The sequence below is a fragment of the Haemaphysalis longicornis genome, unplaced genomic scaffold, assembly GCF_048455015.1.
Source record: "Haemaphysalis longicornis isolate Haplotype H1 unplaced genomic scaffold, Haemaphysalis longicornis Haplotype H1 scaffold_7, whole genome shotgun sequence".
NCBI lineage: Eukaryota > Metazoa > Arthropoda > Arachnida > Ixodida > Ixodidae > Haemaphysalis > Haemaphysalis longicornis.
The window spans coordinates 24,760,359-25,048,716 of NW_027526422.1; the positions used below are offsets into that span (position 1 = coordinate 24,760,359).

General features: G+C 46.8%; 1 protein-coding gene across 3 annotated transcripts; it reads left to right on the top strand.

Annotated features, from left to right (window-relative positions):
- Nucleotides 1-36,335: 36,335 nt before the first annotated feature.
- On the top strand, nucleotides 36,336-231,491 carry LOC144144838 (uncharacterized). Of its 3 annotated transcripts, XR_013317349.1 has the most exons (4): nucleotides 36,336-37,137; nucleotides 225,473-225,595; nucleotides 226,669-226,783; nucleotides 229,259-231,491. XR_013317349.1 is itself a non-coding variant. In XM_077676342.1 (2 exons), exons 1-2 carry the CDS (start codon nucleotides 37,028-37,030, stop codon nucleotides 229,506-229,508), a joined length of 360 nt encoding a protein of 119 aa, XP_077532468.1. In that variant the 5' UTR covers nucleotides 36,336-37,027; the 3' UTR covers nucleotides 229,509-231,491. The 3 variants fall into 3 exon arrangements, 1 of the variants encoding a protein (XP_077532468.1); XR_013317348.1 differs by lacking the exons at nucleotides 225,473-225,595; nucleotides 226,669-226,783; nucleotides 229,259-231,491 and adding an exon at nucleotides 44,682-46,001; XM_077676342.1 differs by lacking the exons at nucleotides 225,473-225,595; nucleotides 226,669-226,783.
- The last annotated feature ends 56,867 nt before the right edge of the window (nucleotides 231,492-288,358 follow it).

Here is a 288,358-nt window from a genome sequence, read left to right on the forward strand (position 1 = left end):
CAAGTGACAGTGACGTCGCATGGGGAATTGCTGTGGGTGTCGTTTACAGCTTTGCTTTCCAACCACCTTCACAGCGTGGATTGAAGCCAATTTTTTTATGTTGTTCTCGTATATATATATATATATATATATATATATATATATATATATATATATATATATATATATATATATGTATATATATATATATATATATAACCTTATGTTTGTGTTTTCCTATTCCTATTCCTATTCTGTGTTTCCCTCATTTCCTATTCTGATTCGCTACATGCATAGCGAGGGCCTCTGTTCTGGCAGTCTTGGTGCCATAGGGAGCTTAAGGGGGTTCAACGCTGGTTGACCACTCTCGACATGTCGTAGACACTCGAGTTACGGCGCGGGGATTAAAAAGAAGGTCCCCTTCACCCCGAGAAGTCAGAGTGGCGCTGGATACCACCCCCAAACACAGGAAAAAATTACATAGATATAAATACCCCAGAAAGCGGGGGGGACAATCGCCCCGCCGGTAGCGTAGTGGTTATCGCACCAGACCGGTATTCTGGAGGTCGTGGGTTCGGATCCCACCTGGCGGGCATTTTTTCTCCGCTTTATTTCTTTCTTTCCAAATTCTTGATCTGTTTCAATGACCGACCACAACCTCCCCTTCGCTTTCCGAGGTTTTCTTGACTGTCAAACCTTATTTCTGTGTTATTTCTACGAGCCCCTCATTTCCTATTCTGATTCGCTATATATATATATATATATATATATATATATATATATATATATATATATATATGATGGTATTGGGGGCTAAGACCTCGGGATTCGCGTCGCACAAACGAGACAGGCGCTTGAGATCTTTATGAGGACGGGCACGAACATTTATCCGGACGAGTTAAGAAGTACGACATTGCAGGGACGAGCAGAACGAGATACAAGACTCTCTCCTAAAGATACAAAGTTCGGGCGACGACGACAAAAGATTAACAGTTCACAGTCTAGAAACCTGGCCGTTACAGATTAAGCGTCGCACTTCGTGTATATATATATATATATAGGTGCTTTCTTCTTTCTGCGAGCGTTAACGAAGCTGTGTTTGTGGAGCACGTGTGCATGTGAGTTTTTCGTTCGTGTTCGTGCGAGTGTCAGTGTCAGCTACACAGCGCATTGGTGTTACATCAACGGGAGCCCAACGGAGATTTCGACTCAAAATGAGAACGAACTCGATTTCAGTACTTCGGAGCAGTGGTTGGCGTACGAATACAAAACAGCGAGTGATCGAAATCCCTCCCGCTGCGCGTGGACAATTTCGTCGGCGCGAAACAGATAAACAATTCAGCTTACATTCAACTCAATTTTTCCGCTCCCCAGCATTTTCCGTCGTTCGTTCTGCGCCTATAACGGGGCGAGAGCTGCTACATGGTAAGCAGATGAGGAAGGGGACAGCGGAAACGACCATGCGATTGAGTTGAAGCATGCAGCTCTTGCATAGTGCGCTTTCAATTCTTTGGTCGGTTGCGTGCTTGACACAAAAGGCCGACTACGGCACACAAGCGAACGCACTGAACTCTAACACGAGTTTCGGTATAGGCCAGTGCGGAATTATTTTCACTGGTAATGAGTTTCAATCAACATGCATTGCGTAATTTGCGTGAGGGGCACTAATCGTTCACCAAGTTGCGGATTGCTTCAGAAGACTTTATGTATGCGCTCGCGTTGGCGTAACTCAATACTATTATACAATTGCGAGAGTCGGAGTCACGGTTCCAGTTTAGCTTCACTGGTTTGACACCTATGTCCCTGCAAAGTTTAAATTGCTTACACTATTCTTTGCAAGAAACACAATGTGTGGAGTGAGCCACAGAGTAAATCACGGATTTATGCGAGCACGTGTAAACCGGGAGAATCCCTTAGGGGAGAAGGATGTGCGGTCATGTGGTTAAAGTGGTGCCGCTCACTGATGAGGCGATAATACAATGTACAGATGAAATCTCAGCGCCGAAGCCAAGCTGGGCAAATAAGAATTACGTCACAAGCATGCATTGTGTGGCAACGCTCAAAGTCAATCTCTTCCCGCTTCTACGGGAACAATATGCCAAAGCGCTGCTGCCTCTAACCGTCTAAAGACTGGTCACGCACTAGGGTACCAAAACTCTCAAGAAATATTTGCAGGGTATTTGCTGTCACACACAAAAAAAAAAAAAACAAGGAAAATTTCATCGGAGGAGAGGGGAGCAACTTATGCCACCTAGAAATAGGTGGAAAAGCCTGTCTCCTTGAACGAAGCACTAGCCTTTTCAAGCGACAGATCATTGAAATGGAAAGAGAGCGAGAGAGAGCGAGGCAGAGGGAGAGGGAGAGAGAGGAGAGAAGCCTCTTGAATGAAAAGAAAGGAGCGGCCCCCCGACAACCGAGAGGCGTAGTCACGGGAAAAGTAGAAAACGTGAACCTCGGACGCCTACGCAGTCCTTCATTCCGTACGACCGATTTTATGACTACTGCCGAAAGGACGCGGCAAGCATAAAACGCAGGTACGTACTCTCCGCAAGTGTCTTAGACAGCACATAAAAGCAAAGCAAATAAAGAAAACATAAAACTGACCAACCAGTAAACACTCCCAAGGTGTCATCGATTTAGGGCCAACCTGGGCGTTGCCTCAGGCGTCTCCGTCTCGTTCTTCCCCTCAAGACTCCCCCTTTCGCCCATTTCTTGATTTTCTTTAGTTTTCACTGTCCAATAATTCGCGGGGCGTCCCTGAGAGGGACGTTTGCCATTCTGCCGTACCGTCGTCGTAAGATCACCGAGAAGTGCCAATTGAGGGAGCAGTGCACCGACAATGACGGCACCGGAAGTTGCTTCCCCGTACTCGCCAGCTCCAAGCGGTGTTTCGAATTTCTTCTTACCTTTCAGTAGACGCGTCACTCAGCACTTTTCATTGCTGCTTTGCAGACCGTATTGCTCCACAGGGGCCTATATTTGTAAGAGAGAAGTTTTAATGGCTGCCCACACCGGGGTTTCTGTGTCGGCGTGGGTGGGTGCTTGATATTTCAAGTAGAGGTAAATTAGGAAAAGTCATAATGAAAACTAAAGACGGAAGGAACGAATGAGTTGTTGCACCCTGTTGCGTACACACCTCGCATCACTTATTTTATTATCTTTAGTTACCCGTTGCATATCTAGTCTGATTACCTTCACTTATCGTATTGTCTTTGGTTGAAATTTAGAGTGAAGCTAGAAATAAGCGGAAATCTCTTAGACCACAGTCGTCTGTTCATGTGTCCGGATTTACACTGCATCTTGATTGACAGCTATAGAAAACTACCGAGCGAAATGTGGTTTAAAACAAATTTACTCAGAGTGCGGCGACCACTTGGCACGACGACTAATGATAAAAATTTCAGCTGTTGAAATGCAAAAAGCGTAATCCACTATTTTAGATTTTTCCGAAGCGTTGCAGCATTTTTAAGAGAAAAAAAGTGACAAGTGCTGCAAGAGGTGTTATGTTGAGTATTGAATAGCGTGTGTTTTGTAATAACAGATAGCCTGGCGTCTCCGTGCGGATGTCCGGTGAAATTGTGGACAATTGTGAGCATGGTGTAGTGAGGAGGTTATATATGAAGAGGGTGTTGAAGATGACGAATATCTTTGAAGGTGAAGACACAGTTCACGCACGCGTGTTTGGTTTTTTTATTGCGAAAATTGGTTATATGGCTTTAAGAAGTATATATACAAATAAGCTATTGTCGAAGGAATTGAAGCGGGGACCTTGGTGGGGACCCCGAATTCATAATAGAAAATCTGGAATCGGATACCGATTGTGATGATGCTCTGGTTGCGCCAGAAACCGCGCTTCCTGCGTTTCTGCTAACTGCGATTAAGTTAGTACAACAGAAACACCAACGAGGACCCATTGCACGCCATTCTCATGCGATTAGATCAAGCGCAGCCTTGCAGTGATCTATCGTCAAGTGATTGCTAACGACCTATAACGAGGAGCTGAGTGGCCCTCACGCACTCTTGATGCCTCTGCTTCGTGAGTGAGCAGTATAATCGAGTAGCTGTGAAGCCGACGGAGGAGTACCATCTCATTTTGAATGCGTTGGCTTAACGATGAAATTGGAGCCAGGCTGTCTGACAAAAAGTTAAAGCCGTTCCACTCAATGTGAAAGCTGTGGGAAGTGCAGAGGTGTGATTCGCCATAACGTGCTTTACTTCCGCTATCCACTCACTGCTACCGCCCAATGCAATTCGAATTTCCAGCATTCGCAGTGCTCGCGCGCCCCTGCCTGAAACTGCGCCAGTTGGAGTTCTGTTCTTTTTGTGCTTGCTTTAAATTCGTATGCTGGAGCTGTTTTGCGTCATTCCGAACGCGCCATTTTTTTCTTGCGCGGCTGGAGCTTTTCTGCGGCATTTCGAACGCACCATTTTCTTCTTCCGCGTGGGCCTTTCTGCGTCATTTCGAAGGCGCCATTACTTCCTTGTGCGGCTGCTTTTTTCGTTTACTATCGTAAAAACCAATCCAACAAGCGTTCCTAACCAAACGAACGTGGGCGTTGCCGGTTAATGACGTATATTTTGCCTCCAATGTACCTAAAGTTTTCTTTACGCTAAACAACGGGGAGATGTCGGACAAGCGGCAGCGGTTCACGAGACTCGAACGCTTATGACTATATAAACCGCTTGGATTTCGTAGCCTCGGGGGTACGCCGCGAACGACAGCATTACCACGGGACGCCCTGTTGCTTTACTTGGGTCTACGACGACAAGGCACTTAAAAAAACAAAAAACAAAACAGAAATGTGACCGACGACAGTTCACCGATGACGGCTTCATGATCGTGCTGACGTCAGTACGAATGAGGTAGATAAATAGCGATAATGGTTTACCTCTTTCATCCTTCGAAAATTCCTTGTTCCGTCCTCTCACTAAGAAACTGTATGGAACAATATCCGCGCTCACTAAGTATAAAGCAATTTAAATTAAAAAAAAACCTGTTTGAAAGGCAAAATACATTTTGTACAGTTTGAAGAGAAGTTTGTAGAAATTAAGAAGAAGAAATGGACGTGGGCAGGGCATGTAATGCGAAGGCAAGATAACCGCTGGTCATTAAGGGTAACAGAGTGGATCCCTAGAGAAGGCGAGCGCTGCAGGGGGCGGCAGAAAGTTAGATGGGCAGATGAGATCAAGAAGTTTGCGGGGATAAATTGGTCACAGTTGGCACAGGACCGAGGTAATTGGAGAATAATGGGAGAGGCCTTTGCCCTGCAGTGGGCGTAGACAGGCTGGTGATGATAATGATGATGATGATGATGATGATGAAGAGAAGCCAATGTTTAGTGTAAGAGATATTTCTACTTTCCACACCCTTCGGGCAGCCAGCAGGCACGGTTGGCAGGGCAGCAGACCCTGCTGGATATTCTTGGTGGCCTCCCTCAATACTGTATCAACGCTGGCTCATTCATTCCAGCCGTCACCAATATTGAAAGCGAGTGGCGAGACAATAGGGAGTTCTGCTTCACGGGACAGTGTGTCGACATGAGTATGTCGGGATGACTGTGCAGGCTCAGCGTGGTTCCGACAGTGATATCCCGGGCGTACAGCCGGTATTCAATGGCGTGGAATGCATGCAGGCAACCATGCGAGTGCGCCGCCATATCTGTGGCCAAGCGTCTGTTGCCAAGGCGACGTTGTGCGCACGGCCCCCAAATCAGACACCCGTTTTCTCCTCCAGACCTTCATGGCGGCCAAGCATGCCGCGGGCCGCGATGTGACCTTGTGTATCCGTGCAAGGCGTGTGCGAGTGATTCGATAGTCATTTGTACTGCGATAGCGTTGGTTTCGCGAAAAAGTCATGATTCCGCTTATGAGTGTGACAACCTTATCTGCAATTCAACCCCAGCCTCCGCGCACACCTACGAGCGAGTACGAGTCGGTCGTGGCACAAAGGTTTGAACGTGAGAGCAGTGGTCCGTTTGACAGCAGGAACTGCATCATTTCCAAACTGTTGCCCACTGAACGCAAAGTAATACCTCGACGCCAAGTGCTGTTGAGTGCAGCATAGTACGATCTACCTATCGCCAGACGCGTATGAAGTAGCCGCCGCAGATCAGCTGATTGGCAGCCGCCTTGCTCTAACGTCAGACGTGAGATGTTTTGCTGAGTGTGAAACATTTAGCGCATGAGAAAGCCAGCGCTAAATCAGTGTACGCGTTAACCATTTCTCCAAAGAAATTATTCAGTTTTTGCACTCAATCACGCATTAGAGGGCACTTAGCAGACATAAAGTCGTGGATGAGGTGCGGTTGCACTTGCGTCGACATCCGCGGCGGCAGCCAACTGCAGCGTCGGACTTATGCGATCGCAGCCGCGGTTTCATCCTCCGTGGATTGGAAGTGCTCGAGGGTAGGTAGAGCGCCACCACTTAATGTGAGTGCGATTAATGTTATATCTGTTGGCACCACTACCGATAATCGGGCTGAAACGCAGCAGACGATGTACGCTGGTGCTTTTTTTTTCTTCTTCGAGATGCGGGCGCAAAGCGCATGCGCTGGCACAGTGGCCACCGACATGGCGGCTTTAAGTGTTGCCAGGCGGAGAAATCGCCCGCTAAACATTTCATTGAATACCACCTATACAGTCAGGCCGGCGCAGATTGACTTGCGGCATTACCTTCCCATCAAGCTTAAACGCCTGACATTCTTAAAACCAAGCCGTTGAGCGAGTAAATATCTACCACGATTTACGGTGCACTCTCTACAAATGCGTAAAGAGCAGATAGAGAACAACCAGAAAGGGGTTTTTAAGACAAGGCAACGAGTATGAAGAAGATGTGTGGCTTGGATTGAGTTTCACAATATATTAGTATGAATCTCTTTGGTGACTAATCCCGGAAGGCACGTTTTCGTTTTGTTAAACATGCATAGCAAGTATTCAAAAACATTACATTGGGTTACCCTGTGAGCTAATGCGATGTAACAGAGCCCACTTTCACAATTAATTTGCACAAGTGCATACGGTAAGCGCTCGCTTTGCGAAGAATCGTATTGGAATAAAACAGAACAATGAGTTAATCGGCGCCTATTGTATGCTTATAACAACTAATTGACTGCATGTAATAAATTCTTTCTTTTCTGCAATATCGTAATGATTCAAATAATCTCTTAGGCAGCAGTGATTGAGGTGATTCGCTTATTTTTCTGTAATCAATTGATAATAAATGACTTCTGCATTTTACATATTTTTTCTAAGCTATGCAATAAGGATAAAGGATTGGAAGCATCCTTTTGCGTCGAAGCTATTTTGACGTAAAGTGAAACTGCTATAAAATATAAATCAAGATTTTATGTTTTCTCAGATAAAACGATACCAACAGATTTCGAAGGACGAATCGATTGAACAGTGGCGGTGGTTTTGTTGACGTGATTTGTAACCTGCAGCCCATGGTCATGTGCAGCGGCTTTCAGTAAGCCAGTTCCAACGGTTGGTAGGAAGCCGCAGTGCAAAAATCCCAACGTCTGAAAAGCAAACTTGCAGAAGAAACGAGTGCTACTGCAACAAATATAAATCGAGGATGCCTTTTACAAGCCCACGCGTATGCATTTGTTAAAAAAAATTTCCCGCATGGTCAATCGGTGTAGATAAAAGGTGGAGGAGATTGCTCGGGGCCCTGACCTAGACATTTTTTAACGTACAAAAACTGATGAAGGGAGACAGAACCTTTCGCTTACACTTTACTTATCCATTCAGTGCTGTTAATACGAGGGTAGATAGTTGATAAAACTTATTTAAAATTTCGGACCGTTTTTATGCTGCCTGTCAAAAAACCCTTTAATCAAAGGTATACGTGAAAGCTTCTTTTCGCTATTGAAGTGTTTGGCTACGAGTCGTGAGATAAAACTTCCGGAGCTTTTAGACACCATTTTCAATAAGTAAAAGTCTAAAGGGAAGGGTCTTTTTTTGATACTCTTTCACTTCAGAAGTACAAAAATAAAGAAGAGCAAAAGTAATAACGGCGTTTACACATCCGTTTCGTGTTTTAAGCATGCGTCGCAGGGCTTTGTATCTTTTTAAAATAAACCTTCGAGCAGCAAAACTGAAATCTGCGACTCCTTTTTTCCCCCACGCTTTCGAAAACAGATGCTCGGTGTAGCTGATTCTCTTCTAGCTTTATAACAAAGTCTTTATGCACCATTATTTATAAAAGTATGTCGTGATACATAGCCTCCAAAACAGCTGACATATTGAGAAAGAGAGAGAAACCCCTTTTCGTCAAACAGTAGTTTCCTTTTAAAACGTCGGCATATACAAAACTGAACAAGCCCGCGAAAAAAAAAAAAAAACAGAGCGAAACGCAGTTGCAACAATCAAACCAGTGACGCATGACAGAAACGGGGTGCATTAAAAAGCGAGAAACACCACTCATGGGAATTGAATTCCGGTTACAAAGTGTCTAGAATTTCGTCTTCTTTAAAACAAATAGGGACGTTTGAAAGCAACATAGAACTAAACGGTGAAGTTTTTAAAAGATATGCAAACAACAAACCAGAACCAGGGAAGGAGAAACAGAATCGTAGCAACAACTTGGCCGTGAACTGCCTCTGTATGGCGCCCTTAAGCGTTGTTGTCCACCATTTCCCATCGTCGTCAGTTCTCCAAGGTTTCCGTCCTTGCCGTCTTTCGCGTTTCTCTCTTTTCGAGGCGACTGTTTACGCCACTTTCTTCTTCGACAGTGAGCCTGGAGGGACAACAGTGCCTTCGAAAATTCCCTGGGGTGGGAACTTGAGGAATTTGCATGGTTTGACCGAAGATACGCGGGCTTGTTTCTTCGGAATGGGGTCAAACTAACAACACATCAAAGACAGTTTTACGTAAGGTCCTACAAACAGCGAAGAGACAACATCTAAATTGCTTCTTTCCTGTCAGTTTTGTAAAAGCATGCAAGGGCGAGGACGTTTGAATAAATCCGCTTGCTTTATGTCGTTCGGAGATTTCTCCCGCCTATTTCAAAGTACAACATCAATGCCGACAGAGCAAAACAAAACCTCTGCCGTATCGAACCTACATGTTACCTTAATTCAAGCACGGAAACAGTGTTTGCATCGCCCAAGGCATATCTTATTTGAACCTTCTCGATATGCTAGGGAGAACGTTTGTGAGCGCAGAGAACCGTTACAGGTCTCCCGGATGGCTGGCAGGCCGGCCCACCTGCAGGTGGAAATGTCGTTTAGTAAGCCTGTCAGCGACAGGCATGCAGGGTCTCCAGTGAAAACAATTGCCCTCGGATATACGAGTGTTGCCGCAAGAAGAAAAAAAAAACTAAAGCAAGAAGCAGGGAAGTGGAGAGATTGTAGAAGGGAATGAAGGAAGGGAGGGGGTTTAGGCAGAAAGGCGGGTAAAACCTGCGCCCAGGCCGCTTGCTTGGCACGAAAGCGGGCGATCTACCCACCACTAACGTACTGTACCACCAACTACCTTGAACGTCCTTGGTGTCTACACATATCGCATAGAAAGGAAAACTGCGTGTTTTGCAGTGCGCCCTGATTTATTACCGCTCAAAGCTTCAGAGAGCGTTCTTCTGAAATTAAAAAAAAAAAAAACAAAGCCAGCTTGCACAACGATGAAGGCCTGATGTCACAGCAGAGGTGTGCTCCTCTCACTAAGCTATAGGTCACCGAGAACCACTTATCCTGTGTATATATATGGCTCTAGTCAGCAGAAGACCAAATCAAACGCAAAGTAAGTATATAAGTGCTTTATTTGTAGAGTGCCCTCTTTAGTCTTGGTATAGTGCAAAATGCCACTGCAATGTTTTCGTCATGCGCTCCCTCCTTCTGAAGACCAGCACTAGTTCTTTTTGTTCTTGGGGGGGGGGGGGGGATGAACTGGGGGCTGTACCTGTAGATACATCCAATCATCGATGACCATCAGTTCCTCCGGCTTTCACTAAGCTTGGGCCCGGTTCCCGTGGGACCAATACAGGTCACAGACGCGTCAGATGTGCCCGAACTCTATTTCCAAGAATTTCGCATCTCCCAGGGATCGACGGAGCTGACGTTGAAATTTTGGATGACTCAGTGGCGGGGGTCGTTTTGTCGGCGGCGCTGTTTGCTGAAACGCTCGCTCGAACGCAACCGTTCCGGGTCCTCCCCGTCGTCACCGATTCCGTTCTCGCGTGGCAGGGAGAAGCGCTTCCTGTCTCTTCTTCGGCCGTCCGCATCTTCTTTGGTCGCCCAATCGCCCATATGCGTGGCAGAGAGTTGTAGAGAGTTGTGCCGTCGCCGCTGCCGCACTTAGGGCGCGAACGCAAGTGAACTGGCGAAGGCAAGAGCACGGGGCAGATCACGCCACGAGCACTGGGCAGAGTGTTCTCGTAAGTCCAATTGGACGAGTTATGGGCTATTCTGTTCGTTGTCTTCTCCTACGTGAGGTTAACATAGCGCAGTGCACTAGTGCCGACTTCTTCCCTCTTGTACAATTTCGCGCTTGGTATTTTCTTGGTCTTCTTTTCGGGTGCTCCTGACAAGACGCACGCTCACGTGCGCTCAGCATTTTCTTTGTATTTTTTTTTCTGCGTATGGGCGGCGCAACCAAGAGGTTAAACGCCTCTGCTGTTCAACCAGACATACCAACAGTTGCTTTCGATGACTGGCTCTCTCGCTTCGCATGAACAACTATCCAAACAGCAAGAGCACATCCGGCTTCAAAGACACGGAGAGTCTCTGGACGCCTCCATTGAGTTAAATGCGTAGTGACACGAAGTTTCAAAGCTGAGCTAACTGACTAAAATGCTTTTTTTTATCAGAAGATATCTCCCAGCAAGTGTCAACAGTAACCGTTCAGTATAACATACTTTAAATCCGTTTTAATCTGTGCCCGCACGAGAAATCCCAGAGCGGGCCAGTATGACATCATCTGCTACTTGCCCCAAACTGCCGACGTCGGAGCTCCCGTGACGTAGCCGACGCGCTGGCTGCGGTTGGCGCGCACTGCTGGGCCGTGTGTAACACGTCATGGTTTTTCGACTGACCTCATGTTCCACAGGCGCGTGGCGATGGTGAAGAACTCGGCCGGTCCGGGAGCGCGCGTGCGCTCGCTCGCACGCGGGTCCAGTGGGGCAGCGTTGCGGCAAGAACGGTCACGTCACGTGATTACTCCTGTCATTGCGGCAGCTCGGCGTTCGTTTTGTCGAAACCGAAACTGACACGGATAGACGACGCCGTAAATGAATGTTTACGCTGCGCTCGACCGTCTAATGTGTCATTCTAAGATTAGTGGACTGGTAGGCATGCATAGCAGCGAAAAAAACGTAACACGAGAATTTCGTGTCAGTACCCCTTTAAGGAGAAATATGGGGATGGCTAACTGAACATCTAAATAACGTGACTTGAAAAGTTGGGTAAATAAAGAGGGAAATTCAGGGAACCTTGCACTCACGCGCAAGACTTGAATGACGAAGCTGTGGTTGGTGAGCACTACCGGACACATAGTTAAGTTTGAGTATCAGTGCATACTTGCGGTGATAGTACTCGTGGTCATATGCATCGAGAAGGTCGTCGCGTTCTTCCCGGTGAGTGGTGGATACAAAGTCATCCTCAGCATTGTAGGCTGTTGTTGTTGTTGTTGATCCTGATAATTAATGGCGCATACCCAATCAGGGGATCGGCCAAACAACAGAGGATTGTAAAAATGAATGGTACTCTTATCAATTCACGACACGCCTAGGAAGGATAATTTAGATCAGTTGGTTTTGAGAAAAAAAAAAAAAACTGGAAAATTAAAGCGAGGATGACCAATCTCAATCATAAAGAGAATCGTTTAGAATTTTCAATGTAGCGCAGGAGAGCAGAGCATACATCCCGGCGGCAAAACCCCCGTTTCGGATGCCCCGAACGATAGTATAGCCGGCCCTGTTAGTGATATCCCCAAACTGCAAAGCGGCACCTCCAGGGACTGACGTCTCAGTCGGGAAAAACGTCGGCATGTCAACAGGTAGTGTTCGACAGACTCGTCTTCGTTGCAATAGCTGCACAGAGCTGTTGGCGCCAGACGAGACCTGTGCAAGTACCTATTTAACTGGGGTACTCGACAACGTAAGGCTGTGATAACCACCTCTAAGTTGCGTGAAGGGCACCATTCAGGTTTCCATGAGAATTTAAGATGATTAAATTCACTTAGTGACAGTAAAACCGATTCTTGCTGTTCTCGGAGTTTCAGCATCCTACGGTACCTAGCTGCTGTTATTAATGGTGTCGGCTCTACGACGTCTACTACAGGACCTGAAAGTGCTATCCTTGCTAGAGAGTCGGCTGTCTCGTTGAATGTGATCCCCGCATGACCAGGAACCCAAAGAAGGTTAATTTCAGTGAAGTGAGGTGGCAGGAGTGACCGAAACGTCCGCAGAAGAGGAGTGTCTTTAGGGGAAGAAAGGGCTAAGCATACAGAAAAAGAATCAGAAATTATGATTGGAGATGTGATTGATACATCCAGCTTTCGTAGCGCCAGGACAATTGCCAGGAATTCCGCGAAGAATATCGGGATAAAATCAACCAGACGAACCGAAAAGGACCAGTTAAGGGAAAGGGAAAATATTCCTATACCGGATTTTTCTTCTCGTTGAGAGGCATCTGTATATATTATAGCACCTGGCTGCATGGAGGCTTCCACCAGCTATTCGTCATCGACTCGAGGCAGCGGTGGCGGGATCTGCAAGTCGTCATGGGGAGGGATTGGCACACTCGTACCCATATATCCAATTATTTATAATGGCTTCTAGAGACCGAGGCGGCCGTGGTGACCTCTCCCAAGCAGGGTGGCTGTTCATCTTTAGAATTAGCACTGGAGTTTTTTTTTTACATGCGCCATTGCGCTTGACGACAGCAGTGGAATTTTCTATCTAAGGCCACTGCGTGAGCCGGGGACTCGGCGGTCGCCGCGAGTCACGCGCTCACGAGTGCTTGACATTTTATTGGTATTTTTTTCCTGCAGCGGCGAACTTATGGCCAGTAACAACAGTTCCGCTGTTGAAAATGTCGATGGGTTTGTGTTATTGTATTCCTCTATGAACGACTGCTCTCTCACATAGATGCGCGTGGTCCAAACGCCGTGGTTGAGATCTACCGCCCACAAACGCTCACGTCGATCCGAATGACGGCACTGAATTAGTTCGTACGGCAGTGATTGTCCGTCACCTGTCGTTTCAGGATTAGAAATCACCAGATACTTAAGCGGCATGCGGTGGGGATATATGATGTAAGTCTTGTAGCCGTGATACACACCCTGCCAAGCCTGGGAGCTTTTGCCTATACCCATCATCCAGGAACGCGTGTATATGCCCGAAATTCGGTGGAGACCTTGGCCTGACATTCGGGCACGTTGAAGTGACGGCGCTGTGCCTTTCTTCCCTGAAGCAAGCTGCGCGCCTAAGGTTAGAAAGGGCAGGGTTTTTCTATTCACAGGTAACCGTTCTCAGCGCAGCCATCGCATGACCAGACGTTTAGGTCACGCCATCCCACTACCGCGCCGTAATTCAAGCCGCCGCCTGTGGACAGCGCTTTGCCAGAAGACGGTAACCCGGCTTCATCGTGCAGCTTTTCTTTCTATAGTCATGACCTTGGTACATTTTTTGCGTACGCGTGTTTAACGGGCTTAACATCTGCACTCTTTCTCTCTTCCACTGCCAAAAAAGGTTACGACTGTGCCGTTGCACCACAGAAATATGCACCGCGCGTACTCCATCACACCGCACTTTTACCTTGTTCCGGTTTCACGTTATTTCTGTTAGGGCGCTGGCGTGCAACGCTTTATGAGACTTTTTTTGGTAGTTTGACCGCAGTCGCTACATAAGCCAGCGCCACCACATTTCTTCTGACGTCACTCGGTCAAATGGTTCTACAGGGTCAGGAAGGCCACCACACCCTTTCGGGAACGTTTTCCATGCATCGTCCTTGACTATTAAAGGGGCCATGCAGACAAAATGCAAGTTTGGTTCATTCGACAGATGGCTTCGGTAAACGTTTGAAACCAAATTTAACATAAAATTTCACAAATTTCTGTTATTAATGTAAATAATGATTTTTGTCTTCTAAACTAGTTTAAACCATCTAGCTTATTTTGAGCCGGTTTTATTTGTTATACACTTGTTTTTTGACCATCGTTTGACAACTTGATTTACCGTGACGACAGGAGACGGCGACGACGACAGGAGACGCCCATGGCCCGAGCCCCTAAGGTGCTGCGCCCCTAAAAAGGGAATAGCCATGTGACTCACTAGGTCATTTCCCGCATTTGAACCTGTGACATATGTACACCTGTGCGATTGGCCGAGGCTGTTAAAAGCAAACGCAAGTTAGGCAGGGCTTATAAGTTTGCGGAACGAACTTTTTTCGCTTAAGTACGATGCATGTCCACTTTTTTGGAGTAAGAATAGTGGGTAAGCCATGGAAGTTTCGAGAGTTCACGTAAACATAAAAGCCCGAGTGCGTACGGCTGTTGGTACTGCGCGCACTAGGATTGTTATAGCTGCACAGCGGTCCGGCGCTTTGAAGTGGTCTCAGGCGACACTGGCCGATTGGCGTTAGCGACATTGTCTTACGTGACCCTGTTTGTCGAGCATACCCAATGTTTGGCCAACAACAAAACCAACCGACAACAAACTGCAACAAAAAGTTAAGGGAAACTTGCACTCACGCGCAAAACTTGAATGGCGAAGCTGTAGTACGTTGGAATTTGCGGACGCATGGTTAACTTTCAGTATCATTGTTTATTTGCATGCTCGCAGCCCTAGTAATCGTCGTCGTATGCATCGAAGACGTCGCCGTCTTCTTCACGGCGAGTGGTGGATGCAACGTCATCCTCAGCATTGTAGATTTCCACCAGCTCAACGGGCGAAGCTGGAACTAAGTCGCGCAAGGCTTGAACCACGGCGAAGGCGCAGAATCTCTTTATACGTGAGAACTCAAGGACACATCAGCACGCACATGTACAAGATTGAAATTGTTTATTTACATGTCCCGTGTTTGCTTTGCACTGTGCTAGTAGCAGTCATCGTCATATGCATCGATATTGTCGTGTTCGTTATGCCAAGAATTACATGCGTTGTAGCGCTTGATAACAGCGCTGGAATTTCTCTTTTTTCCCGAAAGCCACTGGGAGATCCGGGGACTCGGCAGTCGGCGCGGGACACGCGCTCACGAGTGCTCGGCATTTTCGCGCTCCTCGTGTCTTTTGCCAGCTTTTTTGTTGCTAAAATCACTGCGCATGCCGGAAACGCTCTGCGGTCGCCGCGAGGCACTCGCCCAGGAGCGCTCCGCACTTTCTTGGCATTAGTATTTCCTGCAACACCGAACTTACGGCTTGCACAAGAGCCCTGCGGTTAAAACAATACAGGTGCACATACGGTCAGAAACAATGCGAGGGGGCGCAACGTTCCTGCACAGTATGGTAGTGCCATCTAGGAGGACTGAGAGTAGACAAGGCGTTCCGGAGTCCGCTCCAGAGTAAACGCCGTACTAACGTTCGTTGGAAGACCTGTCCTTGTTGCGTCATCGCCGACGTCACGAAACGCGTTATTTGGCGGGAGAATCGAAATTTTAATTTAAATTTATTAATTTCCCAGTGAATAAAACATCGTTTGCAGACGGAGAAGCGCTTGGGACACTATAAAACACCAAACCTTCGTAATTAAAGAAACTTGTATTTTGTCTGCAGTGCACGGCCCCTTTAATCACATTGTTACAGTGACGAAGTGCGTGAGAAGATAGGAGCTTCCAGAAACGAGGGCGCGTTGACTCGTGAGACACAGAGTGACGAACTAAACATATTAGTTTAGTTGAAGCCGGAAAAATAGAAAAAGAGAAAGGAAACACTTTTTTTAACGAGCAGAAATCCAGAAATAAGTAGTTACAGAAGTAAAGCTGATAAACGTGCCACAATTTTTTGTACATATCTGATAGCTAGTGTAGAGCCAGTGCAACCCAAAAATACTATACTCAACAGTGTAGATGAAAGTGTTTTGGGAGATACTTTGGTTGCTGCAACGAAACTAATGCAAGGGGCCTAATTCTGTTCAAGGGTGTAAATTTACGGTGCATGAATTTACCCGGAGAGAGAGAGAGAGAGAGAGAGAGAGAGAGAGAGAGAGAGAGAGAGAGAGAGAGAGAGAGAGAGAGAGAGAGAGAGAGAGAGAGAGAGAGAGAGTAATACCAAGGAGTCAGCAAGAAACGCGAAATTTTTGTAGGCCTGTACTCAGTTAGTGTGCAACAAAGGCAATAGTGTTTTATACCACTCTTTATCACCTGTGAGGGTGCAAATAAAACGATAAATATTTTAATCTCTATTGTCTTGGCATAAAACACAACTATACAGCATCAGTGGCTTTAGAGACAGCGTAAACATCTATTTAATTTCCCAACTCCTTTTCTGAGATCTTGAAACAACTGAATGTGATCTATAACCTGTGACGCTTCCTTTCCCTGCTTTCAGTTTGTCTTCTAGCTTGACTGTAAATTTAGTTCTACTAATTTAAAGGAAGTCTTTCGTAAAAGCAAGGACTACCTCCCAAGACCTAGATAGCCAAGTTCTCACTTAAGGATTCCGCAAATCCGAACTTCAGTTGCCAAATGCCTCGCGCTAACTTGGCTGAGTCAACGCACCGTTTTCTCTCGGGTATTGCTTCACTCGGTCGAGATTCACGCTGATCAAGTCAATGTCATCAGCATAAAATCAAAGCGCCCCTGCCAGAACAACAGAGTGAAAAGTTAACGCGACCGGGGAATAGTGTGAAAGCCCCCTAACACCCAATTGCGGAGCGTTAGAAGGCGCTTTCCTCTCAATAAGTCATGAGGTTCGCCAAACCAAGTCAGGTGCTGACCGGAGGATTCTCAGGTCAGCGCTACGAAGTTTGGCGCTCCGTTCGGTTGAAGTGCCTGAGTTCGCCGCTTTTGCCTAATCTCCATCGAACTAGATCACTGATTCGTTCAATCGTTACGCAAGCCGCCTTTGATAGTGGCTTCGCTACTTTTCTCGTTTGCTCTATTAGTGATTAGGTTTGGAAACACAGACTGCAGGCTGCCGAAGTTCTCAATATAGTCCTCAGGAGTCGTTTTGCGAGCCATTAGGATTGTAACGTCGACTTTTCCGTCTGGTGCGTAGTGCACACAATTGAGTTCGTGGTTAACATTTTAAAAATGTCTTTTGCACCCTATCTTGAGCGATAATTTTCATGCTGACACAATTGTTTAATCTAAATATTAGAGACATATTGCAGTTTTTAACAGCGATGGCGTTGTAATGTTCTTTTCTTTTTTTCCCCTTCGTTGTTATGTAAGTCATTAAATGCGTCTTGCGGCGGAGCCAAGTTTATTCCAAATACTGTGTAACCCACGATCTAACGAAAGCATCACGGAAAATTAAACAAAAAAATAGTTCGTTGGACCGCTGAGATGACTCAATCACAACCATGTTTTTCTCCACTTTCTTCCTTTCCGTGAAACCTTTGAAAATAAAAACGATTCCAGCACAAAAAAGGATGAATTACTTCAATTATGCCTTCTTTGACGTCCCTGATTGGTGGCTCACCGAAAAACTGGTGGGTCAGGTTCGGCGCAAAGAAAAAGTGCACCTTCTTCTTTCGAGCGCATTTTTTATAGAGGGATAGCAAATGATTACTGGTACACAGCGACAAATGCAGCGCAGTGTTTGTATTTTTTCTTGCTATTCCGTTTGTTTAACATTTTTTTTGTTTAATTATGGATAAACTGGCGCAAGCTTCGCTTGCTCTTAATGTCTGCTAGGATAAAACGATGACCCTACAGAATTTTACAGACTTAATTTCCTCAGGAGTACGCTTAACTGCAAAGTAAAAGGGATCGTGTATTCAATTTCTCGCTCTAGTGTCGAGAAGGCTTTAGTAAAATTCGTCCATAAAAAATGCGGTAGTAGAAATACGTTCCAAAAATACGTTCGCAGTTCGTTTCTAAAAAATATAATCTTATACTTTATTCCTACATGTTGTATTATATCCTATAGTGTATAAAAAAGGTAAAAGGAAATGTTGGCTCGTTGGCTTCGCTCCTCACTTTTAGCGTCAACACTTGATCACATTTTTTTTGTTTCATTAGAACTTGGTTTATTAAAACAGGACATTTTCTCCCTCCCAATTTTCACTCCGCTGAAGGTTTTTAATGTGGATTTACCGAGCTATGAGGCATAAATGATTAAAATTTTGTTCATTGAACTGCTTGTCTATCAACATATAAATAGGAACAAAAGGATAAGGGAACTTGCGCACTCAGCAATACCTTTGACTGGGTGTAATACGTTGCTTCCTACGTACACGTGTGGATCTTGATCCAGGATTTACATCTGCCCTGGGTCACGGCCGGGCTAGAGCGGCGGCGCGCGCTGTGCGCGCACGCCATCGCTCAAGCCCGGCCGTGCCTGGGTATACTGCCGGCGTTTATCCCTGCTCTTCCTCCTGGACTCCGCACTACCAGTGGTCAGTTACCGGCGTTGCAGCGATGCGCAGGAGACGACTGAACTTACGAATCTAAGCGACCATGGTGTTGCCTCCAAGCCGCTGACACAGTAAACGGAGGCATAACTATTCCTTCCCACTTCCCCATTCATGCAAACCTCCCTACCTACCGAACGCCCGAAGTGTAGCAAAATGGAATACTGAACATGCTTTCACTCCGTCCAGGCTTGTCGTACACCTTGGTGCGCGCTGGGATTTTTTGAGGTTGTTACCGCCTCTCCTTTTGTTGACCATTCATTTTGCATTTATTATTTACGGAATGAGTTTCCTTTTAAGATATTACGAATAAAAACATAACGGAACACAGCCATGCTTCGGAAAGAGATAATGCGATAATGAGATGTCTCACAGTTTCATGGGAGTGTGTCTTAAAAAGCCAGCTGTGACGGCAAAAAAGGCCTTGAAGAGTGTAGTGATGTTAATGAGGCGGTTTCCAGGCCGCAACCGCAAACTTATGGCGTGTTGGTAAAGGTAAATACTATTTCACTTGAAACATTAAAATAACCCAGTGAGGCAGAACTGCAGAGCAAAGCTTCAATAAATAAGGAAAAAACAAAAGTTCTATTTGCTTGGAATTTACGTGTGCTAAAGCAATACAAATGACGTGAAGAGTTAGACGGAGGACATAGATGTTACGTCGCGGTAATAATTCAACTACTAAACGGAACAAGCTGTTTGCAATCTGATTTCTAATTTTCAGTTTTCACAGGCCTTCTCTGCACAGTCTGCGCCCATTCTCTGTTTCTCCGCATTTCGCCTGTCTTACATTCAGATTCTTTCAAGACTGTAACAATGTCAAAACCACACACCGAAAAAAATAAAAATTGGCCGTATCTCCTCAGAACTCGCCCGCAATGTCGAACAACTAGGCTTCTTTCGAAAGAACCATATTCTTGCCAATGGTGGGCCATTACACTTGTACCCTTTTTTACCTTCAATTAGCAAGTATTCTTTCCGCCTTATCAGCGAGCGGGCGTAGCTTCTAATAGTAATGGTCAGTTAGAGCAGCATGACCGTCATTACGTGTATAGTAACTATTACTTCTCTTTGAGTTTCCTTATTTCTTTCTTTGTTTCTGTAAGTGCAAACGTTTCATCGCCTCAAGACAAGAAAAAAGTCAAGCCCGACAGACACACACGCGGAAATGTGCGCGTCATCTGCCGTCATCCCGTGGCCGCGAAATATTCCCCACGTTCTCTCTCACGGAACGTATCCTGCTTAACGACGGCATTCTCCGCTACGCACGCAAAGAACAAGAACAATGCAGAAGCGTAGACTGGAGCCCTCGTGTACTTATCTCGTCCGTTGGGTAACAAGAGCAAAAACAAAGTAAAACAAAAAAAAGGTAAAGGCTATAGGCGCGAAACAGTTGGATATCGACCACACTGCAGCGCCCATGGGTTACCAGTACAACGAGTATGGAGGATCGTGAAAACGAGGGGAAGGACTGGGGAAGAGGAGGACCCGTTCGGGCCAATTCCATTTACCCTAAATGCCGTTGTTTGGTACAAGTGAAGGCGGTAAACACGCAGCCAGGCTCGCCGGAAGCTCTCGTGGCGATCGGCCCACGGGCGATTTCCTCGACGAGACGGCTTCTCACCTTTATCGAAAGCCGAGGCGCCGCTCTCACATATCACACGAGCATTCCCTTTGGCGTTCAGAATCCCAGCAAGCAGTCGTGGCACTGATATCAGCCGAAAGGTCCCATGGGGCCATGCAAATGCAGGAAGGAGAGGGGAGCAGTGCTGAACCACTGGTTCCTGCACGATCGGGGAAGTATGATTGGACGGGTGTGATGTCGGCGGTAAACGAGATGTCTTTAGCGGTTTGTTCGGTGCTTCTCTTTTGCTTTTGGCGTCTTTATGCCGGCCGGGTGACTCTGGTTATGCGTTCTTCTTCTATTAGTGAACCATGCGGGAAAAAATTTCTGAGGGTTGGGACGTTTTTTCTACTGTTTGTTTCTTCTATGGTTCGACTACGACAATGAACGGGAAACCCGGTAACAAGTATGTAAGGAAATTTGCTGTTATTGCGGAAAAGTCGCTCAGGCAGAATTCCGAAGAAAAAACCGTGAAAGAACCCAAACCCTTGTCAGCACTTGGACTTCCTTTTGGACAGCACTTTCCGAAGCCCGGTCCGCTCGCTAGCCATCGCCAGGAGCCACATTTTTGACCGCGTGGGCGCATTAGCCCATTAAGACCACTCCAGTTGCACGTGAGCCCACACTCGAGCTTCATTCGGTGCTGTTCCCCTTTTTTGACTTGCGGTACGTTTGCCCATTCATAGAACGTTCTTCTGAACCTCCTTCAGCGTTGCGGGTTCCCTTTCTCGGAGCGTGATCCAAAGCTCGCGCTCCTCGGCTCACCCCCTTTCCCTGCACATGATTCTCGGCTCACGCTGTCCGGCTCACGGAACTTTTTTGAACGATTCTAATACCGAACAATTTTTCTTTTTTCCCGCGTTCCACGAAGCATACAGAGATATGACGTCTTCACTTTAAAAAAGTAGCTGCCACTGAAGGTATTTTCGGACCCGAACGCCGTCTATATGGCATATCAATTGTGCTTGGAAGTGCGGCATTGAAAATATAATTTAAACAAGTAATCCGAAGCGATAAAAAAATTAGAACCATGGTTTTTTTACGGTCGATTAATCCGGGCATTTCTGCTAATAATATTCAAAATTGGTTCATTGGTTTCGTGGCCTTGCACTTGTGACACAAGCGCACAAAGTTCACCTGCTGAAGCACTACTGCGAGCTACAAACATCGAAGTGACAACAAGGGATTTTGAGACTAGATCTTGGGACGTCGTGGAAAATGGTTTGTCCCTATGTTGGCTCATTAGGGTCACTTCGTCAAACTGTGAGAGCATCATCTGATTTCGGTCTGAGAAAAGGGCGCAAAGTTTGAACGTGGAGCTGGTCACTGCTTTAGTGAAGGTTTCGTTGGTGACATCGCGGAAGTGGATAACATTTTTTTTTTGGGCGTAAAAAGCATCGCAATATTTATTTCTCTCAAAGATGTTTTTTTTAATTCTTAAGCATTGTATGGCGAGTATCCCGGCAAAATCTGTTTTTAACAGAAGAAGTGTATTGTCTGGTATCTCCACAGAAACGCGCAAACGGAAAATTAACAAAAAATATTGGTGTAAATTTAAAAACTGAAAACTGTAAAAAATGTAAAAACTATAGTTTTTACATTTACACTATAGTGTAAATTTAGATTATGGGTATCCTTACAGCCGATAATTAACAGTTGAAGTGAGAAAATTCATCGTAAACAGAATCGTTGTTGTTAGCCAGGCTTGAAAGCTTCCTTTTCTGCATCAAGGTTGTGTGTACAGAGAAGCCTGCAGTTTAGCTGCTGAGGTTTTAGAATAGGAGTTATTGATTGGTTCATGAGATAACAGTATAATTATAGTTAACACACGATTTGTGCGGGCAAAAAAATTGTTGACATCACCGTCACAGCGTAAAGGTGCTAACAAAATATGCCTAAACGAAGGGAAGAAAAATGGAAATAAAAAGTAGCTGGGTCGCGGAAAGGAGCCGCTCCGCTAAAAATCAGCAGCAGGGATTGGACGGCGTTCTGACTCGGTTGATGTGCGATCACTTTGAAGGCGTTGCATGAGGCGATGCGTTACCTTTGAATGCCACAAAGGAAACTTAACGTAAGTAAAATGGAAAAACACCTTAAACATGCTTGCGCATTAGTAGACAATTCTCAGTGTCTATGTTCACCTTTTTTTATATGCGAATCAACTCTTCGTTGACGCCCACATGTTTTTTGGATATTGTTTAAGTTTTTACCGTAGCTTTTCTGGCGACCCTTTCCTAAGCCGTGCTGGTCCGATGCGTTTCAATATGAACCTTACGGATGCGCAAAATGGCTGTATTTCTCATTCTAGCGAAACAAAAAAAAAGTGATATCAAGTAAGGCCTTTGTGATAAATCCGTAGCCGCCACACACATTACTCGGCCGGCAACTGAAAGGCGTTAGCTCAAAGACAGCGTTCTTTCTTGTTATTTACAGCAAATAGTTTGCGTTCACGAATGGTTTTGGTAATTAAAGTCTCAAGTCTTCGTACAGTGTGCCTATTTTGAGCGGACTACATCGTGCTGAGCCGACAAAAATACTTTTTATGGCCAAGTAAAACGAACTGAAGCTGCGTACGTTGAAACCACCTTTCACTCGCACATTGAAAATGACGTTTGCGCTATGTTAGAATTGTTTTTGTTCCAAAAACATTGCGGGGGTGTGAATCCCAACGTTCTTCTCTGTGCAGGCTCAAACACAGGCGTGGTGCATTTAAGGTACGCTCGACAGCTCAGACGACTTGATAATCACGGACAGTAAGATTTCAGCCTGTATCATAAATAATTATCCATTGCAGTTTTAATACAGATGACATGAAGGCACCTCTCCCAAGCCATTCTTGCTGCTATGGAAAGAAACTGTGAAAAAAGACAATGACGTTTTTCTCCTGGAATAAAACGGTAGCTCTTCGATTAACCTAATTACTCCGAAGTACCCTAAATGTCAAAATATATATAATTGACTTTCATCACTTACACTCATTTGGTTTCGCACTTGCTTGTACAGCACTCCGGTCAGTACGCCCATAAATAAAATACTGCCAAATTGCAGGTACAAGTGCATTTGTCGTTCCGTTGGTATTTTACAGCGCTGTGTAATAAATTAAGCTTAAAGCAAAATCAATTGAATTCTTCTCTTTATGTAGATATTCCAGCTACCTGTGGATGCGCAGCGACAGGAATTGGTGTTTGTTGGAACTTTCGACGACGATAAGGACGACGCAAGCAGCGCGCGCAACAGACCCAGAGATGAAGACGACCAAGCGAGGCGACGAGATGGACGCTTTTTAGACGGTTTCCTGTACATAATGTAAATACATGTGCTTTTCCTAGACGACGGCCTCCTCCCTTACCTCCCTGGACGTTTTCTACAGTGTTGTTGAGAGTTATAGCAGACCAGCGAATCGGTCCTGGTATGACACAGGTCAGCCGGCCGGGGCGACTGCGCTTGAGCAGTGGAACCGAAGCTAGTTGTGCGAAGATGCAGGTTCACCCACCGCGTACAACTCGCCGCAGTGGAGCCGGTATTTTGCATGCTAAAACTCTATATAACGGCACGGAAAGTGGATTTAAACAAAAGCGAAATATCAGTATAAATATTTTCAGCGGTGACCACTTGCTCGCGGCGCCATCTTATGGTATTCGCAGGACCTACCAATGTGACAGAGTATTGCCTTTGGCCGTCGATTGCTGTTTGAAAAGTATAAAATCAAGTCGCTAACTGGTGAGCCATTTTCAGCGCATAATTCTTCCAGTTTTGGGTTGCAGGAACCTAGCAGAAGTGTTGAGATAACACAAAATTGGCCAACAGAAGTTCACGTATCTTTTCGTTTTCTGGTTTAGTTAGATTAGTGGGCGAAGCGTGCCTTTGAAGTAAACGAAACGGGACATTAAGTTTAAACTTTAGGCGCAGCACTTCCGATTAGTCTAGCCGTACCGGAGGCCGCTGGTTAAATTCAGAAGTGTTTTTTTTTTCTTTTTCTTCATAGGGCGCGAGCGTAGCGTGCAAAGGCACTTTACGCTCGCCTACGCCAGGAGGGACGCACCGGCGCATGAAAATCGAAGGCACCACTTATGCACAGTGGATGGCGGCGGTAGCGATTAAACACCGTCGTATTTTCGAAGTTAACTTCTTGAACTAAAGTATGCTAAAGTTTATGATAAATAGACGTTCCCTCCGTACCTACGAAACAACTGAGCGTAATAATCGGGCACCTTTGCCTGCAAAGAACTCACGGTGTAGCCAACAGGCGTCTTTCCTTATTTAACACGTACGAATTTATCGACGCAAGCGTAAAATTTCGCATTCTCCATCGAAGCGACTTTGTCGATGTCGATTAATAATGAGAAGGTTCATGCTTACAAAGTTTCACTAAATGAATCAATCGGATTAAAAAGTGCAGTGACGTCTTTCTTCGAGGTACGAAAGTGTTAATTGAAGCCCTTAACTATTTACGCTAAGCCAGCAATTAGTTTTTCTCTTGCATGAAGGCAACTTCCGCATTTGCATAGTACGAGCCACGCGTGTCTGCAGCCGATCGGCGAAAGACAACTTGGAGCCCTTAACGAAGTTCGAAGGGACTGCCGTAATTACTAGCCGTCGTCGAACGTTCCCAATAACCCTGCCGCGAGTGGTCTCGCCTTTAACTAGGAGTATCGCTTTCCCTACATCACACGCCTCTTCTATCTTTCGGGCAAATTGGCGCTGCGCAGGCAGTTCTCACTAGACCGCAGTTCTTGAGGCCCGCAATATCTCTACAGCATGCGAGTGAATCTGCCGAGCATGGTTGATGCATTTAATTTAATATAGGCTCTACTCGGTCACTTCCAACATTCGCATTTGCTCGCTTCATGCTTAACTCCCAGCTAAAAACCTTAGAGGCACTAAACGAAACACGACTGCAAAAAGACAATAAGATTTCGGTTTCTTTTGTTATGGTAATCATGACATTAGATTTCCTGCTGTAGAGCATACGGCGTCCTCCTACGTACATAAGACGCTTTTTCAGCTATGTAGTCACGAAGAAAGGACCAAGCAGGAAAAAGCGGAAGCCGTTAAAGAAACGAAACTTCGGGATGTGCTGAGCTAAGCAGCTTTTGAGAAATGAGCGTGGTTCATTTTATTAACTCTGCTTCACTGGACAAGTAGAGGCCAGAAAACTCTCAATTTAGTGCATACGCCGCGAAACTCAAAACACGTGCTGTGACTAGGCAATTTCTGCCGGCGGAAAATATCCAGAAGTTGGCCTCTCGTCTTCCCTCAGTGAGGCGTAAAGCTGTTGGCTCGTTTTCTTCGATCTTAAATATTCACACTTTTTCGCCTTTTCCGGGAAGTTGTGTTGCCCCGCTGTTGCCAGTTTCTTTCCCTTTGATGAAAATTCCTTATGAGTCTCGTTATTTTTGATTCCCAGCGTTTTTTTTTTTGTTCTTTCGCTGTAGCTTTACCCCATCTAGCTTTCCTGCTTTAGTTTATTTTGTTCTCTTTATTTCCATTTTCCTTCTGTTCTTTCCTCATTTCGCGTTTTTCTCTCTCCTTCGTTTTCCATAGCTTTCTTAGCGCTCTGCTCTATCTCCCCTCTCTTTCCCCTCCCAATTTATCTCTACCATCTCAATGCGCACACTTCGAGGTTGCGTCTTATCTTCTACCCAGAAAAATACAGATTACCTTCCAGTTGCTGGAACTGCTACTTGACGAGCAATTCCCATATACTATTAAGATAAAAACAGAATCTTTGCCGCAATTGTTGTAGTAATAAATGTAGCATACCAAGGAAAACATTTGCGAGCTGTCTTTGCACTCGCTGTCGATACAGATCAGGACTGCGCGAACGCAGGCAATGCACGCCGGAGGGACGAAATAAAGTGTTTTCTTTTAGGTCGCAGCCCTTTGGCGGCCGTCTCTGGGCTGAGCCGCGTTGTCGGCGTAACCGAGTGAACGATGGCAAGCGAAAGAAAAAGTGAACGATGAAAGGGAGCAAAGGCGGAGAGTGTCACGAAATTGGGAAGGGAGGATGGTTCGCCCTGGCGGCACGAGCCAGATCTCTCCGAAAGTGCGCGGTGGGGGAGGGGAAGGGGCAGTATGCTGTGCCCGCATGAGGCGCTCGACGGCGCGGCACTTGGCGAAAACGTGAGGGGGGCGTGCGCGTGACTATGATGTGCGTTCGCTTAAGACGCAGTTCGCGGTACAGTCGCGGTCACTATGACCTACACCGCTCATTAGTATTCACAGCTTTATATGACCTTTGTCTGGCACCCGTGGTTAAAGACAAAATGCGCATTAGGAGAACAACGTCCTAATGAATCAAGCCTTATCCTAACGTATATGCCCATAGTCATTGTTTTGACGATATAATCGTCTGAATACTATGAGCGGTGTAGGTCATAGTGAGCGCGACTGTACCTTCCTGAGACGAACTTCGCGCCGCCGACGCAGAGCCTCGTCATCGCTGCCGTCGAGAGAACCCACAAGTGAGTGCTGCCTCAGCGGACTGCTGCTGTGCCCAAATATCGCATTAGGGAGTATCGTAGTCGTCAGCCACCTTTTTCTTGAGGCATCATTCCATAAAATCGCACACGAAGCCGCATCGTACCCCAAAATATCGCACGTTTTACTATTTAAGAATGTGTCATTTACCCGAATTTTTGGGTTCGCCATCACACAGCGATAGGCACTTTGGTTGGACAGCAAAACTCTGTTGTGCTGCTTTTAACAACCGCAGGGGGATGTTTTCCTGAAGCCTCAGCCTTTACTGCCTCTCGTTTTTTGTTTCTTTCTCTTTTAACACGACTATTTCTTCACTGAAACTGCATTATCGCGAAGCTCCTTCTTTAAAAAAAGGGCATACGTAATATTTTCCAGAAACAGGTCACCTTCATATTTGCCAGAACTTCTGCGCAATTAATGTTTGCAACTAACCAAAATGTTTGTTCTCGTACCGTGGATACACACAAACGTTCATTCCGCGAGGCGTCTTGTACTCTGCAGCAGGCTTCAACATTGTTCCTAGGCGTGAAGTGTCGTGCACTGTTTTCTCAGAGCTGAACCTGTAGGCGGACCACGTTGCTTAGAATTCTCGAGTTTTTGCTGACGACGGAAGCTCGTGGAGCACGCTGCAGGATCAAATCGTATTTTGTGTCAGCGAATGGTTGACCCAGCGAGTATCTCTTTAGTTCTCTTGTTTTTTTAGAGAAGGTTACTTACTGATCTTGACGGTGCAGAAGATAATTTGAGCGGCATGCCCTGAAGCTACCGCAGGCTTCACTGCATCGCTTTCATAATGACGTTTATTATTCTAGCAACGCGCAATTTAGTTAGTGCTCACCATTGCAGCGGCAGCACAAAATTCGACTCGACGTAAGGAGGGTTCTGTTTTTGAAGCAACCCTTGGGGATGACAACATGTTTCGCTGTGTTTTGATGTGAAAATGTGGCACATTGTCGCGATTTTTAGCAGCGGGATGGAACAAAATATTTAATCCATTGAATTAAGCCAGACCACATCATCGGTGTGCTCAGAAAACTGTCCCATTAGATGCTCGTTTTTAAGCCAATAGCGCTTCCACCACTGCAGAAGGCAATTAGGACGTTTTAACTTGTCAGCTTTCTGTGAAGCAAAACGGCGCAGTAAATTTCATGTGTTCGTATTTCAGTTTTAGCACCAGCTTAGTGTGCCTTCTTCATGTACCGCAGTTGTTGAATGAATAGGTTTCGATTCACTCACTCATTCACCCACCCTGCCCTTTTGTTATCTTGGCGAATAAAACATTGTATTGTTCATCCAGCAGTTGTATAGCGATATACCCATCTTTCACATTCCTTTCAGCTATGTACCCAACCTCCTTTCACTCGCGGTAAAAAAAATTGGCGCAGCTTGTACTGGTGGCGCAAGGTTGGAGAAAAAGTAGGGGGTTGACCTTGCTTCTCTCCACACTGACAGGGGGTCCAAGGAGAGAAGGAGCAGCCGAATCCTAGCTGTGCAAAACCTTTTTGGACGGCACTGTAAAGCAAAGACAAATAAAGTATGTGCAGTACTTTATCCAGCAGCAATCGCCGTCATCCCTTTCGTTATCATCTTTCGACGGCACAGTCACGTAGGGCAAATCCTCTTCTAGCGCGTCCTCACCTTGGTAGAGCTCCACTTTTTCGTCTGCTGGTCAGGAGGCCGTCTTCAGATGTGGATTGGGAAGGGATAGCTTGACAGATTCGTCGTCGTCGTCTCCGGCGCGGCGGACACGTGGCGAGCCGATCGCTACGCAATGACGATGACGAAGGCGCGAGCTCCTCATGTGGCGTAAGCCCACACTCAGGCCTGGACGGCGCCAGGCGGTCACCACGAGGCAAGCGGTCACGCGCACTCGTTGTTTTTTTTAAAGACGATAGTCTTTCTTGGGCTACTTAACCCAGAAATTTTGGTCTGTCTGTCGGTCTGTCTGTATGTCTGTTACTCGATTCAGCCACCCGGCCAAAGAAAAATGGTTACTGCGCAATAGTCTTATATACTCACACCCAAATGTAAACGTCTAAGTCCGGTTTATATGTTCATACTTGTCAACTTTGTTGAACAAGGACAAGACATTACGCAAATATAAGACAGGAAATTAGTAACCAAGGGATATTTACAGTGTTCCTTTATTAAAAAAATTATGGCTGCTTGGTTTTTCGATAGCAAATGATATCCTATATCTATTGCAGAAAACCGCCGCCTACTGTTGCCCGCGCCACCTCCTGGCGGCATATGAGAAATCATGCGGTAACAGCAACGAAAGGTTCCACTAGCTAGGCTCCACGTTCTGCTTGGAGTACGGCAACGCGGTTCTATAAACTTTGAAGTCGGCCGCCTCGAATCATGCGTGTCTCCGCCGTACTGCAGCGCTGGCATCGAGGAACCCGGCCTGTAGCAGTGGAGCGCGGTAAATTAAAATCGCTTTGAGAAAATCTTTAGTGTGTTAACATTGGGATGAGCGCAATGGAACAGGAACAGCATGAGAGGTGAGCGGGAAAGCAAAGGGGGGCATCTCCTTGCCAAATGCCTACAAATGCTATCGTCTTTTGACGACATTTCCAACGAAAGGAGCAGATACGCGGCCAATTTTTGCTAAAGCCACTGCGCGAAGGTCGTGCAAGCGCCTCGCTCTCGGTATGCCGGGCCGTCACCGCGGGATCGCGCTCACGTGCGCTCAGGGTTGTTTTCTCAAATTCAACCGCAGCTTTCAATTTTTAGCCAATTCTTCCTTCAAATCTCGCGCTGTTACCACGGATGCCAACGGATAGGTATCTACTTTTAAGTTGTGAGCGGGCAAATTAGCCCCCTCCTTGCTAAAACAACAACAACAATTTTCTGTCTGCGCCGGACGGATTTGTGTCGACCTGAACAGCTTTTCTGTTAAAATTTGAAAATAGGGGATATGGCTGGGAGTTTCTTCTCTAGGAAACACACAAGTACGTTCTAAGAAATGTCAATGTCGATAATACAGCCGAGAAATTTTTGTTCTGGCGCAAGGAATTCGTGGCAAGGCTTGTGGCAAGGCTTGTGGGGAAACGCAACTACCGCTAACCTTCACCATAAATGCTCAGCCCTTACTTACATAGGCACCATACCGTCATATTGGGTAGTTTTAGAAATTGTTCTCGTCCTTGTGGTCGATTGACAACCAAAAAAATCGAGAAGCAAATGCCATTAGTATAAATGGAGAAACTGGCATATTTTCGCCTGGTCTGTACTGTCTGATAAGGGCTAGGTAGAAAAGCGTCGAGCTTAGCCCTACACCTTGAGAAACGCCACGTTGGATGAAGTGCTGCAATAATTTTATTACTCGTGAAACAATGCCGCTTATAGGTGCAGAAACTGTATAAAAAGTGTACGTACACGCAACCTGGTTATAAGGACAGAGCAAGCGATGCAGCCAGCGGGATTACCACTGTGAATTTTAATTTCTGGCCATGGTAGAGTTTCCCCTCAAGTGCAAGAGCGTCGGTCTTGACTATGCCGAAAATGGGCGGTACGCAGTGTGGTGAGCACATATACACCAAGTCCATCTCCTGTGACTGCAAGGGAATTCAAGCCCAAAAGTGTAGATTAGCGGCTAAGGCGCTTCGCGGCTGAGAAGGACGTCGAAATTTTTTCTGGTGGCTGCGGATCCTGTTTTTTCGATGAAACTGAAAAATAAAAAAAATCGATGGCTTCGAAGTTCGAACGCGGCACTTTTATCGTGCTCGGCGACGAGGAAGACTCTGTAATGCGACCGGTACAGATATACCGCAGCGCATTCACCTCAGGTGTATCAAGAGCGAGTACGCGCTATGGCGTATTACAGCGTGGCGTGGACGTCATCACACCCACTGGGGGCACCCGCGAGCGCTGAAAACTTTGCGCTCCTACTCTGAAGCTATCTGTTGGGGCAGTGCCTTACAATCCAGGGGGTTTGAATAGGTTCCACAAGGTTGGGCTACTGGATATTTCACTCGCGGTCAACGCCGAATTCGTCTCCGTCTTGTTTGCACCACAGGACCCGTTAAGGATCCCTGGTATACAAGGTTTAGCCGCACGCCAAAGATTCCCAGGTGGTCTAGATAATTTCATGGACCTCCACTGCCCACCGTAGGCGATGTGTAGTTATGGCGCGTAACACCTTAATTTAATTTCAGAGTGCAACCTCAAAAACCTACACTATCGCACCTCTACTTGCATGACACAAACGCTTAATTCAAAACTTGACGCATCTCGAAAGGCTTGCATCCTCCTCCTCCTCCTCCTCCTCCTCCTCCTCCTCCTCCTCCTCCTCCTCCTCCTCCTCATCATCATCATCATCATCATCATCGTCGTCGTCGTCGTCGTCGTCGTCATCGTCATCATCATCAGCAGCAGCATCATCACCACCACCACCACCACATCTACGTGCACTGCAGGGCAAATGCTTCCCCATTAATCTCCAATTATCCAGGTCTTGTGCTGACTGCGACCAATTTATCCCCTCAAACTTCTTGATCTCATCTGCCCGTCTAACTTTCTACCGCCCCCTGCAACGCTTGCCTTAAAGGAGTACTGACACCAAATTTTGATACCTAAAAAATGATATAATTGGCTTCAGTAGTTTGTACAGATGCCTCACAGAAATTTTTGCAGCGATCCGAGGCCGGAATCACATCTAAAATCGATTTTGATTGTCCAGGCCGCGAGCTTCCACAAATCGGCAGCACTAGCGCAATCGCTTTCGGCGTGACGAAACATTGGCCTGCGTGTCTGGCCGGTTCAGGGTGACGTCATATAGTCGTTTTCAGAACCGGAAACGATATCCTGCGCTGCTGTTGTCGGTGGTATTCGTTTGGGCAGGAGACGTGGGCGTAGCTGTGTGAGCAATGCTTGTAAACGTTGCGTGTTCGACGTCTTTGCTCTTCAGTTCGTTGCCGGCGCATGGTGTTCGGCACTGGTGCCGAAAACTGCGCGATGTCGACGGGCACCGCGGCGGTGCGCGTCGCCGAGCTCGCCCAAGTTGTGCTATGCCAAGCTCGCGGTATGCGAAGTACTGCTCGTGGAAGCCTGTCCGAGCAAATCGACGACGGCGCCAAGATGCATTATTTTCCACGCGACGACATGCAGCGCTAAACGTGGACTGAGTTCGTGCGCGCCGGCGGCCGCAAGAACTGTTGCCCAAGCCCCAAGCCTCATTCTGCAATTCCATCAATACGCGGATTTTTTTTTAAAATTCGGTGGGAATTTTCCGGCACCGGGATTCAAACCACGGTCCTTCTGCCCGCAAAGCGGATACTCTACCTGTATACGCCAGCGCTGCATCGCTCAGCTCTACATATCATAAGCTCTTCCTGCCGGCCGTCGAGAGGCCGCTACGCTTTTTTGTACTGACTGATTGATTAGGCGACAAAGGTCTGATTTATTGATCAGGGGCGTTACGAAATAATGGTAATGACATGTGGGAAATGCCTGTACATTAGGGATCTCATTTTGGCCATGACGATGATAAAGGAATAATCGATGCTCATTCTGCCCTGTTCTAGATATTGCTAATTCAACCGACGAGCGGAATATCATGGTTTGTTTTAGCCAAGCGTTGTGTAATTGTTATTTTTTCTCACCGAACACCTAACACTCATGCTTAAAACCGCTTTAAAAGTAGATTCGTTTGCTAAAATTAATATGCGAAAATTTACTTTTAATATTTATATGTGGCGCAATGGCAACCACAAAATGTTTTTCTCACTGCAAGAAATTATCTGTGACTAACTTATATTACCATTATCTTTATTCCGTATCAGAGTCCTCATCATTGGGGGAAATGGTATCAGTGCTAAAGTAGTCATTTCTTTGTAGGTTGAATAAGTACTACCAGCAGAAGAAAATGGAGCGTCGTGTCCGTCGGACGTCTTTTGCCTGCCTGCATCCTATGACTCCTCGAGCGGCACTCCTGAACGCAACAAATGCCAAAAAGGATCGACTATTCGATTGCACATATAATAGTGTTCTGCCCTCGTCTTGTTGCACACGCCGCCTATAACGTGCAGTAGCAAGAAAGGACTGCAACTGCTGACATCTGCGCTTGCACTCGATAGATAATCAATGTCCTCATCATAAGCTCTTCCGGCCGGCCGTCGAGAGGCCGCTACGCTTTTTTATACTCACTGATTGATTAGCTGACAAAGGTCTGAGCTATTGATCAGGGGCGCTACGAAATAATGGTAACGACATGTGGGAAATGCGTGTACATTACGGATCCTATTTTGGCCACGACGATTGTAAAGGAATAATCGATGCTGATTCGGCCCTGTTCTAGATATTGCTAATTCAACCGACGAGCGGAGTATGATGGTTTGTTTTAGCCAGCGTTATTTTTGTGATGTACAACAGCAACCCACATCAGGCGTGTTTTTTCCATTTGTGGGCGAAACGCCCGCATGTGCGCATAACTGGGGCGTAGCCAGTAGTACCGCTTGGGGTGGGGGCATTCTGACCATTGAATAACTGTGTATGTATACGTTTGTAAGGTTACAGACGTCGAGAACACAGGCGATGTGAGATGATCTCCTGGAGGAAACGATCGAGAACGAAGTCGAGCGGCTGTGGACACGACATCGGTTTACCATAAAGCCTTCGTGGAGATCTTGCCTTACAAGTACTATGTACCTGTCGTCGGGGGCCGCTGTTAAGAGACGGCTTTGGGGAATCGCGAGACTCGATAAAGGTGCACGTGTCAGACCGTGCGGTCATGCCAGTCTTGCGGCCAGGACGACTGCCTGCGGCTATTTGTGCGTCTTCTACCCCGAAACAAGGTGACAGCGGATTTCTCTGTCTAATGCAGCGGCGAGTTTCCTTTTCTTTTCTCTTTAGCCGTCCGGATCACCACAGTAGTCGAAATAGAGAGGTATATGTAAACCTGAATTCGCTTTTTCGTGACCATCCACGGCTTAGATTTCAGAATGGGGAGGGTGAAACTGATGCACCCCCACAGCCGTCACCCCCTTCAGGATACGCCCCTGGCACGCAAGGGCAAAGTGAAAGTCCCGAAAGACCGCATATGGTGTCTAACTGAAAAAGGAACTGTTATGATTTAGCTCAATCGAAGTATATGTTCCCCCAGTATAGCGTAAGCGATGTTGGAATTTATTTATTTATTTATTTATTTATTTATTTATTTATTTATTTATTTATTTATTTATTTATTTATTTATTTATTTATTTATTGCGCATTTGTTTTGTTTTTTGCGAGTTTTTTTAGATGCCTTCGGTAGCAGTGCTGCCAGCCTACCCTCACCAGTGTGCAACGTAGACGCTACCAGTAAGGCTGCCCAGGTGTATATCTTAAATCTCTACACACCGTTCATAGCGGTCTGCGCTGTAACAACAAAGAAGCGTAAAAAAATGGCGCCAATCCACCCTGTGAATGTAGTTGGAAAGCAAAGCTGTAAACGGCACCCATAACGATTACCCGTGCGGAGTCACTTAAACTCACTCACATCGCTCTACAAATAGTAAAACGAGAGAGAAGTTAAATGCACTTAACCACACCATTTATTACTTCAGAGAGATATTCTTGGTAAGGGTAAATCAATGCATGATGCATGAATGGTGTTTGGTTGAGTTGTATTGGTGTAGCACATGTGTGGAAACTTTTTTTATAAAATAAAGTAAGCTCCAACCCGGTGTTAGACGATCTGACTTCTACGTCTCTGTGCCGCGGACGGAGGCGACGAGATTTGCGCAGAGAAGGAGACGGTGGAGGAAGAAATTCAGATTTCTGATTTCTGATGTTCAGATTTCTGATGTTCAGATTTGGTGTTCAGATTTCTGAACGGCCCAGAGTGCTGCCCTGGGGAGTAATTCCTTCTTCTGTGGGGCCCATATGCAGTCCCCGCGGCCTGTGTTCTGTCCACCCGCTGAATCTGGGTAGGTAGAGAGGGCCTGGACAGTAGTATCTCCCATTGCTCTTGTTGGGTAGTTGATGGAAAGAGAGGAGTGTGCTCAGGGCTAAAGTCGCACACCCCGATTACGGGGCGGAGTGTTCCTGCTTCTGAGCAAAATTTACATTTAGTATCGTAGCGATTCGGATGCATTAAGTGAAGACGCGTAGGCTGTGGGAAGGAGCCCGGTTGTATGAGTCGTTGTTGTTCTCTGGAGAGATCAGGGTAAGGCGAAGGTACGGTCTGTCTCAGAAGGCGATAATGCTGGGTTATCTCCCTGAACGTGACAAGCGGGTGACTGTCCTCGTGCAGCTCCATAGCACGGGAGGTAAAAGCGCAGGCTTGTTGGCTGGGAGTATTTGTTGCCCTCCGTTGAAGCGTGAGGGGGTGTCCAGATGAGCTGAATGGAACCGTTTGGGGAGTGATTTTTTAGCACGCGCAGTGCAGGTCAGGGCACCCAACACGACTGGTAATTCTATTAGGCTTGCTGGGAATCAGTGACTACCCTCCGAACCCCTGGTTGAGTGAGAGCCAAGGTGATGGCAGCCTCTTCTGCTGCCGTCGTTTCTTGGGTCCTAAGCGAGTTACACGCAAAGAGGTTGGTTCTGGAGGTAGCCACGATGATGGCGTATTGCTGCCCTCGATGTTTGAAGGCGTTTGTGTAGATAACTGCATGATCCCCACCGAGGGTGGTGTTTAGCGCTTGAGCGCGTGCTTTTCGGTGACCCTCGTCATGTGAGGGTTTCGTATTTGTAAGCAAAGGGAGCATCTTTAATTTTAGTCGCAAAGAGTCTGGGAGTACGTAAAGCGGAGTGAAATTCTGGGCTGCCCAGCCAATCTGGTGAAGCATGCGGTTACCCACCGCAGTTCTGAGTCAGAACTTCTGGTTAGAAAGATGGCCTTCTATCAGCTCTTCCACCGTGTTGTGGAGCCCCGTGCTAAGCAGCCTCTGTGTGGACGCACTCATCAGAAGACCAGTGGCCTGCTCGACCGCCTTTCTAATCATTATATAAAGCATCTCTATGTCTTCCTTGTGGAGAAGAAGACAGGGGGTTGACGTAAGTGACTCTCGAGAGGGCAAAATCTTCAATTAATCTGAAGGTACCGGATTCCTTTATGCCTCGCTTCTTGGTGTCAACTAGCCTGATCATGTGTATGATTTGATTAATGCTGTTTTTGAGGCTCTGCAAGGAGACGTCACTCTCGGTGTTAGCCTCTAGATGTAGGCTGAGGATCTTGATGCTGGGGTATGAAGTGATGGCCTGGCCATCAAGGAGTATTTGAATGTATTCCTTGATTTGGCGTGAGGGCGGACGACACGGAGCTGTGATTTTTTACGTAAACACTGGAGGCCACAGGCTTTAGCAAAATGGCGTACTAGAAGTGAGATGTCATGCATTGGTGTTAGCTTCCTTTAATTTTTGTAACTCTTAGCACATAAGCAATGTGAGCATAGGGCCGCTAGATGGGCGTGAGTGTTCGGGTGACGCTTTCACGTGGCATTCAGCGAGAACGCATGGGGTAAACCCGCAGCTGTGCTTGGTAAGTACACCACCTGTCTTCCCCGTCTTCGCGTGGGCTCGTAGCTAGATCGGTAAGATAACGGGCTCTCGCTTTGTTAGGTTATTAGTTCCAGGTTCGATACCCGGCGGTGCCGGTAAATTCTTTTATTTGTTCGCTGGAGTTTTCTGGTGACACCAACGGTCGCGAAAGAACCCTGGGGGGGTAGAGGTAGAAAGCTTTGCTTTAAAAATACGTCTTAGGGCTCAACGTGCCCACGCTGGAGCTGGGATATGCGAATCATAAGATTGCGGGATCATTCCTTCCATAATGTCTGGTGGAAGGGCGCTCTACGGGGCATCAGTCAGAACGAAGCCACGCCCCTATTTGATATGGGCACCTGCTTCGTTCACATCTGCTATCATATATACACCGGCCCACACCCTCCAATGCTTTCATCGTCCGAGTGAAGCACTTTCATATTGTACCAAAATATTCTCGGAGGCTGTTCATCGGAGGCTACTGATCAACATGGCGCCGCGCAAGACAGACGTATGTGCGCGATGCTCCAAACCGATTCGTGGAAGGCAGCAGTTGCTACCTTGTTGGTGCTGCAAACAGCGGTTCCACTGCAAGTGTTTGAAAACCGATGAAGCTGAATAATACAGCTTCCTAATGCAGACCGGGACAAACAGCTACAGATGCATGAAATGTGCGAGGCGACCGGATCCGTCTGGTGTGATGCTCGCTTCTTCAAATGTACCGAGGACACGCCCACCGAGCCCACCTGGCTATCGGATCTTTCTTCCGTGCTGGTGAGCCAGGCCTGCGGAAGTGCGTGTGCGAGCGTCATCGCGTTGCTGTAGGTGATGGAATATCAGATAGATGCGCTCGCATCCGAAGTAAGACAACTGAGAGTGAAAAACGTGTCTTCGCGCGTAGAAATACGCGACTTGCGAGAGTGTGTGGTGCGCTGGACGTATTATCCTCCCTTGCGCTTAGTCGGCCATGCACCATTACGGAACTTCGCTGACGTCCTCGCTACAGGCCAAAACCTTCCGAGTGTCAGCACCCACAACAAACGACCAAGGAGGACGCTGCGACCCTCCAGTAAACCGGTGAGCCAGCCCCCAAGACCGTCGGCCACAATTGGTACGGCGAAGAATTGCCAACTCAAGGTCGTGCCTAAAGAGCCGGCCACAACAGGCATTTTCGTTTCTCGCCTAGCTCCTAATACTAGTGCGTCTGACGTGCCAGAGCTTCTGACGGAGTTCATAGGTTAGAAGACAGAAACACGCAATAGACTGAAAACAAGATACGACACGCACAGCTCCTGCCACGTTGGCCTGGATAGGGAACTTGTTGGGATCGTTAAAAAGCCTAAAGTGCGGCCAATTGGCTTCGTGTTCCGCCCCTTTTACGGAAGTTTGTCGCCTTCACGTCATTACGATGAGCCTGATATCCCCCCCCCCCCCCAAGCCTCAGATGAGATCACGGAAAGTTAGGCTATATTACCAAAATGTCAGAGGACTTCGAACGAAAAGAGATGAGTTTCTTAAGAATAATTACCACTCTGAAATAAGACATCATATGTTTGACAGAACCTTGGCTTAATTCCAATATGAGCCCAGCTTACTTACCAAGCGAATATTCGTCTTTAGGGCGGACGGCAGTTACAGAGAAAAGACTAAAAATGGGTGCGGTGTCATGATAGCCTGCAAGTCTACTTTTGAAGCATTCCGAGGGGAGGACATTGAGAGTTACCGGGAAAGTATATGAACTGAGCTACCAGTTGATAAGTTTCATCGTCCGTTTCGCCTAGATTTTTATCTGTCCTTCACTCTGCAACATATTCGGCCGACGCCAAGGTTTAGATATGCTGACGGTGATTTCGCAGGATTGTACAACCATCTGCGTGGGTATGATTGGCCTACATATTTTCGCGTTGAAGACGTTGACCGATCTGTCTCCTTGTTGACATCTCTTCTTCAGAACGCTATGAAGGAATTCATACCAAGTAATACTCCCACAAAATCTGCATTCCCTGATTGGTTCTCGGCTGGCTTGAAGAACTACATACGCAGAAAATGGCTCCTCTATAAATTATATTAAAAAAAAACAGTTTGTAAGTACTGGTACTTTAGATACTCTGTGCGCAGAACAATCTTCAAGAAGCTTCTTGCACGCGACGAAAGGCTTTATCACGACCGCCTTTTAAGAAGACTTCAAAAGGGGGCGCGTCATTTCTGGGGCTACGTACGGGTTCAAAAAAAAGATAACGACAGCACTAGTGGGCTCAAGAACGATAGTGATGTCTGGTGCTCCCCCGAAGAAATATATGAAGCCTTTGAGCAGCCTTTCAACTCCACTTTTTTTACAATCCGATGGCACATGCACGGGCGTCGATTTTGAAGATAGCTTTGGTTGCTTAGCCTGCGAACGCGTAACGGGAGAGGAGGTAGCCGATGCGTTCGCAAAATAAAGAAAAAAATTACAACTGGTTGTGATGGGATTCTTAATTTTATTTTAAAAGGATGCACAGATATTTTCGTCCTGCTTCAACTCACATATCCAATTTATCTTCCCAGACAGGGTTATTCTTTTCTCTGTGAAAAGAATCACTGGTTGTCCCAATCTTTAAATCTGGAAGCTCATGTAATGTAAACTATTTTCGGATGGTGTCCCTTTTATGTGGCTTCTCTAAAGTCTTCGAGATGGTTGCTTACAACCGGTTGTGTTATCTGAAAAGAAAAATTTCATTCTTGCAACATGGCTTTGTAAAGGGCGGGTCCATTGAAGCAAACTCGTGTGCTTTCCTCGGGTATATCGCTCCCGTTGTGTTTAACCAGGGTCAAGTCGACATAATTTATTTCGGCTTGACAAAAGCATTTGACAAAGTTTCACATGAACTGCTTTTCTTGAAGCTCAAGCAAATGGGGCTATGTCCAACATGCTGCTCCTGGTTTGGGCAATATTTGTAAAACATTTACTTTGTTTGTCCAAGCCATACTTGTCTAAATATGGCATGCCACAGGGCTCTAAACTTGGACCATTGTTGTTTCTATTCATAAATGATCTGCCGTCATATGCACGCCACTCGAGGACTTCGTTGTTTGCAGATGACCTAAAACCCCCGTAAGGTAGAAAGTGCCCGATATTGTGTATTGCTGCAGAATGACATCTATTGTACCGAACACTGGTGGACTGAAAATCGACTACGGTTTAATTAAAAGAAAACTGTTGTTACGTCAGTGAGCAGAAAACGCGATAGCATTGCATTTAATTAAAACTTCTCAAATGAACAGATTCAGCGCGACAGACTTTTACGGGACCTTAGTATCCAAGTGGACTCAAAACTGAAATTTCGGTCACACTTGTCTTACGTTGTTAAACATGCGCTTCAATGTTGTGGTATGGCTTCGTGTCCGACACAAAAATTTCGTAACCGGCAGTGTCTTCGTACTATTTATTGTGCAACAATTGGACCCCGTCTTGAGTTTGACTCTGTCATATGGAACAATTTGCCTGTTTCTTCCAGTAACGTAATCGAAAATGTTCAGCGCAGGTTCATTCGTATTGTATATGATCGGTACAATGGTCATCACCGTTTTTGTAGGTACCACTCCATATCAGCTGACCTAGGCCTCGCGTGTTTGCAAGATAATAGGCAAATGCGAATTATGCATTTTCTACAAAACGTTGTGCGTGGCAATATTGACTGTGATGAACTCTTCACGTCGTTATAATTCCGAGGTGTATTTATACATTCTATCCAAACATTTGTTTGCCCTGTCCAATGACGCGTCTACAACAAACCTACAATGAAATGTTGGTTTCAACCGACATATTTTGCTGACATGCTGCGACTTTGTAATTTGCCCAATATGTTATCTAGTTTTTCCTTCTTTTATAAGCTCCGCCTGTTGGTTACTGTGTATCTTTATTATATTTTTCCCGTCTTCTTTATTGTCTTTTACCGTATTTTTCAAGACAAGGTGTACTGTCCCGAGGGTCACTCGGCTGTTTACAAACACCAAATAAAGCACTATCTCCAAAGAAAATCTCAAGGGCAAAGTTTTTAAATAGCGTTAAACTAAGAAAGGTTGCCGAATCAAGTTTAAAGAGAACAAGTGAAAAACGGGGATATGTAAAAACAAACCCAGAGAGTTTATTGTTCCTTTTTGGAAGTATTTGGTAAGTATACTTGGAAACATGAATTAACCCTGAATATTTTTAACATCTCTGGTCAGTCTTATTATTATGAGAACTGTGACGCAAGCATTTTCACACGGGAGGGTGTGCCCGCAGGGGTATGCGTTAATCCTCGGTAAAGTTGGCAGGGCCACCAAGCTGCCCGGACGACCATTTGTGACAGAAGGAGGTGGAGTACGGGGAAGAAACTTTACTGAGCAAAAATAAATTGTGGAGTGGCTTCCTAGTCCGGAAGTCCATGGGCAATCCGGGCGCTGTCCCCTCGGTCAGCCACGATAATCGGTCATCGAGGCTCAAGCTGGGCAACATGCTCTCCCACTGCTCACGGGAAGGGTTGGAAAGGGGGAGGGGGGAGTTTGAAATCTCAATCGCACTCCCAGACAATGTGATAGGGTGTACCTAAATTGCCGCAAGACGCATACTCCGGGGAGTATTGTGTAGGGAATAGATGATTTAGTCGTACTGGGTTTGGGAGTCTGTTTGTTTGAATTCATCTCAATGTGTTTTCCTGCATTTTAGAGAAGCTGGGTCGGGCGGGGGAAAAGTACATCTACCTAGTCTGTAATACTGGGTTATTTCCCGGATGGTCTCAATGGGCGTTGGGCTGTGCTCCTCCTCTGGGGCCCGGTAGGTGAGAGCGCGGGCCAATTCATGGGCTGTGTCGTTGCTCGGGAGGTCGGAGTGGGTAGGTGTGCAAACGATTCTGACCGTACAAGAGGGAGGGGTTTTGCTCAGGAGGCGCAGTGCTATTGAAGAAACTGCACCAGCCGCGTAGCTTCCACTTGCCACTCGACAATCGGTGATTATCCTAATCGTGGTGGTTTGCGCTATGGCCAAGGCAATCGCCACTTCCGCTTCCTAGATGGAACCGGTCTTGATTGTGATAGTGGTGAAAGGTTGATCCCTTGAGGTGACCACTGCAACCGCTGCTCCTCGGTAACGCTGGTATGGGGCGGCATCAGGGTACTATGCTGTTGAGTCTTGGCAATACCGTTTGTCGAGTGCCGCTGATTTGAATTTTCTCCTTCCCTCATGATGGTCTGGGTGCATATTTGTTTGGAGGTTTGTGACGTAGACATTCTTTCTGATTTCTAGTGGAAGCGGCTGTGGTTGCTGTCGCCCTGAGCCTGCCATTTAAATGTTGCCAACATTAGTCGCCCCGCAGGGACAAGTCTAATCGCAGTTTGTGGCTTGCAAGGTAGGCCTCAATAAAGGAGAGCTTACTTCCTTTTTGTCTCGCTACTCGGTTCACCGCTCGCTGATAAACAGAGCTCCTGTTTCTGTAAGGCCATCTCTCTCTCTCTCTCTCTCTCTCTCTCTCTCTCTCTCTCTCTCTCTCTCTCTCTCTCTCTCTCTCTCTCTCTCTCTCTCTCTCTCTCTTGTGACAATATCAAACAAATGAAATGCCAAAGAATGCCCCGACAGAGCCACCGTCGGGAGGTGTAAACCCTCCTCTCTTCCCGTCTTTGCTTAGGTCTAATACCTTTTTTTCTTCGCTCAACGAACTCAAAAAAGAGCAGCATTGTAATGCCTGCTAAGCCCGCTCCCATCTTTTATTTTGCATCGCAGCCTTTTATCGCTGGTTTTTCGGTCCTCTATTTTATTCTCTCGAATTTCGCCAGTTTGACGGCAAAGCTATGAGAGGTATTAACGTCCATCTCTCACTAAGCGGCAGTCACACAGACATGCGTGGACGTGCTTTTGCCCTGAGGCGCTTTTTCTTACTCCGCTGTCAAGCGCTTTCGTTCATAAGTTCCTGCTCACCGGGCGGGTATGCTTGACACCCATCATATTTCTCGCAGAGGTATGAGCAGTATTACTTTGTGTTATTAATAACTTGCCGGAGCTGAAAGATACAACTTTGCGAAGCAGCTTTCGGGCAGGCTATAAATCCTATGCATGAACAATTGCAGCCCAATTTCTAAATTCCTAGATGCTCTTATTCTATTTACCGCAATTTAAACTTTCTGAGTAACTCCAAATTGCACATTCGAAGCATCCAAGATAGATCGCGGGAGCACACAAGTCAATAGTGCTCATTGCATAAATAATATATACATATTTTTATTCACAATCAGTATCTTGGGCATATAAACACGCGCCATAGTGTGCAATGTCGTACGCACATGAAAAGGCACTTAGCCGCTCCCAAAAATAAACCACCGAATGCACGGAATGAGGAAATGACACGTCGGAAATTCCACGCCTGCCGGCAACGAAGCAAGCAGGCGAGCTAATAGGCAGCGTTGGTCCTTATGTGGTGAGGGCAGCTTTTATTGATGACCGATCCCCTCCTGGAATGGTCACTGGTTTCGGTAATCCGAAGAGAAATGAGATTTCGATGAATCGGGTTGGCCACTAACTTCGTGCAGCGCTGTAAAAGCGTGCAGCGAAGTAAAAACACTGCATAAAAATATTTTTGATTAATTGATTGATTGATTATAGGGTTGAACGCGCCGATTTAATGGAGATGATGGGGCGTGCTGTAGTGGAGGGCTCGAGATTAATTTTGACCACCTGGATATCTTTAACGCGCGCCGAAATCTCGTACGCACAGACGTTTTTGCTTTTCGTCTCCATCAGAAAAGCGGCCGTCGCGGCCGGGAATCGAACCCGCGACCTCGTGCTCAACAAGATATTCTTGAAGAGCTTCCCCAACAGACAGCATGGGCGTACTTTTAAAGCGAACCTTTCTTGGTCTCACTGATGACGGTGTCGTTACCTAAAACGCACTACAGGAAAGCCAACTTTGGACAATGGGAGGGCAAATTATGCTGAAGATAACGCAAGAAAAATCTCTTCCTGTAATCCAACCTAGGACTCTCGAGTTATGAAGCTGGCGTATATTAGATCGCCCCATTTCGACATTGTCGAACAAGTTTGTATTTTAAAGCGAATTTGAACGCTTCGCTTTGATCAACGATGGTCGGGGCGCTTAAATTTGTCGTGAGGGATTCGTTTGCTGTCGTCTGAGTTTTGACTTTGACTCGCAGGCTGGTCGCATTTTGATCGCCGACATTTTGACTTTGATTGCAGCGGCTGTTACTTTGGTACTTTTTTTGCCATTTGATTTACACACGCACGAAAGATTCGCGTTTGAACCATCGTCATCGTCACATGGAGGGGATCTAAATTATTCGGGGGAGGTGAGGGGAGGAGATCTTGTCAGTGCATATGCGCATCTCATTGGCTAGTGCCACTGCGCCTGATAGGCGTGCAGCTTTTCTAATTCTGCAGGAAGTTTATGAAACTGAGTATGGTATCGCACAGGGCACGAAAGAAGCTTCCGCTGGAGCGCAGTGCGTACATAAAGCGCCTGATAGGGCAGTTTGTAGCCTCATAGAGCACATTAGGCCTTCGCTCTAAATAAAAAAAAAACTTTGTCAGTGTAATTGAATCCTACACGTAGTAGCATGTTGTTCTGCTGGATGGCATAAAAATGCATTCAAAACTTGCAGTGCTGGCGTACCTCATTCAGATTTCGAATAATAATGTTTTGCGCTTCTGTTTAGTCATTTTTACATACAAGATATTTAATTGAAGTAGAACTTTTTAACACCTCGTTTTGCCTTAGGAAAGTGGGGTTGTTGCAATTGAAGGCATTTAAATACCCGGTCACATCCTATCACCTCGCGTATTTCCAGACAAACGATGTGATGTACTGTGGATCCCTGGCAAATCTTCACCACGCGCACTGACTGACCCCAGTATGCCAAGAAGATATTAGAGTAGTTATTTTAATGCAAAACAGTAAATGGCATAACGAGCTACGTTGCTCGGCGTCCTTAGCAGGCTAATAAAATTTTTATTGTCTAGGCAGGCCCCGGAGAAGCCCGATGGGGGACCGTAAAGGGACGGCCCAGCCGTCCCCTCGAGGATGATCGAGGCCCGATCGACGAGCGCTAGCGTCTCGACGTCAGAGTTAGTTCTGCAGGCTTAATAAAAGTTTATTCAAACAATCAATTGGCTGCGACGCATTCGATAGCGCACGCCTGAAGAAATAAGACACAAATAAAAAGGTAAACGTGCACGTGCATAGAGCGACGTGGGCAAAGCGGTGAGTGAGTCTGCTAAAAATCGGTTTGATTTCAGCACGCGGACCGCGTACCTTCCCAAACCAAACGCTCCGTCCTTCCCCCGATGGCAGAGCAGTCATCAGCGAACCAAGGCGCGACGTTCAATTGCACATTAATACTTCCGCAGTCATAGCTCATAAGACGTGCTTAGGTGGCCTCGAAAATTTTTTGGTGGTAATGTATACAGCGTGTTTGCACCAAGAACTGAAGACAGAGCTTCAGTTTTTGTTTGTTTTTTTGTTCATTCATTCATTCATTCATTCATTCATTCATTCATTCATTCATTCATTCATTCATTCATTCATTCATTCATTCATTCGTTTGTTCACTCGTCCATTCGTTCATTTGTTTGTTTGTTTGCTTAAATTTGACAGGGACGGCAAGTCACAAGGGTCCGCTATCTCTGGCCTCAGTCGAGCTTCGATTAGCTGCCACGAAGTCTACAAGCAGCGACGAAGATAGAAAGCGGTGCAGCCGGAGCGTAGAATACAGGCACCCTCCCCGGTGGCAAAGGCGCCCGGCAACAAAAACACGGAAGGGTGATCGATGGAGAAGGCGATAGATGGCGTCTGCGGTGGAGCGGTAAAGGACAGACGCCTCTATAGAGCACGCGCCCATCAATTCATGGCTTCCCTAGGCGATGCGAAAAGCTTACGGCATACCCCGCAAGCTCAATTTTTGCCTAACGCCCGGTACGAGATGGTGAAAGGCCTCTAGGGTAGGCTCTGAGGCGGTCAACCGCAATCTGTGTGCACTATATCACCTGTCCCTCCCGTGGTTTTAACAATATTTGTAGTAAGTTATGTAACTAATGTAGATCTGCTCAACTGATCTAAATGACGCCAGCGTCCGCTACAGACCTTAGTTGCCCAGGCAGGCGGGAACAAATTACTGTTTGTAGACACAAGAAGGCTGACATTCTGTCCAACGAAGTTCTTTTTTTCCCTGTCTGGCACCAAGTACTTCTTCCTTGAACACCGCGAAACGACTGCTAAAACTTATTCAGACGCAGTGAAGCGGAAAAGTGGTATGGCTAAATGGCTCCCAGCATTTTGTCCCTCCTTTAAGCACGGCCGCTTTCTCTCACTTCTGTACCAACCTGGTTCCTCTCGAATCGTTTATCTAAACCTTGGCAGGATCGACGCCGGCACTACTTTGTCATTAGGCCGGTTATGGATTTTTGTAGATTTATGATGCATTGTTTTAGGTGGGAGCGAAACGAGAAATGAATCTCTGCTCAAAAGTCTCGACCCGATTTATTTCCTCGATGTCCCGCGGCTACACCGGTGAAGGATTGCTCGAGAGGGGAATCAATACCCAGTGTGGCCTGGGAAGGCCGCCCAACAGTACTTGCTTTCAGCGGCAAAGACCAGACGGATGGCATGGACGTTCTCGCGGGGAGGAAATGCGCCACGGCGAGGGAGCCTCAGTGGTGCACACATTTCGTGCTGCGTGCGTGTACGGGAACCGGGGCCACCCAATCAGATAGTAAGCATCTTGCCGGGCCTATCGCGGGTGCAGTCGTACAAATGGTCTCCACGCGCTGTGCGACTCGGCGGAGACGTCTGTCGCAGATAACAAGCCCGGACTGGAGCGGGAGACGCGGCCTGAAATTTGTGGGTGACCTTGTATCGACCCGAACGAGACGGAAGCGTTGTGTTCAAGGTTATATTTGGGATTTTTGTGGATCTTTTCTGTCGGAATAAACACGCTTCATCGGTTGCATCGACCACGCGTAGTCGCTATTTCGTTTTTCTATGTACGTTGCTTGCATTTTTGGGGGCATTCGCGATATATATATATATATATATATATATATTGTCACGAGGAGACGAAGAAGAGCGGAGTAGGGTATGCGCCGCTGTGGGCCCGATGAAGGACGACGAAGAGCGGTGTGTGGGGCGTGCAGCCTGGGCGAACGCTTATATATATATATATATATATATATATATATATATATATATATATATATATATATATATATATATATATATATATATATATATATATATATATATATATATACAAAGTATGCATGCATGTGTCCACATATCCACGAAGATGGAAGCCTTCATCGTCATCCCATTATTATTAGCAGCAGAAACCGCCGCCTGTTTTTATCCACTGCAGGACGCGGGGACGTATACGAGACGTGTCCGGAACGATGTGCTGTCGCTGTTTTTTCTGTTACCCGGCACGCGCTCCCATCTACTGTGCGATTATGTCTACCTCACCACGAACGCGCTTGAAGCATAGAGAACTAAGCTTCTCGGCTTAACAATTGAAGCGGAGTCCTCATTACCCGTCACTCCTTCCCATACTACAGTCAAACCCGGTTATAGCGAACTGCAATATGCACTGCGATTAGTTCGATATATCCAATAGTTCGATATAGCCGAACCCGCTTATAACGAACCTATTTCACGAGTTCGCAATCCGCGGGAGCCACCCCCCCCCCCCTCCCAACTCCGCCATCCCCGCATGCAGAAACAGCCATTACCATACACAAAATAATCCCTTTATTGCAAATAATAAAGCTACGTTCCGCCTTAGCTGCCTACTTTGCAAAAAAGCGGCGATTTTTGTTTTCACTTTCACTTTGGCGGCTTCAACTAGCATATCATTCTCTACACGAAACATTGTTTGTACCAGTTCGAGTCCGCGTCCTCCAAAATCTAAAAAAGCATTGGTGGAGCACATCGACTGCTGAAAGCGTTTCATTGTAAACGTCAGACGGCTTTCACTCGCGACATCATCGGGAACGCTGGCGAGCTCTTCCCACAGTTCACCGATGCTGCTGTCTTGGTCCGGACTCGTGGAATTTGCGTGTTCCATCGTGAGTCCCGCGCGTCAGAAACAGTTACGGAAAGTGTCAGGCATCACGTCACTCCGTGCGAAGCGCAATGTCTCAGTAGCGGCTCTTGCTCCGTGGTCGTGGCCAATCCCCATCTCAATCGCCGCTTCGAGACCATGCATTTCGGCAGCCATTCTAGGCGCGCAGAGTTCGATATATCGGTTGTGAACTTCGTTATAAGGAATATTTTCCCCATGTATTTCTGTAACTGAAATATTTTTGTTCGATATATAGCATAATTCGCTCTATCCGGGTTCGTTATAGCCGGGTTTGACTGTAGGTAAGTGCGTATGACACAGCATTGCATCTTTTTTCCGAGAGTAGCTTATGATTCCCTATCACAAAAGGTCCGGAGGAGTGACATCAGTGATGAGCGGAATGGCCATCACTATGATTTATCTCTTGATAGTAGCGATTACCCGATCACATCAGGGTCAGTTTTTTTGCAGGACCATCATTTGCTGGAAGGTAAAATTCAAATCGACGTTGCATGTGACCAAGCTACACCTCGGCTGGGGCGCCGTAGTGGAGGGCTACGGATTCATTTCGGTCATTTGAGTATCTTTAACAACTGGCAAAATATCGGCACGTGGGCGATATCGTTTTTGCCCCAATCAAAAAAGAGGCCGCCGTGCCCTGTATCTGTTTTATCAGGAATGGATGCGCACCGCTTTTTTGCCTGAACAATCATTCCCCATAAGCCGTAAGATAAGGGCGGCCGTTTTGTCTTAGTGGAGTTACATTTACGGCAGTACCCAACTTTACCCTGAGCCCCCTATCAACAAATATGGCCCATTAGACTGGTTGTATTACCCGGAATTCTCCTCGCATTTTATACCTGCACATCCTAACTTAACTTCTTATCGAATCAGATGAATTTACTTTCTCGCTCGGGCACGATAGCATCAAGGCGGAATAGTCGCTTTCTGTTAACGCCATCAGATGGCACTAGATGTCGCCACACAGCAATTTGTCCAGGTTCCTGTCAAGGAACCCGTCTTTTGATGGTCCTGAAATGGGCTGTCATGTCAGCGCAAGTTTTTCTTCATCAATTTCAAAGCGCATTGTGAAAACTCCGAGTGCTTTGCAGACTTCGGAAAATAAAAATGCTGACGCATGCGTATCTCTACACGCCTCCGAAATAGGCTACACTATTCAAAAAAGGCTCTTCGGAAACGTGGCTGATCTTACTTTTGTATTTGAAACAGGTGGTATTTTATTACGCCGCGTTTTACCTGAGTTATATCTTATTGAGGCCTCATAGGGAAAAAAGAAAGGGTAGCGTAAAATTCCAATCTGCCGTAACTTAGATTTTGATATTTGTATGCGGGGTACATGGTTGATTATTAAGAAAAAATGGTTGTATTGAGATGAACGCGTGTCCACATTACAAAGAAAAAAACTTATTCGGCGAGGGTTTCATAACTTTATTTATTTTTTAATTAACTATTATAACCTAACATTGCCTCAAAAAGAACAGATGTAGTTAAAGGATAACGTTGAGCTGCCTTGAGCAAGAAGGATAATTGGCTTTTGTTTTTTTTTGCCCATTTGTTAAGGGTGAACAAACGGGATAGTTTTCAGAGTAACACATTTTTTTGCATTGTCTCGCTCGACTCCAACCTTGGTCGTTTTTTTTCCTATTCTGATTATCCTACCAATGAACTTATAAATAACAGACGAAGAAGACAAATATAAGAGAAACACCGAGAGGCTAAGGGAGGAATTTGTATTGCTATCTCATAATCGATGACGTGGTTGAGCGGGTTAATTATAGAATAGGTGCCTAAATGCAAACATATGCATGGGATAGGAGGCACGTGCGTACGGATGCACAAACTAGGCTCCTGATAGGCATACACATAAAATTAACACGACAATGTTGATTTGTAGATCTGGTACTGACCATGTTGGAGAATTGGAAATTAACTTAAATTATTATCAAGGCACCTCTTGTGCAGCGTGAGTCGCGCACTTGTTTCCAAGTGTCTTAAAAGGGACGCTATGAAGATAAATACACGATTGGCGCTGTTTATTATGGCGAAAGCCTGAATGGCTCAGTAAGAAAAAAAAGCTGGCTCAGGCGTCCGTAACAGAAGAACGGCTCATTCGAGGCCTTCCATAACACGAGGCGTTTCACAGGGCGAGTTGAAACACTGCTGTTTCAAAAGGTGGCCGTCCACATCAGTAGGCCGCAAATGCAGTGAGAAAGCGAAAGAACGCAGCCAAGCGAGTGAACAGACAGGCAGTGAAATCCACTATCACCACCAGCTCTCAGAATATATGTGGCGGTTGGAACGAGTCGCATTGCAACGCGTAGGAGGCCGATCGAAGCCATTCGAAAGCGTTGAGGCGGATCGCAAAGCAAAGCACGCCAAGCAGCCTTATTATGAAGCCCTTCGACAACGCCAAATCGGAAGTAATGCGACTCAGGGGTTCAACTGGGAATTCAGGTTGTCGCATACTAAACCGTTAAGAAGGGCCTAGGTATGCGCGAATATTTTGCTGTGTGTGAAGTTGAGGAGCCTAAAAGCAGACACTTGAATGTTGTGGTTTTCAACGTGTCAGATCAAGAGATCAAGATATGAGAGGTCAAGGCCAAAGCAGAGCAAAATGGAGGCCTATTTTTCACACCCTTTCTTACTACGTTAGGTGGTTATGGCATTAATGGCATGAGCTGTGAAACGTGAACTACTTCAACCAGAAATAACTAGAAAAAAGGCAAAAACTGCATTTCGGACTGACATGAAAGCGTACATTAATAGCGTGGCTGTAATTCAAGAATTATGGTATGAAAATTATCTCTAATACAGCGCAACCTACGATGCTGCCCACGCAGTGAACTCAGTGATATGTAAACAAATATGCCATCCTTCATTATTACGTGACTTCGGCAGCCGTAACATACTTCTAGAAAATGTATGGCCGTATTTAGCTGGACATTTTTGGAATTGCAAGAGCAGTCTGAAAATATTCACTTGTAGAAATAAAACTAAATTTGGGTTTTACACGCAGAAACTATACACGGACTATGAGGCGCGCCGCCGTGGAGGACTATGAGATAATTTGGAAACCACATTAAGATATTTATTTTGACCAAAATTTCCTCGCACGAGCTGTGTTTTTGCATCTATAAACGGGGCGGCCGCCGTGGTCGGGATCAAGCACGCGCTCTGGTGTTCAGTAGCACAGCGTTCCTGTTACTGGCGGCGGGTAAAATTCCGGTTTTAAAAGCTATCACGCTTCAATTTACCTTATGGGGAGGCATATTTGTGTTGCTCATGTGCAAGGCTCCTCAAGACGTGTCACCAAGCAAGTGATACTTCCTAAATGCAGGAACTCACACACTTCCGGAAGGCGGAAGAGCGTAAATTTCAGAAATGGGTGACAGGAGGAGATAAATCTTGGGCATTCCGGAGGTTCTTCACTTTAGATGTCCACCGAGAGTCGTCGCGCCGAGCGTGCTGTTTAAAGTTGGAAGGGGCGAAGCTTTTCCTACGATGAGTTCACTGTCCATGTCCCAGCTGAAACGGAGCCATTTATTATGCCGCCCACGTTCTCTCTGTCGGACAACCCATGGAAACTCATTAGACTGGTATTTAAAAAGACGCACGCGTCATGCGTTCGCCGGCCTTTGTTGGTTTCTTGACGAATAATGCCTGCGTTACCCCGTTGAGACTTCCTCAGTTGGTTTCAGAAATGAAGGAATGGTCTCTGATGCGGCAAGAGAACGCCATGTTTTCGTTGCCTTCCTGTAAGAACTCTCTACGCGAAGAGATTGCGACGCTTTTGTTCTACAGAGTCAACAACCACACACGACTCTCCACCGAGCCAGTGCAATAAAGCAACGATGGCGCGAGCAAAGCATGCCAGCGGAGAGTTGTAAGGACCACTAATACTTTCTGTACGTGCTCTACAGCCCGGGAATTCTTACGGCACCAATAAATCATTTATATCATGCACCATATCCGGCATGCGTTCGTTATTCATTCGCATTCGCAGTTGGTTTTCTTTCTTTCTGATAAGATTAACAAAATGTTTTCCTGCACAGCCTCCTCATTCACATCGCAGAGAACCAACGACCTAGTCCGGCGGCGCCATGTGGCTCTCATTCATTGCAGAGCACGCTAAAGCATACATAGTTCAACTAAACTCATCGCGCACATGGACTGAACTAGACAGACTGCTAAGAAGCGTGCAACTATTTTTTTCTATTTTGGCTCAATCGCACCTGCTCCTATTATTTATGGCTACACAATCACGAACATTTTGTCCTGCCACACAAGCACCGCGGTGCTCGGTGATCATGCTCCCGCAGCGGCTGCAAAGATCACACGCCCAGTGCACCGTCCTTACAGGAAAATGGCTGCAGCTTATCACAGCTAACCTCGGATATGCAAAGCAAAAGCTTGGCTTAGTCTGGTTGAGCCTTGGTTTTGCTTTGTTAACCTTTGATGTAGCTGTATTGCCGACCACGGCTGGAAGCCGTTCGGTCTCGTACAACGCTCACAAAAGGAGGCCCGGCGAACGCGGCATGCATTCACAGCGAACGCGCCGTTCCGCTTCGCCTAGTCACGAGACGAGTCACGTAGCCTGAGACAACCCAGCAGCGTATGCATGGGAGGCTGCGGGGATGGTCGGTTGCCGATAAGCTGATCGGCCTGACTGAAAACGGGGCCTTGTGCGCAGCGCCAAAAGCGGGCACGCGAATCACGCGATGCTCTTCGAGGTGTGAGTCGCCGCGAGTGTGCCGCCGGGAGTGTTTCTCCGGTCAACAAAACGGGAACTTGCCGATCCGCGGTGAAACCCCTAGACGAAAGTAGTAAACCGTTGCTTTAAAAATTGCGGCAATAAGTCATTGATAGCTGTCGTCGTAACAAAAAGCTCCGATCACTGTCGTCCGCCCGTAGCTACATGTCAGCACGATTTTTGTGGTTGGGATGGAAAATAACCAGTAAAGCACCTGTAAAGCGTGCGTTGTCTGTTAGACAACCATGTAGTAACAAGAAGCGAACTAACGTCGAGCAAAACGAGGCAAATGACCTGGGCTTTTAGTATAGAGGGTGTCAAAGCTACCATGCTTCAAGATTAAAAAAATGAGCAATGGCGTTACTCAAAGAAAATCTAGTGCATAAGGCTTCCAGAACAGTGGGGTAGCGGCCATAGTATTTTCGTTAGTGATATTTATTAATTATTTGTACTTAATTTTCTAACACAAGTACTGTACCAACAACCAAAAGGTCAATTGTGCACTTGTAGGGGCTTACGAGAGGCATCTATATACGGTATTTCCAGCGACGAACTAATTGCGTACTCATGTATTCTGTCTGATAAAGAAACACCGCGAAATATGAATAAATACTATGTGACCGTGCTCCCAACCGCATCATAAACCAGAGCCCTTTCTCTCCGCCATTTATGCGCCGTATTTCTTTCTCGTGGTTGGGGTCAGCACTAACCATCTGTCCGAGTTAGTTATCTTCTTTTACTTCTAGCATTTCGTCTCCTAAGCTAAAGAGGACGTTTTTCGCGTGCTTATTCCTTATTACTTTAAATTTATTCGTTATTTATTTTTAGCACCACGGAAGTGCTTTCTATTTGTAGTTCCTCGAGCATTGTTTGCATGTGTTGTGTAGTCTCACTCAGTAAGGCTATCTCGCCCACAAACCTCAAATGGCTCAAGTATCCCCCGTTCATCCTTAATGCTATGTTTTCCCACTCAAACTTTCTAAATACCCACTCCAGACATGCTGTGATTAGTTTTGGCGAGATGGTATCTGCCTGGCTTACTCCCTTTCTGGTCGGAAATTAATCGCTTTACTTGTGAAGGGTTATCCCCCATGTACATTTCTTACACATCGTGTTTCAGGGAAGAGTTTTAGTAATTTTAAAAATTGGCTTTAGAAGATAAAATTGTTTTTCTCGCGCGAAAGGCTCAGGGTCTATGGCGGACGCAATAAAACGAGTTGCAATTGCTATTTGCGGTAACAATTATTTAATACTTTTAGTCATTTTTAATAATTGCATTTAGGCGTGTGATTGTAATGTGAAAATTGCAGAGGATCATCCGTCAAACCGATATCCTGCGTTATATTTGCAAACATGTAATTGCCCGCAATACTAGGGGTTGTGTATTTTAGTTTCTGAACACGCGCTTACGAATATATATATATATATATATATATATATATATATATATATATATATATATATATATATATATATATATATATATATATATATATATATATATATATATATATATATATATATATATACAGAAACATAGGTCGGCAGTCTACAACGCCAAAGGAGGCATAGGGGTGTTGTTAGGCTCTATTTTTTACTACGGTTAATGAAGTTAAGATTTTTTTTTAGTATAAGGAAGAAAGAAAGAAAGAAAAACACGCGCCCAGAGTGGGGACCGAACCCACGCCTTTCGATTAGATCTCGAATGCCTTCTCGAATGCCGTCAGATACACTTCTAGTAAATATAAATAGCCCAGAAAGTGAAGGAGAACACAGTCGCCCAGATAGCCGAATTGGTAAGGCATTCGAGATCTAATCGAAAGGCGTGGGTTCGGTCCCCACTCTGGGCGCGTGTTTTTCTTTCTTTCTTTCTTCCTTATACTAAAAAAAAATCTTAACTTGATTAACCGTAGTAAAAAATAGAGCCTAACCACACCCCTATGCATCCTTTGGCGTTGACCTATGTTTCTGTATTTCCTCAACGAGCCCCTCATTTCCTTACTATATATATATATATATATATATATATATATATATATATATATATATATATATATATATATATATATATATATATATATATATAGCGAATCAGCAATGGGAAATGAGGTGCTCAGTGAATTCAGACAGAATAAGGGTGGGCAGTCAAGAAAACCTCGGAAAGCAAAGGGGGGAATGCGTTGGGGTATAGAAAGATATGAAGAATTTTGTGAGTCAGAAAGAAATGGAACAAGGAGCGTTCAGGGAGAAAACCGAAATAAACAAGGTACCGAGCAATATATATATATATATATATATATATATATATATATATATATATATATATATATATATATATATTGCTCGGTACCTTGTTTATTTTTTTCTTGTGTTCCCTACAATCTTCAAAGTGGTACAGGAAAACCGCGGAGAGAGGTTTTCCGCAAGGGGGCTGTTTTCTCCCTGAACGCTCCTTGTTCCATTTAAACTCGCAAGCTATGGCAGCTTCGGTGCCCGTAGCCCGAAATAAGGGTTTGGCGCACTCTCCCATTACGCTGAAGCAGCGGCGCTAGCGTTCACGGCTGAGCCCTGCCAGTCGACGTGGATGGCCGAAAAAGCGCGGGGCGTCGTTGAAGACATGGGTCCCAGAGGGGTGCTCAGTCGTCATTGGCTGCGCCCACAATAGCATCGTGCTCCAGCTGCGAACCACAGGCGCTACTGTTACCCCCATAACCATACCTTGTGCGTAGTCATTGCGCGGAAGCCAACGTTTTCCCTGGACACCATACACTCCCCCATCTTTATTTGTGTGTGAGCAGGGTTCCCGTTATTCTGCACCATCAATGAGACGTAGGTATTGATGCAGGGAAACGGAGGTCCCCAGAGTGTGGGGAGTAAAAAAAAAAATGAAAATGATACTTCACCATATTTCTTTCGGATTTTCTCGCTGTTGTGACCAGCGTCTAAGTAAAGATTCAGGTCGTTGAAAGGGCGCAAGCACGGGAAAAGAATGCGTATTCATACACCCTCGAAGACATATCCTGTGTGTTGTCTTTAACCTCCATAAAGATCCGCTCCCACCCCGCCACCCCTCTTTCCAAATGGGCCTAGAGCCTCCGCTTCCAATAAAAGTACTCCTCCTGCTACTCCTCTGAACATGGCAATAGAAGATGTGCCAAAGCGATGTGCGCATCAGGATATGGATGAAATATGTTCATGTTGCTATCCAACTAGTATCAAAAGCGCGTCAAAAAAATAAAAAAATAAAATGGCAACGTGATCTCTGATTTTTTCAAAAGCAACAAAATGCTTTATAACGTTTCCTTTAAATGCTTGGCCAAAAACGTTTTCTCTCATCACTCCCATTCCTCTTGCATTATAGCAGATTCACTAACTTAAAAAAATTTCCTTTAAGTTGCTCCTTCGCAACCGATTGTATTTTGTGGTCTCCTGAACAGAAAAATTTGGATTAGCAGCTACACTTACATCATACCATACTCAGAAGTATTTGTTTAAGTGACACATATAGAGGCAACACCGACTACCAATAAATTATTTGCTATTTGTCGCCTCTCTCCCCCAAGAACGGGCATGCACCACACAGACTTGTTGACGTACATTTGTATTATCCCCTTCACAAACCACGTCCGGTGAGCGCGTGGCCTCTATTATAACGATACAGTCGCGAGCTGTCCTTTCGGGAAGCTTCGAGAAAGCTTCGCTCCGCTTTCACCCACTTCAAGCTAGGCCTCCCCGAAGCCGCAGCTGGTGGCCTGCTTTTAACGCCACCTGGAACCACGATAAATACAACCTTATAATCCCGGCGCAACGCGAAGCGAGAATGATGTGAAAGATAAACTATTTACGATCGCCTCGAAGTCGCATCCCAGGCAGCATAGCCACAAGAGGGGCATGCTCGTGCAAGCAAATGTTTTTTTTTTCCTCTCGAATATTGCCACAGAAAAGTAGGGTGTGTAGAGGCGGCAAAGCGCCCACTTCATTTGCATAATGGGAACTTTCGAAAGCCCTCGTGCGAGAGTTCGTCGTGGGTGAATTTTCGAAGTTCTAGGGCGGCGTGTTCTACTCACTTGAGTAGATTTTCCCGGAAGGGAAAAACCACTACTTTTCCCGGTAGAGCCCAGCGTGCGCAGTTGCATCAGATACACAGCAATAAATAATAAAAAAATAAAACATGAAGCTGTGTCGGCAACCATTTTGAAGGCATGTTTTATTGTTGTATTTTTTCTTTGCGGCGGGAACAACGCAGGCGCGTTACAAACACCACGACAGCACAAAACGTGTATTGGTTGATGCCAAGCCCGCAAGTAACGCACTTTTCGTACAGCGAAACTGAAAACATGCGTAAAAAAAGGAGACTCACATTTAGCAAATACTTCGTAATACATAAAATATATTTTTCCTTCTGTGTTTTTTCGTCATAAATTTCCTTTCGCTAGCCCATCCCACTCCCTCGCTGCATACATAAATTTAAAGCAGGAAATTACGCAAAGTGACCGTATTTCCGGCGTTGTACCACTTTCAGGCGAATATTTGACTTTTCTGCACCTATTGCAGGCGTACTTGACAGAGACGCCCTAGCTGAAAACGTCGGTTGTTTATTTCTAAGATAATAGGAAACCTAGGTGCTTCGTAGAGAAGTGAATCTGTCGATTACAGTGATAATAGCGTGCATGATTACGACATAATTCTTCGCCAGCAAAGACCAAGGGCGCGTTTTACATCCCGTAGCCTCTTCAGCAGCATTGTAAACATTCCAGATAAGGATGTATTTGTATCTGATGACGACAAAAAATTTGGACGAAACGACAGCTGACTTTTATTACGCTTGGACGTTGTTTGCGCAACGGCCCAAAAATATCCTGCTCTACGCTATAGGATTATATATAGGGTTCCTAGGCTGTGTTTCGCCAAAGAAGCCGAGATAATGTAGGCTAGACTCATTTTAAGTGCGAATGCACTTCTTAAGCGAGCCTGAATCGTCCGCCGCCGTAGTCCGCATAGCAACAGCTGCGGGCGCGCGCGCTCCTCGTCTTCCTTAACAACGGGGGGAGATGGGCGCGCGCTGCCTGGCCGCTGACATGGCACATACCCACGTGGGGGATTGGCCAGGAATCTCCTCGTCTTCCTTGGCAACGGGGGGAGATGGGCGCGCGCTGCCTGGCCGCTGACATGGCACATACCCACGTGGGGGATTGGCCAGGAATCGGGCGTGAGAAGGGCTAATGCACCCGCTTAAAGGAGTACTGACACGAAATTTCAAAGCTGAGATCCGCTCTAGCAATCAAGTACAACGACAACACAAATAGGTGTCTGTGAATAAATGCATCTTTCTTTCTTTGTAGTTGTGTGTGTGTGTGTGGTCTCTCTTTCGCCAACATTACCGAACCGCGCAAATTCAACTCGTGCATTCGCACTTTCACATTCTTCCCCTCGGGGAAATGCGGGGAATTTTTTAACATGTCTGCTTAAGGAGAGGTAAATCAGTTTTGATGCCCCATTCTGATATGTTTGTCCAGTTGTGCGGTCTCATCATCGATCAAACTGATAATTCTCGCGCGCTTTTAGATTTCCAACCTCCCAACCTACTTCCTTATACAAAGAAAGGATTTTTACATTTGTAACTCGAATTCAATAAGAACGCGTGGTAATATGAGAAGAAAAAAAAAACGTTAATACAAACTCGAAGGGACCGTGAAATTTTGTTCGTGTAATCAGAAGTTTGCTTACCAGATGTTACCCTGGTAAGGAATCGGCAACACGTCCAGGTGCGTCCAAAAATACTTACGTATAATGGTTGATCTAGTAGATGTGCATTGGAACACGTGGCAAAGAAACAACATTTACTAGGCTCAACTTGAGAGGAAACTGTCTTCAAGCACGCTAGCTTGGTTTCAAGGAGCCACCGATTAGCGTTTGTTCTTGCTATTGTGCAAAGCGATGTGGGGTCAAAAGAGAGCATCTCGCATAATGAGCTAGGAAATATTCGATTGATGCTTTGTTCACGGGTGATACAAGATAACATCTATTTGCATCGTAAATGTACAGCTACATAGGCACACCCAAGTCAAAGCCTTCAGAGGGCTTCTGCGAGGACCCTCAACAGCAGCGATAGTTTCAGTATATCTCGCAGCCTTACCGATGATTCCGTAAAATCTGATAGATATACTGCTTCTCTTCTGTCCTTTTTTGTTTCTGCCACATCAGCTGCCAGATTCGCGAATGAGCTTCTAGTAGTACCGGCATAATTTATTCACATGGCGCGAGGCCTGGTTGTGAAAAGGAAGGGTGGGAGGGGTTTAGTGTGGCTCACTACGGAAGCCTCACGGGTGAAGCTACATCGTTGAGGTAAGGCTTTCTTTGGCAACGGCTTGCCGCCGCATCCCGTTTCTGTGGGACACAAAATCATTTCGGGATAATACTTTTCACGAATCGCCCTTAGATGATCGCACTCGCAACCGAAGGGATGCATGTTAGGTATCATTTCTACGACACATGCGTATAACTTCATTGGCGGTGGTGAATGGTGAGTGCGAGCTGTCATGGTCGCTTCATTACCGGCGCTCCTTCCGCAGCGCCATGTAGTAATCGGTGGTGGCGTAGACAGATATCTTACAGGATTGCTGAAAACTTGCGCTTCCAGTCATTGCGCTGCAGAAAACGTTTCTTCTTCTTTTCGCCTGGATGCCCCGCCAAGAGGAACTGTATTCGCTGCGCAGGAGCGCCAGAGGTGGCGGTAACTGTTAAAGCTCACCCGAACAAAAGAGTACGCGTGAGTGACGGCCTAACAATCACCGTATGCTCAAATAAACGCCTATTTTCTCTCTCTCTCTCTCTCTCTCTCTCTCTCTCTCTCTCTCTCTCTCTCTCTCTCTCTCTCTCTCTCTCTCTCTCTCTCTCTCTCTCCTGAGTCGTTGCAAGTTATACACTTCAGTTATTTAACTGGGTGGTTTTACGTGTACAGCATACGTATATAAGCGAATTAGCTAAGACCTATTTAACCATACATTGATTAGAAAGACAAGCAGTTACAGCGGCATACTGTACTAAATTATTCGCCTGTAATTTATCTGAGGAAAAGCAAATAAACATTGATTCCGCGTTAAAGATTGACCAGGAAAAAATTAGATCATAAATATTTATGAAAACTAAGCTTACAAAAAGTATGTCGGCTCCAGAAAATTTATTTCGAGAATGCCGAAGTCTCGGTGCAAGATTAATTGCTTTGCTAAAAAAAGTTATACACGCAATAGACCACCAACAGTGTGTGGAGATCGCAGGAAAAACAATAAAATGACTGCTAGAAATGTCTCAGAAAGGACATTAAAAAAAACTCTAAAGGAATCAAAAGGCTACAAAAGAATTGCTCGTCGCTCAAGGATATACTTCTTTTATAATATGGGACGTAACAATCTCAGAAATATCGCCCCGGGGCAAGAGATATAACTATATTTTGTATCCAGGGACTTTTGCTTCCTTTAACTCTATTAGAGGTAATTGATGGATGAGGGAGCGCATTTCACAAGCAAAACATCTCAACACGTGCCTTGACATCGAGAAGGAGTGAGGTGATCAACTTCCGTCTTCATTTCGTACGAGCTCGCCGCCTAGCGTTTCGACGCCCAAAGGTGCGACGTAATTCACTATACTGGCAAAATTGGAGCACACGGGGCAGTGCTATTTTAGTAGCACTGTCGCCGAGTTGCCAAGGTTGCAGTTAGCGGAAGCAGAACATCACGTCTCTCATAAATCTCGCACCAGAGGAAAATGAGGGCCAGTTGGTTGGGACTCTTATTTAAACAGAGCGAAAGGACTACACAAAAAAGATAGCTGCACAAGAGAACTGTAAAAAGAGAGGTACACAGAGAGTTCTTTTCTTCGTCTTGTCCTTTAGAGCTGTTTCTAAACCGAAATTTTTTAAAAGCGATTTCCACCTACGGGGGGGTCTCTACTGTTCTTTGGAACGGTGACGCAGTGCAACCGATTGTTAGTTTATCTTAATATTTTAAGATGTCGATGTGATCGTGCTCTTTCAGAATCTCCTCGCCAACTTATGTATATTTTTTCCACATTTTCAACGAACGGATAGACAGACGGACAAAACGTGACGAAGTTGTGTGATTTGGCATTCTTATTTCTTGCACGGAATTCTGCTGCCATGCATCCGGATTTATTAAAAAAGAGGGAGGAAAGAAGAGAGTAACGAATGAACTTTTTCAGGCTCACTTTCCGGGTGCTTCAAGAACTAAGCCGGCGGGAAACTCGCGTACAGCTCGTGTTTAACGTTGGCGCGAAGATTAACTTCCGAAAACATATTCTCTCCAACTGAATCTTAGAACCTCCACCCCAGTTTAAAGATTGCGACACCGTTTAAAACCTGACTTGCATGCAGAAATAACAGAAAACATGTCCCTTGCAACGCGAGTTCTTGCAATGAGGTACTTTCTTGTTATTTTTGTTCCGTAGGTTATGCAGTCACGTAAGGCGTTCTTCTTCCCGGTATTGGTTTTGATTATGCCATTAGGGTGTCAGTTACAGTTTAGTTTGGATTTGTTACGCGTCGTCACTACTTATCGTGTTTTACGTAAACACGCTCTTTCATCCCGTTCTTGTATCTCTATCCTGTAAAGTCTCTCCGATGAAGAAAATTCTAGAAGCTGTTTGATTTTTACATGCCAGCCTATCTTCTGAGACTTGGGCAGGTTTTTTGGCTTCGCTTCCGGTTCTAATTATTCCTGTTGGCTGGTATTTATTGAATTTTCTCCACTGGTATGCGTTGGGGCGTTTAGTGAGTGGAGGTGGTTGACATACGTTTTTGGCTGTCCGCATTTGCCCGGTGTACTGCTTCTCGAGCAGCCTCACCAGCTTCAACACCATGCTGTGAATAGGACATGGACGGCCGGCTACAGCTTCGAAGTCCTAAATTTAGGACACCACTGGCTGGTCCAGAGTGGCAACAATCACAACGTACGGGGAAAATAAAGTTTGTTCTCTCTCTCTTTCTCTACAGTGGTATGGTTAAGGAAAGCGACTAGAGCTCTGGTAGCAATGAAAGTGAAACGAGTTTGGCAGTTGTAAAAAAATCTAAAATATGGCAGCGTAAAGTACACATGCCTACGCTTAAACAGCCAATAATTGTAGTTTTCAAACTGCAAAGTTCAGAAAGAAAGATAGGTCGCCAGTTAGGTGTTGTAAATTATGTCATCACAGCCCCTACAAGACATAGCCGGTCACGAGCATTCAAGATCAAGACATATCGCCTGCAATGCAACAGATGGCAATGAAGTCGATTTGGTGAGAAAGGCTAGACCAGCGGAAATCAGTGTCTTTATCAGATTGCCAGACAAGCTGAAAACAGTTGCTTTTTCTTGCGTAGCTTTATACTCCGGCTCGCGGTATTGCGGCTTCGAATTCATACCTGTGTTCGCGTGCATCAGATGATGCGAACGCTTGAGGTAGCGCTATGCAGTTTCCACTCTGCTCTATATATCACTGCGGTAATTATACCATAATGCGTTGTAGGTTGAAAGCAATGCTCGATTATAGTTTACCGCCGCTTCCCAAAATGTGCCATGAGTAGTTGTAGTAATATTCTTAAACTAGTGTTGGTGCCCACATTAGCACGAATCACATCACTCTTGTTCACTAAAAGCAATCCTTCAGCACGGGAACCTTCATTAATGTGGGTATGTTCTAAATGCGTTTAGTAACATCCGTCTGAAAACAAAATCGTCTCGTATCAGACAATTGCGGAGTTGTTATTGTGTTTGTACTGCAAGCTGCATCCTGCTAAAAGCAGCGACGTGCGGCAGGCTCAAGTTAATTACTAACTAACTTACATCTGCTCTTACCATATAAACACGCTTTGCACCAAATGGGATGACTCATGGGGAACCCTCAACGTGATTGGGAAAACATATGCCCAGCATTTGGCAACCTGATGAGGTATCTCCTCCGTTTTCATTTCTTCTCTCACCTAATTTGATTCCGACATTCGGTCGGCAATTGAACAACCGAATCATCTTAGGCACACTTTTCGTTGCACTGCTGCAGTTTTTTCTTGTTGAGCTCTCTCTTCGTGGAAACATTCGATCGGTTTTTACGATAGCAACGAGCGAAATGCCGCATTTGTCGGATAGCGTGGCAAGGCGCGTTCGGAAGAAAAATTTTGAGCAGAGGGCCACAGTTCGAACCATTTCACTGCAGGGGATCAATTATTCAGGCATATCACTCGAAACGCAACCTAGGTTAGTCGCGCTCAGTGAGTGAAGGCGCCCCGGAGAAACTGCCCACCACCGCAGAGAAGCCCCTGCCCGGGTGGATGTAGCAATCCGCTGCGCCACGCTGTCGCGGCTCGAGATGGAAACCTGAATACGTTTTCAGGCTGAATTCAAGCGAGCGCGGAGCGTTCGCCATGCTTGAATTTTCATGCTCGGAGATTCGCCAGATGTGACTCGGTGAAAGTAATTTTTTCCCCTGGCCCTTCCAGGCGGTTGTCGATCCAACATCCAGCTTTAGACTTTGTAAGAGGCGCGCATGTATACACGTGCATGAGTTGAATAGGAACGCGTGGCGTTGGCTCATTTGTGATTGCGTGGGAACGCTTTCAGTGGAATTGAAATTATGAGCGCGGCTTGGTAATTAGCGAAGCATCGCCGCGAAATGTATAACTACTTCTTTGGTATAGTCAGTATTCAGGAGTAGTTCTTTTAGAAGCTACGACCGGCAGCTTTCGGAGAGGGAACGGGAGGTATACACAGTCCCGAATTTGCCGGGGCTGCAGGTGGAAAAAAAGCGTCAGAATTTATTAGAGCCAACAGAAGGCACAATGTCAGGGTTTAGACTTGACCGATGACCGCGTCCGTTTTCTGCGCTGCCTGCCTACGCCAAGATGTTGACGGTCACTTCAAAGAAACAGTTGTCGCGCGAAACCTACTTGCAACTCTGAGTAGACGCCGGGCAGCGCTGAAAAATACAAATTCAGCCAAATATACTGCCGCGTTTCTTTCTAGTTTGTTTCCATCGAATCTGACGGGTCGCAAAATGTGTTGCTACCCTCAAGGCGACACTACATCTACGATGAGCCCACTCATTCAATCTTACGTGCGAATTTATCGCTCTAGGTAGTGTTTAATCCACAGCTGTAGCTCTCATGGACTGTTCCAGACAATAAGGAGCGCGCATTTCGCGACAGTAATGAGCGAGCGTTTCCGTGCTGTGCTATTTATGGCCGCATGCTTACTGGCAACATGTGCATTTAACGCACACATTAAATGCAGAAGAGTGGAACTACCTTAAGCAAGTAATCAGAAAAATCGACATAGGGTAGCATGCACAAGAAAAGCATTCCCAACTGGTGAAGTTTAGGTTTCGTCAATCACTGAAAACAAAAAAAGGATCACAATAATGACAAGTGTCAGCTGAAACGTGCGTAGCAGTTGCTAAGTGCCTCACAAATTAAAGCTCCGTGACAGGGAACGTCGACCAGTCCTAAGACGAAGCAGGGGAGCAGCGAAAAACATACCACAAGAGAAGCGACGAGGATTCAGCGAACACACAGTCATCTAAGGATGAGCCCCCCAACCGTTATCTGTTGGTTTGTGGACGCTTTTTTAGGATCAGATACTAGCTTGTCGAGGGGCGCTTCAAAGCCTGGGGATTGCCTTATCTGCGCCGTATCTCCCTTCACTCGGGGCGTCCGAAACGGGGATCTGCTGTCGGGATGTGTGCGCTGCCCTTCTGAGGTTCACAGAAATTTGCAATCATTTTCCGCTATGATTGGCTTCATTTACGCTGGCAACATATGTAATACGTTTTTTTTTTATTTCTCCCCAATTATCTCTTTTTCTCTACACTGAATTTCAGATTTGAAAAAAAAATTATTCAACAGCTTTAAATTTTCTTTATGCAGAACCCAGTTGTTAAATGAGATCTTCTTCCCTACTGTAATTCCACTAATGTTTGGCCGATGCCATTTCAGTATGCGCACTTCACCAAGAAGTCACCACCACCACCTCCTCCTCCTCCTCCTCCTCCTCCTCCTCCTCCTCCTCCTGCTCCCCCCACCACCACCATCATCATTATCATCACCATCACCACCACCACCACCAGTAATATTTTGCACTTATCCCTTTCTTCGTACCATGACACTTGCCTAAGCGTCAACCCTCGCAGCCTTAAGAGCCGTGGAAGGCGTGATATATCGGTGAAGCACAGAAATTAAGCCAGCCTAATAATTTCGCATATAAACACACGGGAACGAATATTCAACTTCGAAATAAACACGGAAAACTGGGGTTTGAAAGAGCATGTAATGCGAAGTGCGTACAATACGCGGATAATACAAGTTACTACTGGCTACCGGGAGACGAGAGGAAGACAGATCGCTACGTATGGGGACCAGATGAGAGAATCCCAGTAGAAAGAATGGTTTGGGCTGAAGCAATGTAGGAGCGAGTGGAAATCATTACTCGAGGTCTCCGATCTCGGCGCAAGTATGCAACCAGCGATGACAGGAAAGTTTTTGTACGACTTGTATTGGTCTTGTCTCGCAGTAACCGACGAGGTACAGAAGTGCTCACAGAACCTTCTCAGGCTGCACGGATATTTGAAATGCAAAACCACGTAAAATAATAAAAATGTGATCGATGTCACCCTCTTTTGCGCAAAAAGGAAGGCCCAGAGACTGAGAGGCATGAAGAAAAGAGGCGCAATTTCTTAAGGTTCTGAGGGAGCCGCCAGTCCATGGCAAGCATCTCTAGGCAAACTTTTTTTTCTTATCTCTTTTTCGTTATCTTTATCCTTTGAAATGTATATTTCTACTTTTTCTTATAATTAGTATATTTGTATTATTTTTATGATCAAAGGTTTTTAGCGTGTGTGTTTTCTATGAAATGTTACAATAGTTGTAATTCTACATCTTTTCTCAGTTCCTACCGCTGTTAATTGCGACTACGTATTCAGTCCTTAGTTTATTCACAAATCGTACCACCGCCACGTCACACTTCTGGACTTCATTGTCTAATTATAATATTCAATCTCTGTACATTTATAAGGTGTGATAACAAACCTAAGTTGAAGCGAATCTCCAGCACACAAGCGTTTTCGCTGTTCACCACCATCAAGGCTCTGAAGTGCCTTGCTGGTGGCGTTGAAGCACTGCAAAACTCTGTCCCAGACCTCGGCCATCAGCGTGGTTTGCAACATTGTCATTGCCTTCAGCAAAGAATTTGCCTTCTGTTTCGTTTGTGCTCGTTCATCATGACCTTCTGATAGTTTCATCAAGGGGTCTTTGATTTCTTTAGAACCTGCCACAAGAGCCCTCGCTGCATCCTCTCGCGCTGACCACCGCGCGTCCGAAACTTGGGATTACCTCGGTCGCGTTTGTTTCAAGTGGGCCTAGAGTTACAGCCCAGCGGTGAGTAGACGCAGCAGAGAAAATTTATATACGCTGTACAACCCCCAAAAAACTCAGAGATTACCCCGCATTGCCTGAAGCTGCTACAGCAGGGGGTCACAGCATGGACATAAACAAATCTTCATTTTTAGAGCGCATTTGCGCTTCAGACAACCTGTTCCCCTTCTTTAATGGTTCTAACAAAAAATGGTTTAGCGAGTAGGTCCGTCGGGTACGCGATTCCCTCATTTTGAACACATCGTCTGTTCTGTGTGAATCGTAATGAGGCTCCTTAAAGTATTTTTCTGTGTTAATTCCTGTCTTATCTTGAAATGTTTTAAAACAGAACATTACCCGCAATTTTCGTCGGTACGAGGAAAGTAGCTCCCACCCAAGGTCGCTTTTCATTTGAGTGCAACTATCTCCCCCTTGTACCGTTCCAAGACGAACCTAGCTGCCCGGTTTTGAGTTTACTCTAGTTCATCAGTTAGTGTGACTTGCGTGGGATCCCATACGCCACAGACGTAGTCTGGTATACGTCTAACACATGTCAGGTACGCCGTGTTCTGTAAGCTCTGCTATGATGTATTTAAATGGCGTTGCATGAAATTCAGCGTCTTTCTAGCTTTCCTCACCACGTCGTACATGTGCATTCCATGAGCAATCAGATGAAAACACTACACCTAGATATTTATATCTAGAAAATTTTTTGCAGGCTCATTATTTAGGAGGTACGCTGTCTTCATTAACTTCCGTTTTCTTGTAAAAGAAACGTAAGCACACTTTCTATCATTAAAATTCATTTTACACGAAGAGCACCAATCCTGAACACGTTCCAAGTCAATTTTGCAGTTGGGTAACGTCAATCCCTAGAGAAGGCAAGCGTGTCAGGGGGCGACAGAAAGTAGATCGGCAGATGAGATTAAGAAGTTTACGGGGATAAATTGGTCGCAGTTAGAACAGAACCGGGATAATTGATGGAGAGGTCTTTGCCCTGCAGTGGGCGTAGATAGGCTGATGATGATGATGATGATGATAATGAACGTCAATCTCACTTCTTATTTGTCTGTACACTTCGCAATCGTCTGCAGACACTGTGACACGTGATTAAATACCTACTGAAATTTCATTATATAAGCTAAAAACAAAAGTGGCCCCAATACAGAGCCCTGTGGGACTCCGGACGTACATCAACGTATTCAGAGCTTTTGCCGTTTAAAATGACACATTGTCGACGCTGACACAAATAATTTTCTGTCCACCTAAACACAACGGGATAAATATTGAATAATTTCAGCTTAATACAAAGAAACCAATGCGTTACCGTATCGAATGCTTTACGAAAATCTAAGAAAATAGAGCCTGGTTGTCCCCCTGAATCAATGTCACATGCAAGATTATGGTAAAATTCGACAAGTTGCGTGGTGCATGAGAACCCCTTGCGGAACCCGTATTGGTCATTCTTTAAGATGTTGTTCTCGATTAAGTGTTTCATTATTACGGAATTGAGAATGTGTTTCATTACCCTTCACACTATTGAAGTTAAAGAATTTGGCCTGTTATTTTCAACATCCTTTTTCGATCACCCCTTATAGATTGGTACGACATAATCAGTTCTCCAGTCAACAGGTAAAACACCTGTCAATAAAGATTGTTGATAAATTATGTTCATATACATCGAGATCGATTCAGCACAGCGTCTCAAAATACGCGGTGAAATTCTATCGGGGCCAATTGCTTTGGTTTCATCTATTTGCTTTCATACCTTTTCAACGAGCGGCCTTAACAGCTGCTTTAATTACTTCATTAGCTGCCATAATTGATTTAAAATCTTTTCACATTATGCACCGAACAGCCTTCTCGAATCATTCCGAATTAAAATGGATAATCTCTGTTTCAATGAAAGAAAATCAGCAGGAGGCTTATAGATTCCGAACGAAACCACGAAGTCTGCCATTTTTGTTCCAGCCCTTCGGGGGCCCCTAAGCACGGATGGCCCGGTTATTTCAAGCATGATTAATCCGCCCCTGGTTGCAGTGAAGCGGAGTACTCGTCCGGGTGCTGTGCACACCAGCCGACCGGCGAGCGTCACTGCGCATGCGCACAGGAAAGAAACGTGGTTTGCGCACGCGCAGATGCGCCAACCGTTTACCGGACGTCGTACCGAATCCGGTTCTCCATTCTAAATGGCTATTACACTCTGCCTTGCGTAAAACACGGCTCTGTGATTCCCGTGCAGCACTGCAACAAAGCTGTAGGGTATTTACAGTGGCGATAATTCTTTTTTTGGCCTCACGCTGCCCAAGCGTTCACGAATACGACGGTGAATATTTTGACGGTGATCAGTTGCATTCCTGGCCAATCTTCTCCATCGGAGCAGACGACGGTAATAACAATGACAAGAACCGTTTAGCCCGTACCGGCCGACAGAGGGTGCATTCCAGATCTTCCACCAACACGACGTATTCAGAATAGGTTGGGGAGGGAGCTGCCAAGAGAATTTCAATTTCACGAGAAAACGAACGCGCCAAGTCAGGAAATTACTTTTTTCCCCTTAAGGCCTTAGGGACAATTGCGACTGCCGGCTAATTGGATTCATCTCCCCGTCAGTTCATCCTTATCTTATGTTCTTTTGTAAAAGGATGAACACATTGCATAATCCCCTCTTCTCGAACGCATGAAAGTCTTCTCTGCGAACTTGAGTGTTCTTACCCAGCGCTTCCGGACTTCATTTTATTTTATTGCCGCGTTGTTCGCTGTCTGCAGTGCCAGGGTTAGATTAGTTTGATCCCCAAACCTTTGCATTGCTTGGGAAACACAAGGCCTCCCCCGACCGAAAGTTCTCGCGAATGACTGAACCAATTTGAATGCGATTCCTGCAGTGTGAAATGTTCAAATTTAGTGAATGGTTCAAGTTTAAAGTCTAATCATACCCCTGGCACTTGAACATCCACTACGAATGAAAAAAGTGAGCAGGAGACACGATATTTTCGGTGCGTTACCTTGCAAGCGTTACAAAATGTGAACCTGTTGTATGTTCGAGCTATCAGCTCTATCGGGGCACGAAGGAATGTAAGTCATATCTCATCATGCTGACATAGTGGGTGTTCCAAAAAATACTGCGTGAGTCCATCCACACGCGGACGTAAAAAAAAAAAAAAACGTAGGGCGTATAATTTACTCTCAGCGTGTTCTAATAAGTGGAATTTATAGTAAATTGTCAACTTCTGCACTTCTTGAACTACGGTGTTGTAAAGTGGCTGATACATGTCTTGAAAGCGAAATCCGTAAATCTCTCTGTTTCAAGCACGCGCGTCGTGATCTTCAGAGAATAGGTAGTCCAACAAATTTGCTGTTGCGCGACGCGAGCCGGGGATCGCGCGAAAGGAAAGCAGAACAGCAGTGTGGGATAAATGTCGGAGAATGGTTTTGAGAAGGGGCCACGCAAGGGCGCGCCAGGAAAGAAGAAGTAAAGTCATTTACTGGGAAGGGAACGGCGGTTGGCCAGAGGGGGAGAATGGGAATAGCAGGGAGGGAAGAATAGCACTTCTTGAATCTTCAAGGGTCATGTGGGCAGCTTCCAATTTAGAATCTAATTGCCCAGTTTGAGGTGCCGAGTGGGTTGTAGGCACCGGATTACACTACTCGAGACGGACCGCTCTCAAGGGAAAAAGTGCCTTTAGCGAGGTGAGGAATTGAGGGTCATGGTATGGGGAATTATCTGGTGAAGAACCATTGGGGAGTGCACTTTCAAGAATACAGTAGACTTTTGAGAATATATCAATGGTCTGAGAATGCAGCGCAGTGCCGGATTACATTGTGTAGGTCAGCGATAGAGGTTGCTGAACAGTGTGGACACCGTGAGGGGGGGGGGGTGCTGACGTCCCAGGGTGAATACATTTCGATATGATGTGCGAAGTGAGATCAGTGTTGGCAAGAGGCTTATTAATGAAAATTTCGGTGGGTGTAGTTGAGAAGGGAGGCCGTTGAGGTAGCCAAGCGGGGCGCTTGATGCTAGGCGGCACCGGCGCGTGTGGAGAGCGTGGTCCAGTTGCAGGTGAAAGGGAGTGGGCGAGTGGACAGCAGCAGGGGATTGGTAGTCCAGCGGAGGGGTTACGAGGAGGCTCTCTCTAGCCGCAGAGTGCGCGGTCTTGTTGCCATTCCCTGCATCGTGTGTCCCGGTATCCATGCCAGGTGAGTTTTAGTGCCGTTCTGAGCGAGTATCTTGACCACAGCCTGAATACGGTGGACAGTAGGATTGTCAGAGAAAGCCTTGATGAAATTGTCAATACCAGTTTTGAAGTCTGTGAGGATCTGAGCCACAGGAGAGTAGGCGAATCCCGCACGTGCAATACGAGCCGCCTCAAAAGGTGATGGTATACCTACCAGCCGAACAGGATGCTCCTGGCCATGGCTAGCGAGCCCAAAGAGCTTCGGATGGGGCTGTCCAGTGGGATGTCAAGGGGTGACGGGCAGAGCCGCAAAGGTTAATATAAAGTTCAACAGCAGATCAACAAAAAGCCCAACTGAGCTTTCGCCTTTACATTTTCAGAAAGTTCTAAGCATCCTTTGTAATTTTTCGTAATGCGGTGTTTTCACAAAATAGGAAAAACTGATGCAGGGCATAACCCTAACCTGTTAAGCGATATATTTTCAGCCTTTATTTTTTCTTTACATTATGATCACTAGTTCGAAGCTTCCAGGTGGCCTAAGCACTAGACCCTTGCTTTTGCGCGTGAATATATTGAATATAGAGTACAAACGGTGGAATTACCCTATCTATAAGCGCTTATTTCGCCCTTTCGGCAAGCCATGGTCTATTCTGTCCATAAGATAAAAATGTAAGTTTCATCAGCGCTCCCGAAGTGAGCGCCAATTTAACCAGATGCACAGAGGGAAGGGGAAACAATCTTCCTCGAGATGGCAGCGCAATTCGGTACGGTAATACCGAGTAATCAGACCGTCAACCCCGATAGGCAAACTAATAACAGCGAATGTCTTACGCAAGGCGCTTCAGATAGACCAACTTGCTGTTTCTGTCCACGTTACTTATGTCCACGTTACGGAAGCTCAAAGCAGCACCGGAGTTCTTACATGGCATGTGGAAGGAGTGGCGGCCTGCGGGGCCAGGGATTTACTAAGATTTGACGCCTACATCCTAGTTTATTGGAAACGTAATTGCGAACGGCATTATTTTCCTAATGAGAATTAATCATGTGTGATGAAAAATGAAGGAAGCTCACACTAACGCGTAAGACTTGAATGAAGGTAGCGAAGCTGTACGCAACCTTCACGACCATCACGACGGTTTAAGTCCACGACTGCAGCCGGTCTGGTTCTCCGCTGCCCCAACTACCTTTACTTCATTCTTGTTGCTATAAGTGTGAGCTTCCTTCATTTTTGTGGAAGTGAGAATCATTGGACATCACCTTGTAGGGGCGTACGCTATGACGTTTCTTTCTCGTTACCAGCAAGGGTTGCCATGATTACGGGAAACAGTGGAGTTTCTTTTTGGCCTGGCCCGCCCGCCAGGCCAGGACTGGCGGGCGGGCCAGGCATAAAGACTATCGTCTCCAAAAAACTATTGACAGCTGGCGATGTGAAACGAAATTGTGAGGGTTAACGACCCAAACCGTAAACCTGTATGTAGAGAATTGCGCCGGCCAGTGACTTTAGGGTCTTTCTTGAAATGCCATTCATGTCTACGATAAAGGGGTGATACCTGCATTTATCTAACAATCAACAAATCTTCCCCACAAAAAGCTCCATAAATAATAAGGCGTCACCTGCGGCAGCAAAGATCAGCTTTTCTGGAGAGCCCATTTTCGAATAGCAGCGAGCCAGGAACGACTCGTACTGCATTGCGGCGTAAAAGCGGGCAGTCTATCTGCATGACTTTTTTTTTACGAAAAAAAAAATACTCAGTGTCTCCAAAGTCAGGCGGTATATATTTACGTTCATTCAAACCGAGAGAAACTGCGGTTCATGCGCTCACAGTTGGTTGTACTCAGTCTATTGGCATTATTCGGCTTTGTTAAAAAAGTCGGCTCTAAACGTGCTGAAAAACCAACTATTAAACCACGAACCACACACACACAAACACACACACACACACGCACGTCCTCAGCAATCATAAAAAATTACCATCCCTTCCGAGAGAAAGTTGAGAAGTATGCGAAAGCTAAAAGAGCGTCCAGTCGATGGTCAATCCTTCAAAGACCCAAATCGCAAACAAAGAAGGAACCCATGCGACCATTTTTCGCGCACGAAGTAAACGCATCAACGAATGATCTAACTGTACAGCGATACGTGGTTTATAAGCTAAGGTATAATATTGTACTCATTCTTCATGGTCGATGGGTGTGTTGACTTATCTAGAACCGTTCCGTTTTCGCGATTTTCAAGTAAGCGGTTTGAAACAATTTAAGCCAGGTTTCACGCACGCGCCGTGTGTCCAGAGATCTTATCATAGCTTTTCGGTCTACCAACCGGTCTATGCGAAAATGCATAAGTTTTTTGGCAGCACGAAATCGGTCCCGCAAAGAAAGCCTTCGCTTTGATATTTATGGGTATACGCCAAAGCTCGGACAAAGGAAGCTTGAATGTAGCGAACTCGTCGCGGTTTCTCCAGGTTTAAAATCAGCGAAGGATAGAGAGAAACAAACGTTTATTGTCTGAAAATACTAGCTAGGACTTGGTCCTTGCCGGTCCGAGGTGGTAGGTCTCCTCAGTCTAGGAAACCTCTGGCGGTGGCTGTCGTCTTTGCCCGGTTCACCAGATTCTTCTGGTTCTCCGGATCCTCGTAGACGAGCAGTGCCTCCCACGTTTCAGCGATGTCGTGGCCCAAGGTGGTATGGGCGCTTGCACTGCCTTCTGGTGCGGAAGTAAGTGTTGCTGAGGATGCTTGGCTATCCACAGCTGGGTCTGGACGGCGGTCTACGCAAGGACACTCCAGGATCATGTGTGTCAAGGTGAAAAGAAATCATACGCGTTCCGTCTCTGAACGAATTTTGGAGACACGCCCTCAAGGTTATTCTTCTTTTTCATGGAAGCACGTTTCTGCTGCTTTTAAATTTTTATGTTAAAATAAATTTTCAAATACAACAAGTAGACACCTTTAGGGTGCAGAACCTCGCCGATGATGTGCGCAGCCAATTTGTGGTCTGCTTGCTACTAGACAACTCAGAGCGCGAGCTATGCCGGGTTATAAAAGCCGATGAACTGTCATTAGCGGGCTCCGACGCTTTCGATATTTTCTTTGCTCAGCGCTGCACACTGACCAGCGACATCCATTTCTGCGTGTCGTGACCTTGAATAAAGCGTGATTTCCACTTGAAAAAAAGTAGGTGATCTCTCTTTCATAGGAATTGGTAAAACACGAAAGTGAGACGTGCCTTCCCAGGATGAGTTGAATGTTTATTCTGTATCGATGTGAACGTGCACATCGCTATTTATATTTACCGTCTATTTACCGCTATTATATTTACCGCTATTTACCGTCAGACTTGTCAACATTAGACACTGGATTGGACGCGCCGGAGCACTTCGTATACCCGAATGAAATCCCACGCGCTCGCAAACCATGCGAATGAAACCGAACGGGTTGCCAGCGAATCATTTGGTGAACTCACGGTCCACTGCAGCGAAAGAGCATGATTTGCGGGGCTGTCTTGTGGGTGTGCTTGGCCAGCGACAACCTGCTTTCGCGTCGCTTTCGCACATGTGCGACCACTGCGTTCCTGCTCCGTGGAGTGTATACGGCAGACGGTTGTGTTGCGACGAGCTCAACTGGCGCCAACTGTCGGCGCTAATTAGCATCGTGATGCACTACTTCGCTTCACCTCTCGTAGACGGCAGCACCATCGAAATAGAGGAGGTTACAGACAATTTATATTACGCGTTCATAGCGCTGTCTGCGCTTCAGCTCGTAGCGGAATCGGTAAAGCACCTGGCACCTCCCGCTGCGGCGATGGATCAACCGGCTCTAATCCTGGCGCAGCCGCATTTTTCTGGCGATGTCTTTTCCGTGGCGGATATGACGTCAGTCAAATCGTAGTGGATTCCTTCATAAAACACTTTCGTGTTAAAAAGTGAGCAGTGTCGAGCAGCGCCACGCTCACACATCACCAAGGAAGAAGCAGGTGTGTGCGGAATGCAGCCAGAGTGGACTCCGTTATGGCCGCTTGTAAATAGATCTCATCGTCTTGGTAATACATCGCTTCATCATCAGCCATTGTTCGTGTCATTCGTTCTGCCGCCACTCAACAATATTTTAATTATTGATAAAAGGAGAAAAATGAGGGATCACGTGTTTGGCGGGACGCGAAAGGGGAGGAAACCAATGATATTTTTTAACAGCACGCGACCGAACTGTTTTCCTGTGAACTGGTCCAGACAATGGCTCGGCATTGGTTCGTAATCGGCTTCAGTTGCGGAACGTGTAACGGTTTGGTTAACGTATTCCTTATTTCCTTCAGTTTCGTTTTCTACTCAACACACAACAATGTTATAGGAGAACAGAAATCCCAGACCATATCCCCTAACATTAAACCTGACGAGGGGCGAAGCATGTCGTGTATAAGTGTATTCCTGGCGACTTGGCGGTTTAGCCAACGGAGGTGAAACCGTTAGGGGTAGAGGTATACAGCTTTGATGGAAAAGTCTCGTGTCTTTGAACGATAAATCGTTCTAGTGCGAGGCGTAAACGAGTGTCCTGATGTTTTTGTAGTACGCGTTACGAAGCGTTTCAGCGACAGGCGTAAACAAGTGTTCTGACGGTTTTTTAGTACGGGTTACCTTATAGCGCGAGGCCTTAACGAATGTTCCGGTGTTTTTGTACCGTGACTACATGAAACGACAGACACGACGGCGACATTACACGCGAACAGCACGAGCCCCGAAGGGGCTCAACAGTTTATTAAGTTTTAACGTAACAAATAGAATTTAAGACTACATAACGAACAAAAATGACATCCATGGACGTCCTAACTTGAAAGCGATGTAAGGCACATCTAGATGGCCTAGATTAGCCTGCGAAAGTGAACTTGAGAGTGCATGCACAGATTGAAAATACGCCAGGGCAACCAGACAGGTAATGACGGCCAAAAGCTGTAGGTCTAAACTTCTTCAAATATAAAATATTTAGGGTGCATAATTTCGCGCATTCTCAGCCCATAAAATTAACGAAAAAGGCATACACATACGCGCACCCGCCCACATACACGTCACCTATTGTGTGAAACGAGCAATTCACGATGATTAAATAGCACATGCAGTGCTGATCCCGGTATAAAAAAACAATCTGGGAATATCATAGCTAAATTTTTGGAGCCCATTTTCCTTCCTTGGTGATCCGCAGTTAATTAGGGAGAGTTTCGTCGCCATCCCGAATAAGTCATATTCGAAGGTCTTGAATTTATTCATTTATGATGTTCTTATCTGGGGTCCTGTTAACCTGCTCAATGAGATGTACTTACGTTCTTTTTAATCCCTAAAAGGAGCATTGCGTGGGAAATCTCAAGTAAGAGGGGTTTTACCCCGGTTATGCCCGGTAAATAAAGTAAGCGTGATGGGCTCGTATACGATCGCACAGACGTCAACCTTTTGTCCAAGCGTCTGAAAACGTGTTTTTAGAATTTAGTCCCGCTTCTTCAGAAACGAAAAGAAAAAAGAACAGATGAAAAAATTGAGGAAACCTTCGGCCAGACTGAACAAATTCTGCACAGCCCGCAACCTCTACATCTTCCAGGAGACGCGATGCGACCACTCTGCCGTTATTATTTTGTGGTGAAGGATTAGGTGGGAAAATGATATCACAGTTCTGCAGACCTCCTGAAAGAACCTGGAGCCTCGTCGTAGGGGGAAAAACCAATATGCGCGTTTTATTCCCGAGATCGCCAGGAGCAACTCCGATGCCCCTCAAGTGTAAACGAAAGCGAGTATGATGGTCATACGAATCCCCTGAAAACGTTTCCCATCTCGCTCTCTAGAAGTCATACATGCCAACTTTTTCGTTGGATTACCCGTGAAATGCGCCGGCGAACCACTTATTCATCTCAATGAAATGGTTTGCTAGCTGGAGCGACTGTACAGTCCAACAGCCGGACGTGTAGTGCACTTCTTTCTGTTACACAACGTTTGCGAATCCCTAAAAAGTACTGCGAAGGCAAACACACACGTTGGCGCGTGATATGGATGTTCGCAAGCGAGGGCTAAACCTAAACTGCAAACAGCGGTTTATACGTCGAACCTGCGTCTTACATTTCTCGAAGTTTCGCCCACGGTCCGCTTTTCCAAGAACTCGCTTGAGGAAGCACTTTCTCAAGTCAGGCGGAAATCTAAGCAACGGAAAGGAACGCTTGCGCTTGCCAACATCTCTTTCGTCAATAAGCGCGAGTACCACCAGCATTCAGAGCTGACGAAGTAAGAAATCAAAGTGGAAATGAAGCGGAGTGTGCGTGCGGTGGCTTATATTTCAAAAACTCCGAAATGCACTTGAAGCTGCCCTGCACGAGTGTGTCGGCGTAACCTCGTTCGCACCGCCAAAACGTATTTTACTTTAACGAACATGTTGGAGCTGTCGTTCGGTGATGCCGCACCACGCGGTTGCCGCCAAAACCGTGACCAGTTATTGTACTTTTGTAGTTGTTTAGCTTACATAAAAAGCAGTTCAGCAACAAAGCACTCTCTTACTCGTCATTTAGGCAATAATAAAAGAAAGTTACTGAATTATTTCTTCGCAAATAAAGAATTTAAATAAAGGATTCATGGTCTCTGCTCTGTGTGAACGCACTTTAAGCAGAACGCACGCACATTTGCCTTGTTTTTTGTGCACTCAGCAATGTAGTCAGCCATTCCTGCCCTGTGTTGCCATCGATTGTTAGCAAACGGCATTTAATGCAAATAACGTTTCAACGCTGCTTCCGCAGCCTCTGCGGGCGCCGCTTTACGTTCGAGAAAACTGCTGCGCCACGCAGCTAGCCAAAGCCAATTTCCAATAGTGGGATTGCGATGAATTTTCAAGCAGACACATTTTGGCTGTAAGTGAGGAACAAATCTTTTCTGTTCATTCATTCATTCATTCATTCATTCATTCATTCATTCATTCATTCATTCATTCTTATCGGTACGTGCCCACCACCATTGGTGGCCTTAGACCGTGGTGCATAAAAGAAAAAAGAAAAAAAAAGGAAACTTCAAAAAGGCTGAAAATATCAGTTCTAATATATGAGACACCATAACAGCGCGAGAGCATGTTTAAAGGGAGACAGACTATTCTTAAAGATGCCAACATCACTATCCCTCACATTAATGTACAAATTACACAGTCGTTACACACGAGGTCAGGCCTGATTATTCAGATACAATGAATTCACGAAATAACTTATAAGGTACGCACAATCGAAGGAACGACATCTAACGATCGGGGTCAATCACATAATGTAAATATTTATAGAGAAGTACAAAATTCGGATCCTTCCTTTTTTGAGACAGTGTTGCCCGAGCACGTTAACGAAGCAAGTCTTGTTCAAGTGTTTTACCATTTGTCAACAGAGGCTACTTTTAATGTAGACCATACCAACATTTGTGTTTTTATGTATTTATAGTAGTGCTTTCATGTTTGAGCTCACGTTTTTGTAAGTCCTAAATTACGTTGCTTAGTACGGTTACATATTTTTTCAGTTTGTTATCCCTATCACTATCATCATCATCATCATCATTAAAAGTTCAGAATTAGAATAAGGCTGCCAGGTTGACTTTGTTTTCTTACTCAACATTCAGTAGTGTTTCACTTATAAAACGCACACTCAATCTTTTAAACCTTGACATTAGACGCAAGTTATTACCTGCGTCCTTTTTTCCCTCTTTGTATTTTGGTGATTCTTCATTTGCGACTACGCGCATTCTTCCTGCGCATCACACTTTCACACGTGTCGATCCCATTCGCAGGGAATCGCCCATCTTTGTAAGAACAGTGAAGTATCAAACTTCCCCACTTTTATTTCCAATCAAACAATATAATGCGCTACCGGAAGCATTGTGGCAATAAGGGAATCTGCGTCATTTCAGAAAGCCCGTTTTGCGTATCTCGAATCTAGTAATGTGCAGTGATTCTAGGCGATTGCTGAATGTTGAAAGTTATTGTTATAAGTTATTGTAGAATATAAGTGACTTTGACCCAATTGTAAGCCCGCAATGTTATGCTTTTAGGACAACCACGATATGTGCTTCTTGCTGCGGATGCCTTTTCTCATTGTTGCATGTGTTTTAAATATAGTGTAAGTTCCTCCCTATGTAATGCCCCTTAGGGCCTTTAGGGTGTGTAAATAAATAAATAAATAAATAAATAAATAAATAAATAAATAAATAAATAAATAAATAAATAAATAAATAAATAAATAAATAAATAAATAAATAAATAAATAAATAAATAAATAAATAAATAAATAAATAAATAAATAAATAAATAAATAAATAAATAAATAAATAAATAAATAAATAAATCATCACTAAAATTTTGAACATGCTTAAGTAGATCGGCCAATTTTGTCAGAGCCAGTGCGAGGAATTCATGGCATATTCCTGTGATCCCAATTTTCTTTTCGCTTTGAAATCTTGATGCTTTGTATAAACCCTGTAGTTCAGCTCTGAACATTCATGATGTATGTACACATTTCATCACAGCGTAGACAAGAAAACCAAACAGCCCTAAGCAGCACGCCTACCATTGTTGTCTGGTTGAAAAATGTAATGCCGAGCTTCAAGGTTCTTCGTACCTTCGTGGAACGGTGATGACGTATTACCCGGGCAGCCGATGAATTTGAATAGCCACGCGCTGTGCAAGACGGTCAGTACAAAAGAACGGCACGAAAAATAAAACTAGAAAATGGTACCGGCCGTCGGGGCATTCTCGGAAAGGCAATACGATATCTCATTTCGTATCGACGATCGACAGAAAAAAAAAAAAAAACATATCCAACACCGACACATGGGCAGGTGAACAATGTGCCCGCTAAAATCAAAAACCCAATGAGTAGAAACGCGGCGTACCTGCAGCCGAAATAAGGCATGATTTGAAAAGCGCGCGATGAATCCGCGTAGACGTGATCGCCTCAATAGCGGGGCGGATGAATCCCAAGAATCTGCTTTACTAAAGTGAAGCCACGCAACGCCGGAAGGTATGAGGCTGATTGAGAAATTGGCAGCTGTAGGGCAACCCAACCTTTTGAGGGAACCGATTCGGGCTAGCGTAGCTATTCACGGACACTAACGCACTCGTAAGCAGTGGTCTGGTGGATAGGTTCTTCACGAGTAATGTGTAAGGCGGCACAATGGCGCAAGAAGTAGGTGAATGTGGTTGTCGTGTGGCTATGGGCTTATTTGAGTTCGTTCTGCGTGTTGGACGTAAAACTGTTAGCTATTTTTGTCGGAGTGGGAAATTTTAGTGGGAAAAAAAGCTTGCTTCTCCTGGTCTTAAAATAAGGAGATTGAAATAAGGAACTCGCGACAGCGAGAGCAATGGAAACGTATTTCTTTGAAAGATCGTATGCTTGGAAAGAAACCCTATTGACTACCCTCTGTGAATACGTCGGACGGTTTCATTGATATTCCGTTAGAATGAGACGCTTTGGACTGCTTTGTGCTTAGTGTGACGAGCAGTTTCGAAATGCGAAATTTCAGTACTTTGCTGTACTTAATTTCCTTCGGCCTTCTCTTTTTATTTTGCAGGCCCACAGCCGAAGTAATTTAAAGGCCCTTGCTCACACGGATGCTTAAAAACAACGGTTTTCAATTATTTTTAAGCAAGTAATTGTAAATCCGTAATTGTTGCACTGTGCCTTACGAAATCTGAACGAACCCCTGGATATCACAAAGCCGTTACTTCAAGACTGAACTTCCTTTTCTCATTACGTCTTCTACCGTGTAACAGCGCTGTCCAAATCTTCCTGTGCCAAATCATGAAACAATAACCATAAAACCATTGCCCTGAAGCTTTAAGAAACACCTATCTCTTCTTTATTTTAAATTAGAATTTGTCCCGTGTAAGTGCCACTAGTATTCCATTTAGAAATGCCTGCTGCCAGGTGGTTGGCTCCGCGGTCATTAAAGAAATGCCAAAACACCTCCGAAAAATCAAGACTACAATATAAAAGTTTGACCAAGTCATGATGCGTTTCTCTTTATTAAGCCAGACAAAGGATTCTCTGTGTGTTTTTATCATTCCACATATTTGCAGCGTTTTCAATTGAATAAAAATAATTAATTTGGGTTTGACTGTCTAACAGCTCAGAAAACCTTGTAACAGCAATGAACACTTAGCGTGAACCTAGAGCAGGCGCCACAATTCGACACGTAAAGCTACGTTCATTTACAGCGTTGGAAAGGCAACAAATTCTTCTCATTATTACACGTTATTTGCGCCTCTCTGTACGCCTCTAGTCCGTACAATAGAAACAAGGGGCGCTATTTCGACCGTTTGAAAAGCAACAAATCCGTGGAACTTCTTAGTTCACATACCTACAAGAGCATGCAGCCACTACTGCCGTGAACATCATCCTCATCCTCACTGCCAGCCTATCTACGCCAACTTCAGGGCAAATGCCTCTTCGATTAATCTACAATTATGCCTGTCCCGTGCTAACTGCGACCAATTTATCCCCGCAAACTTCTTCATCTCATCTGCCCATCTAACTTTTGGCCGCCCCCTGCCACGCTTGCCTTCTCTGAGGATCCACTCTTAATGACCAACCCTTAATGTTACCCTTAATGACCAACGGTTATCTTGCCTTCGCATTACATGCCCTGACCACGTCCATTTCTTTTTCTTAATTTCTACTAATATGTTCTTAACACGCGTTCGTTCCCTGACCCACTCCGCTCTCTTCTCGTCCCTTAATGTTACACCTATCATCTCCCGTTCCATTGCTCGCTGAGTCGTCCTTAATTTAAGTTGAGATGTGAACATACTTTGGGCCAAATTTAGTTTTTTTTTTTCCCGCTGACATTCACGATCAAGTTTTCAAATGCTGATTTCGGGCTTACCATGCCGGAAATACACTATGGTTACATTTAGGTTGCCCAAAAGTTTGTGGAAAGCGGTAAATTACCTCACTTTCGCGCCACAACACAGGAATAGTAGCACCACCCGTCATTCCTTTCACCTTAAACGGCTAACGTACGTCGTCGAAGGGAACTCACTCACTCACTCACTCACTCACTCACTCACTCACTCACTCACTCACTCACTCACTCACTCACTCACTCACTCACTCACTCACTCACTCACTCACTCACTCACTCACTCACTCACTCACTCACTCACCTCCTACTCACTCACTCACTCACTCACTCACTCACTCACTCACTCACTCACTCACTCACTCACTCACTCACTCACTCACTCACTCACTCAGTCACTCACTCACTCACTCACTCACTCACTCACTCACTCACTCATTGCTTTGACAGTGAGTGATTGTTTTGGCAGTGAACAAGCTGTCTTCGCCGAAAAGCGTAGCCCCGCTACGGTGACTGCTTCGCCAAGGCGCCTAATGACAAGGCTTCCAGCACATACGTCCTTCGGACCTCGTGAGACACGCCTGTTTCCTGTCTTGCGTGCTGACTCTCTACAACAACAACAACAACAACAAAAAAGGAGACTTATGCACGACTGACTGTTTGCACAGCTTGTTTGTCACCAACGCGTCTCAAGTAAGGTGCCAAGTTAGATGTCGTCTAGTGTTCCGGCCAGTCTGCCAGCGCAACTGCTCCGCAAACACGGCTAACACCAGATTCGAGGACCCTCACCGCGAGGATCTCGGGAGTTGTCGTCGTCGTGTCGTGCTACACTGTCGTCGGTCTTTCCATTCAACGCAACTGGCCAGTGTCCTGGACTGCCAGATGACACGTTCTTTCGATTATCACAGCTCTTGCCACGGCTGCAGTGTATCTAACACGCTCCGTTTGCACAGAGCGATGCCGATGACTTTGCCTCCGTGAAGCGCTTGCTTGTTACACCGTAGACGGTGTAACTAGGCGGACGGGGTGTAACGAGGAATTCGCACGTGTATGCGTTTCTGCGATAATAGAAAATACTTTAGTAACAAGAAAAAAAAGGGAAAATAGCGACAAAAAAAAATAAAACGGGACGTGAGTAGTTAGCGGGAAAAGGGAAGCGCAGAAGCTAGGGAGAAAATGGAAGGGGAGATATAGAAACCTATAAGGGGGGCTGCTGGGGAAAGATAAAACTTTCATTTGGCCAACCAGAATGGGAGACAAAAGAATCGTGAACGCAGGTCGTACAACAAAATGAAGGATATACAAATAAGCACGTTATCATCATCGACAGCGTATCTACGCTCACTGCAGGGCAAATGCCTCTCCCATTAATATCCAATTACCCCGGTCCTGTGCTAACTGCGACCAATTTATCCCCGCAAACTTCTTGATCTCATCGACCCATCTAACTTTCTGCCGCCCCCTGCCACGCTTCTCTTCTCAAGGTATCTGCTCTGTAACCCTTAATGACCAACGGTTATCTTGCCTTCGCATTACATGCCCTGCCCACGTCCATTTCTTTTTATTAATTTCTACTAATATGTGCTTAACACGCGTTTGTTCCCTGACCCACTCCGCTCTCCTCTTGTCCCTTAATGTTACATGAATCATCTTCCGTGCCATTGCTCGCTGAGTCGTCCTCAATTTAAGTTGAACCCTCTTAGTGAGCCTCCAGGTTTCTGCCCCGTAGGTGAGTACCGGTAAGATGCTGCTGTCATACACTTTCTTCGTCAGGGACAATGGTAGGGTGCCATTGATCATCTGAGAATGCCTGCCGAAGGCACTCTGCCCCATTCTTATCCTTAAGCACATAGTACGTAGTAACCTTGTGATTCAGATTGTGTAGGCCTTAAAACTTCGGGGACACTTTTTTTGTTAACTCGCGTTTAGGCTAATTTCATTGGTTTGAAGGCAACGTCAACCGTTCCGCATCAATCGTTCTAGTCGTCTTTTTATTGTGTGTTCGCCTCGGAAATTTCAGTGCTCAACGTTTAGACATGTACACATATATGCGTACCGATATTTGTGTATCCACATCTATTTGTGTACGTTATGTACCCATAACCCATCAAAAGCAGCTCTCTCGAACGAATAAAATTATACAAGCGTATCTGCCAAAGGAAATCTATGCAGGAAACCAATAACATTTTGAGAAATACCGAAAAAAAAGTTTCTGCTGGCGGACTGCATCGTTCACTGCAAAGCTGGCGATTGCGGCCGCGGGATCGACTCCTTGCGAATACGCTTGGAAGCTAAGGTTATCACAAACGGTACATTAAAGGTGTGGTAAACCTACCAGCTCGCCAGAAAGGTCCAAAATATCTTCGTCTGAGGACACTTCTCACCATGTGAACGGCTGAATATTGCGCTTGCTGTTTCATGAAGTTTGTTATTCACTCGCCTAATTACGTCTTCGGGACACTGGGCAGATTCTCCTTATAAAGTCTCAATAGCAGTCCCGCAACATTATAACCAACCAGCTACATATACTGTAGTCAAACCGTCCAATTTCCCAATTACAGGATGTACCTTGAAACACATTTATTTCACAAATTCGACACGCTACAACTGGTTGGAATTAATTTATCCAAAGGAAAAACAGAACCAAAGCACTGACACCCGCCGGTGTAATAACTCACTGTATACTCATAAACAAATGAAACGCGAAGACCAAAATATGAACCAAAACACACAAATAGCGCGATTTCTTTCCGTGAAAGTGTAATTGTCGCGTGGCTTTATTAGAGTAACAAAGATAGAAAATGTGTCTTTCCAAATATACCAATAGCGAGCCATTGAATTATAACTGAAATGAAAAACGTTTATTTCTCGTCTGAGCGAGAGGAGGCTGGGAAGAAAGGCACAGACGGCCTGACGGAGCTCCTCAGCCGCACACACCGTGTTCACAACGTATATCTCAGTATACTTGTCGAACAGAGCAAATGTTTTTCACAAATACGGAAAGAAGCAAAAATAATAAAGCAACTGGGAATAGACTAGGAGAAATTATTTCAACCCATAATTCATTTCCAGAACCAGCTCGATCACGGTCGACCGATGCGCGTACAAGGGGACCTTCTTCGTACCCTTTGCATCTGAGTAGAGCCATGGAGTCTTTGCAGACATGTTGGCCGCCAGACACCTCCCTAAAAATAGCTCTAGCTGGCGAGCCGGCTACACAACTACGAAGTAGCATCCCGAAAATCCAAACCCGCCAGCAGCTTTTGAAGCGCCAGAGCAACTGTTTGGGAAACATCGTTTCTCATTGCATGGGAGGTTGCGCAGAACCGACCTGGAATAACGGATGAATGTAACTTCTGAATCGCTTAATCTGCGTGCACCCAAATACTTCAGTTGCATTTTCAGATCGGACGTAAAAACTATAATGCAGCGGTTACTAAATTTTGTGCATCTCAAGGCTAGAAAACACCATCTTCCCGTAGGGGAACCCTGAGCAGTATGCGAAGCAGCCATGGGGTCGACTCAAGTTCCCATTAGTTTTCAGTTCATCGTTTCCGTTAAGTTGAGGTTCGTAGCTACCCTTATATTTACCGTTTGGTTTCCATGGTAACTACCAAACTTTACACTTACGGAACTACGAAATGGGAACTTGCGTTGACCCCATGGCTGCTTCGCTGCTACTCATGGTTCCCCTACGGGAAGGCGGTGAAATTTTATTGCAGGGGGGATGTTAGAGTGGAGAGGCATTAAAGAGAAAGAAACGTTTGTACGTGGTATGAGCTTCTTGGCGGCGTTGACATTTCCTTCCCGCTTCGCAAGCCCGAGCTTCTTGACGGTGTTTACGGCGCCCTGCAGCTTCCCGAGCCCGGAGCTGAGGATCGTCTTTGCGACGTTGACGTGCCGCTTCAGCTTCCCGAGCCCTCGTTGCATCAGTAGCAGCTTCTTGGCGGCGTTGACGTTTCCTTTCGGCTTCGCGAGCCCGAAGTTCGGGATCGGCCTGTCGCCGCTGCCGTTTCGTGGCAGCGGCTTGAGCCCTCTTCTCCGCGGCGCTGACACTGGCGTTGACGCTGGCGTTGCAAGTGGCGTTACCGGCGGCGTTGCCCGTGGCACTCATCGCGGCGTTGCCGGAGGAGGTTCCCCTACGGGAAGATGACGACGGTGTTTAACGCGAAGCTATCTCGTGATGGATTCTTTGGTTGGCCAATCCCTAGGGGCATCCTGCCACAATCATCATCAGCGGTGCCTGGCCAAGCATGCACAGTGGGGGTGTGGACGCCGCACAACGGCGCCCACACAACGGCGGAGAGAACAGGCCCGACCATAAGCTGCTTCGCATCTAATAATAAATGTGAAAGCATTTTGAAAGCAACATTTTTTTAGTAAAGGGCACCTTGAGTTTACTGCCTAAAATACTACCAGCAGACCAGCGATGTTACGTGTAACGTAAAATATTGCCAGATAATCATATGACAGATGCTTATAGTATAATACAAACCCAGAATCTGAATGATGTGAATCAGGCCTGTAACTGGTGAGAGCGTTCTTCAACCAGCTACGAGAACATTAAACACGCGCACACAGACTCAGCAGGTTTGAATATGTGTTTGCCAGATTAGCCATATGACCTGAAAATGCGCATGGACATTGCACGAACAGAAAAATGTTTCGCTGGAGCCTGGCATGCATTCAATTCTAAGCACTCTTTTTGAGGTTCAAATATTGTGAATGCGAAATCATTAATGTCGAATTGCCGAGCAGATCTGCCGGTATAGCGGCGCCCAGTGGCGCGCTGGTGACTGCGGTGCCGCTGGGTGTGGCAGCAGCGTAGGTTCGAGACACGGGGCGTGCCGAAACAACGTGTCGTGCCACGTTATCATAGTGATCTCCCCTTTTAATCTTTTTCTCTTCTTCGTTACTATAAGAGCCTTAGCCAACTGTCTTTTAAGGCGAAGCTTTCTGTAACTCATTTCACAGTTTTCCGGGGGCTGCTGCTGCTACTGCTGCAGCTGCCGAGTTCTGACAGGGAGGGGTGCTAGGTTTTATCTTACACAAGTTCACAATGGCCTACGCATATCGCGCCTTCGGGGCTGTGAAAGCGACTCACAGAGGGGGAGTGTAGTCATACCAGATGACGTCTGCCTCCTCGTATCGCACCCACGGGGCCTGCCGGGGAAGCGACTGGCGAACAGCGTTCGGCGAAAATTTAGCAACTCCGGGTATCACGATTGTAACCGAAGAACCACGCAAGGCAGACCGGGACAAAGGCTGGCTGGAACGGGGAGGATACTCTAATGGCACAGCGAGTTTTTTCGTGATTATGATAATGACTGGCACATACCCACCGAGACATTTAACATCCTCCCGCGCACGAGATAATAGGTGGGTGAACAATACATCCTCTATCATAACATTTTCGTTTCATGTCCATAAGGTCAACCCTTGCCAAGCAGTCGTAGAAGTCGTCTCCACCTCTTCCGTTTTCATCGGTGCGTGCGCCGTCGTGCAGCTTTCAGCACAGCCTGGCTTCGCCAAGGCAAAGTGGACGACAGCCCAACTGTGCGCATAGCTCGCTGAAAAGTTTCCACTCCCGTAGTTTCGTAGAAACTGTAATGTAGGCAGTGTCGGGCTATTCTCTAATTTTCTGTAGTGCCGTTGCTTTGATGAATCAAGTTGAGCCGAATTCCTAAACCAGTCTTTCCCCTGCATCGGGTTTTCGTTTCGGTCGTTAGCGATGCTGAGGAGTGCATTTTCCTGATTGGAATCAGTCAGAATATGGCTGTGCTGCTTTCAGACCAGGCATCGATATCTTCTCGCTGTGACGAGAAGGCCTCATCAAGGGTGGATCAGACTTTTGAGCTTCAGGTGGACGGAAGGACCCACATTCGCGTTTGGGTGCAGCCTCTCGGACTACTACTACGATCGGAGCTAGCTGGCTTTCGGGAAGGTCTGGTACGAATTCCCCTTTCATGAAGTCCGGAACAAAGATGTACTCGAACCCATACGGTGGAGGTTCTACATTTTCTTTCGCATCCTCGACTTCATGTTTTCGGTCGCCTGATGGGGTTGCTGTCGCTGAATCTTCCTTGACTGCGACAGACGCTTTTCCGTGTTCATAATGCTTGTCGTTCGTTCGTACGCTCGAAGATACCTCGCAGTAGGATCCAACCTGCAAGCCCTTCCGTTCAGACTCGTCTTCGGCATTCTGGAATGTTGAATTCTCGGCTGCAACGATGGGTTGTTTCTTCACCGAAAGATCGCAGACGTTAGCGGGCAAATTGCTGTTGATCGTCTTCTAGTAGGAGCAAGACTCACTCCCCCGCGTCGGACGTCGCGTTGGACGGAGCGTCTTCCTGCGCCAGCATCCTGGAGAAGTTATACTTCTACGGATATCCTGGCCTTACGCTATCTCCAGTCGCGGTTCAGCGCGTCGTGATGTGCGCAGAGGGGTATAACGCGTTCTCCCGTAGTTCGGCGTCATATACGGGAACGTCAGCGTGTCTGGCTACTCAACCGGCGGATCATTCGTTGCTAGCGGGTGGAGCTGCGAAGGGTGAGCATTCATCCTCAGCCTGACGATGTCAGGAAAGTCCTTGTGGTCACGGGTTGTCGCCTCCAAATTGTTCTCAGACCCCTTCCATTCACGTGGCTCACCCTTAAATGCTGCATCCTTCAGCCTTGGCACGACAATTCTCGAGGTCGCTGCACGTGAGCGGACGAGAGTCGGTTCGCCTCGACGGGTTGCCGAGCGAACGCCGTTGGATACGATGGTCAGCGGTCGAGGGAAATTTCGACTGCCTCAAATGATGTTGGTTATGAGTCTTATCTCTGATGCCTTCGCGAATCTCAAGGCACTGCGTAGTCGGCTTAGGGCATGACATATATCGCATCGGTACGCCGAGGCATCGAAGTATTCACGCTTGACTTCCTCTGGGTCCAGAAGATCGGTGATGTTTTGGTCTGCCTCGTACATCACGAGGTCTTTGCTTTCAAGCAGGTAAATTGTCTCTTAAAAGTCGTGCGGAGACGGTGATTCGACTTGCAAAAGCGCACTCGCTGCCTTGAGCAGTCTCGCAATAGCACCGCAAAGGATGCGTTACTGTCAACGTCGCTTATCCCTCGCATATGTACTGACGGTCACACCTAAACGGTCAGGGCCAACCATGCCGAACTCCGGCTGAGGCCGGGGCTGAGAAGCGGAAACAACAGTTCAAATAGCGGGCTTTCCTGAACCTCAACCAGGAAGGAACGTCGGTGGTCTTCGCCGTCGCGCGCCGTCATCTTCCTGGGTTAAACGGACCAGAATGTAGCGGCAAAATGACAGAAGCGAGACCGGAGCTAGGGCTGCCCGTTTCGGGGATTATACTTTAATGGCACAGCGAGTTTTTCTGTGAGGATGATAATGACTGCCGCATTCCCAGCAGGAGATTTAACAATGTTCTCTGAGCTTGGAGATGGTCGCGCCTAAACGCTTGCTTGGCGGCAAGAGGAGCGTTTTCTCTCTTAAAACCGCGAATGTAAGCAATAGACAGGTGGGCCACATCGTTACAACCCTTCCGCGCGACGTTTCCGACGACGTGAGAATCTGTGTCCGCCGTAAAAACATGCACGTGATGTCGTCAGTGCACAAGAACAAGTGTAAAGTTATGCGTCACGTCAATTGCCACCAAAGCGTGGGATCCTCCAATTTTTTTAACCTGTAACAACGATCTAAGAAACATCAAATTTATTGCACGTCAAGCTGCGGCTACCGGTTGAGGCTGCGGCTATCTGCGGCTAACTGGCGTATTTTACCTGATGAACTATTTCTTTTTTGTGTGCCTCGTATATTCTTTGGCCAAGTCAATTTTACGTCAATACGAAATTTTGACCCTGTCAATGCTATCATCAGATGTTACCTTTCCTGTGTGTTCGTTACAATCAGATTGGGGCTTTTTGTAAGATGTTCACACCTGAGTAAAGGGCATCATAAAGTTGGTTACAATTTAGCCTCATCCTAAATATCTCAATGGGACTCGAGTAAATTTAATTTTGTTCCCCTCCGCTTCTTGCTCCCCCTCTCCCCATTAAGCATTAAATTCCCCAGCCCAGGTTTAGACAAACGCGCTGCTTAAAGATGATATGTCAGTGGACCTTCATCATGTCCCTTTGAGCGTCCACAAATGCGCCCCTACCCCGCGTCTCCGGCGACCTTAGACGTCGTTAGTCGAGTGACTTTATTACCCTAATTTGCTGTGAAGTTTATTCCGGCAAAAGAAAATCCTCATGGTTATGTCTCTTCGGCAAGCCCAGACGAAAATGACTACATAATGGGCAGCAGCTCCGAGTTTTCTGATAATTTATGCCATTTAAGTTCCCTTTATTGCGCCAAGCGTAGCGCATATGAGGGATTTTGCATTTTACCCGCACCGGTTTAATATTCAGCCACAACTTACAGCCTAGCAGCACACATTGAGCTCCTCAGCTGAACGCCTATTTTATGAATGACCCTGCCGGTTAATTTGCTTTCTAGAAATTCTTTAGCATCAATTGCAGCTTATCGGCGAAAGGCGCCTAGTTTTAGCTGCGTCCATTCATTCCTTTTCAACTCTAGGTCTCACGCGAGCGGAGAAAGGCTTCGAATCTTATCGGTCCTCTTTTACTTTCATCGAATTCCTTACATCCAAAAAATATCCTTCTGTCCTTGCCACTGTAACTTTCCTTCCCCCGAAGAGCACCGGCGGATCTTTCGCAAGCGGGACGGCAGACGCCAATGGTAAGTTACGCCTGCGGCGCGCTGAGTCTGTCTGCCGAATGGGGACACGCCGAAACTGCTAAATAAGATTTTTCCCGCCGTCCGCCGGCAGGAAACCGCTGTTCCGTCGCGACTCTACCTTAGCGTTCCCCCTCCCGCACTCGGCAGTGCGCAACGAAATGCATAACAGGCAGGTCTGCGGCAACCTGAACGCGAGAATGCGCGGATATGTAACGCAGTTTTGTGGGCGCGCATTATACGTTGCCGTTGCAGTGTTGTATGCAATGCTAGGGATGTTGACGTCACGTTCAGAACGCGGGTGGAATGTGAGTATTCTTGCACATCGATCCCCCCCCCCCCCCCCCCCTTCAAGAAGAAAAGAAATTACGTGCTAAGAGATCTGAGCCTCCCTGTTGATCTTTTGATCGCATTATATGCAAAAATAGCGGCCTGGCTTCCATGGTTTTCTAGGCTTCACTGGCTTATAATCAACCGGCAGCCCTTCGCGCACCAGCTGTTGTATTTGAACATGTTGCCTCCTGCTTGAAAGCTACGGCGGGTCTACGCTTCTATTGGGATAACGGACCTTTTGCTTCACAAAGTGAGCTGGGCATAATGTATTAAAAAGAAGTGTTTTGAAACCCAAACCACTGCAAGACTGCAGCTGCCTTTTTTTTCTAATTATTTGAAATGATACAAGCCTATAGCGCTCGAAACGGGTCTTACCTTGTGATGAACGTGTAACGACGGCTGAGTGACACGAATAGTCGTCTTTATGTCCAGCACCAGACATAACAGAAAACCAAAAACGAATTAATTTTTCACCTGCACAGCGAATAGCGTCCTCCAAAGGCGCCTGACAGATATCGACAGAAGTCGCGCTAAGGGGCGGAAGGCAATCAAATGGAGGGCAAAGAAGCAAACTGGAGTGGAAGAGACTTTTTTTGGGGGGAAGGGGGGGGGGGGAGCGCGAAAAACGACTACAGGTAGAAAAGAACACAGGACGGCGCGCTACTAGCAACTGATTTTTATTTGGAAAGAATAGACATTTATAATGTGAAAAAACGCAAACTCATCAATGTTCTCGCACGAGTACATAGAAAAAAGAAATACAAAGAAAAGTAGTAAAACATTGTAAAAAATTAAGAACAACACGCAGTATGGAACATGGTCACTTCTCGTGCGGTTCCAAAAATTCCAATTCCGCATTCTGCAGTCTCACTGAAGGCTGACTAACGCACTTTATTGATCGCCGGCAACAGCAAATTTCCGAGACAAGCGAAAACGGAAGCAAAGCCAAATGAAACGAAAATTTATGAATTGTGATCATAAGGAATGGGGAACTATGGGAACTTCTTATTTCTCAAAAGGACTAAAGGCCCCTCCGTCTAGCGATGACAATGGTTAAAACGCGAAGCTCCCTTGCGCACGATTCAAAAGGCGAAGTGCCCGAGCTAAAGCAAGAGTGAATGTGTTGAAGCGGTCACTGAAGGTAGCACTTCATCGTTAAGTTGAATGAAGACGCGTGTTACACATATTTACTTTATTGAATTGAGAAGTTTTAATCATTTACACGTTCCCTCTTGCATCGATGACTGTAGACTTGCGCTGTAAGGCCTTGTTATTGCTGTGGTATACGGTAGAAAATTCTCCCTTAGCGATGCGACACAGCTGAATATTCGTGTCAGAATGGTGCAATCAGATTAGACATAGGCTTCATAACGCGAGGGAATGAGTTCCGATTTCTATTACGGGAAGCGTTTTTTTCTTCAGACGTTTGTGTAATCTTTGCTTTACTGTAGTGTGTTTTGCCGTGATCCAAACGCCATCATCGAGAAACCGCCAACCACAGCTATTTGTTGAAATAAAAATAGTTTCTAGCTGGTACTCTGTGCGCGCATGACTGTACGCATGGTTTGGACAGTCAGGCTATATATTGATGGTAAAAGAATCGCTATGTAGCGTTCGTTCAAAAGCAGTATTGATGCTCCACCGTTTTCATCTGCGCGGGAAATCTTTTACAATGAAATACGCATAACAAAAACAAAACCACGGGCATCCTTTTTCTGATAAGCATCTACTGCATTTGTCAGGATGCTTGTAAGAGGCGAGAGGAAGGTCCTCAACCGTGCTTGATTTGCTGCAAATTGTTAAATACGGGTCTCATTTGCAGGTAACTGCCGTTTCTAGGATGTTATTATATAGACAACTTACCCGCAATGCAAGTTGCACAAATCAGCTTTCTTCTACAATACGAGGCTCAGGGACCTAAACATGTACCAGTCATAAAACTAATACTCGTTTTATCAACTGATACCACTGATCATTCAGGCAATTGAGCAAATATAGGGCTCACAGCTCCCCTAGGGAAGCCTGAGTGGCATCTCCTGCACACTAAATGTATTAGTAAGAAATGGGAAAAAGTGTGAAGTATTTTTTCTGCTTTCTTAATATTTGGAAGCAGGATCGAAAGAGATTCCAGTTTGTTGCAGTATACGCATGTTTCGGGCGAATATTTTTACTGTTGAGATGAAGGAAGATGGGGAAATGGTCGCTACCCCAAGCGGAGTCTTGAGTGTGCCATTCATTGATTATACCGGGTGTAGTTATCGCGAGGTCCGGTGCGGTGTCCCGCTGACAAGTGTGAAGCCCAACTCTGGTCGGTACAAATGGTTCATTTCTTAGCTCGAGGGAGCTGAGTTCGAGGGTTTGTTCTAAGAGCTTTCCTCGTAGATCGGAGTGAGAGTATCCCCATAGGCTACGTTTTGCATTAAAGTTTCCTCCAATAATTATTGGACCTGGTAAAGACGCCCGAAAAACCGAAAATCTGCGACCTATTGCACTAACTCCGATCATGTGCAAGGTCATCAAGCGATTAATTAACAACCGACTTCAGTTCCATCTCGAGCGCACAGGTTGGTTTCATCCATCGCTAACCGGCTTCAGACCTAATCTTAGTACGCACGACTACCTTTGGCTGCTCCGAAGAGTCGTAGATCGTACATCTCGAAAACAACTCCCGGATTATATTCTGGCGCTTGATATGCAGAAAGCATTTGATAACATCAGCCAAGAGGGGATTCTACATGAACTCGCCGTGGATTTCCCAAGTAAGAAGGCTCAAGTATGGATCCGCAATTTTCTTGAACATCGGCCAATCAGACTAAATCCTCGAGATGAATCACCCACGATGTACTATCTTGACAGAGGAGTTTTGCAGGGGTCTATTCTTGGTCCAGTCCTCTTTAACGTAGCTATGAGTAGAGTCGCCCGCAAACTGAAGAGGACTCAGCCGCTCGCTTTGCATTCTATGCCGACGATATCGTCGTATGGATTATGACAACAAAGACCTTATGCAAACCGAACTACAAGCTGCAGTCTTCAGCCTTGAAACGTCCTTTTTTAACTTCAATTTGAATCTTTCCCCAAACAAAACTGAGTTTCTTAGTATTGATGGCAAACGCTCAACAAATCCAGCACGAGTCATCCGACTCCAAATTGGCCAGACAAGTATCTACTCCAAGAATGGTACCCCTAGACTGCTGGACCTATAAGTGAGCAGTTGTAATAGCCCTAATGCGTGGATACGACATCTACGTACCTCATGGAGATCCACTATGCATCTAATATCAAGAATGTCTAACTAGTATGGCGGTTCTCTGCAAAACTCTTGCCTCATGTTAGCCCGTGCTGTAGCCCACGGCAGGATGACATATGGTTTCCCCGTGTATGAGTTCAAGTCAAGACAAATCCAAGAACTCAGCATTCTGAACCGGACACTAATCAGGACGGTTACTGGACTTCCAAGGCATACAAGAACGGACATGCTTGAGGAAGCTGTCTGTCTACCACCTGTTATTAACTTGGTCGAAGAAACACAACTACGATTTCAAAACCATCTCGAGCATACTCCTCAGGGACGTGCCATACAAGGGTGGGATCTTCTAAAAAGTGAATTTGACCCCAGAACTGTCCAGAAAACGCTTCGACCATGGGAAAGACTCTTTTTTGGCATCATTCGTCCGCGCCCCATTTCTCGGCGACACCCGGAGGCCAGGGAAAGATATGTGCAAAAAGTGTCCAACGACAAGGAAGAAGGCGAAGTTTATATTTTTACCGATGCTGCCGGAGGGATCATCATCAGCAGCAGGCCGAGCGGTCGTGTTCCAAACGTGCTCCCGCTTTAATGGTAATTAACGAGTCGAAATTAATTGCTATCGGAAAGTTTTTAGTTCCGGAAGATCTGGGAGGTCACCACGCACACGCCGATACCGGAATTATTCAGAAGGTACGATTTCTTCGGATCCTTTTGGGGATTTTTTTCTCCGTTCGGAGCTAAGCCTAACGATTCGGAACGCAATACATGGCGTTGATAGGCAGCTAGGCCTAACGCCGCTACAGATGGCTGAAGCAGATGGCTGAAGCAAAAAAGCAGGCTGAAGCAGTCAGGGATCCTCACCGCTGACGACACGGGCCGGATGTGTGTACAGGTCACAGGAGAGGAAATGACATCGGACAATCAAGGACAGAAAGCAGGCTGGACGACGGTCGGCCGCAATAAAAAGCCAAGGGAGGAACGAGCTTTGGGCTCTGTGCCAGCAGCGCGAACGGAAGCCAATACGCTTGCAAGGAAGGCAGCGGCAGCAGCTACGATGGCAGCAAGGCTTAACACTAACCTACCGAGAGAGGATGGCAAAATTATAGTAAGACCGCGTGGTGGACTGTGCGTGGCGAATACCCCGCTCCCGGCCATCGAGACAGCTATCACTAAGGCAGCAGGCATACCGATAACCGATACGGAGCAAGACGCTTTCGTGGCAAACAAGGAGCAGAACGTTATCATCGTGAGTACACCAGACCATGCCCGGGAATGCAAATATTCAATGATTAAGGAAATCGAGATCAGCGGAATGAAGTACGAGGTGAGGGCGTACGCGACGGTACCCGAGGGCACGACGAAGGGCGTTATACGAAACACGCCGCTCGACCACTCGCAAGAGACGATTTTAGCCAAGCTGATCACGGAGAGGAACCCAACGGTTATAGGAGCTAGGAGAATCGGCAACACCCCAACCATCATTGTCGCCTTCGAAGGAGAACGGGTACCAAGACAAGTGTATTACGGTTCCAGTATCCTACAGTGCAGCTCATACCGGAATCACTTCGATTTCGGCACGACGTGTGGTGAAGTCGGGCACCGGAGAGATGTCTGCCCAACACCGAACGTGCGGGTGTGTTCCGACTGCGGGATGAAGAATCCAAAGGAGGGACACGACGAGGTATGCCAGCCCAAGTGCAAGTTGTGTAACGGCCCCCACCCCACCGGGAGCAACGGTTGCAAGAACAGATACAAGACACCTTACGTGGTGACCAAACGAAGATGGGCAAGGAAGGAAGCTGAAGAAGAACTGCGCAGGAAAGAGCAGGAGGACCTTGCGCCTAACAGTTCCCAGAACTTGAAAGTGCTTCAACTAAGAATCAGGGAAGGCAACCACGCTCGTTGAGCAGGAGATCGGAACGAGGTACAAGTAACAGGAGAGACCTAAGCAGGGGCAGATCTAAATCGAAGGACAGAGTCTACTGGAGCCAGGTCGTCCAAAACGACGCTGTGAAAGGGGAATGTACGAAGCGGTCCGCCACACCGAACAACCACAAGGCAAGTCAAGACAAGGCGACACAAAATGAAGTGGATGTACTCCGCAAAGAGAACGCGCAGTTACGCAGAACAATCGAAAGCATGGCTGAAGTGATCAAAATGATCAGTCAGCAGCTACAAGCTCAACAAGTACAACAGGCAAGTCAGATTCGAGAACTGCAGCAAGGGCAACAAGAACAGCTACAACAACAGCCGCATCAAGTGCTGGAGGAGCAGCAAGCCGAGTCGATGAATGAAGACGTGGGAAGTAACGGAAAGAAGCAACAAGCAGCAGGGGCCTCGGAACCATTACCCAAAAGAAGGGCCATCGAAAGCCTAAAGGAACACAAACTAGTAGACTAGTAGGACAAGTTAGAAGACAGGGTGGCAAGCCTAGTACAGTCGTTCAACAGCTTCAAGAAAGAGATCCGCGAAGATTTCGTGGAAACAGGCAAAGCGTGGAAACAATCGTACAACAGAAGGTTACGCCGGCCCTGCAGCAGAATATCAGCACGACCGTCCAGCAATACGTGCCGCCAGTGGTACAGCAGGACATGGCTGCAGCCGTACAACAAATAAGAGTCGATTTAGGCCTCAGTCCTGCTGCTGTACCACAGATAAGAGATGAGGTACACCTTAGCATGTCACCATGGACAGGAACACCCCAAACACAGTAGATGACAAGACCCTGGTCATCTGGCAGTGGAACTGCCACGGTTTTCATAGCAAGAAGGCAGGTCCAGTCTGGCTTTCTGGTTGACTGCATGATTTGGACCTGGAAGGTCCAGGTCCAAATCATGCAGTCAACCAGAAAGCCAGACATACTAGTACTACAGGAGACCCTAAACGAGGACTTACGGTTACCGGGATACAGGGTGCACGCCTGTTCTCCGAGTCGAGCAATCAACGGCTCAGGAAGGGGAATATGTACCTTGATAAGGAAAGGAATATTCTATGAAGAAAGGGAGGGTCTGAAGAAATCATCGTCCCAGCACATCATCACAGAAGTGGTCGTCGGAAAGAAGAGGAAACAGAGTATATACATCCTCAACGTATGCAGCAGCCCGAGCAACCACAGACAGCGATTCAAAACTCTCATGAGTGAGGTCAGCAAAATGGCAGGAGGCAACGCCAACCTCATTGTTTGCGGTGACTTCAATGCTCATCACAGGGAGTGGGGATACGACGAGAGTCCAATCAAAGGAAAAGACCTCCTGGAGGCCACCCGAGAAAATAGCCTAATCCTAATCACGGACCCCGCACAACCTACGCGAACCGGCTCCATAAGAGATAGAGACACAACGCCAGACCTTGCTTTCGTCAGGGTTACCAGCAATAGCAGACTTCCAACATGGTCCAATACAGGCCTCGATCTAGGCAGCGACCATTACATCCTAGAAATAAATGTCCCCGTCGAAGAGAAGGCGCTCGAGAAGCGAATACACAAGCTGACGGATTGGGATCTGTAGCGCACCCTATTACCGGGGGAAGAAGAAATCCAGGACATAGACGCATGGACAAGTAAAATATTGGAAAGCGCCAAGGCCGCAACTAAGGAAATCGAGACGGTACCGGAGGTTGAGAAAATCGACAACCGCCTAGCACACATGATAGAAGCGAAGCTATCCATCCAGAAGAGGTGGAAACAGCAACGTAACAACAGAAAGTTAAGGCAGAAGGTCGCCGACCTCAACCGTGCAATCCAAAAACACTGCACTGCGCTCTGCCGACAACAGTGGACAGAGATCCGCAATGCAGGAGATGGTCAACTGCATGTGGGTAAGACGTGGGCGTTACTGCGTCACCTGTTGGACGAGACCAGAACCAAGTGTTGCCAACGTGACAACTTAAGCAAAGTGTTGAACAAGGCAATAAGAGAGCTAGGGCAGGAAGAGAGGTACAAGCAGATTGGTAACAAATATCTACAGGCCAACCCCGAGGAAAGCCACCCCGACTACGGGGACCGGCCAACGACAAGCTAGACAGGGACATTGAAGTCTGGGAGGTTTGACCGGCGGTTCAGGAATTGAACTGCCGCTCAGCAGCCTGCCCGGACCGAGTAACAAACAAGGTGCTCAAACACCTCAGCGAACCGGCGATAGCCAGCCTTACGGCCCTGTTCAACAGGTGCTGGAAAGAAGGCAAAGTATCAAAACAATGGAAAACAGCAAAGACCATTCTAATCCCAAAGCCAGGCAAGCCACTCGGCATCGAGAACTTACGCCCAATCTCCCTGACATCGTGCGTGGGGAAGGTGCTGGAACACGTCCTCATGAATCGATGGCAAACGTACTTAGAGGACAACAACCTATATCCGGACTCTGTGCTCGGTTTCAGAAGCAAATTAAGCACTCAAGACGCTATGATACAAATCAAGGCGGAAATCATAGACAACAAGACCAAGGACAACCAGGCCATACTTGGACTGGATTTGAAGAGTGCCTTCGACAAAGTGAAGTACTCTGCAATCCTTTCCCAAGTATGCGCCCTGCGGATGGGAACACGGATGTACAACTACGTACGCGACTTCCTCTCGGAGCGCACCGCACAGATACAAGCAGGTGACCACACCCTCGAAGAAAGGAAGCTAGGAAGTGTAGGAACTCCCCAAGGGTCGGTGATTTCACCGTTACTCTTCAACCTTGTAATGATTGGCGTCGCAAGACGACTGGAAACAGTACCAGAAGTGAGACATACGATATACGTGGATGATATATTACACTATGGGTGCCAGGTGGATGCGACGGACACATCGAATCCTCTCTGCAACAAGCTGTAGAATCCATAGAAGATCAACTGCAAGGCACGGGCCTGGTCTGCTCCCCGAGTAAATCAGAACTACTGATTATTCCCCCGACAACACGGCTCAAGCAAGACAGCAACATCAAGCTACGAACTAACAACGGGCAAACGATCCCTGAGGTCACAAAGATCAGAGTGCTGGGCTTCCTGATTGAGAGGAACCGTAGAAACAAGGAGACTGTCACCCGTCTCATTGCTAAAGTCGCGGCAGCTACGCAGCTCATTAAGCAAGTGGCAAATAGAAGATCTGGTATGCAAGAGGACAGCCTCCTACGGCTGATCCAATCCTTCGCAATCAGCCACATTGCTTACGACGCGGCTTTCCACGAATGGCTACTACATGAAAGTAACCGTCTGAACGCTGCCATACGAAAGGCGTACAAAGCAGCTATCGGTGTCCTCGATCTGGCAAACACGGAGAAGCTCCTAGAGCTTGGTATCCACAACACGCTAGAAGAAATCAGTGAAGCCCAGAGAGTAGCACAACTCGAGCGCCTCAAGGGATCCAAGACTGGCAGATCCACCCTTGCCAAACTAGGACTGCAAACGGTGTCAAACACTCGGCACCTCAACAAGCAAGAAGATATTCCGGCTGAAATCAGGAATGCAACCAGGGTCTATCCTATCCCCCGCAACATGAACCCTACTCACAACAAGGAAAGAAGAGTGGCTAGGGCAAAAGTCATGCTTGAACAACATTCTAACGTGCCCGGCATCAGATTTGTGGACGCAGCCGAGTACAGTGACCGTAGATGCTTCACGGCTGTGGTCATTGATGCAAAGACAGGGGAAACAATAACAGCAGCCAGCATCGCAACACGCGAGGCACAGAATGCCGAGGAGCTGGCCATCGCCATGGCCATCGCCGACCCGGAAACAACAACAGTGCTCTGTGACTCAATGAGTGCAGTGCGTAACTTTGCCAAAGGCCGAATCTGCAGTGGAGCAGTGCGGGTGCTCACCGCGGTGAACCTTAACAAACGGAGGATAACAGTGAAGTGGTTCCCTGCACATTCAGGGAACGATGTGTCACAGACAATGGCCAACCACAATGAGACGGCTAATACTGTAGCGCGAGAATTAGCAGGCCGCGCGACAGCAATGGATTCGTCTGCAGAGTGGTGGATGGAGACCAAAGATAGGTTCGACACCTTTCAAGGTGTAACCAAGTATTACAGAAACAATAGAAGGGTGATGGCACCGCCACACCCCGAGCTAACTAGGGAGCAAGCATCAATATTCAGACAACTGCAGACCAATTCATTACTGACCCCGGTCATAATGCGGCACATATCACCAGAACTGTACCCAGACGACACGTGTGTGTTGTGCAACAACGCCAGAGCGACTGCTGCCCATTTATTGTGGGACTGTGAGGTTAGACCAGTAGAGGCTTCAACCAGGACCGACCTCCCGCCGTGGTATCAAGACGTCACGGGAAGTTACAGCAAGGAGGACCAACTTTCAGCTGTCCAGCAGATCCTGTCGGCTCTCAAACGGCAGCACCGGAGTGAAAGCTGCGGGGCATCATCCTCCCTCCGGGGAAGGGGGCGACCACCACCGCAGTGAGTAGCGACGGTGCCTGTCTAGTAGAGTATCCAAAGGACCGACGAGTGGCTCCGTCTGGGCGTAGTGGCAACACTAGGTCTGTTGCCGGCATTTAATAGTCTTTTTTCACTTACCGATGCTGCCGTTACTGACACTGCTGAAGCCACCGCATGAAAGTGCCCAGAACTTCCTCAGCTGGATGGGTCTCGCACTATTACTAACACGTGTGGGCTGACAGACGAAGCGGAACTCTTTGGAATATTAGGCGCTCTACAAAGAATTCAGAATCACTCAGAACAACTACAAACAAGGAAATCAGAGTCGTAACAGACTCTTACGTGGCACTTAGGGAGCTTAACAAAGCCTTCACGCAAAATTTTACACCCAATTTTATTCTAAAAACGGTACAAGAACTCAATTTTGAAGGAAGCAAAGTCCGTATGGCATGGACACCAGCACATACACCAGGAGCGCAGGGCAACCAACTGGCACATAATTCTGCCCGGCAGTGTGTACAAAATCCTCCCTTGGTCCCCCCCCACCTCGTCACTGAGTGCGCTGCGTCCGCCCAAACAGACGTACCTACTACCAACTGGCAGCAAGAGTACCGACGATTCACACTACTCAGACAACGATTGGCTGAAGCTTCCTCACTTGGTTTTTTGAAGTATTCGCCAATAAGGTGTATGCGGATGCGGCTTACACAGCGGACATCATTTCTAATTGGACAAGAAATCAGGCTTCGGCATCTAAATGTACCTTCTGTGAAGGCACATACTATCCCCAATCTCTTTCATCTAATTTGGTCTTGATCAGCATTCTCAAGTGGCAGAGAGCAACTCCTAGAGTTCATGGCGGCCCCGCAATCACTAACTGAGCACTTTCAGCTTATTAGAGGCGATTCACGCACCCTTGAAAGGGTAGCAAACTTTGCTGTACAAAGTGGTCTGTACAGAGTTGTATAGTGGCTGTCTGACTCCCACCCTTTTTTCAAGTGTTCGTGCACGCGACTGCACTCGTGTGAACCTTCCTGACAGTGCTCCACATACCAACGACCTGTGCCTATGTGAGCACTCAAACCGTGCCTGCAGCTAACCGGAAGAGGAACTCTAAACGATTAAAACGTCATGTGATCATTATTTGTAATACGGGTCTTCCCTTTTCCTCCCCCCCCCAATCCCCACCAGGGCCTCAGGCCTCTTCTATATAAATAAAGGTCATTCATTCATTTCTTAATATTCTGTATTCATTTGTCCTTTATGTGCCTGTGATTAACGTGGTAATTGGAGCTTGGCCGTAATGTTATAAAAGTTAAAAAGGCATCCATGTTACTGGATGTTTTAAAATGTCAAGATAGGTATTCCATTACATACCCTCGCGGCGAATTCCTGCATCTTGGACAGTGAGACTTCGTGCGCTTAGTCACATAAAATATTGTAACGCTCTGTTCAGACTACCGATGCAAAAGCCATATCGTGATCTATGGGCGTACAAAAACGGCATGTCACGCAGTTCGGCTGGCTTAGACGTGAAATGACGTCATTCTTTTAAAGTTCTTACAACAGTTGTGGCTACGGTCTGAACCCGGCCTAATATACGTTGACACCGCAGCGGTAATTTTACAAAGGCGCTATCAGTTATTTCAAGCGGGCTGATCTGAGCCGAGTTGTGTGGCGCGCAGGCCTGCGGTAACGACGTCTAGTTAGACTGCGAAAAGCAATGTACTTACTGACGGACACTATCTTTTTATTAGGAAAGTTTCTAGACGCATCTACTACACCGCAGTAGGTTGTGCAACTTCAGGTAAAAAAATAATAAACGTTGCGCAGATGAATACAAATTTGTTACTGTCTGGTGCACCTTGTGGTATTTACGCACTGAAGAGAAGTTTATCGCTTTCCTACCATTCACATAATCTGCCACACGGCGCAGACCTTACCTCGTTCACCCAGCACCAGAAGGTGCCGTTCGGTGCGGGGATAATCAGAAAAGATAATATTAGAGATTAAGTTAAATTGAACATTTTTTGTCTCTTTTGTAGGGCGCGAAGCTATGTTTATCAAAAAAAACAATTTAAATAAATAATTCGTTCAGAAATCTCGTAAAGCTAAAAACAGCGAGGAGTTAAAGAACGAGGTCACTCCTTACAAGGTGAGAAGGTAAAAATATAAGAAAAGCTTAAGAGTTTGCGGAGATATATTGAGTCGTCAGTGTTGACAAACGCACGTGTTCTGTGGGCCTTCAGGTGAAGCTTATAGCTTCACTACGCTTCATTGAATTCGCGACGTTGCACAAACTTATTTTCATCAAGCACCATAAGAGGCCTTTTCAGTACTATGATTATCAGAATGAAATAGTAGAAGCCAGGATTAGGATTTTAGATGTTTTTTCTTTTTCTTATGGCTTCGAAGCCGTGTTATAAAGTTAAAAAGTAATGTAAAAAATAATTCGTTCAAAGTCTGCAGAAGCTAAACACAGTGAAGAGCTTAAAAAGGAAGTCATTACTTACACCGATGGGGGACAAAGCGGGAGATTTTTTTCCTTTCACCCGCAGCGACACATTCCTTAGAAAACATTTTCGCGAACCAAGCAGCTCTAGCAGCTCTGTGCTGTTCTTCCATTGGTTCCAACCAACAGAGAAGAACTCAGAGGAGAGAGAGGCACACAGAGAGACTGGCACAAAAAAGGAATACGCTGTCGGGACTAAAACGCGGCCCGCGTGAGTTCTTTTTCGGATAAAAGGGTCTGTCGTACACACGCCGGGCGCCCTGATTTCAAAGGCCTCGGGCGTCAATCGAAATACAGTTGTCGGGAGCGCGTGGGGAGCTCGGTCCCAACAGTTTCGAGTTGGGCGCCGAGGCACACTCGTTTATAGCAGGAGGGTCAGTGGCGTTGGTGATCAAGAGCGTCTGTTTACCGACTCGAGCACGCTTTTCCTGCTGCTGCTTGGAAACTTCTAAACTTGCGCAAAAAAGAAAGAAAAGCAGTTGGTGGGATTTAGGCGCTAAATTTAAACCTTGCAGGTGTCAAAAACCACCTTTGAGTCTGCTGTCGCCATCGCAGCACACTTCGCTTGGCCTACACTTGCTTTGAACATGTTCAGGCCTTTTTGGGACTGTTTCGGTTTGTTTGAGGATAAGGTACAGGCCGGAAACCCCTTCCTCACACAGTCATTTGTACGAGCTAGAATCGCAGGCTGCCTGAAAAATCTCACGACACCAGAAATGACACGGCACTACTTCTGATGCGACTGATGGCTCCGCGGATTATATATGTAAACCACGCTATGAACAACGTGAAACTTTAGAGAAATAATTTCATATCTTTCCCGCGAAAAGACACCACGTTATAGAAACGATTCTTTTTTCCTCATTTTCATTTCCCCACGCAGACCGACGTGTCTTCCATGTCCGAATAAAGCTCTGTGATGTGGTAAGCAACGACGTTTGCCTAACGCAAATGACGCATCTGCCGGCCCCTTCTTTGGTTAGTGTAGTTCAGTTTATCTTGGCTGTACGGAGCAGCGTGCGTGGGAACAAGAAATTCGAAAATTACCTTTTCAGTGAGCATATGCGTGCAAGGGAGGACGCAAGCAAGCACTCAAACCATAATTTTTAACACGAATACTTTTCCGCGCATCATGTGCCATGTGTAGATGTGTGGGGTTGCACTCTTTCGTGCCCTTGGCAACAGATAGCCCGTTCAGATCTGTCTAGTAATTAATACGACTATATCTTACATGGTAAACTCAAGTATGAATAAGTGCCTTACCTGGGCATGAGCCTGGCCCCAGGTACATAAAAAGAGGGTAACCCTCCATATCACTTTAGCAACTACATCTATTTTTTTCCATTTTTAATTTCAGTAAAGGCATATTTTACAAAAAAATCCCTTGCGCTTCCTCTGACTGGGCTTCATAGCAGGTCATTAAATCTGCGTGTGAAATCGGGAAGTCGTACGTCCAGGTAGCGAGAAAATAAAAAGGACCACGCGAGATCTCCGCAAAACACACTCACGTGCACCTGCCTGCACAGCCCCTTCGGCCAAGTGCACGTGCGTGTTCTTCGCTGTTGAATGCATGCGAGTTGTCTAAGTTGCGGCCGCCACGCATGGCTGGCCTTTTTCCCTCGTCGAGTCACATTGTGACGCTCTTTTTTTGGCCTGTTTGGCCATTTTAATCTTGAAGCGAAAGCTTTCTTTGTGAGACCGATGACGTTCTATCAATAAAATAATGCATTTAGCCATAGACTGGTTGGTCGAAATTTTAAGAGAGTTTTAGCATACCGTGTTTTACGTATGTCCCGTATGTACCGTGCGTACCAGGGCCCGGTTGCACCTTCACGCGCCGGCACGGCGAGGAGTAGCGAGTTTTACGTATGTCCCGTATGTACCGTGCGTACCAGGGCCCGGTTGCACCTTCACGCGCCGGCACGGCGAGGAGTAGCGAGTGTCCTGTGTACTTCTTCTTCGTCCGCGTCTATTTTTCGCTAGTAGAATGCAGTCAGATAACCAACTAGCCCAACTTTATGCCTTAACTGTAGTAGTTTGAAAACACCACATGCTGCTCGTAAATAGAACATGATGTGTAGCATGGGATTTTATGCATTTCTTCATATCCACAACTGTACTTTGAGTATCACTTTTTTCGTCTGTATATGACCGGTGTGATCCTGACAATGAGTATCACTTTTTTTCATCCATATACGGCTTGTATGATGCTGACAATGCAATACATGTATGCATTTCTAATGTTGTATTAGTGAATTTTGGCTTGGTTGTGCGCCTCCTTATGTGCCTGCTTGTATGCATCAATAAATGCAGCGTGTCCGCATGCACACCTGCGCTTTTTCTTTAATTGGACTTATTAAAGTGACCGCACAGCGACCTAACGTAGTCTACGCCGTTGCAGACCGCCCCAAAACATTGAGGGGTTGAAGAGTGCGGAGCAAAGCCTGTTATGGCTTTTGGACACAGAGTTGTCTTGCCCCACGGCGTGGACACATTTCTCATTTCATTTCATTCATTTCATTTATTTATACTGCAGGCCCAGATGCTGGCCCATGCAGGGAGGGCAACACATAGCAAGAAAAATATAAACAACGCATGAGCAGGATGCTACTTATAACATGTTACGAAAACTTCCGAATACTTGCCTTAGCAGAAGAACTGCGACATAAATATCTAGAAATGTAATCACCTCCGGTTTACACTAAAATCAGCTATAATCCAAGCAAGTTATAAAATAAAAGATACAATAATCAGCAGTGTCATGGAAGACAAATACTTAGGTGTATGCTTAACTGAGTAACTAAAGCGGATTAAGCATTTAGATTACATAATACAAAGGCCAGTAAAAGGTTATATTTTATCCGTACAAACTTTAATGATGCATCGAGAGAAGTGAAAGAAATACTGTATTTCATGCATGTCCGACCTATACTTGATTATGCATGTGTAGTGTGGGACCCACACCAAGAGTATCTTATACAAAGATTAGAAAATCTGCAAAACCAGGCACCGCATTTTGCTACTAATAATTACGACCCTTTTAATAGCATTTCGGCGATTAAAGCTACTCTGAGCTGGGAACCACTGAAGACAAAGACGTAAAAAGTTAAGATTAAAATTTTCCACTGCATTTACTACAATCACACTGGTATCGACAAAAAACAGTATCTCCTCGTGACAAACTACATATCACGGCGTCAGGATAACTCACAAAATGTGCTAGACTATTTCCATAGAAAAATACGTGAGTGGAATATGTTGTCAGAGGAATTAGCCTACAAAACAACGATCTCTTTTTCTCCCATTTATGATCAATGTGGTATTGGGTTTTTAACCAATATGATAAAGTGCTTTTGAAAAAGTGTATGAATGTATAAATGCATTTGTCTCCTCTGTTTTGTACATGTTACATGTCCCCCCGACAAAAATGCCCTCGTGGTGATGTAGGTCTCTTGTAAATAAAATAATAAAATAAGAACAGCCCAAATAAAATCCCAGTGGGACAAAACGCCTTGCCCCAGCAACAACACAGCACTAATGTAAGAAAAGAGCCGGTAATTTTCTGATAAAGTAGAAGTGGTCACAAGCACTGGTTTAGATTATTCTCATTCATGAGGCAGTACTTTGTGAGACGTTTCTTAATTGTAAAGCCTCAAGGGGGAGGGAATTCCATTCTTTCATGGTACGCACCAAAAAACTATTCATGTGAGAATTTGTATTATAAAATATTGGCGTAATGGAGAGGTAACGTCTATGTCTTGTTTTTCGTGCTTCGAGGAAAGTTACATAGTTAAGTTCTCCATCAACCTGTCTGCGTGTTAATTTATTCAGAAGGCCAAACAAAAATGTTTGTATAAATTTGAGTTTAGAAAAAAAAAAATGAAACAGGATAAGCCTGATAGAAAAAGAACTCAAACGAAAGATGGAACTAAAAGATCAAAATTGCTTCACTGCATTTACGTGCTAATGGCAAACAGCTACTTTTGAAACGTGAAATGTGTTAAGCAAGTCGAGTCCTGAAAATGAACTGAATGATCTTGAGGAACTTATCTATAAAAACTAGTTCGTTGCAAATTTAATTCACGCCATCAGTTCATTCTAGAACAGCTGTGCTTCATGAGCATGTGGGAGGACTATTGCCGGCGAGGGACCATGGGTTCATATTTACATAAGTACAAACCGGAAATGTAGATACGTTGGTCTGTGGTAGCGGTGTTCGCTTCCAGGTTCTTTTTTGCATTAGCAGGTCGTTTGTTAACAGCGCCCCGATATCTTCTCTGAGCGCGTAATATGCCGCCGCGAAACTTGTAGCAGACGGTCTGTGCGCCGGTTCGCTGCGAAGGTGTTGTTTTATTAGGTACACGCACAAACCCTTTCTGATCTTTTCAAACAATTTATTATAAATATTGGCAAAATAAGTCTTTAATGAGTTTCTCCCGAAATTTCACATACTTGTCAACTATCAGCTTGGTCTGCAAAATAGTAGGCATGCCTGTTCTGAAAGGTTTTCAGTAAAAGGAATACCTTTTACTTTCTATTTCTTTGGCTTTAAAACAACCTGATTTATTTTATAGTTACATAATTACACATTTGTTGCGTGTTTGGGGCACGTTAATTGAATTTACGGCCACTCAAACAGTCCAATTTAAGCGAATGACGACACCAAGGCGAAAGTGGAGTTTAATGTAGGCCCATGGCGACACCGACGGCTTTGATGTAAGCCTCAAAAACGCCATCGCCAGATTACTCTCTAGGAAAAGAAATCTATGCGTAATTCACGAATCGGTATACATTTAGATCGACTGGAAATGCGTTTACTTGGTGCGCGAAAAATCGCCCCATTGGTTCGTTTTTCGTTTGCGATGTGGATGTTTGAAGGTTCGACGATCCATTGGGCGCACTTTCAGCGAACGTTGGACGAACTTTTAGCGGAGGTTCTGACGCACATTTGATGGAGTTTTGATGTGAGAAAGATTCGGTATTTCTCTTAACTTTCGTTGGGAAAGGATGGTAAAGTTTTTAGAATCATTGGTCTTTCAGGCAAGAGACGGTGAAGCAAACTCGTAGGCGGGTCTACGAGAGAAGCGTACAATAAAATTACACATATTTATGTAACGAAGAACTCCCCCACCCCTGTCCCCCTTATTATCATACGCTAAAAATAACAACTTGTTAAAGTTGCCACTTTTTTTTTTCTAAACGAGGGATTCACAAGTGCACATATTTGCCAGTGTCAGTTTGTTCCTACAGGATCAAGCAATTGTTCGCCCGTAAATTTTTGTATTTCAAATGTTCTTGCCGTTCAGACTTACGAGCTCTGTGGCTGCTGTCGTTGCAAATGAGTTACAACCTCGGACTTCGAGACAGTTATTGATGTTCATTAGGGCGTTAAAAAAACCAAATAAAGATGCATAAAGTGCAAGAAGACGTCAAAATGTAGGATCATTAAGCCTTCATTGCGAAAAGAAAAAAAAAATCAGCGGTTTGTTATTCATTTGTTAATATGCGGGATATGTTACTCTTCACTTTAAAAGCAAGAAATTTTGGGCTAATCGTTTAGTATAGCTAACGAAAACGTTTGCTTTGCTTTATTTAAAGCGCGTACTTTCTGTGTGGATTTCGGGCCAGGGGAGACCTTGATCTCATGCCCCACTTCGTGCAATTAATGGCAGTCACGATTTTTCTTGACTATCTGTTGTTGACCTGAAAGACTGCCTTGTTTCAGTTCTTGTTCTTTTTTATGTATCGCTCCGTATTGGTTCCACCGGCTATTGTCTTTTGTCACGCTTGTCCGTTGTCGAGACCAAAGTCGATGAATAATTAAGCGTGCCGGGTTTGAACTGCGCAAATTAAACGGCAGAAGATGGAGTAGCATATAAAAACTGTTCGCGCTTAAAATGACAATAACCATTAATTGAAGGCCTCTGTTATCATACCACAGAGGACATTTCGGTCAAGTTCTTTGAGAATGTAAAATAGAAGAAGCGGAAAGAATAGTGTGTGCCTGTATAAGTTAGGGCATCCCGCCCAGCTTGCGCCGTCACCAAAGCGTTCTGTCTAATCTACGACGTAGGAAATTTGCGGTGTATGCTGTTTATATGACTGTCTTGGCCGTATAAACTGAATACGAGTCATCTACGTGCCATACAATACTTTACATTAGCAATAAGTACCGATAAAATACGCCATCTTTACACTTCGCCTTATAATGACAACAAAATCTATGCCAAAGGTTATTCCAAACTCGGATTATTAATGTACCTTTTTTAGCGCTTCAAAGCTTGTAAAAAGTTTCGGAGATAGGGTACTATTCCACGTTCCAAAAATAGTAGTGCCAAAGAGACCGTGAAGTAAACATGCAACTTTGCTTTATTCGAAAGATAGGACAGTTTATACGTCCCATTTTAAGTTTCGTGCACTAGCAAAAGTTTTTGATTACCGAAGTAGTGATTATACCGTCATATCTACAATGTTGTAGCCGCGAGCCGAAACTTCATTGTGACGTACGTCTAGGCGCACGCAAAACGGACTATCACTACTCTGACGACATGTCAAGGAGTTCTGACCAGCCGGAATCAAAAATCAGCAGCGTTTTGGTGTTCGACTTAATAAAAATGGAGCGTTTATTATATTGTCGCGTCAACCGGTCGACCAACCTGATACAGCTGACAACGACCTTGATTCTTGTGTCCTTGCACTAACTGACTTTCTCAACATCGCCGACCACCAGCGTCGCGACCAATCATTGCAGTCGATCATTGCACGTCTCACCACCATGCCGTCAGACCCTGCATTGGACGCGTTTTTGCTCCGCGACGGCGTGCTGTTCCGCCGGAACTTTCGCGCAGATGGCCCTGACGAGCTTCTCGTTGTTCCTGAACACCTCCGATCTGACGTCCTCCATTAGCTGCATGACGAGCCGACGGCTGGCCACCTTGGCGTCGCACGAACTTACGACCGTGTACGTAAGCGATTTTACTGGCCCGGACTCTACCGATCAGTCCGCCGCTACGTAACGGCATGTGACCTGTGCCAGCGTCGGAAAACCCCTTCTTTGGGCCCAGCCGGACTGCTCCAACCGATAGAGATTCCTTCCGAACCTTTCTTTCGGGTCGGTTTGGACCTGCTCGGCCCTTTTCCTCTCTCTCGTTCGGGAAATCGCTGGATCGCTGTTGCGACCGATTACGCGACCCGCTACGCTATTACGCGTGCTCTCCCCACCAGTTGTGCCACCGACGTTGTTGATTTCTTGCTTCACAACGTCATCCTACAACACGGTGCTCCCCGTCAGCTCCTTACCGACCGTGGCCGGTACTTCCTGTCTCGGGTTGTTGACGACCTCCTCCGCTCTTGCCACACGAAGCACAAGCTGACCACCGCCTACGATCCCCAGACTAATGGCTTGACGGAAAGGCTTAACAATACCATCACCGACATGCTCGCGATGTACGTTTCCGCGGACCATCTGGATTGGGACGTCACTTTGCCGTATGTTACATTCGCATACAACTCATCCCGCCATGACACCGCCGGTTATTCACCGTTCTTTCTTCTCTACGGCCGTGAACCCTCTCTTCCCTTAGATACCCTACTTCCTGATGCGACACCTCTGGCTACCGAATATGCCCGCGATGCTGTCGCTCATGCTGATGTCGCCCGCCAGGTTGCCCGTGCCAAGCTCGCGGCTTCCCAGTCTTCCCAGAAACACCGCTATGACGAGCAACACCGCACCGCCCACTTTACGCCCGGCTCCTTGGTTCTTGTCAGCACCCCTTGCCGCCGCATTGGTCTCTCCGAGAAACTGCTGCCTCGCTTCAAAGGCCCCTATCGGATTAAGCGTATGGTCACACCTGTGAAGTACGAAATTGTTCCCGCCGCTCCTTCCTCACCGTCACTGGACCCATCAGCTCAACTCGTCCACGTCGGCCGCCTCAAGGCGTATTACTCAGAGGCCCCACCTGTTCCCTGACCCTCGATTTCAATAAGCACCGAGACGGCGCTTCTCCGCCGGAGGGGGGTCATGTCGCGGCCCTCTTGACATTTCACATGGCAATGCACTGGATCACCTGGTGGTCAATCCATCGTACATTTCATCTATGGGTACGTGCCGCATCAGTGGGTCGCGCAAGGCAAGCCGAAGCAAAGACGAAGAGGTCGCGCAGAGACAGACTGGCTCGAGCTACGCTGGTATCCTCGGCTTCGGATTATATGCCTCATACTTTGAAAATAGATCGCTTTTAAGCACAGCGTGTAAATAGCCCGCATCTGCCTCGTAACAATATGTTTGTTTTTGTAAATTTGAAAAAATAAAGCCTATTCCTCCAAATGTGAAATTTGCTGGAACAGTAAAGCTGTGGATTGTATTTGCAAATGGTGGTTGTTGTGGTTGTTGTGGGATCAGGCGGCGTTAGCCTGGCTGGATATGCTGGCAATTGCTCCGCCCAAGCTCCTCCTAATTAGCCAAAGGTAATGCCCTTTTTCCACACGTTTGCCAGCTCCGTCTCCTCAAAGAAGCTTAGGAGAAGGCGTGACACGTCTCTTCGCAGCATCCAATGTCCCCTTGGAAAGACGATGTGGTCCAGAGTGCTGTGTGGGGCTGCCAGCTTTCGAATCGCTGAGAGCATTGCAGTCGATTCTGTTTATAGCTCCCGTCTTTTGGGCTTTCTTCTCCCCCTCGGCTGTATTCTTGTGCGTAATGTTAGAGTCGTCTTAGCGGCTAACTCTCATATGATTTGTTTCAGGATAGTTCCATTAAAAGAATAGTTGCTGCCATTTTCTCTAGCCATACTCGCTCCGTAGATTGTCATATATTGACAGCATACAGCAATTCTGTAACGCTTACAGCTTCACAGTGAAGTGTGACAAGTAAATGAAACTTGGGAGTTTCATTTAATAAATAACAGCCATTTCATAACAAAATAAACGAGAGTGCTCCGAAAATGAGGGTCATCGTAGCGGATTATTATGATATAGTATGTTTCGGCATAGTTTTGACAACACACGAGTTATAGCCGTTTTCTGCAATCACACTCCCTCCGTAGATGGTCATGCTTCACTGCGCAACAAGATATGTGGAGAAGCCAGATTACAAAGCCCTAGCTTACACAGAATTTTTTAAAGTGAAGCTTTAGTCTCCTAGCTGACGCCTTTGTATGTCAATACCCCCAGCAGGGAAGCCAAATTTCAAGGATGATGGTGATGAAAATGATCAATGATCGCGGGTGAAGTGAAAAACAACGCATTCGACAGCCTCCTCTGAAAAATTGCTACTAAATCAAACAGAGACGACAAGAAAAAAAAAATCTCGAGCCATCTCCACTAACGTGAAACCTGGGGAGGGGCGAAGCATTCAGTGTATAAGTGTATTCTTTGCGCCGTGGCGTTCTTGCCTGCGGAGATGAAACCATTGGGGAGTGGAGGTATAGAGAAAAGGGGAAACCAGCAAGTAGAACGCAGGACAAGAAGAGGAGGCACACACAAAACACCACTGGCAAACGCAGGACAAAAAGAGGAGACACACACACAACACCGCTGGCGGTGTTGTGCGTGTGTGCCTCCTCTTGTCCTGCGTTCTACTCACTGGTTTCCCCTTTTCTGAACATTATGTACCAACTAGCCCAGCAATTCACTCTCTGCAGGTAGACAGCTTTGCTTGAAGCACGAGGCGTTCTAGCGTGAGGCGTTGGAAAGCGAGTGGCCCGGTGTGTTCTTTTAGTACGCGTTACGTTCTGGCGCAAGGCGTTGGAAAACGAGTGGCCCGGTGGTTTAGTACCGAAACTAGCGCGAGGCGTAAACGAGTGTCCCGGTGTTTGAGTAACGGGACTACAACGATGACGACATGAGACGACGGCATGAGACGCCAACAGGGCGAGCTCCTGTGGGGCTTCGCCAGTAAAACGCTCCCCGCGGTCAAAATTGAACCTGGGTGTATCGCGTAATGAAGCCGGCGTCTACCCTATTGCTCCATTTCGACATGTAGAAGTGGTTTGGAAAACCTAAACGACAACCAAAGATTCCGTCACGAGAAGAATGGTTTGATCTGCGTGCCGTAAGGCTGTTATTCGCAAGGCATTAGGCCTAACTTCTCACTTTGAGGTTCAGGACGTTAGGGCTAACGTCACATCTTTGGGAGAGCAGTTATTCGCCACAGTGGGATGTTGGGCCGTTATCCGCTCACTGCTACCACCCCTCACTTTCTTCGTCTCCCTGTCTCACTCCTGTCTTGATGATTTGAAGGGAGGTTGGTCTAATACAATTCATATTACCCGGCTTCGCAGTGCTCGCGCGCCTCTGCCTGGAACAACGGGAGCCGGAGTTTTGTACTTTTTGTGCTTGCTTTCGTCTCACAAGTGCTGGAGCCTACTTCGCCATTCCGAACGCGGCGGTTTTTTTTCTCTCTTCCGCGTCCACCTTTCTTCGCTTACTATCGTGAAAACCAACACAACGAGCATTTTTAACCAAATGAACCCGGAGATGGCGCATTAAGTACCTATATTTTGCCTCAAAAGTGCCTGAAGTTTTCTCTGCGCTAACTAACCTAGAGTGGTATGACCAGTGGCAGCGATTACAGGAGATTAAAACCGTTCTACTTATATAAACCTCTTAATTATGTGTGTTAACTGTTGGCCGGGAGGCTGAATCGAGGGACAAGCGGGGATCTTTTCTAAGCCTCTGTTTGGGTGGTGACGCCTCTTTACTGCGCTGGCTTGATAGCTTGACAGCGAACGAGCTATAGCCTGGCCCTTAAAGTGCTCTGCACTTAAAAAAAGACGCAAACACGGTCTAGCAATAAATAAGTCTTCGATAGACTATCGCTTTTGCCTTTAAAGCAAGAACGCAGGCTTGCTTTTCTGGGGAATTTTTTTTTATTTTTAGTGCGTGCAGAAAATATACAGTTCGCAGAAATGCCGGAAACAGCGTTTTCTGCGCGTGCTCACTCGATAATCTTCAACGCAGAAGCTTAGAGAAGAGTCGTACGAGACTCCAGCGTAAGCGATGCAATCTAAAGGCGAGTACCCACCCGGCAGTACCCTTTAAACACGAGCCACATTCAACAGAGAAAAGTTAAGAATATCGGATGCAATTGTACCGGATAGTCAGCCGGCTCAAAGGTCGCATACATCAAACCAGACAAAAGTTAGCTTTACGCAAAGCTCGCGGTAATCTGGCAGCTCAATGCACCCCTCTTCGCCCTTGAGCTTTTTGCTAATGCAGCACGCATCGTGGGTAATCGTTTATGCAGAATATTTCTGCATAAGCGATGGCACCCCGCAGGAAGGCTGAAAATTTCAACATGTGAACGAAACGCACACGCGCTAGCTGAGCCGTTTTTTTCGTCTCAATGTCATCGTCGTCGGCTGGTGTGACATAATTTATAGGTTGTCGAAATTTCAACAATTGCTTCGTATCTTATTTTGAGAAGGAATTTGCAGAGAAGATGATTCAGGCCAAAGGCATGAAAAGACCACTCCCGCTCATTAAAATGCCATTCCTAACAATACTTCGACGTGTTTCCGTATGCTTTATTATAAAAATATTTTATTGTGTGTCACATTGCAATAACTGAGAACAAAGAGAACGTTGAGAAAGAGATCATAAAATACTCCTAACTCGTGCGTATCCGGAGGCATTTCTCCTATGAATAACCCGCCAATTTTACCACAATTTGTTTTAACAGTATTTATTGAGACATGTCATGATTGATGTATTAGTTGTTTCTGAAAAAAAAAAAAAACTTTCAACAGTAAAAGGAAAAGCACATCGCAGGCGCTCATTACATTTCTTACGGGTTCATTTCCACCATTCGCTAGGTGTCCGCTCTTCAATAACGCAAGAACGGTGTATTTTGCAACGACCTCCGTGGGCTAAATACGCGCGCTGCGTTTCTTTTGTGCGACTTTTTAGACCCCGCATCTGATCGTTTGGACTGTTGTTGACCTCGATAATGCCATAAATAATGGAATAAACACACCAAGAATTTTAAAAGTACAGCGCAAATAATAAAATAGTGGGCATGAACCAAGGAAAGAAATGCGGACAGCTCGAGCCAGAACTTGAGCAATCTAACCAACCATAAGTATGTAGCTTCCAAAGGACAATCCGTTCATTAAGCCCACCACCGCTTTGAAGTGCCACTGTTGTCTTTAAAAATGACTAGTCTTTCACCGAGCTGGGTTCCTTCTGCACTATCCCGTGGCTTAGGATGGTCGCCCTGATACTATAGTTGAAGGCACTTCCCGACGCTGGAGTAAGGGGAGATGATCTGGGAAACTATACGACGCGTAACACCCCGCGAGCTCTTCTCGGTCGCATCCGAACGCATCATTCACCGAGACATGGCACCCTCCTGAAGCTTACAAAACTGTCGCGGAGAACGGCCCAGCGTAACTGATGGTCGCTCTGCATTTAATCCCGACGCGTTGGCTGTTCGCAGACGCGTCTGAGAATAGCAAGCCCGGGAATTAATTTTTTTTTAGGTTTAGAGGCAGGACGTAAGGAAGGTCTGCTTTTAAGAAGATTTTTGAGGGATGAGTTTAAATTATTCGGCAGTGTAAATTATTTAAGGAGGTTTCCTGCCATGGTGTAGGTGCAAGAAGAAACCACGCTCAGCAGCATGGGGCGTTAAAAAATCTGTCGCCCAACAGTCGACTCAGTGGATTCAGTTACGCGTAAGGTGGAGAACAGCACAGGCGCCTCTCCAGGAACTTCTCAAATGGGTATTTTCGCTGTGATAATACCATAAGGGTGTTACCCCATAGGAAGTTTCATGTTCTTGGGCACACCGCGCAGTCGGATGCATGTCGAAATAGTCTTTTGAGCAAAAGCTGTATTCTCGAAGCTGTGTCGGGTTTCGCGCGTAACATGATCCTGAAAACACATCGCGGCAGAAGTAATTCTGAAGCACAGCCAGTGATGACGCCTTATGGAAAAGATCATGAAATCGATACGTTACTGTCTGTGCATCCGTACCTAACAAAACCCTGTCTGCCATTTCAAGAAAACTAAATGCGGGAAAGCGGACTTTCGAAGCGTGCAGAAAAGGAGAAGGTAGAGAGTAAGCAGTGCCCCACACTATGTAATCTTCGGCTAACGGGACGGCGAGCTGGGACAGTGATAAGCCACCGGTATCACTGCTTTTGTTGTTGTTGCTACGCAACCATTGATACCCCCACTTGAAGAATTGTGCAATCCACAATTAATTATTTTCGTTGCAATGGCATTCCCTGCGAGTCCCTGATCAGTCCACCTCAAATGTCCACGTATTCAGTTTCCTGAGCATGGTTGAGAAAAATAAGAATCTGGGTGTGATTTGACAGACAAGTAAGTTTTGGTGAAATATGCTGTTGGGTTAGTTGGTGCATTGCTTAAGAAAAACGAGTGATACAAATCAGGACAGAAAAGAAAGAACGACGAGACAGATGCGACGAGACAAACGTTGAGACAGCGCATTTATCTCGTCGTTCTTCGTTTTTTCTGTCCTGGTTTGTTGCGCTCGTTTTTCTTAAGTACGTTTTGAAGCAACTATTGGAAAAACAATCGAACTCAGTATTATGTAACCGGTTAAAGAAGTTTGTGTAACATCATGAGACATGTACGCTGAAAAGAACGACTGCTTTGTAAACAATGACGCATGATTGGAGAGTCGGATTTGTTATAAGCAAAAAGATAGGCGGATTTCCATTAACGTTTGAAACACACATGCACTCATCTTAATTCCTTCGCGGGGAGTAATAAGTTACGTTGTTTTGAAAACATTTGGAACGACATTGCTGCCAGGGCATACTATTCAACGCAAGAGATGCTCTCTGACGCATCCACTTTCACCGCTGCGCTTATTTTTATGCCTCTACAAAACAAAGTGAAATGTTTTTTTGTTGTTGTTGTTTCAATACCCACCTGTCAGAACCGAAAATATCAACGCTCCCAATGCAATGTCAACACAAAAAGCGAATAACGCACGAGAAACAGTATGCAAGATCTTGAGAAATGCCTTCCGAAAGTGGAAGAGCCGCCTTCGACTTGAAACCTCACCCGGCTGAGGCAGCGAGCCATTCGTTTTTATCTAGCGACAGACGGCCGCCTTTTCGACGGGTGCGTGCTTTTAGTGCCTCCACAATGGCTGTAAGAGTACGATCCCTCAACAGGAAAGCGACTTGCTCTCGAGGGGGAAATACAGATGCACTAAGCACAGCTCACGTTTTTTTGTTATTTTCTGTTCAGCTAAAAAACAAAAGGAAAGCGTAAACAGTAAGGAATAGAAAAAAATGCATTTTACGCGAGTGCTTTTTTACGGAACCAGGTTGTGGCGACGTAGAGCTTTCGGGAACGACAAAGAAACTCGGCTGAAGGGAGCGGTCTGAGAGTATCTCCGTAGATCAACGTCTCTAAAGCTCGTTCCATTGATGGTGTTATATTGCATGTGCATTATTGTGCAATGTCACGCTTTTTATTTCCGCATTTTTAGGAAGCGATGTTCAAATTTATTTTACGACAATTATGTGATGCCGCCTATATCAGCCGCCTATATAAAGATACTAACATCATCAAGCACAATTTACCACGGGTGTATTACCAGGTCAACCTGCGCTGACTAATATCACTTCTATTTGAGCTGGAGTTTTCAGAAGACTCGGACTGCTCCAGTCGTACTTACGTGCTTTTTTACACGTTGTGTTGTCTAGGAAAACATGCCGTCTCTTTTTATGTCCACGCCACACAAGATTATTCAAATTAAACCTGGACGTCTAAGAGGCAGTTTTATATTCAAATTAGTCGATGTGTCTTAATTTCCGGGAACACGTCTAAAAATGAATGAACACAAGGAGATAAAAAAAGACCCCTCCGAAGTGCCCTATGTCTTAGTTATCCTTTGTGCGGGAAAGACACGGCGTACATGCGGGTAAAAAGTATGAGGGCCGAAAATTAGAGGGGAAAAAAAATTGGGGCGACAGCGTATACACCTCGTTTTCCGCCGCTTTAGTCGTGGGCCATTAGCGACCCTCCCCCCTCTCGGCAGGATTGTCGGAATGAGAGCTTGGGCAGCAAACGTGCCCCCAATCATTCTTAACGAGATCGCCGTCTGCTTTCTCGCGATCTGCCTACCAGGACACGACGTTAATGCGACGGGTCGTGGAGGCCGGTAGAATGATGCGGGCCACGTCGATCGTTGGTTCTTTCCAGACGAGTGTTGACCTTTTCATATTTTTTGTTTCCCTCGATGGCCTCGTTTCGTTTTCTTTTTTTGTGCAGTATAGCCTACTAGAAATTCAAATTTTCGGCTTCTTCGGGCTGACACGATCTCTCCCCCCCCTTTCCACGTCCTCCCGAATCTGCGCTTTTCTTCTATCTGTGATAATTGAAGAAAAAGCGCTGATGGGGCCGCCGCAAATAAATTTTAGGCAGTGCAATGTTCCGCATTTGGCTTTTCGTGAAACGTGGGCGAAAGATGCGCTTAATGTTGCGTTGGAATGGCATTGGCTGCTAACTTGCGGAGGAGACATCTGGGAATAAAATTGATGAGTAATGGTTGGATAACGTCGGCTCAGATAATTCGCGTCATTGCGGTATTATTCTAAAATATTTTTTGGAGACGAATTGGTTAGAGAAGCACTCTAATAATTGTTTCATGTGCGCTCACCATCGTCAACGAGGGAAATTTGCGGACGAACCGATTTCGGCGGAGCTACGCCATTCTCGGTTGCATCTGAGTACCCACTTTTAAACATGGCAGCTTTAGAGAGTCCCTTCCGGGAAAAATTTTGAAATAATAATACCGAAATTATACAGAAAAGGTTTTGCCCATTTTTATTACTCTCAAATCACCCAGGAAGATGAAGTGAATAGTGCTGAACAGCAAAAAATTTTTCTTTGGAAGGGGATGCTCCCTGCAGGAGCCTTTCATACAACGTCTAAAGTGCAATGCTTGCACAAGGACACCACTATGTACAGCACGCTGTATTGCATTGGTATAAAAAATAGGATTCATTGGTGTATCCTTTCTGCGGCGTTAGCATCGCAATACTCTCCATCGCAACTTTTGGGATCGGCCAAATTCACACCATTTGCTCTGAAATAACATTGAAAACATCGGTAAGAGCAACGCTGCAGCTGTACTCTTCCCTTCTTTTTTTGAGTCTTGCGTTACAACCTACCAGCAATTTCTCATATTTGCCCCACTAACCTTCGGATAATATAGAGCAACCAAGCGCAGGCTCTCTGCGCGTGTCTTGGTTCGCTGCGTTCTGCATCAACAGTAGGCACCATTTGGATTGCTCAAGAACAATCAATGCAACTAAGTGGCTACTAGGATATTACACATGTACATCAGGCCCCTCACGAGGTTGCTATCTCATCATCTGGCGCAGCTCCCTCTCGGTCGACCACGATCTACATTTTAAGGCATTGTCCCAGAGCACAGGGGTGAAATACCGCCGAGTTACGCCCCTGCGGTTACACCTGCCTCCCCGTTGTGGTGCCTGGCACAACCTGAGATTCGTCTCAGCGTTCAGTGCATTGGCAAAAAAAGCCAATTAGCCACTATTGCCCCTCCAACAGTTTACGAAGATGTTACTGCATGAACGTTACAACGACCGGAAACATATACACACGGTTTGTTCAGTAATGCCATCCAGCTCGGCAGTTGCTGTGTCTGCACAAGAAGATTTAACCACAACTTGATTCCGTGTTGCCCATGCCGCGATCTCGACAGCTACATAAGCTGCAGCCATTTGTGAAGCTCTTGAGCACGTTATTGGAGCTCTTACTGAAAAGTGGGCTCTCTTCTCGGACGCCAAGGCTGCCTTACAAAGCTTACGGACAGTCCTGCGCTACCGCCCCTCCACCAACTCGTGACGAATATTAGAGAAAAATGCCCTTAGGCTATCACAGACGGCCATGAGAAAATATTCCAGTGGTTTCTATGTCACTGCGGAATCATCAGCAACGTATTCGAATAAAGTTTCCCGTACAGGCGACGAGAGCGAACGCGCCATCGTGCTTCCACTGTGATGGACTGATGCCGCGAGAACACTTCGTTCTTTTGCCCGTAGGACTGCTATGAAGCAATGTAACACACCGGAATTTTCGAATCCTCGTCTCTATATTACAGATCCCCTTCTAAAGAGGCGTATGCCATATTGGCATTGTTGAACCCAGTCGACTTTGGTTTGTAGACTGCGGTTGGAAGTGGCCTTCACGAAAGCCTACTGCTCCCTCATTGGAATGGTCAACAGTGCCCACTGTGACGCCTGTGGTGAGGAAGAGTCAATACAGCATTTGTTGGGTCGGTGCCCCAAATACTCATAGGAAAGAAGAGTGCTTGCCGCCACGTTCATCCGATTGGAAATTCGACCATTTACAGTAGAGACTATCTTATGTCATCGGTCTCTACCATAAACTTCGCAGAAGGCGACCAGAGCCGTTTTACGTTTCCTGACCACTGTGAATTGGGATGAACGGCTGAATAAAACGGGACTATAGAGTGTGCGGGTTCAAACACCTTTCGTTAAAAAAAGGGGGTTTTGACTTTTTTATGTGGACGTACAGGAAGCTGAGTGAACACAAACCCTGTTCTCCAAACGTTTTGAATTTTCATCATCATCAACAAGTTGATTTCATGCAGTGCATTTTGGCTCAGGAACTCGCCATCAGTTAGGCTAAGAAAGCTTTGATTTCTGTCCGTGTCCGAATGGCTCAATGGGATAGACGACTGCTTCTTAACGCGCGTGGCCCAGGTTCAATTCTGATCACGGGAAGCGTTTTTTGTTAGTAAATGAAAACTAAGTGAACACGAATTACGTTCTCCAAATTTCAATTTTCCTCCTAGTCAACGAGATTGCTTTCCTGCAGTACGTATACGGCGCTCTCCGACGAATCAGAGAGACGCAGAAAGCTTCGCTTTAGAAGTATGATGCCCCATGGTCATATATTGCATTCTTTCATAAGACTAACTGCATCTCTGCGGAGTGCTATACATCGACCCACTTTAAAGTTAAAGTCGTCTCCACTACCAAGCCCAACGAAATTGCTGAAGAGACATTTCAGAGGGAAATGTAACGAATCTGATATTGTAGTATCCAGGTCCTAGCTCATTTTATTAATTGAATTCTCGTATGCGACGAAAATGTTTCACGTAAGGCGGTACAGACAGACGGGTTTTCTCGTGTCTACATCGGAATACTTAAGTATTCCGACTTGAAAGGGTTCGAAATCGGTCGGCAAATAATTTCCTAGAGCAGCTCGACAACGTTTAGGAAGGAGGGGGAGCAAACGTTTATTGAATAACAAGGCTTCTGGTGTCACTGGTGAAGGTTAAGGGAAAAACTCACCATCGTCAGGCCACGCAGAGAAAGAAATGGGGTGATGTTTCTGGGCGTCGTTTCTGGACATAATTTATACGAAAGCAAGAATCCACGGGGAAAGTTTTAATTCGATTTTTAATCTTAATTCTAGCGGCTTACACTGTATTCGCGTAAATTTTGTAATATGAAAATCACTGCCAATTACCTTTAGAAAGGTTCGATGGGTACTTTACGCATTACTGACGTCTTCCTATTAGAACGTGTTATCCTCTTCAATGTAGCCAAGGCATATTTGTGCAAGAATATGTCAATTTTAATGTTTCGGATCTAACTGAAAAAAGAGGAGAAACAAATATTGTGGAGCGATTTGTCTCACCAAACTCAGGGCTGGCAGCTGCTCTAAATATTTTAGGGCTGTGCCTAGAGTGCCGGCTGACGGTACTATAAGCACTCCACTAAAACGAAGTCCACTGGCGCTAGGCAAAAAATTACCGCGTCTGGCACTACTTCGCCCTCCCTAACGTAACGTAACCAAACCTAACCTACACATGACCCGACGAACAGAAAGCAATCATTAAAGACATCTCGGACCAGGGACGCCACCCGTCATGGTATACCGACAGCCACCCCCGATTTTTTCTTCCCATTCATTTGGAGAAATAAACGTTTGCTCTTCCCGCTCCTTCATATAGCCACATTTTCCCACTAGCAGAAACGACCTATTGAGCCCCGATTTAGAGGCAGTGTTGCCACAAAGTCCTTATGAAGTCGAAAGTTCATCAAGCATGATGTTTCGGCGCGTGAGCTTCGTCCACGACATAGGTTTGCGGTGCCTCGCCTCAGCACCCGATATTGGGAGTGCATTCGTAGGTATATTGTATAAAAAGAGCACAATTTCGACTAGAAGGTGACAAACGCAAAGGAACAAAAGACTTAAGGAAAAAACACAAACAAGCGCTCACTCTCAAGCGCAAGACTTTTTGCAAACATGAAATGTATATAAAAATCCTGGAATCAAAGATTGCAAGAACGCCTGTAAGGTTCGTGGTTCTGGTATAAATTTTGGGTGTCCTGCTTGCACGCTCTGTTTCTGTGATTTTTCCCCTTCCAGTATGTACCAACTCCCCAAACATTCGGTGAATAGAGAATTTCAGTGATGCTGCAGTTTTGACAAAGGACGATAATACGTTGGACGGGTAATAGCTTAAAGTGCATTTACGGGCTAGTTTGTGCTGAGACATCACGTTTTCAACTGGGCAAGCGGGCGAAAGCGAAGAACGGATTGTGGCGCTGTCTGTTCCTGAGCCGACTGTGCTGGCAGGAGCTGGAGATATCATTAGCGCTGGCTCGTTAGACCAGGAACTGCGTCCTCATTAAAACTTGAGCCTGGTTCCTCCAAGCGCCGCCACACCTATTTTGAAAATTGTTTTTGTACTTACTGCGAACCAGCCTCGCCATTTCGAAGTTTACGCACGCAATACGAGAGCATTTTTCGTTCTTTAGTTACAAAGCTACGCGTAACGAGGCTTGGTGCGGGCTTGGATAACTTTGAAAGTTAACTTTGTTCCCATGGCATTACGCTGATATGGTATTAGCAAATGTGAGGGAGTTTATGCGAAAGGGCAGCCACCCCTCCAGAAAATGTTTAGCTCGGCTGGAAGAAAGTGTCCAGTAACGATACCTCCGATTCTGCCTATCGTTAAATAACGAGTAGTGATAAATGTTTCTCTGCTGCTTAAGGTCACACAAAGCCACACAAAAAGAACATTGGTGGTACGATGTCAAACATTTCAATAGATGTCTTGAACGCGTAGTTGGCTTAATTTTTAATATATACAAAATTCAATTCTCCTGTGGCGTGTCCTACATCGGCCAAACGTTTTGGTGTTTCAATGATAGACTGGGTTAGCATGGCAATGCTTGCAAACAGCTGCAATCGCCGTGCCAGCTTACTGCGCCCTGTACATGGTGGGGATGTGCACCACGACTGGAGCAAGCAACGGTGCATTCACGCTCTCAGAACCAGAGGAGGAGGGAGTTCATTGAAGCTTTCAACATTCTCTCGGGAGCACACTGCGGAGAGAAAATAGTGCGGAGAGAATTAGCCTGGTCAGTGATCCTACCTTGCTACACCAGATGCATGAAAAAAATGGCAGCATCTCCACTGCGGGGATGATGTCGAGCGTGCGGAGTACGGGGACTCGAACGACATCCAAGTTGCGCCCCGAGTGACATCCGATTTGCGCCCCTACCGTCATTCGATTTGAGCTGTGAGTTGCACCTTGATTGTTCCCTAAATGAAACTGCAACTGACGGCTGAAATCTAATTTTGCATGATTTTTGCTTGATGGTGGTGTGCGCACGGATGGACGCGGCGGACATTGGGAGGTCCTAAGGTACTCTGCACCGTCACAGGTGAGGGAGTAAGCCGTTTGACTCTCGGTTAGTAACTCACGCTTGTAGCCCAGTCGGTAAGACGACTGACGCTAACTTTGTCTGGTCCACCACACACAGGGATCGAATCCTTCCGGTGCCTGTGTGATTTTTTGCGATTGTAAATGCTATGCGCACGGACGCGGACGGACATTGTGCGGTCCTGAGGTGCTCCGCACCTAAAAATCGATGAAGGGATGACGATGACTTTGATTACGATGATGTTCTCATTAGTAGAGTCCTGTTTAGAAAGTCGAATCAAGTCCTGCTCTTCGTAGTAAAGGCAATAGAGATTTTGTCGCTCGAGATGCTCGTCTAGAGTTAGACGAAGGGCCTAACACTCAGTTAGAGTTCGTCCTCTAGAAAGCGGAAGGCCAAAGGATACAAAAAGGGACGTCCTAGTTGCTCTACACCGCGCACATTCACATAATACGTGGTTCAAGTCCTCGCGCACGTCACAAGGAGTGCAGAGGGGGGAACTGGCCTGTTTCATCTTGAAACGACAATAACTTGTGTAAGCGAGATTTAGCAGCACGCGGTGAAGAACCGCTTCAGCATGCTTGGATAGTCCGTCAAGCATCCTAAATGTCCTGTGCGGATCTATGGGCTGAAGCGGCTCGTAATTTTGTGGCGCAAGAGACCACAGAGGGCTAAAAACTCCAGGCAGCCTTGGACGCAAGAGCAGAAGCATCTCGTCTGGAGAACAATATCGGTATCACTGGCCCGTGAAGATCATGCGGAATCATTGCCGCAGTGTCCGCCTTTCACTGAAGCTCTGCATGATGGTGTGTCTTTAGAGTTTGTAAGTGCAATGCATTAATGTCGAAAAGAAGCTGATCTTTTTGGTACGATGTTAAGCAGTGCAGGGCCGCCCTAGAATCCCTAAATATTGCCCACCACATGCCGGTTGCTCGATGATATAGGCGAAAGCAGCACGCAGAGCGGTAGGTTCGATAACCATGGATGCCGTTCTGTGGCTAAGCCTTGCGCTGAAGGGGATACGGGAAGACGAAAACCAAATTCCTGTAGGAGATGAGGTAGCTATCACAGAGCCATTCGATTATAGATAGGTGTGTTCCCTGTATTTTTGGCATATCAGTTCAACGCGAAGAACTTTATGGCAGGGGTGGCGATATCCTGTTTGCGAGTAATGCCGGGCACTCCAGTTGTAATTTGCAGAGGCGGGAACATCCAAGGCGGTTGTAAAGACGGAGAAGGGTGCTGGTAATGAAGAGGTAGAAAGTCTCGCCTTTCAATTGCCGAGTGCTAAGGGGTGACCTTCCTGCCGTGCTATAAACGAGTTCCTGCACGCCAAGCGCAAATGGTGCCAGTCATCGCCACTACACATCGTTCCCACTGTTGATGTGGTTTTCGGAACTCCAGTGCACACTCTCAGGACTTGCGCTGGCATAGTTTCAGGAACTTTCGCATTCCGTTTTGAGACGGGGACAAATACAGGAAGGCTGTGGCGTAACAGTCCTATGTACGTGACACCTTACACCCTAAGAACAGATGGAACTGTGCATCTGGCGGCGTTACTAGATATCATGTGGAAGATGTTGCTGAAGGACGCAAACTTGCCTTTTATATAGCGGAAAGAATGCGCCTACTCAGGAGCCTCCTTTACGGAGCCGAAACTTTCAAAACAAACAAGTACGTTCTTCCCCATTTACGGTATTCTCAGACGCATCTGGGAGACCTGTGTCAGCGTGTCGTCAATAGCACTTACCTATAGGGAATTCGTCATACTGAGGAAAAGAAATCAGATAGCTCAAGAACACACGCGCTTGCTAAATTTTGTTCAATGCGTCTCGTTCACATAGTGAGGGTACCCCACACTGTTTTATCACATGCCTATATAGCAGAATCAACGCTTTTAAAAAAAATTAGTTGCAAGTTTACGCACCAACGGTTTTGGTGTCCGCCCTTCCCCCTTCCCCGCCACCAGCACAGCTGTTACGAGCTGTGGTATTCACAGCTGCGATCTCTCAAACATCTCATCAGGCAGTGCATGTACCTAAGAATTTGTTGCTCCTAACTTACATACGCTTTCTGCTGGTACTCCACCATGAAAGACGAAGGAGTGAATTACGTCAATAGATTTTGAAAAGCAAGAGGTGCTACTGTCATTCGCCTTGGTTTTGCCAGTGCCTGCTCGCAACATCTTTCAGGAGCACTCCGCTGTAAAATGCATCATTGCTCCATCCATATAAGCCGACACTCGAACGAAGTCAAGCTGGAATCGAACCGAAATGCTCAGCGTAGCATACATTCGTTTCCGTTTACGGTAAGAAGTTCCACCCAAATTGCTCACCACGGCCTCATACTCTATGCAAAGAACAGGGCACGACCACCGGGAAAGAGTAGTCACTTGAGGGGAAGATTGGTGCGTGCACAACAGATCGCACAGTCAATCAACGAGTTCGACGAGGCGTTGTTCGCTGAAGTGAGCAGGATAACGCCGGCCATCCCCCGAGCCATCGTGCTAATATTGATTGATTGATTGTAGGGTTTAACGCGCCGACGCAACGCAGGCGATGAGGCGCGCCGTAGACAAGGACTCCGGATTAATTTTGACCACTTGGGGATCTTTAACGTGCGCCGAAATCTCGTTACACACGGGCGTTTTTGCTTTCCACCTCGATCAGAGAAGCGGCCGCCGCGGCCGGGAATCGCACCCGTGACCTCGTGCTTAGCAGCGCAACGCCTTAGCCACTGAGTCACCGCGGCGGATGTGCTAATAACTTCCTCTTCTCTACAAACGACGTCAATAAAAATCGCATTAACCAAATTCTTGCGGAAGAAGATTACTCGAGCTTTGTTTTGCAGGACACTGTATGTGTTCCATAGCATCAAAGGAGGGTATTCCAAAGCAACTTTAATTATCTGAACAGAGGTAGTATGCGGAATTTCACATTACCACGCTAGCTTTCCGGTTCATTGTGTACGTCTGAGGGAACCCAATGACATCGATTTATGATTTCAGATGGAGCGACAACTTCCTTCGCCCAACCTTCGCTTTCTTAGAAAACTTAGCTCTACAGTAACATAAGATACCTGGCCAACGATTCTCGGGCTATCATTTGCCGTACCGAATGAAGTCACCGAAAATGAAAATCCCCCGAACTTATCACACTTTCAAGAAGATGTCATTCAGCATGAAACGCTAAAGAGTGAGTAAATTACTGCCTAGAAATGCGCCAAGCCTTATGCAAGCCTCGGGAGGATTGATTCACACCATAGAGATTTAAAGAAACGTCCCGTCAAGCCGCTGACAGATGACCACGAAACCAAGACCACAAAAAAGCATCGCTTATCGAGGAGCTTAGCCTTGGCCGCCATTGTTGTAAAGTAAAAGCACAAATGTAGAAGAAGCGGCCAGTTTCTTTTTTATTTTTTCTTCTCTTCATTCCTCCATTCTCTCCCTTTCACTCCAGAGAATCTTGAGTCATATTCACGCTCTCCCGCGAACCGTCTCCGAAGGTTGCTATCTTTTTCAGGGTAACGCAAGTTGGACCAATCATAAGTCAGGCTTCTGACGGGCCCCTAAGTGGCGTTGATTGATGCGCAGTTTAGTTGGTCTTAAAAAGCGAAGGGTTGCATTGTGCTGCCAACCGATATGAATACCTCGATATATAACACGAATAAGAAATGGCATGATGATGAATAAATCTTTATTTGTCAAGCTGGTGCAGATGTTAGGGCACCCGCCTGGTGGGGGGCTTTCCTATTCCGGGATACCCTGAACTCGGCTGGTGGTTCAGGCCCTCTTCACCAGTTCACACTGGATCCCAAGGTCCGGGTTCGTCAGGGGGTTTGCCCACTGCTTGTAAGAGGGGGGGGGCAAGGCCTGGGGTCTTCTGGCACTCCCAAATCTGGTGGTACAGTGCACCGGGCGTTGGACAGAAATTGCAGGTAGACGGGTATTGGGTAAGGTAAATCGTATGGAGTAGGGTTCTGTGGGGGTACGTATTTGTCTGTAGTCTTCGAAGGGTGGTGGCTTCTGCTCTTGTTAACTGGGAATGCGGAGTCGGGAAGGTTCTTCGGCCTTGACGGTAGTAAATGAGAATGTCAGCATACCTGACAAGCGGTTCTGTTTTGGGGGCCGCAAGCGGTGTTTGTCCCTCTATGATAATGGCCCGGTGTATATGCGCGCGGGCAGCGGCGTGAGCCGCCTCATTACCTTCGAGAGATTCGTGACCAGGTATCCAGATGAGCCGTGTTTCAGGTATGTGGGCAGTATTCTTAAGAATTTGAAGTGCCGTTTTGCTGATGCGGCCTCGTTGGTAACTGCGGCACGCCGCCTGCGAATCCGTCAAAATTGTAATTGCATCTTTTCCCGTCGTGATGGCCAGGGCAATAGCGGCTTCTTCAGCAGCTTCCGTTGATGTTGTGCGGACGGTGAGGGCGGTTGAAAGCAGCTAAATCGACATCAGGGAAATTTAAAGCCACCTAATTTCACTCTTTTAGAACATTTGAAGCTCTCTGTAAACCCAAACATGAAACGTTTGACTCTTAAACTTGAGTAACACTAGCAATTGAAAGACCCATGAGATATTGATGCTTTAACGGCCTCTCTTTGCTAAGTCTTATGTTTCGTGATGTAACCCTTCCGCTATATTTATGCTATACGAATTTAACGAAGAAAAAATCCTGAAATTCAGTTATATATACGTATACCGATATTTTAAAAAATGATAAATACAAGTGCCACCATCAGGACTTTATTTTTCTTCCACGACTTTCGTTATGTGGTCGCGAAGCGTGAACCGCTCCAGAAAACCACAGAAATTCACGCATTCTTGTACCTTCGAAACATGTCTGCCCTACAGCTATATAAGTTAACACCATGCACCTGATTGTGTGCAGCTTGATTTTACCTCTTTTAAACGTACAATCATTTATATTATGCATGCCAAGCTTGGTCAAAACTTTTCTCCTAACTTGTTCTTAATTCCGCCCAATTTTTTATGCACTGAATGACAGGGTTCCACGGGTTGATCGAGAGAGAGAGAGAGAGAGAGAGAGAGAGAGAGAGAGAGAGAGAGAGAGAGAGAGAGAGAGAGAGAGAGAGAGAGAGAGAGAGAGAGAGAGAGAGAGAGAGAGAGAATCGTGTTGATTGGGAAAAGCGACAGGGAGTTCGTTCTTCGAGCCTCTAAGGCCTTCATCACTAGCTGATAATTGAAGTCGGAGCTGGTCAGAGCTCTTTCCCCAAACTCGCGAGAAGAATGAAAGCGATTGTGCGAATCTAGAGGGGCGTGGTCACAGCCCCCGGCCCTTTGATAACGCTAACGCGCTGAACTTTCCTTTGACGTTTTGCGTGTCGATTTGCGTAGTATGGCAAGTGCATGGAATAGTGTTCTTTTGCTTCTTCACCGTGTTCATCAAGCCATTCGTTGTACTGGCGCTCCGCGCCATTACGAGGGATAACAAATACGCAAATCAGCTGAGCCACTGCTGAAGTGGACGCCAATGAAATGTCGAAGTCATATTAAGCAGTCTTTTATGGGAAAAATGTTGATTGGCAGTGAGATGTTTGAGTTACGCCCCCTGGCTCTGACGTCGGTTTACGGACTCGCGCAGCTGTCGTCTGCTATACTCTCGCCGCTGCTATACACTCCCGCCGCTGCCGTCCGCTTGTGAGGGACAGCAGTGCCCATGCAAGAAATCGCCCGCTTTGATGATTCAGTGCCAAAAAAATATTTCCAGTAATTCAGTTGTTTAGCCAGCTTCAGACTTCTCAGAATAATTTCAAGCTGTATGCCACACAAGTTTGCAACACACGAGGAGGGACAGAACAACTTTCCCGGAGCATCGCTCAGGAGGTAGTGTGCAACTCGTCCTTCCTAGCTTATATTTGCGAGGTTCCTTGCTCAGAGATCCTCGACAACTATTAAAAATGCGTAGGCTTCCCTAAAGTATTTTTGAGATGCTATTATGATATAATGGTTCGCTCCAGGCATAGGGTCGCACACGCGCATCGTGCAGCAGAAAATAAAACGGCTGTCTTCTATTTCTTTCGTTGTCTTGTATTTGATAATTGTTTTTTTCTGTGCCCGATGCAATAATTTTTCTGCACCGTCCCAAATGTCTTATTAGGAGGTTTCGGGATGCTTGGTAGGCTCACAAAAATGTCGTGTCGATATTTCATTCTCGCTGTAAGGCATACACTACCTTCTTCAGAAATTGGATTTTGTTATGGCCGCGTAGAAGAAGGTGCATACCCGTAGCGTGCGTTGTTTGTTCACGTGAAAATGCAATGAGAAGGTTTATGCCACACCACCGCGATCGCGCACCAGACAACGTTGCCGAGTAGTCGAAGGCGTTTTTTGCGCCCCGAATTTCTATTGTAACCATCGCTATCGTAGCGAACTGAATCTCGACCCGAACAGTTACGACATGATTATGGTTTTGAGGTCTTGATATACTCGCTAACGAATGCCATAGATCGTATGAGTGTCGGCTTTCAGTATAACAACAATTGAAAGCGATGAATATGTCCAAGTAGCTCTTTATAGTTTTCCAACCCCTTCAGGCGTAAAGAAGAAATCCTGGCCTACCCGGGTTAACATTCCTTGAATTGAAAAAAATTACTCTTACTCTCTTGTCCTGGATTGAGAAGCCAACCCACCTAACCAGCTCGATTTTGCTGTTAAATAATGTTTTGTCCTCCTTCACCTCCTCATGAGTGCAGTTTTACTATAACGCATATCTGATTATTGAGAAGATATGGCTGCAGGAAATGTACCGAAATATCCATCCAGGTTCGAAGAAGCATAGTGTAACATTATTTTTACCATGAACGTGACTCGTTTTGCTCAATAAGCCACCATACTAGTTAGAAGCCTGGTATAAAACGAGCACGCGCCTATACACACCGCAGGTTATTCGGAACTCAGCCTACAATTTTTGCGCCCCGTAGTGCATGTCGGAATACTTTCATGCCATGACAACATAAACCGATATGATACAATGCTTTCCGGCGTTCGGCATCGTTTCAAAAATGGTTTTACCTTGCATACATACGGTTACCGGGAATCGTGATGCCTACTGCCAAAGCCGACAGTGCTGAAGGCCTGGAATTTATTGTTTTGGTCTTGTGTAGTCGCTGTTGTCGGTTATTAGACTCTGGATCTACGCTTTGCTCGAAAGATTGCTCGTTACTGAAGCTGACGCCTACTCTCGACTATGCGCGCTCGGCACAGGACCGGCTTCGCAGGAATGGTGTGACGCCGGCAATGTTTTTTTTTTTTTTCGGAACGGTATCAAAAACTATACTTTAAATCACGCTGTGTTTGCGATATTAAGTCTCTTATTATGATAAAAAGTTCCGCATACGCGAAATCTTCTGCGGACAAGCACCAAAAGTCAGCCGCGCGCCAAGAAACAGCACTGAGAACGAGCGCCAGTGAAGCAGACGACAAATGCAAGCCGACGTCACTGAGACGCACTTCGGAGCGCCGCCCGTGGTCGCGCACACCGCCAATACGTGACGTGCGCGCATTGCGGTCGATACAACTGGTGTATTCCCGGCTTGGAAAACTTTGCATCTGGAAGACTGGAGTTACACGAACGCGGGGAAGGCCTATAATGTGGTTTACAACCTAACGAAACGCAAAAAATTAAATAAATTAGTATTTGGAAGCCATTCTTTTTAGTTCGCTAAATTGCAGTCAGATGGCCGGGTTACTGCAAATGTATGGGGTGGGGACTTTATTTTATTTTTATATTTTGCTTTATTTTTGGTTGATAAATTGTAAACGTCATACGCAGCGTACGACTGGGCAGTGGTTTTTCCGAGAATGTAGAAGCGAAATTTGAGTAACATTAAGAACGCGCCAGTAGATCAACAAGAACGGTGGAAAACGATTGATTTGAGTTTCTTTTGTTTTATTTTACTGATGAACTTTGTATCAGCAGTTGCCGTGGGTGGCCTAGTGAGTTAATCCAGGCTCCAAAATCAGAACGGTACCGAACCTACAACCGGAACCGAACCAATATTTTTGCCGGAAGTGAACCACTAGCTTTTTAGCACGCTGAACCCGAACGGGGACCGAACCGAAAGAATAAATAACGGTTGGCGGTTCCCGACCAAACGGTTCGAACATCCATTTTATATATAGTGCGGTCAATATCAACTGGAGATTTTTCTTCTCGTACCATCAGCTTCGTGGTCGTCCATGGACTTTAACCTCTTAGATCAATCGCAACGCTACCAAAGCCCTGCCTACTGGCGGTCGCAACTAGGGGAAAGAAATGCGCAGCAATATTGAGAGAGAGAGAGAGAGAGAATCCACTTTATTGAAACTCTGGTTTTAGGGTGGGGGAGTGGCGGTGGCCCATAGGGCCGCCGCGACGTCGAGGGCACGACCGGTGACCAGTTCTTGGAGGTCGCGGTCCGAGCACCCCAGAGCCTGTTCCCAGAGGGTGGGGGAGGGTAGAGGTGGGAAAGGATCGCGCGGACATTCGCAGAGCGAGTGATAGAGCGTGTCCGGTGCGTCACACAAGGGGCAGTTGGGAGAGGAAAAGAGGTGAGGGTGCGTATGCATTAATAGAGTGCGGTGAGGAAACGAGTGAGTCTGAAGAAGGCGCCACATGTGGGCAGCCTCGGCGGTGAGGGAGGGGTGGGGAGGGGGAAGTTGTCTGCGAAGGAGGCGGTAATGTTGGGTGATGTCCCGGTATGTGAGCAGTACCGAATGGGACATCTCGGGAACGCCGGATGTAGGTGTAAAAGAAGCGCCTGCCCGGTGTGTCAAAGCTCGGGCTTGGTGGTGGGCAGCCTCATTACCACCTATGCCGGTGTGGGCCGGGGTCCACAGCAGCGTCACGGGTTCGGAAGGGGGTCGAGTGCGAAGAATTTGGAGGGCCAGTGATGAAATGGTGCCCTTGAGGTAATTTCGGATGGCGGGTTGCGAATCTGATAATATAATGAGAGGGGTGGGTGTTTGGGTAAGAGCGAGGGCAATTGCCGCCTCCTCCGCGGTAACTGAGGTCGAGGTGAGCACCGTGGCTGAAGCTTGCGGGTCGGCACCAGGTGTTCCTATGACCGCAATGCCAAAAGCGGGCTTGCTCGGATACTCAGCCGCGTCTACATATACGACGCTCGGGGAAGGGGAGTAGCGTCTGAGATGATCCCGGGCACGGGCTAAACGGCGACCAATGTGGAAGGCGGGATTCATATTGCGAGGAAGGGGTTTGATGTGGATGCTGGAGCGGATTGAGAGAGGGATGGTAGCCATAGGATCGAGTAGAATGGGTGGGTCGAGATGCGCTCGTTCAAGAATGCAGCGGCCGGTGGGCGTTTGGGATAGGCGAGTGATTTGGGCAGTGCGGTGCGCTTCGAGTAGCTCCGTCACCGTGTTGTGTAGACCTAGGGCTAGAAGTCGTTCGGTAGGGGCGTGTGTAGGCAAGAGAAGCGCTGCACGATAGGCACGTCTTAAAAGAGCGTCCAAGGACTGCTTCTAAGTGAGGGTGAGGGTGGCATACGGTAGGTGGTAGCAGAAGCGAGAGATGAGGAAGCTATGAAGGAGGCGAAGGCGCTCAGATTCAACGAGGCCATTTTTACGGGTCGTGATGCGTTTAATGAGGGCAATGATCTGCGTGGTGTAAGTGCGAAGCTGGGCGATGGTGTGTGTGCTGCTGCGAGTAGATTGTATGATAAAGCCAAGGATGCGGACTTGTGAGACATGGGGAATAATTGTGCCATCGAGCGAGACCTGGATGGAATCGGCGGCACCGTGTAGGGAGGTGGACCGGGATCGCCGTGGAGGGTAATATAAGTAATTCTGATTTGGAGACAGAGCAAGAGAGACCGGCAGCTTGGGCATGCTGGTGTACGATAGAGGCTCCCTGATTGAGGGTCTCTTCGATCATGGCATCACTACCGCTGGGAACCCATAATGTGATGTCGTCAGCATAGATCACAGATCGGAGGTTGGGGGTGTGCTCAAGTGCGCGAGCGAGAGGCGTCATAGCCAGGTTAAAGAGAAGCGGAGAAAGGACGGCGCCCTGGGGCGTGCCGCGAGAGGGCATAGGGAAAGTTGTGGTGTGGAGTGAGCCGAGGCGCAGTGTAGCGGTGCGGTTAGAAAGGAAGTTTGTTATGTAGGTGTGTGTGCGACTGCCAAGATTGTGGTAGTTGACGGAGTCGAGGATGGCGTGGTGGGAAACATGATCGAAAGCTTTATGTAGATCAAGTGCGAGGATGGCGGCGTTGTCAGATTTAGGTGGCTGGGCGAGGATTTCAGCGTGAATCTGGAGCATAGCATCCTGGGTCGAAAGGCTAGGACGAAAACCAATCATATTGGGTGGGAGGAGCTGATTCTCTTCGAGGTAGGCAGTAAGGCGGGTGTTGATGACACGCTCTAAGAGCTTGCCTAGGCATGAAGTGAGCGATATAGGCCGGAGATGTTCAAGTGCAAGAGTTTTGTTGGGTTTAGGGATTAGAGAGATGTTTGCGTGTTTCCACGAGCTGGGAAGAGTGCCGTGCTCCCAGTGGTAGTTAAACAAAGTGGTGATGTGATCAATACAAGTATCGTCAAGATGTCGGAGTAGCTTGTTAGTTATGGCGTCCGCGCCTGGTGCGGTTTGGCGGCGCAGGGAACGTAAGGCCTGTATGATTTCCTCGCGGGAAATTTCAGCATCGAGGGTGAGGTTGGGAGCTCCGGCGTAGCGTGCAATTGGTGGCTCGGAGGAATTAGAGGTCGGTATGTATAGGGCTTTAAGGCGGGATATGATATCTTGCTTGGTGCCATCTTGCTTGTGGAGAAGCTGTGTGATACGTAAGGATTGGCTGGATTTGGATTTGGAAGGGTCAAGCAGGTGTCGTAATAGAGCCCAGGTGCGACGCATGTTGAGGGTACCCCGCATTTCGTCGCAGAGTTGGTGCCAGTTGGCCCGCCTAAGGTATTCGGCGTGTCGTGTAATTTCGGTGCGGAGGAGTTCGAGTCGGCGGCGCAGGGCTCGGCGGTGCTTGTGTTTGCGCCACCGTCGCTCGAGGCTACTGTAAGCCTCCCATAGATGCATCATTTTGGAGTCCACGTAGGCGGAGGGGATTTTCGGGTCTACGAGTTTCTCGTGTTGTTGTTTAGCGTGCAACAGGTTGGCGACCCACTGCTCGAGGTCAGTGTCTTTGTCAGGGTCAGGGGGAGCAATATGTTGACTGTGTAAGCGAAATGCATCCCAGTCCGTTATATGCGTGTGCTGTGGGTGCTCGTCTGAAGAGATGTGTATCGTGGTGTGCAACTCGGTAATGAAGTGATCGCTGCCCAAGGTATGTGGAAGAGGATGCCAAGTGGCAGGGCCGAGACGATGTGAGCAAGTGATATCGGGGGCTGTGTCGCGCTGTACACTATTTCCTATGCGTGTGGCGAGGTCAGGGTCGTTGTGAGTGGTGAGGTGGAGTTGTTGGATCGCCTCCCACAGCAGGCGCCCTTTACGAGTTGTGCGGGAGTAGCCCCACGCAATATGCGGGGCATTAAAATCGCCCATAATGAGGAGGGGTTGGTGGCCTGCGTGCTGGAGAGCCGATTGGAAGATGTCATGGAATGTGTGTTGCGTGTTTCGGGGAGAGCTGTAGATATTAAGTACGTTAAGTTGTCTGTGTCCTATACGTTTGGGGAGGATGGTCGTGAATATGTGTGGAATGTCGAAAGGCAGGCTGCGCTGCTCTACACTGTAGTTGCGGTGTATTAGAGTTGCCAGCTGAGGAAAATCGGAGTGTCGGTATGCTTTGTAATTTAACATTTTGACATTAGGGCCCGTTTCCTGAAGTGCGATGACTGTAGGCGTGTGAGACAGTGTGGTGATGAAAGCTTGAAGCGATGCCCGCTTCGTCTTGAAGCTGCGGCAGTTCCATTGCCAGGCTATAACGTCTTTAGAGGTCATTGTCGGCGTCTATGGGTATGGGGGCGTCCGCAGGAGTTAGGTTCGCAGAGGGCGGTGGGTTCTGAGCGAACGAGCGCATCCATTCTAGCATTTCCGAATGTAATTCTTGTGTGGACAGTTGTAGTGCCGTCAACTGGCCCTGAAGCGACGCGAACATAGATTGATATTCAGCGCGGAGCTCATGCGTAGTAAGGGGCGCGTCCGTAGAGGCTGGCTGAGTATCGATTTCCGCTTTGCGTTTCAAGGGGGGTGGTTGGGCGGGATTAGGAGGAGTGGATGACTGAGTAGGCGAGGGCGCTGCGGAGGGGGTAGCAGGGATGGCGGGGGAGGTGGTAAGACGTTGGCGCAGCGATTGGTTCTCCTGCACCAAGCGGGCGTTTTCTTGTTGGAGGCGAATTACTGTTTCGCGCAGAGCTTTCATTTCACGAATTACGTGATCATAGGTGGTGCTGGGTGAGGTGTGGAAGTAGGTGGGAGGGGAGGTTTGGGTCACTGGGAGGCTCTGGGGGCTCACCTGCGCTTGGTGACTGACGTGTGGTCGTCGGGGAAGTCCTTGGGCCACTTGGCTGTAGGAAGAAGGGCCGACATGGGTGACGTGAGCTTGTGTTGTGGCGGAAGTGTGGTGCAGGTGGTGGTCAGGTAGAGTGGTCAATCGCATGTTTCTGCACGTCGCCCGCAGTATATCTGCGTGCAGGCGATATGATAAATATGCTTTGCGCTTCCAAATACAGGTCTCGCTGTGACTATACAAGCATTGTACATCAACACAAAATAAACGATAAAATGACGTAAGAATAGATTTTTGATACTTATCTTGCGAAATATTTTACTTTTATACATGCACAAAAAACGAGATTTTAAAGGGGCACTGACAAAAATTTCGCATCTTGTTTTTTTTTTTTTTTTTGCTGCGATAAGTAGCTAGTGACCTACTTATCACGTTTAGAAACCTGATTTGCTTCAGCGTGCGATGATTTTTTAATTATAGGCATTTTCAATGCGGCCAGTCGCAGTTTTGGTTTCAGCGGGTGCCGCGAAACGATGGATTTTGTGTGAACAAAGCTAACCACGTGACCGTCGTAGAAATATCACAGAGCAGAGCTGCTGTAGTACTGTCGAATCCGCGTCGCCGGCAGTTTCCGCGAATGCCCCCTCCGTACTGATCTCGTGAGCCGCTTAATTAAAAAGCGACCGTGGACGTGACGCAGGCGCTGCCAGTGTAAATGCTGCCGCGGCTAGAGAACGACGCGCGACGCTCGAGACAGTGGGTGGCAAGACGCGCGCTGGGAGCAGACGGCTGGTCTGCCTACAAGTCCGCCTACAGATGTGTTTGGGTTAGCACTGCCGCGGATATTCGATTGCCGCTCTCGTAAGCGGTGCAGATGTCAATTTTTAATGCAACCAGCCATCGAATAATTAACTCCTTCCTCATATAGGCTGCCATGGTTGGGACTTGGGTCCAATTTCGTGCAGCGGTAACAAGCTATCACTGGAGCTACGTGCGCCGGCCTGCGCCCCTTCGCGGCCGTGGCCGCCGCATGCACAGCGACCGTGCGGCTCGCTCAGTGGGCTTTTCGTGTCTCCGGCACGTTTCCGCGTCCAATGTAAATAAAAAGTAATAAAAACAGAGCAACTGGAATCGCTTTAGAACTTTGGTCGTGGCCAGCTGCCCGATGGGCCGACGAAATCACGGCGCCTCCACCGCCAACGATCGGGTCGTTCGTTCTCGAGAGAAGCTCCGCCCTCCGATTGGAGCGGCGAGCCGGCGAAAAACGCCGGCAGTGCGAAAGCGGCAAACACAAACTCGTGACGTATTTGGATGTTGTTTATTTACAAAATATCCAGGGGATGTCGTTTGCGGGAGGTCCTCTGCTGGCTGCTCGGTTCCGTTTCGCACACTTTAAAATTGATTTTAAATGTGTTCTAGGCTGTATTCGCCGCTGATATTTCGCAGATCATGTATATGTGTTCACACCAATCTGGCTCAGAAGGTATCTCGCCTTCAAAACTTTGTGTCAGTGCCCCTTTAAGGTACATTTTTGCTTAATACATTTTTAGTTGGCAGGGTAATGGTCTCTTGTGTATTAGCCCGCTTAATGGATGGATAAACAGAACTTTAATTTCGTCAAAGAACAGGCAAGGCATGGTGAGTTTTTGGTCACGGGGGGTGGCGACAAGACCATGCCTTACAGTAACCTACAGCGCTGTTCTCACGACCCAAACTTGCATCTACGGACCGGCGCTGAGCATCGCGTCCTCCCACTGCTCCGAATTAGGTAATTGCAGACCGCGAGAAAAGGGGCCTTCGGGACAGCCACAGAAAATGTGGTATAAATCTACCCGTTTGGCATTACATAAGAATTCGGGTCGATCAAGTAGATAGATCAAAGATAGTTTATTGCGGTTAAAGTATGTATTAGTCTGGAACTGCTTCCAGGTAACTTGTTGACTTTCGCTGAGTGATTTATAGGGTGGTGAATATTTAATTCCCCCAAGGCAACAGTGCACAGAGATCTGATGGTTCGTTTTCCTGCGTTCCCTGGCCGATCTTAGTGAGAAGTCATCCAATGCCTAGTTGACAAAAAAATCCGCGTATTAAACAAAAATGTAGATGGGCATGTAGGCCACCAGGTTGCTGTACCGCGCAACAGCGGCCCACAACTAAAAGTTCCTAACTCTTGCCTTTCATAATTCCTGGGGATGCAGAGGATTACCCAATGCTTTCGTACTGTGATAAAAAACTGCATTCATTACTCTTGGTAAAGTATCGCCCCACCCATTCACTTATGTATAGCGATGAAGCCGACTCTATGGAGGCCCGTTGCATAAAAGTGCGGCAGGAAAGGGTGTTTACACATTAGCTGGCAACTGTCAGAATTTTGCGCCATTTTTGGTAGATTGTAATTTGTACAAAAAGGGAGGTAGGATTTCCATGGCCTTTTTTAACTCTCTGCATGCTATTCCGGTCCCGCAAGATGTTTTTACAAAAAAAGAAAACGAAGCCACAACAAACGTAGTTTCAATCCACCGATCACAACCAAGTTGAGAAATGTGGCGCCGTACAAATCAATTCAATTTAAATCAGTGATTGATTCAAATTAATGAATTCTTACGCCCACAAAGTGATTTCAGCTTCATCCTGAGACAGTCCCCTACCTTTTGTTCCCTATTTCACTAATGGTAACCCAGCGTAAATTTCGTCGAGGCAAATATTTTGTCGTCTTTGACGGCACCCTCATCATAATTATCACGCAAGCACTTCGCGGTTTTGTGAAGAAGAAAAAATTCTTGACGATTACTATAGTGCCTAATGCGAAATTTTTACGCAGCGCGAACTGCAGTTTTCTGAGTCCCTGCGCACATCTTCTGCGTGTCAGGAGGTGATCGTGCGATCAGCGAACGCACGACGGCGCGCGCTACTCTGCCGTTATCTCGCAGCGCGCCACCGCCACCGGAGAGCATGTTGCAAATTGTGTCTGGACCTCCCGAGTAAATGTCACGTGGTTTATATGCGCCACGAATGGTGGAGCATGCGGCGAAAGTGTGAAGTCAGAGAGATCACGCAACAGCAGCGCGTGCCACCCTCTCTCTCACACTTTCGCTTTAACGGCGAAAGTTTGAGAGAGAGTACGCAGAGAGTGAGAGAGATTTCGCAATTATGAGAGAGATTAGGCAATATGCAGAGATATTACGCAATAGTGAGAGAGATTACGCAATAGCCGCGCGTGCCGCCCTCCCTCTTACACTTTCGCCACACTTTCCTCCGCGGTTTTCTTTCTGTCTTCGCTCGCTCGGTTACAACTCCGCCAAAGTGCTCCGCACTGAAAAGAGAATTAGTGAATAATCTACAAGTTTGACTGTACCGAACGTCTGCGCTGACGTAATGGGAAAAACCCCATTTATCGGTGCGTTAATTGCATATTACTAACGAAGAGGTACGGTGTAACAAAACTGCATGCACCGCTAAATCTCACATACCTGATTTTTAGCGGTGGCTTTGGTAGGCGTCTGCCAATCGCGTAAATGTGCCCCTGCGACGTCACAAGGGCTGGGCGAAAAAGTGCCTACTGAACTGCAGCTTCATTCATGTTTCAGACTATTTTGCCTAATTGTTTAAAGCTGCCATTAAGATAAACATCATTGCTGCTGGGATAAAACCTTCTATTGAATTAACGAAACATACGTTTGACCAAAATTACTTTAAACAAGGAAGGTAAATCATTATTTATTTACTTATTTATTTATTTATTTATTTTGAATACCCTGAAGGCCCGAAAGGGCATTACATAGGGGGGGATGCAATTCAAACAACGTAACTCCACACATATCAATACAAATTTTGCACATAGTTACATTTCCACATAGTTATTTTGCACATAGTTACTACTATTCTTCCCCAAGCGGTTCGCGAACCGGCTCAGGCTTGCGAACCGGTTCGCGCACTGGTTCAGTGTGTGATTTTGTCGAACCAGAACTAAACTGGAGTGAAATTATTTCCCTCGAAGCCGAACCGTAACCGAAGCGGTATTTTTTTCGTTTCGGCACCTTGGTTTAATCCGTTTTCTTGCGTCTTTTTTTTTAGTATATAATCTGAAGCCTGGTGCCTACCTGGCCTTGGTAGTTGGCCAACCACTCCAGTAGCCCTTTTCTCTTGCTTGTGAGGGCTCTGCAACGATTCGAGGAAATAATATCCCTCTTCAATACCGCTGAATAGCCATAAACCAACCCTATAATTGCGTAGCTTTGGTCAACTTCTCTCGCTTTGTTTTATTCTTCCGCGTACGACGCAAAAGCCATAAGGTGTAATGCAGCGAAAACATGGTGCGTGAAAAAGAGAGGCCGTGAACTGAGAACTCCGGTGGGACGAAGTGAGGAGACAGGTTTTCTAGATGGAAGATTACTAAATAAACATAAGCATTCTTTATTTGCTCCTTCTATGAAATTATTTCTCCCTCCCTGTTGTTACAAGTTCTTTCCGGCCTAACAAAAGACAAAAATTCTTTCCGGCTGGTTCGTATTTTTTTCTTCCTCGCTAATGCAGTATGTACGATTATTGTATTCCATTTTCATTTTCCTTTTCGTCCCATTTACAGCTAAGGGAAGTCCGGCGTCTCCACAAATGATCCCATGTCCTTCCGCAAATCTGAAAACAGGGGAATACGTACCCTATCAGAGACAATTCTGTTAGAAAAGAACCTATGCAGGCAAAAGAGAACAAACATCCCGAAATGGACCAACGAACGCAGTCCTGGTAGAAAAGGCGCCTTTGTTGGAACGTCCTCGCGAGGAACGAACGTGCATAAGTGCGTGCACCGCACAGCGGGCGGGCTCAGCGGAAACATTGGTTCAGCTGGCAAATGCAATATACGAGGCCATCTATCACTCAAATATCATTACGCTTCGCGAAATCCACGCGCGCACTTCAGCATCGCAGGCACGAACCGTTATGCTTAGAAGAAAACGAGGGACCCATCAAGGGAACAAAGAAAACAGGTAGCACCGGAATTAATTCCTGTCTCGGGACATTTCCTTTTGTTTTTATTTTTGCGTGCAAGAATTGCTTGAAATTCTTTTATATCTGCAGAAATACGGGTAGAGGGGAAGAAAGAAAGGGCCTAAAATGAGAGCGTATTCCAGCAGAACAAGGCGGTTCAAGCAGCACGTTTGGGTATTTGAGGTCCGTCTCCGGTTTTTGTGATAATATTCTCCCTTGAGACATTTTGTTTCTATGCCGACTAACCAGAAAATTCTACGATTTGAATATTTAGGATAGGTCAGCGCTAGCCACGGAGACAGGTACATTGCTATTGGGTGAGTGAACTAGACCACAGCTTTTTCCCGGAAATATCACGAATGAAGTGTAGCACGACGTTCGATATTGAATCGGTGCTTTCGAACAGTGGTTTATTACGGGGGACAATATGCCCGGAGAATGATGCGCTGTATAACTCTCGTTGTCCGGCAACAGACTTGAAAGCTTGCGCACTTTTTTGCCCTGGCTCATCTAGTCCTAACTGTTTTTCCTTCTCTCCATGGAAACAATTTTTAGAAAGAGTGCTACGTATAAAACATTTGTTGCATGAACATCGAATGGCGTATTGCAAACCCCGGAAACCTATTGCAAACAGAACAGTGGAGTTCTCTTCGCTTATTGTACGCCTCACGGGAAACACATTATTATTCTGGTCTCAATCTTACGTCGTGTGTTCCCCCTTGCCTCTCGGGTAGAAATTATTAAACAAAACGAAGGAAGCTCACACTAACGCGTAGGACTTGAAGGTGGCGAAGCTGTACGCAACCTTCATGACCCTCAAGTAGGTTTAAGTCCTCGATTGCAGCAGATTTGTTTCTTCGCTGCCGCAAAGACCTTTACCCCCTCATTGTTGCTATAAGTGTTAACTCCCCTGATTTTGTTTGGAAGTAGTAATCATTGGACATCACCTTGGAGGGGCGTACGCTATGACGCGTCTTTCCGTTCCGAAGAAGTGTTGCCATGATTCTGTGTTGCCAAGGGTTGTCAAGTGTTGCCAGACATACAGACAGACAGACAGACAGACAGACAGACAGACAGACAGACAGACGGACGGACGGACGGACGGGCAGACAGACAGACAGACAGACATTTTCTCGTTTAGGTATCTCAAGAAAGACAGCAAAACATGAAAGACAGAAGAATACAGACCAGCCTTCTCATGCATCACACAGGAGACAGAGGAGAATTCTGACACCAAGCCACGCTTTCCTGTTTCGCCCGTTCGTGGGCCTAAGTGCTCAAGTTAATATTTGACGATGTATCCTGTTCCCGCGTGCCGCGGCTTCCCGCGGCACAGAGTCTAACCGAAGCAGCGTTGCACAAAAGAAAGGCCACTCCACACCGCAACACGACGAAACGCAGACGACGCAACATCGTGTGCACGCGTGCGGCGCCAGTGTGCCAAACAAGAGGCAGGCTCGGCATACCAGGCAAGACGGAGTGGGCTTCGCCGCGACGCTCGGTGCGTCCTCGCGGTGGAGGCCTCTTTACACATTCGGAGACGAGTCACGTTTAAGCAGGGGCGGGTGGAGGTGGCGAGCACCGGTGCTGCGGTGCAGTATGTAGCCCACAAACCTAATTTCTATTCAGGCACCCACAAAGCTCAGATCCTAGAAAAGAAAGGCTGTGGTGAAATCCGTGTGTCAGCACGTTATTAGTTTTTTGATGGGCTTCAAGTTTTCGCTAAATCAATGTACACCTGTGATCAGTTGCGAGTGTAGCACGTCATATTTAACTTGGCAATGTATTACTGAAAAGAAACAAAGTAACGTCAGGCAAATTTGATTGAACACCGATTGTTGAGGGACAGAAAAAAAGCACGAACAAGCTGTTCTGCTATTGGTTTTTTTTTTAATTTTCGATTCCTGCATCACACACCTTTTCAGCATTTTCGTGCGGGGAGACCATTTTATCACTGGGCCGTGCTAGCGTCCATTTAATTAGCACTGTCCATAGGATCATCCAACTGCCCATGTGTAGCACAGTCCAGCACATGCTAAGATGTTATCAAGCCTTAAGGAATGAAAATATCCATACATCGTAGGATAAAGCGTCCTGCCGCCAATCACAAGGTTGGTGGTTTGATTTCCTGTAATGATAGCCATCTGAGCTCGAAAGAACGTCACGTAACGCCTTTATTTATTCCGTGTTCTCCCTAAAAAGTGAAAAAAAAAAGATAAAGAACAAAACCCGCCCCTGCGAACTTATGGCAGATTAACAGCCAAAGAAAAACTGAATTTAAAAAGCCAGAAGCCCGAAAGTATTTTCCCATAAAAACAAATTTGTAGTGAAAAAAAAAAAAAAAAACAGCAGGCACCAACAACAAAACTAAACCCTCCACACCCACCCACAGCACTAGCAGCAGGCTAACAGAGAACAGGTGAAGCACCACTCAGTAAAACTAAATTATAATAAGCGCAGATTTAAAAATACACAGTATGGCATTCCGCACACTGTTGAAAAATCCCGGGCCATCTCCACTAACGTCAAACCTGGAAAGGGGCGAAGCATGCAGTGTATCAGTGTATTCTTGGCACCTTGGCGTTTTTGCCCACAGAGATGAAACCCTTGGGGCGTAGAGGTATACAGCTTAGCTGTGGTAGGTAGGTAGGTAGGAATAACTTTATTGATGCCGGCAACCGACGGTTTAACTCGTCGTGACGTTGGCCAAGCGTCGACCCGGGGTTATGCCCTACTCTGCAATACCCCAGTTCGGCCCGTTTGCGGCGGGTCGTGAGGCTTGTGCTTTTCGAGCGCACCCCGGGCCTGCTGGACGGCCCATAGTTGAGTGTCCTTGTCTGTAGACTGCACTGCACTTTGAAGTTCGGGTGGGTATGTCCTGGAGGTAGCTTCAGTCGGGAACCTGGCGCAGTCCCACATGATGTGCCATTGATCCGCCAAACCCACTGCACAAACACTGCACATACCACTCGGATAGAGTTCTGGGTGAAGCACGTGTAGTAAAACTCTCTCGTCTATGAAGCACGTATCTCTCTAGCGCGAGGCATAAACAAGTGTCCCGGTGTTCTTTTTAGCACGCGTTACATCCTCGAACGAGGCGTAAACGAGTTTCTCGCTGTTTTAGTACCGTGACTACATGAGACGAACGACGATTATGACGACGACGATAATGTCAGGAGGCGCCAAGAGCCCCAGCCCCTAAGGGCCTTCACCCCTAAAAGAAGGGCAACCATCGCACATAGCACCGCACAGTGCGGAAAAAAACAAAAACGCTTAAGAACACAGTTACCACAATTCAAGACAACTGGCACCTCTAACTCGTTTGCCGAGCCATATATCGCAACCTCTGAGACACGGGGAGAAGCAGAACGCCACTACAGCCCTTCACACTGCGCAAGAAAAAGAAAGGGAACAGTCAGTGCCTCTCGCGCATGTACGAGGAAACTCCAGTACCACACACTAAATAAGTAAACAGTAGTCACGAAAAACAGGATTCAAACCGCACTGAGGAGCTGATGCCTTTCAGAAGCCAAAACGCCAACATAGCAGCAGCGATATAGACCTGGGACGATCTGCTAATACGAGCTTGTCGAACAGCGTGTCTACCCCTTTTAAGTATCTCTTGGAAGTAACCACCGAGATGGTTAGAACACAAAGCACAGTTGTCGCGGTGTGCGAGGGGATTGTGAGAAACATCATGTTGTGGGCTCTCAAAGTCGAAGCAAGTGCGAGCGCACCAGGCCGTCCCTGAAATTCGCCAGGAAGAGGTATGAGATATCCGTACACGTAATCTTGGACATCCACAAAGGAAACTTCCAATATTTTTTTTCTTTTCGTCAGCGTTAGGCCTCATATTTCTACCTCCATTCTTAATTCGGTCCCAAAGTTATCCATTTTACGTCACAGCTTCCGCACCTGACAATCGGGGAAGGATGGCACCCCGTTCTCGGCCCGCACCGGCCGTTTATATTTGACGGCTCATCCTTGCTCCGATCAGCGGTCCCATCAACGACTGCAGTTCAGCGCCAAGCCATACATTCTCATAGCGTTTTCTACCATGGGCGCCTCGGCACATGGTCGTTTGTCACGTCTAACGGCCGCTATATTTGTGTTTATTTTTTACCCCTTGGCCCGTAGTTTTTTTCTATATCCCTCTGCAACGAGTGTAATCCCTCATCACTCGCCACGTTCAACGTATTTTTATCACTCTCAACTTTTCGAAAATATAGCGGCAACGGCTTCTTTCTGGTCTCACCCTTGATTTACGAAGGTGAGCCTCGTTGCTTCTTTTTGTATCTTTTTTTTTTATCAGCGAAGCTGTTTAGCAAGTCGTAATACTTCATGTACGCAGTCAAAAATACCACGAAATTGGTGATTTCGCGCATGTGAGCCGTTATCGTGTCTACATTACATTCTGGGATAGAATTATCCAGCAATACACACATAGAATACTGATGTAATGAACTCTCCAACAATATCGGTATACTTTGCAGGTGCTTAAGACGCATTTTATAGGGCCTGACACTGCACCACGTTTTCCATCTTCATTTTCGGTGAGACACCACGGAACAGATGCCTCTAATATATGAACCAAATGTGGTAGGCCGTTTTTAAATCAGCGACTACAAAAATGTAGCGGCGAATGAGCTAACATGAATTTTATTTGTACTACAAACAAGCTAAAGATGCTTGTGGAAGAGAGAATAATTAAGCAAACATTTGAATTTTACTCGTTCGTTTTGTTCTCATCTCGATCTATTCTTAGTGCACGAGTTTGCGTTTGCACCTGCCTGATGTCTTGTAGCGGGAGTGAGGGAAGTGTGTGTTTATTATGTTTTCAGGGACCAACATGCGCATTTTGTGATTCCTAATTGGTATGTGCCTTAGATATGCCCCAACACTTCCAGTGCACACGATTTGATCCCAGTGGGCAGCGAATCCACGCTAAATGCGCTCTGCGACACTTGGGTCTTTCTTCCGTTTCTTCTACCTTCTCGTTTCAGCCTTCCTCCATGGAGGCGAAAAGCGAAACCCCCGTGAGTCCGCGTTTTCGGCGCACGTTAAAGATCGCCAGGTGGTTAGAATTAATCCAAACCCCCCACTACAACCCGTCTCATCCCCTGTGCGTCGGTACGTTAAACCTCATAATCAAACAATCCAGCCTTCCTTCTCGTACACCTCAGTAAAGCAAAATGATTCTGTTTCTGTAAGGCTGCGGAGGTGAATGATTAGGTGGAGGAGGAGGAGGAGGAGTAGGAGTAGTATAAGGAGAAGGAGGAGGATGGAAAGAGGCGTAGCAGCTGCAGCAGCAGCAGCATCCTTTGCCCTCCTGGGTTGTTAGAAGAGTACGCCCTTACAAACGCCGGCTGCCTCCCTCTCATGCACGTCATCATTCCAAGAATGCCTGCGCATTTAGTGAGGCCTGGATATTGTACAACCTTTTTGACTAACCTCGCCGTTGGGACCACGGTACAGCTTATCCCCGCTCTATTTCCGCGATGAGGTCTGTCTTGAAGAGATTGCCTGCGCGTCCCGACCCATGCTACTAGCGCGACGGGGGCCGCGCCCATGACCTAATGCAGATAAAACCTGATAAAATGCTGCCACAGCGCTAAGGCCATCCCAGAGAAGCACGTGCCCCAAGTCGAAAACAAAAGAACCAAACACGCGGTGCCATCTATTCCTCCGGGGAGCCCTGACGGGCGACACCGGGCCGCTGCAATTATCCATATTATTGGGTCTAAGCCGGTGCACGAGGGAAACGCCCATAGCCTCGGTTTAGCTTTCCCCCGTTCATAATGGACGCATGTTTGCAGTTCAGAGTACACAACGCACACCTCTAGTGTGCGCGCCGCGTGTCGCTTAATTAAAGCGGAGCGCCTGCGTTCACAGAAACGAATGTGTCGTTCGATAGCACGTGTACGCATGGGTATATTTATCGCCAACATCCATTATTCGCTGCCATTTTTTTACTGCGTGGAAAAGCGAGGGGTTCGCAATGTGCCGGCTCTAAAAGAGCGCTCTTGAGTTAGATTTCGAGGTGTGTTTTAAGCTAGGCTCCATAAACTGGTAAAACCCTTTTTTGTTGGTTCGTCGCTTATTTTTCAAAACATTTGAAAAAAAAAAGACAAGAATACAAACTAATTTTCATCTGGGATGAGGGTAGAGTAGCTAATTCCGATAGGATTTTTTTTCTCAATAGAATGAATAAAAGGGAACGCCCGAAACAAGTGTTTTGGCATCGCGCATCTGCAACGTTAATGCGTGCAGCGGGCTACAGTTTTCCGCCAGTTTAATAGCTAAATTATGGTAGGTAGCGTTTTTTGTGAACCAAAAGGGTCCTGTAGCCCCGTTCGTTGACGCTAAACGTCGGCTCCCGCAAGCACGGTTGGAGTGATATCATTCCACGAGAGTTTCGTTAATGCTATTAGCATGAAAGGAGTTGCGAATATCTAACGAGTGCACATTTTAATTTTAGGGGTGAAGCACCCTAGGGGTTCTTGCTGTCAGCGTCTCCTGTCGTCGTCGTCGTCGTTTTATGTGGTCACGGTACTAAAACACAGGGACACTCGTTTTCCAAAACCTCGCGCTATAACGTAATCCGTACTAAAGAAACCCACCGGGGCACTCGTTTGCTTACGCCTCGGGTTTGAACGTTTCATCTCCGTGGGAAAAAAATGTGTACTAAAGGAACATTTCGGGACACTCGTTTCCCAACGCCTCGCAGTAAAAAGCTTCGTGCTTCAAAGACACGAGACTTTTACAGCAAAGCTGTGTGTCTCTACCCCACAACCATTTCATCTCCGTGAGCAAAAGCCCCAAGGCGCAAGAATATATTTATACACTGCCTGATTCTCTTCTTCTCAGGTTTCACTTTAGTCTAGATGGCCAGGGATTTGTTCTATCCCGCTACGTTTGATCCCACAGCGCCGCGTCGTGCGGTGTCCGAAGTTACATTGGCGAAGGCTTCCCCGTAGCGAGGTCTGTCGCCTCCGTCGTACAGTGGTAGTGTGGTGGACGAGCGGCCAGCAGAAGAGCTGCCTCGGTGTTGACGGCAAAGAGCCGCAAGCAAAACTGAACTGATTTACTGCATTGCGAGAGATGAACAGCCACGATACAAGAACAGCACTCTTGCGGGCTTAAATCATGACTCGGGGAGGGCAATCCCGAAGAGATTTCACATGGGTCGCCAAAAAGGCGGAATTTATACACAGAAGCGCCAAGGGCTCACAATCTTCCAGAGTGTTGCGCGCGGCCCGAACGAAGTACAAACCCACAAGAACACCCTTTCCTGGTCTTGTTATAGCAGGTGCATGTTGTGTCTGAGAGAGGGGGGAAAGAATATATCTCAGCGGGTGGAGTCCGTTCGCAGCGACGGTTCCGAACACGCCGCTGCTAGAACCAGTTTGTTCAGGATTTTGCAGCTGCTGCGCGTGAATAATCGCCAACGAGTTTCCGCGTGGGAAAGATGCTTCGGTTTGTTGTAAGTTGTTTGAGGAGGGCGGGCTTTCCCGCAACACAGGAAAAGTTCACTGCACTGCACAAAACTTGTGTCACTCGCGTACAGGGTAGTGGAGCGCTGAATTTTAACACCAAACTGATCCTGCCATTGCTGGTGAACAACTTCCAACTGAGAGTGTTTATTGGCAGGGAGGAGCAGTATTTACGAATTTACGAACCGTATTACCCCTGCACGAACAGTATTTACTCATTTCAGCGCACCGTGCATCATCATCATCATCGTCATCGTCCTTGTCATCGTGCTCGTCTCCCCTGAAGGACGAAGGTTCCTCTCGTGTTCCACATCTCGTGTGTGTTTGAAATGTGGCACTCCTTTTCCCCGTTCCAGCACCGTCTCGTGTGGCTGCAGTCGTCGACGCCTCCATTAGTGGATCGTTGCCTGAAGCTTGACACGGCGGGCAGACGCAAAACAGAGGTGGTTGCCTATAGCGGTTCCTGCTTTTAAAAGTTTATTTTCGTAATTCAAAGCTTCGACTTTGCTGAAACAGCCCAAATAAAACAAATGGGCGGAGCTTACCCTAGTGGTGTAAGGCTAGAGAAACAGCAGAGCTAAGTGTAGACCTAGTTTCTTCCCACACTGCCAGCGGATGCCAGGAGAGACGGAGCGGCCGGACCCCGGCAGTGCAGAGCCGTTCTGGACACCACTGTAAAGTAAATACCACTAAAGTATGCCCAGTGTTTTATTCAGTACCAATCGTCATAATCCCTTTCGTCGTCGTCTGCCGACGGCACAGCCGCGTATCCTCCCGTAGCGCATCCCCGCTGCGGTAGATCTACACTTCTTTGTCAGCTGGTCCAATGGCCGTCTTCCCGTGTGCATTGGATGGCTTGTCAGATTCGTCGTCAATGTCTTCGGCGCGGTGGATCCGTGGTGCGACGGTCGCTACATGACGACGACGACGAAGGCGGGAGCTCCTCATGTGGCGTAAGCCCACGCGCAAGCCTGGACGACGCCGTTCGATCGCCGCGAGGAACGCGCTCATGTGTTCTCGGGGTTTTCTGTCTCCCACGAGCGGATTTGTGTCGGCCCAAATGGCTCTGGTGTTAGAAGGGGTAAAAGTCGTTTTCACCAAATGCCTCGGCACACGCACTGATCAAGATGTCGGGGTGCAGGGATACAGCCCACAATGGGGAGCGGTTTGCAGCACCCTACACAATACCTTGTTCTAAGATGAACGTATATTGTGGGTCAAGGTGTATGATTAGGGGCGCCTAGTTAGAAAAACATAAATGACGACAATAATACAGCCTGCTGTCAGCGCCACTAATCAAACAAAAAATGTTGGCTTCGACAGAGAGCCGGCAGGTCAACGATGACGCTTCGCTTTACACCTGAAGGGCACCGAAAAAGTGGGTCATGTTGAACACTGCTAAACCTACTGATCACGAGCGAAGGCAAAGAATATGCGCACAGTGTTCTGTGAAAGTCTGTCTTTGCTTGAGGCTTTACAGCCTGCCGTCTTGCGTTATCTACTGGATGATTAGATTCTGCCTTTCGCTTGCGCAGTAGGGCACACAGAGACAGCCCAGCCTGTGGGCCATCGATGGTGGGACTGAGAGACCAAGCGCGGGGGAACCAGCCGTTAAACCGTCTCCTAGCCACGTGGTTCGCTCGATGTAAAGCGCACGCTTAGACGTCCCAGCCGACTCCTATTGATCAAGCGCAGGCCAAGCAGCCGTTCCACCCTCACCTAGTCCCGTAGTGCCACAAAGGAAAGGCTTCAAGAGAGCGAAGCTATAAGAAAGAAAGGAGCAGCTTGCGCGTCAACGACTGAAGTTAAATTTGTGGCGAAATGAGGAAACTTGAAAGGCGTAGCATAACAGATATTCCGCTCTAAAATAGATTAACAGCAAGAATCTCTCCTTCGTGACGCGTAAGCGCTGCGATGACGCACAAACTGGACCCACACTGTGGCAGCAATCAATATAAGCGGAGTGAAGGGGTGGCACAAGCTGATGCGTGGTTCTGATGTTCCTGCAGTTGTGAAAAGGCGATTGTTTTGCTCAGGCGTCCTCCACCCTGCAACTTCATGATTACCCGAATTTATTGATCATTTTCAAAACACGTTTCATGATCCATTTAGCTCACGATGTTGTGGCTCAGAAAATGAGAGTGGGAGTGAGTCACTAAGGTAGGGTCGAATATTGCCTCAGGGAAGTTGAAGCCAAAAGGCAGGAGAGGAAAGCGGGAGGCGGCATAATTTTAGAATCGGTAAACTTTTTCTAAAGAAGTTCAGAAAAAAAGTATTTCGTTATAAAAACAATTACCTCTCAGCTTCATACTAGAAAGGGTCTCACGCTAGTCATACGGGACTGACAGAGCTTGCTTATTGAAAATTTTCAATATTCTTGTCAGATTGAACGCTATTACATATCACACACCTATAAAACGCATTGCTAATCGTCGACAAGGACTGCAAGAAAACGATCTCGTGCGCCTCATTCAAGCCCTACTAATCAGCCGCTCACATGCTGAACTCCATATTTGGCTCTGAAAAATAGTCAAATCCAAAAACTCGACATAATTATCCAGCAAGCCTATAAATTTGCACTAGGGCTACCCCCGACAATTTACACTGCCAAACTACTACACACGGGAATTATTAACACCTGGGACGAACTTCGAGAGGCCCATCATGTCAACCATATCGAATGGCTCAAGCTCTCATGCACTGGCTGTCACCTCATTCGTCGCCTCGGCGAACAACTACGTGCCACCCACCGCCACCGCCAACGCATCCCCCTGGAACTACGCGATTGCATCTCCGTCGCCCCAATGCCCAAGAATATGCACCCCCATTCATAACCAGGCTCGCCGACAAGCCCGCACTTGAATGCTTCGCAAGATGCTTCAAGTCAAGCCACGAGACATCCGCTACGTTGACGCCGCCAAATATACCGCTAAACCAGCCTTCGCAACTAAAACAGTTGACCGCCGAGGAATTGAACTGACTTCCGCAACAGTAATTGGCAACGACTTTACAACTGCAGAAGAAATTGCAATGGCCCTGGCAGCCACTACCTCTCAAGACATTATAACCATAGTCACAGATTCGCAAGCTGCCTATCGCCATTACGCCACCGGTCACATTGCTCCGTTAGCCCTCCGCATCTTACAGTCCATCCCTAGCCCCCATTACCTCTACATTCCCTGGATCCCGGGACATGAGTCTCTGGAGGGGAATAAGGTGGCTCATGCTGCCGCACGCGCGGATATCTATCGGGCGTTCCAGTCCAACACTTCAGCGTCACCGGGGGAAGCGTACCATTCTGTACCTAAAAAATTCGAAGACATCCTCGAACACTACGGCCTCAAACTCCGCATCCTACCCTTGCCCCACGACAAGTTGACTAAGGAAGAAGCCACCACCTACCGCCGCCTCCAAACCAACACCTTCCCGCATGGCACCCTCATACACGTCATTGACTCCACCTCCTACTCCGCCACCTGCAAGTACTGTCCCCAACCCTGCACACGCTACCATATGATTTGGGCGTGCTCCCACACACCAGCCCTCTCCCTATTACCTCCCCCAACCATGAGCAGTGGGAATGCACTTCTAGACTGAGAAGACCCCCCATTGCCACTACCCCAGAACATAGAAATAAAGTTTATTCCTCCTCCTCCTCTTGTCAGATCTAGGTTGACTATGGCAGTATTATTTATCAATCAGCCTCAAAGGCCGCTCTTAAACTCCTTGACCCGGCTGTACCACCTGCGCCTTCGAATGGCGACGGGTGCTTTCCGAACAAGCCCTATAGAAAGCCTGAATGTAGAATCTGATGTGTGGTCGATGGGACATCAGCGTGCCTACACAGCTTCGTTATATGCAGTCAAAACAACTTCACTCGTAAAGCACTCATCAGACATCTTAATGCATGATACATCCGCTGCAGGTTTGTTCCTAAAACGACCATCTCTTGCGTAGCCCTATGCAGTGTCCGTAAACACTTTGGCATCTAGTATGGAAATTATGTTGAAATACATCTAGAAATACACCTTTACTGACGTTATTGCACCGTGGAAACGGTTGCCAGTTGCATGTGACATGTCATTTGCAAAGCTAAACAAGAACAAAGCTCCTTGCGCATTAATACACCTACACTTTTTGAGCCATCAGCACGAATACCAATGCACAGAATTTTGCACAGACGCACCTACAACCAACTCGGCTGTACCTTGTGCGGTTTGTGGACCCCATTACTCTGCCTCTAAAACACTGAATTCTAACACCAGTACATTTACAGGTGAGGTCCATGGTACTTTAATGGCTGTAGAACACATAATACAATACCAAATGCACTGTTCAGTCTTATATACAGATTTTTTAGTGTAGTGAGAGCCCTGCATTCTGCAGAGCCTCACAAAAACGCAGTGTTGAACCTTCTCTTAAACGTCATCATGTCAGCCTCCGATATGGGTCTAGAATTAACAATCTTTTGGGTGCCTGGACATTGCGGAATAGCTGGAAATGAGGCTGCTGAAGTTCTTCGGGAAGATGTAGACATTGCATCTGGGCCGTACTTGGACCTCAAACCAGTCATCAAAAGAAAACTTGGTAAAACCTGTCAGAAACATTGGGATACGCAAACAGAGAACAAGGTCCATGCAGTTGAATCAACAATAGGCTGACGTACACAAGTAAAGCTACACAGATCTGTTGAGGTCACACTTTGTTGTCTCAGAAATGGGCACACATATGGCACACACGGACATCTTTTGAATGGTACACCACGTCGAAATTGTGCTAGATGTGGAGGGGTTCTTTCTGTACTCCATGTGGTAATTGAATGTAGAGAACTAGAAGCAGAAAGACGCAGTCATTTCGCAGACCTATGCACAAAGCAATTACCACAACACCCAGCACACTTTCTATCAGACGAAGCAATCCTCAATTTCAAAAATAATGTTAACGTACCTTGCGGATGTGAATTTTTGAAAGGAAATTTCATACTGTGTGTAACCGCAGCCGGCTGATCAGTGATGAGGGCAGTGCTCAAGGTTTTTTATGTGATACACAGGGGCCTCGCCTTTTTTGCCTTGGCAAAACGATCTGCCCGCGGCGCCCTGTTGTGAAGGCCCCCGTACTCACGCGGGCTTCCCGACCTGTTTTATATCCACCTTTCATCACTAACCATTGGCCCGATACACCAATTTTAGCCAAGCACCTCTAACCGAAACACCAGCACTCCCCTTGGTGCTCTTTGACCTAGTAGCCCTTGCGCCATTAAACCACACCATCATCATCATAATCATAATACTAGAAAGGATGTTTTGAGCAGAAAAGAGAGCGTTCAAAGCTACCACATTAACGACTGGTATCGGCATAATTTACATATTTGCATCAGGTTACTTTACCGCACATTTATGCCGAACTACGAAGTGGTGGCTTAGGCGTTGTGCTGTCGCGACCAAAGACGCGGGTTCGATCCCGGCCGTGGTGGCTGCTTTTCAGATTAAGGCGAAAAGGGAAAACGCTGTGTGTCGAAATTGTGGCGCACGTTCAATATTGCCAAGTGATTTAAATGGAGAGGCAGGAAAAGAAATTTCAATGAAGGAAAAAAAAAAACAAAGGGGTCAGCATATGATTACATTCTCGCCTGCTTCACTTTGTTGGGGAAATGGAAGGAGAAAAAAGTGGAGAGAGGGTGAGAAGCATTATAAATTTATGATTACGAGAGGGAGGTGAGGGTAAGCCACGTACAAAAGAATAATGCCTATATTATGTACAGTTCATGTTCAGAAACCACGATGACAGGACCTGACCTACAATCTAGCTCGCGAGCCGCTGCTTCGCAAAAAAATTAAAACCGTTCCATTCAATGTGAAAGCTGTCAGAAGTGCAGAGCAGTGATCCGCCATAGTAGGCTGTAGCACCATTATCCGCTCACTGCTACCACCCAACCCAATTCAAATTTACCGCCTTCGCAGTGCTCACGCGCCCCCTGCCTGAAACTGCGCCAGCGGGAGTTCTGTTCTTTTTGTGCTTGGTTTTCCTCCTACACGTGCCGGCGTTGCACTGCCAATTTTTTCGCTTACTATCGTAAAAACCAACCCAACGAGCGTTCCTATCTAAATGAACGCGGTGCGCTGCCGGTTAATTACGCATATTTTGCGTCAAAAATACCTACAGTTTTCCTTACGCCAAGCAAGGGCGAGATGAATGACAAGCGCCGGCGGTTCACGAGTTTCGAACGCTTATAACTACATAACTGGCTTGGCTTTCGAAGCCTCTGGGTTACGCCGCGACGACAAGCGCTACGACGGAACGCCGTGGGGCTATGCTTTGGTCCAGCGAGCTGGCCACGACGACAAGGCTAGCTTCTAAAATGCCCTGCACTTAAAACGTTTCAACACTAGGTACATGTGCCCCGATTTTTATTACATCACCGAGAGGAAATCAGATTTCACGGGCGTGTACAAATTGAATTGTACGCCCTGAAATCGAAGTCTGCGTTTCACTCAATATCCACAGCTATAGTTCTTAAGACTTCGTACAGTGGGTTGAGAAAGTTACTGCGTGACAGCACGTCAGTTTTTTTTTCACTTTGTTGGGATCTCTTATCGTAAGGGAAGGATTTAAATAATACAATGGTGAGTGAAAGCATGTGTAAAGAACAGCGGTAAGGCACGAGCACTATGGCCTGCTCTAATCACTTAGGTGACGGCGGAGGGCAGATATAAAAGCAGGAAAAGCACACTGCCGACGGCGAGACGAACGCAATGGCCACTAACTCGCTACGACCATCATGGCGTCACTGTTGCGACAACTTATGGCGGGGAATAGAGCACCTGTTTTTATCCGGATTGTAACATTGTGTGCCTCCTCGACCGTTCTATTCCCCGCCCCTGCGAGGCACGGGAAACCTGGATGACATTGTCTTCGCTGCGAGGAAGGAGCTGGAGAGACTGTCCCGTCTTCCACGTTCCCCATCTGCCCACGCTGCGCCTTTGTTTTTGCAAGCCTTGACAGATGCTCGTTCGACTTTTTTTTGTTCTTTGCTCGCACACTTCTTATTCTGCCGTTAATCTCAGGATCGTTCAGCTTATGTTGCTGTTGCTTCTGCGGAAAAGGATGGCTGTGTTGCCAACGACGTTCGGTCTAGCGATACGTGCCATCTACACGCGTTTCGGAAGCTAAGGTCCTTTCGTTTCCGGGTTACGCTGCGTCATTATCTACGAAAAAAAACGGCCATTCTTGCCGATCTAGGCGATGATTTACACGCACTTCATGGTAAGGGTGTGAATAGAAAATTATAGCGCTATCCTTTTAAACAGAATGACTTAAACAGAATGCACAAATGGCACGCTCAGAACAGATGCGACTTGACGAGACTTACTAGCGCAATTGTTTGTAAAGCTGAAAGAAAAGACACTAAATTTGGTGAATGCAACGCCCGTAAGAACCGCATATTTTTATTAGTATTATTTTTTTATGTTTATTTTTATGTACAGAAGACTGCGAGCCCATTGAAGGGTTCAAGCAAGAGGATCATAATTGCGAACTCAATAATATGTACTGAACAAGTGCAGCTTGCTGGTCCAGTTGTGTAATGGCGCAATATGGACAAAAGACATCTACAATGCGCAAAAAAGACACAGTTAGCAAAAAAGTTGTATGTTACAAAATACAGGACAGGGTCGTCGTGAACACCTTAGAAACGTATATAAGAGCCTGCGTAAGTTACGAAACTAGCTTCACGTGCAGAGTTTGACGTACCTTGGCTTGTCGTAATGGTTAAAGTTCGGCCTACCTGGCGTTTTAAAGATGCTGAAAAAAATTAAAAAAAAATTGTTGGGGGCTTTGCTTTATAGTTTGCTTGACACTCAAACGATCTTTTCTTGTCAAAACAAACGATCCCCGCCGGGCGGCGTGGTCAGGACCCTGGATGCCATTCATGATTGGCCAGCGGTACATGACGCAATGTTCGAAAATTCTGGCGCTGCGGTGACCACACAGATACGAGCCAGAAAGTCTTCTGGGAATCGAAAACTCACAAAATATTTTTTTAAGAAGAGGGCATCCTCACGAAAACGTGAACGCAAAGGTTTGCACACTGCGATCTTTATAAAGGGGTTTTCCTGCAACGACTCATGGCCGAATTGGGTTTTTCGGATGCAGGAAACTTGTGCAGATATTGGATCGTCACCTTCACTACCTGCGCTAATCACAATTCCTATCATAAATTTTCAAATCACCATCATCCCCTTTCATGCATGCGTAACTTTGGTTCTACATTCTGACAGGCCGTAACAAGCTGTGTGCAGCGGCCTGGGTGGTGCCGGCCGCGGCGTCGCGTGGAGGTGCAGGTGCCCGTGGTTTCGTCCAAGCAGCCCTGCCCCGGGCTGGAGCGGGTACGCAGCCGGGCGCGGCTTATCGTGTTCCCCCAAAAATCCGAGCTTTTCTTCTGGCAACCACATCATAAAACCCCACTGATATTGAACGTAACCACATCATCAGGGGCCAAAATTCCCATAGTTCATTCCATAAAGGTCTTTGTACTCCGCCTAAATGCTAATGGCCGTCATACAGATGCACTCAGGCAGATCGAGAAGGGGGTATATAAAACCACCAGCCTCATCTCCAGGGTTGCGAGAAGGCGCAAGGGCATCAAGGAGTCCAACCTCATTAAGATGGTGCAGGCATTCGTCACCTCGCGCGTTACATACGCATTGCCTTTTCTCACCCTCCGGAAAAGGGAGCAGAAAAAGGTTGATAGCCTCATCTGTACGGCACACAAGCGAGCGCTCGGCCTCCCCCAACACACAGAAACTGCAAACCTACTGCATCTCGGGAAACACAATACCCTCTTCGAACTTATGGAGGCACAGCGAACTGCACAGCTCGAGAGACTCTCTCGCAGCTCTGCCGGTCGGTGCATAGTGAGGTGTTTGGGCCTAGTACCATAAACACTACACAACACACCACTTGTTGGCATACCGTCTCTTCTGAGGGATGTCATCAGAGCGTCCCCCACGCCTAGGCGAATGCATCCCATCTACAACAAGGAACGCCGTGAGGCGAGAGCGACGGCCCATGCCAAACAACAACCACCGGGGTCACCTGTGGTAAACACCGATGCCGATCCATATCAAAACAGGAACGCATCGGTACTAGAGGGGGCCGACTCCAAGGGGAGCCCCATCACTACAGCATCTGTAAGCTGCACGTCCAGGACAGAGGCAGAGGAAATGGGAATCGGTCTAGCCATAGCCCACAGCCGCTCTCGACATCTGGACATCATAACCGATTCTAAATCGGCCGTACTCAATTTTTAAACGGCAGGGTATCATCTAGTACCTTGGAAACCCTGTCGCGAGAGCCCCCACCTCATAGACAGACCTTCCGAATCATCTGGTCGCCGGGACACTCTGGCCTAATGGGGAATGAGAGATCCAATGAGACTGCTCGAGATATGGTTCGCCGAGAGCCCCGTAGGACCCCTGAAGATTGCCCGAAACCTTTTGGTCATAAGAACCACCTCCAAACTTTCGTCGATAGCCTCGACCATTTCCGCCACGATCCTGCATTTTTTCCACCACCGCATCCATCGCTCAGTCGAAGGCATGCAGTCCTTCTCAGGCAGACTCAAACACTCATTCCCCACTTCATATCTCATGTCCATCATATATCCTGTTGAATATAAAGACTCTTGCCTCTTCTGTTCTGTGGAACGAACGAACCTCACTTCACCCTATCATTTGGTCATGCCCAAGAATACCGGCATCACGTAGAAGAAATCATCCCATTGTTCATAACACACCATCCTTACCAGAGTGGGAGGCTGCCATCTCTAGCCCAGCTCCTCTCGTGCAAGAAGCCCTCGCCCAGTTTGCTGAAGACAGCGAGCTTCGAAAACGTCGAAAGCGCCGCTAGATGACCGAGCGAACAACTCAGTGGTGCAATCACCACAACGTTTTGGCAAAATAGAGTTATTACTAATATTACTCAGCGGAACGTTGCATTGATGCAAACAAGCAGTTTTAGAATAGGGGAACCGAGCGTCGGGCACCCCAAAAAGTCAAAGGAACCCCAACTCAACACGCTCGCGGGTGACCAATTTTAGAAGAGCGTTTTCCCCAAATAGCTCGTATGTTGGAAACTTTAGGCTTAGCATCGAGACATATATTTTGTCGCTGCTATCACTAAAATTCAGAATGACAATCGCTAACACAGTTTTTCACCGGCTATTATCGGCTTTCACGCATGTGGAATTTTATTCTCACGTTGATTTCCATTTTAGCCATCGGTGCTATATTCACAATGAGTGCATGTACCGCCATCCTTCGGCCCCTCGCCGCGTCGCGTGCTCGGGCAGGTGCAGTTGCCGCCGTACACCAGCCTCCGCGGCAGAAGTGTAAGCTTCGCATCACGGCACAAATTTGATCGCCACTTTCAAAACCATCAAGAATAACCATCTCTGGCACAATTTATTTACCACTCTATCATCCACTTTCTTGCATGTTTGCCTTTCTCGCGACTGCCTTGCTTCTGGACAGCAGCGACGAGAGGTTGCTGCCACGGCCTGCGCCGGTTCGAACCGCTTCGGGGGCCGTGTGGGCTTGCACGGCCGGCGTGTGTGAGGAGCGCTTCCGCGGGCAGAAAACACTTCATGCTTTTCAGCTTGCTCTACGTCTTGTTGACGATCCGCGAGATCTACATATTTAGCTCACCTGTCGTCATAGCCCACAATGTTGATCGGGAAAACGAGCAAGAGGTTTGGGAAACCTAGAGCGTTGCAGTTTTCTAAATTTTTGAATCCCCTTATAATAATTGACAAGGAACTCTGGGCATCTCCGTATTTGTTTGAGCCCGTCCCTTCGCGTATGAAAAACAGAGAACCCCACGACACGGCCGGCCTAGATCCCTCGCGAACGCAATGCAGTAGCCACGGGCGCTCGGGTAGGATATCTCTAGTATGTAGGAGTTATTTCAGGGAATCACTAAAAGACAGTAGCATTATAGCTAAAAATCCTAGCGGAAGCAACTCAAGATAAACGTTAATAAAGTTGAGGGTAGACACCTACTGAATTGGCAACTTCGCTCAGAAAACCGGGGAAAAACGAAGCGGTGGCGCACGTCACCAGCTGTCTTTTGATTATGACGTTACTTCCGGTCGCTGCCGCTCGGTGTTTCGCTCTTCCGGCCGAGCAGTGGGCGGGGTGTAGGGTCAACTTTATCGATCAATACCGCTGTCCCCAAGCTAAAAATGTCCAAAAAAATTACAGGCATAAACTGCCCAAATTATTAGAATAAAAAAATAGTTTTTTTTTACCCGATTTCAAAAGCAATTCAGTAGCCCTTTGCCACGGCTCTCAGTCATAGTGACAGAGACAGAAAAAAAGGCGCAAAGGGGAAATGAAATGATGATACTCGTAACGACAGGAAACGCGATTTAAGCACGTGCCGCGTCGATCATCCTACTCACGTTGCTGCCTAACCCGGAGGCACAGAAGTCACCAGAGATCTAAGGCGTGAACAATAGCGGCATATCCTTTCGTCGATTCGATTCGATTCGATTCGATTCGATTCGAGAGAGAGAGAGAGAGAGAGAGAGATAACTTTTTAATGTGGGCTGGAGAGGTCAGCTCTGCTATCGGCAGTGCTTGCTACGCCAGATGGGGATGATTACAATGCAGTGAAGTAAATGGGAGATTGGGAAGTCAGTTCCATGCTAATTATTAAAGCAAAAGCTTTCTAAGTGGGACCAATGGCGTTCTGTCAAAAAAGCTAATACATTTCCCCATAGACCGGTTGGTTGACCGAGAAGCTATCATAAGATCTCTGGACACACGGCGCGTGCGTAAAACCGGGCTTCCATTGTGTCAATACTTGAAAATCGCGAAAAAGGTACAGTTCTAGATAACATCATAGACGCGTCGATTATGAAACAGGAGTACAATAGTACACGTTTATCTCATAAACCCCGCATCAGAGTACATTTGGATCGTGCCTAGATGCGTTTACTCAGTGCGCGAAAAATCGTCGCATAGGTTCGTTCTTCTTTTGCGATTTGGGTCTTTGAAGGTTTGATGATAGGACGAAAGTTCAGAGCTGGTTGGACGCACTTCTAACAGAAGAGCAGTTGCTGGCCGTAATGTGTGTGAGGCGTCATCAGAAAAGTTGTCCCGCAATTGTCCACGAGAAGCGCCCGGCATCGTCCGGGCTTGCGCGTGGCGCTGGCAAAAAAGAAAGATACCAAAAACCAGTTCATGTGCGTATGCGCCTCAAGGGAGGAGAACAAGACAGCTCGCGCTACAGACGCCCAATCCGCAAAGCCTGCTACCGCCGGTTGTAGTGCGTGAGTCATGCATCGTCGTCTTCCTTGAGTCATGCATCAGGAAGACGACGACATAGATGGATATGACGATGCTTACTACTATCACAGTGAAAAGCGACGACAGAACATATAAATGAACGATTTCAAACCTAATGCAATGCGTAGTGCTCTGTCCTTCAGGGCTTACATAGAAAGAATTCCTCCAACTCCGCTGTGGTTCGAGATGTGCGCGATTTCGGGCAAGCTTCGCCAATTTTAGCTTTCGCGCTTCTTTCAACCTTCTTTAGGAAGGAATCGTAAATTTTTAACAGGAAAGCTGTTTAGGAAATCGTGACTTTTCTAATCTGTAGTAAAAAATACCAAGAAATTGCCGAGCGCGCGCACGTCACCGCGGGCCTCGCGGCGACCTCCCGGCAGTTAAAAAAATCTATAAAATGCCGAACGCTCGTGTGTGCGTGCCTCGCAGTGACCGCCCAGCGTCCCCGGCGCCCGTTAAGCAAAGCATACCCACTTAGGGAGATTGACCAAGATTGGCCCCAAAAAGTATCCAGCATTCGCCGTAATCGTGGAAACAGTTGCTTGGAACAAGAAAGACTTCAGCGTCGCCGTAATCGTGGCAACACTTACTCGGAACGAGAAAGACACGTCATAACATACGCCCCTCCAAGGTGATGTCCGATGATTAGCACTTCCAAAAAAAATAAAAGAAGCTTACACTAATGGCAACAATGATAATGTAAAGGTCGTTGAGGCAGCGAAGTAGAAGCAAATCGGCTGCAATCGTGGACTTAAACCGTCGTGATAGTCGTGAAGGCTCCGTACAGCTTCGCTACCGGCAAGTCTTACGCGATAGTGTGAACTTCCTAATTTTTTTCGCATTGACCGCATCATAAGAAGGACTAAGCTGTTGTCGCAGATTTTTCGACGTTTCATTCGCTCGGCGTAAATTATATCCCGCAGTAGGGAATTTTGAAAGCAACTTCCGTCGCCAGACTATTTGCGGAAATCCTAAACCTTGCAATTGAAAGTTCTTGGGCATGTTCATTGATTGAAAAAGTAAGTGCTCTATTTTAGCTTTTTTTTTTTAAATTCGAAATATAACACTGAGATCACACGTCCCGTGCTACTGTGAATATTTTGCAGTTCCTTTATTTTTCTGGATAATTTCAAATTAATTTAATTTCCTAATGTGCCCAACGACATGCCCGCGTCCTTCCGGCTCGCCCCTCTCACAGACGCTGCCCGCGTTTTGTACTATAAAGGCAGGAGTAAATTTCGATGGCTGCGTAATTACTGAATACTGGCACATGCGTTGAACGAAATTTTAGGAATAGGGCGCGGTGAGCTTCTTTCTTCTAGCGATGAAGTGCTTGGGAGAGGTGGTTTAGCGGAAGTCTACAATAATTTGTAGCGACAGCAGACCACGTGACAGGTACCGCCGACATTAAGGAAATTTAGTAGCTGCACGAGAGAATGGCGGAAGCTTTAATGAGAGCGCTGCTGAGCCACAAGAAATGTGCCACACCATTAGGATGACGCGCGCGAAAGAGGAAAATAACCAGTAAAACGTTTTGTCGGGAAATTTAGTCGGTGACTATGAATGAATGTTTAGGGCAGCCACGTAGAGGATAATGACCAGACCGCATGGGTAAAGTCGAGTCCATTCACATTCTTCATCGTCACAGGGTGAAATTTTCCTTTACAGAAAATTGCCAAAAGATATAACTTCAGAAATATTTCTGTCGTTCACTGAAAATGTTCGGCTGCAAAATGCTTCAAAGGGGACATGATGACAGCATACATGTTTGGCTCATTACAAAAACTGCTTTGTCTTGATAACTGTGGCAACAATTTTGATAACAATAATAACAATGGCAAACAATGACGTTGATAACAATGGCAACAAAAATAATCTAGATACAAAAAAAAAAACTGATTGAGTAGTGAGGGCTACTCATTTACTTTCCAGCAATTTCTCTATGACGTCACAAAATCTTATTCATGCGATTGGCGTCCGCCGGCCTACGCCACTACCAAGAGACATGACTGGGCGGTTGCAGTGGTGCCTCTAGTGCTAGAAGTGTTAAATTTTAATTCGTACATCCAGTTAACCCACTCATAACTATGTTTAGTGCTGGCAGATAATACGTCGCTGCCGCCCGTATTACGTTCATGTGGCGCGAAATTTAAGACGCTTTTAAATATTTCTTCCGTTCTTTTTTTTTTTTTCAGTTAAAAAACGTCTTTCATGGCTGCACTGGAATTGAGCGAAATACCAAAGTACTTTCATATTGGACAAAGTTGTATTTAGTTTTCATGGTCCCTTTAAGCGCCAGATAAAACCTTAACATTTGGAATTGCCCCCCGACATCGAAACAAATTTAACTGTGACTGCAAGCTCCTGCACCTCATTTGCAAGGTCCATCGGACTTCACGCTTAAGCTGTATCAATTGATCTTGATTGATTGTAGGGTTTAACGCGCCGACGCAACGCAGGCGATGAGGCGCGCCGTATTGGAGGGCTCCGGATTAAATTTGAGCACCTCGGGATCTTTAGCGTGCGCCGCAATCTCGTGCACACGGATGTTTTTGCTTTTCGCCTCCATCAGAAAAGCGGCCGCCGTGGCCGGGAATCGATCCCGTGTCCTCGTGACCAGCAGCACAACGTCTTAAGCTGTATCAATGACGGATGAACAAAAAATTGAGCCCGACTTGGAACTACGCTACATGGTAAACAGTGCGAAGATAACAAGATAAAGAGAATTCCCCGTACACGTTCCTCATTTCGGTGCCCAAACTGAATAGAAATCGTGCTCGTCTTCCAGGCCACAGGGAAGCAGTTCGTGTCAGAGCACACGCAACTAGCATTTCTGCATTGAGGAAACCACGCGCGCGGAGAAGACAAATCGGTTTCCTCTTCGCCTCGAAGTGCAGTGACCTGGTTTCCCGCAGTCTGGTACCTCAAGACGATTTTATATCGCGCTCGCCAAACTTCCCTCCTGCACGCTTTCTGTCCACACGTCGCAGTAAATTTGTGATAAGACCTTCTTTTTCCGCATGCACTTTCTTGAATGACAGTGGGGGACGTGAAAAAAAGAAGAGCTGACAAATTGACTCAGATATCTCCACCAAAGTCATCCCGCTTGCTCTTATTTTGTAACGCCGGATTGTTCACAGCATATATAACCTGGAAGAAAAATAAACTGCAAAAATGATGCTCGAAGTATTTCTTGTACATGCGGGGAAGCAACCTCTGAGACTGGGCTCGAGTGACCTGTTTCTTTTGCATCGCTTAGCCACGAGCCATATATGTAGCCCATACATGGCCTCTGCGGCGCGCAGCAAGATAAGTGACTTGCTCGAGACCTGTTTCTTTTGCATCGCTTAGCCACGAGCCATATATGTAGCCCATACATGGCCTCTGCGGCGCGCAGCAAGATAAGTGACTTGCTCGAAACAGCTTGTAGTTTTTCTTTTCGCGCTACTAAACTTTTATTTTCTTTCAGGTGGCACTTTTGTCGACGCGTGTACTACATTGTCCCAGTTTTCTTCATCTGCATACCACCTAACATCGGCCTACGTCACGCGTCTTCGGTGAGGTAATGGGAAGCCATAAGGAGAAATTAGAACTAAATGCACAATCAGTTTTTTAAAGACGATAGTTTTTCTTGGGCTACCTGAACGCGAAAACTTTGGTCTATCTGTCTGTCTGTCATGGAGGGATAAATTTATCACAAGAAATCCTGGTATCAATGATACAACGTAATCACCAGAAACAATTAAACAAGTGCAGCGCCTGTTGCTGCACAACTAACAGAGTCCGAAGGCGACCAGTTACAGACACTTAAAGAAACACGCAAACTGTTTCAAGTTGATTGTAGACAAATGATTAACATGCGGCGGTAACAAGGATACAAAAAATTGATGTGGTTTAGCTTTCGTTAAGACTAGTTGATAGCGAAAGCTTCACTGCCCTGGCTAGGCCCATTATTGAGGTGTAGTAGAGGTGCGGTTTCGCCATGATATACATACATGTTTGCAACGGATACACTGTTTCTTCATCATCTTTTTTCGCCTCATGGAGTTGTTTAAGCCTCGCCGCTGTACGAACCACCACAGCTGTATGCTCGTCTTCCTCCATCGCACACGGTTCTGCGCCGCACGTGATCTCCCGGAGTTCCTTCGTTGCGTGCGCTAATCGCTGCAGTGGCAGCCTCCTCTCGGGTACCGCGTACGTCTACGTTCCCTCCTTGCCTATATGCCCCGTGCCGGCTATCTCTCCCCGCGATCGTGCCACTGGTGCGCGCCGGGCGCTCAGACAGGTGGCGACACAGGTACCGCGCACTCCTCCGTTCCCTCCTCGCCTATCTCACCCCTGCCACCGATCTCTCCCCGCCATCGGGCTGCTGCTCCGTGCTGGGTGCTTGCGGGAGGGGGTGTGTTTTGACACCTAGTTCTCAAGGTCAAAACTGGTCACTCCGCGAAGACTGGACAAGGTAACGTAGTGTAGCTTTCACTACAAAACATTGGCTTCAAGTGTGTAGTACGTAGCAAGATTGGTGTTAATATCACAACGAGTACTGTAGCGCAATAAAACCCAATTATAACACCAAAATCAATTGCAACAACGAAAATCCCCAAGGACACAGGTCTGGAAAACTGGCATGAATAATAACCCTTTTGTTCGAAACCTCCAGAAACCGGGTAGACCAATGTCGCAAAAACTCTTCCTCTCCTAACAGAGCCAACTCGCCTTCGAGAAAGATCACGAGGTGTTGTCTGAAAAAGGAAAGCAAGGGCCACTGCATACGTAACGTGCGATACTGTGAAACAGCCCTGCAGCGATTACGCCATAGTACATAATCGCCAATTACTTTGAATACTTTGCCTAGGGGAGTGCCAGGGCACTGTTCTCCCAGTTGATACCGTGCAAGCCCCAAACTTGGAGCGGCACGGTGTATGATGCGCCAAAACGAAAGCGCAACAGTGCAGTTTGAGAAAGTGTGTGACGTGGATTCTGGTTGACCGAAGTTGGGAAAGGAAGAATTATGTGTTACTCCGCAGCGGAATAATCTGTATTTTGTTGGAAGAATTCGGCAAGCTTTTTGCCTATGGATGTTTTTGGCGTCCTCGGACAGCCTACCTGAAGTCAGGCGTGACCGTCACTCGATTCATCCACCCGGCCAAAGTGAAACAGAATCTCCAGAACAGGTTTATATACCCACCGCCAAATCTAACCGTCTCAGTCAGGTTGCAATATTCATACTAGTCAACATTGTTCAGCCAAAACAAAATATTACGCTTATATGGGGCAATACATCAATACATAAGCGATTATCGAAGTGTTTTATTTATTAAAAATACGCAGTTGGTTGATTTAATAAAAACTACCCCCAGAAAAATACAAAAGCAGTCGCCCGCGCTTTCCCTAGCGCATTTTAAGAAATAAACGGCAACAGTAACGAAACGCTCGCCAGAGAGTTTTCGCTTGGAACGCACGTGGAGTTACGTGCCTCGATTCACGCGCGTCTCCACCGTAAGGCAGCGCTGGCATCAAGCATTCACAGTGGAGCAGTGGAACGTGGTTTAAATTGACTTGAGCAAACCGCTAGTGTGTTCCTCTTGGGAGGAGCGAGACGAGAGGGGAACAGCATGAGAGGTGAGCGTGAAAGAGACGGGAGACTTTTACTTGGCAGGGGCGCCAGACGACTGTCGTCTTTCGTCTACATTTGCAACGAAGTGAGCAGATACGCGGTCATTTTATAAAAGTGGTTTTAAAAAAGACCGCCATTCAAAGGAGTGAACTTTTTGATGGTGGCTCTCGACCGCATTCTTTCCCACCTGTTACCACATTGAATCTCTTTTCCGTCCCTGGAGTCGGTTGCAATCATACAGTATGCAGAAATAAACCTGGGTATCCCGTAACTCTCCAAGCTGTGGACTCGGGTTGAACCAACCATCGGGTACAACCAACAACACCAGGGCCGTGGACAAAGTTATTGTAGCGGAAGCTGCACTACGCTGCCTCGGGCAGTCCTTCGCGGGGTGACCAGTTTTGCCCTTGAGCGCTAGAGGTCAAGCCACAAGCCCTTTCGCAAGCGCCCGGCACGGAGCAGAGGCCCGATGGCGGGGAGAGATAGGCGGCTAGATATAGATAGGCGAGGAGGTAAAGGAGACGTGCGCAGAATGTGGAGGAGGAAGGCGATAAGGCCACCGCCGCGGCGTTAAGCGCGCCACGAAGGAAGGCTACGAGGGCACCTGCGTCGCAGAACCGTGTGCGATAGAAGAAGAGGAACCTCCAGTTGTGGTCCCTCGTACAGCTGCGAGGCTCAAACAACGCCGTGACGCGAACAAGAGGAAAAACGCTACTGTTGCGTACATTTTCGCTACCTTCAAGTCTTACGCATTAGTGTGAGCTTCCTCAATTTTTTTCCTCCCAGGTGGCTAGGGGGGGGAGGCGGGGGGGCGTTACGGGTTATGGGAAGGGACGAGTTCTGACGAAAAAAAGACGCAATCGGGTGCGTGCTGAGTGAAAAAAGTTTATGGGGCGGGGATGACACCTTGGTACGTGTCTAACCAACACCATGAGGCTCCGCAGAGATTATATACATATCCTCCATTTCCCTTCGCCTGCCGCTGGGTTAATTCTTCAGCCCCATCAAGACACCAAGAAACCACTAGACCTTTCTCTCTGCAAGTGCTACGTCTATCGGTAGGGATCCACCCTCAGACAGACACTTTGGCACCTCATAAAACTTACAAAAAACATGCTAGGAAGCCCTCCTATAACACATTATTAAGACAGTGGTGGGGTACAATTGGCAAAAGAAGTCCTACCCCAGTGATGCAGAAGCCTTCATAGAAGGATAAGAACATCAAAGGGAGATTCATTGTTGGATCGTTAAGAATGCGTGAGCATCTCACTCCTTCCGTTGTTCTGCAGTTTCGGCATACCGTCGCCGTCGAACACATGTCGTATAATTTTGCCGTCTACACGGTCCTGCATTAGCCGGCCATTTCATTTCACAGTAAGCAGCAACGGGGACCACCGGCGACAGTTGGGTGCCTATAATAGTTCGGCCACTTATTACCCAGGTCAGGAACACGCATGCAATAGCAACAAGGGATGCGTCTTTTTGGTGTCGTCGCCCTCCCCCCTCTCGAAGGCAGCTCTCTGCACTCGCCCTCTCAACTCTGTTTTCTTATTCTGCCGCCTGCTGTAGTGACCGGGCGAAGCGAACATTTTGCGTACATGCCGCACTTGTGCATTGCTTACGCAATAATGATGATGCTTTATCTTAGCTCCCCGCTTTCGATCGAGGAACGCCCCGTTTGTACCTCAGTTCCTTTTAGGGGCGAAGCCCCTGAGGGGCTGGGGCTGTTGGCGTCATAATCATCGTCGTAATCGTTGTCTCATGTAGTCACGGTACTAAAACACCGGGACACTCGTTTGCGCATGGAGCTAGAATGTAACGCGTTCTAAAAAACTCCGGGACACGCGTTGAAGCCTCGCGCCGAAACACTTCGTAACGCGTAGTAAAAAAAAACCACCGGAACGCTCGTTTCCGCCTCGCGCTAGAACGCTTTGTGCTTCAAAGACAGGAGACGTTTACAGCAAAGCGGTATAGCTCTCCTCCCAACGCTTTCATCTCCGTTGACAAAAACGCCAAAGCGCCAATAATACACTTATACACTGCATGCTTCACCCCTCCCCAGGTTTCACGTTAGTGGAGATGGCCCGGGATGTTTTACATTTTGTATGCACTTCGAAATTAAGAAATTAGGTGCCCTCCCTAATTTCGATACCTAATCGTCTTAGACATCTTGTTTTCCTTGACGAGAGAAGCGAGCATAGCATGCGCTTGCTCTTATACGAGGTTCAATTTTTGAAATCACGCGATGGAAATGGGATTACTACGTTCGCGTTGGCTGTAAAAACCATATTATGTAGTCCAGCGATTTTGAAAGTGCGCCTGTACACGACCGAAGCATAATCGCGAGAAAGCGCGTAAACGCGGTACTGTTGTTACAAACACACACACAAACAAGAGAACGCGGATTTGAGAAGGTTGCTTCCTTGTGATAAACTCTCAATGCACCCCGGGGAGTGAGAGGAGGGAAACGACGGAGAGAAGTCTTTGGCACCGCCGATCACTCCTTCAAAGACCATCTCAGTACAGCCATAGGGTGTGGCCTGTGGGCTGTCTAACCTGCGGCTCGGTGTTGTAGGGCGAACGTATCACGCTTTCCGTCGAGTACAATACCAGGGCTATAAAAGGGGTAAATCGACGCAAAATGACTTGCAGTACCACGCTGTGGGCGCTAATAATGTCTGCGTATCAGGTCGTATCGGTCCACTGCATTCACCCAATAGGCAGCGCCGCCATTAGTGGAGATAAACTCTTCAGTATTCATTAAAGCTCTATCTCTCTTTCTCTATTTCTCTCTCCCGCATTATTTCGTTCATCCCATTGTAATGGAAAACACAAAGGCTTAGCAGGTCGCATGAAGCGGTATCAGCCTATTGCGGGAAGCTGTCAAGTCATCTTGAACTGCTTAGTTATGTATCGCCGGTTACGTGCGCACCTTAATGATAATAACAATTCCTGGCGTCTACCTACTTTTTTCACGTGGAAAAACGGCGCAGATTTCAAATTTCAACTGCAACCGCACCTGTGGGCAATTTAAATATCTAGATTGCACCAGACCGGTATTCTGGAGGTCGTGGGTTCGGATCCCACCCGGCGGGCATTGTTTTACCACTTTCTTTTCGACTCAAAAAAAATTCTTCATCTCTTTCTATGACCCATCATAACCTCCCCTTTGCTTTCCGAGGTTTTCTTCACTGCCAACCCTTATTATTTTCTGTCTTATTTCACGGAGCCCCTCATTTCCCGTTTTCAGATCTGAACCGTTCATATATTCGTGTCTCTTTTCCGGTTTGCGGAGTAGGCGCACTGCGGGGATGAAAGACAGGAAAAAAATTCTGCGGAGAAAAAAAAAAGAAAAAAGAAAAGGAGGCAGTTGACAGCAGAACCGTTCGTGTAATAAGACATACTGGCCCATTCCGCTCCCAGCTCCTTCGAGCAACGCGGGCGCTATTTCGAAAACGCGCAATGTGGCGCGTTGCTCTCAATCTTCACTACCTGCTTGCGCCCTCTTCAAAGCGAAAATTCAAACAAAATAAAAGCACAACGTTTAGCTGTCCTTCTCCTTGCTTCCACGTTTTCTTTTCCTTGGTTTTCCTTTGTCGTTCTTGTTTTCATGGCACCCTATCATGACCGGGGGGTTGCGAGCATCTCTGCGGAAGCACAACGAGCGAGTCTTTTCGTCGGCCTTGAATTTCATCGAGCCATGTATATGCTCACATCACGCCGCTACTGATGACTGTCTTTTTTCTTTTTGGGAGGGGCAGTAGCGAAAGAAAGGAGAGGGCGTGAAGTCACTCTATTATGACAAGCGTGGATGTCTTGATCCAAATTCAGAGATGCAGGCCTTCAGCTTATGCTTTTAGAGAGTTTTGACGAAGGGTAATCCTTTCTTGCGCGCGCGTGTGTGCATTTCCTTCAGGGGATATGCGTGGGTCCCTCCGAGTAGGCGGATTAAACTGCATTTACTAACCTTTTATGGCTTCAGCAACAACCTTTATCTCTCCATCTCCTCCCTCTCTCTCTCCTTCTCTCTCTCCTTCTCCTTCTCTCTCTCTCTCTCTCTCTCTCTCTCTCTCTCTCTCTCTCTCTCTCTCTCTCTCTCTCTCTCTCTCTCTCTCTCTGTTTTTGTCCTGTTTTCATGTAGTTCTATTCTCATTTGCCCCCGTCTGTCATCTCGCGCACAGACGCGCAAATTCAATAATACTCGCACCATTAGGCGACCACGCGAACGGATCGCATCAATCAACGCTTCATACCTAGTTGCTGGCGTCAACGACGCTCACGTTTTGGAAATGGTGCCTCATGTTGTCCTGGCTTTGTTTTAATTCGTTTCTGATACGAAAAATCACCCTAAGCTTGTGTACTGAACGGCTTTTCGCCACTATGCGTAGCCCGAATTACTTATTTTAATCAGGTTCAGTGTTCAACACCGCCCAACTTTCTGTTCATTAAGCGACTCTGACTGACGCAGGAGACACCTTGAGGACAGGTATTAATCACCACAGACAATGGCTTTGAACTTTCGGCGCCAATCTCCGTGGATGGCTTAAGCGCGCGCACGCGGAGGCACACACACGCACAAAGGGCGCTGCAAAAACGAGTGAAAATACTAGAAAGGCGCGTAAACTTTGGAATGCGTACTAGAGCGCCCCAGGTCGGCTCCAGTAAAGTTCGGCTGTTCACAGGAAGTATTGATAAACGCCACTGACAATGCGTTTTACGTTTTAAGCTTATACCACAATATCGTAGCTGATACGAGGGTATGCTCTGCCGGACGGGTCATCCATTACGCGTGTTTGAGCAAGTAAGTAAAGAACGGCAGTGAGGAGGAGGAGGAGGAGGAGGAGGAGGAGGAGGAGGAGCAGGAGGAGGAGGAGGATGAGGAATACATTCATGATAAGGAGAAGCGAGCCTGGCATCGAGCTTGGTTTGGTGATCCATATGGACATGAGAGGGGCGAAATGGGCGAAAGAAGCGGACACAAAAAAGCACACAAACAGATAAGCACACAAGAACTGACAGATACGCGTGCCAAACACAGCACACGCACAGGAGTAAAGTTAAGGCAAAACAGAGCGGCAGTAAAGCTGATTAATCGTATTCTAACATATAATGCCTGTATTTTTAGTGCGCTTGTCGTTTTTTACATCTCGTTTTTTTTAAACGCCCCTATTTTTTTTTCTTCAATACTTTAAGCCCTTCCTGGCTGTTACAGGGTTGGAATACAATGCAAGGTTCACACAAATAATGCATTTAATTTTTTTACAAAAGCGCGGGACCTTCTGTTTCGCATCGTTCTCTGTGACATAGCCCCCCTTCAGTGGTAACGTCGTCAGTTTACTTTACTGAGACGGGCTCAACTTAACCAAACTGATGTCTCCAACAACTTCTCCGGGAAGTAACTGTTATCTCTCGGGCTATAATAAAAACTCCAGCAGACTTGAAGAGTGACCATCATCAATGACAGCAGATATAGAAAAAAGCGATCGACTTGACGCTATCTATGATTTATAGTAAGCAGCCGGAAAAGAATCTAAAAAAAAATGCCCAGTAGCCATTCTTCGCTTTGGTTGGTGTCCAAACGGAATAGAAATGGTCCTCTCCTACCAGGTTACACGGAAGCAACTTCAGTGGCAGCCATAAAACCGGGTCTTTCGTTATTGAGGACACCCTAACGATCCCACGTGTACTCAGAAGACAAATCGGTTCCTTCTTCGCCAGCAAGTGCACTGACCTGGTTTCATGCATGCCGAACAAATAGCTTCATCTGTAGCTTTACTCATCTTGCAATTTAATCGTCATTCGCTGGGACTTTTCCCATTTTCTTCTTTCTAGGTCCTTCTCGACACTCCACTATATTATTTCCGGACTTGGAATATCACGTTTTTCCTGTTTGAAGATCTGCTTCGAGATAGGCTATACGTGATATAGAAGGGTAACAGGGAGATGGCCACTCTATACGGATGTCTTCTGCACTCTCTCTTCGTAAACCTCGATCTATCTTCCGCATCACAGCGTCTCCACAACATTTACAGGAACTACATCGTGCGCATTATCTCTGTCGAAACGAAAATATGATTACGTCATTGATGGACCGAGACTTAAACACGTCCTCCTCCACCTGACAACGCGGCGTTGCCTATGCTTATTATGAAGGCGAAAGCATTAGTTAACTCAAAAGGTCGAAATGTTCGTGTTCCTTAAACAGAGGCGACCCACAATGTTGCCGACGGTCCAAAGAATAACATGAAATGTAAGGGGAAAGAAAGTTGTAGTGGGTGGAAATCGAATTAAAATCAAACACGTCCCCAACACCGCCCCAGCTCGGCGACCAACAGTTGTCTCAAGGTGACCTAGTGAATGAGCGGTGACCTTTCAGCTGGGAACGTGTATTAGCGACATGTACAGAGGCCTACATGAGTAACCTGAACAGGTTAATTACAGGAGGAGCAAGTTGGTGAGTAGTAAAGCACGTTCACACATTATGTTCACTTTGCTTGACGATGCGAGCACGGGTATATGCCGTGTCTTAATAACGCACAGAACCAAAACACGCAAAGGGTAAAGGCGGATGATAATAATGAGAGATAACACGTTCGGCAATAGGGCACTCACGCTTTCACAATCACATAAGGAGGGCTTAGGTCTCCCCGTAATTTTGTTATAGCTAATCAAAGGTTTCGCGTGCGGAAAGTACGTTGCAACGCCGCCGACGCCATCAGCTATTCACCCGTATTACAAGTTGTAGGCGGAAACATGGCGGTGTCCAGGCTCCCAAAGAACAAGGAACACTTCGGTGCAGGCAACACCGCCTCCGCGTCGGGCGGTAGCGGGCAAGGCTGCGTGACCGGAAACAGCGAGTCTCCCCATCAGAGAACGGGAACTGGCCTGATGAGCACACAGGCACGGTTACTTCCGAGGCCAATAGATATACGCGCAGTGGCAGCTGCGTATAAAGGCAACAATCCGATACACCGTTTCCGCAAACGTGGCCGAAGTGCCCTGCACCAATATAGTGCAGATTCTTCCAGAGTTGCCAAGTTGGTGTTTATTTTTTTCCGACGAAGTGATCGCTCTCAATAAGGTCAACACGTGCCTCATGCTTTCCACGTAATTCGGCAGCGCGGCATAGTCCCATGTTACACCGTCCTCATCGTATCCGGAGCACGAAAGGTCCTCTGAGAAGGCCTGCGTCGACCGGACCCTCGCCTCTATCGATCCCGACTGCACGCCCGGACATTTCGTAGCGAGCCATTCAGTCACCGCCGGTCAGAGATGGGCACCAAAGTGGAGCTTAGAGATCATCTCCAATGTCGGCGGTTTCGGGGGCTACTTTAAAGCGGGGAGAAGAAACCTCTTGCAGTGATGCATTGTGTTGAAGCCATGGCGCGGCAACTATTGAGTGTACTGCGTCGTCAGTTAGGGGCGCGGCGCCCGTTTAAAGATAGGTGGATACTTACTCTATCAAGGCGATCGCAACTTAGCCTTCGATGGCTGTTATTTCAACGTTTCACGATAGTACAAGGGTGAAATGCATGACCTAGACGCTGTGAAGTACCACCGCATATACAGAAACAAAAATTCCCTCGCACTTCCCCGAGGGGGAGAGTGTGTAAGTGCGAATGCACGGTTGTTGATTGCGCGATTACGGTGGATATCGTGATCTTGGAGTGGAGAGGAGGCGCCCAACACCCGCAGTCACTGAGCGGAGAGAGGAGGAGGAGAGTAGCGCCCGCCGTTACGGCGAGGGCTACACGAGCGCCCTCACGCGTCGGAATGCGGAGCCCCCGCTACGCGAGCGAGAGCTCTCCCGCCCGAAGTGGAGAGGAGGCGCCCAACACCCGCAGTCACTTAGCGGAGAGAGGAGGAGGAGAGTAGCGCGCGCCCATCTCCCCCCGTTGCTAGGGAAGACGAGGAGGAAGACGAGGAGCGCGCGCACCCGCAGCTGTTGCTATGCGGACGACGGCGGCGGACGATTCAGGCTCGCTTAAGAAGTGCATTCGCACTTAAAAAATTGGCCGCGTATCTGCTCCTTTCGTTGCAAATGCCGTCAAAAGACGATAGTCTTTGTAGACATTTGCCAAGGAAATGCCCCCCTTTGCTTTCCCGCTCACCTCTTATGCTGTTCCTGTTCTCTCGGGCTCATCCCAAGGTAAACACATTAAAGGTTTGCTCAAGCTTAACGATTTGAATTTACCGCGTTCCACTGCTACAGGCCGGGTTCCTCGATGTCAGCGCTGCAGTACGGCGGAGACGCGTGTTAATCGAGGCGGCCGACTTCAAGGATTATAGAACCGCGTTGCCGTGCTGCACGTGCATTCCAAGCAGAACTTGGAACCGAGCTAGTGGAACCTTTCGTTGCTGTTGCCGCGTGATTTCTCATATGCCGCCAGGAGCTGGCGCGGGCAACAGCAGGCGGCGGTTTTCTGCAGTAGATGTAGATTATAATTTTCTATCGAAAAAGCATGCATCTATTAATTTTTTTTAAATAAAGGAACACTGTAAATATCCCTTGTGTATTAATCTTCGGTCCTATATTTGCGTAATGTCTTGTTCATGTTCAGCAAAGTTGACAAGTATGAACATATAAACCGGGCTTACACGCTCACATTTGGCTATGAGTATATGAGACTATTGCGCAGTATGCATTTTGCTTTGGCCGGGTGGCTGAATCGAGTCACAGACAGACAGACAGACGGACAGACAGACAGACATACAGACAGACAGACAGACATACAGACAGACCAAAATTTCTGGGATTAAGGAGCCCAAGAAAGACAATCGTCTTTAAAAAAAAAATTCCCGCATTGTGAACGCCCTCAGATGCCTTTTTGTTCAGTGCAGCATCACACCGAACGGGTGGGTGGAACTATACTTAGTCTGTTGGAAATAGTTTGAAGACTCCCGCTGATTCCCGTTTAATTGACTCTTTTGGTTAAAAAAGATTCAAAGATTCAGATTTTATTTCCTCAGAAGTACGAGGAGGCAGGCTGGGACTAAAGGCTAGAAAGCCTGACAGAGGCCCCAGCCCCCTTTGGTACAGTACAATGATGAGGCAAAATAAAACAAGCTAGAAATTCTAATGCGAGTTACAAAAATACAAGCAACATGTAGAGCACAAGACATTACAGAACAATATGGGAAAGGTACAGTAACGTACATTAGAGTACAAAGGAGTAAATTAAAACAAAATACAAGTGGACAATCAGAGTACAACTATGATTGAGTTTTAAAGATAGACACAATTACAAAACCTGCGCATTTAACAGGTCTAGACGACATCCACAGTTCTAGCCATTGAAGCAGATATTGATTTAAGAGCTATTTTTTCGCCTGTGTTTTAAATATGTTTATACTGCATTTGAAATCAATGTAGTCTCCAACTTTGTTGAGCATATCGGTGCGTTGAAACAGAGAAGACTGTCTGTACTAGTTTGTTCGCAATTTCGGTGTGTGTATTTTGGCACACCTAAGAGGGTATATACTGCTATTGTCGTTATGTTTGCCATGGAGATGCCATGGAGAAAAAGCTCCGTAGTTCGTAATGCTTCTTTTCAGCAAGCTCAAGGTTAGCAAAATTGATTTTGTGATTTCTGTAAAAGAGAGCGAGAGGGTGGGGAGTGACCGAAGAAAATTACGATAAAAGAGATGTTAACGGCTGTCCGAAACTCCGAATAGGAGTATCTACAGTCACAGTACCCATTCGAAGGAAGGATTGTTCATGGAGGTAGACGTATCTGAACATTCTGCGTAACATTTACAGCTCCATTAAAGGTCACCTGCAACATCTGCAAAATCTGAACATTCCGTGCTTTAACTGGTTGGCCGCGAGTTAACCAAGACAAATGCTACTACAAAGATTCATCGCCAGAGCTCTCCACCTGACATTGCATAGACGCTCAAGTTATATCTGCAGGGATAACAAGTATCCTCTTCTCCCGAAGTTGTCAGAGAGGCGCTGGCTACCACTCCTACACGCAGGGCACACCTACAAACACGTAAGCTTGCGAGAAAATTCACGAAATTTAGTCGCTCCTGTAGCTCAATTTTTAGAGCATTGGACGCCCTATCCGAAGGTTGTTGGCTCGTATATCATCCCTAGAGCAAATTTTTCTCCATTTGCTTGCTTTAGTCCAAATGTCTAATTTCACGAAAAAAAAAAAAAAAAAGAGACCAGCTTCCCCTATGCCCTCCCTGGAGTTCTACATACCAAGTTCAGCATTGCAACGCCACCCGTAGAGAAACTTTCACCCCAAAAGCGTAGATTTTAGCGCTCGGTTTAATCTAATTTAAAGGCAATGTCGACTGGTTTTATTTCCCTCCTGCTGATTGTCCGTTTTTTTCTTGTCCCTGGGCTTGACGTAATTTACCCGAGAACTCCAGTAGCGTGGGGCTGCTGAGAGCGAAACGAAACGTGAATGGAAAACCTGCAGAAAGCAGAACGTTGAACATTTTTTTGAGCTGCAAAATTTCTGTTGTTGCCGATCACACTCTGATTCGTTCTTTATCGTGGCGTGGCTAAGTTCAGGTTTAGTTTTTTCGTAAGATTATTGCTTGGCCGTTTCTCACCGGCAAGCTCATTTAAACTCAAACAAAGGACGCGTTATACGGCTGCTCGTGTTTCGGTCACTTCTGAAACATGTGCCCCTGACAACGTTAGACATGCATTAAAAAAAAAATAAATGAGCTACAGGATTGATCGATATAGTCACTGACTACGCGAAACTAGAGAAAGTTCATTAACGACTTCCATGGAGCCGGTGCGCTGGATGAGGCGAAGCTTAGTTTTGCATGTTTGTTAACGCCTGTTTGAAAAGTGCTTTCCTCGTTAACTTCGGATGCTTGCGACAAAATAAATGTTACGGTAAATCAAGGCAACCCGTTCTGTTTTCAATAGCCGCTTGACTTGGCACAAACGACATTGGTAAATAAATCACAAGCAAGTTAAGTTTGAAAAATACTAACAATCAAAATCGCATCTGAACGCTTCAACTTTAAATTACACACACGTAATAGTAGACACCAGCTACATAACGTGACAAGTTCAACTTTTTTATAATCCTTCGTATATCGAAATTTCTAGTTTTAATTGCACAAGAAGTTTTGCGAGGATTTTAACAAAATAGTCTGCTAAAACAACGCGATCTTTACTAAAATACATTAGTAAGGTATTAAATGATTATTTCTACAAAGAAATCAGGAACACTGACTTTAGGTTCAAAGTTGCGTGTATACCATACCCACTTGCAAACGTTTTCCGTCTGCATACGTGCGTGCGTACGTGGAACTTTTAGCGTATACATTTTAGAGGGCTTACCGAGGAACCAACGCTTTCCTTCTTCTGAAGGGTCCGTCATATGGTGATACAGCAATAAAAAGCAATTCAGATTTCTTTTCAAGGTGCTTCATACGTTAAAATATTTTTTTCTCCATGAGTGGATTACGCAAACGCGGCCGACTAACGAGTCCTCGTGGAGGCGCCTGCACCAGATTGACCAAATCAAACCATGGCTTCCAGCTCAGTCATGACAGCCTCGCCGGAGGTCGGGGAGGAGGTATCGTTTTCGCACGCTTCCCCCACACCCAAACTAATAGCGAGCGAATCAAACAGAACCACACAAAATTACTCGAAAGGCTTCATTTCGCCCGAGGCCCTCGAACTTATTGGCGAAGGAATACACTAAGCCCGGCGCAGGTGGTCGCAACATGTTTCCGCACCGGCGCACTGCGGTCTCCAGGGAAACGAACCTGCTCGCCGTGCGGCCCGGGAATTGAGCGCCCGCGGCCGTACGACAACCTCCTGGCATCAGCAGCTCGAATCGCTCCGTCATACAGACAGGCACCTGCCGGTCATAAAAAGAAATTAGATAAAAAATTGGATGGCGCTTACGATACTCCCTGATGCGATATTTGGGCGCAGCAGCAGTGAGATAAGACAGCACTCACTCGTGGGTTCTCTCGGCGGCGTGAAGTGCGTCTCAGGAAGGGATGGTGAACGGCGTCTTAAGCGAACGCACATCATAGACACGCGCACGCCCCCCTCACGTTTTCGCCAAGCGTCGCACCGTCGAGCGTCTACTGCGGGCACAGCATACTGCCCCCTCCCGTCCCCCACCATACACTTTCGGAGAGCGCTGGCTCGCGCCGCCACGACGAACCGCCCTTCCCTCCCAATTTCGCAACACTCTCCTCCTTTGCTTCCTTTCACTTGTTGGTCTTCCCATTGTTCGCTTTTCTTTCACTTGTTGGTCTTCCCATCGTTCGCTCGGCCACGGTGATGGCAACACGGCTCAGCCCAGAGACGGGCGACAAGGGGCTGCGCCCTAAAAGCACTCAGTAACCTGTCGCCATTTACAGACGCACGCTTTCCCAAACCGGGTGGCGTATATACAGTCAATTCTGTCTCGGGCAGTGTATGGCCCGTCGTAAGTGATGCGCAGGTGTGGGCCGATCCTAATCACCCCAACTGAGTGTGCACCCTGAAAAGTACTCCAAAACACACAAACTGACTGACTGACAGACAGACAGACAGACAGACAGACAGACAGACAGACGGACGGACGGACGGACGGACGGACGGACGGGCGGACGGACGGATCTTTATTCGGGATGGCTCCATGGGCCGCAGGGTTGGAGTGGGCTAATAATGTCCGGCCATGGCTGCCTCACACACCAAGTGCAACAACGCGGCCAAGGTATGTTGGTGCCGACCATGTGGGCTGAGCCAGTTCTTATATGTGAGGACCCAGTCGGAACGGTGTTTTGGGCAACGCAAGTCTAATGCGCCCCAGTCCCATACGAGATGGCGGTTTGTTGGGGTCACGTCGGTTTGCAAACGGAGCATCGGAATGGTCTGGGTAGTGCAGCGGTGGAACCACCGTTGGGGAGGCTGCTATAGTGGGATGTTGGTTGGTGCCGGTAATTCCGCCATAAAGGAACCATGTCGTCTGTATAGGTGGTAGTCATTGAAAAGTCTAGCCGTCAATTTCTTCGTTTGGCAACACTAAAAACAGCCGCGGACATGGCGCGGCTTGTGCCACTGCACCCGCAAGTTGAAGGAAAAAAAAAAGCGCCGGTGTGTGTCGTCTGTTGCGTTTCAACCCGATTTTCAACTGTGGTGTCAGCAGACAAATTATTAATCGCACTCACATTGGACTCGAGGCATTACTTTGGTCACAGGAGTGTATAGTTTGGAACGTCCAAAACACATCATGGGCTTAGAACGGACAAGTACCGCCATCCCTCGGAGCCCGACGTAGCGAGTGACGGCGTACTCACATGGTTGCCTGCATGCGTGCCTCGCCAGTGAATACAAGCTATACGCGTACTCCCACTGCGCCTGGTTGAGGAACACCTGAGCACTTCGAGTTAGACCAAAGGGTGTAGGGTCGTCGCCTGTTGGAACGGTACTTTATTATTCCTGCCTCCGTCGATTGCGTCGGCGACGGCGCTCTACACTTGGATCACCGGGAAGCGCAACTGGTCTCACAGGGATCACGAACTGGGAGCGGTGTAGTGAAGCCTCGCTCGCAAGTGCATGACCCTTTTCGTATCCTCGGTGTCCTTGACGTCCAGGAATCCAAGGTGCCGTACAACTGCCCCAGAGTCCTCGCTGAGTCCATCCAAAAACGCACCAGTCAGCTCACCACCTCCGCGTTTCATCAGCACAAAGGAGCATTGATTAAAGATGCATTGTCTCTCACGGGCGCCACCTGTGTGTAGCCTCTGAAAAGAGAAAGGGAAATAGAAATGCATATAAATAGTATGCATAAAACGTATATAAGGACGAGATAGAGAAAACCAGCTATGGAGGGGTAAAGGACGAACTTAACTTCCCCATTCTCACCCAACGCAGGAAGTTTTCAAGATTAACTTTTTTTTTACACCCTGTACCATCATCCAACTCCATTCGCTCGCAAATTTATCCACCCGGCACCCTATACGACCGCACGCACAGACCACGCTCACAAAGTTAGCCCAATTTTTGCCCGAACAAACAAATATCAGAACTCACCCCTTGTACTGGCAGACAATAAATGGAATTCTTTACCTAGTAGCCTAGTGGACCAAGCATTCGCCTCTTCATTTCAAACCACACTCCTCGCTTTTTTAGCGATTGAAAATATCCTGCAACTTGTCTTCATCATGCTCATATTTTCTCGGCTGTAAATGTGTGTTCCTGCTTTTAAAATACTTTTACACTTTTTTGTTTTTTGGATATAATGTTTCCCGCTGTATTTTGCAATTGTATACTTTTTGTGCCTTTATGATATTCTAATTTCATTTTTGTTGGGTTGATTCTTCTCTTTTTACAATATTGTACGTTCTGTCGGCTTTCAACTCATTCCCCCCTGTGTTATGCACACTTGGGCCCTTAGGGTACCTAAATAAAATAAATAAAAATGAAAAAAAATTATAACCAAGAAGAAATAAAAACTTTGAAAAGAAAAAAAGGATAAGTAATAAATTAGAGGGGAGTAAAAAGGGATAAGAAAAAGACAGCGGTTTTAGCAAGAATTGGGGAGATGCAATGGGGACATAGATGGTAAGGAAGAAATCTATACACGAAACCGGGCCCAGGAAGCGGGAACACAAAATGCGGCATTTATTGGCATTCATTGAATGAATTATTAATGACTATTCTTGATTTGACGTGAGGGATGCTACCCTATCGCGGAAATGTGGATAAGTCATACCCCTACTCCTATTGTCTGGGCTACAATAATACCTCCCGTGGCGAGCTAGAGCAGAGGGAGACTCGACTGCACATCTCAGAACCAGATCCTTAACACCTTAAACGGGCGAAGACGCCGCTAAAGCCCAACGCCTGGCCTCTGCCTGGGGTCGAAGTGGACATGACCTTCCACTGCGTTCTTCATTAATCCCCAGCTCGGACAACTTAAATTTAACATTACAACTTCTTGAAAATTATCCGTGTGAACTACCTGAAAACATTAGCGGAATCGTTTAAATCAAACTAAAGAATGCACCATCTGAGGCGGCGCAGTAGAGGCACTTGGAATTTAATTGGAGCGCCCTTTTCAATTACCACAGCTAGCGCGCGCTCGGCTTCCAAGACATTTCTGTTTTGACACCGAGCGAGGGTATTGTTTGTACTCTTTTAAGAGCAAAATGTGAGGTGGTATCGCTTTAGTGTCATTTGTCGCTTACGCCGGCCGGTTCTTATTCCAAGAGGGCCCCTCTCTCTCCGTTCACGCGTTGTTCTTCGGTGCCGTGTATCGCGTTACGCCTTGCGTATCGAACTGACGGGAGCGCGTGATTTTGCGGGACTGCTCCTGTAAGATCGATGTCGTCAGCCCTGTTGTTTGCGCCCGGAAAGTAAACCCGCACGGCCCAACAAGCCCGTTCCAGGTTTTATCCGACAGGCCGGACAAGCCAAAATCCAGCAGGCCTTGAACCGCTTAATAGAACCAATAAGGAGCGTAAACACGGCCCGTGGCGCAGTTTGCCGCGTTTCACTGGATTACTGTACGTTGGTGCAATGTCTGCGTGTGTGGGCGTACGTGGGCTGGGGTTTGTTTCGCCGCTATCTTTCGTTTGTCTGGCGGTACGTGTACCGCTTTCGCGGCAAAAGAACCTTGACTTATGAACAGAGGCACACACGTTGCACTCCCCCCCCCCCCCCCCCTTCAACGCTTGACTTTGCAATGCAGGGCCCCAGCTTCCCCGACTAGCGTTTGCGCTCCCTCTCTCTCTCTCTCTCTCTCTCTCTCCGCATTTGTATTTCTGGGTCCTTTTGGTTTCTAGAAGACCCAGGTCGGTAAGCCGATGCTTTACCGACTATTCCGTCACGCCTCCACGAGGGAGAGCGCTGGACGTGCTCTTAGCGTAGCTGCGCGTTGCTACAAATTCTGCCGCATCGCCGTTTGCACAACGACGCCCAGTTTTGAATAGCAACCGCCGACGGAAATGTCTAAAGAAGAGATTCGTCGCGCAAGACCCGTGGCCCCACCCACGACACATATCCCGATTGCAGACTTGCTGTAAAGGCCACACCCGATGTGTAAGGTGATCTGCGCTTAGGCCCATATCAACGTACGCACTTATGGCACATGCCCGCACTATAACAATATCGCTACTACTAAGAATTTAATTTCTAACTGGCCAAATGACGGCGTCACAATGCTTATGTTGGTTCGAAAATGAGGCTTATTTGGTCGAGGAAGCCTAGACACGATATTGCGTGATTAGCGCAACCACCCGTACGTCATTATTTTTCTCGAATTGAACAACAGCCACCACGGTAGGCGGTCGAATCGAGTACCTTGCGCTCAGGAGCGATATTGCAGTACTGCAGCTTCGATACTACCTCCAATTCTGAATTATCCTAGCGTAACAAAAAAAAAAGCAAGTTGTTTGAGACGTTGCTTGCTGTTCGCACCGAACATATGCCCACGCGTCACAACACACTACAGCCCTATACACACAAAAAAAATGCGTTCTGCCCCTTAGGCTCTATAATTCCATGCGCAAAAAAAAGTCTACCCTAAGAGAAAGGTAAAGAACAGCGTGGCGACGTGGTGGCATCCTCTATTAAGACGATTCCGACATTGCTAAACGTGACGCAGGATGGGATGCAGACACAAAGGAAGGTGGCCCGTAAAAGTTTTGGCCGGAAGATTAATAAACGGAAAAGGTTCGGTCGTCACCGCTGGCCAGTCAGGAAGCTCTGAAAAAGGCGCAGCCAGGCATAACAGGGCTATGACAGGTTAAGCTGATTAAAAACTTCTGTCTTGCTTTTCGAGGTGACGTGAGGATACCAATTTTTTGCTGTACAAAAGACCCGCTGTTTCGTCATACTGCCACGACCATACGCAAGCAAATCTCGAGCTAGTCGCAAAAGGGGGAACGTTTATTACTTTTTGGAGTCTGAAAATCCTCATCAGACAAGAAACAACAAAAAACACACGCACACACACTAGAACGACACGGAAATCAATGTTGCGCTCTCAAGCCGTAATGGTTTTTTTTAAATAAAAGCAAGGAAGTCAGGACTGATGTCGCACTGCGGGAGCCTATTGCTCGGAGGACGTTTCTTTCGATCGAAGTTGAGTTTAACTTTTTAGGGAAAATAAACTCGCCGAACAAGAACCTTAGATTGAAGTTTGTGCAGCGCTGTCGCAGCACTCCTCATTCTTCCTGCTATTTGTTCTTAATGCGCTTTTTTTTTGCGCACGTGGTGTGTTTTTCGTGCATAATGTAGAAAGAAATCTCCCAGAACATTCATAGTGATGTATTGAGAGATTACATGAAGAGATGATTGGGTTAGGCGGTTAGTCCTAACCCCAAAAAACCGAAAGCAATACGACAGCAACAAAGATGGAATCAATCCAGCATTCTATTTTCTCAAGAACTATGGATCCGGGGCAGTCCCTTGCTGTCTGTAAACATTGCCGAGTAATATCCAAACAACCCCTATAACCGCGATGACTCCTAATTTCATTTTCTTGACATCAGCTGTTACCTATAACAGTGTTTAGACGCCGTAAGGTATGAAATTGAACTTATTACGTCGCCCAGCAAATATGACCATGTGGTTTATGCAACAGCTAGCGTACGGTTGAAAAATCAGTGGGTTAGTCTTGAACATAGCACCGCTATACTACCAATGAATCAACGTAAATCGTCTTTCTCATCTATTCTATCAAATTAATGGCCTCGCATTAACACAACCAAGCTCGGTATCACCGTTTACTGCGTTGACATCCAGTGCAGTTAGGGCGTCTTGAAAGGCGCGCGTGAACTTCGTTGAGTCTCCAAACAGAAAAGATAATTTACTGCGCTTTTTGGAAAGGCTATCGGTGTAGCACTGGCCGGACATAGAGGGACAGTGGCGGCCCTTTTGTTGGTTTACCTCAATAAACCAATGTGACCAAGCAGCGATTTCTTCAAACGCAGTGAGAATGGCAATAGGGGTTTACTTTTCCGTGTAGCGACACGTAACAAAGGCTACCCGTGTGACAACGGTACTGGTCCACTTAACTTCCCTCGCCCTGTATGGTCCTAGCCTTAAAATATCTGATACCGTCATTATCTTCACTATCAAACGAGAATATCCCCTCGCTGGTCGGTGGTCCAAATTTTAATATGTTCAAAGTCGATAGCGATCGGATACTTCCCGATCGCTATCGGGAACTATCCTTTCTTTATTTGTTTCTTATGATTTTTTCAAAAATGCACAGAAAGTTCAGGCTTATCCCAGTAATGATTTCTTAGCTGCCTGTAAAGCAAACAGCCCACTACAAAGCAAATACACGACAAAGCAGCGTAGCAGAAACGGAGTGTTTTGACAGGCACTTTGAATGCACGAGTGAAAAAAGAACACTTCTGTGGGCGCTCTCATGCACTACGCGACCTGGGGAAAACAATCGTGAGCCACGTCCCACGCACGTCAATGTCACCCGCTGGAAAAAGGGATGCCACGACACAGCAGCATTGCGGCAACATAATGCAGCATCACGCCAACACTTGGTTGCAGCAATGTATGCGGTATACAGGAGTCGCATCAGGACACAGTATAAGCCTTCGTGTCATTGAATATAAATATCCCTTATACAGCACAAAAAGCAGTGACGCAATCTATTTTATACGCGCATTACGATAACTTTACCAGACAAAGGTAAAATCATAATACGAACAGAACTTGCAGTCGGCAAGGAATGCTTCACCATAAACATTCTTTTTTTTGCCACTGATGTGGGCTGTCGAAATGAGGAGGTTGGTTGCAACGATTACCAAGTTACGCGGTACAATCACGGGAATGTAACTTCACCCATATAATGATTTTGTAATTATGTTTAAGTAATTTTGTTATGAAGAATTTGGGATGGCAAACAATTATTTTCAACACCCTTGCATGAACCGGGCGAGACCAGGAGCTGATGGCACGAAATAAATGGGGAATATCTCTTTTAGTGTTTAGGTTTGTCAACCGCGAAGTGCTCGAAGCTTGGTTTACGGAGCGTGCACCGTGCGCTGTCGATTGGGGTGGCGGATAACACCACTTGGACATATTGTAGCTTTAGATCGGAGCTTACTTGTGCAACAGCAAAGCTGCTCCTCCAGTCTCATCTTGATGCGGCAAAGCAAGCGTTTTATCTCCCTTCCATATAACGCGGCCACAACGCGTTGATGCTGATCGTCCAGCGTGAGCGCCGACAAGCCATCGCTAAACACGAGCGCACATCTTTGCCTTTGAAGTCATGTGGGCATTGAGGCACTAACACTAGAATGTGACGGCCTGTCTCAATGGTGGACAGATATGTTTTCCGATAATTTACTCGCACAACCGACGACGTGTATCCGAATGGAAAACGGCAGTCTTGGACTTCTATGTTCCATGCACGCGGGTTGTGAGGTACAGAAAACTTGTTGTGTAAAAAAGTTGTGTGAGCGAGCGCGAGACGGACAGCGCAAACCGGGAAATGGAAGAAGCAGCGTCGGAGGAGGGTACGCCGCTGGAGCACATGCAGTACGAATAGCCTTGAGAGAGAGAGAGAGAGAGAGAGAGAGAGAGAGAGAGAGAGAGAGAGAGAGAGAGAGAGAGAGAGAGAGAGAGAGAGAGACTTTATATTTAGCAACTCAAGCCCTTACCGCGGAGTTTTGAGTCCTCAGAGGAAGGGAGCAGCCTTGAGAGGTTAAGATACCGACAGGGGCCATCGGGTGGCTCCTCGCGATGGCGAGGAAGGAGAACGAGCTTCGGAGAGTGCTCTCCAGGCGGCAGGTCGAGTGGCGATGGTGGCGGCCACAATGTTCAGCAGTAACTAGATTTTCAACGCTGCACCACTAGGCACAACTAGAAAAATGCACAACTAGGCTTTCGTCTAAACATTCCACGAAAGTTTAAAGCATCCTCCGTAATTTTTTCTCTCCATCTGCTTTCGCGGGTGGTACGGGATTAGGAGGAACTTTTTACGACGAAACTGCTTATGGCGAGAGCTCAGTAGATCTTTTGTTGCCGTCCTGACATCCGGGCCGGTAGAAAGGCTTTGCGGCAAAGTCAACTCTATCGCGAATGCTCAGCAGCGAACGACTGTGACTCACGGAACTTTCATTACAGACATTACGTGACAAATGGCCGTTAAACGACCCTATGGTTTTTTTTAGTTGTATTCCCTTGTCATAATTAGTTCGCATTGAAGTTTAAACGGTTACAGATGCCCGTCAGCTGTTAAAACGTCCGCTTCTTAGGCTTCTGCGGGAGGGAAATGGACAGCGCAATGTTTGTCTGCTACAATAAAACTCTAGTTCTGCCACGTTTCGTCAAGTAAACAGGCATAGTCACTAGCGTTACCAAATGCTTAGAACAAAAAATTCATGAGCCATTCAATTCTGTGGAGGTGAATGATAAGAGAACCATTTAGCCCACGACATAAACATGACACAATTTACGTGGAAGGTGCGGGCAGATTTTGTTTCTTTCGAGCGCTAATTTCTTATATAGACGCACAAATTTACGCACACACTTATTTGGACTCGACTGATCTTGAAAATGGTGCCTAGTGATAAATAATTTACTCAAACTTCACATTCTGGTGAAAAAAACGTATAAGCTCTAGGTCTAAGCAATGTTTTGAGCTTGCGAATGATGCCTGTTAATGCCTAATCTACTGAACATGCATATCCAGGAGGTGAAACGTAAAAAATTGAGGTAAAAATTGTTTTGAACAGCGTGTAACTTTCATAGTGACTGCGGTCAAATAGCACTCATAATGAAACGCTCGTTTTTCAACGCCTCGCGCTTAGAAGACACGTGGGGTCTACTGATTTTGGTTCGCAGACACACAAACTACACGGAAAACTTTCTCTTTCTTTCGAACCATATCTGTAGTATGTATTCTATACGACTTCGCTCGCCCTCCCCTGCCATAGAGTGGAATCAGTCGTTCTTTATTTCGAGAAACTACTCGGCAAACTACTTGTGAACATTTGGGTCAACAAAAGAATGGCGGTGACATTTTTTATGGAAGCATCAAGAAAGAGGATTTGAATCTCAAAATGAAAAAAAAAATGACTGAGAAGTGCCAAGAACACAAAGAGTTGAAAAGCGCATAGATTGAAATCAGAGATGTTAACTATACAAACGATCGATTGACTGCTTAGCCAGTATTGAAGAGGGCGTTTGTAAGCAAGAAATAAAAAAGAAAAATCTGAAAAAAGAAAAAAAAAAGAAAAGTTAAAGCTATGAGAAAAGGTTAAGAAGGTTAATTGCATTTTTCTGATAACGACAATTTAGTGTTCGGTGAACGTGCACGAACGGGGCATAATATCCTTGTTCGAGCTTTATGTTGCTGTTGTACATAATAGTTCGGGGCGCAGTCTTGTAACAGAGTAGATTATTTAATGCCAGCAACAGCTCATCCCCTCTATTTGTTATTGTGAAACACCTGTGGTTCCCTCATGTTTTTGCGGCCGCAACTGGGACAGCTGAAGCACAGAAGGTCCATCAGGTTTGTTCCCTGTCCCCTCTCTTAGTTTCAAGAAAAAAATCAATTCAATTTTCCTGGTTATGCGCAAGCAAGATGTCTTGAAAGCACATTATTATGCAAGCCTTCAAGATTATCTGCCTTAATAGCGCAAGCGAACGATTTGTCATCCGGGAAGAGGACCTTCCGGATCAACCTCTTCACTGCGGGCATAATTCCAGGACGGAAAGCTAAGGACCTTCAACCATGTCGTCAATAAGAGCCTTCTGTCGCCTGATTTGCGTGTGAGTTTCTGGTTACAAAGGAGAAATGAAGACCAAAATTTTGCATCATGAATTGGCTGCAGCCCTTCGAAAATCAACTAAAATGGCGCTGCATATAACCGCTTTAAAAGGCAGTGGCGTCGAATGGAAGACATAAATACCGCGGTCATATTTTCTAATACGGACACGGTCCCTGGTGGTGAAGGGTTTATTTCCACCTTTAAACTAGACTGCAACGACCCTAAAACTGAAGCAGGAATTGCACTTGGTTGTGAAAACTATTACTGCTCCATTTATCCTTTCTATATAGTTGGACCACTTGGCTAAATGAAGTCTCCGAACACGCAGTAGAACATCAAAATACCGTCTTCTGCCGCGACGTGAAAACAAATGCTTTCTAAAAACGTAAAGAGTAGCCGGAAAATGCAACGTGTCTGCACTTATCCCCGTACGTCTTGAACAGTTTTAATGCTGAATACTGCAAAACTCTATATCTCAGTTTAAGTACTTTACTTGAGGACTCCCTAACGTCAACTCTGAAATTTTCCGCCACTAACACTTCCTTACTTAAACCACCCTTGGGGCATCTCTTGTTAAGTAAGAACGGTGGCTCCCTTTGGCTTCTTTGAACTGAAACGAGGCTTCTCAGCAGTGATTTCTGGTTTCCACGACCCCTGCCTGACGCCCGTCTTCGCACAACTTAAGTGAAAGCGATGGTGAAGTCTGGCATATAAAAGGTTTGCTCCTCCATCTCCTCTGGTATAGATACAGTGAAGTAGAGGGGTTTCAGTGGAATGCAGCGTAGCAGTGGCGTAGCCTGAAATATGTTTCGAGAAATATTATATGTTGCCGTTGAAAATACAGAAAAGAAAGCGAGCCTGCCCCAGACAATATCTTAGTCCTTTTTTGTTTTCATACTAGTCATTTCTATTTTCGTTTTTACATTTTGGTATACCGATGCGGTGTTATATAACACGGACGAAAAAAAGGACCTAAAAGAGGGGAGAGGGGTATCAGGGTCACAGGAGATTTGAAAGCCATTCGTTCAAAAGAACCAGAAGACGGACAAATACTTGAAAAATACAGGCGGAAGTAGCAAAGATGCTGAGCATTGTATTTTCTCCTCGGGTCTGTCCACCCAGCATCGTATTCTATTGACGTCTTCAAATGTCGACATAAGACCCTTTGAACCTTATTCGTTGAACACCAAACTTAGCCGCCACCCTCCAAGGGCGTGTAGGGACAGGGGGGTTTGGTTGGTAAAAACTTCATTGAGTGCCTGCAGTGCTTTCGCTGACCGGGCCTAAGGCATTTAAGGGAATGAAAGGAACTGGTCGAATCAAAGAGGCGTTTCAGAGTTTGGCTCTTACACTCTTAATCTGGTTCTACGTATACGTTCCAGCTAACAAGGTGATTCACATATATTCATCTTGATCCGAAGAAGCGTTCATAAGTGGAACGAGACATATAAGTGCGTAATATGTCGAACGTTCATTTGGTTTTCTTCATGTTTACCGTTTTATCAGTAACGATTGGGAGGCGATGTACCGTGTTATAGCAGCCACGTCGTTTTCTGCTGGTGTGGAGTGGCACTGTTGGTACCACACGTGCTGCTCTCTGTTGGCTTTCTTTGAGCATTTCTACTGCGCAGCTGTTAGCGGTGCGTTCGGCGAGATCGTGTCGGTTAACGACAACCGCTCTGTAACATCGTTCTCCGTGACAATTGGCCAAGAACAACGACACATTACCTTCGGAGAGAACAAAATGCTTCAAACAAGAACAAACCCCGAAACACTCTGCTTATTTGTGTAGTGCTGGACCTCGTCGTGATAAAAAATATCATGACGTAGCTCTGACGTTAACACAAGCATATTTCATCGTTTATTTTCTTTTGACAACTACGTACCCGAAAAATGTTTCGCGCCCCAAAATAACCGCTCCTCTCCGCCCATCCCTGAAAGAAAGAAATGTATGAGAGGTATGTCGCTCTCGTATCAGGTCCTGTCCCGCGTTTTAAATAAATCGGGTTACTTCTTACGGAGTTTCCTCCTTCAAAAGCAGCACCTGTCCGAATAGGCTGTGGGCTGCACGATCCTGACATTTAGTACAGAAGCTGAAGGACAGAAGGTAGGAATAAGTCACATCAAACGTAAGTTACACAAAACATATCCTCAAAGGGCCACGCAGAAACGTGACGAAAAGGTTCCCGATGTTTTCTCCGTAGTTTACGTCTGGCAACCTGCATGCAGTGTAGCGGAATTATTCATAGCCTTCCTCGAGGTTTTGGCCAGGAGAAAATGTCAACTTATTCTCACCAACCTTATTGTCCCCTCTTTCTGCCTTTATTTTTCATATAATGTTTGCTGGAAACCGCAAAATAGGGACACATAAGCTGCCTCAAATACGGCCCATTTGCGCTGGCCCCACTTTCGTGAAAGGCGCTGTGACGCAGATGCGAGATCATGCGCGCATTGCAAAAACGGAACGAACCGAGCTGCCTATTTGCGAGCCCTCTTTCTTCTCCAATACGGCATCACCGCAGCGGGACGATCACGCGAGAAGCGGCATTTCAGATTCCCTCCTCCTGCCGCACAAAACGGGCGAAGCACGTACTGTAGTTGCTTGCAAGCTTGGAAGGGGTGACAGAGACTTTTCTTCTTGGTTTATGGTTGCTGTTAGAAAAATCAGGTCAGCATCGGTAAAAAGGAGAGCGTCGTGCACTTTCAGCGTCCCGTTTGCTTGCCTTCGAGGCCGAGAAGGGACATTTTCTCGGACCTGAAAATGGTCCGCAAATACGCAGCGGAGCATTTGCACAAGCCAACAGGTGGCCCGATCACCTAGCTGCCAGATGGCGCTGCGTACGGAAAGTGGCAGCGCATTGGATTTAAAGGGGTCCTATAGCACTTACCACTGACTACTCGAAATTTTGGGGTAAAGTCTGTTTTCCCAGTAATCCCCTCCAGCAAGAAATGCAAAAATCTGTTCACTATCACCGCAGCTACGCCAGATGAAAAATCGTGAATAACCGTTTACTCTCAACTTGACCGCGGACTACGCGATGAAAGCTACGTGCTCTCTCCCGGAGAGGGGGAGCCGCACGTGGCGTTCGCTTCGGCGGCCTTCAATAGGCCGGGGAGCTTACCCCGTTTCTCCGCAACGTGCATGGGTCTATTTCCGGTCTGGTGCAACTAAAAAGCAGGCATTTTTGCCTGCTCGCCGGCGCGCGGTCAGGGTGGTGGAGCGGTTGTGCAGCAACAAACGTTTGTTGTCGAGTACTGTGGTTCAAAGGGCCGTATTGAGTTCGGCACTCAAACTCCACGCACACTCAAAACACAAAAGAAACGTCAAATTTATTCCTACACGTTCAAGCAGTGAAGAGGTTGGTGTACACTGCCGAAGACGGATGATCGTCACAGGAAATGGGACCAATAAACCCTGAAGTTTAGCAGACACAGCCAATAGGCCAGCCACCGCTGTAATGATGTAATTACGGCAGTACACAATGAGGGAAACTTAAAAGAGAGCGCGTTTGGTTTTTACGCGTCTTTCACAGCGATTTGCGGGTTTAGCGCTTTCCCGTGCACGTGTTTTATTTGTCTCACGTATTCCTGGCAGTGCAGTCTAAACGTCGCGCATGTCAAAATATTAGCACTGCTCAAAGAGTGCTTCAGTGTCCCTTCAATGGTGCATTCGCAGTGGTGTGTATACTTTCCGGGGAGCCAGTTACTAACTGGGGCAGTTGTCTATGTAATGCTTTGCTTACGGGGCCTACCATGCTGTTTTTTAAAAACACATTTTAGCACACGTGTTTGTTTTCGACTGGGTATGTGCGCCTACGTTTCTGTCCCTATACCTCGGCAAAACTGGACACCACTCACTCACACTCACACACTCACTCGCACTCACGCCCACACTCACCGTAACCATTCGCACTCCCGCTTACCACTCGCTCTTACCACTTGTACTCACTCGCACTCACGCTCACCCCTCAACGTCACTACTTGCAGTTACTCGCGCTCACTACTGATCGCCACCACTCTCGCGCGAGTGCGAGCTGCAGTCCCTCCAGAGTCATGACACGTTAAAGTAACCGTGCATTACAGCGTCAGAAGTTCATCCAAACCATATTACTAAATGAACACGTCCCCAGAGAATTAATTCCGTGGAGCCCCAATGCAGGAGTGAGGGCAGTGACGACATATTTCCGAAGCTAAAAGGAATCGCGCCATTAACAACCATCACAGTGAGCGGCTCCTGCGATAAATAGCCAACAGCGAGTACAAGCCCAGCAGTGGCGTTCACCGCGGTAAGACCCGCAAATCGCGTGATTAGCGCGAGTGCACTAGTAAGGGGTGGGTAGGCCTTACCACTCGCGAGTGGCGAATGGGGCTTACCACAAGCAAGTAGTGAGTACATGCCTACCCTCAGGTGGTGAGCGCACTCGCGAGTGGTGAGCGGAGCACGCCGCTAGTGGTGCTCGCACTCACTCGCACTCGCATTCGCCAGCCCGCCAGCCTCACTCTCACCACTCACCACTCGTGAGTGGTGAGAGAGGAGTACTTCGACTACAATCGTGAGCTAGCCTGCCGACCTATGTCTTGTCCCAGCCCGGTATATCACTTTCAAACTAACAGAAAATATGGAGCAGGAGTATAAAGGCCTCACTCAAACATCTACCAGTGCAACAAGGAGCAAACGGGCTCCCAAGATAACTATTTAACGCACGCACACGCACACTATAGCGCTACCGTTATGAAACTGTTAGGCTAGTACTGCACTCTTGATGCAGTGAAGATGCCTTTGCAGAGTTTCCCCACCTGATATATTGTTTTTGCGTGTTACGTCGCCATTTTACTACGGCCTGTCTCATCTCCCCGGCATGCTTGTGTGTGCTAATACTCTCCCACTCCGCTTTTTTCCCCGGCATCTCCATCACATGTAACGAGTATAGCATAAGGAGAACGAAGAGGGAAATTTTCATTACCAATTTCGAGGGTATGTGCGTGTGCGCGTAAGTACGCGTTCATTTTGAATTGTTTAAGCAAACGTGATTCTCAACTGCCGACCTCGTTTGCATTATCATATTCTCGTCGTTCAATATCATGTTTAGTTTCGCTCTCATTTTTTTCTTTCGTAATGAGTACTCATTATTTCCTGCTGGCTGATCTCGAGATGAGAGAGCAGCGCCTCATTATGGCGCAGCATTTTGGGAGCGCTTATCAGCAGTGAGAGTGAGCAGGGTGGGAATTCCGCTTTCCGTCCTCTCATCGTGAGCAGCCTCCTCGGAAAGAAGAGGAACGGGAGGAGACTGGAACAAGGCAACGAACATCATGCCGCGTCCCAACAGACGCCGAAATGTTCGCTGTACATCGCTGGCTTGCTTGTGCTTTCGCAATTGCTCGACCACAGAAGTTGCAACATGCAGCGATAAACTGCTCAGAAGCAAGGCTATCGTGCCTTCGCCATCCCCGCAGGACACTGCATGGTTCTTACCAGGTACAGTACGGTGTCGGGTACATCAGTTATAATTGGATAAGATTAATTCCCGTTTAACCTCGATATGGCAGTAATTATAAAGCGGAACAGTGAAACGTGATTGCATAGAAGCATGTACGGTAGCTGACTTTATTGTGATCACAGACCAACTCAAGAATCTTTATCACTCAATGAAATACGCTTGGAGGCTCGGCTTATGTTAAGGCCGAACACAAAAACAAATTAGCTTGATTTTCTGGAGATGCGCTGCAAGTAGCAGTCGAGGTTTATATATTGAAATAGTATTTATAAACGCGATCTCGGAACTGCTTACTCATTCGATCCGTGTAATAGCAGTGCAGGCATGTAATATCTACAAACCACTTTCATTAGATTGCGGCAATTTGCCTTGCTGTAGAAAATGGACGGTGCAAGATATCATAGCTAAGAAGGAAAGTGAAGATGGGTTGATGGTTTAGTTTCCACACCTTCCTCTTTCACCCCGGGCTCTGACAAAACAGCGGATATTGTGCTGGTGCATACATCTATAAAGTTACTGGCAGCATGAAAATAGTGGTCAACTGTACGACTTACCTGCGGGGTTTTCTGCCTCAAACAAAGTTGCTCACTTGCGCCAATCGCGTCCAGAAGCAGGCGTACTTAAAGAAGCAAGACATTTCATGTACTGCGCAGTTGGAGTGATATACCAGATTCCGTTTCCAGGGGGCAAGGCGTATACTGGCCAAACTGGAGAATGTGTCGAAGACCGCCAAGAAAACATGACCTGCCAGTAAAACATAGCAATGAACCTATTCGCCTATAATGGCGCTAGCAGCGAATACCAGACAGTATTTCGAGAGATAAAGATTAAGAGCAGAAGCTGAGACCAGACTGTGCCCAAAAATATAGAGCCATATCATGTTAAAATGAAGGTGACAATTATTTTGGCGAAACACCGCTATGGTTGCATGGAAATGAGGCTGTGTTTCTAGATATTTTTACATCGGAATATGAAGGTAGGCTATTCAATATATAGCTCGGTGTCTTCTGCGAAATAAACACTGTTGTGAGCGAGCACTCGTCTTACTTTAGCGCTCTTTTACAGCGAAGCTGTTAGCCTCTCATTGATTGGAAAATTTCGTGTCGTAAAGAAAAAACCCAGGCAGGACCCAGCAGTTCTCGCCCAAGACGCCGAGCGCATGCGCCAGGCTTATTGGGCGTGCAGCATAGAGCTCAGTATTCGTCTGAAGAAAAAACCACGAAAAAACTGGAAACCGCATGATGAATGATAGGACGCTGGTGTACAATGGGACCCCCACCCCCCTCCCGCCCATGTGTTCGCGAAAAGATTAGGTTGGCCGATGCTCTCGAAGGCAGATTCGAGGTCTAGCGCATGTGTCAGGCTAGGCAGGATCCTGCAATTCTCGTCCAAGACGCCGAGCGCATGCTCCAGGACGCAGCATTTGCCGCCAGAGAAGCCGAGTGCAAGCTACTATAAGCCTACCGTGACGCCAAGAAACATTGTATACCCTCCCCCATCACCACGTGTAGTGATTTACAACAATTGCGCTGGACATCCACTTTCGCAGGGTGGAATGGCGTCCATTTTTTTCAGAGACGGTCTGAGACTACATCGCACAACAGTAAAGCTAATAGGAGTAGCAGACAAACGCCGTTGCTGTTTGTTCAAAAAGATGAAGGATGATCCTTCTGCAGCTTTTGCAAGTTAAAAAAAAAAAAAAACAAAACCAATCCTAACAGACAGAGTCCTCGGAGGTATAACGGTACTGTACTCTAGCTCCCAAGATTAAATTTCGGAACAAGGACTTTAGCTTCGTTATGCTTGAGCAAGGACGTTCAACTGAAACTCCCGCCTCCCCCCCCTCACCCCCCGGAAGAACACTGGAATAAAAGTGTTTGCTGCGGCATATCACGTACCTTCAGAGGAACTGAACCAGGTATTGCAATATCGCAAATCGTACATTCTAGGAGCACGTTGTTTTTTTCGCGCGTTTTCTATTTTTCGAAATGTGGTAGATTTCCTGCCCATCTGGAGTTTCTCAAAACTAGTTTTTTGCGCGCCACCGTTGCAAAAAAAAAAAAAAAAAAAAAAAAGATTCGAATAACTCTTTATGACAAATCTGAAGCAACAACGAATATTGCAACAAATTTTAGTGTCAAAGTCTAAGCTATCATACTACTTCTATGCAATATCTGTCGTTTAACCTAAAAATACAGAAAAAAAAACTCTGAAGCAGTTATTGCGCGAATAATAAAGAACTGCTTTCTTTTTTTCTCCTTACTCATGCTTTTCATTTTCGAGACGCCAGCGCTGGCAATCTTTTCCTGCTATTTGAGCCTTGCATTTGCCTACTCACTCATGTCTACGACAAAAAAGCAGCATCCCCCATAAGGTATTTGGACCAGTCTATAACGTGTCAACGGCGTGATGGCGAACTCTGTCACTTAATGGCTGGGTATTGTTACTCTGGTGAGGTGAGCAGTGCCATTTCCTTATCATTCAGAATGCACCACTGCTACTTTTAAAACTTTTCGAGCTGACACGTGTCGAGCGACAAAATGTCTTGCCCTTTGAAGCGTCCATTATGGTCGTGCGTCCATTCAAAGAACAGAACGGGAACAAAATATGCGCACTGCTATTCGGATTGTTATAACACAATATCAATCGAAACCAGCAAACATAACAGGTGAACCTTGATGCCCAGAGATCCGAGCTGTACACATCTGCTTCCAACTGCGAAAGCGACTCCTGCATGCTCCCCGGAAATTTTGAAACTTACAAGGTACTCTTATAGGTACCCCCAACGCATTTTTGCACTGTTCGCAGCATTCTCGTTGTCGATACCGGTAAGAAAGAATACAGGTTCTAGCCTCACACGCACCCGCCGCTCTTGCGAAGCTCTTTTTCTGCTAGCGATCAATGGCACACGACACGATGTTTATTCGGCGACATGTTCGAAACAAGTGGGATCGTAGGACGCTGTGAATAGGGTCACAGTAGAAACACATACGCGTGAGCGGGTGCTAATTCTTTTTCAATCGCACGCCATCGCACCCCAGAGAAAGGTTTATTTTTGTCCGCGACAACGCCGCTGAAGAACTTCCGGAAATTGAAGGACAATTATTTGCCTCCCTGATGCAGAAACTCAGAAAAGTTGAACGATAAGCAGACGACCCTGCGGCGACGTAGACACCGCATAATGAAATTCTTACTACTTTACGAAAATACTTTTACTGCTATGATATTACGTTTTATTGCGTAAATATTTGCTCGTTGATTTTCAATATAATTAAAGTAGTGCAGAACTGTGGTTTCATGCATTGCTAGAAGAACTTCTATCCTTTCCCTGTAACGAACACATCCTTTTTTGTAGATCTCCCCGTAGCTGGATCTGCTTCGACGGGCCATAACAACTGGTTCTACCCCGCTCGAGCGCGACAATGACCACTGGCGTCACAAAACGGTTGACTGCGAGCGGAGACGACGGCCTCTAATCTCACCAACATTTTTGGGCTTATGGAAGGAGGAAGGAATAAAGGTGAAGGAAAGGCAGGAATGTCAACCAGGTTGGGGCCTAGTTTGCTATCCTACACGTGGGGAAGGAGAACAATGAGAAACAAAGATGAAAACTGTAAAAGAATGGAAAGGTAAAGGCAGAGAATTCCTATCTGCACAAAACGGTGTTGGAAGTGTCTACCAGCAAAGTGCTTGCTTTTTCACGGAAGCCTATGCATGCATACCTTTTGTCGATTAATGGCAAAAGTGTCTCTTATGTGACATGTCACACTTTTCTGGGCAATATTGCCGATAAAGACCTGTCTTGGAGCCCCCCGTACACTGTCTGAAGAAGAGGCTGCCAGCAGTAGCCCATGATCTCCAGTTGATTGGCGGCAAGACGTGGTGAACGCTCATATCAATGTTCCAGCTATATAATGCACTATTCTTTGGCTCCCTACGGTACATCTTGCCTGTAATTTCAGGTACATGCTGCACAAATATTCGGAACTGCAAGAAATACAAGCGCAGGCCCTTCGAACTTGCCTTGGCCTACCACGGTGCACGTGAACAGCTGCAACCATTGATGTGGCTAGTGATCACCCTTTATCCACCTACGTGGCAATTGATACACCTGGGGCGGATTTTGGTTGCGTAACCAGACTGCCTGATCATCACCTTTGAGTTTGCCATCGAAACGCCGCCATGCATCTTTCGCAAACGTTGTAGCTGGCCACATCACTAGCTTGCCATCCAACTACCGTAAAAACCCACGTATAATACGAACCCGAATATAATACGAGGTAATATTTTAGGGATGCAAAATTGGAAAAAAAAATTTATTGGTTCATATCCTCGCGGCACGGTGTTAGTTTACCCGCGCGGTGTTCACGCTCGTATCACACAAGTGAGGATAAGTCCCCGCAGTTCAATCACTGTCATGCGTGGCCTGTCAATCACTGTTTACGTGGCCCCGACATACTCGTACTCCACTGCTGAGAACTTCCCAAAGCGTGATTCACAAGAGCGCATGCGTGTTGCCGAACCAAACGCTTATCCGTAAACAAAGAAATGGGTGGCTAGCACTGGCTAGGGCTAGAATTGGATAGCCACGTAGCAACGAAGCCAAGCCGCAGCCCCGAGCAATACCGAAACCATAACATGAAGCGGAACGTTGGAATTTTTGTTGTAATTTTAGTTTGGATCCGCATATAGTACGAGGCTGATATCTAGGACGCTAATATTTAGAAAAAAACCTCGTATTATACGCGGGTATTTACGGTATACTCCTGCGACGAGACCACTGCTCCCACTTTGCGCTTATGGCGGGTGGTGAATAATGTACTAGGAGACCTAGTGACTGTCGAGATTTAATAATTACCCGAGATTATTTTTTTCTTAAGTTTATAACGTACAACGCTTCCGCGTTTACAAACCAGGACGTTTATTTCGCTGGGCCCCCAGCAAGGCACACATTACTGGAACGTTATGAGAGTCCGCCCACTACGTTCCAAGGTTTTCGTTTTTTGCATATTAATAATTCATAGCTTTATTTAGTTTTTTCTCCTTATTCTGTTCTCTTTCTCTCTCTTCCCTTAAATAAAATCCTCGGTGTGCCATGGCAAGCGGCCATTTCTTCTCAGCGTATGTACGTGCGCTGATTTCCCAGCTAGATGAGTTATCCCACATTTCCCCAGCAACAGCGCACTCGCCCCTCTTTTCCCGTCTTGCCACGTAAGCAGCCTTTCCTTTTTGCAATAACGACAGCGCTGGTCGCACGCTTGTGATAGACCCTCAACTATAATAACAAGGCAGGAGTTCGCCATTACCCGTTACGCAGAAACATAAAAAAAAGTCTCCATCGTTTCAGGTCTAATTTGAAATCATATAAGCGCTGACCACCCTACCTATTAAGCTATGCCTAGGGGGCATCTATAATAACGACTTCCCGTCGAGCGCGCCATTCAGTAAGCACCGACACGCACCGTCATGCAATGTCGTGTAGCCCACCGGGCTTTTTAAACCATGGATATTTGCAAGTAAATCTGGCGGAAGCACCGCTCAACTTCATGTCTCCTTTCAATTGATATAACCTTAACATAAATGCGAAAATAAATATTTCAAGGCACGCCCGAAATTTGCAAACACTTCGTTTTTCCGACTTTTCCATTTGGCTTTCTTTGATGGCATGTGCGACGTGCGCATAAACGATGCGTCTAACTTCTTTGCATTTCGTATTTTGAGGGGAACGCTCGTCCGCCGTTTGAAAATATGCATTCTTGATATACGACATTTTGCTACCCATTGTGTAAGTGTGTGCAGGTTTGCATACGAGGTCTTTGACACCAAGATGCGCACTTAAACTGGAGTATGTAGATGTTTTTTTCTCTGTTAGTAATGCGACATTTTATTGGAATAGGATGCAGGATCGCAGATAACTCGTAATAACAACTTACAGAGGCTACGTGATGACAAGGGAAGGGAGAGTGACACCGCGTACTAAAATGCATCGAAATCACGCAGTTCACAGTACCTCTGTGTGAACGAAACATCCATATGTCGTTTTAAAATGGCGTGACGTATGAAAAAATGGTGATATCTCCACTTAGCAGGAAACTGAGTGCGAACGAACCCATCGCTCTAACGCCAGAATATCATATATATATATATATATATATATATATATATATATATATATATATATATATATATATATATATATATATATATATATATATATATATAGAAAAGAAAACTTTGAACAAGGTAAAAGCATGGTTGTTGCCAACGTTTCAGCAGATAGACTAGCTTTCGTCACGGCAATCTCTCGCCTGGCTGGCACGCTTTATATATGGGTAGGTCCCCAGGTGAGAGGGGAGAAGGAAAGAAGGAAGTGAAATTGAGAAAGCGGATTGGTTTGGGAATATGTCGAGGGAGATATTGAGGGGGAAAGAAGGTTGTATAGTTTGAGCCGCGAAGTAGGTCACAGGGGGTTGATATTCCGGGACTTTTTAGAGAGAAAGGAGGAGAGGGTGTTTGTTGACCCGCCGCGGGGCATACCGAAAGGTTCTCAGAACCGCCGGAAGCAGACCGGGCGGTGAGAGTGCGGTCCTTATCAGAAACTATCTGCAAGCCTCAGGTCAAAAGAGAAGGTAGAGTAGAGAAGGGGGGAAATAACTAGTTCAAGGAAAAAAGAAAAAGAGAGAAAAAAACAGGGGGGGGGGGGGGGAACCACACAAATCCACACACAAAAGAAAAAGCAATGACCCGGCAACTGAAATGGCACGTGTCACCCATGGCAACATTCCTGGAACAGGCCTGTCCTGAAACTCAAAAACGAAAAGATAAAGTTAGAGTAACGCACGGGGCACCTCTCAGACCCCCTTACACCTAAATGGGGGAAGCGGAGACTGACGCGCAAGACTTGAAGGTAGCGAAGCTGTATGCAACCTTCACGGCCATCAACGTGGTTGAAGTCCAGGATTGTAGCCGACCTGCTGCTTATTCGCTGCCGCAATAACCTTTAGATTCAATGGTGCTTTATTCAACACAAAGAAACAACATACAATGTGAATATACAGGAAGAGGTCCCGAAGGCAAGGAGGACAAATGGAGTAGTCAAAGAATATTCCAGTTTTGTTGCCATCACGGCTAAGAAGCAAACAGAAGAAGCAGAACGAACGAACGGAACGCGCACAGTTAAACTAGGCGCCCGCAGGTGCAACGTGCACCCTATCACGTGTTCTGTGTCGAGCAGGTGGCGGGATTCCACTCCCCACAGTCACAGCGGAGTGAGTAAGGTGTTTTACTTTCGGGTACAAACTCACGGTCGTAACCGAGTGGGTAAAACGATTGACTCTTGCTCCGTTGATCTACCAGACACAAGTTCAAATCCGGCCGGTGCCGGTGATTTCCTTTCCTTATACTGAGTTTTGTGAAACGCTGGAATGAACGAATTGCTAAAAAGCTTCGTTGTTGAATGTCTCGAAAGCATGAACAGTCACATTTACTTTGCTGACTTGTATTCAGTCAAGTGCAGGTTACCAGTAAAAAGTAACAGCATTACAGCCAGTTGCAGCTACCTTAGCCAAAAAAGTGTCTCTGTTACAGTGATAGTCCCAGAATTTATACGAGTAACGTGTTACAGTTACAGTCACTGCGCAAAAAGTGACTTCGTTAATTTTCGTTACTGTATACAACTAAGTAACAGATCAAAAATCGAATGATAGAATTTATTTAATAGGAACGTACGAAACCATGGGAGTAGGCAAAATTTCCCGTGGTAAGACCCTATACGCAGAGAAACGAAAAGGGGCCACACTCAAACACAACAGCTGACATGAACAATCGCTGTGTGCGCCTCATTTTGTTGCATAAACTTTATTGCTGATGCACCCGTCATATCATTATGGGTGTCCTCTTCTGCGTTGACCACTCTGCGGTGGCCTGTCTTTACATGGGTGAGCCACCTTCCTTGTAGGCGGAGGTATTATTGCCAGTTTCTTTTTTGTTTGTCTATTTCTGCTGTACTCAAGACTGAGGCAAAATTTTTAAAAATCGCCTAACCGATCCGTCTCCAGTATTGGTATTCTGCACGGAATTCAATCCTCTTAGCGATATCCTCTCCTAAACTGCGAGGTGAGCCGCGTTGTGGAAAGTTCGATAGTGGAGAGGATACGGCAAAGAAGACAGTCCGAAAAAGTGTAAAGCCTTTAAATAATGTTGCTCTTGAATATTTTTTATAAGAAGTAAGTTACGGTTACGGTATTTCAGGTTACTGTGTAAAAAAGTGTTACAGTGTTACAGTTACAAGTTACAGTTGTGTTACAGTTACAAGTGTTACAATTGCAAGTTCCTCCAACTTGAAAGTAAATAGTTACGGCTACAAGTTACTCCACAGTCTGGGACTTACCGCAAGCTAACTCATGTACCATCCTTGAATCCGTCCAGAACCGTGCGGCCAGATTCATCTTTTCCGAATATTCATACCACACAAGCGTAACACATCTTAAACGTAAAGCGAAATTGCCAAGTCTCGAAACACGACGTACAGTAGCACGATTTTGCCTCTTCCACAAATTCTACAACTCGTTATCATGCGAAAGCCTCTGTATAAAAACTGCTCACCACCCATCGAATCGCCTCAACCACTCAAAAGCAGTATACCCACCTCACGCGCGCGCGACCGCCTATCTAAATTCATTTCCTGTTTTGACAGCCATCGAATGGAACAGCCTTCCCGAAAGTGTCGTCACCCAAACAAACCCGACTCAGTTCAAATCTGCCGTAGAAAAACTTTTGCACTGATTATTTTTTTGTCGTGTATGCGATTATCTTTAGTGGTGTTATCTACTTTGTTGGTTGGCATTGTGTGCTTTTTTATCAAGAGAGCGTGCTTGATACCCTCTGTATTCGTGATACGCTTGTTCGGTTGTATTTTTTTCTGTTTGTTGTTCGGTTGTTGTGTAAATTTCGTGCTCCAACACCCCTCATGTAAAACCCCACCCATTGGGGTCTTTGAGGTATCTGTAAATAAAAAAAAAATAAAATAATAAAAAGTAACTAGTTACCGGTAATGCGTTACTACTACTACTACCAATAATAACAACAACAATAATAATAATAATATAATAATAATAATAAGAAGAAGAATAAATATAATTTTATTGTTCATATTTCAGTGCACAAAACGGGCTTACCTAAGCCACGAATATGGGCTTGTCGGGCAGAGCCCGGCAGCTGGGGAACACCCAGAAAACAAAGGTAATAGCATGCACACGAAAAGAGTAAAAATAAATGGCCGGGTATGCGCTTGTTTTGTTGCAAATGTCGACGAAAGATGATAGTCCACTCGCGCCCCTGCCATGTAAACGCCTCCCTTCTCTTTCCCGCGCACCTCTCATCCTATTCCTCTTCCGTCTCATTCCTCCCAAGTTAACACGCGAGAGGTTTGCTCGAGTCAATATAAATTTACCGTGTTCTACTGCTCCAGGCCGGGTGCGTCGATGCCAGCACTGCCGTACGGCGGAGATGAGCGTGATCCGAGGCACCCTACTAGAATGTTTATAGAAGCGACGTTGCTCTGCTCCGCGTGCATTCCAAGCGGAACGTGGAACCTATCTAGTGGAACCTTTAGTTACAGTTGCCGTTTGATATCTTGAAATTCCCCCAAGAGCTATAGTGGCGCGGTCAACAGCCGGCTACGATTTTCTGCAGTTGATGTAGTATTTCATTTGACATCGCAAGAATCAAGCATCCAGGAATTTTTTAATAAAGGAACACTGGAAATACCACTTACGTATTGAATTTCTGCTTCACATTTGCGTAATGTAAAACCAGTTGGGTAAAACCAGTAAAACAGTGTAAAATTTGCGTAAAACCAGTTGGGAAACAGTTGCTGGCAGCTGAGGCAAAATGAGTATTGAATCGGTCTTAGGAAAGGTGACTTAAAAATTCTAGTGGTGATTTCATGCGTGCTTTTTGATGGGTGACTTCTTAGCTAATATATAACGGACCATATTTTACCCGGATTAAACAGCGTTTCTGAAAATATGCGACGGAAGTGCTGACGCTTTTCGGACCTAATAAAAACACTAACCCTATTGCTGGCAATTTTATAAGCGACAGGCAATTTGCCATTGTTAGGGGAGCGTCGACACAATACCCAAGCCAACTCGTTCTCCGCGATAGCGTAAAGGGTGTTGCGATTCATCCAAGGAACGTCAGCCTTTCTTTGTTTCAACAGTACAGTTTTTTTGCATGAGTTTACCATTTCCCCATAGACCGTTACGAATGAATCATAGGCACGGCATTCAGGAACTTCTGAAAGGAATGCTTCCCAGTCAGTTTCTTTGAGCAACAAGTCAATTGTCAATCATTCTCATTGTCAATCATTTAAATTTCTGATCCTGCCGTGTTGTGTTGTACTTATCGCGGTAAACGGGAAATACACCGAGTCCCTACGAAGAAGTGACCAGATAACTTGTGCTCTACAACAAAAGGAATGCTGTCATCGTTTTCAGCACGAACATTTACATGATCTAAGCACGATGACACCAAAGATGCTTCGAGATACTCCACACGTGTCGGACAACTTCTCATTGCCGCGATGCCAGCACCCGCAGGTGTTTAAATATCCCCCAACAACGGGTTTTTGGTTTTTTATTAGGTGAATAATAATATCGCCTATCATGCATATATGCCCACGCGGCAAAGAAAGCATGCGGAGTTCTTCCACAAAACGTTTAGCGTTTTGGTGCGGAGGCCAGTTAACAGCAAGCAGGGTAACCTCAAAAGATGTGTTGTAGTTGCGAATGGCCAATGATTTGGTAGATGTGAACCTATATCGACCACATACGAAATCCAGCCATTATTTATGAAAACCGCAATAACACCTCCCAGTCTATCCCTGGGAGTGAAGAAATGTACACAGTAGCCATCAAAAGAAAATTTGTTAGTGAGTTCTTCAGGAATGTTAATTTCTGTCAGCACAAAAGTGTCAGAAAAGTCATGAATTACACTCACATGTGCACAAAATTTATCCCAGTGTCGACGAATGCTCCTCACATTAACATGAAAAACGGTGAAGCATCCCGCAGTTGTAACGAAATCGTAGCGCAAGGAAAGTCCCTAAGCTTAACGTCAAAAACGGTTTCGGGAATGCGGCCCAAAAAAAGAAAATGACACAGAGCAGATGTTGTATAGAAGAGCCAGGTCAGAAGCGGTTGCTATGAGAACGCACCGGCAACCCTCTTTTTTCCTGATGTGAATGCTGCCGTTCTTCACCCAGACAAACTTGTAGTCTGTTTCCCTGGCCCTGTTTCATTGTGAGGTTCTAGGCAAAGTGGATCTGCGGATGCAAGTGCTTTTGTGTTAAGTGTCGCAGCGTACTGCGTGCAGCCAGCCATTCGTCCCGCACAGTCATTGATGTGAGCTTAACAGGTGTTGGTGCCGGTCTGGCATTACGCACAGGCAAGCGGTGAGCAGCGACTACTTGAGTTACACTGAACGTGGCGATTTCAAGCTGAACTCCAGGTCCGAGACAGTGGTTGCAAGGTCCTCATTAGAGGTACATGGCAAACCATGTATCTCCAGATTGGCAGACCTATTATTTTCGGGGGGTGTCATTTAGTTCCCATTGCAGGTCCTGTATAGTGGATGATTTCTCAGAGACCTGAACAGGTCCGTCACCTTGGAGTATAAGTCGGCTACAACTGCCTTCCGAGCATCACATTCTGCAGCAAGACCATCGTATTTCTGCGACAGGGTGTCCACTGAAGTCTGGACTTCCTGCACTGCACTAATCTCAGGTTTCAAGGCGAGCTTGACCTGAGACAAGTAACTAGTATCTTGTTACTAGTAACTAGTGATCTAAATACTGTGGGGAGTATTCAGATCGGTGCCTGATCTAAATACTCCCTACAGTGCTTAACGCATACAACTGCTTTCTGACTATGGCGATCAGCAGAGATCAGAATGCACAGCTTTAATCTCGAACGTGAAACAGCGGTGTAATCTAAGTAACGCGTGAAAAAATCGAGGTATCGATAACCCTCCTGCTACAAGTTATACAACTACAAGTTGGCCTAATAAGCAAAAATGCTTAAAAGCCAGTGGATCTACTCTCTCTAGGCGATGTAGCCTAATGCTGGGTGGTACTGTGTCGTGCTGAGATGCTCTAAAAATACTCGAAGGAGATTGACGTGATTCCCTTCACTGCGATTCCTCGCGAACTGTCACATTAAACGTTAGGCGGCGTTGTTCTCTAAATAAACGTCAAAGTTGCTGTATATCTAATGCACCAGATGGTGCAATCGCACCCAAAGCTTTCGCGATAATAAGTTAGAAAGTGACGCACTCTTGTGTAGGTTTAAAAGCTGAAGCGGCGTCAACCATGGCACATTTACAATAAGCTGCGACCACGACACAGCCACGTATGCAAGAAGGAAAATAATCAACCTCCTAGTTTACAAGTTCCTCAATGTACCGCTGTTATGCTATGACCTTAAAGCGTGCAGGAAACCTTGAAGCCAAGTGACGCAAACTGGAAGCATGGAACAAGGAAGCAGAGAACACGTCTCTACGAAGTTCTAGGCAGAACTAAAAACAACAATAGTAGGAACCGGCAGTCACCAGTCACATAATCCGTTGTGGGCTGTGCAGAATCTATTCACCGGATCACTGGAAACGAAGCACCTGTCCGGGGACGCCCTTGCAGCACGCAACGAGTCTTCTAGCGGGGGACAACGCAGCTAGCGTACGGCAGCAAAAAAGAGTGATGTCGGGGACGAGTCGAACTCGAACTTATTTTTTCAAGGCATCCAGTTGTTCTCGGTGCTGCGCCCGGCGCGTGAACAGCAAGAGTGCGGCAACAGAACAATACGGCAAGTGTCCGACGCAACAACTGCTTGTCGGCGGTGTCCGAAGCTTGTCCCCGCAGCCGGCGAGTCGGGGGAGGAGGGCGAAGGGGAGACGCGGATGAGGCAAGTTTGGGTGTAGCCCGAGGAAATCCGGTGCGTCGGCGACGGAGCAAGGCCGCGTTGTACGAGCGCACGTCGGTCGACTTGGCCGTCAGGTCTCTCCCGAAATGGGTGCGATAGAAGGCCGCGACGACGGCGGGACATGTGCGCCCCCGAGAGGGGAAAGAGACGGAGGAGGCAAGCGCCCACGGGGGGCCAAGAACTGCGCCGCCGGACAGCGCTGCTTGACGGGCCCAATCGCGGAACCCCGCGATCAACGCATGCGCGGAAGGGGAGCCAAGAGCAGACGACGCGTCGTTCTCCGTCCTCGAGCGAGGGTCGCAAACCGAAGCCCGGGCGGGCGCGGAGTGCGTGAGAGCAGTTTCGACCGGTCTGGTGATTGAAACATCGGCGACAAAAAAGTCGTTGGATGGGCGTTAACGCGTTGTGAGTACGATGCACCATATCGACAATCATAACGCTAGGTTCAAGCCTTTTTTCCATTTTAACGTGCGGCACTAGGGCGTAACTTTACCGAAACCTTCCTAAGACGCGGAACGATAAAATGCAAACCTTTTTTCATATATGGCCAAAACAAGACACGGACTGGAAATTGACTTAAAACTGTGGCGTCCTTCCGTAAGTAAAATAAAGCGCGAACGAAAGTAATAGAAATTTTTATGAAGTTTATAATACGGAAAGTTACTTGGGTGTGTAGGCTGCTAATTACACTTAAGTAATCGATGCCTATCAGTACTTTGAACACAATCGTTAAGCCTTTGTTCTAGTGCTTTTCGAAATACTCCCTCCGTTTTCTTGAGGTGAGCTTTGCCTTAGTATGACTCTTAGAGTGGTGGTGCACGCTTTACAGGTGAGAAAGTTACGGGCGTTCATTAAGGGAAAACCTTAAAAGAACGGGACACGTAACCGTCCCGGTGCCAAAAGTCGCGCGACCTTAGCGTCGGGAAATGCGCTTGAAGGAGCGAGCTGGTGCTCTGGCGCCGTTTCTCGGCTTCCGCATCCTAAACCGGAAGCAGTCGTAATTGCCCCTGCCGTATTTTCTGGTTTGTTTACGGGAGGATCCAACTAGAAGCACTGCATCAGTTACATAACCAGGTACTGAAAAAGTAACATGCAGTTACTAGCGCTGATACAAGCCCTATACTACGCACTAATTTGAACAACTCCACAAATTGTCACCGTGGGAACAGCAGAGTGGTAAAACGCCCATTCATTTACATTCCACAATGCATTTACAGTTGCTTCGGCTTCTTTCTAGAGCTTAGTTTCCCCCTCGCAAAACTATTTTCTTCGTTCCCAAACTTCTGTGATTCATTTAGAGTTGTTTTACCATATTTTTAAAGGTTTTATTCCCCCTGTATCCCCAAAGTACATTTTCTCAATTCACCCTCTTGGTTGAGCCGCATCTTTCACACAGTAGAAGAAATATAGAAACTCTCGAGAGAGAATTGTAAAATTGTGTGTTGGCATTCTTTCCAGTGATTTATCGCTGCCAGTGAATTCCATACTAGGAGCTATGCGCATGCCCACGGCCTCGCTACTCAGCCGTAGGCTGCTGTCTACGAGGAGACATCCACCACACAAGTGGACACACGTCCGTACTGCCCAACACCATCTCAGAAACCGCCTCGCTGTCATGTGACCGGACGCTCTGTTGCGTAGGGCGGAGTGTACAGCGGCTATTCGTGCTGCCTATACGGCCCATGTTTCAGGCATCGTGTCAAGGGCGATAGACAGCCGGGCAGCTTTCTGGGGTGACCCTAAGAACGATAACTCATTAAATGCTAAAAAAAAGCCCCTGGGGCACTTTAAAAAATTCCTAATTATTGCGTGTTATGGGCTATGGACCAGCGGATAGCTTTCTTGGACAGAAAGGATTGGGCGAGAGAAAGCCGCAAGAAAGTATCCGTAAACACACGCGCACATGCACGCACGCACGCACGTACGCACATGCACACACATGCACACGCCCGCATGTATGCACGTGCGCACATGCAAGCATGCATTCACAAGCGCACAGACATGCGTGCATACGAACGCACTCACACACAAACACGCGCACACACCCACGCACGCTCACACGCAGACGCACACGCAGACCTTTTCTCTGGGCGCGGTATGCTGGTTGAACTGCCACCAGAAAGGTCTCCTTCTCTTTTATACTTCCTTGGAATGCCTCTCTTAATTTTTAAGTGTATCAAGGCACATCAGGAATAGTTGTCGGTATCCTTCATTCCTCTATAATGCCTTTTGTACCTCTAGCACCTACTAGCATCCACTCTATGAGGTTGTGCGTGTACACTAAATCGGCGCGGTCCATTTAAACCAAACCAATGGCGGAGGATTGCCAAATGTTGGTGATGTATGTGCCGGTTCTAGGGTGTGGGTTCAGTTTACCCCACTCACTCGTTTATGTTGAATTAATTTATTTTTTAATATTTCATTACCGAGACGTCAGTCTTGACGATCCCGGGGGTCCGAATTAGTCTTGCCCTGTATAAGAACACACGTGCAAAGCAACTCCTGTCGAGAAATTTTCGTTTAATAACCTCACGACATCTTCAAGCGCAAAAGGGGTGCGCGGAATGTTTAGACACGAAACTTGACGTGACTTTTGTGGCTTGTGCTAAGGCATGCAGCTTCTTCTTTCGGTCTGCAGGGCAAGAAAAAGTTCTCCTGAACCACACAGGGGCGTGTTAGTCCGCCACAGATGAGTGGAAGAGCAGCCTATAAACAAATTTAAGCTGCTGTTTCCTTCCCCATCTTTCTGGTTTCTTTGTTATAACGTCTGCACGCAGGCAGAGCAGGAGCAGAGTTGTTTGTTCTGCTCCGGAGATTCCCGCTAGGGCAACGAGATTCCCAGCCACGGCCAACAATAGAGTCCATCGGCGAGCCGGGTGTCAATGAAAGAGTGCCGACATGATTGAACAGGACAGCACAAGCCCATGGCCCGTTTTGCTGCGGCACAAAGGAAAGCTTGAGCCGGAACAGATGAAAGAAGAAAACCTGAATGACTCGGCATCGCGAACACCGAGACTCACGTCCCACACTGTGATCTCCTCAGCCAAGCAGCCAACTCTGGCTCAGATAAATAGGCCACTAAGACGGCTTTTCTGATTGGTCAGTACTGGGAAAACGTCACGGATAGAAGCCTGCGGCAACCAATCGGTTTACAAGAGACCCACAGCGAAGAGGGGACCCTGGTGTACCGGTGATGCTGGTGGATCATCTGGAGCCACGCCTATGCCTTGAAGAGGAGCGCTGATGGATCGCCTTTGAAAGAGACAGCCTTCTTTCCACAAGCGGATGCTTGCTTGTTTTCTATCGGCCAGTAATTTGGCGGCACCGTGCAACGCTTTTGCCGCCCTGTGGGAAGCTGTTCCATCAGAGGGCCATTCAGCGTCCTGAGAGTCAACAGACGAGGGGCCACAAACGGCCCTTTAAAGAAAGGAGCCGCTGGTGTGTGTCTCCGGGACACGCGATTCTCTTATTTTCCGGCTTGAAATATTATTTGCGTTTCCGGCAAAAGCAGTGAAGGCTACTTATACAAGCTTGTGTAAGGTTCCACGCCACTTAGGAAATAACAAACGTATGACGAGTGAAAAGAAAGAATGCACACAGGAAACAAACTCCCAAAATCTACCGTGAATCTGCTTCTCCGCAGTTGCGTCTGAGTGACCGATCATTTCTATCGAATTGAGAAAACAGGCCGTTGACGGGGCTTAGCATGTCATTTGACCCCAAAGAAATAGGTTATCACGTTTCAAGTAGACGGATAAAATGACACCAAATTGAACTTGCCGTTTGTGCAGGTCGATTTCAAAGGAGTGCCTTCATAAGAGCATGTTCATAAAACTAAACAAACGTAACTCACCCGATCAAAGGTTGTGTACATTCGGCGCGTTCGGCTTATGCATGCTCCCGGAATAAGAGGGCCTGACCCCTGTGCCCTATTCTGGTTCTAGGGATATGAACTGCAAGCTCCGTTTTTATATGCCAGGACCAAACTTTGTGGATTCCCGTTTGGTAGGATGATAGAAGTTTGATGCGGCCGGAAAGGTCGATAGAAAGAACTAATTTTCTTCTTCGCATAATGCTCTGCAACATCAAGTATAGACTGGAATTTTAAGCATTTTATATATACGCGCTGCATATTCAGTCTAACGCCCATTGACCAGAGTTTATAGACATACGATCCTTTAGTACTGCAAAAACTAGTGATACACATGGAAGATTCGCAAAAAAACACTGTTTTCTGCTGTTCTGTGGTAGGTATTCTCGCGAAACAATCAAGTGTCTTCAAGACGTTTTGTCCTTGGATGAAGAAGTAAGATAGTGCGTTTTCTATTGTGGCCTGTCAGGCCAACTTAATAAGCCAGATCGTTGCAGATAATTCCACAGTAGCATGGCAGCTACCGTAAAACAATGCGAGTATGATCCATGACAGCGTGGTGGAATTTTTCGGATCTCGTTCACGAGTTGATGGAAAGGACTGTGGAGCAGCGTTTGTCGCAGACATTGCATGGCCCCTTTAGGATCAGAAAAGTCTGACCGCTTTTGGGGAGCAGCTCCAATCATGAATTCAAAGACCAAAATTGACTCAGAGTCCGGCAGCTGTCGAACTGGTGCTAAAGGCAACACGTAATTTAATCGGGGTGAAATCAGCTGGGACGACCCCCACACCTGTTGAGCTGGATGGCATTACAGAACCATCTGCCTGTTCCTGGTCGTTATATTTGAGCAGTAATAATATCGCGAGCTGTTGCAGGCCTTTTGGTGGCAAGTCTACTTTCTCCCTAACACAAGGAACAAAGATTCAAATTTCCGTGCCCACCATGCGCAAGCACGGTGAACATGGTCATGGCCATTTTCAGTGTGGCGAAGAGCAGAAATCGCCTGCTAAACGTTTATGTGAATACCACCTATACCCTTTTCCATATGGTATGGGAGGCCACCTAAACGCCACACCTTACACCTAATACCAGCCATATGATCAGTGGGTGACCCGGCTTACCAGTACGGGGCCTTCCCACTAGCGAGACCTAGTGACCAGGGCCCGCACAGCAATCGTGGAGCAGGGTTACCATTACTAGGAAGGCCCAGAACGGTGCGGGTGTCCTTACAATCGGACTCATTTGGCTTTCTTCATCAACACATTGGCTCTTCCTATTGCCTTTCGGCCGTGATATGATGACGTTTATTGTTGACTTTTCTCATCGGCACATTCGATTTTCTCCTTTCCTTTTTCCATTAAAGTTTATTCAATCAATCTACTAATCAACCCGAAAGCTTTTACGAGTGCGATGAGAGATAGCATGAAAAGCTACGTTCTTAGCCCTCCAATTTTAGAAACTCTATGTAGAATCAAACGCTGTGATGCTGTGTTCTCCTCCATAATATAACCAACAGGACGAAATAAAGACTGGGAGAGACAGTAGCTGGGGATTCGCCACTACTCCGTCTTATTTTCATACGTGGCCGAACTGTTCAAAATTGTCTTCGAAGTTGCATAACTGTTATTCGTAATATTTGTTTTTAGGTCACATTAAACTACTTAACATTTCTATCTCCTTTCTCTAATAATTCAACTCCTCAAACCGGTTTGGTACGTGATTTATTTGTACCGGAACTGAATCGGAACGAAATACTTTAACCCGAACCCGCACCTTAGCTGAACCCACCCTTTTTTCGATTCGACACAGAGGTTTAAACGTCACAAAGCACATGCGTCTTATGGTGGAAAAAATTAGCGAGCATAAAAGTGCAATAAAAGCGCAAGAACTCCGGAAGAATGCTCGTATCATCTTCAGCCCTTACTTGGACTCTCAAACATCAGCACGAAAAGAATATTTTGGAGGCACCACCGCATTTTCTTTACTTCTTTTGCATCACACAAAGGCGTAAAGCAACACGTAAGATTTTAAGAGGAGCCTGTGCGATGAAGTTAAGAAATGCTGCAATTCGGTTGCTGAACTTCCGTTGGTGAACTACGTTGCTGAACTACGTTGCTGAAATGCTGAACTTCGACTGTGAAGCTTAACTTTGGCATGGATGCGGATGGACACGGGTTTTAATGGATACCCGATGGAACTTCTGGTATTCGTTGAGGAGGCCGATTTTACAATCTTTTGCGCCCTCCAAAGCGTCAACATATTCCTTGTGACGACGTGTTCCCCGGTCGAGTGTTTCTTTACTGTGATTTGGTGTGTGAAAAAGTGGCTTCGTTTGACGATGTCCGACGACCCCCTGTCTGGACGCGGCATGCTTTCGCTGCATTATGAAAAAATTACACGCAGGACCGAAGAGCGGTCACAATGACAACTTTGCGTATGGAAGCAATATGCTTGAATAAAAAAAAAACTGTGCCTTCAATCGTTTTGCTAAATAAAATGTTGCCATTATGTAGCTATGTCGTTTCTTGTTTTAAGGTATGAACGTTAAGAAATACTGAAACTTGATGATGATGATGTCCTCAAAGATTTTGGCACTTACCCATAAGGGGGCGATTGGCTAGTGCAAATCGGTTGTTGAAACACGTGGGGACCTCATAATACTTAATTATCTCCGGAAAGAGGCCGTAAAAAAACTTAGTTATGAATAAAACCCGAATTACCCATTAATTAGCATCCTTCAGCAATTCAAACGACCTGAAGCCGAAAGAAAATTTTGAATGCAATTCTATGTATACCTTTTTGCAAACCCCAAATTTGATGCGGCAATAGATAATATATGTGGAATCAAAAAAGTCAACCCCAAACGCTCTATTGGGTCCTTCAAAAGCAGTTGTTTAGCTATAGAGAAACGGCGGCAGTCGAGAAAAAAATGTTCGATTGTTTCAGGGACCTGGCACCGCACTCATAGTTCCGTAGGTGAAAATCCTGATCTGAACGGATAGAAATTAAGCCTTGGAACCCTGCAGCGCAGCTCGGTGAAGGTCACCTCGCATTGCCGAGAACCAATAAAATGAACATTCCACCCGAACTTTAAATGTTGATACTTTTCAATTGATAAAAGTGAGTCAATGTGTAGCGTGTAAATGCCAATATCGTCGTAGTCTTAATGATGCAAAAAGAGGCAGATTAGGTATACCGATTTGAATGGGAGCTGTGACAGCGAGATTAGCTAAAAGGCCCGCTAGCTCGTTGCCCCTGATGTCCGTATGGCCAGGGACCCAAGACAAGCGCACCTCCTCCAAGTGCCTAGGAACAAAAAATAATAGTGTGGGGTATAATGGAGAGTCGGAATAGGAAGTTAATGCCGATATAACTGCCATCGAATCGGATATTATGATGGTTTTTGATACATGCTGTGGGTCTTTGCATAGAGTGAGAGCTATTGCTAAAAATTCTGCCATACAAATGGGTGTGTAATCCGGGATTCGTAACGAATAACTCCAATCTAGATATTGTGAAAAAATACCAATTCCAGATTTCTCGCCATGTTTAGATGCATCAGTATAGATCACAGAAGAAGCAGGATACTTGGATAAAGATTCATTTAAAATAGCAGCTAATAGAGAGCGTGGGAAAAGTTTTGCATCCGAAGGGAAGGGGTTTTGAAAGAAAAAAATCAGTCTCTCGCTCAATTGCGGCTACCGGAATAACTTCATATAGCTTAACAGAAATACAATCCAGGCTTGTTTGAACGAATAGCACTGTGGGGGAGGGGGGGGGGATACGTTTAGGCCACGAAGATGTAAAAAATAATCTCGGATTACAAATAAATACAGGCTCGGTAGCTCCAGAGGGGCTTCGTACATGCGGAGGTAAGTTTGCACCGTCAACAAGAGAAGTCGGACCCATAGTTCAGGAACGCGTGCCTCTAAGTACAGAACTCGGTTCGATACGAACCGGGGGAAGCCAAGGCAAAATCGAAGAATGCGTCTCTCCAACAGGTATAGCGGTCGCAGTTTGTAGATAGGACAACTGCAAAATAAGACGCACCCAAACTCCATGACTGGCCGGACGTAGGCTCGGTACAACAGCAAAAGTGTGTCCCGGCGCATTCCTGCTCGTTTCCCACATAGTCTTTTCATGCGACCAAATGCTCTCTCCGCTTTTGTGACCGATGTGTTAATATGTGCCTTCCAATCAAGAGCAGACGTGTATGTAACACCAAGATATTTCAGCGAATCCACCTGCGGGATGACTTGATTTTTGTAAGCGAGAGAAATTGAAACTGTTCCTGCAACCGGGAAGACAAGTAGAGCACTGTGCCACACATTTAACGTTAAATAAATGCTGTCAAGCCATGTCTCCAACAGAGACAAATAGGCCTGGAAACGGTCATATAGCGAATGAATGTCGACTGCGGCCGCTAAGAACGCTATATCGTCCGCATAAACGTAGGTTGTTACACCTGGGAGTAGAGCAATGTCACTCATAAGGATGTTAAAAAGGAAGGGCGGTAAAACCGATCCTTGAGGTATACCTCTCGTTTGTGGAAATCTTCCTGAAAATAGCCTTCCGTTCGCAGTAAGCGTTAAGACCAGAGAATAGCTTTCTTCCTTTTCTAGGTCATATCAGGGAACCGTAGAATTCGCCTATACTTTTACGCCCCCTTCCCCCCATTTCCAGCACGGTTCAATGGGTTTACCCCCCTCAACACAAAATATCTCCAACGCCAATGCCCAGGATCGGCTCTGCTCAATTCCCTCATGGAACACTGGAACACAGAACGTTCATCCGTTTCTAGTAGTAAGTTCATTGAAAGGGCATTTATCCTGTGCATTTTCAGGTGAAAACAACATCATGAATACTGCATCTTCTAGTACGAAGAACTTAGTATTTTTTGTTGCTAGTAGAACTTGAATCAAACCCCAGCGAATCTGTTTAGTGCTTAATTACGTAGTTGACTCAGCAATAGAAACAACGTCGGTTAGAAATAACCCCATCCCGCCCTCCTTTCGTATTTTGTATTTTCGGGTACAAAATCTTCTGGTACACTATGACCTGCTGCTTAACTGCTTTACGTTGCGCAAATTAAACTATGAGATTGCTATAAGAAATAAGAGTGAAGAAGGATCAGATAGCTATAAGTGATAAGAGTGAATATATTGCGGAAACCAGATTTGCAGCCTTAACCGAAATTGATAACACTCCGGCCATCATGGCAAGTATGGCGTGAATTCCGTTTATGACAAAAAACATTGAAAGCAGTCCCCTCCCATGACGGAAATTTCTTGATCGTGTGACATTACAGGGTCGTGGCGGTGCCACCAGTCACTTTACCTGTGTTTCTCAATGGTACCGGGAAATGGACAGAACCGCGGTGGTTACGGGACCACTTGAAGGAACATCTTGCCGTCCGTCGGTTTAAGCAACCAAAAGTTAGCTTTTAATGCCCATTGTAGTGACGTGTTATTTGTATTTTGGCTGGTGACGACGTCTCACCCTCATTTTCTCACAAATTATTACTTATCATACACCGTTTACTCATCAATAACATTTCAGAAGCGGTTCTTCGTCTCTGAAGCCTTGTGCAGAAAGAAAACGAGAGATGCGTTGCCGCCGGCATCTATTGTTATGTCGGTGGAGAAGCTCTAAGAATGTGGCTCGAATGTCCTTGCCCAGCGGGAAGACGAGTTATCTTTACTGTCCCATTATCATTCCGGACCCGTCTGTTTGGCTTTGCGCCCTCCGTTGCTTTTGGGACAACTGCTCGGGGCAAATCCGGCGGCCGGACGAACTTGTTCCTGAACCAATGCTTGCTTTCGGCGCTAAAATTGCTTTCTTTTTTAGGCCCCAACAGAATCAGATTCGGTGGCGTTGGGTAAACACCGGCGGACCCGGCATCTCACGTCGACGAACTTCCGCTCGAGCGTCTTTACTGTTGTCATCCGGAGGGCATGTGGTCAGGTCACTTTCGGTACGCACTCGTACTTTTTTTTTTTTGTTTTTGCCTTTCGAGAACGTTACAACGGCTTTGTGACGTTATGTTTCCCTTCAGGTCTTTCTCCTCTTCTAGCTTTACTGTACGAAAGCTTTTATTGCCAAGAACGTCAGCGTGAGCCAACATAAAAAAATTTTCAGTATTACTTGCCAACCCCAAAGCAGGTCCATACGTAATAATCCGTCCAGGCGTCCCATTTTGTTCTCGTAGTTTCGCCGCCTGCTGTGACGCAGTCTAGCGATAAATAGAATTCTCACTTGCATAGTGAGCTGGGATTCAACTCTGGATTCTCATAAAGTTATAAACGGTCCTTCGTGGAGGAGGATACTGATGGGAGTGTTATCATAGACCCGGCTACTTTCCTCTTTTCATAAGGCTTGTATAGCTTGCATGTACGATTACGATGAAGACCTGGGACTTACGGAACCTAGTGAGGATCTTATCATCACTAACGGCCAGTGAAGTTGAGTGTTAATCAGCTCTATGGAGTGGGCTGAAGCTTCTCCGTGGATTTCAGGGCTACGGCGGTATCCTTCCTTGCTCCTTGAATGAACAAATTACCAAAATTAAAAGAAATTCTGCTCCAGAGATTCTGCCAAATACAAACAACTGAAAACAAAGCATTTTGCTTGGGAGATAATAAAAAGCATTTTGCTTGGGAGGAGGAAACAAAGGGATCCGTCCGAACAAAGGGATTGTCGCTAAACTTCCTGTACCTGTTTTGTTATTTTTTATTTTCTTAAGCAAATATTTCTTCAGCAATAATTTTTTCGCCGCTTTAATAGTACGTAGGTTGACAGTGTCTTAAAACTTCAATACGAAGTTTTAATACGAAAGGGGGCGCAGAATTTGCGAATCTTTGCACAGAATTCCTGTACAAAGCTCCGTAAGGAGCATTCACACAAACTCTAATGATCACGGCTTCTTAAAGTTAGAATGCCAACCGCAACCCCAACAACCATTAAAGTAAATGTATTTACGGTTAATCAATTCAGTCAGTCTACTGTTTGTCGCTCTTGCCCTCCCTTCAAATCGGCAGGCTTTTTTCCCCGACACAAAGTATGGACTCCTATATATATAGTCCGAAACGATAAAAACTCACACAGAGCGCGAAAAAAAAGGTTAGTAGAGACAACCTTATATATATATATATATATATATATATAGTTGAGAAATTGGTAGACGCACGATTAGAAACAAAAACAGTGGTTTACTGACGTTTAGACTGGAGGACCAGTCTTCATCTTGAGCGAAGACTGGTCCTCTAGTCTTCACTGTCTTCACTGGAGGACCAGTCTTCAAGATTAAGACCGGTCCTCCAGTCGAAACGTCAGTAAACCACTGCTTTTGTTTTTAATCGTGCGTCTACCGGTCTCTCAACTATTTCTTCTGGCTCCTCGAGAAGTTTCTTTTACTTTTACTGCTTACCTATATATATAAGGAACAATAAAACTTGCATGATGACAGAGAACACAAAAAAAGAAAACTTCGAAGAAGCTAGCAACAACGATTGTTGCCAACGTTTCAGCAAAGAGACTTGCCTGTCGGAGGCAAGTCTCTTTGCTGAAACGTTGGCAACAATCGTGGTCGCTAGCTTGTTCGAAGTTTTTTTTTTCTTGAATATATATATATATATATATATATATATATATATATATCCATATCCCATGTATATCCCACGAACCTGCTATCCTTCCACCCCGACCAACGGACACACTACACGAAAAAAACGTTCACCGTCGGTCCTTTAGTCCACCGCTCCATAACTTCACGCAAGGCTGGATGCTGACGGCGCAGCGTTGATAAAGATTTTCGTATAGGCTGTAAGATCCCTCTGCCCCTACTCACTAAAAAAACCCTCAGGTAACCTCTCTAACCCTGGCATTATGATGCAGTTATTGGTCTCTCTACGTAAAGTGCTATTTTCTGTATTGTTGTAAATTTTCTTTCCTCATCTGGCAGCAATATATGTTGACATTTATCGCCCTGGCACTGCGCCATCGTGCGGCTTTCTCTTATAGATTGGGGCTGATTCTCGTCCATGACTAAAAGATACTGGCCGACTAGCACGTCTGAAAAAAATTGTTGCTCCTGCCTCAGGTTAGTCTCAAGAAGCGCCACCACGCGGTCTCATAAAGTTCGCGCAGACCAGCTTTCCGCTGTCGGGTGCGTGGGTGCGGCTCCAAATCACAGAGCACAAACAAACAAGCAGTTCAGTCTCTGGCGTGCGCGCGGACTGGGGCACGTGTCTGCAGCGGCTCCAGATTTATGGTCGCTCCACACCATTCCACTCCGCGACGGCACAGACGCCGCCGCGGCGTGCAAATCACATCAGGGAATGCGTCGCGACTCAGCCATTTCCCCGCGACGTTTGCGGAAAAACAATACTGAGACAAGAAGGCGCTGTCGCAGTGCCGGCATCTGGCGCAAGTCGGCTATCGTCTTACCTTGTAATTGGTCGACGCTATGAGGGTATCGCTCCGAAATAACTCTGGAGTCTGCTAATGAACCGGCGCGCAGCGTAAAAATGAGCAACATTCCAGGAAGCCTTGTTAGTTGCAGGGTTTCGGTTATGAGGACCACGTTCCACTGCCATTTGGTGACCCCATTTCGCTCCTCCTCTCCTTTTCATTACATCTTCTCCCTAATAACGTTTTTGCCCAATCTCATTTCTCGTTACCTTAATGCAGCGCGTGCTGGGAAAGTCTAGCTTGATTTTTATTCCTTCCACCAGGCTCCATCTTAACACGCAGAACAGCCATCTTGAGAGCCTAATGATAAGGCAGCTGACCACACGATTATTCGGGTTCTATTAGCACATTCAGTGCAGTACGCGATATCCTGTCGCCTGCTCAGAGTTCTTCGTTCCTTCCTAACGACAAGATGCTTCGAAATGAGCGCCTTTTGCAGCTTGAGGTCTTCGCTACTGGCTCCTATGTTTACGTTTTGCTATATTCAGGTTTTGTGGGAGCTCCCGTGAAATATGTAACCTAAACGAGTCTAACGTACGACCAAAGCTCTGCTGACTTCCCTAAAATGCACAGGACTGGAGCAGTGTCTAAAATTAACTTTATGCAATCATGCGGAGCATCGTCATCATCGCCATCACGTCTTTCATTTTTAGTAGTCATGTTTTAAACCATCTGGCGTAGCAAGCCAGACGTCCTTGCACGAGTGACATCACCGGTATCATTAAAAATCGTTCTTTCTCTCTGTCTCTCTCGCTCGCTGGTTCGTTCACTTAGCTACTCAATTTCACTGCGAAATCACCTGTAACCTGCCTCGGCTGATTTCGCGCGAATGGGTTAAATCATCTTTATGAAACCTTATTCGTAAAGCTTCCTGTTTAACCAACGTAGCCACCGCCGCCGATTCCGCCGTTGACTCACGCTTGTTTCGCCGGTTGGGGAAGGACAGGCTGGTGTTCTATCGGATATACTTAATCAACAGTTTTGAAAGGGTGAAATACCCTGCACCAGACAGAACTTTAAGTGACAATCGGGGACATGGCGTGTGCTCCAGACCAACACGTGACCCCCGCAGATTACAGCCGTTGTTACGCAGGACTGTATACAGCCGAATGCAAAATTTGTAGAGGCAGAGCGCACATCAAGCACATGGTTAGGTCCTGCCCAATCAAAAAGTAGGCAGTTCAAGCAGAAGGGACGCCTGTCAGCTCCGATTCCTAAGTGCAAGTCCAACTGGTCCGGATCGCTGAAGAATCTGCCGGGGTCCAAGCACTCCTGGTTGACGCCTCATGGGGGGAAGAAGATCGAATGGATCGCCTACCCGCTCTTTCAACTCGACCCCATCCCTGGCACGAAATGAACTTTCTCTCTCTCTCTGTCTCTCGTGAAGCCTGCTGCACCTCCCAGTTTATAACTTGCTTCCGCTAAGATTCAGGCACAGCTAAGGGAGGGGTGACATGGAATTGACGGTAAGCCTAACATCACGCTTTAAGGTTTAACGTCGTCAATCATCACCAGCACTTCGATGTAGAATGGATATAACGCTGCTTGGTAGTGGAAACATGGAGGTTACATTGGGCCATGGAGGTTACTTAAAGTGAACTCTAAATATCTAGCGCTAGGACTAACGTCCCACCTTGAGATCAACCAGTTTGCAGGAATAACTACAGAAGTACCAACTAGGCGACTAGCGAAGCACGTTTCCGCTAATGCCGCTAACAAGGGTCACTGACCAAGCCTCTCGGCCGTGGTAACTAAGAGCGCCGAAAGGAAAATAATTGTGTTAATAATGAGGAAGCGTGGTCGCCCCACAGGAGACGTGCTGTAGAAGGCCATTTGGAGAAGGTTGCGCCACTGTGTGACTGCATAAATAGAGCATGCTTCCCTCCACGCGATACCTGTTCATCTCGTTTCATCGGTGGGGTGCATACGGCGAGGGACTGCCAACCGTCTGCATTAACAGAGTCTGTGAAACGTAATCACCCACGACCATGCCGTGCTGACGAGCAGCAACGGCGGCACAGAGAAAAGAGCCCGAACCAACTGTCAGCTTGGCGTTGAGAGACGCCATCACGAAGAAAACCCAGAGCGCAGCAGCGGAGATGGTGGGATGGGAGACGCTACTGCGAAGAACTGCGAGGCGTCTGCCTGAACAGCAGCCGTGAAATAACTGCGGTCGTACGGCGCTGCCCGACAAATGGCGCGCAAGCAGTGCCATATGAAGTGCAAGGTGAATCAAACACGCCACTACGTCATCCCTACTACAAGGTAGCGACGCACATTACACCGGCATATCCATTCCGCAATTCAGCCCTAATTCTTTCGCATTCACTAAGTCATAAGGAATGCAGAGGTGTCCTAGAATCTTTTTATGGGCGAGCCTCCTGGCGCTTAGGCTCTAATTGATTGATTAATCTCGTAAATGCCTGCTGCATGGCTCAGAATGCATCAAGGTTATACATCCCTGCAGGTATGTATTATTCTTCCCCGCTTATGGGTGACTGTCGGCTGTAGGCCAGCTGAGACCGAAAGTTCAGAGCACTAAGCACGCCTAGAAGACTAACTTTCTGTTTGCTACGAACATACTACGCTAACGTTTAAATTTGGTTAAGGCTAAAAGGCGCCCGCAAGGTTGTCCTTGCGCTGAACAAAGTTCACGTGTATGTACAGCGTCCCGATGCTAGTAGTTGGGAAAAATTGTTAACCGATTTTATTATCTGCGCACGGATGATGAAATCATACGAGCAGCAGTGGAGTCCGCAGGAGCATAAATTGACATGGAAAAGCAACGCCGCGAAGCAACCGATACTGAACCTTGGCACGTCGTATTTACTTTAGAAACTTTCCCGCTCCTACGCGGCCACACGCTCGTCTACCAGGTCACTACCACACTTCTAAACCCCATGTCAATGACTTCAGTCGATCGCTCTGTTGGGAAAGCTTTGTCATCCAGGACTCCTTCCAGCAACACCTGACGAAACGGCGTCTACTGATACTCTACACAAAATCAACTGCGCAAACAATCAGGCCATGGCCAAGAGTAGTTCAGAGGAGGGAAAAATAGTTCAGAGGAGTAAGAAAAATGCAAAAGCAAGAGACCATTACGCAACCGAGCCGTATTGACCTCCTGCGCAACGCTCTTCGAGAATACGAACTTCGAAAGCGTGCACACAGAGAGGTGACTTTGTTAGCTATGTTTTTGACAGCAGCTTTTCCAAAGGCCGTTTCTTCTTTTTAGCTTGCCTAACCCCGCTTTGTCTTCCTAGTCCCAGCGTTTTCCTTACCTCTAAGCCTACTTCGATGTACTCAGCAAGGCGTTTCCCAACAGCCATCTTTGTTCGTCTTTGCTCTGGCGTTCTCACTTTCTGGTCGGCGAGTGCTTCTACTGTTGGCTGCCTTTGTATACCAATGAACTCAACTGCCACTTCGGTATACAAAAACGTTTTACCATTCTACGCCCGTCGATTACTCAGTGCTAGCTCCATCAACTCTTTTCTGCCGCCTCCTTTGTGCTCGGTGTTCTCATGTTCAGCGCGAACTTGTGTTTATTCTTCGTATTGTCAACCCTGCAGCCCCGATGCGTCCACCTTCACTTCCGCGTATCCTGAATCCCCGCGGAGGCGTTCCCAGCACGCGTAGCATGTCTGAAAGGGTAAACATATGTAAACCTACAAGCCCCTTGTAAGAGGTACCATCAATCCATATGCCCTTTCTATGAAGTATCATAAACTCCCGACATGTAATTGCCTCTAACTCACTTCGCGTTTTCATGCCGTCCTCTCCTCCTCTCCGCTCTGCTGTCTTACGCCAGTACCAGCGCCGGCGTGAGGAGCTTTTCCCTGTCCCCGAGAGGCCGCCCTAGGCCACTAAACCGCCGGCGCTGGCTAAGCATGGCCCGACAAGTGTTGACGCTTACGTTCGTCTTCCTTGTCGTGTTTAGGTCATGCGGGGAGAGTAGAGTGAGAAAGTGCGCATTCCGCGAAAAACCCGATTGCTGCGCGCTTGCCGCGTTTGGTCAGCCGGCCAGCCTTCCGGTGTCTGGCCGGCGGACCGCACGACAAACCCTACGCCAGGACCGAAAGGGAATAAAAAAGCACGGCGCTGGCCGGCAAAAGGATTAGGTTCTCGAGAGACCTGCCCCGAGGAAAACCGTCCTAAGCTGAACTGCAGGCACTGCCTGATAGACCGGGTCGCTCTTGTTCGCCTTTATCCTTGAGGTGTACAGGGCTGCTCAGCAACACCCGCCTTTAAGGAGGCCCCAGCGCAGGAGCCATTAATGAGTCTCAAGCCGTTACTTGATGCTGTTGTCAGCGAAGTTGCTCAAAAGTGTTCAGCGAGTTTTCTGCACTGCCACTAAAATGTCATCAACAGTCTATTTCTTTTGAATAAGTGAATGAAATGAGATTTGGGGCCTTCTTGCAGCACCGGGTACTAATTACTCCTATCTGAAACCAAGATTCAGACAGTATAGAACAGATAAGTCTTCTATAAAAGCACCTGAATCCGTTTAAGCACAATGTTCAAGTTCAAACACAAAGACCATGGAGTCGAAGGGGAGAGAAAGGGCATATTAGTGTACCTCTACAGCAGACATCCTGAGATGGTACCGCCACAACAGGCAGCGACTCCATGCCCCACACCCGCAACTAACGCGCCGCGAAGGCGTGCTATACCGCCAGCTACAGACGGACTCGATCCTGACACCCGTGCTCGCCAGATACATCTGCCCAACGCTATACAACACCGACTGTTGCATCATCTGCAAGACTGCCCCCGCTACGACAGCGCACATTCTCACCGATTGCACTCACCTACAAACACACTCTGAAGCACAAGAATTGCCACCAAAAGTGCGAGAAGCCATCACCTCTTCGGACTATACAACACACAACTCCAGGCCGTCCGGCAGGTGGAGGAAGCCCTGACCCGACAGCGGGAAGGACCTGCGCCACGATCGGGGCCGACCCCCACGGCCTAATTCACTCTGCCGGACACGCAATAAAGTTTCTCTCTCTCTCTCGACGTTTTAGGATAGAAAGTAGCAATGACAACAGGGCATAGGAGCAGTGAAAATACCTAACAAAAAACATAGCGGTGACTTAAACTTAACCGAGTTAACAAAAAGTTTCTGAGATAACAATATCCGCAATATAAACTGAAAGCAGATAAGTCTGCTGTAAAAAAAGACTTGTTATACCAAGTGAAAAAGCTGCTTCAAAACCTATTTTTCCATCGGTGCAAGGAGCTACTTTCGTATATTAACCTAATTTGGTCCATTTGTTTTCTAAAAAAACAACCTTGCAGGCATAAGCCTTGCTTTTGTGCCGATGTTTTGGTGGTGTTCATTACGACACGTCGAATTCAAAGGATAATCTGAATAAAGCAGCTTGGTGTATGTGCAGCAGTTGTAGTTATTTTTGTACATGTCGCAGTTGTATACAATTTGAGTAGAAATATCAGTGTATAGAGTGCGTAAAATTCTATCCCTCGAAGCGTCAATTCGGGCATAGCTTCTGCTACTAGCATGAACATGGAGGCTCCTTGGTAAACTAGATATGAAATGCCTTCATCGCGTGCGAAAAATAAAAGCGTTTCACTCCATTCTTCAGGGGGTTTAGCCCTATTCGCGGCGGCTTCTTCACAGTGTTTTTTACTCCCATACGGAAAGTCGGCAACGCTCAAATGGGACCTCATTGTTGGGTCATTAAATTATATATCTACGTCAAGTTTGTGTTTTGTTTTAGCGGTATTTTAGAAACAAGCAAAATAAGACACACGCAAGCTGTGCAAGGTAAGCTTGGTTTTGACTATTGATATCGCTTAGGTCATACCTTTTGTCAAGGGTTCAACAAATGTTTGTCTGGTTAGGCATTCTATGATGAAACACTAAGGCAGTCACTAATCTATTAAAAAAACTTAAAGACATTCAGAATTGTCTGCCAAAAGCCAGTTTAACTTAATTGACTTGCTCGGTGTCTGAATTACTCTTTCTGCAGATGGTCGTTTTACGTACAGAAGCTCTACGTGTGTTAAGACGCGTCGTTGAGGTCTACGGAATATTTCAATCTACCAGGGTATCTTTAACGTGCGCCGAAATGACGTACACAAGAAATGATGTACACAAGATCGCCAATATCAGAAGAATATCGAGCGCCTAAGCTGTGTTTTTAATCACGCACCTACGGCTATCTGACGATCGATGAGGGATGGGATTGAACCACGTAACTGAAGGGGTAGACGACGCCCGTCGAACGACCCGTTCGCGATGCGTACAAACCTTTTGTGCGTATTCTTCCCTGTAGTGGGTAGAGAAGGGTGCAAACGCCTCACTTGGAGGAAAAGAGCACGCTCTTCTCCGAAACCGAAAGAGCGCCTTCCAACCACTTGCCGTGTCCAGCCAGAATCATCATCACGGATTTTTAGTACATATAAAATTTAGCGTATCTACTTATACCCCTAATGTTCCCCTTTTATTCTGTTGCCGAGTAACATGCACCGTCAATGGTTAATGCTACTGTATTCGAAATCTGCTAACGTGTACCACATTGGCCAACCACATGAGAAATCAAAATAACAAGTCCAGCGTGTGACACCTCGGTCACTAAAGTCTGCTTTTTGTATAGTGCTCTTCAGTAAAACATACTATATCTGCTGTGGTAGCTGCTATACTTTATAAATTATTCCGTATAAAACATGCATGCAATGGTGCAAGCATGCATACTGTATTACAAAACAATTTCATTTTGGCACTACTAACCGAGTTATGCTTGTACTCGTGAAAGCAACAGAAAAAAAAATACCGAGAACTATGACCAGTGAGACATATACAAATCAAATCCTCACACATTCAACACCACTCAGTGCTTTCCTGATGCAAAGCTAACATAAAGATATAGCAGAGTGGGAAATCGGACCCAGTACGATGCGCGGTACGCGATTGCGCACCTGCCCGTGAGCACAGCTGGTCTCGCCCTTTTTGCGCATGCGCAGTGATGCCAGTCACATACAGGTCTTTGGAGCAAAGCAGCCTTTTCGGATTACAGTGCGACGGCAGAGTCCAAGTTCTCACGCGGGGCTGTTGCACCGTCAAGCGTAGAAAAGCAGTGTCTGAGATTAGAGGAACGTGACTGTACGCTGCCCCGGAGAATTAAGAGGAAAGCCTGAAGAAACGGAGCAGCCTTCATTTTTTAAGCCTGATGAACGTATGTGTGCGCTGTTCTGGGGTTTGGAGCTCAAGGTAGTTATTGCGTTATCGACTTATCTTTTTTTTATTTTACCATCTTCAAAGAGTTGGGCAACGGTCAAATCGGGATTTTCCTCGCTGAAAGGGGCGCTTACAAGAACGCCTGAGAAGCAACAAAATTATTTCAAAAACCTTAACGAAGAACTGATCGTTATTGAAAGTTCCTTGATCAGTTGAGAACTCTTCGACAATAAATTTTACTACTCAGCTCACGGTTTTGCGGGTTTCGACACTTTTACTTACAAGAGGTAAAGCGAAACAAAGAAATGACTGAGGAGTGAGTGAGTTAGCGAGTGACTGAGTGAGTTAGAGAAATCAAAATTTGGGTCTTACTCATCGGTACAACACACACTACATTAGGTGCCCTGGGCAATTTACCCTCTTTCCCACTAGATAGAAAAGTCGGCGCTTTTGGGAAAGGGCCCCAGACCGCGAGGAGCGTTGGCGGCTAGCGCACGCTATTGGGCCACAACAACTTCATATTGAAACCTTCAATTCCACGTCTTGAAAGCTTCACTTTGGCGCATTGTTGGCGGGCATGAGGTTTCCGTCCCCTGCAATTTTCTGTCGTATCACCTCCAGGAAAACGACAGCAAGCAGTCCGTTGGCTCCAATAAGGCCCTCGTTTCCGCTGATGATCTTGGTAGAGCGGACAACCTGCAGCCATTCTTCGGCACGGTTGGCCCTGCTCACTCAAAATCACTTGTAAATTTGTTTTGGAATCACCATTCACCATTCGCTTTAACGTTGACTCATTGCTGAGAAACGCATCTGAGCTCAAAATCAAACTCAAAGCGAGCGCAAAACTCAGAACTCACTCGGTTTCACATCTCAAAATGAACTCTGAACTCTAAATGAATTCAGAACTCAATGAACTCAAAACTCAACCTTAACTCAGAACTCCAATGGACTCAGAAGTTCTCAGTTTTGAGTTTTGAGTCCATTTTGAGTTTTGAACCCGAGTGAGTTCTGAGTTCATCTAATTTCTGAGTCCATCTGAGTTATGAGTTCATTTTGAGTTTTTCATTCGTGTGAGTCCTTAGTTCATTTTGAGTTCCGAGCCCGAGTGAGTTCTGACTATCAGATCTTACTCAGGCTCAGAAATCAAAATGGACTCCCAACTCATACGGGCTTAGATGAACTCAGAATTCATATGGATTCTATAGACCATGGACCATAGAGGACCATGGTCCATATGGATCATATGGACCATGAAGAGAAAATACAAGCTTGGCTTATTAAAGAGACTGATTTGTCCCGACAGCACTGATACCAATTGTATCCGAAACTTCAAACAAATAATGCAGACATCAATGAAAATAAAAGAAGCTGTCGTAGCTTTTCGGCCCTGTCGGGCGATTTCCCTATGACGTCACAGAATCTTGTCTCTGGGATTGGCGGCCGTCAACCTAAGCCAGCGCAAAGAAGGATGACTTGGCCGTTGCAGTAAGGCCGTTAGTTCTATTTTATCGTATCCCTTAAATTCTAAAGGGCAGTTATCACCCCGATTACCACGCTTCCAATGCTGGTCCGTGTTAGGTCACTCCTGGAGTCCAAATACGTCACTGTAGCTGAAAATTTTATATTCTATCAGCATTTCTTGCGTTCTTTCGGTTAAAAAATGCCTTTCGTAGCTGCAGTGGGGCTGAGTGAGTTACCAAAGGCTATTTCGTTCAAATGGAGCATAGTTCTATTTTGTCTTCATGCTATGTGCCCAAGGCATTGCGCCCATCTCGTGGCTTCATGTCGTCACTGCATATGATCCTTACATCCCGCAGAGGCCATCCAGCTGCTACCGAAGCAGCTGCATGAGGGACACGAAACATTGTCGAAACCTGAGCTTCACCGCATCCGTTGATAAGGAAACTCTCCCCGACTACACTCCAGTGAAAGGTGCGTGCCCTCTTCAAATGTGTATGGCTGTGTTACTAGTATTGGAGATATTGCAAAACGCCGCTGATACGGTGATCACCATAAAAACTGGCGTCCTCAATCAAAGTACCACCAAGTACCACTACTACAGTACCATTACTATAGTACCACCACCAAAGTACCATCACGGGAGCTTTAAAAGAAACCAACAAGTTTTACAGCCGCGTTACAGGCCTTAAGTACCTTGTGCGCCCACGAAACAAAATCAACAAGTGCTAGTCTTTTCGGCCTCACCTACGATGGTGCTGGGGTCGAAGCAGTTTTGCCAGACCGACCCCGTTGTAGGATAATTTTGCAACATCATCCTCATTTGGGCGTCTGTTAACGACGAATAAGAAAGGTATTCAATCTACGAGAAAAGGAGCGTAAAGTGAAGTTAAAGATTTGCTGTGTACTCACCGCAAATATGTCTCGACACAAGCAGGGTGGCTGCTTTCAGTTTCTGAGAGAGAAAAATCAACGTCCGTGATTTGTCAAACTCGCTTCCAAAAGGAAGTCGCCTAGAAAGAACTTTCTGTTCAAATCTTTTAAACTGCCTGAGACGCAGTCGTTGCGCATAGGACGCAATATCCTCGCTGTCACGATGAAAAATGGCATAACATTCGTTTCTTTGCCGTGAAACCCTATTGCGTCCGGCCCAGTGACAGCGCGTGAACAGCCAATAGCTTAGGGCGTGGATGATTCGGTGTAATTAGACTACGAAACTTGAGATAGAGCCCTGAATTTATGCCAGACGCCGAAAAATAGGAAACCAAAAAAAATCAATATGGCATGAGTGAAGCGAGGACCCCTCGCGCGACATTAACGACTTGTAAATTCGGTACACTTCTATGTTTTGTTCATCGCTCTCGAACAATATGTGGGCGCATGAATGACAAAGAATAAAGCTATTTTCGTTCCCAGATAAGTACAGGCCCGGCACTCAGGTCGCACGTTGCCCCTGAACCACGTTAGACACCAAACCACACCGATTTTCAAAACAAAAAACAAAACAAAAAGCAAATAAAGAACAAGACTGCGTTCATTCCAGGTAGGAGAGCAATTTACGGTGAAAAAAATCGCAAGTATAGAGAAAAAACTGTTTGATTCCTTTATCATAGGTATCAGTAAAACACGAAAGTGAAATGTGCAGCGAAATGTGCAGCTGAGCATGATCTGCGGGTCGGCGGCTGTCTTGTGGGTGTACTTGACGAGCGACGTCCTGCTGGCGGGTCGCTTCAGCAAAGGTGTGCTGGCGTAATTTCTGTGACGGGTCCAAATGCGGCCAAATGCGGCCAATATTGGACGCGGAAGTTCAAGTGGTCAAGAATTTATAAAATATCTTTTTTTTCCTGTGGTAAAGGCATAGGAATGACAAATGTAAAGCAATTCCTCGTTTCGTGCAATTTTTTTGTTTGATTAAAAATATTATTTTCAAGTAAAAAAAGTTTTGCTTACTCCAAAACGTTCGCAAGCGCGTGAATATATATAGTTTGCAGGCTTTTTTTTTTGTCTTTTTGCATTGAGAAAAATGGCGGATATTACTGCCTATGCGGTTAGTTTAAACATGTGATGGCGACGGTGGTACCGAGCGCTGGCTTAGCAGAGAAACCACGGGTGAACGCATCCCTGCGCCCGGCGGAGCGCCCTGCAAGTCGCCGGAGAAGCGCGAGCTTCACGGGACAGGTTCCCCAACCTCCGTCACAGGCCACTCGTAACTTCTTTCGGCGACTCTCCGCCAGGTGCAAACTTCGTCTGCTCGGTGGTACTTTGAAAGGCGGTACCTAGCGCTCTCTGTGATTACGAAGCTAAGGATTTCGCCATGGTGATTTTAAGAGCATATACTACTTATTTGGACAAAGAAAAATTTGAGTTCAGTTGGCCTTGAAGACATCTTGTTTCGGTGCAAGTGGGCTGGGTTAGGTTCCGGGAGGTTAGGTTGAGCCGTTTAAGTTATAATAAGTTAGGTCATGTTTGAGAAGGTTGGTTTGGTTTGGTTAGGGCATGTTACGGTAGGCCACATCAGGTTACTTCTGGCCCTCACTTTTGTTACTGGTGAAGGTGTACCGTGAGAATGACAAAACGCTAGCTTTCAAGAGAAATGTCACGAGTTTTTTTATGTCAATGAGAGGCGAGTGCCGCATTATTGCGACTAGCTAGTTCTCTCAGCGGCGGCAGAATAGAAACTACTACATATAAGTATGCCTACGTAACGGTTCGCTCAATTATCTGTTAAATTCTCTCTGTTGTTGCTCGTTGATGCATTTCCCTGTGTGTGTGTGCGCACGACATAAGACATGACGGACTTTGCCGTTTTCTGTGCCTCATGCATTTAGCGCCCTAGTAGGCGCAGCTCTGATTTACTCTCCCGGCGTTTCACCTCTCATCTTCACACTGAGACTGACGCACAATTCAGGTTGCTAAGACCGCTTCCTCCACCGCTTCCTTTCCTCCCAGGCTCTCGAGGGCCGTCGCACTCACCCAGAGATGCAGGGCTGTCGCCGTGATTGCGCCTTTCGGCGAAGCCATGAGAGGCTGCTCGGAGGCGACGAGCCAGGCGGAAAAGCCGGCGAAGACGCTGCAGCAAATCCGCTGCGGAGCAACGAATCCGAGTTGGGCGGGGAACGGCTGCTACCGAGACGCGAACGGAAGCAGCCGGGCCAACGTAACGAGGGTGCCACGACGATGCTCCTCAAGCCGCGCGTGAGGCTGAGCCCAAGTGACGATTATGATGACAGCCTCGGACAAGCACACCTACACAAAAAATTATGATGATGATGATGATGATGTCCTCAAAGATTTTGGCACGTACCCACAATGGGGGATTGGCCAGGGCTAAATCGGGTATCGAAATACGTGGGGACCTCAAAATAGTGAATTATTTCCGGAAAGAGACCGTAAAAGAAAACTTAGTTATGAATAAAGCCCGAATTACCCATTAATTAGCACTCTTCAGCAATTCAAACGACCTGAAGCAGAAGGAAAAATTTGAATGCAATTATATATATCCCTTTTTGCAAACCCCAAATTTGATGCGCCAAAACATAATATAAGTGGAATCAAAAAAGTCAACCCCAAACGCTCAATTCGGTCCTTCAAAAGCAGTTGTCTAGCTGTCGAGAAACGGCGGCAGTCGAGAAAAAAATCTTCGATTGTTTCAGGGACCCGGAACCGCACACATAGTTCCGTAGGTGAAGGTCCTGATCTGAACAGATAGAAATTAAGCCTTGGAATCCTGCATCGCAGCTCGGTGAAGGTCACCTCGCATTGCCGAGAACCACAAAAATGAACATTCCACCCGAACTTTAAATGTTGATACTCTTCAAATGACAAAAGTGAGTCTGAACGAGTAGCGTCTACATGCAAATATCGTCTTAATCTTGAAGATGCAAAAAGAGCCGGATTAGGTATTCCGATTTGAATAGGAGCTGTGACAGCGAGATTAGCTAAAAGGTCCGCCAGCTGGTTGCCCCTGATGTCCGTATGGCCAGGGACCCAGGACAAGCGTACCTCCTTAACGTGCTAAGGAACAAAAAATAACAGTGTGCGGTACAATGGAGAGTCGGAAGAGGAAGTTAAGGAAGATATAACTGACATCGAATTGGATAGTATTATGACTTCTGATACATGCTGCGGTACTTTACATAGAGCGAGAGCTATTGCTAAAAATTATACCATAAAAATGGGTGTCTAGTCCCGGATTCGTAGCGAATAACTGAAGCGATTCCGAAAAAATACCTATTCCTGCTTTCTCGCCTTTTTGAGATGCATCAGTGTAAATCACAGAAAAAGCAGGATACTTCGATAGATATTCATTTAAAAGAGCGGTTAATAGATAGCGTGGGAGAAGTTTTTCAGCCGAATGGAAGGGGTTCTGAAAGAAAAACTCAGTTTCTCGCTCAATTGTGGCTACCGGAATAACTTCATATAGCTTAACAGAAAATACAATCCAGGCATGTTTGAACGAATAGCACTTGGGGGGAAATATGTTTAGGCCACGGACATGTAAAAAATAAACTCGGATCACACATAAATACAGGCTTTGCAGCTCCAGAGGGGGCTTCGTACATGCGGAGGTAAGTTTTAACCAACAGCAAGAGAAATCGGACCCTGAGTTCAGGAACGCGTGCCTCGGTTCGAGACGAACCGGGGGAGGCCAAGGCAAAATCGAAGAATGCGCCTCTCCAACAGGTATAAATGAAATCTACTCCCTGCTTCACGACTTTATTTCGGCAAACGGAAGGCCGCTTTGCTAAGACTCTTTCCATTATGTCTCACACGCACTTGCAGGGTGAATCCGATTATTTTACCTCTGTCTTTCACTTGTATTCTTAGCAGGGTATTTCTTTACTAAACAGCCGTTCTCAAGCCCTGGCCAGTAACCCCTCTCTGGGTATGAACAATACATTAAAATGAAGCAAAAAAACGATCCAAGAAATATGTCAAGTGGCCGATCCCCTCATATGGGCACGTGCCAAACACTTCAAGGACACCGTCGTCGTCATCATCAATGATGGCAACAACAACAACCCACAAAAGGTGACCTACCGAGATTGTGAGTGATATCAGCAACCGTTTTTTCCGTGTTTTCAGTGCGATGGTAATTCTAAAGAGGATTTTATTTTATTTTCATCTTTCTCTGGCGGGCCAGCGTTGGGAACAAAAAAATAAAATTATATAGTGACGTCACACTCCGTGAACACGAGTTGCGCACAGGCGTGTCGAGTGTTGTGTACATGTTTTGACTAGACGGCTCCGCTGCGCCAACCACGGCATGGTGTGCGAAAGCAGCCCACATGCCTGCTTGTGAGGCGTTGGCCAATGCACCGCTGTGGGTATTTGCTATACTCTCTGTATGTGCAACTCTTTGCGAGGCCTCGGAGCCGCAGAGCAGGGGCACAACTTTCTCGTGGTCGACCTTCGTAGTGTTCGTGCCGCAGACAATTAATTGATTCTTTCATTGATTGCTTCGTGCATGCCTCTGTGGCGTCTGTAGCAACGCGTGCTGCAGCAACAGACGTTCCTGTTAATTTCAAAGCGTTGTTCGATATGGAGCGCGAACAACAGCAACAACTGCCCAGTATGCGTTTACGCCTAACGTTTTGACCCTACCGGGTTAACCAGTACCTACAGCTCGGAGCGAGAGAGATGCGAACTTGTGGGAATATTGAAGAAGAAAGATTGTTCGTGAAGTATTTGTATTTTTTTGTACTTCATACACCGCCCAACACTAGAATTTAAGCTATCAAAATTATTAGTATTTGTTCCCAGATGGCGAGCACCGCACTCACCACAGAATAGCCCCCAGAAGCAGTGCTGCAGCACTGCTTCTCGGTGCTTAGGGGAAAAACTATACAAATAGCCTCCTCATGAGGAGGCTATAGTTTTTTCCCTAAGCCCGGGAGAAGACTTTTTGGTGGCACTTGTGTTTGATTACAACGGTTATTTAACAACGTTGTATTCATGGGCGTCCTCTTTGCCACAATTATCATCATGTTTCAACGCGAAGTTTTTTATGCCTCCCTGATTGGATGTGGAAGTGTTTGGAAGGGTAAGGTGTAGTGACCACCGTATGGTAAGATCCCCAGTTAGGCTATATTTGAAGAGGGACCGTAGCAAGCTAGTACGAAAGAAGCCGATCAATGACCTAACAGTAAGACGTAAAGTTGGAGAATTGAGGATCGCGCTGCAGAACTGATATTCAGCTCTTACTGAGGAAGCAGATGTTTACGATACTGGAAGCCAGCGACAATCTTACACGCATTGTCACGAAGTGTGCAGTAGAAGTCGGGGGCAGGATGACTATACAGGATACTGGTAAACGTTCCCAGGAGACGAAAGATCTAATTAGGAAACGGAAAAGCATGACAATCTCCACCCCATTTGACAGAATAGAAATAGCGGAGCTTTCTAAGTTACTCAATAAGCGTAGGACAGCTGACATACAGAAGTATAATATGGAGAGGATCGAATATGCTGTAAAGAACGGAGGCAGCCTGAAAGCAGTGAAGACACGTCTAGGCGTGGGGAAAAATCAGGTGTATGCACTTAAAGATAAGCAAGGCAATGTCATCACAAATATGGATAAAATAGTCACAGTGGCCGAGGAGTTCTATAAGGATCTGTACAATAGCCAGAACATACAGGATAATGCCGAAGGAGAACGTAGTTCGGAGGAGATAGACATCCCACCAGTAATGACAGAAGAAGTAAGGAAGGCTTTGAAAGAAATGAAAGGGGGCAAAGCACCTGTGGACATCACATAACAGCAGACCTCTTGAAGGATGGCGGCCAAATCGTACTAGTAAAGCTGGCAAACATGTACACGCAATGCCTAATGACCACGGGTGTACCGGAATCTTGGAAGAACGCGAACATCATCCTAATCCATAAGAAAGGTGACATGAAGGACTTAAAAAATTACAAGCCGATCAGCTTACTGGCAGTCGTCTACAAGGTACTTCCCAAGGTAATCACTAACAGAATCTCTACCACCTTAGATTTCAGTCAACCTAGAGAACAAGCAGAGTTTTGTAAGGGCTATTCAACGATGGACCATGTTTACACGATCAATCAGGTGATAGAGAAGTGCGCTGAGTATACTGAACCCCTATATATAGCCTTCATAGATTATGAGAAAGCCTTTGACTCGGTCGAAACCCTAGCAGTCATTCAGGAATTACGGAACCAGGGGGTAGATGAGCATTATGTAAGAATACTAGAGGATATCTACAGTGGGTCCACAGCTACCATTATCCTCCATAAGGAGAGCAGTGAAATACCTATAAGGAAGGGTGTCAGACAAGGAGATACAATCTCTCCAATGTTATTCACAGCATGCTTACAAGAAGTATTCAGAACGTTGGATTGGGAACAGGTGAGAGTAAGGGTTAATGGAGAATACCTCGGTAACCTCAGATTTGCTGATGACGTTGCCTTGTTAAGTAACTCGGGGACGAACTGCAAAGCATGCTTACCGCATTAGACAAACAGAGTAGAACAGTAGGCCTGAAAATTAATATGGGGAAAACTAATGTAATGAGCAATAACCTCGGGACAGCACAGAGGTTTGAGCTAGGTGGCGAGGCAGTGTAAGTGGTAAGTGGATATATCTACTTACGCGGACATGCCCGTTTGCCGACGTTTACCGGCATGCCCTGTAGATTGCTAACGCAGTAAAAAACACTCAACGAAGAGAGTAAACGCGACACAACTGCGCAAATACTGCTCAAGCTAAAAGGTGCGGACCAAGGAAAACCACGTGAACATCTGACGCACGAACCTTTTAAGGTGACGCCACAAGCACGTGCATAACCAGCAGCCGATCGCGGGGACACTGCTAGCCGCCAAAACGCAGCACGTACAGCACGAAGGAGGAAAGGGAGAAAGAGGTTATAAAACGAAAATCTCACCACTTATTCAGTCTGGACACAACAACCATCTGCCGCGCCGGGTAACCTTCAGTGACGTTTACAATTCTGCCGCGCCGGGTAACCTTCAGTGACGTTTACAATCTGTCTAGCTTACCGCACTGGACAAACAGAGTACAACCGTGGGCCTGAAAATGAATATGCAGAAAACAAAAGTATGATCGATAACCTCGGGACAGCACAGCGGTTTGAGATAGGTGGCGAGGCAGTGGAAGTGGTAAGCGAATATATCTACTTAGGCCAAGTTGTGGCCCCGGGGTCCCAAACACGAGGCAGAGATAATTAGAAGGATAAGAATGGGGTGGAGTGAATTCGGCAGGCATTCTGAGATAATGAATGGCAGTCTACCATTGTCCCTGAAGATTAAAGTGTATGACAGCGGCATCTTACCGGTACTCACCTACGGGGCAGAAACGTGGAGGCTTACTAAAAGGGTTCAACTTAAATTGAGGACGACTCACTGAGGAGGAGGAGGAGGAGTGAAACTTTATTTTTGATCAGAATAAAAGAGAGTTAGGGCATGTGGCCCTCCGCACAGGTGCAGTCCCTATTCCGGGACCCCATTGGTCAAGGCCGCCACTCTCGCCCGTCGAACTAGAGCCCTTTGAGACTCCAGCCCCGAGCAATTGAGCAGGGCTGCCTCCCATGCCTCTCTGGTAGGGGAAGGGTTGGGGGATAACGCAGGGTTGCGCTGGCATGCCCACACCATGTGGAAGGTGTCGGACACCTCCCCACAGTGCAGACACCGCCCATCGGTTTTAGGGTCGAAATGCTTTGCTACTGCAGGGCACATAAATGTGTTCGTCTGCAGGCGCCGCAGTATTCGCTCATCGGCCTTGCTCAGACCCTTTGCAGGGGCTGGGTAAAGCCGGCGGTTATCGCAGTAATGTTTTACGATTTCTCTAAACCGCAGAAGTGGTTTGCTAATCTTCGACCCGGGAGAGCATGGGTGTGGCGCCCGGTGTGTAAGCGCTCGGGCAGCCGCGTGCGCGGCCTCGTTACCTCTCAGACCCTGATGCCCCGCAGACCACACAATTTCTTTAGGTGCGGGGTCTACGAACCGCACCACTCGTTTTAAAATTCTGTAGGCCAAGGGTGGTACCGTGCCCGCTAAATAGCTTTCACAGGCTCGGCGAGAGTCCGTGATTATTGTCCTTGACTTCGGGTCCGAGGCGGCGAGCGCTATGGCAATCGCCTCGGCTTGCGTGGAGTTAGGAGCCCGGTAGGAGAGCCCATCGACTTGCTGGTCCCTGCCAGCGGCAGTAAAGAACCCTAGAGGCGACGGTCCTGCCACATCAACGTAGAACACACCTGGCCCATTTCCGTATTTTCTTTCCAGGGTCTTAGCGCGTGCTTCCCTCCTGCCTTCGTGAGTGTGCTTTTCCATGTTACGCGGAAATGGATGCACCCAGAGCCTGTGCCGCCACAACTCTGGGAGTTTGCACGTCTCCTCTGGGATGCACTCATGTTTGATTTGTAGGTGATTAAGCAAGTGGCGCCCGGACGCCGTTTGTGCGAGTCTAGTGTACTGATTTGTGAGATGAGCCTCTTTCAGCTCTTGATACGAATTGAGCACTCCCAGCGCCGATAACCTGGTGTTGGAGGTAGCCACCGGGAGGTCAAGGGCTCGTTTTGTGGCCTTCCTAATGATGACGTCAATGCTGTTCTCGTGTTGTTTGTTCGTACGGAGGTAGGGTACGGAGAAGAGGATCCTACTGGTTACAAAGGCATGGGCGAGCCGGAGTGCATCCCTGCCCCGTAACCCGCCGCGCTTGTTGGATACGCGTTGTATCATCCGTCCGACCTGTTCCCCTGTTCGCTTCAGTTTGGCAATGGTGGTCTCTGGACTAAGTTTGTTGTGAATAAGCAGGCCCAGGATCCTAATTTCTTCCACTTCTCTGATAGAACCACCTGTTAAAGAGATGCAAAGCCTCGTGCTCTCTTTAGGATTGGGTTTAATGTGCAAAAGTTCCGATTTTGTTGGGGTACATTGGAGGCCGCAGTCATTAGCATAGCTTTCGACAATGCTGGCAGCCCTTTGCAGGCGGTCCTCCATTTCCCCAAGGCTGCCTTCTGTGCTCCAGATTGTTATGTCATCGGCGTAAAGGGCATGTTGTATACCCTCTACCCGAGCTAATTTGTGCGGCAGCTGCATCATAGCGATGTTAAAGAGTAGCGGCGATAGGACCGCTCCTTCTGGAGTACCCCTTGTACCCATGTAATATGGACCGTGCTCCTCATCCTCGATCCTCAGGAATGCTTGACGTTTGGAGAGGAAATCTCTGACGTACGCGAAGGCTTTCTGACCACAATCCGTTCTACTTAAGTTTTCTAGTATGCTGCTGTGCCGGACGTTGTCAAATGCCCCCTTGAGATCTAGGGCAAGGATGGCTTTATCGTTTTGTCGCATTGTAGTTGGCCGAATTACGTCGCGGTGTAGCTGGAGAAGGACGTCCTGTGCTGACATATGTGGGCGGAACCCGAACATAGTGTCAGCAAAGAGGCCCGTGGACTCAATGTGTGGAGAGAGACGATCCCGGACCATCGCCTCCATGAGCTTACCCGCGCATGAGGTGAGCGAAATTGGCCTCAGATTATCAATATTAACAATTTTTCCTGCTTTGGGTATAAAGGTGACCAAGGAGGTCTTCCATTCTGGGGGGAGTGGGCGGCCGTCCCAGATTTGATTTATGTAATCTAACAGTTGCAAGTAGGCCGAGTCCGAGAGGTTCGCCAATAGTTGGACTGTTATACGGTCTCTTCCTGGGGCCGTACCTCGGCGCATCTTAGCTAAAGCTGCCCGAAGATCTTGTAGTGTAAAGGGGGCATCCATGTCGGGGTTCTGCTTGCCTGCGTATTGATACTCAGGTCCATTGGGGTCTTCCGTGCGGCAGAGATATCTGTCACATAGAGTATCCGCGAGTTGGGTCGTCGTACCTTGGTACCCGTGTAGGGCTCTTCGGAGTTGACGCTGTGTTTCCCCTCTCGTCTGAGTTGGGTCAATGAGACTGCGAAAAAGGCGCCATGTCCCATTGGATCCCATTTGACGCGCAGCTGAATTGCATCTCTCTATCCAATTTGCGTCGCTAAGTTGGACAGCGTATTCTGCCGCTTTTTCACTCAGTTCACTGATGCGGGCTCGAAGCTTGCGATTAAGTTTCTGTTTGTTCCATCTTTTAGTAAGGCTCCGGCGTGCCTCCCATATATGCATCAGATGGTTGTCCACAGTTGGGTTATTTTCGGTGGTCTGAATTGTTGCAACGTGTTGCTGTTGTAAGGCGGTGATCTGTTTCGTCCACTCCGTATAGCTGCCTGTGAGGAGAACAGGTGGAACTTCTTGCTGCATAAATTCATGCCAGTTGGTTAGTTTGGCCTGGCCCCACTTTCTTCTAGCAGCCTTCGCCAAGAGGGTGATCCTAAGGAGGCAGTGATCGCTACCGAGTGTCTCCTCCAGGTTTTCCCAAGTAGCGTCTCTACTATTTTTTACTAGGGATAGGTCAGGACACGTGTCGCGAGTTACCGAGTTTCCCATACGCGTGGGACATGCCGGGTCCGTGAGCAGCGTAAGTCGAAGCGTGGAGATTAACTCCGCTAACTTGCGTCCCCTGGCCTGCTCGAAGTGATACCCCCAATGAAGGCTCGGGGCGTTGAAATCCCCAACTATCACGAGGGGTGCTTTGTCGGCCGATTTAAGTGCTCGATAGAAAACTTCGTTAAAAGTTATGCGGGGCTTGTGCGGGGGGCTGTAAATGTTCAGTACATGTATTGGAGGATCACGACGTCTAAGTGGAAGGACCTTTACCATGCTGTGTTCCTGTTCGGTTTCCAGACCTAGATCGACTTGGAGCGCCGTATACGCCTTGTTGACCAGGATGCAAGTCGTAGGGCCCCCCTGGAATGAGCTATACCCTGGAAGTTTAGCATCTGCTCCAGGCTCTTGAAGAGCCACAATAGCTGGTGCGGGGCCGATGGACTGGAGATATAATTGGAGATGCGACCTTTTTTTCCTATTCCGAAATCCTCTACAGTTCCATTGTATGATCACGAATTTCTCATCTGGAATTTTGCTTCGGGCTTTCCGCTGCGGTCGGTTAGCCATGATTGAAGATTATTGAGATTTAAGAAACATGGCCTCCTCCCTGGATTAACGGTGTCTCTAACGGAGGCACCAGTGGTTCCATGGGGGTAGTGGCCGAACTGAATTCCTGCAAGCCTGTGGCCGGGCGAGGCACCACCTTACGCCTATGCGAATCCGATCGCGGGGATCGTGAGCGGGAGCGATTGTCTCTGAGTTGTGTGCTGACCCAATCCTGAACTGAGTCAGTTACCGCTAGAATTATTTGCGAAAGTTCCTGCTGCCAGAGCTCTGCAAAGGATGCCCTGACTCCTTCTAGAATTTTCTTTGGCAGTTCCTCTATGGTGCGTTCCAGTTTTGTCAGCCGCTGTTCCACATGTGGCACACGTTGTACAAATGTGCAGTCTGAGCATCGGGAAGCGCTAGACACCCCAGACGCGACCGAGGCGCTCTCATTCCGCTCTGATGGCTCGGACTGCTGCATTGGCTCCGAAGTCCCAGCTGTTGTTTGGGACTCCGTGAGCCCAGCTAGCCTCGTTTCTAACTCTTGAATTTTATTCACAAGAATTTCGCTCTGGCGCCTTAGCTCCGCATTTTGTCGCTGTAGGGCTACTTCGGTTGGGGTTGTGAGGAGGGAAGGGGAACAGAGAGGCCGGGAGGCAGCCCTAACCCAATCGCTCACCTCGTTTGGGGCGTTTGGCAGGGTTGGAAAGTCCTCGGCGCTGAAAATCTGCGTCCTTGCCACGGTCCCTGATCTGGTGTTGTTCTTGACCGGAGCAGGTCTGCCCGACACTGGGGTCGAAGTCTTGTGGCTTCCCTTGCTTGCTTGAATTTTCTTGAAGTCATCTTTCCGTTTGTCGGTGGTTGGTGAGGTTCCCGGCTTGATCGGTTTCCGGTATTTGCCGTTACATCCAGAGATGCCGGTGAGATGTTCGCCCCCGCAGATGAGGCAACGGGGAGTGCATTTGTGTTCGACAGGGCCCTCGGGAGTGGTAACAGGGGGTGGGAAAAAGTTAGATGCGCAGACGAGATCAAGAAGCTTGCGGGGATAAATTGGTCGCAGTTAGCACAGGACCGGGATGATTGGAGATTAATGGGAGAGGCCTTTGCCCTGCAGTGGGCGTAGATAGGCTGGTGATGATGATGATGATGATGATGATGATGATGATGGTGGTGGCGATCGATGTTGCGCCTAAATGCGCTGCGTGAAAGCCTACTTTACACAACGTGTTTTACAAAGCGGTGATGATGATAAGCGAAGGAATATGAAGGCCTCAAGAAGAAAAATGCTTCCCGTGGTCGGCATCGAACCTGGGATCTTCGATTTATGCAGCTGGATTTTGTCCCTTTGCGCCATTCCGACACAAGCATACACGTTTACTCTCTCTCTCTCTCTCTCTCTCTCTCTCTCTCTCTCTCTCTCTCTCTCTCTCTCTCTCTCTCTCTCTCTCTCTGTATTTTCGTCATATCCCACATCATTCTTTCCCTCTTTCTCGACCTCATCTGAGTTCGGCTGTAATACTGAGGCAGGGTCGTCATAAAAGCCCACTGTGTGTCACGTGACAGAGAAAAATGGAAGAGAAGCGTGCAGGCACAATCAATGCTGGGACATTTCCAAATGCATCAAGGTTGAGTGCGCAAATAGCGGCACGAAACGGAGCACACGCGCGCACTAAAATGAAAACGTCTACAGGTGCTGTATGCATGAAGTGTCTACATCGATTTGTGCCTTGGATCGTGCCGTTAATTGCAGTGTCAATTTGCAGTCGCGCGCCAAGCAACACATCAGCGTATATTCTTGGAACAAATTTCTAAGTGCTCGCTGCTGATGATGCATCCGCACGGTGCAGTGTTAGGTTTCCACACCACTGAATTGCCGTCAGGCTACGGCGGGAAGCTGCGACCATCAGCGCTATGACGTCGGAGCCCCAATACCTCCCAAAGATGAAGTCCCCGGGTCCACTCAAGTGTCGGGAAAAGGGTTTTTTACACTGATGTCGCCATGCTCGAAAGCTACCGCCCTTCGGGTTTCTGTCCACTCGTATTTTCTCTGGGACTCGCTGGATTGTTCTGGCTGCTGCAGCCGCTATTAACTCAGTTGAGCAGTGACACAATATTGAGAGTATTGGAGAAGAATGGCGAAACAGCAGCGTTTAGGCACCCAAACAAAGTTTTTGATTCTGAATTATTTGGCGGACGTTGTATATAGTTACAAAATAACGCGCAAGGAGAAACTTTAAACTTACTTTAAGTTGTAGTAAAGGGCTAGTGGCATGGCATGGCGCCGCGTACTGCGACACACACAATAAGGTCACTTTCATCTATATGGGCGGTCGCACAAAGCAACGTCGAAAGCGAAAGTTTAGAGCACACCGCTCTTTCAGGAACTAGCGATTGCTCCGCAATGAACAACGCTCCCCAATCCTTGCGCGAATGGAATGCGCGCGTACTCTACTCCCGTGGGGGCAAATTGTGCCGGTTCGATCACACAGGGCGATCGGTTGGGGTGCGCGCGAATTCGCTTCATCCGAGCAGGGCCGCTGTCCATAGGAGCACTCAGCGCTCGCAGGGTGCTAATCGCCGGCCGGCGCATTTGCTAAATTGGTGCCCAGCCGGGAGCCAGGGCTCCCCCGCAATAGACGATCTTTAGTACCCCGAAGGTGCTGCTGCGCTTTCGAGGCTTTCGGCGGAGCTGGGGCAAATTAACGGCGCCGCATGGAGCGCTAAGTGAGCGCGACCGTTGGTTTCTTGCAGTCGCTCTTGCAATAAGGGTGCGCGGACGCTGTTGCTATCTCTTAGGCTGAAAGCAAACGTTAGTTGACTCGGTATACATCGGGCATCCATTGTCCACGGTGTCGTAACCGAGAGACGACACACAAAATGGCCGATGTCGGAAAAAGAAAACTTACGGGGTAGCTTGGGAATTTCTAATAATGTGAAGGCGAAAGCCTAGTTGGACCTTCTGTTGATCTGCTGTTGAACTTTCTGCTGAACTTTCACCTGGCTCTTTTCTCTGGCGGCTGCCACATCTTCATTCATAGCCTCTTCCTTCCAAAGTCGGTTACGGCGAACCGCATTTTGAGCTGCTCTAGCATATTCCGCCATGGCGAAAATTTTCCGTCTCCCCGACTGCGGCTAAGGGCTACGGAATGAAGCTCGGAGCCCCCCTCTGCGCGAATACCACGAGCGTCCAGAATGTTCTACGGTCTTACGAACCCTCCTCTGATGCTGCTTGTCCCCTTTCCTGTGGGGGCTTCAATTTTTATTTACATCTCAGCGCTTTTTGGCACGCTTTTCTGCACCCCATAGTGCGACCTTTAAACATCAAAATATAAGGCTTTTGCCATAATGCAAGTAAAGTAATTGGGTTGAAAACAAAATTGGATTTGTTTGAGCCTGTGGAACCACAGCGCAAGCGACAAGATACAGGACGATAGCAAGAGGACACACGAAGTGCTGTCTTACAACTGGATTTTGTTTTCTCCGGCAACGCCAAATATAAAAGAAACTGAAGAAAACAAAACGCAAAAAACACATGAAAAAACAGAAATCCAACCTGCAACTCTAGCTACTTCTTCTTGAATGCAATTGAGGCTACACTGATGTAATTCTCGCCCAACCATTTCATCACGCGACCTCGAGAATTTTCCGAGTTAGCCTGTTCAAGTTTCTTCCGATAACGCGGCAATTTTAAAGCATAGGCGCGCAGCCGCATGTGCCTCAGTGGGTGGCAAGGTGACCAACCGCTTTATTTTTAAAGTTCTTGTGGGGCTCCCGCAGGCGGGCATTGTTTAAGGCAAAGAAGCAGGAGTTATGGGGCTCGCTACCGCAAGATCAACAACAAAGGCCTAAGAAAAAAATCACCCCACCTCCCCGAAGGGAATCGTGAGGAAATGAGAATGCATTTCTTTTGCGCGAGAGTGCGCGGAATTTATAATTAATAAGGAGACGGTGATTTGTAGCGTAACCATTCTACATTGACGTCACCTCCAGCGAGAGGTGTAATGCTCGAACTGGATTGTATTACACTTCTTGCTCGAGGTACCGTTGCCGGCAGACATTCCATTTATATATACCTGCGACCGAGCGAACGGGAGAGTGGTGCGAGCGTCGAGAGGAGAAGCACCGAAGCACCGCGCCTACCTCCGCCTACACTCTCCCACACATGCGGGAGCTCCGGCGAGCTCCCGCGATGCGAACGCCCTCACACGCCCGAGCGCGCTCCACCTCTCCACTCACTCGCCGCTGATCCGCCCGCACCACCTGCTCCGGTTGCTAGGTGAGAGGAGGAGCGCGCGCGCTCGCAGCTGTTGCTATGGGAGAGGGGTGAGAGCGGAGAGATAACACCTGCGGGCGCGTGGACGCCGCACGGCGCCTGACATGCCTCGACTAAGAAATGCATTCGCATTTAAAAAGTGGCCGTTATCCCGTACGTTCATGACGTGTTGCATAACTTAAGGATATCTGGCAAAGCGGGCATACAAGTGTTCTTTTCTGCCCCCCAAAGAACCTGTCTGCCCTCTGCAGCATGAACAAAGGTTCCGGGGGGGGGGGGGAAGAATTCTCGTGTCAGATAGAGCACAGAACGCCCTTCGTGGATTGCATATAAGGCGTTGTATATGACCTGCCTTTCAATTGTGGAAAGCTATATCGGGAAAACCGGAAGATGCATCAATGACCGACTGCGAGAGCATTACAATGACGTTAAAAATAAAGCGGTTGGTCATCTTGCCACACACTGCGAAACACGCGGCTGCGAGCCGCTGTTTGAAGATTGCCGTGTTATCGGCACAAACGTGAATATGCCAACTCGGGAAATTATAGAGGCCGCTCAGATAGAACGCTTGGTTTAAAATTTCACTTACGAAGAAGGAGCTAGACTATCTTATCAGAACACGTGCCGATAATGGTTAGTTGGGGGGGTTGGACTTTTGTTTTTTAATGCCAGTTTGTCATTTGTTTTGCATTTCTTGTTTTCTTCAGTTTCGTTTATATTTGGCGTGGTTGGAGGAAATAAAATCCAGTTGTAAGTCAGCGCTTCGTGTGTCGTCTTGCTATCGTCCCGTGTCTTGTCGCTAGCTCTGTGGTTAAACATGCATCAGCAACTCGTCCAAGTTTTCACGTTGCGCATTTGAGCCTGGAGGAGAATCGAACCCAGCGCCTCCGGAATGCAAGAGTCGCTTGCTGCATATCCCGCGCCACTATGCCTTTACGGCTCTCGGTGACTTTTGGTGGACATGGTGAATGCGTTGTAGCTACAGAATTTGGTGTCAGAAACACGTACTGCGGCCTACATGAGTTATTTGAGCATGATGATTCGAAAAATACCAATTATGTGAGTAGCAAAGTACGTTACCGCTAAACGTATTTCCCGCTTGAGGATGGAAACGCGGGTATGGCCCGGCTTCACATTAGGCCGAACATTATTGCTCTAGCGTCTTCAACCGGTACCCACCGCTTTTGGTGCAATGAATAGAGCTCAACGTTACGGCTACTTAACGTTAAGCTATACTTACGGACGTAACAAGGGTTAAGAGAAGAAGAAAAAAAAAAAAACACGCAAAGGAGAAGGGGTGTTGGTAAGTGTGGCTTCATGGATGAGCTGATTAATCATGGCGAAATATAGGCGAAGGAATGAAGGACGGGCCAAGTATACGCGAGTAGTGCCTTGTTCCATCTACTTTGTGCGTCCTTCATTTGCCATGCGCGTATTTTAACGGAGATGATGATCATTATTAGAAGACACATAGTTTGAGCTTTGAACTTATGTTTACACTCTAAATTTTTTCGCGCTTAGCAAAGGTGAGTGGGAGCTTGCAAGCGGGATGTGCTTTCACGCTGAAAAATCAGGCTTAATAGGCATGAATCGCTGGATGCGTCACGCTTGCGAAGCGTGAGTACAAGATATTTTTTGCACGCTTACTTTAGGCGGGGCGAATTATCACACTAAGCGATAACGCTTGCCATCCGCGACTGGCAACCTTCTAAACGCTTAGTGACGGTGAAAAAGTGGATTTGTCCTTTCCTTATCCGGCGTTCTCCAGCTGTGTATAAGACGCCTCTGGACCGGCAGAAATTGATTAGAAAGAAAGCTGAAAGAAGACAATAGTTGCTGTGCCGTAAGTATTGTCTGGGTATAGCTTGGAGCAGCGGCCAAGCTCATAAATGCGGCAAAATAAACATTATCTTATTTCAGCGTTCTCTTTAAATGATTTCTGACAGCCAGAGAGGCGTCTTATACACAGCTTTAGAATGCCGTATCAGGTAGGGACAAATCCTTCTTTTCACCTTCATTAGGCATTAAGAAGGTTTCTAGTCCCCAGATCGACAAGCCTCACGCTCCGGTATACACGGCCCCAAACTTAGTGGTGCTGGCGGAATAAGGGGGTTTAGGACTGCTGATAAATTTCGGTTGTGATAAACCCAAGCGCTGTTGAAGGCAGTGCAAAACAAAAGTTAATAAAGCATCTTGAACAAGTGCACCTAGCGAATCCCATAAAATTAAGCCTGTGATGTAGTACATTCTTTCGGTGCCTATACCCATCCGTTTGTGAAGAATTAATTGAGGAAGTCTTTCAGGGTTGCTGTGGAGGTTGAGATTTTGAATCAAGGTTGAGGAACAATAGAGAACAATAACTTTAAACAAATTTCAAGGTTAAGTGAAACTTTTTATTCACTATAACTTACAACAATGCTTCCAAACAGAGATATCCGAGAAAGAAAGATAGCAACTATAAAACTACCTGCACACGAACTCTTGATGTCGCTTTGAAGCAGCACGTGAGCATTGCTATTAACTTACCTCAGACGAAGTGTAGTTTCATCAACGGATCACGTAGCCATTTTAGCGGCCATAGAATTTCGTCGATGCTATCTCGTGTAACCGCTTACCGAACGAATCCCAGCAACTGCCTCAAAGCAGTGGGATACGGAACGTCCTCTATGTAAAACACACAAACACAGCTCCAAGGCTTTTTCGAGTGGCGTGTGCAGTCGCAACTTCACAATTTCTCTAGGCTCTGCCGCATATCGGATGCATCACGCCGCCTCATGCAGTGCACCGGCAAAACGACGTCCACGGGTAAAACCTGTCAAAGATAAAAAGCGATTTCAATATAATACAGACTGATGCGTACGCACTTCATAGAACATGCAAACTTCTTCCGCGATGTGCAGCAAGAACGCGCACATTTTTATTGTGGCCTTATAGCAGCGGTTCTGTACAATGGGACACGATTTTCAACGCTTCGTAGTGTGCGCGTTGACTGTGTGAATTTGGGGACTACAATAATTTTTGTCGTCGGTGTGTTCTGTGGAGGACGAAGAGCGCAGGCGGCCCTTTTCACCGACGGTTCCCCGAATAGCAAGGGAGGCCGCTGACTACCACGGGGTCGGGCGAGCCCTTGCAAGAAAGAAGACACAAGACCAACCTTCTCATTTGGGCCCTATAAAGTATTCTCTCTCTCTCTCTCTCTCTCTCTCTCTCTCTCTCTCTCTCTCTCTCTCTCTCTCTCTCTCTCTCTCTCTCTCTCTCTCTCTCTCTCTCTCTCTCTCTCCAGTACATCCAGTGATGGATGTAATTAGTTCGGCGTTAACGAAATCTTGCGAGCACAATCTTACTGCAAGTTTTAACAATCACATCAGCCGCTTGGAAGCCGCTTGATTTCCTCCCACCGTTATCACAAGTGTGTGTGAAAGCATCCTCCAGAAGATGAAACACGGTAAAAAAGTGCAGGAAGAGAAAGAAAAAATGAAAACGCACGTAATACCGTACATCCACAGGCTTTCGCACAACGTCAAGAAGGTCGCGTCCAGGTACAAAGTGCGCGTTGTGTGTTCCGCCCCGTGCAAACTGGCTAAAGTTTGCCCTATGATGGCCAATAAGATACCGGAGTCATGCTCAAAAAAGCACGCCACGCTATACACCGAGTGTGTTAGCAACGTCATTTATAGCATCCCCTTGATATGCAAAAGGGTGTATATCGGTCAGACTGGACGTTGCTTCAACGAACGTGCCAGAGAACACCGGTTGGCCGTCAGCAGCAACTTGGGAGGGCACCTTGCAGACCACTGCAAGCGCTGTGGGTGTGAGCCACTCCTGGATAAAACGACCTTTCTGAGGAGAGCAAGAAACAAAACGGAGAGGGAGGTGATCGAGGCGGTTTTTATCAAAAGAGCTGGCGACAAGTGTCTTAGCACGCCGTCACTAGCATTAAGTGAAAAAGAAATGTCATTTCTAAACCACAGCGTGTAGTTTAGCACGCGCAGCTGTCCTTCCCTCTTTTCGGTTTGGTCTGCGCCTGGATTGCACGCACGCGCTATTGGACCATCTTGATTACTCTTGAGGCTGACGTAGATTTGTTGTCATTCTTTCAGCAGTGTTGTACTTATCCATTTTAGCCATTGTCACCACCTTTTACACTTGTGAACATGATTATACCTAGGTTGATTTTTGTTTTTTTTTTTGTTTTGTGGTTGTTGTTGTTGGTTCTGCTTAGATAAGACGTATAAATTTCGCGTGGTTTGCTTGAAATAAACAGTTGGAAGTTGGCGCCTGTATATGTCATACCTCGTTTCTTTCTTCTACGTCTAGTTTGCGTCATGTTTTCTTCTTCCTTAAAATATGTACCAACAAGCTCAGCTACAAGTTTTGAAAAAGTGGAGTTCGTAGGAAGGGCTTCGTGCCGCGCAAGAATTCCCCGCAGTCGACACTCGGTGTTTTCGCAGCTATTGCGCTGCACGTATTCCACGTGAGACAGTCAAGGTCAAACTGCTCATCAAATTGTTCCTTCTTCGCCGTTTCTTACTACAAGAAAGCGAGCACTCCGCATAGTACACACTTGCATGGCAGGAAGATACGACGCACACAGCGCCTGCTTCAGCCGATGCCCCTAACGGCTCTAACTCCGTTTTCCGCCAAATAGCTGAAGCGAGCGCCACCTTTCAATCCTTTCACAAACAAAAATGAAGAAAAGAAGCGCAAGTCACACCAACATGAAGCAGTGCGCCCGACGGCCCCATTGTGGATGTATATGAGGGTATGGTATATGCGTGACTAGGAGAGGCGGGATCGCTGGCGCGAGATGTTTCTTAGCGTGACTTTTCCAATTTACACGCATGCGATCTGGCATCACGCTAAAAGAAAGCGAATGTGCGTTTTCCCGATCCGCTCACGCTTATATGGAGCGAAACCACGCGTATTTTGAGTGAAGTGGTGCTCAAAACGAAGTTTACGGCGCCAAGGAGCACGATTAACGCTTACTATGTGTGAAAAAGTTTGGAGTGTAGCTTTGCCCTCACGCCGCTGCCTCTGCCACCGGCCCAGCAGTCACCAGAGATCCAGGGTGCTGTGGCGGCGCCCGCAATACCACTATATCGGTTTTTAATGTAGACACTAATGTTTTGCGTACACTACATTACAAGCAGGTACTCGGTGTTCTCGACACCTTTTTTTCGCCTCCTTATTAGTTCTGCGTCTCTTTGAGAGCCCAACGAACCGAGGGGATGAAACACAGTGAGGTTAAGCAATTTTTCAAATTATAATGACGGAAAAAGTGGGTAAGGGGGGGAGAGTTATAAATCAATATTAAGAAAGAACAATAGCCGGATTCCAAATTTGCAAAAGTTAAGATAACAAAATAAACAAAAAAGATATAATGCAAAAAAAAACTTAACGGCAGTCATATAAACTTCAAAAATCCCGAAGGAAATGGAAAGGCGATCGCACAAAAGTGGGCGACTTGCGTCCTCCATTTAACGTTAACTTTCCACGCCAGCAAAAGAGTTTTTTTGTTTCAGTTTTATATTTATGATGGTTACAGAAAAACAAAAAAAATTATAACACCGACATAACAAAAACGCGGAAGGAGGAAAAAACGTGGAGAGCACTCTTAGTTCAGTTTTTGTTGTTTTTCTTTTTTCATCTGCTGTTATCGCTAAGGCTTTTATTACTTTGGCCCAAACCAAGGTCTCTCAGGGAGTATAAAGAAAAAAATACAACTTAACGTTACTCAAATGATAGCCAAGTCGGAACAAAAATACGTCAAGTTTCACGTGAACTGTGTTTAATTACGGTGAATAATTAGAAAAGAGGAATGTAGGATGGCGGCGGTAGCGGTCCCTCGAGGCGCTTCCGCTTTCGCTGATCGGCGTGACTAGGAAACTTCACCTACCGGAGGTATGCGGATCGGCTGATGCTGTTAACAGCAAACGCAAATTTTAAAAGAGGCGGCAAGGGCATGATACGAAGGGTATAACTTGCAACAAAGCGACGTGAATGTGCCACTCAGTATAATGGGGACATGCATGCACTGACAAAGTCGCGAAATGATAAGAAAACAAAAGAAAGAACAAACAATAATCAGAATTAAAAGATGTCGAATAATTTTTACAAAACTATCAGCCTCATACACGAATGAAGTTTTTCACAAACCTCAGTCCCGTCCTGCACTCCACAGAAACACCAAAAGAGCTTTCCCTGCCCATGCACCCTGACTGTAACCCAACCAAAGATGTAAACGGCTCTCAGATACAGTCCCGCATTTAGGGGTGTGCACAAATACAACATCAGCGTCGGCCTGTGCACCATGAACTTTTAGGGTGATTACATATGGCGTGCTGGATGTTTTCTCGGGTGTCTCATGAAGCAAAGAGGGGAAGATGTCTGCTGCATTTCGTACAGGTAATGCCCTGTGCGGGCTACATTCAACCACAGTCGATGTAGGATGGCTTGGTGATGCTTGCGAAGCCGAGGTGGCAGCATGAAGGTGCATTTGGGGTGAAACCTTCTGCCAAACTTTTGACAATGCAGCCTAAAGGTGCGGAATTTTTAGCACGAAACAAATCCCTTTTGTGATAGAACATCTTCTATCTTTAACTCTAAGGGTCTGATTAATGCCTGAACGACTGACTGGCTGACTGATCCGTCAACGCCCAGCTCAAAGTGTTGGGCCTAGAGATTTGAAGTTTCGAAAGTGCGTTCTTATCATGGCGTAGGAGCTCAATAAAGCTCCATTCCTACACAATTACTGTACCTAGGTATGAGAATAGTTAAAGTGTTCTTTTTCTAGATTCTTGATTGTCTTGCAGGCCAGTTCACTTATCTAAATATTTTGCTGACCTATGTAACGCTTAATGTACACAATATAATTACTAAGTTTGGGCTAAACAACGCCAAATGAGACAAAACTGCAAAACTGAAAAAATACTTCACACAGCTCAACACAGCAACCACTGAAGCTTGTTAAGGTATGTCAAATCCGCTTGCAGGACAAGTCTGGTTTCGAGCTCTGTACGCTTGGGCATTAAAGCATGGGACCGGACCTGTTATTCCCAGTACAGCCGGATAGGGAGACCTTGAACTTTAGAAATACCCGCGCGTGTTTTTCCTGAGTCTCAGCCAATAGTTAATAGAAACAAACGGCCGAGTAGGAAAGAAACACTATAAAAAGGGCAAAATAGTAAAACCTCCAAACTAGTAATCAATTAGGAAGCTGCCTCGCAGCCACGCCGGCATCCTTAGACTCCTGTCTACGTCGTTAGGGAGACCTGTAGACGGACTTTTGCGCTCACAACGAAATAACGCCTATTAGAAGCAAGAAGGTTTGTGACGGTGTGTTGGATGGCTGCGGAGTTCTGTATTTCATAACCCTTAGATTTCACATATAGTTGTTTCTTGTGATAATGCTGCATCTCCACCCTGTTTTCTGTAGGACAGAATTCCCCCCTCTCGGTCAGCAAAATACTTCGTTTGTGACGGTGTGTTGGATGGCTGCGGAGTTCTGTATTTCATAACCCTTAGATTTCACATATAGTTGTTTCTTGTGATAATGCTGCATCTCCACCCTGTTTTCTGTAGGACAGAATTCCCCCCTCTCGGTCAGCAAAATACTTCGCTCTGTGCAATGAGTCTCCGGGACTGCAGTTGCGCCGAACGATCTCCCTTCGCTCGCTACGAGGAGCTCATAACTCAGAGGACTGACCCCGGCACCTCGTCTACCTCTTCAAGGAGAGTCTGATTAGAAACTACTGCGTGTTGCACAAGTTCCTCTTTGAGGAGTTCTTGCTTTACTTAACCCCCAGAGGTGAACGAAAAGAAACGAAAGAAGGGCAACGAAGGTAACGAGAACACAAGGGCATAGGAGAAATCAAAGTTCTAAGCGGTGCCTCTTTCAGCCCCGCTTCAATTCGGCTGGCTGCTGCCGTAAGCGACAAGAGTGTTGGCCCTCGGGGAAGATTGAGAGCCCTTTGAGACGGCTTCTCTTCTGTCTCCATCTAGCGGCCGACGCTTCAGTGACCTCTTTAAGGATTCTCTGCCGCCCTCCCTGATCGATTCTTGCCCGCTTGCTTGTTTTCCGCGCCACTCTCGCTTTGAATCCCTTCCTTCCAACCACTTCAGTCTCGTCATCTTAGCTCACCTCGTGGCATCGTCCCGGGAAAGTTTGCTTCGCATTTCCTCACCCGCCAAAACACCACCCCAAAGAAAAATCTGACAATCAAAAAAGAGCAATTGCACGTTACTGCTTTCTCTAGTTCCTTCTCAATATCATTGACTTTGCTCCTTAACCTTTTGGCCTTGAAGGTTTTTGTCTTGCTTTCACGGATCAAAATGGCGTGATTATGTTTCCAGTCTGTCATACATGTAGCACCCCTTAGTTGTGATCATATCTGGAATGGAATGGCCCGCGTCCTTTTTCTCTTACCGGCGTTTTACAATTTCGCACAATCGCTCACCCCCTCTTTTCCTTTTTCGCTTATTGGTCCCCCTTGCCTCGTCACTCAGCACCTACCACGTAGAGAAAATGCACCTTGGCACTTTAAATTCATCATTTCGTAGGGACGCTGCTGACGTTAAAGTCGAGGTTCAAAAAAGCACCGCCAGACAGTGTCGTCGAAACAAGCGTCGTTAAGCCAATCGCTTGGCTGAAAGAATTCTTCAGTCGCACGGTCTTCCCATCAAGTGGTGTCGCGGCACTTCGCTCAATATTCTCCTTCTATTTACTGCGTGTCGATCGGGCGTCAAAGAATCGCAGGAGGAAAGGGCGCGCTTAATGAAAACCTTTCCGCCTGGGCCCAGTCATTTAGAAGCGCCGGCTGTTGCCCGACACATCGGCTCGACGTCAGACAAAATGCGCGGCCGGCGCCACAGACGGCTGGCTGGGGCCCGGTTTCATGTAGAGGCGGTCCTTACTTTCAAACGACTCGGCACTGATGTCACAGTGCCAGATGGCGGCTTGCATTCGGAACACTTTCTGTCGGAACGGCAGATGGAGAAAAAATTGGTGTTGTTTTCCTTATAATGTCGGCCAGCACTTCATTTGTCGTCCTCGGTTACTTCAAAGACGTCTGGCGCTTTCCTGAATCAGAAACGCGGAAATTGCCAAGGTGATTGTTGTTGAGGCTGATCAGTCAAAGCTATTGAACTGCGAAAAAAAAGTTTACAAATCCCTTTGACTTTAGTAAAAGAAATACAAGTAGCTGGTACGTCCCGATGAAAACCTCGTGCGCAGTTTTGGAGCGAGTGGGTTTGCCCTGGCACCCTCCTCCACGTCCTTTTATAACTTCCTAGCACAAACATGTACGGCAGCAAAGATGCGAGAGGGGCGGGGGCGCGTTTTTGCTGAAACCACATCGATGACGCATTCTCAAATGATTTGCAGTTCCTTTCTTCACCTAAACACTCTACTGTAGACATGTGGGAACATCATGGCGTGCGTATTAGGTGCCCTTCGGCGCTGTTCACAGCTGGGTTCACCAGGTGACGAGTCCCCGAAGAAAATTCCGTGCCCGTCTCAACTACTAAGTTTCAGACTCTGAGCCGCATGATATCCTGTGTTGCCGTGAGAGGGGAAGCATGCGATGTTGTTTTTAACATTACAAAAAATGTCTGGAAAGCTTGGGATATTTGTGGAAGCCTTTATAATCCTATGGGATGTTTGAAATTGATTTGGAGCGGCTTTTGAAATAGGGTTTGAGGTGTTGTCTTTCACATCCACTCAAAGCGGTTCTTTGTCTCGACAAAAAATGACGTGAGTTCTGCTTATGCATCAAGCTTGACTCTTGGTTTAGAGAGTGCAGGAATCTATTTCAAAACATGCGGCAAAACACGACAGCGAGTGTACATGTCTGCGTACAACAATTCAAACATGTGATGGTTCCCACTCAATGCCTAAAAATCTCTGCCCGAGTAAGATGCTCACTCACTCACTCACTCACTCACTCACTCACTCACTCACTCACTCACTCACTCACTCACTCACTCACTCACTCACTCACTCACTCACTCACTCACTCACTCACTCACTCACTCAAGATTACGTAGAGAGATTTAATCGGGTAGACGTAGGTTCCACAGAAAAAAAAAAAACGATATATCGCGCGTATTTCTTTTTTTTTTCGGAGCTAACGAAGGAAAGGAGAAATTTCGAAGACCTACGCAGCACGAAGTATACGGGTTCTCAAGAGACAGGCTTCGTCCTCTACGCTGAAACATCCCCCGAAGAAAGAGCGACCAGAGAAGAGACGACAAGAAAGAGAGGGAGAGAAAAAAAAGACATTGCGAAGACAAATCCTCCTAATAAGAGCAGGCTCTCAGCCGGCAAGCAATAGAGTATGCTGACGGACAAAGCTTCCGGCGACTGCCACAGGACATGTGCGCCAGTGAAAATGATCGTGGCGTGGCGGGTCAAATGAATAAAAGGGTATGTGAGGAAAAAAAACAAGATGGGGAGAAATAAAAAAGCTATAATTCGGCAGAAAGTGGAAAAAGTATTTAATAAACATCGACTTTCATTCGGCTCGTAGAAGACGGAAAACTAACCAATGAAGGCTACAACCAATATCTCGTAGAAGTTTAGCGAGCAGTCAATCACCGGGCAACAAATGCAGCAAACAAACGTGCCAGCGGGACCTGACAGTTGCAGTGACAGTACGCAGAGAAATGTGGCCTCGAAATATTGACTCCTGAGGGCACCACCACGCGTATACACTGGAAGAAACGGGCCGCTAGAAGGAGAGCTGCCTACCACTAAAACAATACGTGTGGAATTAGCCCACAACTCAGAGTGCGGAGGTGGAAAGAGAGGGAGAGGAGGAGATGTGGGAGGCGTAAGGAAGAAATTCGGGGAGGGTCAAACGGCTGTGTGAACTGCTCCATTGTGCAGCTGCGAGCATAATTCTACCTTGTGCTATGGTGCCGGGTACGTCTCAGGGCGCTTGGGAGCGTTTTCTTGTCTTAAGGACACGTAGGCCTTTACCGCTGAGCGCTAGGCGGCCATGTATTAGGAGGTGGAGCAGAATGAGAGGATGAGGATGAGGTGGAGGAGGAGGATGAGGAGGAGGACAACGAATGGAAATGCTGGTGGGTTAACCAGGTGTAGATCCCGGTTTGCTTCCCTGCACTGGGGGAGTTAGGTTCAGGGTACAAAAGAGAGACAAGGTGAAAAGGTGGAGATGCGATCGGGAAAGCACAATCGTAGTTCTATTTTTGGCACTAGAGACGTTGGTGCAACTTTGTATGTTCAGGAAACGAAGAAATTCTTTTGTCGCCTTCTGTGCGCTTCATGGTGAACACCGATGTCCTAGGATTGCCGATCGTCCAATCGGCTGAGTAGGTTTTAACGCATGCAGGCGTGATGCGTTGGGAAGGTAAAATAGCGCAATAGGTGTGGCTTGCAGTTTCGCGCGACAGCTTGCGGAATGGGGGGGAGGGGGGGGAAGGAGAGTAACAACCACGGCTGTAATGAAAGAGCCTGCTAGCGATGATGAAAACGCCGCCTTGTATACGTCTGTCGAAGGACACTTTTACTTCATTGTTTTCCTGCTAACAACGTGTGTACGTACTGCCTAAGCTGGTACGGGAATAAAATAAGGGATTGCCTCACCGTGGTCCACCTTGCCTCGGTCGATTACGGGAATTATATGACGCCTTATTAATCTGTTCACTACTTTATGTGCAGGCACAACGTTAGCCTCCCTGGCGTGCTTTGGTTATCTTTCTTTGGTTTTTCCTTCATTTCGGCCCCGTACAACGTTCTCTTTCTTCCTTGAATACTGTTAGCACTGTGGCCGTTAGTTCATTTTTGACTGTAATCGCTCACCGAGCGTAACACCTGATAAAATTCCCGCCCTTCTCGCGCCTGTGTGGGTCATTTTTATCTGTTACCTCTTTACCGCCGCTTTTTCTTTTTTAGTTTGGCGTTCTTGTGTTTATCTTACTGATTTTTCTCCGTGGTGCTAAATACTTCGTCGTTCGCTAACGCTTGTCTCCCTGGTGTCTTCTGATGTTGCTTCAGCTTGTTTTTGTAGTTTCCCGAAGGAGAAAGAAACCTAAATTGCTTTGAAAAAGCCGTTAGATGTTATCGACAACAGCGAAAGTGATGGACATTCATTGCTGAGCTGATGAACATAATTGTCATCCTTTTATCTTTCGTTCGTGCACTCTCGAGAAATCTTCGCGCAGACCGCAAATTGCTGTTAAATTGCCGGGGATAAATTGAAGTCCACTAGTATTTAGTTGTCATATTTTTGTAGCTATGTATTTTATACCTCCCCGTCCTCCTTCCCTCCGTCTTTATTACAGCTTTTCTTTCGTCTAGCCACCTTGCCTGTACATGTTGTCGTTTCCGTTAGCTATGATTTTCATCCGTTTCATTTTCTCTCTCTCCTCGCCATCTTGGTCGCGCCTAGTTTGAGCACCTGTGAGTACAACGAGCGTGTATGCGGCGTTGCCATTTTTTTTCTGTCCTTTATTTTACCCCACCGTGTTCTTCTAATCTTCTCGTCCTTTCCTAGTCAGCCCCAAAGAGGCTTTTTTATAACTCGCCTCGCGTGTACTTTTGTCGTCATCTGCTTTCCCCGAGGGACCCAGTTTGCTTTTGTTTTTTCCGGCTTCCCTTGTCGCTCGCGGGACACAGATAGTATCGCGTGTCCTACGGCCCTGACTTTACGTGCGTGAAGCTCCCCAATCGAGCACCGCCACACCGACAGAGCTCACCGCGGACACAGGGATCTTTCCTTCGCGCTATCGACCCGATCTCGGGGCGTCCTCTTCGACGTCATTCAAAGAACGGCGTGTCTCCGAACGTGCCTCGTCGCCCGACGCACCGAATCTGTTCGCCTTAGTGCAGCTACAGTGTTGAGAACATGCTGATCTTGTTACTCACCTCGTGTGCTGAGACACTGCCGCCTCCGGGGCCTCGTTCTTGTTTCCGTTGCATGCCGGCAGGCGGCCCTCGTAAGGGTTCCCATTCCACTCCTTCTTCCCGATATCAACGTGGCTGGTAATACGAACTGGAAACTTGGGATGACGTGCCATACGCAGATGTGCGGAGAACGTATGAGGGGGAGTCAGCGTACGGCAGTGTCGTAACTTGAGGCTGGAAGCATAGTGGAATAGCATCAGGCCAACCTCTGGAGAGGCAGCTCCCAAATTTTAAGCATTTGGTAGATTTTCTGAAATTTCTACTCCTGGCAGCTGCAGTCTCTTTACCCACAATGCAGAAAAGTCACATTGCTCATTTCCAGGGGAAGTATTACGGAAATGTGTAAATTACACAGCATAAAGTTACCCACGGTACGCTTAGGTTAGCTGTTTTGTGCCTTCTTGCTTGCAGTGTTACATTCGCGAAATGGTCTTTTTTCCTGCGAAACAATCCTCTGTGCGAAGCTATGGCTGTGACCTCTACTGGTGCAGAACGATTTTGGCAGTTTAGCGATAAGAGGTTCTCGCTACGTGGATGGTTTTTTCAAGTCCCCAGGTGTTTTCGTGATTTAATAGAATCGTTTAAAAAACAGACTGTAAGGATTTGTTTACTAAGTATCCCTTTGCTTTTTAAGACCTTTCCTACAGTTTCAGAGCGACAGATGTCATTAGTTTATTGCAGCAGTCACTTTTCTTTCGACCTGTGCTAATTGTCGGCATGATGGTTCATGCGCGGCCGAATAAAGACCAGAAATATTCAGCCATTCCGGCAGCTTGTCGGTTGAACACAGATCACTCGGCCCCTGAAGCGGGAATAAAATTCATCCGACTAGTACGGTCTTAACTGTCTTTCATGATAGTCACTGCAAATAGCAGTAAATAGTACTTAAAAGAGGTATTTCAAAATATAAATTTCGCATTCCTGAAAAATGCGAGCAAATGCGCCGAAGCATTGGCTTACAAACATAAAAAGCACGAAGCAGAAGAAACCACGATCAAATGCAGAACATTTACGGGGGCGCACGACGTTAAGTAGTTTGCGTTACGTTAATGTTGTTGCACTTGTGGCAACTGCTGACAAGAGAGCGCTCGTCAGCAGTAATTTGAATGAGTCAACGATATAAGGCGCGTTCGTACCGTCCAGTTCTGTGTCGGCTTTGTGGCGCAGTGGGTAGAGCACCATGTACATTGCGTTCCGCCCGCATGGTCGACGGATCGAAACCGGGCGCCGGATAGTATTTTTTTTTATATAGTAGGGACAACGACGCTGCGGACTACGGACGTCAACGCGGGTGACATCGTCAGTTACTGAAATGCTCTGCATTTAAAAAACAAAGCTGCAATTCACCTAAAAAAACAAGGTATTACCATGGAGGAGATATCAATCAGGACAAAATTTCTTCATCGGGCAACTGCTTCACGTGTATAACCATCCGGATGAAATGACATTTCTGTAGAATTGCAGGGATGCTACGTTGTGTTGAGATGCTCTCCGAAAAAAATTTTGCGAGAGGAATCTGATTGGCAGGCGACGGGTAGAAAAATGGATGTAAAGGTCAAGAGGTTAACCCCGTATAATGGCTGGTTTGCTGTCCTACACTGCGGTAGTGTTGCTCAGGGATAAATAAGAGGGCTGACGAAGAGGGAGAGATAGGAGGGGGAAGGCGCACACACTAGTCCCATTTTATGCGCAATATTATGTATACAGTTCTTCATGTACATTCTTTTGCGCTCAATAAATGTTTATTCTCCTCCTCCTCAGAAAACTTAGACGGGCTTTCCTCGCCTTCTGCGAAGTCAACGTTAGAGACCGATGACCTAAGATAGTCTCTACTGTAAATGGTCGACTGTCCAGTGGGCTGAGCGCGGTGGCAAACACGCTTCTCTCCCATTAGTATTTGGGGCAGCGACACAACACACGCTCTATTGTCTAAGAAAGAAGAAAAAGCAGCACACGAAAGATACAAGGACAGCTGGAAGACGACAACTTCTAAATGGTTTTATTGCTGTGAACCAAAACTGCGGAGGATCCACTGCGACGCCCCAGTGCGACGGTCCACAAGCGTCGCTGTGAGCGCTGCGCGTCCTCCCGATGAAGAAGCAGTTGGCTTTCGTGAAGGCCACTCTCAACTACAGCCTACAAAGCTAAGTCGACTGGAGTCGAGACAGCCCACCCGGAAAAAAAAGGGGGGGGGGGGAGGGTCTTGGATTTAGAGACGGGGATTCGAAAAGACCGGTGAACTTTATTCCTTCATGGTATTCATACGTGCAAAAGACCGAAGCTTCCTCACGTGATCGGTCCGTGAGAGCGGAAGCAGGATGGGGCATTCGCTCTCGTGGCTTGTACGGGCAACTTCATCCACCAATACGTTGCCGATGATTCTGCAGTGACCACTGGAATATTGTGTCATGGGCACCGGTGACAGCCTGAAGGTACTTTTTAAGAGTGGATCTTTTTAGCAAATCTACGCACACACGTTCCCTCATCGTACTCAACTAATACAAACAACTGACACACCAATTCCACCCACCCCCCTGCCCCAACTGCGGGGAGCTGTATACTCCATATATAGCTGACCGCACAGCAGGACACTCTTTGCGAGTGTCCTGCTGACCCAGACTCCCCCCTCTCCTCCTCATCCCACTGGGAGCAGGCCCTGGGCAGCCCCGAGGAGTCCAGCCAAGTTCTGGTCACCTCCCGAGCTCTGGCGGTCCTCCGCCATCATCCCCCTCGCTAACCCGGTTTTCTAAATAAAGTTCTGTTCTCTCTCCCTCTCTCCAAGGTGATATCCAATGATTATCACTTAGAAAAATGAAGGAAGATCATATTTATAGCTACAATGATGAAGGAATGGTCGTTGCGGCAGCAGCTAAGACGCAAGTCGGCTGTAATCGCGGACTTAAGATGACCTAAGATAGTCTCTACAGCCTATACAGCCTATCTCTAAGATAGGCTGTAATCGGGATGGTCGTGAACCTTGCGTACAGTGAAGGTTGCGAAGGTTCGCTACCTTCAAGCTTTACGCGTTAGTGTGAGATCCCTACATTTTTTCGCTAATCTCCTTCACCATTTGTAGGAGAGTGTCGTAGCGCAGTGCTGTGATCAATATGGGTAAGGCGGCCTTTGAGTCAGAGAAGATAGACCCCTTTTGACGAGTAGCTCCTACAGCGCGGTCAAAAGCCCCACGAATGGCTGCGAGTTCTGTAGCTGCTGAGCTTGTGGCATTGGAAATACAAAATCGAGGTGTGGTAGAACCACTGCACCTGTCCAGGTCGATGAAATTACTTAACCATCCGTGTATATACGCCTCCGGGCGTTTTGAGCTGAGCCAATTTTGGCAAGTAGGCTTTTAACAAATTTCCGGGACGCTTCCACAGATATCAGGTTGTGCCAGGCACCCAAACTGGAGGACGGTGTTACCGCAGGGGCGTACCTCGACGGGATTTCATCCCTGTACGCTGTGACAATGGCTGAAAAACGTAGGTCGTGGTCGATTCTGAGGGAGCTGCGCCAGGTGGTGAGATGGCAGCCTCGTGAGGAGCGTGATGTACAGGCGTAGTGTCTCATTAGTCACTTAAGTTGCTGTTCGGTGGCCTTGAGCAATGAAAATGGCGCCCACTGTTGACGTACAACGCGGCAAACCAAGACACGTATGCAGAGCCTTCGCTTGGAAGCTCTGCATTACCTGAAGTTTAGTGGGTGCAAGTATTGGAAATTGGTGGTAGACTGTAACGTAAGACTCCCAAGAAAAGTGCGGAGTACAGCCACAGCATTCATCTTACCGGTGTTCCCCGCGTCTTTCCAGCAAGAGTTCACGCTTAGTTGTGCCTGGAATCTCAAGCCGACAGTGACTTATTGACTTTAACGCGGGTGGGAACAGAAATGCGAAAATTGAATGCTGTTCCTACACTAGACCCATGCTCATGAACACGCATACGTAACACGTATCCACTCGGTGAACTGTCCAGAAACGGCGAAGGTTGCGCCTAAAGAAGTACCGAAAATTGGCGTTAATTCTTTGGAGAATATAGGTGTTCGCAGCGCGAAACAAACATTGTACAAGGAAGAGGACCCAACACGGGCGTGGGTAGTTATGTGTCCTTTCCTGTGTATTATCGCTCTTCTAAGCTGTGGACGTGACAATCAATGTCTTAAATTAATTATTGGCAGATCCAGAGGCCTATCTTTAAACCAACCGTACCCACTTACTCATGACCTAAGTCTACTACTGGAATTATTTTTTGAATTTAAAACAAACACTGTGGGTCACGTGGGTCCTCGGAGAATCATCTTAATAGCTTAGCAACACGTCTACAACTTTTGCTGTACAATTTGTCAACTTGGGGTGATACTCAGCGAAATTCTTAGGGTGCAAGCACTGTTCAACCTGTGGGTGAAGACCACAATGTTGTTTCATACCCATGGAGTAGGACATACCCACAGACGCGTATTTGACAGCGCTTTACAGAATAATCAATCAATCAATCAATCAATCAATCACGAAGCCAAGCATAGTGTTACACACCTACACCTTAGCACATACGCGTATAGGTTAGCTGGATAAGATTTTATGAGCAGGAATATATTCTGAGTCTGATGCACACACGTCAGAGAAAACAAGCAAGATCCATGCGGACCCGTTTAATGACACAAATCAACTAAGTGAGTCTTGCTTTGAAGTGCCAGATCGGCTCATATTTTTTAAGCTAAAATAATGCATCTGAACAGATACGTAGGCTGAAAAGCGCAGATTACTGTAGATCTTTTGCAAGGTTTGTGATACGTCCGCATGACAGGTGCCATTCGAGGAGCTGCATGACCCAGGCGTTGGAAAACCCTAATTTGGTATGCCCCTCCCTGTTTGACATAACAGTAATTGAAGTAATATGGATGATTTCAATTTTTTACTAGAAATGTTTCCGGCTGCGCTCATTGTCGTATTGAAGGGGTCACGAAGTGGTTTCCAAAAAAATGTGTTGTGTGGGTACTTACAAGTGTGGAACCTTGATAAACAAACAATGCATACTCTTTCGTTGCCCGATATCTGCAAATAGAAAAAACAATGCAGTTACAGTTTCACCGAGGCTTTCCTCCTCAACTCGTGAAGTGACGTCTTGGTAAGGAGCCAATCACAGTTCCCCCTTGTCTGCACAACATGTCGGCATAAAGCGGGCTCGCAAATGGTCAAAGAAAGATGCAACATCGGCGCAATGATGAAACACGCCTTGCTACTGAATGTGAGATATCTGATCTTTGATTCGACTGATTAGCATGATCGAACTTTCAGTCAACAACGCGGGCGAGTGGCGCAGGCGGAAGTAACCACGTTTAAAGCAAGCTGGGTATTTGTAAACTGTACGCTGTTTCGCACGAGTATAAACGGTTGATCTGCTAGCCGGTATTCTTGCACGAGCTTGCCGACGTCTGTCTCAAGTAGACGGTAACGTGCGTTGTGCGAAGGTGAAATTTCTGACCTGACGAGATAAATAACCGAAAGCTTAAAATGAGAATTTATTTTATAAGCACGCTTGTTGAAGGAACTTCGTGTAATCGCAATTGAAAAACAACCTGTCATTTAATCATCAAGCGCAAGAATAACTAGCGAGAAGCAGGGATACAGTGCCGTGTCTCCAAGGCCCACCATCACGCAGTTCGATAGCTTTCCTGTATCCTCCAATAAACAATGCTGTTAAAGGTGTTTCGTTTATTGGATATACCGGATTGGATATAGCTGATCGGATATACCGGATTGGATATACCGGATTTGATATACCGGATTGGGTATACCGAATTGGATAAACCGGATGGTATATACCAGATTGGATATACCGGATTTGATGTATGGGATTGGATAGACTGGATTGGATATATTTGATTGGATATAGTGGATTGGATACAGTGTATTGGATATACTGGATTGGATATACTTTGGCTTATTGCAGAAGCGGTCAACAGTAGTTTGGCGGTTAAAGCGCTGGTTTGATTAGCATTAATTAAAATTACACCCATCTCCCCGAAGGGAACCATGAGTAGGATGCGGAGCGTCATGGGTGTTCCGTTTGCGTTTCCATTATGTTTGTTAGCCAAATTTGGTGGAAATGTAGTGAACCCCGTAATGCTCATATATCCTACTCATGGTTCCCTTCGGGGAGATGGGTGTAATTTTCCTTATTGTATGCGTATATACGCGAGTGAGACGAGATTGAAGTGGTATCTAAAGGTCTTTATTTAGGTTTGCACGTCTTCTTACTTTGAGTATGACGGCCTTATGGTCGCTGAAGTGCACAGTCAGTGGATGTCGTAGCAGCGGTTGTATGTAGTCGTCACCGTTGCAGTTGGTAAAGACGAGATAGATACACGTTCCGTGGATTGTAGTTGGGTGTAATTGCTGTTAGTGTTTGCGCTGATGCTCTCACTTAATTGCGTCAGCACACTCACTGACGGGGCTGTTGCTTCCATCCTGCTTCATCTGAAGAATCACGGAGTCAAGCGCAAGCACAACCGGAGTTGTTGTTGTTGTTCCTCTTCAATAGCACGTACCCACGTGGGGGATTGGCCAAGCAACGGTGGTGTGCGGACGCCGGACTACCGCCGACACCGCGGGACATACCCACGAGTATAAGACGTGGGGGATTGGCCACGAAACGCTGGTGTGCGGACGCCGGACCACCGCCGACGCCGCGGGACATACCCCCGAGTATAAGACGTGGGGGATTGGCCACGAAACGCTGGTGTGTGGACGCCGGACCACCGCCGACGCCGCGGGACATACCCCCGAGCATAAGACGCTCCGCATCTAAAACACACCAGAGGGCTGAGTTACAAATGCCAATTGCTTTTATGCCGCAGCTTTCAACTGCGCGCTTCTTCCGTCGTTAGTGTAGTGGGTAGTGTCTGACTTCAATGCAGGCTGGCCGTAACGTTGGACTGGCGCGGAAGCCGCAAGTTCGAATCGCACACGGGGCCCCTTTTATTTTTTTACTTGAGCGGTTTTGGGCCTTTGATACAAAAAAGGTAAGATTCCGAAGAAACTTCGGCAAAACAACGTGAACTTCAGCAGGGAAACTGGCTACAAAGTGTACAAACAGCCAGTAGGTCTGAGTTCTGCTACAAATGTTGCCGGACAACGGAGTCGGTGGCGACACTGGTCACGTCGACAGAAAACTGTCTATGGCAAAGAATAAAGCACGCATTACTTTTAAAATATCAAGTTTACAGCTGTGAGACCAATATACACAAAGAGCCTTTAACCCTCGGATGTCCTTACTGTGACGTCACTGCATGTTGCGCTGCCGACCGACGATGCGCGCATGGTCGCTTGCAATGCGGCTCAAAGCGAAAATTTTAAAGGCATCTCCTAAATTCCCGAAGCAATGAATTGGGGAAATATTTGGGATTTATGTTCTTAGAAGGTCGTTCAATCAGACAAAATTAAGTAAAGGCCTATGCATATTCTCTTCGCGACTACTTTAAAGAGTATTTGTTCGAGTCAGGATACGAACGTGTAAAAAAATGACTTACTGACTAACTGACTGACTGACTGACTGAATGAATGAATGAATGAATGAATGAATGAATTAGCGAAAAAATGCACGAACAAACTAACGAACGAACGAATGACCGTTATGTGCCTAATGAGCGCGAAACCATTGATTTGATAGACTGGAAAACGATGTCGCTAAAATAAATAATATTCGCGAAAGCTTGCTCAGCCAGGTTTTAGTGCTTGTTTTTGGAAAATATTAGCAGTGGCTACTTGGGGAAAAAATAGGTAGATCTGTGACACCCGTTGACTCGATTATGCGGGTAGTTTGTGGTACATGGTAAAGGAAAATGAAAGGTAGTGAACTGGGGATATTTTTGAGCTCGACGGGGAGCCCACCTGCATACATCCCAGTGCGGAGGAAGGGAAGTAGATGGGGAGTGAAAGAATAATGCAGATCCGTTAGAGAGATAGAGAAAGATATATAGAGAGGATAAAGGATAACAGATAGGGCTGTCAGTGTGGGCAGATCAGTCACTAACACGGCCGTCAGGGCTAGAGCCGCTACGTGTGGCCGATAGTCTCCAGGTAATGGAGCACATGGGCGAAGACTTCCCGTTGGGTTGCCGCAGTCTCCTTCGGAAACAAAGGGCGATCCATGCCGGCGCATGGAAAGCCTTGACGCTGGAGTGTACTGTGGAGCTCTGCTCTCGACGCCGCGTGGTGAGGCCGGAGCAGAGTACGTCCTGCAGCGTATTTGGCTCCGAACAGTCCGCACATGCAGGGGAGTCCTTGCACCCTTGTCGGTGCAGGCGCTCCGCCACGTTACAGCAGTCGAGGCGCATGTAGAGCAGTAGGCAGTGGTTGTCCCTGCTGATGCGTGCAGGCAGCAGCCGCGGCGCCAGGCCACTCCCAACCCGGCTATCGGGGTGCACCCTCTGCACCATGTGGGCCAGGACGCTGCGGGCCTCGCCAAAGGCGGTGACGTCCTGAGAAACTGGGATGCCCTCCTGGGGGGCTTCCCTGGCCACGGCGTCGGCGTCCTTGTTGCTCCGGATGCCACACTTGTCCGGAAGCTAGTGCAACCGCACGTCAAAGACTCGGAAGGCCCCGTGCGCAGCTTCGCCGCAAGGTAGCGCTCCGGGTACCGCTGCTTCTCATGGGCTGGTCGGCCGCGTGCAGCCGCAGGAGGGCAGGCCTGGAGTCCGTTAGGATGACCGCCCAGTCGTGGTCATATGGGCCCCCTCTCATGGAGGAGGCCCCAGGGAGCTTGCCGCCAGGTGCAGTCCGGCCAGCTCCACCCGTGTGGAAGTGGTGGGGAAGGGCAAGCGGCAGCTCTGACTGGCGCCCAGCTCGGGCACCACGCACGCAGCCGCCGCCTCTCCCGTGCTGTGCTCAAGTAAGCCGTCTGTGAAAAGGTGAAGGTAGCCGCTCCGCTCGTCCCTCAGCGGGGTGGCCGTATGCATCGGATGGCCTGGGACGGTGTGGTCCAGCCCGGGGAGGGGTCGTGATGATCCGTAAGGCTTCCCGGTGTCTGGTGGTGGCGCATCGAGGTGGAGTTGATTCGGCACTTGGATGCCTTCCTCGAAGATAGTCAGCAGTAATCATGCCCATTCTCGCGCACGAAACAGTTTCTCCATTTCAGACCACGAGTGAGCGTATAAGCACGTAAACCAGAACGCCGCCTTGGCTTGAGGCATCTTCTGTTACCTTCGCCGAGCTGACATATGACATATGATGACATATTCTTATGCTTTTCCGGGTATTTATATCTTGCCATCAAAACAACTGTGATGCTTCACATTCTTTCTCTATTCTTTATTTATGTGCTTTTTCTTTCTTTTCTCAGTTACCTTCCTGTATACATTTCTTTATTGAAGAAGAAAGGAAGGAAGGAAGGCAGGAAGGAAGAGCGAAGGGCGGAATGATTTAAGGAATAGAGGAATTTCAATCTCTGAATTAAAGCCTCCTCTTCCTACCTTTCCAAGTAGAGATAGCGCGCGAAGATCGAAACAATTTTTCACTGAAAACGCGTATGAAGCGCTCAATAAGTGCCACATTTCAACCGCGGTGGCTCAGTGGCTAAGGCGGTGTACTGCAGACTCCAAGGATGCCAGTTCGATCCTGGCCGCGGAAGCCATTCTTTAATGGTGGTTGAAAACAAAACGCCAGTGTGTTGACATTTCAGCGCACACTTAAAATCCCCAGGTGGTCAAAATTAACCCTGAGCCCTCCACTATGGCGCACCTTAGTATCACTAGAAAACGTTTCAGAGTACCGGCACTCCTCTTGTTCCGTACCGCCGCCAGATCATTGCTCAGTTCGCATCGCGTGGCATTTGTTTAGCCTGCGACGCTTCATTGGCGCCGCCATTTTGTTGGTTAAGCGTTTTATTCGGTCAACCTTGGTAGGCTTAGCTTGTCCTCCCTGGTCTGCGGCTGCGCGCGACTGACGTCGTTCCGGATGCATAACAGAGATAACGTATGCAGCATCATTTCAGCAGCAGAAGTGTGTCCGAATATTCCGTCTTGCTGCGTCTTTGGCAGTGTTGCTTCCAAACGACCCCGTCAAAATCAGCGGCGAGGCCATAGAAGCGGCAATCTGGCAACGCTGATAGACGCCAAAACTGCCGTTCAAACTTAGGCTCTTGAAAAATCCAAAATTTGAATAAATGCGACACCTTGATCTGTACAGCGTCCACGACCTTTCAACCGGATCTGAGTGACGTAACACGAATGACTGTATCCGGTAGTGTGGATATTTCCGCTGTGCAAAGCTCGGAAAGAACTTTGTCTTCCTCCTACCCCTCTTTCCCAATCGAGGCTTGTTGCTTCTCCCAACAGAATTGTTTCTTTTATCGTCGTCCTCACTACTATAAGACCGACAGATGTGCGCCGCTTTGCAGCACGTTGAAATATTTTTGCGCGATCAGGCGTGAACGACCGCCGCTATTTGCATTCGGTTTCGGTTGGGTCGTTGGGTTCGGTTGAGCTCGTTGAGCTTTTTTACACAAGTGGCTGTACGGCATAATAAGTGCGAACATAATAAGAGGGTGAATTAATAAAATAAGAGGAGGATTAATGAATTCCGGGGCAAGTCGCGACAACATGTCACACGAATCTGCCTTGTTTCGCATGTTTTGTTGTCGTGTTCTCTTCTCCTTTCTTGTTGTGGTACTTCTGTTTTTGGGTTCATTTTCTAACTTTTTGTGTGCCCGAATTTTCACCTTGTGGTTTGCCCCTATCTTTCATTCCTTGCTTCTTTCTTTATTTTTTCTTTCCTAATCTACTTCCTCTTCATATTCTTTCCTTCCTAACAAACTGTAAATAACTTCACATGACTAACATTAACTGACTTAGAATTCTTCCAAACCTGAACTAACGAACTTTAACTAACGTGGTAACTTTAACTATCTAACCAAGTAACTGATGATTGCGGGGTTCAACGCGTCGAAGATATACCAGGGCTACGAGGCGCGGCGCACTGCAGAGCTCCGGATTAATTTTGACCACCTGGGGATTTTAACGGGCGCCGATAGCCCCTTACGCGGGCGTTTTCGCTTTTTGCCTCCACCAGAAAAGCCTCCACCACCACCGGAATCGAACCCACGGCCTTGGGCTCAACAGAACAACGCCTTCGCCACTGAGTCTTCGTGGCGGGTATAACTTACTAACTTACTGACTGACAGACTGCTGACTGAATAACTAACTAGTCAACCAACAAACTAGCCAATTGCCTAATTAACTAACTAATCAACTATAGCCAGTTAACTAACTAACAGACTAACTAACTAACCAACTAACTAAATATCTAACTATTCAACTAACTATTTTTTTAACCAACTAACCAACCTACTCCCTTCCTTCCTTCCTCCAAGGTCTGGACATTTAACTAACTCCCTCCCTTCCTTCGATCCTTCCGTGCTTTAATTTCTGTCCTTTCCCGATGTGCTTTCATTTGTTTTTCCGTTCTCTGTAGGGATTCACTTCAGTTCACTTCAAGTTCTTTCGCGTTCCCCTCCTCTTTCGTCCCTATCTTTCTGTCTCTTTTTCCTCCCCTCTCTCCCTCTTCATTTAACCCATTTCATCGGTTTGTCTGCTTCTTCTCTTCTTCCCCTGGTGTATCTGGCTGTCTTTCTTTCGACGAAGAGCTTTCGAAAGCGAGTCCCGAGTCAAGCATCGCCCGAATGAGCCATGTTGCAACAGCTGTTGCACGGTCGGCAATCCATTCAGCATACGAACGTCTCACGAGGAACACCCTGCTTCCGATGCACTCGCCCTTGAACGAATACTCTTTTCCCCCATGGCGTGTTTCTTTTGCTCATTACCTATTCCCCCAAGCTTGTACGTTCTTTCTGGCTGCCATGGCATCCAACTGCGGTTTCTGTCATCCTTTACATCTTTTTAGCTCAGGACGAAGAGGTTATTGAGTAATCTCCTTTTAATAAGAGAGCAATTTTTCTGGAACCACGCGGAAGAACAAACAATGCACTGGTAACGCCGGCAAAGCTCAGAACAAACAACAACGGAAGAAGACGGGGACGTATGCATGCGCGTCTTCAGGTTATACATGCTGCTGAAATTGAAAGCAGTTGAATCGAATTCTGCCCTTTACCGGATCCTGCTCCGACTCGGCGAGAAAAAAGTGTAAGCGGGCGCTGAGCCTCTCAGGGGCCGGTTATCTTTGGCCGCTGGTGCACAGAGCAAGCGTACACAGTACAAGTAACAACAAGGTCACCCTTTTCATAGCTGAAAATTTCGCTTGTGATTAATCGTAAAATTAGAGAGCGCCTTTTCGGAAGACCAGGAAAGTGCCTTCCACGCACTGCACAATTCTGGAACAGCGAGAAATGAAGTTGCGCCCTACAGAAAATGCTTCGTCGTAGTGATGGCCCGATAATTTGGCAATTTACCGCTCAGCGTTTTTTTTCCGTGTCAACAAAATTCCCCACAAAAGCTTTGCTTTGTATTTTGGCCTTCGAGAGTTTTGTAACAATAATTTTCGGGCTAAATATCCGCAAGCATGATTTAAAATATCTGTTTTTTAGGAAATCAAAATTCTTACCTTCTTTCAATGATAAATCGATGTGGTCAGCAGAACATGGCGTTGTGGTTAATGGGGCATAAGCCTCAGCTTGGTGAACATTGATCTGTCGTGAATGAACGAAAATTGAACGCGGGCGCCTATACTCGGTGACAACTTAAGAACGGCGCCGGAAGTTGCCGCTGTGCCTCATCACCGTAGCCGGATGTTTCTCCGCGCGGCGCTAGTAGGGCGTTACTGGGAATATTTTGAACATGGCGTGAGCCGTTCCCGTGATTCTTTGGACCTAATATGCTTATAAACGACTCCAGTGACGACAAACAAACTGCGTGAGACAAGGCAGACGATATCACGCATTCATAGCAAACCCCTTTCAAAACGCGCGCGCACTGACGTCACGGGTCCGGCGCTTTAGCGGAGTGATACACTACATGAGGTGGTGCCGTTCTTGAGTTGTAACCGAGTATAGTTTGAGTTAGGCTACCGGAAAGCTTACTACCTTCACCACAGCGGCCACAGCTGACAGGCAGAGAGAGAGAGAGAGAGAGAGAGAGAGAGAGAGAGAGAGAGAGAGAGAGAGAGAGAGAGAGAGAGAGAGAGAGAGAGAGAGAGAGAGAGAGAGAGAGCTTTAATGAATACTTCAGAGGTTAGGCACCAAATGGGGGGCTTGTTACTAAACATGGAGGGAACATAGCAAGGTGGTAAAAAACGAAAGGCGGATAAGAAGGGGGAAACAATAAATAAGAAGGGCAATAACGTGAAATGAATACGCAAAGTCGGACAAAATTTGCAGTATCAGGAAAAAAGATTTCAGGAACTCTAGGTTATAGAGCGTCGACTAATCTTGAGTCTGTTAAAAACGTCAAGAGACCCCTTCTCCCTAGCGCCGCGTCACCGTGATTCCGAGGTCGGTGGTTGCATTTCTAAAGTATACAGGGAGTGAGTGAAAAAGTTTTTTCGCTACAAAGAAAAGTATGGTGCGGCTACGTTTTTTAAACATTTGAGAATACGTAAGCCGCACTTCTCGCTTACGTATGGCGCCGAACTTAGTGTGTGCGATTTTCGTGCTGCTGAGTTTGGTGTTGCTTAGTGTATGATGGCGTGAGACACGCGAGACGACAAACCGGCCTATTTCAATCTTTTAGCTAGCTGCTTGGTGCTGCCGCGGGAGGCCATGTTGGGGCTTCGCACGAGACGACGTGGCCGCAGACGATAATTTAGACGCTCCTTCGATTGCTGCGGCTGCGCTTCTGTAGCTCCCGTACAAACTATGCGCCTTAGGACAGCTAGCGCCATCTGGCGAATCGCTATGAAGTGAATCGCCCGCCAGGTAGGCAACGCGGAAGTGGTGCTCGCCATTGTTACAAGCCGCGTACGGGTTTCACACTACATTAACGGCTCACAGGTGAAGTGATGCACAGCTCTCCACAGTGGCGCGATTCGTAGTCTTGGTGTTGTAACGGTGAGTAATACCCAAATTCTAATTTCACTCACTCACTCACTCACTCACTCACTCACTCACTCACTCACTCACTCACTCACTCACTCACTCACTCACTCACTCACTCACTCACTCACTCACTCACTCATTTCTTTGTTGCGCTTTATCTCTAGTAAGAAGAATTGTTGAAACCCGCAAAACCATCAGCTTAAAAGTGAACTTTATTATTAGTAGAGTTCTCAAGTGATCAACGAACTTTTAATAACGAGCAGTTCTTCGTTAAGGTTACCAAAATAATTTAATTGCTTCTAAGGGTTTCTTGTAAGCGCCCCTTTCAGCGAGGAATATCCTCATTAGACCATTGCACAACTCTTTGAAGATCGCAAAGTAAAAACAAACAAATAATTTGATAACGCAATGACTACCTTGAGTTCAAAATCCATGAAAAGCGCACTTGTGCGTTCATCAGGCTCAAAAGATGTGGCCTCTTCATTTCTTTTTACTTCCGTCTTAACTCTCCGGAGTAGCGTAAAGTCACGTTCCTCTCATCTCAAACACTGCTTCTCTACGCTTGACGGTGCAACAGCCCCGCGAGACTTGCCGCCGCACAGCACACCGAGCGGGTTGGTTTGACTCAAGGCATAATAGATAGCTGTGTCGTGCCCGGTAGACTACTGGCGCCAGTGCGCGTGCTCAAAGGGTGCGGGACCGGCTGTGCTTACTGGCCGGTGCGTGACCGTGTGGTTGGCTATAACTTTGTTACGTAATCTCTACATCAAGAAATCACTCGGGGGTGTAAAACGTGTGCGGATTTGATTTGTATATGTCTAATTGCTGCATGCTCTCGGTATTTTTTGTTTGCTTTCACGAGGACAAGCATAACTCGGTTGCTGGTCTTCCCGTGAAATTGTTTAGTCATGGCCTCGCCGCTACAGAGTTACAGCCGAAGAAAAAACAAAATACAATTCTTATTTATCATATTTTATATGGAATACGCAGGCATATTTTATACGGAATAATTTGTGAAGTATTGCGGCAAACAGAGCAGATATATGTGTGAAGGAAGGTTTGACATCCACCTGAATGCAGCCGTACGGTCACAAAGGAAAGCTATACAGCTTTCTCAGAAACTTCGCAGTTGAAAAAAAAATCCTTCCTGGTCCAATATTCGAACCCGGGATTACCGCTTAGCCGGAGTAGTCGCTCTGCCAACTGAGCTAACCAGAAGGCTAATCGCTTGTAGCGCGAGAGCGAATTGATCAACAACTTGAAGTGAGGACAGGTGTTAATCGACCAGATTTAGGGGAAATCCCCAAGGAGGGGAAAGTTTCGTTCGTTCACAGAAACTTTCCTTCACCGAAACCTTCTCCACCTTGGGGATTTCCCCTAAATCTGGTTGATTAAACTGAGCAGATATAGTGTGTTTTAGTCAATAGCCCTATTACAAAAACCGGGCTCTAGGGATATAGCCCGCACTCACCGATCTTATGTTAAGATATTATCATCCTGAGCTCGCGGGCTCGATTCCCGGCCGTGGCGGCTGCTTTTCTGATGGAGGCGAAAAGCGAAAACGCCCATGTGTACGGGATTTCAGCGCAGGTTACAGATTCCCACGTGGTCAAAATTAATCCGGAGCCTTCCACTATTGCGCGCCTCATCACCTGCGTTGCGTCGGCGCGTTTAACTGTACAATCAGTCAATCAACTTATTATCATCTCTCATATGGTTGGCCAATGGGCTACACCTTATCTGCTATAAATCCGTGATGTTGATTATGGCCGGACACGGCAAGTGGTTCGCAGGCGCCATTTCTGTTACGAAGTAAAGTGGGCTTTTTTCTTTCAAGTGAGCCGTTCGCATCCTCCTCTCCCCACTGCCAGAAAGAATACGCACAAACGGCTTGTACGTACCGAGAACGGGTCGTTAGACGTTCGTCGCCTCACTCCATGAGGTACGTGGTTCAATCACGTTCCTACTCGATCGTCAGATAGCCGTAGGTGCGTGATTAAAAACACAGTTGCGCTGGTCGATTTCTCTTCTGGTATTGACGAAGAACAAAGACGACCTTGTGTAGGGCATAAATTTTCCGTACCCCTCAACGACGTGTTGTAACCCCAGTAGAGCTATGGTACGTAAAGATATAATCTGCAGAAACAGTAAAGCAGTCACTGGGCAAGTAAATAATACTAGAAAGTTTCGAATGATAATTCTGAAATTAGTTTACCTTTTCTGACTTGCTCAGTGACTCCAAAGGCTGTTTCATCATATAATGTCTGACCAGACAGTTTCCTACAAGTCTTGACAAAAGCTATGATCTGATCGATATTAACTCCTAAACACGAAGCTCACGTTGCACAGCTCGCGTTTATGTTATTTTGCTTGTTTTGACAATACCACGTAAACGAAGCGCAGACTTAACTTTTATATAAGTGAACGTCCTACCCACCATGAGTGGCTGAATTTCCATATAAGGATAAGAAAAAAAGTGAAGTCGCTGCAGAAGTGGCTAAACGCTCGGGGACCTGCGTAAGACGCTTTCTTTTCGCACGTGATGAAGCAGCTCATGTATTGTTTACCAAAAAGCCTCCAGATTGGTGCTTGTAGCAGACATACCATATTTTAGATGCCACTAGGGATGATATTTTGCGCACTCTATGCACTGGTATATTTACTCAAATTATATATTAACTGCAACAAGCACAAAAATCGTTACTATTCCTCAGCATACACTCAGGGGCTTAATGCACATCATCCTTCAAACTCGACATGCACTAATCATTTTGATGTTTCATGTTACGCGCACCATCGGTTGGAAAGCGAGCCTTAGGCGCGTACGACTTTTTTAGAAACTGAAATAGTTCAAATGAGGCTTATAATAGAGGGAGCGGCTCTTCGAATCAACAAGAAATAGGTTTTTAGGGGCTTTTATATTCATTGTCAATAAGTCGTTTTTTGAAGCAGGTTTGTGGGAGTTTAGTTTGTTTCACCGTTATTGTTATCTTTGTCATTTGTTTGGTGACGCTGTTGAGTTTTAAGTCATATTTCTCTGTCTTTGCTATTATTAAGCCATTTTACTGCTCCTATATACCTTGTTTTGATCTATACTTTGTATCCTAGAGCAGCGGCTGTAAGGATGCACTAATTTGCTATTTCTCTCCCCTTGGAATGCATGGTCTTTGTGTTTGAACTTGCTTGGACCACCTCAGGTACATTTGAGGGAGACTTAGCCCTTCAATAACGTCTTCAGTTTGATTTCAATTATGAGTAATTAGTATCCGGTGTGGCAAGTCCGCCCAAATCTCAGTTCATTCATTTATTCAAAGGAAATAGACTGACATTGAAGTGGCGCTCTGAGAGCTCGCTAGGCGCTTTTTAGCAGCTTCGCTAACAACAGCTTCAAGTAACGGATTGATACTCATTAACGGCTCCTTCACTGGGGCCTTGTTATAGGCGGGGGATGCTGAGGTCTATCGTGCAGTGCCCGCAGTCCAGCTTAGGGTGGTTTTCCTCGGGGCAGGTCTTGGGAAAACCTAATCCTCCTGACGGCCAGTGTAGAGCTTTTTTATTCCCTTTTGGTCCTGGCGTTGCGTTTGACGTCCGGTTCGCCGGCCAGACACCGGAGGGCTGTTAGGCCGAATGAGCAAACACGGCAAGCGCGCAGTAATCGGCTTTTTTGCAGAATTCACGCTTTCTCCTTCTCCCCGCATGACCTAAACACGAAAAGAAAGACGAATGGAAGCACCAACACTGAACGGAAGGGCCAAGCTTAGCAGGCACCGGCTGTCCTCTCGGGGACGGGGAAAAACTGCTCATGCCAACGCTGAGACTGGCGTAGGAACGGTGGGTGAAGAGAGCAGAGCAGGCAGGAGGAGAGGATGGCGCGAAAAGGCAAAGCGAGTTGGAGGCAAATGCTTGCCGAGGGTTTATAATAATACCTCCTACAGGGAGCATATGGGTTGATGGTACCTCTTACAAGGGGCGTATAGGTTGACATATATTTGACCAATTTGGGAGGCTACGCATACTGAGTGCGCCCCGCGGGGATTCAGGAAACGCGCAAGCGGAGGCGAACGCATCGCGGCAGAAAGGTTAAGAATACAAAGGGTAAACATAAGTGCGCGCAGAACATGGGAACGCCGAGGATAAAGGAGGCGGGAGAAAAGAGTTGATGGAGCTATCAATGAGTAATGGACTGGCGTGGAAGGGTTAAAGGGTTTTATGGAATGGAATGGAATGGAGTTCATCGGTCTACGGAGGCAGCCAACAGCAGCAGCACTCGTCTACCAGAAAGTGAGAGCGCAGAAGCAAAGAACGAAGATGGCTGTTGGGAAACGCGCTGCTTAGGCCGTCGGAGAAGGTTTAGAGGTGAGAAAAACGCTAGGACGAGGAAGAAAAAATATGGTTAGAGAAGTAGAGGGGAAGAAAAGCTTTCGGGAAATGCTGCTGTGAAAGCATGGCTAACGAAGTCACCTCTTTGTGTGTACGCTTTCGAAGGTCGCATTCTCTAAGAGCGTTGCTCCGGAGGTCGATTCGGCTGGGTGCGGTAACATCCCCCTCCCTTTATTTTGCATTTTCTCCCCTCTCCTAAACTTTTCTGGATCATGGTGGGATTGTTTTCGCAGTTTTTACAGTTTTTACTTTTAGAAGGTGCACTTTCGCCTTGTGCCGCTGTGAAGAAGTCCTGATTGGCATAGCTTGCGCCACAGGGCGAGCGACTGAAGTCATTGAAATGTGGTTTAGAAGCGTGGTAGTGACCTGGGAGTCGAGCATACGACTTCGGAACGTGGTGCAAGTTTCAAAAGTAAAGTACGGCGTGTAAACGCTTAGGATCGGTTGTTTCTTGGCGTTGCTTTTTTGAAGCCAATTTCAACTCACCTGGACCGCAGAGGTGACAAAAAAAAAAAAGAACATCGTATCGTCCTTGAACAGGAGACAAAACCGGCTTACAATTGTTAACAACGAAACTGTTGGTCACATCGTTATTTTTTGTATCCGCCTTTTAAAACTAGCAAGAAAATGCCGAGTTCTCGTGTGTGCGTGCCTCACGGCGACCACCCGGCGTCCCCGCCGCACGTCTGTAAGCCAAGCCTACCCACTAAGGGAGATTGGCCCAGGTTGGCCAAAAAACAACTCCAGCGTTTGCCCTAATCATGGAAACACTTGCTCGGAATGAGAAAGACACGTCATAGCATACGCCCCTCTGAGGTGATGTCCAATGAATATCACTTCCAAAAAATGAAGGAAGCCCCTACTTATAGCAACAGTGAAAGAGTATAAAGGTCATTGCGGCAGCGCAGAAGAAGCAAATTGGCTGCAAACGTGGACTAACAGTTGCGATGGTCGTGAATGTTGCGCGCAGCTTCGCAACCTTCCAAGTCTTACAAGTAAGTGTGAGCTTTCTTTTTCTTTTTTTTTTCCAACTACTAGCATCGCGACGCCATACATAGATGAAAACTTTGTTTAGCGCAAGATAAACTGTAAGGGTGACTTTTAGGCTTTACCAAATTGCATAAAAATGTTAGCATAATATATCGATAAGTAGAAAGTTGATTTTATAGGTGTGGTTCGTACTCTGGACGTACAGCCTCAGCTGGCGTATACCCGACGGTCGCCGCTAAGCATAGTAGAATGATACATACGTGCACGGATGTATTGGTCACCGCTTTATAAGCTTGATTTATGCTGAGCCATGCACCAGGCATTTACGAGATTAATCAATCAATTAAAGCGTGAATGCTAGGAAGGCTTAAAATAAACTTCTAGCACACCTAAGCGTTCCTTATGGCTTAGTGAATGCGAAAGAATTAGTGCTGAATTGAGGAATGCATATGCAGGTTGTCGAACGGATGGTGAGGTTGTCTTGACCAGCTCAGAGAGATGGACGCAGGAAAGCTGTTGAACAGTTTGACAAAACACACATTTAATGCACACTTGAAAAACCATAACTCAGCGCACTCTGGAAATCAAATGCCCACATTCGATAAACAATCAAACCTCAAACTAAATATCCTAAAGCACAGTTCAAAGCAAAACCAAAAAATCCCTACAACGAATTTCTACACAATAAGTCCAAATACACTCATTACATCCAGTCCTAGTTAATTCCCTTTGTATCACAACTCCCTAGGTGTGTCCTACGACTGCGTCCCTAATAGATTGGCACTCCCCAGTCGTCGGCGCTGACGTGTCGCCCCTTTGCGTGGCCGCGACTCGGTGGTAGGCGTCCTCGTCTTGCTCAACCTGCAGGTTGAGCTCACAAAGCTTCAAGCAACCTTATACCAATTGTACTTCGAACTGCTGCTGACGGTCGACGACGTAAGACCTTAAAGCGTGAAATTAGGCCTAATCTGGGACTGTGGCATTCCCGCGTCGCTACCTTCCTCTGCTTCGCATCAACCTTGGCTGGAGTGAGTTATAAAAATGCGAGAGGCTTCACGAATTAGTTTTGATAAATGAGGTTCTTGGCCGTATTCTGAGCCTGTCCTTATCTGAGCCTCCATCTGTTTTCTCGACTCGGCTGAGTGGATAATACCGCAATGATTTCACATGTGAAAATCGCTTTCGAGGATCTCTTTGACTGGCGGCTCGAGTGGAGGAGGAATTCAGAACATCAAGGTCTGTCCCGTTCCCGCTAAATCGGGAGGCAGGCTATACATGATTTTGCTTTCGCACTAAAATTGAGTCACTGAGTGACAGAGTCAACGAACGAACAAACGAGAGGGCGAGATAAAGAAAAAGCGCGGCAAAGCAGCAGCTAGATAGATAGATAGATAGATAGATAGATAGATAGATAGATAGACAGATAGATAGATAGATAGATAGATAGACAGACAGACAGACAGACAGACAGACAGACAGACAGACAGACAGACAGACAGACAGACAGACAGATAGACAGATAGACAGATAGATAGATAGATAGATAGATAGATAGATAGATAGAGAGAGAGAGAGAGAGAGAGAGAGAGAGAGAGAGAGAGAGAGAGGGGGGGGAGAGAGAGACGGAGAAAGAGATACACAGAGAGAGAGAAATAGACAGAGAGAGATAGACCGAGAGAGAGATACAGGGAGAGAGAGATAGAGAGATAGATAGAGAGAGAGAGAGAGAGAGAGAGAGAGAGAGAGAGAGAGAGAGAGAGAGAGAGAGAGAGAGGTACACAGAGAGAGAGATAGACCGAGAGAGAGATACAGGGAGAGAGAGATAGACCGAGAGAGAGATACAGGGAGAGAGAGATAGACCGAGAGAGAGATACAGGGAGAGAGAGAGAGAGAGAGAGAGAGAGAGAGAGAGAGAGAGAGAGAGAGAGAGAGAGAGAGAGAGAGAGAGAGAGAGAGAGAGAGAGAGAGGGGGGGGGGGGGTTTAAAATGATACCGCTGATGTCAGCGGTGCAAGGACTCTTCGCTTGCTACGCCAGCTGGTTTAAAAATAGACGGTCTAATCGTTATGAAAGATATGATGGCGATGACGACGATGATTCGCATGCTTGCATAAACTCAATTTTAAACATTTGTTCATTCCTGTGCATTTTAGGAAAGTTAGTAGAGCTTTGGTGGTACGTTAGACTCATTTTGATTACATATTTTTCCGGAGCTTTTATGAAATCTGAGGGCAGAAAAACATTTACAACGAAGTCAGAAGCGACGACCTCAAGCTGCAAATGGCGCCATTTTGAAGCATATTTCCGTCGTCAAAGAACAAGAAACTCAAAGCTGGCGGCAGCACATCACGCCCTCCACTGAACGTGTTAATGCAACCCGAATAATCGTGGAGTCAGCTGCCTGGCCATTCGGCTCTCAAGAAGGCTTTTCTCTATGCTTAGATGGTGCCTGGTGGAAGAAATAAAGATTAAGCGAGACTTCTGCAGCACGTGATGCATTAAGGTAACGAGAAATGGTGGGTAGGAAAAGTTATTAGGGAGATCTAATAAATAAGGGGAAAGGGATGAAAGGGGGGTCACTAAATGACAGCGACACGTGGTCCTTATAAGCAACATCCTGTAACTTACCGGGCTTCTTGGATTGTTGCCAGTTTTTATACTGCGCCAGTACATTAGCAGATTCTAGTATTATTTCTGAGCGATACCCTTATAGCGTCGACCACTTAGGAAGTCAGACGGTAGCCGACTTCCGCCAGATGTTGGCTGCCGCGACAGCACTTTCTCGTCTCAGTGGTGGTTTTTTTGCTAGCGTCGAGAGGAAATGGCTGAGTCGCGACGCATTCCCTGATGCGATTTGCACGCGGCGGCGACGTCTGTGCCGGCGCAGAGCGGAATGGTGTGGTGGAGCGACCATAAATCTGGAGCCGCTGCAGCCACGTGCCCCAGTCCACGAGCACACCAGAGAGGAAAATTCTTGTTCGCCTGTGCGCTGAGATTTGGAGGCACAACCACCCGCCCGATGGCGGAAAGCTGGACCGCGCGAAATTTACGAGGCCACGAGATCGTATAGGAGGCGTTTCTCGAGTCTAAAAAAAATTTTCCGCGTTAGTCGGCTAGTTTGTTTCAGTCGTGGACGAGAACCAGCCCCAAGTTGTAAGAGAAGACCCCACGATGGCGCAGTGCCATGATTATAAATGTCAACGGTTATTGCTCCCCGGAAAGAAAAAAAAAGTTGAGCAACAAAACAGACGGAAAAGGGCGCACCACGTTGACCGACGAATAATGGAATTAAGATAACAGGGCTAGAGAGGTTACCTGCATGTTCTTGTATTATTGCGTAGCTCTAGAGGAACCCCACCACTTGTACGGAAAACTTGATCAACACTGCTGCGTCAGCAGCCAGCTAGCCATTCGTGAAATTATGGAGGTGCACGCAAAAAGTTCGGCGACTAGACGGCCGGGGTGGAACGCTGCCAGGTTCCTAGGAGCAGTTCTCTCTCTCACTCTCTCTCTCCGAATTGGTAAGGCATCCGAAATTAACTCGGACGGCGTCGGTCCGGTCCGCCCTCTCCACGCGTGTTTTTCTTTCTTTCTTTCTTACGTAAAATAAAAGCCACAGTAAAACATAATAAAATTAAAAAAAAAGCCTAACCATTCCCCTATTACTCCCTTGGCGATGTATATATATATATATATATATATATATATATATATATATATATATATAGCGAATCATAATGGGAAATGAGGGGCTCATTGAAGGAAGAGAGAAATAAGGGTTGGCAGTCAAGAAAACCTCGGAACGCAAAGGGAAAAATGTGGTACGTCACTGAAACAGATAACGAATTTGGAAAGACAGAAAGAAAGTGGAGAAAAAATGCCCCCCGGGTGGGATCCGAACCCACGACCTCCAGAATTCGCGCCTGATGCGATGACCATTACCCCACCGGCGGGGCTATTTGCCCTCCATTTTGTCGGGTGGAGGGGAAAGCCCTCCACCTTCTTTATTTTCCATCTGTCTTTCGGAATTCCTTATCTGTTTCAATGACCTACCACATTCTCCCATTTGCTTTAAGAGGCTTTCTTTACTGCTAACCCTTATTTCTGTCTTAATTCAACGAGCCCCTCATTTCCCATTCTGATTCGCTACATGCAAAGCGAGGGCCTCTGCTCTGGCAGTCTTGGTGCCATAGAGAGCTTAAGGTGGCGGTCCCACTCGATCGGCCCGCGCTGCCGGTTTTGGACGATGTTTGCGTAGGCGCTGTTGCGCCCCAGTTGGCACCACATTCATGGCTAATGTATCATTAGAAAGCAGAAGTCTTCTAGATTCCGAACTCGCTTACCGGTCTATTCCAGCTAATTTGGCTTTAGAAGGAGAAGCCAATTTGCAAGAGAGAAAAATTGTATTTTTGCTTTTTTTGCTTCGGGCGGTGTAAGAATTTGAGAAAACTATGCGACGTAATTACATGTAGTTTGGTATGTGCATAGAATAGATGTCTATGCAGTTAGTTACGTTTGGAAGTTCCGTTTCAGCGAATAGATTTTGTTATACGGCCGTTTGAAAATAGCTAAAATAGCGCAACTTCACTCGCGCTAAACTTTTACATGGATTAATGCAGAGCAATGTGTTTTCGTGTGCGCGTTGCCAGCATATGTATTTGTATACTGCCGAAATTTCGCTGAATTTCGTTCAGCGGTTTTAAAGTTATTTTGGTCTACATATGGCAATGAAGTAAACATTTTTGTTAATACACAAGAAAGAAAGAAAGAAAAACACGCGCCCAGAGTGGGGACCGAACCCACGCCTTTCGATCGAAAGGCGTGGGTTCGGTCCCCACTCTGGGCGCGTGTTTTTCTTTCTTTCTTTCTTGTGTATATTAACAAAAATGTTTACTTCATTAACCGTAGTGAAAAAAAGAAAAGAGCCTAACCACACCCCTATGCCTCCTTTGGCGTTGTAGACTGCTGCCCTATCTTCCTGTATTTTCCTCAACGAGCCCCTCATTTCCTTACTATATATATATATATATATATATATATATATATATATATATATATATATATATATATATATATATATATATATATATATATATATATATATATATATATATATAGGAATAATACTTTGGAGAAGCTAGCGGCAGAGGTCTGAGGCCGCTACCTTCTCCAAAGTATTATTTCTATCTGGTGACCATCTTCAAAGCCCTCTCGTTCTCTCTATATACATATGTGAATACTGGTCCTCCAGTCGAAACGTCAGTAAAGCTGTTTGTGGGTTGGAGGTATGTTGCTTGTGTAAAGCCTGTGCTCTTGCTCGGCGCCTTTCCTCGTTATGAATCGGGTGCATGTGTTTAGGGAGGGGGTGGATTACCAGTTGGTCTCAAATGACTGAGGGAATGTCGACGTGGGTGTCAGAGATAGTGGGGTGACTGAGGCCAATACTCTGAGGAATGTGGCGTCCAGTGTCACTCCTTGTGAGTCGTTCAAGCTGTGAGACCCGTTGGGCTTCGATAATTTTGTCTAGTGTATTGTGTAGACCGAGGTAGAGTAATTTGTCTGTTGAGACTGTAACGGGGAGACCTAGGGCCTGTTTGTAAGATTTACGTATCAAAGCTGCAATTTTGTGCGTTTCGCTGATTTTGAGGTTTAGGACGGGGGTGACGTATGCTATGCGACTGATGACAAAGGCTTATACGAGACGTATTAGATTGTTTTCTTTCACTCCTAGACGTTTGGTACCTATGCGAAAGATCAGTCGTGTAGTCTAGTAAACCCCTTTTTCTAGGGCACGGAGAGTATCTACATTATATCTGTTAAAACTTTCATGGACGTCAAAGATGAAGCTGACACCCAACTCAGCAAGAACATGGGCAGAGATGAAGAAGACGACTAGGCGAAGCGACAAGATTGCTGTGCATTGAACGGTTCTCTGTAAATAGTGTGAATATATTGCCTTTTCCCAGACGACGGCCTCCTCCCTTGCCTCCCTGGACCTTATTTCACAATATCCGTTTGCCTGTATACGGAGACCTAGAATCTTGATGCAGTCAACTATTGGGATGGGTTGGCTGTTAGAGGTAGTTATTTGGATGAGGGGGAAGTGGGGAGGTGGTTGTTTTCCGGGTCTTTCAGGTCTGTATAGAAGAAGCTATGATTTTGTTGGGGAGCAGGACAGACCACGAGAGGCAGCATACGCCTCGACGACATCAGTTGCCGTTTGGAGGGTATCTTGGATGTGACCATCAGATCCTCTAGTAACCCACAACGTGATGTCGTCGGCGTATATGCTGTGGTGTAGGTCGGGGATGGCGTCGAGGAGCGGGGGTAGGCTTTGTAGGGCCATATTAAAAAGAAAGGGGGAAAGAACCGATCCTTGAGAGGTACCTGTGCTACCGAGGGGGATCGGGGGTGTAGTCAATTGTCCAAGGGTGAGTGTGGCTGTCCGAACCGTGAGGAAATTACAAATGTAGTTGTATGCTCGCGCACTGACTCCAGCCGCGGCTACTCCTTCCAGGATTGCCGAGTGGCTAACTGAGTCGAACGCTCGCGTTAAATCGAGATTCAAGATCTCCTTGGTGTTATGTGTGGAACTGAATCTAGCATCTACTATGTGGTGTTTTAGTTGTAGGATGACGTCCTGAGTATAGAGCTGGGGTCGGAACCCCGCATGGAGTGAGGGAGCAGGTAGTGCCTTTCGATGTGACTGTTGAGCCGGGTGAGAACGACGTGCGCTAAGAGCTTGCCCAGGAACGATGTTAACGATATAGGTCGGAGGTGATCGACGTGTGGCTGCTTCCCCGGTTTCGGAATAAGAACGGTTTTGGCTGTCTTCCATTGAGGTGGGAGATCCCCCTTCTCCCAACATTAATTGAAAAGTGTAGTCAGGTCGGCGATGGTAGGGTCGTCGAGGTTTCGAAGCAGCTTGTAAGTTATTTTGTCGGGGCCCGGAGACGATTTGGTTTTAAAGTGTTGGATGGCGGCGCGCACCTCCGCCTCCGTTATGGGTGCGTCCAGCTCTGGGTTGTGATCCCCACAGTAACTTGAATGAGTTAAGGTGGGGCTAGCAGGAGCGTATTTTTTCTGAATATAATCGAGGAGTTCGGTGTCAGTACCAGTGAATTGATGCATGATGTGGGATACGAGTTGGCGTTGTGTGGTGCGTGTGGTAGGGGGGTCAATTAGGTGTTTGAAAATGTTCCACGTCTGCGAAGGATTGAAGTGCGAGTTAAAAGCATCGCATGCGGAATGCCAGTTCTGAGTGAGGAGCTGGAGGGTGTATTTTTCAAGGTCGCGTTCGAGAGCAGCTATTCTCCTTTGAAGGGTTCGATTGTGCCACAGTTTAGAGAGGCGTTTTTGGAGATCAGCCTTTGCGTGCCACATGTGGGCGAGTTTGGAGTCAGGTTCTGGGGAATCTGCTAGGATATCTACTGTTTGTGTAGAATTGCGTAGGCGTTCGTGTAGAGCTTCTTCCCACCTTGCGAGGTTGGCGATGGTAACGGGTTCAGTGGGGGTTTGAACCCGATTTTATGTGCCCTGAAGGTGTCCTAGTTTATTATTCGGGCCTGTTTATTTTGATTGGGTCGTATTGATGGTAGGCCCATTTCAATTTTAATAATTTTGTGGTCGCTGCCTTGATCGGCTTGCGTGTTAGACCAGATGGGAGAGGGATGAGTGTTTTTTGTGTAGGTGAGGTCGGGAGAGGTGTCCTTGCAAACGCTATTTCCTCAGTGAATTGCGTATGCGGGGTCTGTGAGTAAGGTGAAGCCTTCCTGTTGGCAGTCTAACCAGAGACGGCGCCCTTTGACATTTTCTCTTGGGTAGCCCCAAACGGCGTGGTGGGCGTTAAAATCGCCTACTACTACGAGGGGATGTCTGCCTGCCAGAGTGATCGCTTGTTTAAAGAGTACGTGGAAACGGTGCTGTAGTCGGGGGCTGCTATATATGTTTAATATGAACACACTTTGTTGTCGTTTATTGGATCGAGAAATGAGCTCGATGAAAACATGGTAGATGTGTGTGGGGAGGTGAAGCTCGTGTTGTATTACTGGGGGGTTACGATGGACGAGGATGGTCGCTTCACGAGGTCGGGGGTCACTGTTTGGAAAGGATTTGTACCCGGATAATTTTGCTACGAATCCCGTCTCCTGCAGGCAAATGACATCTGGGGGTGTGCCTAACGTTTTATAGTCTATGTGGTGCTGGAGATTGCCACGTCTGCGGTGATATCCCCGGCTATTCCGCTGCCAGATAATAATGTTCTGCATCTCCATTATCAGAAGCGGCGGGGGTTTTGGGTCGGTCGTAGGGTTAGGAAGATTTTTGGATAATTGGATGATCGTGAACAGTTCGCTTCAAATGAAGTCATTCGAGCATTGAAGTTTGTTGTTTGAGAGCGGAGTGTCGCTGCCAGTGCGGCAAAAGGTTCTAATTGTTTAGCTACCGTTTCGGCTAGATTGGCATGGAGTTCTCGCATTTGTGATTCAATCTCCTCTTTGGTGATGTATTCTAGTGTGGGTTTGGAAGAGAGGGGCGCCCGGCGCTTGGCTGGGTGGGATTCGGTATCGATTTCATTATCGCGCGAGGTGGAGGTTGCGGGAGGAGGAGGAGGAGGAGAAATGGTGTTAGTCGAGCGCCTGAGGGTTTGGGGTTCTGATTCCGGTGTAGAGAGGGATTCGGTATCCATCACGTCGTCCCGCGTAGTGGAGGTTGAGGGAGGAGTAAGGCTGTTGATGGATGCTTGGAGAGTTTTTAGTTCAGTTTTTAGGGTTTCGTTTTCAGCTAGTACGATGTCCAGTAATTGCTTAAAGGAGCCATGAAGAGAAAATACAACTTCGTTTAATTTGAAAGAACTAGGATTCAGTATCTCACTCAGCATCTTTAGAACAACAAAAGATGTTTTTTTAACGAAAAAAAGCAAGATGTATTTAAAAACTTTCAAATTTTGCGCCACAGTGACGTGTTATCAGCAATAATGACGTCATACGGGCCAACAATAAAACATAATTTTCAGGGCGTTAACTGCACGTTAGCATTCAAGTGATGCGGTCAAATGGAACTAGAGGCCCCATTACAGACGTCCAGTCATGTGTCGTCGCGACAGGTCAGTTAGGCGGCCGCCAATGGCACAAACAAGGTTCCGTGACGTCATAGAAAAGTTGCGGGAAATTGGCTAGGGGGTCGCAACTGCTTCACACGTTTTCTTTAATATCTCCGTTATTTGTTCGAAGATTGCGATGATATTGGTATCATTATTATCGGGACTCAGCACTCTTTCTAATTAACCCAACTTGTATTTTGTCTTCATGGCTCCTTTAAGGTGTGCTATTTCTATAGCTTGAGGAGAGCGGGAGGCCAGAACTGACCAGCTTACCCTGGGGTGATGGCCCGAAGTGCGCTGAGGCGGTTTTCCGCGTGATTCACCAGCACTATGCTCATACGTAGAGACATGGTTCGGCGAGAGACATGCTGTGGAAGGGGCTTCGTGTTGAGTGGCTGCTGTCGTTTTTGTAGGAATGGCAAGTATCTCGGGGACTACTGCAGCCTGCTGTTGGGATGCATCAGTAGGAACGGCACCAACTTCCCGCTGTGAGATGAAGGTGCGTGGATGTGAACGGTGTATTGGAGGCTGGAAACGTTGCTTACACAGTTTATCACCCATCACGTGGCGGCCTCCACACACCACGCACGTGGGTTTGCATGAGTGTTGGTCACTTGGAGATGCTTGGACACCACACTGTTGGCAGCGAGAAGGGTCAGGATTGGGACAAACATCGGCGCGGTGACCGAGAACCCCACACGATAGGCAGGCTGCCGTCTTCGATGGATGTGGCAGCGGCACTCTGCTTCCCGATAGTAGAGGTAGTGTGGCACCCGAAAGCCTTCAAATACAATGAGGACGGTGTTGGTGGGACCCATGCGGCGAGCCCGTAGCGCTGTAGCGTTGCCCGAGTGTTTGATGCTTGCTGTGATGTCTTCGGGGGAGTCGTAGGCGGGGATTCCGTGAATGACCCCTTTGGATGTACCTTCAGGGCTGGCCGCATAAGAGGTGGTCGGGTATTCCCGGTCATGGAGGGAGAGAGAAGCAATAGCATTGTATTTCTCTCCTCGGACAAGGCTCGGCGTGCTTACTACTACGATATTCTTTTCTGGATTTGTGCGCATTAAATCTTCTCTGGCTTCGTTAGTTTGGAGAACAGCAGCTCGAAGGATGGCGTCTCGGAGTTCGGCCATGCCGGCCTTTGTAACATCAAGGCCGTTACGAGGGCGGATGATTATCTTGACGTGTTCCCTCGGTAACTGAGGTGGTCGAATTGGCTTGCGAAGCTGTCGCGAGGACTTATCCTACTTGATTGTTGAGGAGCTGGGTTGAGCACTCTGATGCCGCTTCAGAGTGCGAGCGCCACGTTGGCGGTACCATTCTAGCCATCCCCGCTCGGGGGTGACCATGTCGGGAGAAATGTTTTCACCTTGAACCAAGAAGGGTTCCAGATTCCCAACGTTGAGGCCTGGGCCTTAGGCGTCGCTGTTGGAACTGGTGCCGCGTGGCAGGCTTGTAGCGAGGGGGCCGGTGCGCCGACGTGGCCGCCAGCGCCGGCGGGGTGCCGTTCGACGTTAGGGTTAGCCAAGCCGCTGCACCTTGCAAACTTCGGACGTGCTAGGGTCCAAGGAAATGGTCCAAGATTTCCAGAAGGTGGTCAGGTGGGCAGCGGAGTACATCAGCGACGCACCAGTAATAAGATTAATGAGGATGACGTAGAAATATTCCACTAGGAAAGAGCTATTTGCGGAGCCCATGCGAACCGCACCTAGGGTGCCTGAATGTTCCTCCTCGCCGCCCCTCCGTGACGGATGGAGACAACTGCGTCGTCTGCTACGGAAGCCGCCATGTCGGGCCCCGCCGCTGGGGCAGCGCGCTGCAAGCACGGGGATGTCCTATCGGATTCTTATATGCACACGCATTCCGTGGCCACAAACCGCTTCCAGAGGGAAGGAGAACTTATTTGTGGGCTTGTTTGTACGTCTTAACAGTGAAAACACTGCGCTAGCCAAGTTGACAAGACGAAATAGCGGGAGAAACACGGCACACAGAGGCGCATCCGTGCCCACCGCCTATACGTGCGTCTCCTACTTTTTTGTTTGTAAACTTAAGTCAGCGCAATGTCTCTACACTTTTAAATGTAACACGCATAATAAAGCATCAATGAGGCTCGCTTCTTGATCGTTAGTTTTGGTGTTAAATCTCATTTGCGAAAAAAGTTGCGTCTTATATAAGTGCATTCGACCGGCAATGTATTGTGAAAAGAATTCGCGGGAGAGGTATGTTACATGAATCGCCCTGTTCTTCCACTAAGTCTGTCTGATTTCGCAGTTAACTGATATTAATCATGAGTCTTCTTTGCCGAAAATCATAGCCGCAAAAAGCATACCTTGTATATGCAAGATAATGCGCAAATGGCGAAGCGAGGACTCAGTTGTTGTAGTAGTGTATGTAGTTATTTCTCCAAGGGGAAAACGAAAGCTAAAAGTGAATGGACGAAATAGCAGAGGCTTATCTAAAGCACCGCGGTTAACACATAAAGAAAAAAAAAAGAAAAATCTGCCAAGAAGCACCAAATGTAAACGCTTTGTAAATGAACAAAAATGCCTAATCGGCGAAGCCATTTAATAGGTACAGTAAATAGTGGCGCAGAATGCAGAAGTTAATTTTGGGTGAGGGGGTGGACCTTAGAGCTGTGCATGGGCCGAAATTTCTAGGCCTGGCCCGACCCGCCCCGATAGAGACACGGCCCGGGCCCGGCCCGAGCCCGCCAGAGTGTTGTTAAATATCATCCCTAGTCCGACAGGATATTAACATGAACTTGAAGGTGTTTATTGTTAACCTAAAAAGCGTAAGCACAAAGCGAATACGACTGTCTAAGATTTAAATTTCCTTTAAACTTGGATCGAACTTTGTACAACTTATCCTCACTTAGAAGCTTTTTTTTTTTCGGTAGCCGTGTAACTTCATTTGCCAGCCTTCGAAATCAAGGCACACCCGAGGATACCTTAAATGATTCCGAGTAAGGGGATTTTTTTTATTATTGTAGTTCTTCAACAGATATTGCACCTTGCGTTCTTCCATTCCTTGCTGAAATTTGATCAGACGATGCGTCCGGTTTCACCGTTTAATTTTTGTCTTTCCCTCTAGTTACGTTGGCAGCATGATTTTATCTGCGCTTCAGTTCTTTCTTGCCTTTAGTCATGGCTCTAAAGAAATTCTTACGCGAAATAATTATGGGCTCTGCTTAGAAAATTGGTTCTTCAAACTCTGCACACACTGCGAAATCCAGGCCACGTTTGTTCTGTTTGTTTTCGAAAAGGAGAGAGCAACTACAATCATGTTGTAGTCGGTGGCTGGAGTGTCCTCGTTTCCTGGCCCCTTCTCTCCCAATAAGCTGATGGTTTGATTGATTGTAGGGTTTAACGCGCCGACGCAACGCAGGCGATGAGGCGCGCCGTAGTGGAGGGCTCCGGATTAATTTTGACCACCTGGGGATCTTTAACGTGCGCCGAAATCTCGTACACACGGGCGTTTCTGCTTTTCGCTTCTATCAGAAAAGCGGCCGCCGCGGCCGGGAATCGAACCCGCGACCTCGTGCTCAGCAGCACGAACTAAGCTGGTGGGACCCAGACGTTTCTTTTATTGATGTGAAGGCTTTCTAAGTGCAATCGTTTTTTTATCATGTCTTTTAACGGCGCGGTAGTGAATCAGCACTTCCTTTTTTTTTTGTTTTCACGTTACCTGAAACATCAACAAAAAAACTTTCTCTTGCCAACAATTTAGAATTTGCTGCACAGGATAGCCGTGCCTCTGGAACTGCCCGGGCCGGATCGGACCGGCCCGGCCCGACAAAATTCTCGGTTCAAGCCCGAGTCCGGCCCGGGCCCGAAATATTGCGTGCTACCCGGCCCGAGCCCGGCCCGCGGGTCGGGCCGAGCTCGGGCTTTCGGGCCGGCCCGGGCCCGTGCACAGCTCTAGTGGACCTACCTCCAAAAATGGAGGAGGGGAACTTGTAAGAAAACTATCAGAAAAAAGAAAAATCGATTCACAATCGATTAATAATTAAAAGTAAAAGAATTGGGGATCAATTGGTAAAAAGTTAAAAACAAACAAACACAACCAAACAAAGCGAGAAGTCATGAAAGGGGAACTGATTACAACAGCAAGTCTCCCAGTTTGCTACACACAGCCACATCTCGTTATAATACTCAAAATGATGCAATGAAATCCCAAAAGTACGTGTCTGGTCCAGCACCTTCACTTGATCAATTAAAAATATTGCACAAGATACCACCACAGAAACATTCGCCAACCATTCCTGCGGTGGTTTGTGCACAGAGGCACGCAGCAACCAGGCATTTTGAGCCGCTAATCGCGGCCACACAGTGACAGCACGTCGGTTCCGCCGCAGTAGCGGGAATCGTAATGGCGGTCGGCGGCTCCGAAAACCGGTCGAGGCGGCG

What these genes read in the sequence shown, in the direction of transcription:
- LOC144144838 (XM_077676342.1), top strand. Translation starts at nt 37,028, where the DNA reads ATGCACCATTACGGAACTTCGCTGACGTCCTCGCTACAGGCCAAAACC. An exon ending in TGCGACCCTCCAGTAAACCG is followed by an intron (nt 37,138 to 229,258) that starts GTGAGCCAGCCC and finishes CTTTCCTCCCAG; the next exon opens with GCTCTCGAGGGCCGTCGCAC.